This window comes from Solea senegalensis, linkage group LG11 (assembly GCF_019176455.1).
Source record: "Solea senegalensis isolate Sse05_10M linkage group LG11, IFAPA_SoseM_1, whole genome shotgun sequence".
NCBI classification, from domain to species: domain Eukaryota; kingdom Metazoa; phylum Chordata; class Actinopteri; order Pleuronectiformes; family Soleidae; genus Solea; species Solea senegalensis.
Genome location: NC_058031.1, coordinates 11802760 through 12091117, shown reverse-complemented (window position 1 = coordinate 12091117; position 288358 = coordinate 11802760). Strand labels below are relative to the sequence as shown.

The following is a 288358-nucleotide window of genomic DNA, read 5'->3' as shown; positions in this document are numbered from 1 at the left end:
AGCAGTGCTGTGTATTTTTGGGAAAAGTCACATGATGAAGTGCTGCACGGTGGAAGCAAAGAAACCTGCAAGTGCAGCACATTTGTGGGCATGTCTGCTGCAGTGTTGCTTTGAACTGTGTATTGAGATGAAGCCACAAGTGTGTTTGGCTGCTGGAAAAGTCAAAAACACTTGGTTTGTATGTTACTTTCTGTCATCTCTAGACCCGTCCTACTCCACCTCACCTCACCTCAGCCATGGCTGAGAATATTCTGGCAGCTGCCTGTGAGAGTGAATCACGCAACGCTGCAAAAAGAATGCGTCTTGAAGCCTATCATGTAAGTCTGTGCCACTGAAATGAGGAGAAACAATCCTATTCTCTACTTCTACCTCTACTGCCTTATTGAAAGAACCCTTGATTCTGTTTCCCTTTGCCAGGATGAACAGATCTCACTGGACAAGCCATCCAGTGGTGGAGTAAGTCTGAGGGAACCAGCATCCCTCGCTCACTCCGCCTACTCCCTGGCCGCATCAGCCTTCTCCTCCCAGGACGCCCAGCTCTACATCAACGGAGCCGGTCTGAGCTATGGTTACCGTGGATACCCAGGCCTGGGCGCTGCCATGCAACACCCCGTTTCCCTGACGACTGGCGCTGCTGTTCAGAGCAATGGTGAGAACTGGAGAACAGCTGGGGACAAGGTCTTAATGGAGACAGATGGGGGGAGATGAGAAGGACGGGAGTAAAGAATGATAACGCTGAGTAAAAAGAGGAGGATGAAAGTCGGGAGAGGGAGGGACCATGATATAGCTTACAGTTGTAGATTTAAAGTGATTTTTAGAAAAAATGGCACAGGATAGTGTTCTCGAATATTCCTCATTCCGTTTTTTGTCAGAGACTTTAGAACAATAGCAACAATAGCTAAATAAAAGTCAGTCAGAAACTCTCTCTGTGGTAGTAGTGATGCACGGGTCAACCCCAAACACACAGATGTGGAAATACAGCGGGTCTGGGTGGGTTGGGTTGTAATTAACTTATAGATTTGCAGCCTGGTGGGTCCATGACCTACAAAGTATATTTCAGTGCAGTATAAACCTGCAAATGTACAGTCACAAAAAAATAGGATCGTTTCCTCTGTCCTCCTCTTCCATCCTTCCATCACTGCACATGAATCTCCTGTCCTTTGCTTCCTCCATTAATCTTTTGCTCCCTCTCCTCAGGTCCCACAGACCTCAGTATGAAGTCTCTGTCCTCTGCCAACATCGGCAACTCCTCGTCTACTTCCACCAACAGCCTGGGTGGACGAGGCAGTGGAGGTGGCGGAGGGGGCGGGGCCTCAACCCAGCTCAGCCAACCGGAGATCACCGCCGTGCGTCAGCTGATCGCAGGCTACCGGGAATCAGCTGCCTTCCTGCTTCGCTCAGCAGATGAGCTGGAGAACCTCATCCTGCAGCAGAACTAAATCGAGGGAAACGTGGGGGAGAACACACACAAACACACATCAGTGCACACACACGCATGCACACACTGTCCCTTATATTTAGTATGTGTGTGTGTGTGTGTGTCTGCGTCCGCCTGTGTCTCCTCTTGTGTGTTGCTCTTGCCTCCTTCAATTGGCTTTTGTTGTTTTTTGGAAACGTTTTTTAAAGGAGAAGCGCACTGGAGGGCTTTCCGCCCATCCTCTCTGCGAGCACCTCACAATCATTGCTGCACTCTGAACAAACGAGTGTGGAAGGGAGGAGTAGCCCGGATGAAGAGAGAAGAAGACTGCTGCTGTGGTTTTTTTTTTGTCCTCGTGGAAGGAAAAGTGAAGTTTTTGAGCTTTCCTGTAAAGCTCCAACCTCGGGGGCGGGGTGGGGGATGGGAGGGGAGGGGGAAGGGGGAAGGGGGGGTTGATTGACGGATGCCCCGGCCAACACTGTCTTATGATCATAAGGATTCAAAAATAATATATGATTATAGTACTATTGAAGGATTTTGGTACATGATGAGCGCTTTTGATTTAACTGAAGATTCATTTAGTTGGGTTTTTATTTTATTTTTTTTGGATTCCAGTGAGTTTTTTTGTTGTTGTTGTTTTTTACTCTTCCCAAGTGACTAAAAGGAGAAAAAAAAAAGCTGTTTTAAGACTTATCTTAAAAGATAGCACTGGATAGGGAAAAGACTGAATCAAGAGACTGAACCTGGAAAAGATATGAGAAAATTTTTTTTTTTGTTTGGAAAAAACAAAAAACAAAAAAAAAGGAGGAGAGAAACACCTTTCTGTGCTCGCTTGTATATACGCTCTCTCCTGTGTCCTATAGCACTTTTCCCTCACCTGAAAACTTTCCCTGAATCATCACCCCTTTTACCAAGGAGCAACTCGCTACTTATGCATCTAAGACGCCATGTTGACCACCAGAAAATACCTCAGATAAGACCTGCCAATTTTCACTCACTCACACACACACACACACACACACACACACACACACAGTTTGCTTCTACTTAACCACCTGATGTCTTCAGGGTTTATTTTTGGCAGGAGAATCAAACCACGTCGTGCAAAGGGTTCGACATGTCATGTCAAAACAAGACGTGATGTTCTTAACTTTAAAACACTGAAAATCTATTGACTTTTCTTTCGACTGTGTGGGTTTGTTTGTTTGTTTGTTTGTGTGCTGCTGTAAATAATCATTTCATCTAGAAAACAGAGCTGAAGTTGATGTGTGTGTGTGTGTGTGTGTGTGTGAGAAGGGGTATTTCTTAAAAGAAAGAGGAGGCTTAAATGTTGATTATTGGTGGCAACGTTACCTCCTGCCTCTACTTTTTACAAATGTAGATGTAATACCAACGAAACCTCAGCATCATTCTATTTAATCCCACCACCTCCCCATCCTTCTTCTTCTTTTCTCCATTGGACCTATTCTACACTTCTTCAGCGTGGACCTAAACATCCTCCTTTTCCTTCCTGGTGCAGTCAGTCATCAGCAGAAGAGACTGATCTGATCTTACTGTGTTTGTATGTTCACCTCTGAGATGGCCATTACTGTTGTTATTATTATTGTTATTATTATTTCTATGATTATAATGATGAACATTCATGTTGCTGCTGCTATACAAAACAACCGGACCTTCTGCCATAGACCTGAAACCTCAACGAAAGGCGGGCCTTAGCTCGCTGCAGTGCCCCCATGGAAAACCAGACCAACCAACCTCCTGCAGCCTCGGCCGCACCTTCAAACCACTCAAAGACTCACTGTGTGTCAGGAGAACTTTCAACTGACACTTCTTCAACTACTCACATCTCAACTCTCTCTCTCGCTCTCGCTCTTTCTCTCTGACTGGTTGGTTGGTGTCTTTGTTTTTGCTTCACAGGGCTTGATTAATGTTGTCTTTTGTGACTTTCTAACTATGAATTCTCTTTCTTTCTTATCATTTCTTCCCATGTTTTTATCCTTCTGGAGGGCATGGAGTGCTCTGTGTTGTCTCGTTCACTACAACGCTCCGTACTAGGCCAACAAGTGCACACTCGGCCCACTCAGAGGGGCTGATAATTCTGTGTGGAAAGTGGAATAATTATGATGAGACTTGTTTTGGTTCATTTAGTCCTGAAGTAAAGAAAAGAGGCTGTTCTGAATTATTTGTTGTTTTTACATCAGACGAAGGCAGTTTTCAAGCTTGTCAGCGCTTAAAAATGATATTTACTTGTCCTGTGTAGAGGCAAAGCCAGAGTTTGATTTTTGGCCATTAGTTTTGCACAAAGACTGTAAACAGGGATAGCAACTTTCCTGGCTGTGGTATTGTTAGACTTTTGTTGTAACGAACAATCATTGAGCTGAAGCAGTAATTGTAGACGCCTCAAGAAAAAGCCATTTCCAGTCTTTATTCTAAGTGAAACTAACCGGCTGCAGCTTCATATTTACCACACAGGTATGAGAATGGTATCAGTCTTGTACATTTCTTTAAGGAACTGTGGCACTGGTATCAATTTTGTTACAGTACCTAATATGAGAGCAAATTTCCTGCTTTCAGTCACTAATTGTTGGAATTAGTCACTCAAATTTTCTCTCAGTGGGATTTTGAACCTGGAAAATGAACCAAATGTCAAATGTGGATTATTTCCTCTGGAGGCGTTGCTGTGTGAACCGTGCTTCTTCTGTTTCCATTCACTTCAACTGTCGTGTCACTGTAATTTGCTCTCTTTTTGCACACTGAGCGAAGCAACAGTCATCTGTGATTTGAAGGTGAGGGTCTCTCTCTGTGTCTGTATGCATGTGTCCCAGGAGAGATCCCACCTTCCCCCAACTTGCACTGCTGAGAGTGAAGAGGTGTGGTGTTTTTTGTTTTGTTTTGTTTGCAATGCAGCTGATAATCATGGCATCCACTGGTCCTCAGATGGTTTGTGTGAGTGACAGGCTGTGTGCGTACAGTATGAAAGCCATTTACCCATCCACACTTTGACTTCTGCGTCAACGTCTTGTGTGAGCATTGCATCGATCACGAGTTAGTTTGAAATGCTGACGGCGTAGATGATTCAATTTAGACCGTGGACGATGTAGAATGGTAAAAGTGTAGGTCTCATCACTGAATTACACAAACAAGACAAATATGCAAAGAATTCATTAAAGAAGAGAAACGGGAGAGAGAGAACGCGATGGTGGCGTCAGAGAGCGCAGATTTGAGTTTATGGCTACAACTAATTTGGTTTATTTTCCCTAAAATTTAAGAAGATTTCTAAGTTGAGTTCTTAGCCCTTTTGAAAGAGTGGAAATATCAAATATGTCCTAACTTTGTCTCACGTTGTGAGGCGCGCAGAGGTTTAATCACTTTCTATGCCTCTACGCTAAATGGCGTTGTCCATTTGTCTCCATCGCTCTCGTAACGTGAGACCTCAGGAACATTGTGAAGGGTTTCCCTCAAAGATTCACTTGAACTCGTCAATGAGTAATATTGGAGATCAAAGGTCACTGCGACCTCACGAAAGAACAAGAATTCCTGTGGTTATTATGGCGAAATACACCTCCATGATTGTGAGGCTCCGCAGCGCTCTGTCCTTCTCGTCTCCTGTGTGATTCTCGCTGTGCTCTCAGAGTAACTGCCAACGGTTTTGCTGAGTCATCCTACTTTCAGCATCTTTGGGACACTTGGAATGGGCCGGACATTCTCTCAGTGGCGGTCAGATTGAGTGACCCACTGTGTGATGGATCTGAGTCACATTAACACTTCATTCCTCAGACGGGTGGGCCGTTTATTATTTACCTCCTTCAGATGTGACTGAAGAACATTCCTGTAACTGTGAATTGAAAACCTCAAGGTCCCCTTAAAGTATATGTTAAGTAGTGAAGGATGTTACAGTCAGTAAATGACAGTGATGGGTTTGCGGTTTGTTTTTCTAACATGGTTCTAATATTCTTTATCACTTTCCTACAAAATGATGCTCTGTGAGTGGTGAATGGTGCACCCTTCTTCTTTCCAACTCCTCTGAGTTGTATTTTTGTTTCTGTCAGCTAAAAAAAACAACAACTTTCTAAGACTAACAGCTTTTTGGGAATGGGTTGTGGCATTTTTTCCTTTCTGCCTTGGAGTGATTGAATCAAACGGACTGAACCTCTGAGATCTTCCTATAAATTCTAACAGTTGGCCAGCGAACATCTTGGCTATCAAAACCCATAAAATGTGTTATCATCGGGAGCCCAGAAATCATTTTAGTGGCTGTAAAGTATGCTTGTTGTTGGTCAGAAGAGAGGATTTTTGGGATTTTGTCATCAGTTCTTTTGCGGTGACGTTCTCTCATCAGAAAACATGTTTCTATGGGTCAACTCAGTTTATCCCAAAGTCAGACAAGTACAGATTATCAACACAAGAAAGTGAAAACGCCAACAACTGTGTCAAAGGAGAAAAAAAAAAAAGGCAAATGACAATCTTGTGTAATTTGCTCACTTTTTTGATTTCCAATTCCTCCGTCTGTTGTGTACAGTACACAATCAGAACACTCATAATCCAAAACTACCACTCCTCCTGTTGTTAACGTTTCCCACTTGCTGAGCTGATACATTTCATTTGTTTTAATATTCCAATGTTATTATTAATAATAGTGCGAGTCAAGTGGTCTTTTTGGAGGGGAAGGTACTTTGTACAATATTCCAAAAGCCAAATCAAACTGTTCACTGACTTTTACTCCACAGTATAATCTCACAAGACAGTGATGATCTGCTGAATTAAAAAACAACAACAGGGATTTAACTGTGAGGCAGGGGGACGAGTGTTGAGATCAGCGTCTCCCTGAACTCTCTGACAGCTCACAAAGACTCTGGCATGTGGAGAACATCTTTCTGTGGCAACTGAATGAAATGGGTTGTTAATTAAAAAGGTCTGAACTCTGCATCACCTGACAATTTCACATTTAAATGTGCAAAGATGGGGGGAAAATACCTTTTTTTACTTCTTTGCTGCTGGTTATGTTTTAGCCTTGCTTACAAATGAAAGTGTTGAGCTATTTCTTTGTTTAATTAAGTCAAATCAAAGAGTATTAAAGATGAAACTGTTTTCATTTTAATAGCAGGCCAAGAAAATGGGCTTTTTTTTTTTAATCTTTGTCTCGTTTTGTCCGTTTCATCTGACTCTCGGCAAGAATGCGAATAATCACGTTTTGAAAAATGACAGATTTTAATTTCTTTGAAAGTCCTCACCTTTTACAGACCTCTTAATCTCTATGTTCAGTTCTAGCTGTGGCCTTAACTCCATTTGTACAGGAATTACTCTCTATGTTCACATTTGTACTTCTAAATGACAAAAAAAAGAAAAAAAAATCTGCTTTTTAATTCAAGTTATTGTGACGCATCAGTTTAGCGAAACCTCTGAAACACATTTGAACAGTGAAGATCTAAAAAGGTTAAGGGAGCTACTTTCATTATTTTTCTATCAGGGCAAATGTACAGCTTACTCCTCTCAAAGTCAAGAAAAAAACTCCTTGAGCCATTTTGTTGTATGTTTTATTTTTGTTTATTTTCTGGGTGCTTTAGAATCATTCTTTTCAACTAATTGAAATTGTATTCTTTCCTTCACTCCGTCTCGCTTCACCTGACTTTTCTTCTTTCTTACCAGACTCCTGATTGTCTTGATTTCCTCTGCCAGAGCTTTGTACTTAACAGTGATACCAATTAGAAACCGGTATTCTCCTCATGATTTGACTCAGTGGAAGTGTAATGTTTACATGTACAGAATTTTTTGCGATTCCTTCTGGTTTTGTTCTCTAATTCCTCTCATCCCTCTGTCTCTCGCTCTCCTCATGCTCGTGTTTTCACTTAATCTGACTCCTTCACACACTGAAGGGAAATGGGACTGAGTCTGAATACAATTATCCCCATTTCACACCCACAAGGGGACATTTTGAATTTCGTTCGTCACCGTTTTGATTCTTTCAAACTACATTCTAACTGAATGACTTGAGAGCATTCGTTCAGTAGTGAGATACTTTAGATGCACCTGTGTTAAATGTTAAAGGTTAACAACTTTGACCTTCTGCTCTTTGTGAGAAAAGGTTGCGGTTGAAGATGAAAAATGAGGCGCCCCTGCATGATCGGAGTTTTTTTGTTGTTGTTTTCTGTCAGTTGTGTGTTCGTTTGGCTCTGGTGGATGAGGAGACTGACCACCGACTACTTGGTTAACTCCACCACACATAGAATCACAGTGGGGCCGCAACAAAAACAAAATCCTCCACTGGTTTGACCACAATCTGGTGGAGATGATTCCTCAGTGAATGATAAGCCATTACAGACCCTTTGTGTTGGGTCTTTTAGACTATTAGTATATTTAGCAAAACTTAAAAACTGCAGATGACAAAACTCAACCTCAGGTAAAAAAAAAAGAAAAGAAAGAAGAAGTGGACATCGCTTTTGTAAAAAAACACGTGGAACTGAAGGCCCATTTCCCTCTCTCTTTGATACCATTTAAATTATATCAAAAATTCTTTTTATATTTATTGTGTTTATTATTATGTATAACAGTGAATACCTTTTTTTTCCAGTACCTGTGGCTAATTATTTTGATTCTTTAGAAAAGTGTTACTAATATGTGAAGCATCTTTAATGATTGGGGGGAAAAAAAGACATTATAAATAAATCTAGGGTTTATTTTTTTCTTTTCTTTAATTTTTGGGCTTTTTTTGTTCGTTTATGTTGTTGTTGTTGTTGTTGGCTCTGTTGGAGCGGTACGAGTGCAGTTGTTTAGCCTAAAAACAATGAGAACATATCACTCGGGTCCATGACAAAGAAACCAATGATGGAGACAAAAAAAACTGAGCTTTCTTTTGTGTGATGTCACTGCTAAGGCTGAACTGTTTCTGGACTTTAAAAAAAAAATGTGACCATTTATTTTTGTTTGTTTTGGATTACGTTGGTTTTCTCCCGAGCTGTACGTCACAAAGCTAAATATACTAATAAAACAGTGTGCTATCTATCAAACTGAGACGATTCTTTATTCCAGTGAGTGAAAAATCTAAAGGTGCAGATCAATGATGAGAAATCATTTACTCCAGAATATCTTCTTCTTTCACCTTCTCCCTTTAGGTGTCGCCCCGGCAGATCATCTGCCTCCATCTTGTCCTATCCCTTATGTCCTCTTCTATTACAACACACCTGTCCTCATGTCCTCCTTCACAACGTCCATGGAGAAGGTTTATGGATCAACTGTCCTCATGTCCTCCTTCACAACATCCATGGACCTTCTCCGTGGTCTTCTTCTTCTTTTCCTCCTGCCTTGCAGCTCCACCTTCAACATCCTTTCACCATTATAATCACTATTCCTCCTCTGCATGTGACCAAACCATCTCAACCTGAACTGCCCCTCAAATTTCTAACCCTTTCTATCCTGGTCACTCCCATCAAACATCTCAGCGTCTTCACTACCATGTTGTAGATCTTTTTGTGGTCTCACAAGACTTTGAGAGAAGCATCAACAGTATAGCTATAACTTTACTGCAGGAAAAGATGAATTTGGAAGAAGTTTTACTTTTTTGTGAGTTCCCCTGTCCTTCCCCGGTACTTTTCATTTGTGTGCAAATCCCTAATGAAAGAGCCAGAGTCTACTGTTATGCTGAGGTTCCGATGTCAAAGGTTTGACAGTTCCACCTGAAGATTGTAGACTGTGTGTCCCCTCTTAAAGCTGCAGATTACAAACAAATCCAATTTGTGAATGTATCAAACTGAGGGTTGATGCTGAGTTGACAAAAATATCCTCTGGTGTTCACTTCACCCCGTGGCTTCATCAGCCTTCAGTTTTCTGCAGTGATGATGCAAAACTAATGTAGGATAGCAGATATTATTTTAAAAAAACCTAGGACATAACTCCATCTGCACATGTGATTGTGGAGGTTTTTTATTTAATATAATAATGACTATTGATCTATATTTGTATAGCACTCTACAAGACAAGGTTACAAAGTGCTTTATAATGTTTGAATAAGACAAGTATAAAACAATATAATACACGAAGCTGACTGGGTGGGTTAATGTTTAATGGGATTTGTATTGATTGTATGTGTACAAATGTCTTTTTGTTTGGACTCTATATTTTTACACAAAAAAAGAGAACACATTATAACGGAATAAAACATTCGCGTCTCCATTATGTGAAGAGGAAAATAAGATTACATGGTTTACTGACGAAGCACACTTAATTACTCACATTATTCATAATATTCCCTCAAACAAAATGACCTTCAGCGAGAGAAAATTGTCCAGTAGCCAAAAAAGACATACGCTCTCTCTTTCTCTCTCTCTCTCTCTCTCTCCCCCTCCCTCGCTCTCCCCTCCCTGTCTCTCTCTCATTAGTGCCCTTCAGTACGCAGGTGTGTGAATAACAGCAGGAGGTGTGGTTCTCTTAGCGCCAAACCCAAACTTTTTACGCACAGCGCCGCTTCCTCACCTTCACCTCTCCCTCTTTCTTCTCTCCTGAGTTGATTCTGCATCATTCCCACTCTTTAACTCCAGATTACGGCGGATTAACGGGGCACCTTCTCGGGGAGCCGTGCTTTAACATGTCGGGGTTTGTTGTCTCGGGTCGCACCTGCCGACTCTCTGCAGGGAACAGAAGATCCCACTTGTCTTGTCTTTAATCCTCGTTTCCGCATTCCCGCAGCCGCCGTGCGCTAAGATCCACCGTCTCAACAGAAAAAACCGGTTCCTCCGGCTAATCTACCCCAACTATTGCTGGCGGTGCATTATGTATCCGGCGAGAGGACGAGAGGGAAACCGGAGCTGTGCGCGGCTGGTGCCTGTGGGCTGTAAAAGGCCGTTTTCGGCGGACTGATAAAAGAAGCCTGGATCAAACCTGCCGCCGCTCCTTCATGTCCCGGGATGGAAGGCTGCTGCCGCTCATGTATGCCGTGTTGTAGCCGGCTATGGAACTGGATATGGCCCGACTTCCGCTACCCAACCGTCCCAAACCACGACCATGTCATCGCGAACCCCGCGGCGCAGGCGGCGGAGATCCGCACCGTGTCCGGCGACATCCGCGCTCCGTCGCCGAAGAAGCGGCCGGTGCAGTTGTACGCGGCGCTCTTCGACTTCGAGGCCCGCAGCGACGACGAGCTGACGGTGAAGGAGGGAGACAAACTGTCGGTGATCGAGAAGCGGGGGGAGTACGTGCTGGCCAAGAAGCTGACCGGCTCTCTGGAGTCTGGACTGATCCCGGCGAACTACGTGGCTCTGCTGCAGGACGAGTTCGCCAAACACAAGTGAGTTCTGCGTCCAACACCAGTGTTCAGTCCCACTGCTCATTATTATCACCCACGAGTGACCTTTGTGTCAGATCTGCGGTTTCACCTGCTGTTGGGCCAGTCTTTCTGTCTTTATGTATAGGACGCACACACTGTGACACTGTGACTGACTGTTTCCACTGTAAATGTTTGTGTTTGTTTGGATTTGGAGAAGTTTGGTTCAAAAACATCTGACTGAGCTTTGAGTAGGCTAAATCCACAGAGGTGGGCCTGCAGCAGTCCCAGAAATACAACCACTAATAAAACAAACGAACAATAAGGAAATGAAATCATTGTAATAAATCAATCGGGTCACAATGACGGCACCAACCCATGTAGTTCATGACATTCCACGACATATTAAAGAGGTTTTCTTCAGTCCTTGGATTTTTCCAACTATACTGAAGAAAATAAGACCTGGATGACGAGAACCTTCACCAACATTTAAGAGATGTTAGTCCAACTGAATCTATAATCTATTTAGTTTGTGGATATGATAGATAACCGTGTCTTCATTTTAAGGTTTGGGGAGTATAGTGATTTAATATTTTGCACCAATTTTCTGCATTTTATGGAAGGAAAAACAACTATTCAGTCAGTTGAGAAATTGATCGTCATATCAGTCACCAGTAGTAAAAATAATCTAATCCTTTCTCCCCAACCGGTCGAGGCAGATGGCCGCACATCTTTGAGTGTGGTTGCCTAGTGTTTGCTTGTTGTGTGATTGTTGGGTTTCTCTTCTCTCTATGATAATGTGAAGATTTTCACCTTACTGTGTACAGTGTCTTATTGAGATATTGTATGTTGTGATTTGGTGCTTTGCAAGTAAAATTGAATTGTTAGGTGCAGCTCTACGTAGCTACTACAGCTAAAGTGATTCTCCAAAATTTGAGTTATTTGGAGAAGCAGAAAAAACATTGTCTTTATATTATATATCACATGGACAAATGTCTGATCAGTAGAGTAAATAACAGGCCAATGAAAACACCTGAGTTTCAGGCCTATTAAGCCGAGACTGATGATGAATGATAAATCTTAAATGTCTAACAGTTAAAGGTCAATTTCCTCTGAGGAAATTAATTTATTCGTCCACTGACTGGAAAGGCAAGCGTTTCGATTATCTTTTTAAGTTTTACATCAGGATGAAATGTCACATTTACTGACCTTGTCTCTGATATGATGGATGGGTTATTTTTAAATTGGGCTGAAGTGACTGACTGATCAGACTGTTGTGATAATTAACTAAGTAATTATTTGCCAACAATGACAAACGCCTGCCTCCAGTTTCGGAGTCTTAAATCATGTTTGATATGGACTGCTGCTGCCAAACATGACATTTTCACTACCATTAAATATTCTGGGGATCAGGTCACAAACGCCTTGGGACATTTTCCCAAAGCACTTGTGACAAACACATTCAGGTACCTTGTTTTCTTCAACCAACCCTTAGATCTTTCATTCATTGTCACATTTGAGAAGCTGAAACTAGTCACACATACCATTGCGTTGGATTTGAGGGATCTGTGTGCAGAAATGGAATGTAATATTCTTAAGTACTTTGTGGGAGGGGTTTCCTCTGTGTGCCAGCTCAGAGCAGACAAACTAAACTCCTGCTCTGAAGATCCACCACAGCTTTGTCTCCATGTTTGGAAATTGCGGGATGAGATGAGTGTTATTCTTTACGTGGAATATACAACTTCACTGCTGTCGATGTCGCCGACTTCTGCACAGTAAACCTTACTATCAGTTCTAATTAGGTTCAGTGAGTAATTGCCTGAGGATCAAAGTATTGACATGTCCTCCCGCCGTTCAAAGCATTGTTGAATGCAAATCGGTGGAGGTAAAACCATCACTCTCTGCCGACGCTGCTGCTGCTGCTGCTTCTGCTGAAGAAGCAGTGTGGATCTAAAAGTAGCAGAGAGCCTTCATGTGTTCACCGCTCTGCAGCTGCAGGTCCTCCATTATTCATTCAGCCACAGGGAATCATCATGTTTCAGCAGAGCGCGCTCTCACTCACTCACTCTCGCTCACTTCACTGTCTCTTCTAACTTACCTGACGCCACACTGAGTCCTCGTGTCTCGCTGGCTGTCAAACGCGGCACTAACACTCGAGATGAGGACAACTGACTGACAACAATAGCATCACTGACTTCGTCTGAGGAATGTTGATGCATTAAGAGACACTGAGCGAACATCCCCATAACATTTAGATGAGTCTAATCTAATTCATTTATTCAAATCCAAAAATAGTCCCCAGGGGCAGTTTAAAAGCAAGCAGGTCTGCAAACAAACGACTCATCCACACACAAGTCTCAAACTGAGCAACAGAAATGCAAGAATTTGAAAACACGTGTCACATCAAAAGTCAAGTGGTGACAGAGTATTTGCTGAATTATGAAACATTACAGCTGTAATCTCTCATTTAAAGTATTTATCACCGCTTTGGTGGCCACTACAGATTTGAGTCTTCTTAGGTTAAGTCTCCAAATGAGTCTTGAGCAAATGGATATTTTGTCACCTTTCGTTGTCTACACAGATTTTTGATGGCGTTTGTGTGGAGTCTTGTGTTTGAGACAGTTGGAGACCTGCTCAGATGAGAGATGGTTGTCTATCTTGTTCTTCTATCTCTAAAGAGGATTGTAGAACCTGATAATGTAATAAATCCCTGATAATGTAATAACCTCGATAATGTAATAAAAATTTGCACTTGAGTCCATTGAAAATGTAATAAAACCTGACAATGTAATAATTCCCCAATATTGTAATAATTTAACAGCAGACCACCCGTTACTTGGGTTCAAGTGGTGATACTGTGTAAGCAACGCAAGCTCGAGAGCTCTAGCGCCATCAACAGGACAAAGTTGGACATGCATTTATGTACATTAACTTTTGACTTCACTGGAACCCTTGGGCCAAGCTGAGTTCAACGTATATTTAACATATTTTAACCAAACTTGGTACATAGATTTGCCAAGCATTGTCATTGGATGAGAGCCAGATCAGAACAGAAATCTGTCCAGTCATCCTCTAGTGTGGGGCAGGTTTTACTCAGTTGGGACTGAGGACTGACTTTAGAAAGTGGAGCTTGGAAAAAAAAACAAATACTTTTTTGATGAGTTTGATCTGATCAGTGCTTCACAATTATTCCATGACATTTATAAAGAGTTTCCTGGACCTCATGGTTTGGTGTTTGTCTCCCGTCTGCACTGCAGAGTGACTTTTTGGACCTTAGATAAACTTTATGATCTGTGTGTAATCACTGACAGATGTGTATGTCAGTGAACAGTATGAATTAAATGATTTGGTCAGAATTGTGACAGTGTTGAGAGAGCTACTCGTCTATAACAATGAAATACACAGTTAGTTGGAAACTGTATCTGTATTCTTACACCTATCAGGTAACTTTGAAATGCTAACTATTCCTGCTTTGACCTACAGGAAGGAGCCACATGGTCTGCCATTTAAAAAACAGTTTTACCCCCACCTTATTTATTGATATATAAGCTATATTTCCAACGTCTGGTTTTCTGAAGTGTTGCATCCTGGATCTTGTGCTGCTGCTTGTTAGTTTCAGTGAAACCTGAGTGTCATGGAGCGCAGACCCGCCCTGCCTGATAATTCAAAGTAAATACAGGTCAGTTTCTGATATCTGAGCAAACCAGGCAGGAACAATCGCACAAACACTGTCCCTGTGACGGTCGTTATTACCGTCTTATCTTGGATTCCACCACATATATTCTCTTGACCTGAACAACCCCAGGTTTGACTGTAGTTTATGTCGCTACAGAAGTGTTTACTGAATTCTGCTGCTGCTGTAACTCACTGGACCAGTTTGTTACTGTATATTATGTAACAATAATTAGTTTGGTCATGTTTATCTTGTGTGTGTTCTTTCACATACAACTCTTTCTTGTGTGTGTCTGCACAGCCTCCTTATGTTATTTTGTGATCAACTCTATTCAATGACGGTTCATGAGCACCCAGTCACTCTGCTCTTCTTCTCTTTGTCTCCCACCTGTCCGTGTTTCCCTCTCTCTGCTCAGGTGGTACTACGGCAACATCAACAGAGTGAAAGCTGAGAAGCTGCTCCTGGCTTCCCAAAATAAAGATGGCTCGTTCCTGGTTCGCATCAGTGAGAGCCACAGTAATGAGTACACAATCTCTGGTAAGCAATACCAACAAAACTCAACTGTAGCTGTAACGTGGCCCGCTCTCTTAATCCCTTAATTCTCTTCTTCTTTTCCTCTCCTCCTATCTTCTTTATTGTACCTTCCCTTTATAAACTTGTTTAATATTTTTCTTTTATTTGTGTTTCTTGAAGCTTGTTATGGTTCTAATACAGTGACTTCAACAAGGACCTCATTCTCTCAAGGTTGATAGGTGTTGAAAGGTGTCTGACTTCTAGTAGTAAAGCATCAAAAAACCTGCTTCCAGTTCCTTAATCTGCTTCATCAGGACTATGTGGAACATAGTTTCAAATATTCATAAATTCTTCATCTTATATCTATGATTTCTTTACTTCATTTGCATCTTTACTTTCCCAAACCATGTGAGGTGTGGGAAAGTGGTGGTGGAGGAGAAGGGAGTTCAATTTCAGCTATGAAGCAGCAGAGTAGCAGTGAGGATGCAGAGCTCAGCTTGTTGTGTGAAGGCAAAAAAATAAAAACAACAGTGTGTGAAACACGTGACTGTAAAGTGACTCCTGTGGCTGAACTGCTGCAGGTTGAATTGTCTTGCAGTTTCTTTGTTTGCTCAAATTTCTGAGTCGCAGTGCATTGAGCTCTCAACCTTCATAACATGTGACCTCACTTTTCCCATCGTCTACCCATCTCACACACACACACACACACACACACACACACACACACACACACACACACACATACACATCCAGCAAATCCCCAGCCACCACAGCCCTTGTCCTTCAGGGTCTCCAGCCACCGTCGACCTTACTCTCCCTGCCTTCGATTTCTGCTTCTGCAGCAGAGAGCAGGAGGTGACACGACATGCCCTCGAGCAGCCATGTTAGAGGTCGACCTCTGTGATCGAGGTTTAAAATGAAATAGCAGTTCAATAGCTATTGTCTGGAAATCCCTGAATGTAAAGTTGCAGCAAATTAAGTATGAAAATTATATTATATACCTCAGGTCTGGATCACCCTGAATATGTGGTGCATCTGCTGCCTCTCGCATACCTCCCCACTAGGGGTGGGAATCACAGGGTTCCTCACGATATGATGATAATAATAATAATATCACAATATAGTAATTTGGTGATAATCAATACATTGCAAGACTAAACAACATATCTATATGGGGAAGGATGACGATATATCATCAAATCTAAATTTTGACCTACCCGTACTGCCCTCAACACTCACACATTTATAACTATATATTAATATTTTTGTTACTGATTTACCTCTGACGGAAAACTATTTTTGTTTATTCAGATAAACCGAGATACAATTGTTACAGCTGCTAAGATGGTTTTAAATGTATAATATTTATGTTTTTCATGTATTGAATCTTTTTTGTGGAGACTTAAATATCTTTAATGGGTTTTTCTATGTATACAATATATAACATGATCTATGGCAGTATAATCCAATTTTTAATGGAAAATCAAGTAATGTTTTTATCTTAAAGACCAGTACTCCTGACCCAGAATCAAAATGCAAAGAATAAAATACATTTTTAAATTTAAAACATTTTTTTGAATGGAGAAGAAAACTATTTAAAAAAACAAAGTGACGTTTGGTTAATTGGAATATTGATTATTTTGAGAAATGTGTCACAAACCACTGGAATCAAATTTAAATAACGAGCATATCATTTAAGCTGAAACATATTCAATGTTATACTTTCAAATGAATACATGCCATGAAACATTTTGTTGTTCAGGCTTGTATTGTTGACATAACGGATATAGGTTATTTTTCACATTTCTTTTTATTCCATTGTTTTTAAAACTCAATTCTAAAATCCTCTTTGGCATGTTAATGTAGAGCTAACTGAAAACTAGGGCAAATGTCCCTGGCTGTACACGGATGAGGACGATGGTGATGATGTAGGTATTTGTGTCTCGAGCAGCGAGTTAATTGAGAAATGACTCACATCCACGTTCTCCTCTGGAATTAGATGAGACGACTGATACGGTCTCATTTGGTCGATTTTGTTCAGTGTTGAGCTGAAGCCAGGAGATAATTAGAAGAGCTTACAGCACCTCCAGAGCTTATTAATGAACGTGTCATATTGTGTTTGTTTTAATACACACGCAAAGTATAATGTAGAGACAACAGTTAGTGGTTTTGGGGCGAGTCATAATTATGTCACGGAGAACAACACCCTGGAGCCGTTTCACCCTTGGAACGTGTGAAGTTGGTGGGAAAGTTGTGGCACTAAATAGATAAATGAACGCTTGGTCATTGAGAAATGTTTACAGTGACTAATTCAGGAAATTTACCAGCTGAAGAGATGTTGATGGGTCTTTTTTTCGCTTTGAACAGAGTAGGATAAGCATTTCATTCTGGGTTGAATGGCATCATTTATTAAGGATAGTTCAGGGTTTTTAGCGTGAGGTACTGTCTCATGGTCAGTGACGGGCATGCTTGTTATCAGTCAACACATTATCTACTTTACCTCACTGTTGGATACTGTTTTCTGCTTAAACAGTGAAGTTTGGTCTGCTTTGTAAACCACTCGCTCTCCCACACCAAAGCCCATAGAGAATACTGTCAATTTAACATCACAGCATGCAGGAGTTGTTGATCTACTGCTACCTCCATCATTAAGTTTAACTGTCTTATTTTATCAATTTGGGCTTTAAAAAAACCCAAAAAACCTTTGTTTTGATTTGCTGAAGTGACCCAAACTGAGCACACGGGGCAGCAGTAGAATAGCAGCTCCTGTGTCCCCGTGAGCTACAATCACAGATTTTCTCGATGGACTTTGGTGTGGGAGAGTGAGTGCTTTATAAATTCAGTTTACCGGCAGAAAAGACAGTCTTACAGCGCTTTAAATCTATTCTTGAGATATTGTGGGATTAAGAAGATTTTAGTGTATTAGTAGATTTCGTAAGATGTGTTTTGTTAAGCTGCTAAAATCTATTGGTAGCCATGTTTTCACTGAGATCAAGCCTGCCTTTAGTCTCTCTAATCTGATTGCCCTCCTGAGGGATGAAAGCTGTGGTTTCAAGCATGTTTGATTCTCTGAAGATGTTGGTGGAGTTTTCCTTTAACAACTGCAGATAGTGAGCTTTGAGTTATGACCTCCCTGGTTTGTTGAGGGTGTTTATCCTAAAGGCAGTGCCCATGTGTGCTGGACTCACCTCTATTTCCTTTTTAAATATTTGACTTGATGTGTTGCCATATAATTTTTTTCCCGGTGTGAGACAATATCACTCCGTACAAGTTACACTTGGTTGTTTTATTTGTTTTTTTCATCTCTCAGCTTAAAATAAGTCCTCATAACTGACGTTAGCGCTGCATCGTGGTAGACCTGTGCAGCTCTACCCCATATTGTTGGCACACGTCTCTCTTTACAGCCTGTGCTTAGAGAAGCACATTTTATGATATTTAGGGTTTTTGTTCTTCACAGCAGATTTCATGGTTTCCTTTTTCCGATACCTGATCCAGTAATGTTGTATCAGGCTGATGCTGAATATCTTGCCCTCCAAAGGAAAGCAGATATGCATATAAACTGAAATGATGAACCACAGAGCTCTGGGCGTCATTTGACTCGGGCTGTTTCCATACAAGCAAACAAACCGGACAGTTTTCCAACATTGTGACTAATCATCATCCTACTCCAGAGAGCACTTGGAACACTTGGATATCACTAAAGCAGCATGTAAAATAAACAAGATATTAAAGTTAGTTTGGTTGGATTCTGTAAAATTCTCCTCCCATTTGCTTGTCCCCACTGTTTTGGTGTCCTGGGGCACAACAGCTATCCACCATCTTCACTCTGTGAGAATACAATGTTGCCTTGTGTATACTTGTACAGTGTGGCATCGTTCTGATTGCGTGTTTATTTTTTACATAATAATTGTGTGAGCTTATTAGATAAGTGTGTGTTTCGTAGATGCTATGAAGAACTTCATTGGCTCGTCTTCTCACGCATTAGTTTTGAAGCCAGTTGTCGTCCTCAGACAACGCTGCCACGCTGAATGGGCCTACAGCCAATTCTCTAATGGACGTCCACCGTATCAGGAAATTTGTGTGATTTGTGACTTTAAATCCTCTCTTACTGCTTCCCCCCTCACACCCTTCCATCACCTCCAGCCTGTTCTCCCCCTTAGTCCTCATTTACTTTGTCCTTTCTTGTCTTTCACCCTCTGGCTTTACCATCTTTTTTTTTTTTTTTTCTCTCAACATCCTTGCATCGACTTCCTTCTCCCACCTATCTGCCCTCCCTGTCTCTCACCCCTCCCCCTCTTCATCAAGGCAAGGTCCTTTAGGTCCCAGAGGGAAAATCCTCCAATTGAATGTTTAATTTTCATTGTGCTTATCCTCCTGAAATATGCAGCACCAGTGCTCCGTGCGTCTACATGCATGTGTGTGAAGGCAGAACAGACAGCACTATCACTTACTGTTTTGTCACACAACTAAACACATTTCTGTCTGATTTACTGTCATTCCCTCTCTCATAACTATTAAAACATGCAGATGATCACGTCCAAGTCTGTATCAGCTGTTGTGACGGTGCCATGATTAAGTGACGCCACATAATGACATGTGTTTGGATCACTGATTCTGTCTCATTAATTTAGATATTTATCAATATGGATTATGATTAATAACTAACTTTATTGTCCATCCACTTAAATCGTTGGCTTACATTGGGTATGGATTTTTGCTAGGAAGAGATGAGTAATATTCATGTACACATTAATCAAACGGCGTGTATTTTAAAGAAACTTTTATCAAAATATATTAAGTTTTCAAACAATATCTGCAAATGTTACTATATACAGTTCCAATGATGATGGACTACAAACAAATGGCTCAGGTCACTTTATGTAGAATAAAGGCACCCGGTTAGCAGAGAGGTTGGTAACATGCAAATCTCGAAGGGAATGTGTTACATGGAGTATGGACATCAGAATAACCTCAAACTAGTCCTGACCACAACATTTGTTTATATATTGAGTAACACTAGCAGGTTAAAATTCAATGCTTAGCCAAGTTATATAAAAGAATCTGTATAGGGCTGTCACTTTTTGTCACTTAGTAAGATAAGATGGGATAAGAATTTTACTGACAACAGGAGAAGCTCCGACAGCTAAAATGTAAATAAATGTCAGTTCTACGTTAAAACATGGAACTGATTCAATGCAAATGGCCCAATGTCATTTCTGATGTAATTTGAAAAGCCCTCTGCCTTCAATTAATACAATTACCTCGTGTTACTACTTGATATCCCGTGCCTTTAAAGTACTTATGTTTCTATGTATGTGTGAATGTAAATAGACTTAATATATACAGAGTATATAAGAGTTTTTGACTGTATACAAAGGTGTTCTTTTCATTATGGGATTCAGTTCCAGGTTGCGTCAGTTACTCATTTCACGTCTCATCAGTTTACTCCACATTTTATTTTTTGCTCGTCATGTTACGCTCCATGAATTTACCTCTTACCAAAATGGTGAGAGACTTATTTTAATGTATGTAAATTGCATGTTTGCTTGATTTCTGGAGTGTTGGGTTGGGCTGTGGGTGTGACTGTACAATTTGCATATCTGATCACGCCAACTCCTCCTTTCCTCCCGCAGCCCGGAGTGAGGGGAAGGTGTTTCACTTCAGGATTCAGCGCTCCATCATCGGTGCATACTTTGTCTCGGACAAAATCTCTTTCGCCACCTTGGGAGAACTCATCTCCTACTATCAGAAAAACACTCGCAGCCTGGGAGTGCTGCTGGTGGAGCCCTGCGCCCAGCAGGTAAGACACATCTTTACTCCTCATATTCTTCTGTGGACTTTACGGATATTAAAATGTTTGTATGAACCCAACATTCACCATCACTACATAGGATAAACAGAGTGGAGCAGTTGGATTAAAAAAACATATATGTTAAAACACAACAATTCATCAATTAATAATCAATTAATAAAGTAATTGCCAACTGTTTTGTTTATTTTAATAATCAAAACAAGCCCTCTTGAGTTTTAAACCATTTAATTGTGTATATTTTCTGGTTTCTTTGCTCCATAACAAGACGGATTAATTGATTATGAAAATAATATATAAAATAACTAATATTAGTTGCAGCCTTAAACATTTGTCAGGTGGCTAGAAGCACAACTGTAAATGAATGCCAATGAATGGTGTGTAAATAAATGCGGAAGTCACAGTCAAAAATCAATTAATTAAATGTATTTGGCACTGTAACACTGTTTTTGTACAGCACATTTTGACTGTAAGACATTTAAACCACTTTACATAAAATATAAAAGGCATCATGATGTATTGGAAAAGCAGGTTTCATCTATTTACATATAGATATATAGAATTGTGTTAGGGCTTCCATTATAACATATATAATGATATGATGATTTTAGCATTGCACAAACATTCTTTAACGCTTATGAACCAAAATGTGTTCATAAAAAAAATATATACATGTATGTATGTATGTATGTATGTATGTATGTATGTATATGTGTATATATGTGTATATATATATATATATAGTTAAAGAATGTTTATGAATCATATAATGAATTATATCATTATATATGTTATTATGGAAGTATTCACCAGCCTTAATACAATTCTATATATCAACTAGTTTGAAAATGTTTTGACTTTTTTTTTGTTTTAGTCATATTGCTCAGCCTTGAATTGTGTTAAAAATGTTTTATTTATAAATTAAAAATAAGTTGGGAGCCATTACTCAAAGGACATCATGATTTGAATTTTATTGCCAATATCCATCACAAACAAATTTGATGATCTATCAAAGTCTTGAATGTTTATTTGACCACATCACAAACAGGAACTTGCCGACAGCATTTTCATGCTTAAAAATGCAAGTTGACACATTGAATGAATTTGAAGCAGTTGGTCTCCTAATGTAGAACACTGCTGGGGTGTGTGTAACCTAAAATGAATTAATTAACAAATTTAGGTTTATATGGTACAATAATATGTAGTACTCCAATGTTCTGAGTTATTTTTTCAGACTCTGTAACCACGGAACAGTAACTTGACATTTTTATCAGTCCAACAACCTGTATGTGTCCTCCCCTGGTTTTCTCACCAGCTGAAAATGTTAACTAAATAATTTCATGTTAATACTAAGTGTTAAAATGATAATGATATTAATTACATGTGTAAAATATTTGCACCTTCTGATCTAATTTGTATAGTTCTCAGTGAAAACTAACACTAATATAAAGCTTTCATAGCTTCGGGTTAAAGGAATACGATTTGCATTTAGCTTTGTATTATTAGAATAGGGCTCGTATTTTTAAAAAATGTTGCTTCTCAACCTCAGTTTCCCCCGAGTTGAGAAATATCTTCATTCTTTTCTTTGTTACGTGTCTACCAGTGACACTTCTGTCCTGTTAGCATAACTTAGCAAAGATGGCGGACACTGTTTACATTCTGGGAAAAGCCACTATTATACTAATATAAAAACTGATTTCTCGTACTAATAAAGTCCGTCTCTTGCTTTTTGTGCATAAATATATACAGAGCAGCAAATCCAGTATTTGCAGTGTAATCAACCACAGAATAAAAATATTTCAGAAAGTTTAATTACATGCAGTGTATCAGCAACACAGCTTAAAATTAAACCACCAACAAACTTTATTCATGATTCATCAACTCGGCAAATAAGCTCCATGAGGATTGTTAGTGTCTTTTTTTGCTGAAAAATAAGAAAAGCGGCAACGACACACCACACGTCTCTGACACTAGCATCAAAAATATCAAGTGATGTTTAGGGATTAAATGTTATTTGACATTTTTGAAATGGATCAAAGATGAGCATCAAGTTGCAGTGTTTGCCTCATGGATAAAAAAAAAAAGTGTTTGAGTCATCTTTCTATCAGAGGCCACTCAGTGATTCCTCCCTCTTCTTCTCTTCCAGCAGAGGCTTTGAATCTGAGGCTGTGGACACACCGACACACAAATACATACACATACACATAGTCCTCACACCAGCACGTAGAAAAAAAACGATTCATCACATGTGCAGAGCAATTTTACAGAAAAAAACAGTGGTGTCCTTCATTACGACTCATAGTGATATTAAACTTTGATCTACGGCTTTTTCTTCAAAATGTTCCGCTAAATTAATATAGAGTCAGATTTATTTGGTCCATGAAATTTCTGTGCAGGACAAAGTTCAACTGGTTTCCAAGAAAATAAGTAAAAGATGTCACTCAATGTGTTTCCAACGGAGACCATTATACAACAAAGGAAATTTCCATAAAGTAAAGGCCAACAGTAAAATACATGCAGGCTGTGATCGTACGAGCCGCGCGGCCTATGGCAGATTTACACCCACAGTCGACGTCCTGAGTCATAATCCACCGCAGAGAAAAGAGATTAGCAGCAAGATGACATAAACTATCTCCAGTGAAAGTGGAAAAACATGAAAATGATGTTTGCCTTGTGGATATTAGTGTGAGGAAGGACCCATCTAAATAGGACGTCATTCCTTCTTCACTGAACACCACGGGCCTCTGTATGAAGCTGTTACATGTTCAACATGTAAACTGCATCCTTTTATTATATTTTATTTATTTATTTCATATATTTTTCATAACTAAGATCTATTCTCAAGCTTTTTAACATAGAAACGGCAGACGTCAGATTAAATTAATAAAAGTATATTGAGTATAATAATTATAAAACAAATTTAAGTGTACAATTACATTTCATATCAGTGTGACTTTGAGGATCTAAGGATGAGGAACTTCATGTGTGGTAGATACAACGGTGGCACATCTCAAGGTAACAACAGTGATCACTGCAAGCGGCAGCCGCGAGAATAAATCTGCTTTTAGAAAAATTAGACATTTGCAGGCATTTAGTCGTTGTAAAATGTTCCAGTGGTTAAATGTTCTGCCATTAAAAAGGACCACAAACTGTACTTTTAATCACTTTAACGACTTGGCAAAAGGTCTTCTCTCTCTCGCTCTCTGGCATTAGGGAGACATGGTCAATAAAAACTGATAAGGTGCGGTTTGTGGTCTGATGTGTGACTCATTCATTAGCTTTGGGTTTCTAAAAGTGGATTTATTCTGTGTTTTAAATGCCCAGTAAACTGCTCAGTGGACTGTGTTATTAACGCGCTTGTGGCAGTTCTTTAGTCCAAACTAAAAATAAAATAAGGAAAATCATTTTTTTAGTTGGATAAAAATAAATAACTCCATAATGCCATAATTTTGCTTTGAAAAAAAGAAGCTGGGAGATAATGTTTTTCTTTTGTTATTTTTTAAATCCAAAACATCATCTTTCTTTCTTTTTATGTAGAGCAACAGCCTGTAACCAAGTGCCTTTTTACACATTTTTTTTGTCTGTTTTTTAGAACATATTGTGCTTTTTTATATACAAAGAGATCATTGTGTTAAAAACTAATCTTAAATGTGTTTAATCAAATGAACCTTGTTTTGATAAACACCATATACACCACTTGATTTTGTTCTTTTTTTTAAATCTGTATTCAAACTTAACTTGATCTGTAGCGTTTTAGTCTCCAATTGTTCTGATTTAATTTATTTTAACTTACTCATTTCATTGGTCTGTTCATTTCATGTCCATCAAAGCACTTGAAGTTTTTTTTGTAGCATCTGATTTGTTTGTGACAATAAATGTCTCATAAAATCTAAGTAAACGTGCCATGCATTCTTTCGTCTAATTCTTCTTTTCAGTCACTCATTCGCTCATCTTTCACTAACCTTACACACAATGGTGGTAATATGCTCATCCATCATCTGAGGGAAAAGCTGTCATCTTGCAACAATCCTGAAAAACTAGAAAAACGTACAAACTACACACAGACAGTACTGTGCAAAAGTCTTGGGTATAATTATTTCTCTATCACATTATTGGAACACATACAGAAAATGTGTGCAATTTCAAAATAACACATTTTCAGCTTTTACTTTTTAGTGTGATGGTTGCTAAAAACCTGCGTAAACACAATATTTTATATTACTTAACTTACACGTGGTGCTGTTTCTTGCTGCTTTCTGCTATTTTAAGGTAACCTGAACTACACAATCAAAACTAAAGAGATGAATAATAAAAGGCTTTTTTTTTACTGAAACACTTCCCTTAGTCTTGCTTTCAGTCGGCATCAGCGTTGCTCACTGCTCCGTCTGATCTCACACATCAAACAACTGTACTTTCCCACTGACTTGTTTCTGTGTCTCAACACCATGACTTGTTCAGTGTCGGTGTAAAACTCATGATTCAAACAATATTTTGGATGCACAATCCTTCAGTGTTAGAAAAATGTGCCAACTCAAGTTTTTTTTCTCCCCACCATCTCTATTCTTCCATGCTACAAATATTCTGGCTTGTACTCCTCTTCTTAAAAAGACAATATTCATACTAATCCTTACATGGCTGCTTAAAATGAATAGTCCACTAATATCCCAGTTTACACACAGCCTGGAAAACTATCGCAAAGCATCCCCCTGATGAACGTCCTGCTGCAACTTTGTATATGAACAGATAAACAAACTCATAAATCTGTTAAAACCCAACTTTTTTTCTTAATGTGACCTCTTTTTTTTGGGAATGGATTTCCATCACCAGTCATGCCAAATCGACCCGTTGTTGTTGTTGACCATTAACAATCAAGAGGATCTAAATGATTATATACATAAAATGCCCAAATATGATCTGTGTGTCCATGTCTTAATCAGAAAGTGTTAACTTTGCAATTGGGTATTGAGTATTACACTCTAAATATTGTCGCTACAGAATGAGTGTGTTAAACTCTGCAGCAGTGTCTGTTTTGTGGACTCACCCTCTCATCTCTGTGCAGCGGGAGCTGTTCGACATGGAGCCGTGGGAGAGACCTCGAGAGGAGTTCAAGCTCCACAAGAAGCTGGGAGAGGGGCACTTTGGAGAGGTGTGGGAAGCTGTGTGGACCACGGAGAACAAGAAGGTTGCCATAAAGATGCTGAAACAAGGTACGAAAGCAGGGAGAAAAGAATTTAATGACACCCTGTGGATTTTACGGACAAAAAAACACAGCAGTTACCTTTAGTGTTTCTTACTAGAATGAGTTGTGTTGTGTTCGCGACACCTAACACAAGATCTCAACAGGCTGCGTTGATATGGGTGTGATGTTACAGCTGTGACTGAGGAGATCAGTGTATGAAAGGAAGGTCTGTTTCTGACACACTTAGCTGCAGGTCAAATCTGAGTCAGGATTTTATGACTCCATAAAGTAATCGTGTGGTTTTTTTCTTCCCTGTCCTGACAACTGCACAACAATCCATCATATACTGTAAGGAATCCTACCTGGAATGTGGACTTGCAGGTGTTTGATTATTCAGGGCATCGTGACGGAGACAGTGCTGCTGGAGTACAGCAAAAACACAAGTGTTCATTCAGGATCAAGAGGCCAAAGCTAAAAAAAAACGCACATGGAATGAAGCACGGGGAAGAATGAGTTATTGTTAAGCCTGTGTGTGTATATTTGTTTTAAATTGTGCACGCAACACTGATGCTGATGAGGCTGATCATTCTGATGCTGCTGATCGACAACCATAAAAATAAATGCAGCAATGAAGAAGTTATGGTGTATATGGATGCATAGATCCATGTAAACACAACTGTTGAGGTCTTATCAGTGCTTTCAGGGTGTAGTTTTAATACAACTAATGATGTTACAACACCAACACAAAGTAAATGACATAAAATAAATCAAACTTAACTGAGTTGTTTCTAAGAACTCTCCACTATAATTTACAGTGAGGAGACTTTGAGTGCCAAACAGATATGCTAATTATGAACATGTTCTCTATGCAGTTATTGGTCATGAAATGAAGGACAAACTCATCAAGGGTTCTTTCTTTCTCCTCTCTCCTCCTGCAGAGGACACAAAGCAGGATGAGTTTGTGAAGGAGGTTCATGCACTGAAGAGCCTCCACCACCCGAAGCTCATCCAGCTGCTGGCCATGTGTTCCAGAGGAGAACCGGTCTATATCGTGACTGAACTCATGACCAAAGGAAGCCTCAAGTCCTACCTCGCCTGTGAGTCCTCAGTCACACACACACACACACACACACACACACACACACACACACACACACACACACACACACACACACACACACACACACAGCACACACACTAGAGCTGGGGTTAATTCAAGTTAAAGAAAGGAAAGTACGTCATCCTTTTTGAATTGTGACAGTAAATCTCTCTCCCAAGTGACGTTAAATCTCCTCCAACTTCAATCCTCAGCAAGTGGAATTATAATCTGCATTCTGGAAGAGAAATGTTGCAACGTTTTACAAAATGCTTTAATCACGAGGAGTCCTTAGTCAGCAAGTGTGAGTGGTTGGACTCATATTTTCTCACACCAGTGGATGGTAGTCACTATGCGTGTGTATGTGGTCAGTGTGGTTGTCTGTCTTTTGCATATATACAGTTAACTTCAGCCACCACAAATACGAGGAAATTAAAATGATTATGTTTGCCAGTCGTCGTATTTCCTCCTCACACAAACAGGATCTAATATCAGTAACAGCCTCCTATTGTCATTAAAATGCTTCCACCTGCAAATCTCATCCTTACCAGCCAGTGAAATGCTGCAGCTGATTATTGGAACTGGAAGACAATTTATAATGTGTTGTGCAAATAACACCGACTTTACTGCACAGCATGAAATAGTCGCTCATTCTGCAGTTTCTGGGAATGAAGGGGTTCTGAAAGAGAACCAAGCATTAGTTTTGCTTGGTGTTGCAGAGAGAAGCACTTCCAGTGTTTTAATGCATTTAGTTTTGAATCGTTTTCCGATTTGAATTAATTTAAGAACGTTTAAATATTGGAGAATTGTTAAGAAAGTGCTTTTCTGCTCTTGGCATAAGTCTCTCAGTTCTGACCACAGTGACCGAGTATAAACAGTTGCACATATATGGATTGCTGTTGTTCAAGTGCTTTGTTTTATCATATAACAGGAAGCAGAAACAGAAACACATTCAAACCCAGACTCAAAACTCAAAACTCAAATTTGATTTCTTCCTGAAAAACAGATTCACTGTTCATCGCAATCGACTGTGATACAATTTACAAACTGGAAAAAAGTGGATCCATTGTCTTGTTTGACTCAGTCTTGAATACAAATGTGTTTTTTTGAGTTTTTATTTTTCTTATATCTATCAAACACGCGCCTGCTCACTTATAAAACACCACCTGCTCGTCTTTGTTCTCAGCTGCTGAAGGTCAGGTGTTGACATCGGCTCATCTGATCTATATGGGCAGTCAGATTGCAGAAGGCATGGCCTACCTGGAGGACAGGAACATTGTCCACAGAGACCTGGCAGCCAGGAACATCCTAGTGGGAGACGACCTGGTCTGCAAGGTGGCCGACTTTGGACTGGCCCGGATAATTAAGGTAAGGAGGGCAAGACCGTTGCTTCATTTGTAAAATTTGTAAAATTGGTCCTGGTGTCTCTGTGTGTGTCTGACATAATGGAGAGACGTCTTTTTTGCACTGCCGATTGTCCCCCCCAGGACAGTGTGTATACAGCGAGTCGAAACACAAAGATCCCAGTGCGGTGGACGGCTCCTGAGGCGGCGATTTACCAGCGCTTCTCTGTAAAATCGGATGTTTGGTCTTTTGCTGTGCTGCTGTACGAGATGATGTCACGTGGCAAAATGCCTTATGAAGGTACACTACTCATTGCTTTGTACTTATGTTTATTTAGTTTAGAAATTAAAGACGTATACATTATATGGAACTTATGTTCTATTTTTTTTTATTGTCAACAAATCCCATGAACAGATTAAATCTATCAATCAATTTAATCAATGAAGCGAGAAAAAGGTGCTTAACACCATTTCCGCTGCCAGTTGTGGTGCATTTGCATCATCTCAAACTGGTCAAAAACCCATTAAAGCAGGTGTTTTAGCAGTGGTCATGGAGTCCAACAAATGCTGAATTTCATCCAGTTTGAAAAATAATTGATCTTTTTTTCATTACATTGTTCACATTTTTTATTCCCGGCTCAGATGAAGTAGAGAGAAACCCACCATCGTATATGTTTGCATGGGATTTGTTGACAGTAGGAAAACGCTGAGTCACACCATCCTTATCATTTAAGCACTTTTTAAAGCCACTCACCTTGTCAGAGTTGTGTTGACTTTATCCATGCACGTTAACCTCGTGCAGCGACTCTTGACAAAATCACACTTGTGCTTGCCGACTGAACTGTGGAATTTTCTGTCTATTTGCCTGTAAAAGAAAAAACAGTTTTAACAAATGCTCGTGCTTCTCTTTTCTTTTTTTTATCTTATTAGGAAAAAGTAATAAGGAAGTGTTGGATCTGCTGTCGTCTGGATTTCGGCTGCCCTGTCCAAACCGCTGTCCTCAGAATATTTACCGTATCATGATGGACTGCTGGGCTGCTGAGCCCTCTAAGAGACCCTCCTTCCACGCCTTGCACAGTCAACTAGACTCAATCTATGCTAGGATATATTTCAAGACTATAGAGGTGTAGAAAGAGGCCTGAGACATGGACGGAAAATATGACAGCAGTATAAATGGTGCAAGAGCAATTCCTCCACAATCGACCTCCGACAGAGGGACAGGCAACCAAAGTTCAGGAGGAATAAAAATGGAAAATGAGAAACTGCAAGGAATATTCTCATTCCCCATGCAATACACTTCTACAACAGGGTATATTTACTGTAAGACCACAACCAGAGCATCGGAAATGGACTTTCACATGTGTTGAGGAGGAGAAGACCAAGTCAAATAAGAATGGGGAAATTTAGAGCATAAAGGAGATTTTGGGTTTTTTTTAGGCTAAAAGAAAAAGACTGAAAAATACACTCCTTTCTAAAAACAACCAAAAAACTATAACCCTCAAAGTGAAACCCTCGGCACATGCACAGCACCATCTGCGTTGAATTTTATACCCGTCTGTGTTTTTATATGATATTTTACTACTTTGGTATGTGCCATGTCTGTGTGTATGCACACTTGTTGAAATGTTATGAAAATGCAGGTCATTACTTAAATTATTCACCTGTCATTTGACTGCAAAGCCAGTGCTAAAATTAAGGTTATGTGCAATAATTAAATGCTTGCTGAGTTTTAGCCATGCTTGGGGCCTGGTGATCTTGGAAGGGATTAGAGTAGTGAATTGGTACTGACCTTTGAACCTTGGCTGTTGTGATCGCATGACCTTTCACAACCAGCACCATCATCAAGTCAGTTTCCTCCAGAGGATGATCACGACAGTCAGCCTTAGCTGAACTTAGCTGAGGTTAAAGGAAATGATAAGCCAAAGATACAGTAACTGAGACTTGGACGAATGACTAATAACTCTTAATGCACACGTGGCACGCAAGTATTGTTTTAAAACAGTGTTTTTTTAAAAAAGACAAACAAAAGAATTAAAAACTGCATTGTAATGTTTCCAGATATATGCATTTCCAAGCTCTTGCTGATAGTTCATCAAGAATGTCAACACCGCATTGATACCTTTACATTAACTAGGGAGCCAGAATGAGCATTGGAATGGGAAAGCGTGAGTCTGGCTTATTGCCATATAATATTATATAATGTATTTACTTTGCTTAAACCTGTAATCACACAAATAAAAACATCTACAGATGATTCACTTCTAGAATTTTACCAGAGTCTCCTTCAACTGTTTGGAACCTCATGCCATCTACATAGACAAGAGTGGCAACAGTTTTACATGACTCAAAAATCGTGTTTTGTAAGTCTTTTGAGAAATAAACCTACTTCTCACTTGATTTATCATGCAAGTAAACAATTACTCACAGTTCTTCAAAAGAATATGATGTCAATTTTGTAAATAATATTCCTACAAATTTCAGGCTCTCACAGCCGCCGCCCTGCCAGCAGGTGGTGCTATGCTCTTGACTCAGTTTTTATGTGCTGATGTCTGAACGGGTCTGTTGTCTCACTCACGAATGAAGTTTCGAGCAGATCGGTCAATGTACGGCAAAGTTGCAGGGTGAATGGTCAAAATCCGCCCAAATTCCGATGGTTGACATGGCCACGCCCTTTTTAATCTGCAAGATCTTTTGATAACTTTTCATCTCTGATGTGTGTAGTACAAATTGACACATTTTTCATGTTGGTACAGACAAGTTTGTTCATTTATGAAACGTGCACATCGCCAAGATGGACACCGACACAAAATGTTAAATGTGATCCTTTTGGGGAGAAAATAAAAAACATTCCAGGAATTCCAACAGGTCCTCGCACCACTGTGTTAGTGCTCGGGCCCTTAAAACATGGCACATACGAGGGGACACCAGTGTGATTGACGGCTGGTATTGCCCAATAGGCGCATTTGTGAACTTCCATTTACAAAATGTAAACATGACGTTGGCCATATTGTGAAACCTCACAACCAGAATGTGTTTTGAAACTGGAAGACTACGTGCATTTTCATACGCAGGTTCAGTGCATAATCTGTGGTCTATGAGACTAGTTAGTTTAGCAACAACTGCATTTTCTGTTTCAATAGGAAAATGAGTCTGTGTCACTCAAGGACCCTCACTGTACATTGCACTTCTGGGGCCCCTGGCATGGCTGTACACGACTGGTCTTGTCATTAAGGACTAGTATTAAGTGTTTTTGTCCTGCTGCCTTCTGTAACAGGGAATTTAAGAAGGTTTTTGGGACTATGTTGCATAATATGAAGAGCAGTTGTCCACCATATATTATTTTATTTTTTTTTGTTTCTTTTTGTGATGCATTAAATAGTGTCTGACCCAGTGTTTGAGAAGCCTGTGAGCCAAAATGCCATATGTGTACAGGCCTTAAGTTATTAATGCTCCTTTACAGGCCCACACTACTGACCAGTTACAATTGTAGTGTTTGTGTTTACATTGAAGAGACTGTACAAAATATTGACAGGACAAACCTGGTATGTAGGCAAAAGAGACAACCAGTCAAATCCAGAACTATGTTTGAGGGTGTGGCTCGTGTGATTTCTGCACCACAAAATTGTACAACAATCCAGCTTGGCTCTTTTTATGCATGGCATTAACAAAAGACGGTGCCAAGTTCAGGAAACTTGAGCCATAATCACCAAATCACAAGACTGAGACTTTGTGTTTTAGCCTGTGTGCCATCAGGTACCAAACACCAGTTGTGCAAAGAATAAAGTATTTTAAGTATTGTTTAGCAATGTGTGGGTGTTTTTTTTTTGTTACAGCGTCTTCCGTCTTTGACATTCACTACTTTTTTTTCCTGCAAGGTTTTAACACCAGTTCCTCACACTGCCATTAAAATGAGAGGGTGGGAAACTCCTTAAACCTAGTAGCCAATTACGATGAAAATAATTCAATAATAATCGAATTAACTCCAATAAATCAACTCAAATGTTATTTATAGATCACACTTAAAAACAACCGAGGATGACCAAAGTGCTGTACAGGATGACACCAATAAAAATAAATGAAATAGAACATAAAAACTAAAACGATACAGTGCATAATAAAAGCACATAAAAACAACCCGAATAATCCATTTTTAAAATGAGTAGTAGTTTTTTGTATGTGGCATTATCATGATACGTATTCATCTTAATCAGGGTAATAATCCGACTAAAGGTATACAGGGACATCTTATAAACGGAATATTCTATAGAAACTCGTATAAACACTGTGATTGAAATAATGTCTTATGCAGAATAAGGGGATCTAGAGTTAGAAGTTGTCACAGTCTAATGCCTAATTGTGTTTTTACATTGATTTGTTTTCACCACAGAAGCCACAGGTTCTGATTTTTTGTGTGTCGTCATCTTTGAAAAGATAGACCTTCATGTTCAGGCTTTGTGATTAGTCTTCATGCTTCCTTTACTTGAAATGTTCTCATGCCACGAGAACAATTATAACCCACAGAGGAAGAGGAAGTGTCAGTGGCCAGCCCTGCTCTGTCACTTTCACAATCATATGTCATAAACTATCCTCTAAGAGTAGTAAAACTGCAGCAGTGACCACAGACTCTCTGATGATGGACAGAACTTCATATTTTCCCGCTCTATTGTCTCTAGCATTTCATATTTATATTTTGTTGTTTTGAAATGTGGTTACATTCGTAAAAATCATCTTTTGTTAATGTTTGTTAGCCTGATTAAGGGTTTGGAAATTTGTGCTGGTCTTACAGTATTTACAGTATGTATAATATATAATATATGTACAAACAATATACAATACTTACATTTATTAGACTACCAGCTGCCCAGCATTGTTAATTATCAAAATATTTTTTATGTTTCTGTAATGGTTAATACACCAGTATGTGGAAGCTCTTTAACCCAAATTACATGTTTCATGCTAAAATATAATTATTGTTATCCATGAATTTTCAAATGTTCAGATTTACCAAAGAAAACAAAAAAAAAAATAGTAAAACACATTTGTTTTATTTATTTGATTAAGTTGTCAAAATATAGTTATTTACATACTGTTCACTGGTTTTAGTGGTTGAATATTATGCTTGAACAATTTCTGACTTAGGCCCAGGAATATTTGGACAGTGACACAATCTTCATGATTTGGGCTCTGCATGCCACCATTGATTATATAAGTGTATCCTGAATATGTTTTCGTCAACAGATAAAATAACAAAACATGTGTCACTGTCCAAATATTTCTGGACCCAACTGTACATAGTCAGGATGTCAAGGATGCTGATGACTGTTGGTCCAACTCTTTTGGTCTAGAGATACAGCCAAAGATACAGTATCTGAGACTTGGACGAATGATTGATGAATGACTAATTACTCTTGATGCACACGTGGCATGCAGTGTTTGTCAAAAATGTTTCATAATCAGATCCACATTTTAAAAAAGGTTGAACCGAAAAAGCATCCAGAGTGCAGGTTTACGCGCAGTGGCACCGGTCAGAGACACACGTTCACCTGATTAGAGCGGTGGCGCCTTAATTAACTTGTCAGTCAGCATAGGCGGGGTTCAAACGTGCTGTTACTTTGACTGTCATCTGTTTTGTCGTGTAAGGAAGTTGCACTCGGTCCTTTGAATCTGCAGCCGCACAATTCAGCAGCAGTTTCTCTGGAGGACATTCCGAGGATTCCTACGCCCTCGAGTCTACCTGTCCGACACACAGACACTCTGTGCGGGTACCTTTCGTTGTTATCTATGGGTGAGTGTCTGCGCACGACCTGTCCGTGTCTGGAAACACTATGGCAGAGGGTTTTCAGCGACAAAACGTCTCCATCTGGACAAGGAGGAGGGGAGAAAGACAGCTCCACTGACCGCAAGGGAGTTGAGAGCGCACGGAGCCCCGGCACACCGGTGCCGCCGCAGGAGGAAGGTCCCGAGAGCGGCTCCATCTACACAGCGCTGTGGTCGTTTGAGGGTCGCCACAAGGATGAGCTGTCTTTCCAGGATGGGGATCTTTTCAATGTCATCAGCCGCAGCGGGGACTGGTGGACCGCGCGGAAGATTGACATGAACGGACGCGTCCTGGACACCGGGAAAGTGCCATACAACTACCTGTCCAGGGCCGAAACCCTGAGATCACAACCGTGAGTGTGTGGCGTTTACATACATGGTTACATACATGGTTGATAATGTACACAGTGGTGTCCAAGAAAAAAGTTCTGCCTCATTAGCACCAGGTTTTGGTCTCCATGATGATTACTATTACTGTCACAAAAAGGAATCAAATGCAAGAGTACACACATACAGAGACATAGAACACATTAAAACGGCCTATAATCAAAGCCTTCTTCATATACTCCTACACAATAAAACCAGTTAATAACCAACTCCAAAGATCACAATTCACATCACGTCTAACTTTAACCAGTATTGTACTTTTTCTTAATGTACGCTATTGTTTCCTCTTCAGGACCAAAGACCTGATGAGGAAACGAGTAGCGTGTGCACACCACACACAAACAACTACATTCAGCACTTGTACTCTGTCTGAGGAATGCTGTTTCCAAGTGCTTTGCAACAGCTTAAAGATTTGACAGACACTTTGTTCTCCTTAGGTCAAAACCTGCTTCTGTACCTGATGTAGATCCTACGTGTTCTGTGTGGTGACACAGGCATGTTGTGGGATCAGAACCCTGATAATGACTCGACAACAACAACAAATACAGAGCAATTATTACTAGAGTGGATTTTGCTTTTCAAAAATCACATCTAATGATTAAACTCAGAACAAAGCACAACCTCAGCTGAGCAAAAGCTCTCTTTGTATGTTCACGTATGTAATTACAAGCAGTCTGCTGCTTCTGCTTCCATTAATCCACTTCCCATTGTCTCTAGAGCATGTGCCATTCACAAAGCCAAATCTTCATATCAAAAGAGAGATCACAGTAGGCTATGCATCACGCAGACACTCCCCACTTGTAAATAACACGGAGTGCGAAATGTCACCGGCTCTTTTCATAATATCGCTTGTGGTGATGAAACCTGGATGTTAACACAACTGTTTTCGCCACTTCGAGTTTTGTATCTTTCTGTTTATAGCATACAAGGAAGTGTGTTCAGTCAGTGTGGTTATTTCCAAATGTTTGCAGGTGTGCCAATTATTTAAAGTTTACTTTATAATTAACCGTCACAGTTCAAAGTATACAGCCATATCTTTAAATGCTCTTTGTTTGAGCCACAGATTAAAAGTTCACTCCATCACCACCTAATAAAATCCCAAGAGCCTGGAGCTGTGGCTGTTAATTTGAGCTGAAACATTAATCAACATTTTATCATAATTGCAATATGGCCTACTGCAATTTTCAAATCACAGGAGGCGCAATATTTATTAAATCCAAAATATGTGTCAAATTACCATTTAAGAGTAAATAATGTCCTAAACTATATATATATATATATATATATATATATATATAAATATATGTGTATACTATTATATACTATTTATATGTGTATATATATATACATATATGTAGGTCTACCATTTAAAAACAACAACAAGAAGAAAAACACTTCCTTGTGTTTGTGCATGTGCCCTAGTGTATTACAGGAGGTCAAAATCTTGTCACACAATCGTTTCATTGTGATATTATTGGTATCGTGGACCGTGTATCGTATCGCGTCATAACCTAGGACTCCCACAGTCACCACAGCGGATGATCCACATATTTGATTTGGCAGAGATTTTTTACACCAGATGCCAATGTCCCATTAACAAAGCGTATTATAAATATAATATGATGTATAATATAAATATTCAAAGATTCCTTTTTAATAGCTTCCATGTCATGTGAAACCACTGATTCCAAAGTTATGCCAGTTTGATTTACTACCCGACAAACAGGACGCGTCTCCTTGTTTCTCTTGTTGTGTCTGGATTATTTTTTACATGTGCACAAATATTGTGAAAGTGATGTTCAGAGGAAGGTTTTTTCCAAGCAAAGTACAGTTGGTATAAGTCACATCTTTTGTGCACCTTTCCCAAAAGATGATTTAAAAATGCAGTCTATTTCCACAGTATATCAGACCTGAAGACATTTCAGCGATGTCCGTGTGTTTTCATCCAGATGGTTTTTTGGTACAATGAGCCGCTTTGAAGCCCAAATACACCTACTGGGATCAGGAAATGAAGAGGGAGCGTTCCTCATCCGACAAAGTGAGAAAGACAACGTTGGATATGTTCTTTCAGGTAAAAGAAGAAAGAAAATGATGTACATGTAGGTGCATGATAATTAGAGAGAGGTGACTGAATGTATTTAACAGTGAGAGACACACTGGGGAAAAAAAGGAACAAGGATAACCTAAAAATGTCCACATACTGTATGCAGCAGAAGAATAACAGTTTAAAAACATTTAAAAAGAAAGGCAAATGACCAGGGGCCTGTCATCCTGGCTGTATGTTTGATTAATAATGCTGCTGATGTGTCACAACTGAAATTACAACAAGACTAAATCCACTCTCATGTCTCTTAAACTGCAGCTAGTTAACAGAGGACAAAATCCACCTCTAGCACCTATAAATGTCCTTATAAAACAGTTTGGTCTTCATAGCCTAAGAATAAGCCTTTTATGTATATGTACTTTAAATGTTACACACTGGGCCTTTATTGGGGTCACTTTACTATGATACAAACCTTAACTTTGTCTCTTGTATCTTATATACTGTACATAGTTAACCCTTTAACACCGTGTATCATGTTTGCCATTGCCATAGTTACGCGACAGTTTGTGCTATCGGAAGAATTAGAACAGTTTCTGAAAGCCAAGAAGTTGCACGTCAAAGTCAATATTGTGGTCATTAAGCTACTTTCATTTGTACTGTTGTAGGAAGCCGGAGAATCATTGAGGGAGGGAAGAACACCTGTTCATAGCGAAAACAGGCCTGGTTTTGCCCATTGAAAGACAAAGAAACATTGAGAGACTCATAAAATGATGTTTTATACTGTTCAAATTTCAAATTTAGATTTAACCCACAAAACCTGTTGTTTGTGTTCAACTGCGGTGTTTTTCTAAATAAGCCTTTTTGTTAAATTGTTAAAATAGTATTTTAACATGTAGTGAATTGTAAGTAGCTGCCAGATATTGGAGGTTATTCTGGAAAAATGGGCAAAAGCACTTAGTTACAGGACACTCTCTGGTCCAGATGGACACAGAGGTCTAGGTGTTAAAGGGTTAAAACATAAAAAAGTGATGTCTGTGGAAACCTCCAGTGGCACACAGGTTCAGTTATTACACTCTGAATGTTTAATAATCCATGGAGATTAGTTTCTCAGTTAAACTCTCCTGGAGCCTTTATCATTCCTAAACCACTTCTGGTATTCGGTCGTATCGTTCAGTTTAACCAGTTTCTGCTGCACGTGCAGAGATATTAGTTTTTCATAAATAATTATATGAAATTCAAGTGAAGCGGCATTTCAATAAGGTTAAATATTAATGTCTCAGGTGTGCGGATGTTTTTGCCTCTTAACAACTACTGTGGCAGTGAACAAAGTTTATGTAACGAGACATTTTTAGGAGACTGGTTTCTTCTGCTCTTTCCTGACGCTGTGTATGTGTGGGTGTGCATCTCTCTGCAGTGAGGGCAAGTACTCGGGTGAAGCATTTTCAAATCCACCAAGTTGGTGATGGTAATTTCAACGTGGAGCCCAATCGCCACTTCAGCTCTCTGATTGACCTGGTGGAGCATTACACCAACCACAACCTCATCAACACAGGCAGACTGTCGACCCACTGCAAGAGGGTAGGACAAGCTGTGGCTCTTTACTTTTGCTTTATTTGTTGCTTCCTCTTATTTCTGGAACACTTGGCAAAAACTATTTAAAAAAAGCAAAACACTTCCTTGTGTTTGTGCATATGCCAAATAGTTGTCTTGCACCTGAACCTGAAAATAACATTTCTCATGCAACACAGCTGCAGATCTGATGTTAGCTGAATGGCTAAAAACTGTGATGCTTGGAACAATGATGACCTCAGCCCCACATGCCTGTCAAAATAAAATAAATGGTCAGTTTATTAGGAACTCCTCCATCATTTGATCTGGCGTGGATTCAGCAGACAATAAATCTGACCTTCATACATCGAGTGGAACGTGTGCCATGATTTTTGCAGCAGACACACTGCTCTATGACGATTGTGGAGGGTGTAGTGATCCTTTTATTTCCTCTACATCATTCACTTTAATGAGGGTAAACACACGAAAAAAGAAGAAAACAAAGTACTGCTAAACTACAATATTTCTGTCGTATGCTTCCTCATCAGGACAAGCCCAACACCCCAGATCTGAATCATTTAGAAGTGGATGAGTGGGAGCTCCCAAAAAACGAGTTCACCCTGGGGGAGGAGCTGGGCACTGGCTACTTTGCTGATGTCTACCAGGGCCGCTGGAAAAGCCGTATAAATGTCGCCATCAAGATAATAAAAAATGGTATGTTTTGTCATCTTTGTTGTTGTAATGTAGATGACCTCATAGATACTTTAAAGGTAATAAGCATGCCATTGGAAACTCATCCCATATTTTGTGAAAAAATAGTTCTTCATATCAGCCTGCACATAGTGTGATGCATTGCTCAGCTGACAAATGGCCCAAAGATACTCACTGTAGCAGTCACCCCAGCCTGCATACATTCATGTTTTTTTTAGTTTTGTTTGTTTTTTGGGTGACTTTTTGGGTGACATATTAAACTATGACTTTTTGGACGACTTACTAAAGTATGACTTTTTTGTCACATTTTGGACGACATACTAACCTGTGACTTTTTTGTCACATTTTGGACGACATACTAAAGTATGACTTTTTTGTCACATTTTGGACGACATATTAACTTGTGACTTTTTTGTCACATTTTGGAAGTCATACTTTGGAAGACTTTTTGTCACATTGTGGACGACATACTAAAGTATGTTTTTTATTTCACATTTTGGATAACATACTAAACTATGACTTTTTTGACACATTTTGGACGACATACTCATCTGTGACTTTTTTGTCACATTTTGGACAACATACTATACGATGATTTTTGTCACATTTTGGACGGCATACTAAAGTATGACTTTTTTGTCACATTGTGGACGACATACTAAAGTATTACCTTTTGTCACATTTTGGACGACATACTATACTATGACTTTTTTGACTGATTTTGGACGACATACTATACTATGACTTTTTTGACTGATTTTGGACGACATACTATACTATGACTTTTTGACTGATTTTATACTATACTATGACTTTTTTGTCACGTTTTGGACGACATACTATAGTATGACTTTTTTGACTGATTTTGGACGATATACGATACTATGACTTATTTGTCAAAATTTGGAAGTCATACTATACTATGACTTTTTTGTCAAAATTTGGAAGACATACTATACTATGACTTTTTTGTCAAAATTTGGACGACATACTATACTATGACTTTTTGTCAAAATTGGACGACATACTATACTATGACATTTTGGTCAGATTTCGGACGACATACTAAAGTATGACTTTTTTGTCAAATTTTGGACGACCTACTAAAGTATGACTTTTTTGTCAAAATTTTGAACCTACTAAAGTATGACTTTTTTGTCAAAATTTTGGACGACATACTATAATATGACTTTTTTTATAAAATTTTGGACGACATACGGCAACTTTTCAGGCAAAATACCATGGCTCTTCTGTGAGCTCAATCACTCAACTGACACAGACAGGTCTTGAACCATCAATCCTTGTCTTTGGAGCCCAGTCTCTTACCCATTAAACCACTATAGCTTTCAGCAACTTTTTGAATAACATACTAAACTATGACATTTTGGTCAAATTTTGGATGACATACTTAACGATAACATTTTTGTCAAATTTTGGACAACATACTACATTTTGGTCAAATTTTGGACAACATACTACATTTTGGTCAAATTTTGGACAACATACTACATTTTGGACAACATACTAAACTATGACATTTTGGTCAAATTTTGGATGACATACTAATATAATATTTAAAAATTTGACAAAAATGTCATAGTTTAGTATGTTGTCCAAAATTTGACAAAAATGTCATAGTTCAACAGTTTTGAGAAAACCCCCACACATTCTAAACGTGCAGTGTGGTTTTAACCGTATGTCATCCTTATGTTCATTGTTATTTGTGTGTTTGCTGCTCGCTGTATTGAGAGACAGAGGGAGAGACACATGAGTTATTCGGAGCCATCTTTTAACTGCCCTACCCACTGTATTTTCTTTTAAGTCCACCCAAACCCGCCCGACTGACCCACAGATTATTGAATTGACCAGTGCATCACTATATGGGATATTAACTGTTCTCGGAATTGTGTTGACCCACATGTGAAACCATCCTACAGACTGCACAAAAATCCAAAAAAGTCGAGAGAGCCTCACCTCTTTTTCATGATACTATAATGCAATTCGTCTTCTTGTTTTATGTGGGCATGATCACTACTGGCCCGCTCGCTGCCTTCACTGTCGTCACTGCTGAAGATGGAGGCCAGCTCCTTCTTGGGCACCCGGTTGGGGGGAAGGGGAATGGTGCGTTTTTCAGCCAAGCGCCCACGATTCTGCACAACATGGCACAAAAGGAGAAAATACATTTTAGCATCAGGAGTCACTGTTACTTGGCCCTGGAGTACAAAACATGAAAACACACATGTTGGCCATTTAAACGTGTTCTGAGACTGAAATGAGCTCTCACTTGTGTACAGTTGGGAGGAATCAAGACTCCACCATGATGGAATCTTAGTTTTATTTAACATTTTTGAGTTGAAACACAGAATCTGTGTTCTGCTCCCTTGCTTGTTGAATACCTCCTAAAAGAACACATTATGGCTGCTGTCAGTGATCTTACTGCCTGTAGCTAACTTTCTGTTGCTGCATTAGTATTCCCCTTCTTCCTCCCTACATCACCTCATAAACGTGTTTGCTGAGAGAGGCACAAGCATCTCAACTTCAAAAACATAGAGGACAACCTCATTTTGGAGATTTGGACCGTGATTGGAAAAAGTGGGGCTACTTGAAAAGGTTTTTGCTGGAATTACTGCCAGAGCCCTGACACTAAGAGACTTTTGACACTCTAGAGCTGTGATAGCTGTCTGAATATAGAGTTAACACCTATTTTACCTATTCTGACCGAGAGCAGCTTTAAATAATGAGTACCAATACAGGAGGAGGTGCTACTTCAGTTTCAAAAAACACAAATTTATATTTTATATATATTTATGTGTATGTATATGTATACATACATACATATATATATAAATACACATATATATATATATATACATATATATACATACATACATACATATATATATAAATACACATAATATATATATATATATATATATATATATATATATATATATATATATATATATATATATGTACATAAGAAATGTATAGTACCCTATATTTGAAAATGTACTGAGCATACGCTAAAGTAACGATATGACAAGGCTGTGGAAGCACAACAGTCAAAAACTGAAGGGAGCTATTTCAGTAATTATAATTGAATGGAAAACATATGCATTAACATATTCCCATGAAAAGACACAACAATATACAACAAGCAAAAAACTGGTTCAGCAGCCTCAGTTGGCACCAATGAACCAAACTGAAACCAACACGAGTGAAACTTCAATCACATATGATCTAGTTGCACGTACACATGATACTGAAAATAAATCCTCTAACACACAATTAGATATGTCTGCAGTAACAAAGCAACTTCCTGTTGCTGTTTCAAAAACAAAGAAGTTAAAACACTTTAAACCAAACTGTTTTGTGTTTTTTTTGTTTTTTTTAAATAAATATATACAGTATGTATATAGAAATTAACTTGTTTATTTTTCAAAACGGTCAGGAAAGAGCAGAGAAAGGCTGGGATAAAGAGAAGAGTGTGGCTCTAGGGTCATTATGAATTGAAGCTGGGTGACCTTTAATGTGACCTGAAGAGGTCACTGCAGATTAACAAGGACCTCTCACTAAGACAGCAGTGGGAGAGGAGAGTAAAGGAGGTTTGGTCACATTAGGAAAGGGAATAAGGATTAATTAACAGGGAAGAGCAGGTGTGGGTCTGTGCAGGAGGGAGAGAGGACAGAGGAAAGAGCAAAGCTCCACAGAAATAAGGTCTGTCCAGTGTGGGAGAGTGGACATGGATTTGAAACAATACCCCTCCCCCTCCTTCTCTGTTTGTGCCGACATCACAACTCTTACCCCCGGACGCCTTCAAGCCCTCTAGCTATCCCTTCCTCTACACGCAATCCTGCTCTCTACCACTCCTCCCCGCTCCCCCCTTCCTCCGCTCTTTCCATCCCAGGAGGTGCGGCAGCATGAGTGGCAGACGGGGGCAGGAGGAGGGATTTGGGGCTCCTAGCCAAGAGGCAAACAGGTGCAGCCCCTCTGGAGTCTCTCAAATGGCAGACATTAAAAACAGTTGAGGACAGAGACAGAAAGATGAAAACATCCCCCAGGATGAGCAGGCTCGCTTTTTTTCATCCCGAGCCAGAAAAAAGGTTTTTCCTCCTTTTTTCTTTCCTGACAGAGGTTTCCACAAGTTCTGCTCCAGTATTTGAGGACAGTGGATCACTTTCTTACACTCCCTCTACTTCCTCACAAGGCCTTGCTGTAGGAAGGAAGTGCTTGCACTCATGCGCACATCTGTTAAAGTAGGTACTGACACATTGTCAGCCCTGACTTGGCCGAGCACGGCACCAACACACCGCTGTCACCAGCCTCAGTCATAGACTCTCACCCTCACTGAAACCATAGCTGCCAGTGGGAACACATGGAAAAACGGATTTTAGTCATTTAACAAAGGATTATCTCTACTCTATCATAAGAGATGGTCTACAATTAGACAGTTTTTTCCAACAGGAAACTAAAGTTTGTGTCATGTCATGTCTATCCATAGAGAAAATCAATAATTTTACATTTATGAGTTCTCAATCCACTCTTCCCTACATCAGTGAGTTCAAAAGTGTCATTCGTGACTTTGTGTTTAAAATCCTTCATTCAGATTTACATGAATGACACAAACTGGCCAAAAGAAGGGATCTGAAAGTTTTCAGATAAAAAGCAGCAGCATGTTTTGAGGATGTTAATTCAAACTTTAGCAGTTGTAAATTGTATTAGGCAAGTATTTTGTTAAGTGGCCAAAATCAGTTAGAGTCAGTGTCTCATACAACCACACAACACACAAAGGTTGAACTATTCTCCATCTCAAAGTTTGTTTCTTGCTCTATTCATGTTGTCCGAGAAAACACTCTGACACACACCTGTTTCTTTTCCTTAGAATTCCCCTCCAAAGCAGGGGACTTCACTTGGAGCAAGCAAGCATTACAGTGTATACAAGAATAGTTTGTTTAACAGCAGTCGTGACTGTAGCCGTGTGTGTGTGCGCGTGTGCGCATGCGTATGTGTGTCTGTGACCGTGTAGACAACCACCCACATGGCCGTGACATACCCAGGCTGACAGCGACCCCCCCTCCCTTCCCCCCTGTCCTCCCGGAAAGCCCCCGATTCTTTCTTTAGTGGCACTGACGCAGAACTGGGGGTGAGCTCCCACAGCTTCCGGCAACACTTCCGCAGCACGGGGGTGGGATCTCTGAAACAAAACACGATGCAAAACACACCCCTGGCAGCCCACGTAGGGGCGCTGAGAGGAAGGGCGCCTGGACGCTCAGGCTCGTACATGCACACACAAACACACGTGCCTATGCACAGAGCTGAAGCAACCTTACTGTGTGTGGTCAACCTCCTTTCAGCCATGGAAAAAAGTCTCTCATAAAAGTCCCACTAAAAGCACCTCTATGAATATTGCCTCCCACATGTTCTGTCTGACAGTCAGGCAGCCAAAAAATATATCTGGGCTTCACATTTACACACACACACACACACACACACACACAGGCGAATATATTTCACGACATACTGACCACATTGTTACACAACTTATACAATTAGAAAATATGTAAAACATTCGTATAATACAAGAATTCTCCAACAGATGCAATATGTTCTGAAACCAACACATGCGAATATAGTTCAACTTAAAAATAGTGAATTTTACATGATCATTTCTGCTATTAAATAACTATGCTAGTTGGATGAATATGTATTAAAAATGACTATTGTCTTCGTTTTTCCTCAGTTCTCCTGAAGTTATTAACATTGGGGTGAACACATTACAGTAGCCTATGCTTTACTAGAAGTACAATACACAATGATTGTGAAGTGATTCGGAAAGTGGCAGAGATTTGATATCAATGCACATAATTGAGGGGATTTTAATAGATCAATAATGTGTTTTAGCTTTGGTAGATATCCACATAACTGCCAAAGTTCAGGTCTTCTTAAGACGGCAACAGTACTGAATGTCATGAGGGCTGAGAGTTGAACAAAGTTCACACAACATTATCTGACGATCTGCTCGCCGACCAGTTCTGCAGGTCGCAGCCAAGTCGGCATTCATTTCATGTAAAATACTGTCGCCTTCCCAACGTGTCAGACTACAATCTCGTTTTCAGAATGCTGGAAATTTGATCTGAGTTTGTGATGACTCCAGCCACCCCAGCCAATCACAGACATGGACATGCTTCATCAGAGAGGAAAGAAAAAGAATGAGCAATGCATCATTAAAACACAGACAGCACTGCAACAATAACAATTTCTGCAGTCGACTTTTAGATGTGAAACCAAGACCACATGAGACAACACGTGGTCTACAGGAGGATGCCAACACGGAAGTAAAAATATAGTGTATAGCCACCAGGGGGCGACTTTTTGGTTTAAAAAATAAGCTTTGTTTGAATGTCTATGGAAAAATAAATAAGGCCCATATGGACACCAGTGGGGGGTGACAGTTGTTATTGACGTTTGGGGGCTTCAAAAAGTTTAGATTCTTATGGGTGACCTAATAACCAAACTAGCAGCTCCTCCTGGTAGTGTGTTACACCTCTTAAGTTGTGTATTGTGAACTTGGATTTACTAAAGTACACAGTATTCATGTGGGCTAATAATAAATATATAATATAATTCATTCAAAAAAAACCTGCACTTACTAAAGTTATTAAAAACAATCTTAAGGAATGGTACAAAGTCAGAAGTACAACGGCGTGATCTTTACGAGACAATATATGCTCTTCCTACATTAGCATTTAAAAGGTAGATGTGGGTAATAAAGTTAAATAATTGAAAGAACGACATCAGCGATAACACATGGTGACTGAACATGCTAACATTGACAGCCACCTATGCATTTGTAACATCATTTGGGTGGTGTCCTGAAATCATCAATCCATGGCCGGAGTTTGATTTGAAGTGAAAACCATTACAGGTTCATTTCACAGCTATAGTACAAACAAGCCGCTAAATCCAAGCTAATCATTTATAAAGCAATCTAATCTTTTCTCTCTAAATTTAAAAGTCTTTAAAACCAGCTCTTGGAGGAAAACAGCACTAATAAGTGTGTTTTCTTTTTCTCTCTCTTTTTGCGTTATTTTCTCAAAGATTCAGCACCCTGCCACTGGCTCCAGCTAGCATTAGTGAACACACAGACACACACACAGACACACACACACTCAGCGGTAGCCGGCCGTGACATTCCTGCAGCTGCAGAGCTCTCTCTCCCTCGCACGCGCCCCCCCAGCGATCTCCCTGGGGGACGAATGCCTAATGAGTCACGCGCCTGTCTGCCGTTACCTCGCAGCATGTATTGTGTGTGTGTGTGTAGGCGGGATGGAGGGCCGATTTGGCGCGAGCAGTGGGGGAAAGGAGGAGGGGGACTGAGGAGACGACGCGTAAGAGAGGGAAAAAAACTGAGTGAGGGGAGGTTGGTGGGGTGGGGGAGGTGTCATTACCACACTCACGTAAGCGCTGTGAAACAAGGCCAAAATAAACAATCGCTCTGCTGTGTGTGTGTGTGTGTGTGTGTGTGTGTGTACCGTGTGTTGTGTGAGATTCAGTTCATCATAAAGTACAAATTACAAAAAAAATCTTTACTTTCTTTAGTCTCACTTCCTTATCTCCAACTCAGCCGCACAGAATGCTGGGACATTTTCACAGGTGCACCTATATGAAGGACATTTAGCAAAAAAATGTAAGCTTCCGTAGCGTTGAGGTTGCATAGTATGCAAACATGGCTGCTATAACCTGATTACAGTAAATAATCTCATTAAAGTAGTACTTTGATTTAAGTGTGTAAACGGTTTGCACTAAGTAGATTTCCTTAGTAACCCAATAATAAAGTTTATATGATCTGGCTGATAGTCATGCTAGTACCACACATTAAGACGAAAAAAGACCGAGCTGATGTTTGTAGCATTAAAACATTCTCTTGAACGCCTAGCATTAGTTGTGACGCAAAAGGTGTGTTGCTGTCATCCTAAAATAACATTTTTGATTTTATATTTTTCCCTTCACCCCCCCAGCCATGACACAGTTGGTGTGCAAAAACACCCATTTGCATCACTTGTACTCCCTGACCTTTCTGATGCATGTGCAGAATCTAAAACAGTGAAAGAAAATCTATGCCACTGTTATACCAAGCAAAAAAAGGGAGACTTTTTATTTTTTCCTAATCTGGTTATAATCAATTATTAGGGTGCATGTAAACACACTCACTGCCATATCTGCTCCAAAGATTAAGCAAAGATTAAGACTGGCTGTGAATAAACACAGAGGTAATTTGAAACAAAAAAACGAGGACAGACATAAAACACAAACATACACTTAAACTAAGTTAAAGCACGCAATACAAGGCTTACAATGTTTTAATTATTCTGCGAAGGCATGGTCATTTGTATGTGTTGATTTTATGTGAATTCATTGTCCTGTGAGAAAAGACACATTCTGCTCCTGCCCTCCTATAAAAATCTCATCAATAACTCACTGTTGTCACTTGTTTTCTCTTGTGCCGACACATGAGTGATAAATTTAAGTTGCTGCAGCTAGTTTGTCACGTTGTCAGTGTGCAGTATATTCAACAAGCTTTCAGGACATAGACTGAGGGGGAACATACAGTATATCAGCCAAGTAAATAACATGAACACTATGCTTTCTTTACTCAAAATATAATCAGACATATGACAAATCAGATTTTTCTACATTATTCAGCTCTCAAAAGATGTGTGCAGATAATTCTGTGTGTGTGTGTGTGTGCGTGTGTGTAGTCTCTAAGCAACACTTGGTGGTTCAAGGCCATGAGAGAGAGAAAAAGACAAAAGTGAGAAAGCACTGTCGGGCGGACAGACATGCGACTGTGTCTCCCTCCTCCTCATACATACACACGCACACACAAGCGCACACACTCTCCTGCACCTTCAGCCCCCACGCGCTGAGTCGAGCGGGCAGTTGCAGCCCAGTGGAGCGGCACAGGGCAAGGAGGGAGGGAGGGAGGGGGCAGCAGGAAGGAGAGGGGGTGAGGTGCATAGAGGGCGAGAGACGGTGATGTGGAGGGGAAGGGGCGGGGGTGTTTGGCGGTGCTGGGAGGTCAGTGGCAGTGCAGTCAAGCATGCATGTGCGCCTCTTGCTCTCCCCTTTCCCTCTTGTTTTCCTTCCTCCTCCCATACTCTCTCTCTCTTTCTGTCTCTCTCTCGCTGTGTTTTGATTGGCCCGCCACGACTGCCACGAGAGAGCTTTACAGGTAACGACCAGGATTTCACTCAACTGGCAAATAAGGGGAGTAAAAGCAAGCACAAGGTTGGGGATGAAAATTGAACTTGTGATTTTTGTTGATTTGGTCCCAACAAGGCTAACATTTGTTCCGAACTGTCACTCAGCTACAATTTAAAGTTTGACACACTTTCATTTAAACACACAAAAACAACACTCAATAATCACAAATATATGTACGTACGTACATATCTACAGAATAATGATCAGCAAACTGAGACTATTGCTGACTACGTATGATAATCAAAAACACTGATGAGTTTTGCTTCCTAGTTTAACCTTATCTTTGCAAAATATCTACATAATGTTAATAATGATGAGCAAACAATGAGGAATTTTACTTCCTAGTATCACCTTAGAAACATTACGTATATATGTGTGTGTGTGTGTGCGCGTGCAGAACAGCAGAGGATTCAGAGGAAATCAATGGCAAATCTAAGGCGCAAACACACACACACACTCTTCAGTGTGATAAACCACATTCTGCTGACAGATGCTCCACCTTAATTTAGCCTCTTTTGAGCAGAGTTTGTTCATTGCATAAAGAAGCTCAATGAAGCATGTGAATACATTGTTTAAAAGATTAAATAATAAATATTAAACAGTTTATAAAGACCAAAAGCAGCAACTAAAGCATTTTCACATGCATGTTTATGCAATTCATGATGTATGAAACTGAACTGCACAACAAATCATATGAAAAAAACTCACTATCTCTATATGTAAGCTTGATTCTACATGACCATAAGACTCTGTATTGTTTTTCTATATGACTTCAGCGGCTTCAAAAAATGTGCTCCTTCTTTTTTCCCCGACCAGTGACAATGCAGCGTTACAAGAAGTGATGCAGATCCGAAAAAACTGCACTGAGGAACTAAACCCAGTGAGAGTGAGTGAAAGACACAAGAGATTTACTGTACAAGAGAAAAGTTATGAAAGGACACTTAAAAAACATTACATTTCCCTTTGTTGTATTTCCTTCTATATTAGGCAAATGGGGAAAATAAACATGTAAATTAATGTAAAGTGGGAGGATCATGAGAGAACCGTGATCTCTGTTCTAGGCATGAAAATCATGCTTCTTGTTTTTTTTAAAACAAATTGTGCAACAGTGACATCTTCATTTCTACCAGCAAGATTAAGATCTACCCCGAACAAAAAGCTCATTAAAGGCTCACTTAATCTCTAACTTGTCTCATTCACAGTGAGATGTGCACAAATAAGTGCACAAACACCCTTCCCATGATGACAGCTCTGCACACTTCTGGGCCAATGACCGATTCCATTGTTACCATAGCAACATATCTGGAGCAACACAAGTGCAACAAACACATACAACTGAAGCAGCAGCGTACAGAAGGAAGTAGATCTCCAACACTCAGTTATACGTTGTCTATAAAGTGTGTGTAAGAGTGTGTCTGTGTGTGTGTGCGTTTCAAGTTCCGCTTTGCGAGAGAAGTCCTTGATTGGAGGAGGTTTTTAGAAGCCAGAGGAGGCGAGTGTAATTTCCTCCCGGCCTTCGCCAGTTCCGCTGAAATAACAGGGCAGAGAAAGCCCAGCTCTCCTGGGAGGAGGCACGCACACACACACACACACACACACACACACACACTAACGCACACATACAAATGCATACAGCGAACAGGCAAGTCATTCAGACATCACAGTGGCAAATAATCACAGACATGCGTACGAACGTGGAGCTAAGAATCAAATCAACACGCATGAATAATTCAGTGTCATATTGTTAACATGCAAAAGTTAAGCTGCACAGTGTCTCTCACATAGCGAACACACAGCATTGAACAACTTCAAAGGGCGACTGTAATAACAGTTAAAATTACTATGAGAGAGAAATAATTTAAGTACTTGATTATCACATAATAACAGGATTTAACAGAAAGGTAGCACACCCTGGCAGCTCATCATTAACGGCGTATCAGTCATAAACTGCTTACATTTCTGCGACGAAGAACTTTATAATGGTTATTATTTAAATTCCAAACAGTTGCATGTAACAACAGTTCACGTCATGTCTTGTCATTACAAACAGCTTGTGTCTGGGCCGACACAGCAAATTAACTTCCATGAGACCTGAGCAGGCAGGTGAAATGTCTCCCCACCAGCTGCTGCACTCTTTTTTTATGATCGCCTGCCTCATGCCAATAGCAAAACAAGATCACTCCAAGTTCAGCCGTCAAACTTTCAAAATAAATGTCTGCATGAGGTAATTTGTGTCAGTCGGTAGGCATGTAATGTGTGTGTGTGTGTGTGTGTGTGTGTAAGAGTGAGTATGAGAGGAAGAGGGAGAGAGAGAGAGCTCATCAGTGAAGGAGTACTGGCTGCCATGCCCTGAGGGGAGTCAGTGGGGAGAGAGGGAGACGCCAGTACAGGCCATACAAGTCCCACTGCCTTCCCTCCTCCGCGTAACCCTCACTGCCTCGCACTGAGCTGCCAACAGACTTTGCCTGTGTGTGTGTGTGTGTGTGTGTGTATGTGTGTACATGTGTGTCACAGTGGTATTGGTGGGTTCGACTTCAGGCTTCACCACCACACAAGGCAAGAAAGAAGAGTGAAGGCAACACCATCACCCTTAATGCTCTCATATCCCTGTTTACGTCAATAACAAACTTTTACACCGTCACAGCTTTAACTGAAGTGGAGTCGTACAAGCCCTTGCAAGCCAGAAGCTAATGGCTTTGATATCTGTAATGAGCCTAAACATAAGCAAATGTGCACAGATTCTGAAATTCTGCACTTGAACATTGAACATTTTTACTCTGTTAGCGTGCCCCCATTTTCCCTCAGGAGATTCATTTTGGCTGAACTCTGCGTGTAAGAGTACAGGTCTTCATTCTTGTCTATGAAAAACGTTACCTGTTTACCTGTATCACTCAAACACCTCCGGCTTATCTAACCCACCTTTGCCTTGCGTGCCTTGCACACAATAATCAGCAGTAGCCACGCTCAGTAGCTCGCTAAGCCTCTTACACCCTTCCCTCAAGATTAGTGCTTGGGAGCGACGACAGATGCACTCCGTGGTGATAAACACACACACACACACACACACACGCACACACACAACCTGTGTGAACAGATTTGGCGACAGTGAGCCGGCAGCGTGCTTGCTCATAACTGACAAAAACACACAGACGCAGAGTGGTGATGCCATATTTGTGACACACCTGCAAGGCCTCAAGGTTTGGCATCATGCCCTGGGCCGAGCCCCGAGGGAAGCACAAGGCACACAAAAGTTCAACAGCCAGGTGAGGAAACTGATTCAACAAGACAGAAGAGCCCGACAGCCAATGACACCTTACGTCAGGCAGCCATATTGGCCGGCTCAGTACCTCTGAATAAAAGGCTGTTTGATTCGCAGTGTCTGTGAAAGGGTGAAAGTGGATTCGATATTCATGCTGAGAAACATTATCATCAAAGATGACATGTGTGCCTGGAGGTTCTTCACTGTCAAGGTTACAAAGAGAGACAAGGCTCCCATACACTCTCTCTCTCACATATACACGCTCACATCTACTGTTTCATACATGACACACGATAAATATCCCAAAGTGTGCCTAAACCTGCTTTCAAAATAAATCTATTAATTAAAAGACCATAATCTGGTCCATGAGGGGAAAAAATGAACTGGCTTTACTCGATAAAAAAGCCAACCAAATACAGACATTTATCATTCAGTTGACATACAATAATAACTAAAAGGAATGTGTGTCGCAACAATACTGTACCAAATGCCACAAAAATAGTCTTTTTAAAACTCTTTGAGAAGTTAGGACCGTCACCAGTGACATCACAACATCACATTAACCCTACATATCACTGTTAAAAAAAAGACAAACACAAACTAAATTCCATCTGTAGCACCTCCTGGTTATCACATTGTCACAACAAATGGACACGCAAGGATACAGCAGCAACAGCAGTCAGACAGAAGATGAAATATTCTTACCACTGGAGATGAAATTCGACAACCAGGACAGTCACAGATGGGAGGGTGCACCTGTAAGATTCCTTTGGACATGAGAGTCTTAAGACTTTTCCCTGCAATGAGAAAAGCACACAATAGAGACTTTCAGGGAATGTGAACCATCGATTTGTTCTCCAGCCAGTAAAGTCTTCTCCTGGGATAAGAGACAAGATAAGCAGACCTGATTCTTCAGTCCATCCTCTCCAGACCCAAAGTTTTCAAGAAATATTATCAGCAGATAATCACAGAGTGAAATTGGAGGAGTCAGCACTTGCACCTATGGCTCCACACTCTTTAAAATCTACCACAGTCCAGACTGAGTGATGAGACAGATAGACTACAGCCCACTGTCACCTGTCTATTAGAATCAGTGTATTCAACTATCAGACCATGATTTTTGACCTGGGGGCGACACCCTCCCTCCACATCACCTCTCCTCGGCTCTGCCTGAATGAACTTGAGTGTACGTGTATGTGCCTTATCTGTGGGCGCGCGTCACGCGTGATTATAGCGCAAAAATAATCTAAAATATCAGTACCAAACAATAACAATGAGTCTGTGGATACAGAATACATTGTTTTACTCCATAGCTGACTCATTTAACTTGGCTGCAATAACACAACAACACGTATTTTAAATGGTATTGAATGGACAATCAACACAAAACATTTCAACAAAAACTGCCACTTATTGTATCCTACGATGTGCAAAAGTGTGACCACACATGCACAAGTGCAGCCTGACCAAACGGAACGATCCATCCCATAATGATTTAAAAACATAGCTCAACTGTCAAACGTTGAATGACCCATGTCTAACTTTTCACCTCAGTTCCGGTGCAGTCTGATCCAGATGCCCCGGTTTTGGTGAAGAACCGCAGCCCAAAGTCTGTGTCGAAGCCTCGGTGTGTGTGTGTGAGCGAGTGTGTGTATGGAGGATATGCGCCTTTTCTCATCTGTCTCCTTACGCACGGACTGCTGTAACCCTTTCACTCCAAAACACAGCACCCAGCCACGAGAACGAAGTTGGCGCCCGAGATAAGCGGCGTTTAAAAAGTGTATAAATCACCACAAGACGTCCAAACCGTGAGCTCAGTAAAGGTTATTCTTACCTTTGTGTCTAATACTCCGTTTCCAGTCTTTAGCAGTCTCTCGTCCACTGACAAACTGGAACTCATTGGGGGTGAGCCACTCACCCCGGTACTTAATTGAAGGTCCTTTGCTGCCTTGGCACAGTTTATTGATATAAAGCAAAGCCTTGTTTTCCCCGCACTCCACCTCGATGCACGGCTCCCCGTTGTCGAAGAAGGGCTGAAAGTCGGGGATGGAGGAGAACCTCTCCAGCATTAAGTCGTCCGTGTGATGGTGGAGATGCTGGTGATGCAGCGCCGCCGAGTCGTGGAGCCCCAAGTACGCGCGGTGATGGGCGAAAATGTGGTCGTAGGGCGGCGGATGAGGGGTCACCACGGGGATGGCGGCGGCATTTAAAGGGGCCAAGTATTCGGACTGGTTGAAGGCGGTCAATGCCATGTCGTCTCCATCCAGTCTCTCCTTTTTGATGGCAGGCATGTTCGTGGGAGCCGAGCGCCGATAACAAGTGAAAACCTGCTCGCTCGATCCAACTTGAGCGTCCTCTCCGTCCGTGAGTTGGGCTGAGCCAGACTTGGAGACGCGCCGCTTGGTTTTACGCAGAGCCCCCGTGTCGCTGAGAGACAGCGGTGTGCTGAAGTTGCCGGATAGATTCCCATTCAGTAGGTTCCAGCTCGCAGCGGCAGCAGCTCTCTCCGCCAGCCTCACAGATCCAACCTCCCACATTTAATCACACTCGCTCTGTTAATACCTGACAAGCTGGGAAGCTCTGAGTCGCGGACATGTCACCAGTGGGTGACAGTTACCGACGTCTTTCTTATTTCTTTGTCTTTAGTGACATTTTAAGTGACATTTTTTTCAACATTCACCGATCAGTGACTCAATTTTAACCTGGTTGTGCTTGCTTTTTACAGCAACGCACATAAACTCGGTTGTGGGGGAGCCTGCACGTGGCTAAGAAACAATATCACAGCCAATAAAGTTATTTCAAAAATAAAATATAGAAAAAAATATATATTCCCTCTGTTAATTAAACTAATGTGGCATATGGTATAAATCAGAAACACGGGCTATGAGCCAAACACATCGGGCTTAAATCTCCACAGCGTTTGCTCAACGTTAATACAGTTGAAAGTTTGTAAAGAGTTGTTTTTAACCCCTGCGTGTGTCGCTAAAGTCACGCTGAAGTTCACAGACCCAGACCAAACAAGATTTGCACTCTCCGCCGCTTCTCAACTTGGCCCATTTAAACAGCGGAGGCTCGACGAGAACCCCCGCACAGGAGGGGGGACAGCGAGGGACGGCCGTCACTGCGACCATGTCAGTCAGGAAGTGGACAGTGCATTCAACACATGCAGCTCAATGTGAAACTTGTGATGATAATAAAAAGATAAAAAACCACCATACTAGAGGAGGAAGATACTATACAGATCTTAATTCCTGGAATAATTCAGGGGAAATACTTTTTATGAAAGTACTTCAATAAGATTCAGGTCAATTGAATTATATGCAATGCTTCTTCAATGTAGACCCAGTCTATTCAAATGGCTGCCCATAATCAATGTCCTACAGTAGTCTGAAAGTTTTGATAGCAGTGTTAGTGTGTTTGTACTCTGTTAAAGGCACTTTGAGATGTCTGTGGGTCACATGACATAGGTTTATCTCCTTTCAAAGATAAACAAAGGCTTAAAATTGTGCACCATTTTGATTTCATGCACTTTGAGTTGCACATGATATGACAGAACACAGTTCTTTTATGATATTTTTAATGACTTTTTGATGTACTGTCATCACCTGCTGCTTACTGGCTGCAAAAAATGCCTGGCCCAGCTAGATTTTGTGGTTTGAAAACGTGGCCCAACTGAATTTGTAAATAGTCCTGATGTAGACATCCATTTTCAATTCCAAATTCAGAATAAGCTAAATCTACCACTGCTTTCTTTCAAATCCATATTTGATAAAGAACCAGTTTCCTATGTCTTATTTCTCATTTTGTGACAAAAATAAAGCAGGATCACAGTTCCATGAATCATTTCAGTGTGTGCATGGAAACAAACTTGAGGCCTAATGTATCAACACATTTTTGACATTATAAATATAAAGGGAAGTCTGTCTACATCACGTGGGATTATTTTACAAACAAAGGTCTTTTAACCAGTTAACCAAACCATTGTCAAACAAGGTCACAGAATGCTCATTAAGCCAACCAGCTCCACATGACTCTGTGTGTCTCACTATAGTGCTGTGTGATCTTGTGTTGCCCTATGACATTCCCATGTCGCACCCAAGAAGGGAATGATTTTATGTGAAAAGTCCAGTCATTCTGCAGTTTGACAGGATAAATACTTATTGCCTTCTGCCATATTTAAAACCCCTTAGCTTTACATTAGGCTTTCACCATTCATTTAGGCAAACAGATTGTACATGAGGAATTTACGATCAAATGGCTTACAGACCTTCATCCTTGAAACAGGGGCTTAATGTCACATGTCACTCCATGATCTACCCATGACGTCTGATGACAGGTCATGTCTAAATGAAACCATCTTTCTTATCCACCTACAGGGACAACAGCTTGCCCTGACTCAACCCACAGAAACTATAACCACTGTAATTATATTGGTGAGAAAACTGCTCAGACGTGTGAACAGATCAGTCAGTGTTAACCCCCCACTCACTCTATTTTACAGAATAAGTATTTTTTTGTGTGTGTTATTGACCAATAATTCCATTATAATCAAGTGAACTGTGAGAATATGACACTTCACAACTACTGTAAATCTGTCACATAATGGGTTGGCTTTGACCAATCACAGAGCAGTTCAAGAGAAAGTGGGCGCTGGTATTGGTTGTTCCACTACAACTGCATACAGGTCTTTTCCAGTGCAGGACCAACTCTCCATCACTGGTAACAAGAAAGGAAGGTGTAAAAAAGAGAGTTAAAAACTTAATGAAACTCAAAAATCAACAGTTTCCAACAACTTGTCATTGATAATTTAGTGTATTAAGTGGTAATGTGTATATAAATATTATGATATAATTACACAAAATACAAGTTTGGGTGGGTGTGATCTGGCAGGATACCATTTTACAAAACAGGGAGAACTGTGAAGTGTGAGCAGCTGCTTTAGACTCTTGTGACAGGTGAATGAGTCGTAAATACTGATACTTTTTGTATGTCGTATTTTCTAACACGTACATAAACACAACATGCATCAGGTGTATTTTTTTATGTCATGTATACTATATAGTACTATATAGTGCTGCAAGCTTGTTCCATCAATTGCAGTAAAAGTCTCCAAACTGTGAACCACATCTTCTGTGAGCGTTCTCTCTCCACCCTGTCCGTGGAGCTTGTTCCCCTGAGCTCCTGGAGCTGGTGAGCAGGATCACATCTGACCCCCATCAGTGGAGAACCACCCAGGTGGATCCACCACAGACACATGGAATAGCCATTTCAGCAACAGAGGTGGGGTCCAAAGCTCTGTGTGTTAGGGGCCTATAAATCAGGCCAAACTGACTCCGACACACACACAGAAAAGAGGCACGCCACACCGCAGGCGGAAGTGGTGCACGGAAAGGCCAGAGACCGCAGCCTGGCCAGAACTAGTATTATACCTACAGCTAAAAACCGGGCAAACACAGTAGACATTTACAAAAACACATGCCAGCTATGTCACCAGAGGTGATGACAGACAAGAAATCTTTTTTTTTTCTCCTTTTGGAGCTGAGAAGTTGTGATGTCAGAAAAGGAAGTTAATGGAAACAGAAGTGTTTTGTATAAGGAGCGGACAAAAACAAATTTAAAATCACATTTTACAGACATAAAAAGGGGTTGCCTTATATTGGAAAGGAAAAAACTAAAAACTAAATCATGTCATTTCCCACAAGTTGCACACTGAACTGCAGCACTGACAAGTCTTGAGCTGTTGACATTTATGGCATATGTTTACAAAACCGTTTCGAGGAAGTGGAACACAGCGTTTGAGAAGAGAAGCTTTTCGATTATCTCTTTATCAAACCAGATCTCACCACACAGAAACGTCTCGGTGGAAACGTTGTTGATGTGTGCGTGGGCACTGGAGACAGCACCGCTGGGAGAGCCCTGGTGAAACTGAAGTCATAAAGGGGACACCCGTGCCCACTCCTACACCCACACCGGTACCTGATTGTGACTCACTCTTGGTGCTTCATCACGGAGGGGTTCCCCAAACCTTTACAGTGACAACACTTCAACTTTCACATTTCAAAGGTTAGTTTGTGCAAGGCAAGTCACATTTTCCACCAGCCTTTGTGTCATTTTCATAGAAATGTGATGTGACAGTGAAATCCTGTTGTCTGACTTGTTACTACGACAATGTCGGTGTCTCTCAAACCTCATTTTTAACAATCAGAAATGAGGATATTTATCTTTTAAAATTAAAATCACACTCAAGAATAAAATAAAAATAGAGTTTAGAAGACCAAAACACAGTATAAGGGACAAATATAATGTAATGTTGTAATGCTCATGTTGTATTTTATATATATTTTAGATATGACCCTTTTATTTCTATGACTGATAAATAGAACTGGATAATACATAGAATATGTGATGACATGAATATAATGTCTGTTCAGAAAAACATCTAAAGTGAACTGAAACCAGAAAACAGTTTCACATATAATTATGCTGTGAAACACAGAGTTCATGAGCATAACTCTTCACAGTTACATGATACACTGGACATGGATTATTGCACCAAGTGTTTTAAGAAAATCCCAATATCAGCACAGAACTATACAGCAGAGATTGTGCTCGTCAAGTCTTCTTTTCTTCTACTCTCCATTGGATCCTGATCCTGATACCATGTATGTGCAGTAATAAAAATCACAACTATAAAATCACCATTATGATGATTTTCTTATAGTTGTGATGCCAAGATTTAACTTTACTTTTTGATTTCCTGGAAATCTCTAAATAACTTCCAAAGAAGTGAAATCTCTTTAGCTTTTGGTTTCACACACGAGAGGTTAGTGTCAGAGCTGAATGACTTGTTCTTGTAAAGTGACAATAAGGTAAAGCTGTTACTCACCACTGTCGACTGGAGTCTCATCTACTTCGGAGTTTCTTGCTCTAATAGGTCTCAAACTTGCGGGCCACATGCGGCTCTCCGATTGATTTGATTTGGTCCACTGCATAATAACTTATTTACACAACTCAGAGTTATTTCTGTATGGGTTTTTTTTAATGAATACACTTGTTTTGCATCATGAATGTGTTTTTATTATGAGCTACATATTGTCTCAAATCAAAACAAACACTTTTATTTTGAAATTCTATGAAATATCATCACCACCCCCTACTGAACAGTGGGGTTTTTTTTTCACTTAACTAGCCCCAACTGACCAGATTAGATGCTCAGTGGCCCCCAGGTCATAATAAATTTAAAGAACAGTGGTTCAGATATGATAAATCTGGTAAGTCTTCAACAACAGGTACTGGCACCAAAACCATCCAACTTTTTAATGTGCTATTCCCCAATTTCATGACTGCACATCCATAGGAAGAAAAACATATTTATACCACCAAGGAACAAAACTAAATTTAACAGTAGAAAATGAATTTAAATTAAATTCTCATTTGTACAAACTTGTACAGAAGTTTTGGCACTGGCGGACTTCCTCATATAACTTCAAGCAAGTTTCCATCTTTTTTGTTGTCTCTTTGGACCCAAACAAGATGGTGCCACCAACTGGACTGTAAAGTGTTGTGCTATAGGGAGCATGCGCTGTTAATGCATACCGTCCATGTGGAATTTAAATGGAGGTGTGCATGACCCGAGCAGACCTCTGCATACACATGGACATGGAAAGTATGACCCAGTCCTAACAAGTGCACTTCCTCCCCCACAAACTTCACTAGAAATGTGATGGTTGTATTATGAATCAGCATCATCATGGACAAATGCTGGTGACCACAGCTAATGGTTATTTTCTTAACATTGAACCAGAAGTCAGAAATGTCCTTAACAATTTCAAAGGTGATAACAAATGGGCTCTCCTAAAACAAAGATATTTTACTTTACTTATCATTAAGTCATATTTCAAAGTGTTTTGTTTATCTCTGCCCAGATAATTGACTAACTACCTCATTGAAGGTGGATCATGTGTTTAATAAGTCTATAATTTGAACAGGAAGAAGAACCTAAAATACTGTATAAACAGAACAGTAGTTTATCCCTGGGCTTCTGACATCAGTCCTCTGTTTGCGAACCATAAATGATGTTTAATGAAGATGTCGTGGACAGTTTCTTGGCCATGTAATGAGGCTCAAATTCGGTCCTTCCTCAAAATGCATTTCATGTTTGTTCTGCTCCTTCTTGTGTTCATCGTCCGGCGGGAACCCCCCTAACGCGGCCCCCGCCTCTGCGCCGGTTGTTGGCAGCAGCCCCGGAGCCGCAGCGCTGCCGGCGGGGGAGAGAGGTAATAAATAACCCGGGGAGAGGAGCGGAGACCGCCGGGCGGTGCACAGTCTGACCTGACAAATACTCACTGGAAAACCATCAGAGAGCGGGAGCCCACCCCTAGCGCTTGGAGCCAGCCTTTTAGACATGAGCTGCAAAATATATAGGCCTGCCCCTGCTGGAAAAAAAAGAGAGGAAGACAGGCAGAAGCGTCTCCCCTCCCCTTCCTCACCCAGACAGCGCCGGAGACAAGGCGAGAGTAATTAACTATTTAGAGCGGAGTCTGAATTTCTGTAGGAAGCAAGGCCAGCATAAAAATATAAGACACAAAAAGCACCACGTTTTGCTTGAGGTGTAAAGCCACATACCAAAAATATGACTTCTTAGGGGCCCAGAGCATCCAAACATGTTTTTTAAACATGGTCTTCTCTGTGACTGAATGAAAAGCAGAAGATTGTACATTTTCTCATGTAGGTATTTATTCCTATGACGCACTGTCAACAGGTTTCACAGGTTTCTCTTTAGTCAATGCAAACTGTTGACACAGTGGATTATCCAATAATGGCATATTGTTTCTGCAATGACGCATTAGTTGGGTTTCCATCAACCTGTTTTCAATCTGCACATTAAAGAAACATGAATAGAAACATAGAAATTTGAAAAAAAAAAAAAAATCATGAAAAGCCACATTAAGGTTGTCACAATTGAGGGAGGTGGAAAATTTGGCATACTGTTTAACAAAAAGTAAATCCAAATAAGTCAAATGGAGACATATGTTAAGTAGACAAGACAAGTGGCGCTTTTCCTCCACGTAGTCCCAGCATGGCTCGGCACAGCACGGCTCAACTCTACACAGTTTAGTTTGTTTTCCATTACTATAGCACCTCCTCAGCGTGGGTGGAGTCATTATAGCACAGCTCACAGCTGCAGGAAACTGCTGTGACTTCATTTTACATGTGACACACACAAACTAGTGACTTGTAAAGCAGTTATTTTGGATGTACTGAATCATTAGAATCACTTCATTAAAACTATTTGTTCACAGAATTGTTTAGTACTCCGTCTGACACAGTCACTGAACTGGAATACAGGGGTAGGGGTTGTGATGCAGCTCGCCGCTTACGATCGCAGGCTTTCAGCAGTGCTGTCGCTAAATACACCAAAACCTCTGCCTGTGATGGCCTGACAACCTGTCCAAGGGGTAACCTGCCTTTTGCCCTATGTCAGATTGGCTCCAGTTCCCCCGTGACCCTCATGTGGAGGATAAAGCAATAGACAATGAATGGACAATGAAAGAATGTTATTAAGCAAGAGAAATATGCCTGCCCTGTCCTAATTAAGAAATGTTATGTTTAGTTCTAAGTGATCATTACGCTTGCAGCCTCACGACACTGTCCTCCAACTAAACATACCTATGGTTGTATGCAGGAATTACAACCCATAGCTATGTTTTTAAAAACTTCCAGCTTAAATTTAGGGATGGCTATTCCATGCAAAAACACTACTGGAAAGTTGTATCTTATAATCGTCGAAAAATCAGTTCCTGAGCCTGAGCCAGGAGTTTATTTCAACAGGACAGGCCGAGGCAACGCTTCTCTGTGTCGGGTACTATGAGCAGCAGCGCCCCGGGGCTATTCACCTCCGACATCGTCGTTGCCAAACTATGAATATGCAACTTGATACATAAACCACATTTTTAAATTCGAAATGACTAATTTCTCGCCTCAAATGTTATTAAAACTGCGTTCCATGACACACAAAATGTTTTATTTCAAGTTGTGAGCCAGTGTTTGAATTTAACAGGACATTCCACGGTACCGCTGCTCTGTACCGGGCACTGTGAGCGCTGTGCGTCTGCATTAGAGGAACTGTTCACCTCCAATATTGTCACCACCAAACTATAAATATGTCCTATCCTGATACATAAACCACACTTTTGTCACAGAACAGTGTATGACAAGTTTGTTCGTAAGCATGGTTTAGCTCATGCTGACATTGCTTCCTCTATGCAGCTTGTTTGCATAGAGGAGCACCTGAGTGCAGATATTCAAATAATTTGTCAGATGTCGTGATGAAGAGTGCAAGACTTTCTTTACACAGTTAGCTTCCTCATTAAACTGGTCTATCCGTCACTGATAGTTTGCATTGTCCTTGCATACAAGGCTGTGTAACACAACAATGTTATTTTATAAAACATTTTGTGATCACTGGATTGTTGTAATTTGGTTTTTAAGCAATCTGTATGTACACTAATACTATTATACCATCATACACTTAGTCAAATGTGTGCGGCTAACGTCATCATTGTTGTTGATATGATATGTTGATATTGTTGGTACATGGCAGCAGATAGAGGGGGAGGTGACTAAGGGGGCAGGACTATGATCGGACACCAGAGAATCATGTTAATACCAGGTGTAAATGCATGTTGTGATCACTATCCGATCACTATCTGATCACACAAAGTGCATTCTAATGCCAGGTGTAAAGGCGGCCATTAATGTATCCAATATGAGGGCCATGATGAAATGTCACACTGCTAACCTACACATTCAACTGGAAATCACATAGATTCTTAGTGCAATACATCTTATTCTCCAATGCTTTTTGTACAATTTCTTTGCTGTGCTGTTCCAGAACGAAAGGTAAAATAAGCAAGACAACACGTTTGCTTCAGGTCAAACTTCTGTTGTTGCTGTTCACACTCATTAAGTTTATTTGCTCCTTTAAGATGATGCTACCTTTGCTGACTCACTCTCATTTTAGCTCAACTTCTCAGGGGTCCTGGGGGGAGTTTAGCTCCCCTAAGCTGGAATTTGAGGAATTTAATATCAGAAAATGTTTCAGGGGATACAGTCTCTGGGCTTTGAGTGTGCAATACTAGCAGACATGGAGAAACATCACACATTAGAGGGGGGGAAAATGTGGATCAGAGTGCTGAATTTCTGACAAGAGTCTTTGGCATTTCAATAAGCGCCATCTGGTGATAGTGCTAAACAGCACATGGTATTTCAAAACTTTTCATTCGCAGTATGTCTCTAATTGCCCACCAGGCAGTGTTTGGGCCACTGTTTACAGTCTCTAAACACCAACCCCCCCCTTCAATAAGGTTTAAGTTAAATTTCCCCATTGATTTAAGTTTTTTAACAATGTAAGCACATAGAGACCTATGTGCTATTTTTATGGTTTAACCCAGGCCACAAACTGAATCTTTACAACAACACTGACCCAAAAATCCCCTAAAACTGTTTTAACACTGAACAAGTATAGGAGCAAAGCACGGCAGCTTCAGAATTTTAGACTTGGCAAACAGGCAGAGTAACATTAGACCCTGGAGGGGGTGGGGGGGTGTTGGTGGGGATTGTGCTGTCGTGCCGGCGCCCTTGGCCTCCCCTGGCTGATCTGGGGGGTCAGGCGGCTGTCTGTGATCCCAAGCAGCGGCTCTTCCACATGGGATTTATTTTCTTGCTGGATGGGCAGGCAGGCGGCCCAAGAGGATTCTCATTTTAGACCAGCGTCTGTAGCTGTCAACGCCAGCCGACAGAGGCGAGCGGACACCCGACCCCGAGTATCCTCCCTCAACACTCCCCTTTGCACTCCCTTCCCTCCTCCTCCTTCTATTCCCTGTTCACACACAAACTCACAGCACATATACACACATGCACACACCGAAAGAAAAAAAACATTTCACAGCCGCTCAGTTTGTCTACATGAATCTCTCAGTCACTGCGATAAGGCAGGAAATTATAAAATTAAAAATTCAACGTGTGTTTTCCAGTTTTTGAGTTTAAATACATTTTGAATTTACCTTTGATATACATGAAGAAATCTCTGTGGTGAACTCAAAGCTTCAACAAGCAATGAGCCAGGTCTATCTAGCAAAAAATGCACAGCGTCTCCCCTTCCTCCCCAGCGCCGTTAATAATTTGTGCAGTAAAAGATAGCGTGCCTCTCCGAGTTTGTGGGAGTTATTGGCACAGTATTCCCCACCATATTTGTGCGAGGCAGTGATAGGAACATAAATTATTTCTTATCTCTTCCGCAATCCATTTTTCAAAGGGCTCACTCTGTGTTTGAAGGGTAGCAGCGCCAACTGCCAAAGCCCAGATAGTAGGCTACATTAGCCTTCAAGAGATTCAACTTGGTGATTTCAAACAATGCAATAAAAAGAGAAATAGCTGATATAAGCAGTGCCCTATATGACCATAATTTAATACCAAATTAGGCGCCTGGAATCCAACTAAAGATCAAAATAATGGCCAAAATTACGACTACAAAGACAGAAGTTGTGAGGTTGTTATGTTGATGCACAGCAGTCTAATGTGAGAAAGTTGATGATAGGGACTTGGAGGTTAAAGGTCTGACAGATCCAAGTGGACACACAATAGTTAAGCCGTGTTTCCAGTATGGTATAGTTCAGTTTAGTAAAGTACGGTGCACTTTGGAACGGTGAAGCCCATGGTCAGGCTTGCGCTTCGACTAAGAACAGGGAGGGAGGTTTGCGCTGTGCTCGATGGCCGCGTCAGCAAGATATGTAGCGTGACAAAGAACACGACACAACATTTTATAGCTGTTTGTCTCAACAATAGTCGAGTTTGTATGAGAATAGACTGCAGGCGTCGAAGAAACACTGGTCCCAATCAGCTGACTGTCGTGAGTCTAGCTCCATCCGTATCCAACGTATCATTACTCTGGTACCCCTGGGGTAGGGTACAGAAAAATGGAACTATTGGGGCCGATTATTTTGGTACTATTCCTAATGGAAACGCAAAACAAAACGTACCGTACCAAATCTTTCCACTCGGTGGAAATACGCCATTTCATTTAAGTTTTGCTGTATTTCAAATTGTTGGTAGCCACCAATCTGCAATGAAACAGTGAATAGACAAACTTATTCCTGTGGAAATCTTCAGCCCTCTAAATTGTGCAGTTCTGAAAGCACAAGAAAATACTTGTAAATCAAATCGGCCACTTTGGTTTCTTAGCAAAAGTCACAAGTTTGTCTCTCTGTTCAACAAAAACAAAAAACAGGGAAAAGTTTGGGCAAAATTAAAAAGTTAAACTTTTACTTGGTTCAACAAGCCACATGAACACTGCTGTGAGATCAGATCAAAAGAAACACAAGCAGTGTCAGCTATCAGTCAGCAATTTGGATTTATTCTATGTTTCAGGATGATCAGCACAGGCAAAATGACAAATGATAAATACCAAACCCCTCCTGTGCAAAGCATGAATGTCTTCTTGTAAAGAATAAACCCTGGCTCTCCCAGCTACTATTGATTTTTTTTCCCTGTGTGATGTGAAACCAGCAATCAGCACTGCGGTTCGAAATAGCCCTGAAACTGGAGCCGAGACGTCGATGAGTCGCCAACACATTTCAATTAGTGAGCCGCCCTGGCCGATCTCTCCCCCGGGGCACAAAGCACAGAGGGTCGGGCAAACCCAGCCCAAGTCCACATATGGTCCTGTGTTGGCTCAAATTAATCAGATAAGAGTCTGAGGGGTAATTTATATGGACTACAGCCAACTATTTGTCTATTTCTAGATCTTTCAATCAAGTATAAAACACAAACTTATGTATTTTCAAGTAAACCAACCCACAGCCTCTGAGGGCTTCCAAACAGCGCGGTTTGTTTGACATGGTTTGTTTTCTGGTAGAAAGATGCAGATGAAGCAGCTAGATTTTACTGCTGCAATATGAGTCAGTATGGTGCTCACGTTTCATGTTTTTGAAAATGGTCTGTTAACTGATTAACTTGTATTTATTTAAACAGTGCATCTAGAATAGGTTTTCATTTAGAGTGTGCCCATGGTAGTAGTATCTGATGCCTGGAGGACCCGTGATTATTCACAACTTAATGTTCTGTGCTGTGGTCAGCTACTTTCAAAACTGTTCTTTATGTGGAACTGTACATGAAGGTGCTGGGTTTAGCCTTGTTTTTAAGATTACGGGCAAACAAATTTGTGGGACTGATTTAAACTATCCAAGACTGAGTGTTACCATAATATAATTTTTTTGCAATGACCCAATGACTGTGTTGGGCTATTCCTTTATGCAGGGTTCATGTTCAGGTGCCCCTGCTTATTAGAACTAAATCAGCCAAAATGTTGGTCAAAGTTTAATATTTGAACAAGTATTTTAAAAAAATCTAATGATACCAAAAGGTAGCAATGTAACTGATGAAAAACATTTAATCATTCAAGACCGTGTTGTTTCATTCTCTGACAGCTCCCATCAACAACACCGCACTGGTGCCGATAATGTGTGCAAGATTGTGTGTTTGTGTGTGTTGTACTGAGGGGCCAGGGTTAGGGTTATGATGGAGCCACGGGGCCACAGCAACAACTCACTGCCCCCCCTCTCCCTGCCCCTCGTACCCCTCTGGCCTTTTGCTCCTCGCCTGGCTGGCAGCCCTGCATCAGGCAGACACACCACGGGCTCTGTTCCACCGCCCCCCACCCCCCCAACACACACATACACACACACACACTTGCTCCACCACCGCCCGCTCTGAGGCGATCGATGCAGCTCTTCGCCTTTCATCTGACCATAGCTTTGGAGGAGCCACACTTCCTGAAGAAAACCCAATACAGCTCTCACTCTCAGAGCAGTTTTCTGTGTGTGTGTGTGTGTGTGTGTGTGTGTCTCTATGCACTGATGCTTACATGCGAATGCGTAGGTGTGTGAGGCAAAGGACAGACTTCATGTGAATTGGAAAATGATGAGAGGTCAATTAAGAGAAAGACAAAAGCAGGATTTTCTTTGATTGAATGATGTGTATGAAAGACATAAGACCAATCACTAACCAAAGTGTTATCCCTAACCTAAACCAAAACCTGTTTATGTCTAACCCTAACTTTAAAATAGCCACAATTAAAATCCTGGTCCTAAATGTATCCAATTCCTCAGAAATTAGTTTCTGCCTCATTAGGATCACATTTTGGTCTCCATGAGGAATACTGGTCCTGAAAAGGTCAGTGTTAATGCCAGAAAATGTGCTAAAGAGGTAACAAATACATGTTCACACACACACACACGTACACAGACTGCCCAGCATAGCTGAATGATGAATACCTTACAGCTTCAGTGGCTAAGACGAGTTCTACCTAGGCTGACTGAAGTCTGTTAGAAAGAAGTTTTAGTTTTAGTGGAAGGTCCTCATAAATACTTCAAAAGTAGGAGAGGCAACACTCATTTCTCTCCCTCAATTTCACTTTTACTTATCTGACAGCTCCCTGTGTTGTTTGAGCACTGGGTTTCAGCTCTGCCTCCTTCTCTTCTCTGTGATTCCTGTGTTGCATCTACACAGAGAATCCTAACTTCCTGTGTGGAAAAGGGAGACACTGTTGGCTGAGTCTTCTCACTCATCATAATAAGAAACATCACACAGGTCACATAGGGGTCAGGTGAAAACACCACCTTTCAGGACAAAGGCATTCCAGGTACTGTTCATACTGTTTTATAAAAATATCCCTATGAACAGGTAATCTCATGAAATGTACATGTTTATCAAGAACATGTGCTAAACTGAACCTCTGCTCAGGTCAGGTTTTGTGTGTATAAGGAGGAGACAATAAATACACATTGTTTGCTGATGCACTGTGTCCACTATGTTATAGTGCTCTTATTTAACTACAAGAAGAAGTTGGAACCATGTCTGCATGAAAACAAATACACTTGTCTCATAAACAGTATAAATTCACAGTTTAGTTTATTTTAGTACTTCGGGACATTTTTTGCCTTTTAAAATTTGCATTTATATTCTTTTGTGGCAAATGTAAGAGACTTAACAATGTGTATAATTATAGAGAGCAGCTAAGTTTATTGGGAAAGGCAATAGTTGAATACACATTTATGTGTATCTGTGTGTAAGGAAAGTCACTGGCAAAAATTCAAACTTACCAGACAATGTCTAAGTTGTACTTCTTAAGTAAATGTAAAAAGAAAAAGAAAATACAAAACAATAATTATAAACATAAAATCATTGGTTGTTACGAAAATAGTAACAACAAATTTGTTGAAATACACAACACAGTGGTCAATGTTTTGATGCACTAAGAAAATAAAACAAATTCATCAAGTAAAAACACTTTTCAAGTTTCCCTGTTCCCGGTTCCCTGATAATTTTTAAGCTTCCAAAATAAATAAACAAATAATGTAGTTTTACAGACCCTTATATGCCATGCAAATATAAACAAAGTGAAGATGCATGGATGGAAATATGCAGTGTTTGTTATGAAAATAAATCTATACAGATATTTTAATTTTTTTTTTTTTTTTTTACATATTTAAAAAATGTTAGTGTGCCACAGAAACCCCAAAAACACAGACAGAGCCAAATATAACTATCTTCACAGAAAAAGAAGAACAAGGAGTCCTCCAACTGATGGTGTGACTCCGCCCCCAGAGCCCTAATCTGGACATTGAGTCAATCTGAGATGACACAAAGAGACAGAAAACTACTAAACTCCACAGGAGAATTGTGGCAAGAACCCCAAAATGCCTCCTGTCAAGTATCTGAAACAGCAGAGTGTGTCAAGGAGAACTAGTGCCCTTGTAAAGTTTCTGTCTTTAAGCATCTGTGGGCCTTGCTGTTGTGCTGGGTTCTGCTGGGTTCATGATAAAAAGCCTTGTTAAAAAGGTAAATAGATTCAGGGAATCAAATGTCAATCAAATTTACAGTGAGTTAGCCATTAATATATGCTTCTTGGTCTAGATCCTTTTCTACCATGTTTGAGAAAGGTTTCTACGGGGAAAGTGATTTCCTTTTGCTCAGGTACAAAGCGCCACAATGAGTTGCATAATTGGACCACCAGAAACCATGGACACATTTGTGGAGCTGGACTCCACATGCCAAGGCTGGCACAAACTTGTGTGAATGAAAACTGCTGACCTGGAGCATACAAGGCTCAAATGCCTCCTGATGTGCTCCAGCATCCACATCATGCACCCTCAAAGCTCATTAATGTTTACCCCACAACTTGTCTGGTCTCACTCAGCCCAGTCACTTCCACAGGAATGAAGTAATGATAAAAAAAATACTGTCCTTGGCTTTGGATTATACAAATCTAACTGGAATTAACACCAAAACAGAATCCAGTTTAACATTATCACAATTAAGTTAATTTAAGGAATTATACAGTAAACCTCGCCACACAAAAACAGTATGGATACAAACAAGTGGAGGTTAAATTTCCATTTATTCACAGTGTAGTTACTCACGTGTGTAAGTTCTAAAGTCAAGGTAATGGTAAGTTTCCCATTTTGGTGATATGGCATGAATGTAATAAATAAAGTTAAAAAAAAAACTCAGAGCAGAATTTTTCCTTCCATTTCACTATAAAAGTGTCTTTATACAGATGCATGCAGATGCACATGCTTGCAAACCAGCCACCCATCAAAGGAGCTCCGGTTAGGATGCTGTCTGCACAGATGTTTAGTCTTTCCAGAGCAGCACACTGTCTTCTGTATTTAGTGGCTCTCCAAATCTACAGAAGCAGAAGACGGCCCAGGTCAAAACCTGCCCCACACCGTTTGTGAAGAAGAACGTCATAAGGGTGAAAGAACAGGTTGGAGGGACAGAGGTTGGAATCGAGGGAACTGTTGCCAGATCGACAGGGCTGCGGACAGGGCCGCATAAACAAAAGTGAATGTGGCCACCAGGGACTGTTACATTCTCCCAGTGGAAACGTCTGGCCCTCTATGACTCAGCCTCCGACACATTACAGGCGGAGTGGAGAGACACTGTTCTGTCCCAAACAGTTTCCAGACTATCCAAAACTGGCCTGTTAATCGCAGCCTGATGGTAACCAAATGTCAATGGACAGATGAGAGTCTTTGTCGGATGTAACGTAATTTGCCCATCTAGAAGTAAAACAAATTTAAACAGACAGCACATGACCAGACTGTTCATCCTATAGTTATTTACTATGACCGTAAGTCTGAGGATAGCACGCAACGTATCAATGTGTGAGTGTGTCCACCAGCATGTGGCTGTGCTAGTGATCCTGCATTCCTCTGGATCAAATTCAAGAAATCTAATTATACTCAACAGAGCAATTTTAGGACATTTTGAATGAATCCACATCTTTTGATGTCTTTTTTTCTGCATATTACTCACAATAAAGTGCCAATCAAATGTCCCTGCATTGAATGACATGCTCCATGGTCAGTGTGCTTGAACACAAGACAACTGAAGACAAACCCTATGTAAAACAAACATAGAGGCAGCTCCGCAGCAGCAGAGCTAAAAGAGACACAGCTGTCATGCAGTGCACAAGCATCCAGCATGACCCAAGTATAAGAACACTGAGCAGAAGAAACACATGCATCTTGTGCATGTTGAGGAGTACAAACCTACCAATCTGTCTTTGTAAGCACCAACCCCCTCATGCCTCTCACAGTCAAGCAGCTAGCTCCACAGTCATTAGCCCAATTAGCTAACTGGGACATGCACAGACCTGTGTGTGTATATGAATTTAAGAAGGTACAATCGGCCTATGGATGCATGGACAAAAAAACTATTTCTTCATTCTGCATGTTAAATCTAATACCCTTATGCCAGGCAATCATTGCTGGACTATATAATTCACCTTATTTTATTTGTTTGTCACTTGTGGAAATTAGACATTTCTTAAATGCATTACTTCCACGGATCTCAAACTGTGGTACGTGTACCACCAGTTGTACGCAAGCTTCCTCTGGTGATAGTAGAAAGATCAGACATACTGTTCTACTGTGTATACCTGGGTATGTGATTGGAGTGGAGCGGAGTAATTTTGACCAGAGTGTGTAGAAAATGAAACAAATAACTAAATAATAAACTATAATAATAATTAGAGTTGCCTTATCTCTCGCTCCATCTCAATCTAATTTCACTATCACAGTGTATGTAGTATGTGAGGAAGAGGAGGATGATGAGAGAGCAAATTATCTTATTGGGAATAAATCTGCTTCATGTGAAAAGACCGTAGCTGACTTTGCTCAGCCTATTTATCCCACTGCATTTTAACATTAGCGATAATGGTGTTACTTCAAGAGCTCAATATTTTCTCAGGTGGTATTTGGTATAAAAAAGTTTAAGAAACAATGCATTAGCTGATTAAAAGCAAACTATAATGAAGAAGCTCGTTCAAACGTAGAAGCAAAAGTAGCCATGGATGAGAGGAATACAGCACCCAGCAGAATATTTTCTACTCTTCTCTCTCTGGGAATTAGTCTCCATATTGTGATCCAATAATGTTCTCCCATGAGACTGCAGATAGCATTCCATTCCCACTGCAGGAGAACATCATCCTCTTACATACATGCACAGAGGAATACCAAGTTTCATAACAAACTCTCATCAGGACACTCTTAAATAACACCAAAACAACGCAGGCTACTCCTTCACACCACTTACAGTATTGGCTATGCAAACACTCAAACAAGAACATTAGTATTGAAGGTTGCCTTCTATACACGGTAATTTCCCTCAAAACATTTGAAATTGTGTTTATGATTTCCAATGCTTTGTGACAGACAACAAGCATTCACCCGCACATTTTATTGAGCAACGTGGGTGCAACAAACAATAGGAACAAAGCATAGTTTTTCAATTGTCTGTGACAGTGTGGGCTGCTGAACACAGAGGCCTTCGCCCCAACTATTGGGACTGTGTTTGTTAAACGAGCCAGAGCAGCACCACAGAGCCCACAAGGCTCCGTGATCTCTGATACAACCGGGGGCTTTTCTCTGCCTGCACACTCCCTCCACCACCTTGCCTCCTTCCCCCATCCTTCCCCTCCGTCAGGAATCTATATTTCATAAGCGAGCTGTGGAGCTCCAGTGCCCAATTATCAGCAGATAAGGCGCAGGAAGCCCTGGAGCGCCGGCACGGCTATTTAGACGAGGAGGGGGAAGGAGCTGGAGAACGAAAGGCAGGCAAGCAAGCAGGCAGGCAGGGACCCAACCCCCCAGGGGCACTTCGCCCTCACCACTATTTTTTTTTTCTTCCTTTTTTTTCTTTTCTCTCCCGCGCTGACAGCACCCCCCTCCCTCCCCATCATACCTTAGCGGCAGAGTTCAATTAGTGCCAGTGGCGGCTAGCACCCGCAGCCCCGCTCAGCCCAGGAGCTGGAGCCTCTATCAGCACACACCAACAACACGCAAGGCTGAGTCCAACTAGCCAACGTCAAGGCAAGTACTGTGCTGGTCTCACACATACAGGCAACACACACAATCACTGTTAGAATCTCAGCCGTGAGCACAGCGTGGTCATCCACATAAAATTTTAAGTAAAAACGGAGGTAATTTTTTTTTTCCCTGAAAACAATAATATCTCCGTTGTTGCAGTTTATACTCATGTTGGAACTTAGAACACATAATGAAATGACTTGTCTCAACAAAGCTGAAGAAAAATAATCAGCAACAAGTTTTTTTCTGTTATTCCACCGTTTCTCAGACTCGTAGCTGCCTCTTCAGATTCACACTTTTAAGTCATGACTTTTCACACTTCCACAGCCTCAGACCTTTATCAGCGAGGGGGTAAAAGTCAAAGTGAACGCCCCCCCCCAACCAAAAGAAAATCCAACAACCAATGCTGAGCAAGGTCGATCGGGGGTCAGGTACAGCTCACGGATACGAGTCGGATATCGATTTGCTGGGACAGGCCACGAGCAGGCGAGCATGAACACACATTTTCTTTAACCTCCGCTTTTACTCCCATTCTCTGCAGTCACAGGGCAGGCGTCAGCCAATAGATCAGCCAGAGGCAGGAAACGGCCTGGGTCAGAGGGGATAGTGTGTGTGTGTGTGTGTGTGTGTGTTGATGATAAGACCAACAGCCTGCTGAAAGCAACTCTCATTCAGAGCTGTACAAGACCACCAGGATGTGCAAATTCACCCCCAAGCAGCAAAACAAATAGCTTCAACCAACCATCGATGGAGTATTTACAGTATCTTACTACTGATGGACACACATCCACAAACATGAGCCCACTCTCGACACAACTGAGTCAATATTTATGAGCAACCTGCCCCGTTTATAATTGCTGGCCTGTTACAGAGTTGCACTCAAACGTCAGTTTATCAGTGAAAAGTTGATATATTATAGAACAGGAGGATGAGTGTGTAATGTAGCTGTTGTCCAGTGGCCTAATACCAGTGGTATTAGGAAATCCACCAATGGTGGGGAAAATGGGGTACGATCGAGTTGAGGCGTCAGCAGCCACAGGCAGACTGGAGACTCAGCTGGCATCATGCACATGCAGCATCAGCAGTGCATGGGTCGCCATGTGTAAGCACGTGCCATGCACAATTGCCGTGCATGATTGAATAAGTCAAGAGCTTATCTCAGAGGATGTGTATGTGTGCTTAAACGCACATGTGTGCGACTGTGTGTCTAGCTGTACTGTATATGTAAGAGAAAGTCAAGGGGGCAGTGAAGCGGAGGAGGCCAGGCGATGCTTCCAGGCATAGAAAGCAGGCCAACTCCATCACCCACTCTGGAGAGCTTCAAAGAAATGGTGTAGTAAAAGTAGAAGCTGGGTTGTATAAAGTTGCGTGAGATGAGCAGTGAGTTATGCTATAAACAATGACTTTAACATATTTTTTGGGGAATTTTTTTGAATGATACACATCATAGTTTCTATTGTCTGATGCATTTGGTTTTCATATAAGAATGGGAATCCATCCATTTCTGTCTAATCAGAATGTGCATGAGAGAAAAATAAATTCAAGAAAACTGAGAGTCTTTTAGAAGCCTCTACTGACAAAACATGCAGTTTTGTTAGACAGAGAGAAGGCAAAACCAAAAACAACAGAGGATTCATATAAACAGGCAGACAGAGAAGACAGCAAGACAGTCAGGGGGAAGTTAACTTCCCCCGCTGACGCTCTTGTTCCACGGTGAGAATCCCCCGGCCGGTAGCCTCAGACATCTGGTTCCAGTTAGCTCTCAGCGCTTTGACGCGTTTCCTGTGCTGCTGCTCCACGCAGCCATGGCCACAGTGCAGCCCTCCCAACCCCATGACAGCCAAATGCTCTGGAGATAATACACTGCAACTCGCACACACACGCACAGTCAACCACATGTCTACTCAATGTTGAAACAGGCCAGAGGAGACTGAGGCTGCTTTCCAATATTTATTCATCCTACGATAAAGTTTAGTGTTGCTAAAAAACCTCCAAGAGGCTTCATTTAGTGTGTTATAGATATGCCGAGAACAAATGGTTCAGGGAGTGACTGACATCATCGCCAGAGTTAAACCAATGATCTGTGGATTTATGTGACATATTTATGTGACAGAGAAGGGTTTTACTTGGGCAGCAATCAAATACGAGCTTGATGATAAGAAGCCACAATGACTGAACATACAGAGAAAATCCCTCTATCTACTGCAAAAGGAAAAGGAAGGAGAAACAGGTTGATCTCTCAGGAACATCAGTGCACAGCAAAAGTAAAAACCAAACAGATTTATAGGAGAAAATCACTCAAAGAGGAGAAGTAAACCAAGTGGAAAACTTTGTTATCAGTTATTAGACTACACAGACTTGTCATAGCAGGAAAAGCACAGGTGTTACTAATAACATCAACTATGGCGCTGGTCCATTAAATGAGCCAGAAAGACATGACAGCGAGCCAGCATACACATCGCCAGGACCCTGAAAATGCGTCAGCTAAATGGAATGCAGTTGTTATCAATGTTATTAATTACACCTGTGTTTCTCCTGCTATGACATGTTAAAATGTGTGCTGTGAAAAAAAAAAAAAGCTCAACTGAATATTCTATCAACGCAGGACAGTTTGTGAAGTGGATACTTCCTACTTAAGTGTGTTTTCAATCAGCAAAACAAGTTTAGATTGTTCACCTTCCTTGATGTGAACATGTTCTGGTTTATTTGCTCCATAGAACAAAGAAATGGCCAAAAATAATTGACAAATGTATCAGTTACGAAAATAGTAGTTATGTGTAGCCCTAGTTGAACTTTGTTATTTATTTGTTATTTATTAAATATACAGTGGCAAAAAAGCTGTCTACTGCGCTGATGGTCATTAGAGACCTGCGGACACTGTAGCTCATTTTATTAACACAATTTTATTTTTTTAATTCTTAAAGACTCAAATATTTTGTTTCTAAAATACTTATATTCAATGCATTAAAATCCTCTTCACGTGTTGATAGCTGTCCAAAAAAAAAAAAATGAAGTTGTCTATATGCCTCACCACAAAATAATTTCATTCAGACAGACTAGCTTGTTTTTGTTGGCATAGCTGCCACTCACCAACCTGCCTACCTGTGGGGTTTATCATAATAATGTCAAGTGTTTTCACAGGTGATTTAGAGACAGTGACGTAATCGATGTATACAAAGCAGAGTGCAGAACAGAGCTTTGACGAGAAGACAGTCGGAAGGGGGTGGGATGTGTTGGTTGTAGTGAAGCCTGCTATTGCAAGCTTTTCCAAACTTGTAATACTTGACGGGTGTCAGGAAATGAAGAGGATTTCAACAAAAAATGTTGCAGACAAAAATGTGGACTACAGCTTTGAAGACGTCTGTGTATTTGTGGGTATTATCTGATGACTCCATCAATGTAAAAATGGCAAATATCTAGTGTGAATTTAACCTACAGAGCCAAAGTAGCAGCGTTTTGATGTTACAGTTCACGTTGTGACAAAATACTCTGCTTTACCCACACTTATTAATCAATTCATTTAACTGAAATGTAAACTATGTTTGGTTATTCATAGACAGAAATTAACAGGAGTCATGGGAGATATATGCAAATTCCCTGAAATTGGGAAATTGGACCAATGGTCTCAACAACAACATTGGAGATACATGATATACAAGTAGTTACTATGGAGCCCATTCATTCAGGGAACACAGTACTGCATGCTTCCATCTCGTATATACATAGTGTGTCAAGTACATTAATCTTTGCCTTAATATTCTTATATCACTTAAAGAGGAAAAAGACAACTTTCATTTCCCCAAACAATTTCAGGTGAATGCTATTTCCTTCATTGTTGTGGAAATAGAATACTACTTTCTTTAACTTTAGGTTTTGCACTTTTTCTACTAATTCACATATGAAGGCTTCATACAACCCACAGTAAGAAATGAATTCTGACTTATTACAAAACTAATTATTAGATTAAGACAATATTCATCTATGGTACTACACAGCAAATGTCTGCTGCTGTTTATATTTCATGACTGAGCCACACTAAGGCAGAGTCTTGTCATCGTTGTTGATAAGGCAATAAATGAATGAAGCTCGAGTCTAATACACAGTAAAAAGGATGTTGTGAGGCAAACACTATGTTTTGACCTCCCAGTTTCAGGAACTAATAGCAGAGCATGTCATGTCACTCACACTGTGCAAGAGTGCAATGTTTCTGTTCAACCACTCACCAAATCAACCGCAAGGTCTTTCACTGAGGTGCTTCCCTGTGTGGGGGAGTGGAAAAGGGTGACCCAAGAATGGAGACACATACATTTGAGAGGTAAAGAAAGAAAAAAGGAAAACATAGGCCCACACAAAGCCATGGTAGTCTGCAGTAGAACACACTAACCTTGTAAGCCACGTCAGGGATTACAGGCGGTGAAAGTGAGAATGAGGGGGTGAGAGGAGAGAAAGAAACAAAAGTGCAATGAAGAGGAGGTGAAGAGACAGGAAGGACCTTCTTAAAGGCTTTCCTGCGCTGGAGGGACTCCCTACACCACACAGATTCTCTGTAAACAGAGTAAAAAATAGTATTCTCTGAAATCATTCGTGACTGGAAATTTACCAACCACATATTCACCTTTTTCAGTATAAATCCCACGTACACATCTTAACCCATCTGAGGTACGTTGTAGACCTGAGATATTGACATACAATAAATCCATACAATTCAATCACTTCTTCAGGACATAAAAATGGATAAATATATTTCCATCCAAATTCATTTTAGGGCTAAATCTGTTTTATTAAGACACAAAAAACAACAGCTTTAATTGCTCCCAATTGTGGGTGAGCACAAGCAAACGATGACAAATGAAAGTTTAAGGAGGGAGTATTGATGTAGGGAGAGGTCAGCGATAGGTCACCCCTATCAGAGAATCAACAAACAGCCGCCAGCACCTTGCTCAGCTAAGCCAATCACCGTCTGACCTTGTCAACCGTTACCATGGCGAATGACCCAGAACCACACAGACCATACACTCGGCTCCTTGCTGAGTGAAAGCAGCAAGGGAAAAACCTGAAAGAATGAACCACAACGAAGTTGAATTAAAGCTTTTAATTATGTTTTATGAATGTCGTGAGCCTTTTTTTCTTGTTTTTTCATCACAAGGTGGGCGAGTAGTGGTGATTAAAAATCATTGTCTTCAACATCAGCCATGATTTGATCCAAATGTGTTATTGCTTCAAAAAGCTAAACTCTAATTGAAATTAGAGGTAGACCCATTAGTGGGTTGGGCCAGTTAATCGACCGTGACCTCAGTTTTGTTCTCAGAAACTTGATAAATACTGCCAAGTCACAAAAGTTATGTTTTTTGATGGTCTGTTTTAATGTATTCCTTTGGTTTAAAGAAAAAAGAAAATCAGGTTAGGAAAAAAAAAAAACGGCATCATGTGACAGCATCTGATTTCCATAAATCTACATCAGCATCTTCAACAAGAAAGTATATAATAATTTGACCACAAACCGAAAATGAACAATGAGTGAAAGAGGTATTTTAAATTTTTTGAGTGCTGGACATTATGCCCGATACTCTCAGGTTGCTGTTCTATGCATTTTTGGTTTTGAAATTTAGAGTAGCTATATATTTTACTTTGAATTTTAGTTTATTTTAAAATTAAAACTGTGTTTTAAAGTTCTCTTTTTGTCATAAATATTTTGTGATTCAAACACCATCCACCCACTCTTTATTGCCACTGTTAATGTATTGCCTCCAATTAAAATAAACATTTACCTTTACATCTGGTTTTATGTTACTTCCCTTTCCCCTTATGAGCCAAGTCATAATACCATACAAATACTAGGTCAGGCTTCCTTTTGCTCAAACAGTCTCAGTTTTACATACCACATGATCATTGAACCATTTGATATTCTCTGTGTTTATATGATTACATCATGAAGTTTCTCATAAATAAAGTTAAGTTAGTTAAGTCCACAGAAGGTCACTGAAGTGATTGTCATCTTCTTTTTAAGATTGCCATTTTGTCACAGACATCATCAGCATGCTGGAAGTTACAATTAGAGGAGAGTAAATTATGGCCATGAGAGGATGCACATGGTCAGCCGCAATCCTCAGATAGGTGGTGCCACTGAAACCATGATTGATTTGCATTAAGGGGCCAAAGTGTACCAAGAAAACATTCCCCACAAATTACATCACCACCAGCCTGGACCATTGCCACTAGGCAGATTGGGTTCATGCTGTTGATGCTTTATTACAACGCTTCAATCTGCAGCCTCAGCAGAAATCCAGACTCATCAGATGCATTAATGTTTTTTCAGTCTTCAACTGTCACATTTCTTTGCCGGAGTGGAACCTGACATGGTCTTGCTGTTGCAGATCATCCAGCTCAAGGATCAACATGTTGTTTATAAAGAGAAGCTTTTCTACTCACCACAGTTGTTAAAAAGTGGTTTTCTGTGCGGTACCATAGGCATTTCTGTCAGCTCCAACCAGTTGTGCCACTCTCCTCTGACCACTCTCATCACTGAGGAGTTTCCTCTCACACAAGTGTTCACTTGACTGTTTTGGTATTGACACACCATTCTGTTCCTTTAGAGGTTGGTGTGTGTTAAAATCCCAGGGGTTTGACAGTTTCAGAAATATTCAGTCTAGCATGTCTGACACCAACCAAACCACAGTTTTTACTTCATTCTGATGTTTCATGTGAAATCGAACTTATTTTTCTCTGTCCTTGATATTCTGCTTATTCATTTCAATGTTGCATTGTCACATGAGGACGCAGGTGTTCCTAATAAAGTGCTATGCAAGTTTATCCCAATATTGAATGCTACAATATCACCCAACACAATCCCTCTTGTCACGCCTTTTGTATGAGATTGTTTTTACCCATTATAGCAGAAGAAATCTAAAACTCTTGCCTTCGACCACTCTTTCCATCCTTCCACCTTCCCCCCCTGACTCCTCCCTACCCCTCCCTCCTTCTGAGGCAAGCAGGCAGTGGTGGTAACCAGCCCTCTGGCAGTGTGTTCCTATCCTGCAGGAGCCCTCAGGTTCCAACCTGTCAATATCCCAGGCACCGTCTTGGCTCTGCCGTGACTCCGTTAACCTCCTTACTCACTGCAATCACACAAGGGGCTCCTGTTCCATTGCCAGCCCAGAGACGAGCACAATCACCCCACCACCCCACCCATCCTCCTCCAATCCTGAACACTGCACTCGCATCTGTAAAGGGCAGCAACAGCGAGCACTATGGCAGCTGACGGCAGTCTGCCGTTTGCTGACATGTCAGATGTTTTGGACGACGGTTACGTTGGAAGCTCAAAGGCAGCAAATTGGAAGCAGATATCGCAGAAAAGTCTGAAGCCTGGAGGAATAAACGCTCAGTGGCCCAGTGACAAAGGTCCCGTCATCGCGTCATCAGTATCAATTTCACAGAGAGGTAGGGTCACAGGAAAACAGAAACGATGTATTAACACGTTGCAGAAAGTCATTTCAGAGCGGTTTAAGGAATGTACGTGTAAAGTTGTGAGAAAGATCTCAAGTCAAGGGGAGGTCTTAGTGTCAATGTGTGTGTGTGTGTGTGTGTATAATCTACACAATCACATAGGCCAAGAACTCGGTAGCAAGCATGTGGCAGCATGTCATCCCGTCTCAAAACACACACGCACGCACACACACACCAACCCACCCACCCACACACACACAAACACACACACACACACACACACACACACACACACACACAGACACACCTCCGTGCCTGACTGCGAGGCACCACGGCTGTCTGCTGTGAGCTCGGGTTACAGCTGACCGGCGGGACAGACTTTATGGAAGCTTCTCTCCCACACCCACTCTCCCCCTCCGCAGGGCTCCGGAGGAGATATCAGGTTGCCAGTTCAGCGCCGGTCGGGCTTGGTGATGGCGGTGGCTTGTGATCTTGGGTGTGCCTGTGTGTGTGTGCGTTTTATCTCCCACTCTTTGAGGTTACTGGCACACAACGCTGCTGTCTCCTCCAGGTATGTAGGTGTGATTTACAGTGTAGACACTTCACACTTATACGTGCACACACGCAAAATCTGACCTCTTCCTCAGTTCCAGGGCACTTACAAGTCTCTATACTACATTACAAAATCTATAATGAGAGGAGAGGATTAAACCCACATTACAAAGAAAAATCCAGATGTTGCTACTTCTTCTTTGTGTGTGTCGAGTAATAAAGATAGACGACATTTTAACTCATTTTCAGTGATACTGGGTGTCATACAAGAATTAGTTCAATAGATTCATAAAACATTAGTTTAATAGTTGATTAATAATCAAGTTTTTTTGAAGTGTGTTTGTATGAGATACTGACATATGATCAGTATTGACTTCCCCAAGGGTTTTAACTCGGCCGAGACACAAACACTTGCCCTCATGGAAAGAATGACTGCCAGCAGGGACACAAGGAAAGCCACTTACTCAGGAGCCACCAATTCAATTTGTGTCTGCTCAATATCTTCAGAATATGTTTGGTGCTTTATCTTATGGTTCATTTACAGTGACTACTAATGGCGCTTAACCACTTTACAGTTGTAGCACGGCTCGGCGAGATACAGCTTGACTCGTGTTTTTGTCGTTCCATTAGCGGTAGTACCTGGGAACTGGTACTTTTTTAGAACCTGCTCTGAGATTCCAAGCGAGCTGAGCCGATACTGAAATGTGATGTCGACAGACTGCCGGCCACTCAAACGCCACTCATGAGCGTGACATCCAACACAAGAATCAAACTGAACAATGTCGAACTGCAGATGAGATAAAAAAAAAAAAAAAAACGTTTAGCACAGAAATTTCTAAAATCTTAATATTTAACAGAGGAGTCTGGTGTATTTAGCAACAGCACTGATGGAAGCCGGTGATCGTGAGCCGCATCACAACCATTTCCACTGTGTTCAAACTCAGTGACCGTGTCAGACAGAGTCTGCGCTCCGGTCATGCAGGAAATACTGAATTCATCTTTTTAATTAACTAGTTTGTGACATGTATAAAACAACGTGGCAGTACTATAGTCACGGGAAAACAACCTAAACCGTGTAGAGTCAAGCCGTGCCATGCCTAGGCGTGCTACAACTATATAGTGGAAAAGGGCCATAACTCGTGAAGCTCTGCAGTGAGAAATACTTCTGTTCTTTTACGCTTGATTGACATTTTTAGTGAATTACCCTCTACCACAATAAAATCATATATATCAGCCATAAACAAGCACTTCAAGAGAGTTTGGTGCATGAAACTTTGGATAATCTTAGGCAAGGTCAGGTCAGGTAAGGTCCATGTGATCAGTTTGACTGTGTATGCTCCCTGTAGCACAACACTTTCCACTCCAGTTGGTGGAGCATGGTGAGAAACTGGAATAGAATATGAGATTGAGTACACGTGTGGAACAATAGACTGACATGGAGTCTCATTGACCAACAGGAAAATAAGTCCAATATATCAGTCACTGTGGGTAATTTACAGACCTGACTATCACTGAAATTAATTTGTACTGGGAAAACTATGAGAAGTGTTGGTGATCCAAAATATTATTGATGGAATAATACATTGCTAAATCATACGTACAGCTAGTAGATGGAAGTTTCATGTTATTTTTTGATTGAGGGGTACTATGATGATCAATTATATTTTCATAAGGTAAGTGAGTGTGCAAGGAACATATGCATAGGCTGAGATCTCCTCCAAGAAGTGCCCCTTTAAAAAATGATCATGTTTCCATGAATTTTAAAAAATATACATACTAAACAGAAGACCATCACCATAACATCTATGTGGTTTCCAAATCTCTTGGCGCTGTTTGACTTGCAGCTCTCCCTCACGTTACGAAGCTTGCTGTGGCTCATTTGCAGAGAAGGTGCATGCACAGGTCAACATGGAAGAGGCCCTCTATATGCAAGGACTTTGTGACGGTTCTGCCGCTGGCTCGCTTGCTAGCACGGCATGGAACGGAACTCATGAATAATGCACAGAGACATCTGCCACCCTTGAATTATAGATCTGTGGAGGCAGAGCATATGGGAACAGCCCACCAAGTGCTAATGGCAAACTCCATGACAAAATAAGGGTTAGAGACACACGTGAAAGCTACTCGGCCCAGGCTACCTTAGTCATGCTGGTGAGGTGGATTGTGAATGTGATTATTTACGTATGTGTGTTTGTGTATCGGGAATGAGGGAGTGGTTTTGATGATATGACCATGAACATATCTACCCTGCTGAAGTGTGTTTGAGCAAGGTACAGGTGCTACAACCATACTATGAATGAATGATTTTGGAAAAATATCTACTTACAATTTTGATTCATTTGCGATTTCAGGCTTGGTCACTTTTTAAAAGATGTAAAATATATATATAATATCATAAATACAAGATACAATCACAGCTATATATTCTAATGTGAGGATGAGAGATTAAATTCAAGAAGTACCATTACTTAAACCATTACAAGTAAATTATCAACCTCAAATCAGATGTGCTGCATATTCTAAAGCCTTTGTGATTCGTTAATTGCCGTGTCTCACAGAGTGATTTTGATAGGAAAATTATTAACAGCCCTAATCCACACTCGTAGATTTTCAATTAAACTGGTGTTTCAATAAAACAACAAAAGAACACCACAATCAAGACGAGCATTTTAGCTCTGCATCAGAAATAATCTGCAATCATACCAACACACCTGAAACCCACCACATGACCATTCAGATACACTGGGCATGCATGTGTCGCTATAAATAGAAATACTAAGACCAATGACAAGGTAAGAAACTGAAACCAAGTGTTAGAAGAGCTTTTTCGTTCACAACCAAGAGTTGTTACTGATAAGGACCAGTCAGTGAGTGAATGTAAGTAAGTAACTGCAAAAATAATCAAAATAATTTTCATATGTATGTTTTTTTGCCTGACCGGACGAAAAAGCAGCCCTGGAGATTTCAAACAAAGCTTTTTTTTCAGGGCTTGAAAAAGCTGGCGAGCAGTAGCATGAACAGCAGGCATACGCAGAATGTATGTATTTAAATGTGTTTGTGTATTTTTAAATAAAGAGCCAGAATTTCTTCTTTGGGTGAATCTGTCATTGTTTGTCCACAACAGGATGTTATGTTTTTTCTAATCCTAATTCAAGAAAACCAGTGAATATAGCTCTCTCTAAAAAAAAAAAAAAAGCTTGAAATACTCTCAGCCCAACAAGCAGTGGCTAATGTCTTTGAGCCTTTTATGTAGGCTTCCTCCTGCTGAAGTGCAGCCTCCTTGAATATTCTATACTCTCTGGTTTTGAGTCGTACTCTCAGCTCTGAAGAAGCAGAGACTGGGGCAGGAGGGGTGGGGATGCATTTTCTTCCAGCCCAGTCGAGCAGTAGGGCCTGGTCTACTGGGGACCACTTCGATCTTCGCTTTTCTCTCCAGGATTATCCTCTTATCAGCGCCGCAAAGCGCCACGCTAAGAAGCACCAGTAATTATCCTATCTTTAATTAACGAGCACCTTGCACCAAAACCACCCACGGTCCATGTAGGCCTCCACTTGGAAAGCAGTAAAGCACGGTGTACAAACGAGCAGACTTAATCTTGTTTTTGTCTAAGAGAGAGTGAACGTGTGGAAAAGGGCAAAGTTCATCTTCAAGTAGCCGGGGAGTCGCACCATGCAGAACGTCCCTCATGCATGCACGCCTGCAAACAAGACTTTCTCCACAGCAGGTTTCAAAGGGAATCCTACCACCCACCACTGTTCCACTTTATTGTGCGTGTGTGTTCATTTGAGTGTATTCTCTAGTGTGTGGATGGTTTACTGCACTCAAATTATGTCTCCACCTTGCAAACAGACTTAAGGCTGAAGCTTCCTACCAATCTACAATGGAAAATTAAGTCGCACAACATGTGAGAAGTAACATCCACTGAAGTTTAGAAAGTAGAAAGGATCACAGCCTCCACACCAACCTCCTTCATTTAAGAGGAGTTTCCACATGGTTTACAGTAAAATGAACAGCTACATACATTTAAAATAATTGCAGAAAAGTTACACTGTAAATAGGCGATGGATTATGTGTAAAATGTAATTCACCAGATTATTGATGGAACCTTCATTTTATTCGTACACAACAGTAACATAATCATGGTTATGTATGCAATGCCACTGTAACTTTAATAATGCTACAGTTTCTTTATTAAGGTAATGTAAGTAATGCTTCTTGCAACATTAGTTCATCTTATTTCTCTGGATCCGTAAACTTTCATAACATGTGCACAAACAGATGAAATGCTATGAAAGCATTATTTGTGATATAAAAAAGTAGACAATCTTGTAATCTTGTAATGATATGTACTAATGTGATGATACTAACATATTTGTTAGTATCATCACAAAATAACATGGTCTCCTCCAGTGATTTGGGGGCAGAGCTTTGACCAGATGGCCGAAAGAAATTACTGAATGACTGGAAAGATGCAGGCTCCCCCTTGTGGCACTACGCTGCTAAGCTAGACAGCATTTTAAAGCCACTCGTGCAAAATTAAGAATATTCCAGATTTTGAAGACTTACTTCAATTGACTTAAGATGAGTATTTTTTTTATCATGATGCATGATAAAATCTTATATCAACCCGTACCATGGTTTGAAGTATGTACTGTTATAACAATAGATTCATCGACACAGTCACCTAATTATATAACCGATAGATTCAGAGATACTGGGTCATCTTAAGGGGGAGTGAAAGCAAGATGATGATGCTTTCACATGAAGAATAAAAGAGTAGACAGGTAGAGAACTTAAATGGTGCTGCGGTCTGGTCTGGCTTGGCCCTGGCATCGACAAGCAGGAGGGCAGCAGCGGCGGCGGCGGCGTCCCCAGCCCCAGCCCCAGCACGCATACATTAGCAGTGCTTAGGCGCACTAATTGCTTCTCACTTAGACAAATCTTCTGCAAATCACGGCTGTGCCGCCAGCACTGCCCAAGCCCCCTGGGAAGGAGAGACGGCAGGCAGGCGGACGGAGCGAGAGGCGAAGGAGGTGGAGGAGGAGGAGGAGGGGGTGGTGAGTGGAGCGTGTGTACCAGAGGCGCCTCGGAGCAGGATGGAGGAGGAAGGAGAGAAGGAGGGGGACGGTGCACCCAGGAGAATAGAAAGAAACGAAGAGAGAAAGAGAAGAGCTCCAACACTTCAAGAGAGCCTCTCTTTTTTTCACTCTGCTCATCCATAGCCCAGGCGGAGAGCCCCCCCATCCTCTTACACCTCGACCCTCAGAAGCCCCACTACTGCTCTGCTCCTCCTGCTGCTCTGCTCCCCCCCACCACCGGCTCTCAGATCTCTGCCCCCTTGCTCGCCCCTCCTTTCTCTCTTGCACTCCCTCCTCTCCATCACTCTACAGAAAAGTGGAGGAAAGATGAAACTCTACAAAGAGGGGAAAAAAATCAATAACACAGATGGATAGCTGGATAACAGGGTCCGGCATGCTTCGGCGGTGAGGCAATCCAGAGGGTGCCCACACAACTTCCACACAGAGCAGAGAGATGGGCAAAAACAAGATGCTCTGAAGAGGGTGGTGATCAGCCTCAGGAAGTCAACATCACCCACAACACACAAGTACACACTTGTTCACATACTAGCACAAACTACCATGCACACATTGGCACACATGCAAAATTATCAACAATAATAAATATAATTATGCAAAAAACAGAAGATGACCCAGTCCATCGAAAAACAACTGAGAAAACACTACGGAACAATAATAACTGTGACGTAGCCTGTATGAAAGTCTGTAGCAACAACATACACCTAAATACGATATACAAAATACCATTATCATTGCTCGGTCTGCACTGTTTTCCTGAAAGTAATTTATATAGGGCACATACAGATCACTCAATTTTTGTTTATTTCTGTTCAGGATACAACTGCTGTCCACAGTACTCCAGTGTTTTCAAGGCCCCAAACCACAGACGTTTGAAAACGCATACTGGCTCCTTTTTCATTTGAAACTCTAAGGCTGCGTTTTAGTTGGATGGGCGGAAACTGAGATCTTTGGAAATAATGACGTAGGTTCCTGCATTTAATTCCCAATCAGTCATTATTGGCCACAACTTGAGTATCACCTGTGAACGAAAAGCTCCTGACATTTCAGTTTCACATTCACTTCGTCATCAGTCTCATGACAGAAGTTTTCATTACTGATGTCTTTCAATGCTACTTCTGAAAATACAGTAGTATGGATGCAGCTTCTCAAAGGATTATATTACTGGGTAGTATCATCACTCCATCAACAGCAATGTATACAAACTACAAAAACACAGCACCTACATTTTAGAATATGTTTTTGATACTTAAGTACTATATATGTACTATGAATTTCACTGTATAACCTCCTACTTTTGTGTTGTTATTCTCATTTGTTAAGGACCGTGGAAAACGTCAAATCGGCAACATTCTCTGCTCCGAGATGCTGGGGGTCGTGTCCGCTGAAGGAGCCCTATACACGTTTTAGTGGGGACAAAAGTCCACAAACGTTGCTGTTTGTCAGTGTTTGTACAGAATTTAAATGTAAATACACCAGTGCTAAACTCTCTGTTCAACATGCATTGAAGCGACGTTCACCTGCTTTGGTCCCCACTAGAGCGTGTATTTGAGTCAGTGTCCACACACACAACTTAGTGACCTTGTCACTATATTTAGCTAGTATTCAGGCCCCAAGACGACTAGTGATAAATCTAACGACTTTTTCTAATGTTATTGGAGATTTTAACGTGAAAGCACGTATTGTTTTACTTCTCAAGGACCGGCGGGTGTTGCCATGCCCCCTCCCCCGTCCCAACGCACTCACAGGCAGCCTAGTCCTCTCCTCGCACAGCATCCCAGCTGCAGTCAGAACAGGAGATGTTCACTCTTGCGAAGCCGCCGCTGGCTGATCTGTAAATGTAAAATTTTCTTTAGGGCCAGACAAGTTACCATCATTTTCTCACATTGCCATTTACAGTTCTTATCTGTTGTCTCTACTGTCTGATGCAGATTATATACATGTGTTATAATTAAAGATATTCATGTTTTAATGTGACTTGTTGTATGGTTCCTAAAGCCATGTTTCCACCATGGTACCGTTCGATTTGGTACAGTACAGTTTGGAATGGTAAAGCCTTGGGTCAGGCTTGTGTTTCAAAAATGTGTAAAAATCTGAATCTAACATGTGGTCCATAAGGTTAAAAAGTAGACTAAGTAACCCCCAACACAGGGTCTCTCACTTTTGCTGGTCCCAAAGCCTGGATAGAGGAGGACATTAAAAAAAGAATCAACAGAAGAAAGTTCACTTCCATTACAAATACACATGTCTAATTATGCAAATTAGGTGATGACTTCATTTAAAGTTGGCAACAGACATATTAACGGCTTAATGGGAACCAAAGCAGCTCGTCCCTATTCGTCAGTGTTTGCACAGAAAATGTACGGCAACATTCCTGGTAACGAACCACTTGTTTAACAAACATGTAGACAGGAAAACTTTTCTCCATTTTGGTCACAGTTTGACGTCATAAACACATCACAGAGTCCTGTGTCCTGCTCTCTCTTTCTCTATCATTCTTTTTTGTATTCTTCTCTACTTCATTTCGTCATATTTATCAGTTTTAAATAATGTGGCAGAGCTTTACTGTGTTTTTGCACTGAGGTAAAACACATTTACCTGGACAAATACACCACAGCTAGCAAACCACAGGCACGAGTGTAGAAGCAGGTGCAGTTAACCACGAGCGAACGAACGCTGTTGTCTGCTGCTTCTTCTTCTTCTTTGACGTTTTTATGGCAGTTGGCAAACGATGTGGCGCATTACCGCCACCGTCTGGTATGGAGTGTGAGCACTGCGTTCACGCGACATCTGGGGATAAACAACCAAAAACAACCAAATGCTTCACAACATGAAGACCCTGTCATTTTCCTCACTGCCTGTAGGGGCGCCAGCTGTTTCTTTGTTGTTAGACTAGCATCACAGAGCCACAAAGAGAAACTCATTTTTTTGATTGCATTTTTTTTCCAGAGAACATTTCATTGATGGCTGTCATGATGTAAAGAGAATTTCCAAAAAAAAAAAAGATAAATGTTTTGGAAACTAATTTATACCACGGCTCAGACTCCCTGAGTGATAATAATCTGGATTAAGCAGCCAACACGTCTCCATTTAAGGCTGATGTTTTATTCTGTGTGGTAAACATGATCAGTGGTAACCATTTAAATAAACATACAGTATTTCATAGAAATGTACCTCACCACAGCGACATGGATGCTCACATAGTTTGGGTTATGTGGATTCAGGTCTTTGAAACCTGTTATTTGATGTTTATCTCTGCTCACGATGGAACACGTGCTGCAAAATACTTAAATACAATGCTTGTCAATGATGAATCAAACACACACACATATACAGAGACAGAGAGACAAACCCTACTCTCCTCCTACTGTCTAATCTTTGTGGAAATGACTATAATCCTATTTTGGGCGTAGTGGTGATTTTTTCTGATTTGGCAAAAGAAAGAGCTGTGTGAGTGTGAGGTGGCCGTACAGAAGGCCGACGGAAGACTGCTCCACTCACACGTTATTAAACAATAACTCCATCACAAGGACACAGTGGATTGTCTTTGAGTTGAAGTTTGAATTTAAAAATGAATTAATTTAAGCTCATGTGAGAGCGGAAGTGAAACCAGCTGTCGAGAGTTCAGCTCATTAACGTCAAAAAATAAGCCCCTTAAAAACAATCAAACTTATTTTTGAGTGCACTGATGATACATAAAACCAGTGAATTCTCAGAAACAAATTAATTTAGGTTTTCCTCTCATTCAAAGCTGAAATCCCCGCTGATGCCATGTACCAGTGCGTTGCTGAGAGATGATAACCCAATAGCGCCATCTGCTGTCTTCTCTAAAGCTGTACTCTTTGTTTCCTGGTTCTTTTCTGCACGGAGGTGCAGTAACCTGCAGCACAGCAGGAAAAAACTCTATGGTTATGGCTCCATCTTTTGGAGAGACACAAATGTCTCATCTCCCAGTTCATCGACAGTTTACAGTACAACAGGTTTTTTCCATTCTGTTGATAAAAGCTCGGACAAAAGATTACATTTTGGAACGGTGAAGTGGATAACTTGTTAAATGGTGATAAACATTGTGCAATTTTAGATGAAAAAGTGAATAAAAGCAGCATTAATATTGTCTTGACACACAGATATATGCTGTTGTTATAAATGATTAAACTATCTTATAAAGGATGAGACCTTTCCTTTTTTTGTGTGAAGAATGACACAGACAAAGATTAGTGTTTATTTACTCATGAATAAAAAAGACTCACTCGCTCATCTTCTGCCGCTTTATCCTCCATATGAAGGTCACGGGGGGCGCTGGTGCCAATCCCAGCTGTCAATCTAGAGTGTCCAATTTGCCTAATCCCCAAATCTGCACGTTTTTGGACTGTGCAAGGAAACTGGAGAACCCAGAGAAAACACACACACACACACACGGGGGGGGTTGGGGGAGAACAAAGAGTGCTAAAGACTACACCAACCGTGGGACCCATGATAAATATACCTGACAGAAACAAAGATAAAGAGCAGTGTTGCTTCTTTTCTTTGAAGGAGGTCTATAAGTTTTCCCATTCAAATGAAGGAGAAAACATTAAAATAACATTAATATCACTAAATGTTTTGCAGGTAAAAAACGATGATATCAATACTTCATTTGTAAAACAATATTAAATGGATTAACCTGAGATTCGCGAGACATGATTTGAATGTTGTTAAAATAAATCTGCTGAATATGTGAAGCACTTCCAGTTTTACTGCTGTACTGTACACAGTTTACTTTATATTTATTTACCTGCACCTGCCATTTGACTTCTGTGTTTACTTTGTTTGGAAATGGACATGATAACGGGGATTAGATCTGATCAGAGACTGAACTAACTTGATAGGTTCCACAGTAGTGGATCCAGGCTGTCTGTCTGTGTGCCTCCACAATGTTGGCGTCAGGACTGTGAACTGTGAACACACCAACTGTTGCCAGCACTAGAGTCTGTGCACAGAAATATCAGAATGGGCCCTTTACAACAACCATGATTGTTTCAGGGTTCATGCTGGTTCACAGTCCTGACGATTGATTTCAAAATCATTGTGTTTTTTAAATCTCTAAGTGGACTTATTTGCACCCAGGTGTCGCACAAACAAGCTTTTAATGCACACTCTGTCTCCATCACTCAGCTCCTCTCATTTCACAGGTGAAGGCAGCATTTAGTGTTTTATGGTTCACTCCTGTGGAACAGCCTGTCGGAGGGATTTTTTCGTTATTGTAGAGTTACAGAAATGTGTTTTCTGGACCTTTTATTTTTGGTTTTGGTGAGCATTGATTTCCCAAAACTGTGAATTTTGTTCCTAGAGACTGAAAACCAAGTCACCATAAAAAACAAACACTTGCAGTTGAAAATTCAGCTTGAGTTCATCTTTTATACACCAACAGAAATCTGTCTGTGTCTCAGCACATAAACAGGCTGTCAGACTCCACTTACTTTTCTTTTGGGAACAGGAAATACCTCAACTCTGAGCGGGTTGAACAGATGTGCATCATGTCTCGTCAGAACACAAGCAATCTATCTATCTATCTTGAAATCACATTTAGAATAAGTGTATTATTAATGTCAAAGCAATTGTCAGTCATATAATCCACCTGCACAATGTTCAGTGCAATAATCTCAGTGCTGTGAATGCAGTGCACACAGTGGCAGTGAGTGAGTGAATGAGTGAGTGAGTTCACACAGACAAACAAAGGGCGATGAGTCCGTCCTCTCAGCCAAGTCAGGACAGAGGGTCACGCTGATAGCGGCGCTTGAGACAAGGTCAGCCATGATGAGACTGACAAGCGACACTGGTGGAGATTACACTTGATAAGCTTTTGTTCAGCCAGAGGCCTCGCACTCACTCTCCTCCCCCCTCACAGGCTACAGTGTCAGGTCTCTCTTTCACTATGTCAAGTGTTTACTATTTCAGTTCCATGTCTGCCTTTCTGTAGTGAATGTGGTGAAAAGACATTTTTGTATGTGTGTGTGTAACAAGTAGACGGCTTGTTTTTACTACCCTCTTTACTACTCATATACACACACACATCTGCAGGAGCTGACACTGTACGAGCAGACACAGTTAGCAAACCTGCCACACTTCACTCCCACACGGGCTGAGCTGTTTCTGTCTGCACTGAGTGGGAGAACATGGCACTACAGCGTGTTTGCCAACGGTTAGGAAGCCCAGCAAGAGACACTCAAACACACACAAACAACCTTATCACTGTTTACACATGCTGCTGCTGATGCTGCTGCTGCTGCCTTTTGAAGCTCATATGTGCACACAGCAACTGTGCAAACCCCAATAAAACTTACATCAGCCCGCGTGCCTGTGTGTGTGTGTGTGTGTCCACAACAGCTGGTGATTGTAGATGCAGCCAGACTCAGTGAGACAGAAATATCAAAGCAAAACTATGTTTGCAATCTGTGTGTAAATATTGCATTTGAAGCCGATGACGACGTTAGTAATATAAATATATGAGCCTCAGTGTTAGCGTGTATTTGCTTTGAGTTAATTAGTTTTCAGCTAATAATCTGATTATTAAAAAAATGCTTCAGGCAAAACATTCATATTAGTTCATTGTTCATCTGTGTGAAAAATGGAGAAAGAAAATCGTCTTTTTCTCACTTTTTAGATTATTGTCATTAATTTGAAGTCATTCGGGGCAAAACTGGGCCTCTTTGCATGTTGAATTAAATAGTAAACACTCTCTATTTCCACTAGAGGACTCTGCACCACCTTCTATCACTGTGCAGCACAGGAGAAGCAGATGTGCTGGAGGGGCTGCCACACTCCCTGAAGAGGGCAGCCTTGTCAACAACCTTTGAAATCCACCTTTCTCTGCTCTCATTTCATGAATTAACAGCTCACTCACCGACTTTGCAAACCCTATTAACAGGCATTAAATGCAGCCCTGCCAACGTCAACCAAAAACACCTAAAGAAAACAACACTCTTAAAGGCTCATAAATAATGTAAGATGTTCATAATTGTGCATAAATCCAAACACAGTGCAATAACAGAAAAGTAAATCATATAAAGGGAACGAGCACAAGCTGTAAAGCAGTTTAACGGCTGCCTGTAACCCCTGTGGCAGCTCTGTGTCGGGCTCAGGCAGTTGTAGCTGGTGTGGTGTTCTTGCTGCTCTTTGTTCTAACCAGACCATATGCCACAAGCCCTCACTGCTTTTCCTCAACAGCTGCTAAACCCATTAAATGTGCAGCCAGCCACCAGAGTGAAGAGTTTACAGGGAGGGAGGAGGGCTCGACTAAATCATGCACTGTTTCACCATAAGCCCAGGGGCTGCTCCAGAGAAGTATTCAACATGAGTATGGATAATGGTGATGAGCAGCGTGATGTGTCTGCGCTCTGTTTGCTACAGTAAACACTTTTCTGTTTTTATGGCATGACAAGCAAACTCAATTCAAATCTGATTAGAACAATATCATTTGGATCCTGTGTGGAGAGGAGAAGTAGAGTGGTGCAGGAGCCTGAAGAAAACGCAGTCTAGTCTGCGAGGGATCTTTTAAAGGAGACTTTATGAGCAGTGTGGTGATTATCCAGCATCCACTCTGCATCATTTAGTGAACTAACACTCAGTCCTGCACCTCCAGGCTCAACGGCTCCCTGTGCCTCCATTTGTTGTGCTTCACAATCTCACAACTGTTTTTTATTTCCGGGCTTCACATCACCTCATTAAGCTGACCTGCCCCTCTGTGCAGCCGTGAAGCCCAGTTTAATGAAGACTTTGACAAAAACAAAGAACACTGCACTCCCTTCTGTTTTGTCCACATTCAGCCTCACTCACTTCAAGGATTAGTGATTTAGGCTTCAGTTTTTCCATCACCTCACTGCTCTCAGCTGGTGAAAAAAAAAAAAAGCTCCACAGCTGAGGGATTAACCACAACCACTGATTAGTAACTTACCACTGCACCTGCAGGAGGAGTTTCACAGTCAGAGCACAAACATCATCTGTATCGTAACGGAGACATCGAGGGTTTTTTATTGTGAATGATGACAGACGGTGTTATAATACAGTCTGAAGGCAACAGTGCACAGAAGGTGTGGCATGTTCAGTGTCAGATCAAATTCTAAGATCAGTGTAAAACCACATGATCCCTATAAACCCACAACACTGAGGCAAGAACAGACACACAAGCCTGTGTGATAGGAGAGACCTTCTCATGACATGATGAGCATCTGGCAGACAGGAAACTGAATGTTGTCGTCTAAAAATGATCATCATGCTACTACTGCTAAGGTCCAGTGTGTATGTATGTATGTATGTAGGTGATGATGAGGTTTATTGTGATATACTGGGATACAATGAACAGAAGTAGAGAAAGTCAAATGGCTGAAAGTCTGCTGCCAACTAGAGGTTGGAAGCTTAAATACAATTTAAAACCACTGTCATGAGTATTTGCAATATACGGATACAGCACTTTTAACCCTCTGTGCCACAGGTGCACCCATGGTAAATTGCAGTGGGAATACACAACTCCTTATATGGACATCCCGTGGCTGTGTGTTTATAGGTCACACCTTCAGGCTTTACAAAAAGCATTTTCTTATGTGTTGTTGAGTCAACGTTATGATTCATTTTGTATCACTTTTAAAAAAATTGGGAGTAGTGATAATTGTGCTAAAGTCACAAAGAAGACCATTTTCTTTTATTTTTCTTCATGAAAACGAGCCAAGCAAACTCTGAAATGTGACATATTTCCATATTTCCACAAATTCAATCCGATTTTTAAACATGTTGAGTACTTTGCTCAGGTGGGTTTACATAGTATACTGTATACTGTTTCAACATAGTAAGGGAAAAAATTCAGCCTAAATGCTCTGTGTTCTAAGAGTTAATAATTAATACAGTATTTTCCATTAAATATCGATATTTTCTTACAGTGTATAATTGCTTTGAAATAAAATGTACTTGATGTAATTGAATGTACTTTATGGGGTCGGCCAATAGACAAACCAGTCAGGATATGTATTTTGCTTTTCTTTGCTTTTCTGCATCTCTGCATTTCACTACATAAACAAAGAAGAACAATAATCTGTCTGAAACACAAAAACCACCATAGTTCCCTGACAGAGTCCTCTGTGTCATATGATCTGCCATCTTAGACCTTTCAAACTAGCTTCTGTGTTATAGTTGAACATGATCTGATGCATTTAAAAACAGCGCAAATGGCACTCATGTGTGTCTCACAGTCTAACAGGTGAATTAAAGCAGAGTATAGCATATAATGTACAAATTACAAATCTATCTATCTATCTATCTATATCATGTTTGCAGTGTTTGTGCTGATGCATTTAGAACAGGAAAATAGCACTACGATCATTTGCTTTAAGCCATTTTATTTCTCTGCCTTATTATCTTCTAGTAATAGGTGAAGGGAAGGTAGGCCTCAGTGTAAATATCTGATGATGATGGAGAGGAGAGGAGAGGAGAGGAGAGGAGAGGAGAGGAGAGGGTCTGTTACTGCTGAATCTTTCCAGAGATGCTATTTCCATCCAAGATAAATTGTACTGTGGAGCAGAGACAAATATTACACTCGCCTCCTCCGTCTGCTGATAACCAAGGTGAGTGAGGAGGAGACTGGGAGCAACATGCATTTAAACATCTTCTTTTGCCATCTCCTTGGTGGTGCTTGTCCTCAGGGTTTTGAAAGCTGCCTCCGCCCACCCACCCACCCACCGGTGACTGTGTCGTCCTGCTGCCCGCAGCTGTACAGAGCTCTCCTTCCTCCATGGACTCACGCTGAAGATTAATTACACGGTGGAGGTGAGGGGAAAAAAACAAAGGCCAATCCATCTGAGTCAAGGCGAGTGGACAGCAGGTAAATGCTGTGGCAACGTCATCTATCACAGAGACGGTCATTACATAAACACAAGGTCAGTGTGCTCCCTGTGTGTTTCGGCCTCTGAGCCACAGAACAGCAGGTCCAATCGCACATCTTAGCCCCCGGGTGCCCTTTAGTCCACCTTTCACTTTGTTGTCCTAGACCTGAGAACAACAGGATGGAGCGCGAACCTGTGGCCACGCTGGCTTAGGCAACTATCAGTCCTGACCCACAGACGGATGGTAGCCGAGGAAATCGCAGAGGAGTGGAGGCCATTTACTCGCTGTGATTTATTTAATGTTTGTGCTGTTGCTACCCTGAGACAGGCAGAGTCAATAAAGCCCCCACAACAAGACAGGCCAGGCTCGCTCCTGCATTATCTGCACATTTGGAGCCTGTAATACATCATCGTGTACCATCGTTATTGTCATAATTGTATACAATTGTTGTTGTTTTTGGTGCTTTTTTTTTTATCTTTTCTGTACAAACAACATCCACTGCACTTCTGTGCATCCTGGAAGAGGGACAGACGTCCTCTTCTCAAGGTTTCTTTCATTTTCCTTGGTGTTTCTTACCTGAATCGCGGCTCTGAAGACACAAGACGTCACTTCAAACAAAAAAACAACCAAGAACAACGTCAAGTCATCTGTGCCTCAGGGAAATCTACACTGTCAGATCACTCACTCCAGGTTCTTCACCAGGAACAACAGCAACAACACATAATATAAACAATAAAAACAACAACAATAATAATAATAATAATAACTGCTCCACCAGTTCACCACAGGTGACTCGTCACCATGTCTGCTGGGAATTGCAGATCACACGTGGGAAAGAAGCGTCACGTGTGAGACAAACACCAGCTGTGGCCAGAGAACACACCGCGGGCAACGAGACAGAACGACTAAAGCCCAGTGTGATTTTCTACAAACAGCAAACTCACACGCTGTAAATGTACATTTACATCTGTGCTATCATATCAGGTTTTCTTTGAGGACCAGTGTCATGTGACCTCAACTATTCCTTTAACTTGTTGAAGCCCTGCCCACTCCTTCACGCTCCACGTCGGCTCCAGCAGCTGCACAACTTACAAGCTCATCTGTCTTCAGTGCAGCTTCAGGAAAACTAATCACATTATGGAATCAACTTAAGGGGAATTTTTGGAATAGTTGCAACTTAAATGTACAATCAGGGAAAAGTGGAAAAGCGGACCGAGAGCTTCCTCCAATGATAAGGGATGTTCTAATCCTCCCATTTCCTAAAGTGTTATTTAAGTGTCATTTATTATAAATGAAAAACAATGGGTGGATCCACTGCTGCCTGCATCAGTAAGTTTAAATGTGTTATTTTGTGACCTCAGTCTTTCAAATACTTTCAAATACTTCTTTTGGATTTTTTTTTTTTTTTAATGACACAAAGTTGCAAAATGAGGCTAAAAATGTAGATTTTCTCTGTGAACTTCCATGCAGGAGTTTTTAATTAACTGAAACAAAAATAAAAACTGACTAACTAACTGCACTAACTGAGACTGACTAAAATTGTAGTGAAAATGTGGTTAGTTTTCGTCTTTATACATGAATTTCATGTATAATCTTTTTGTTTTCATATGAAGTGTATTTGTTTTTTCTCTGCAGGCAATGTTTCATAATAAAATGGTTTTTGGTCTTTTGTTGTGTCTACTGTATTGTTTTTGTTGTTTTTATTTAAATTTTGCTCATGTTTTTCCTGAGACTTCTGACTCACAATCGTCATGTGTCTCATGAGGGTTATTTATTTATTTATTATAATTATTATTATTATTTATGTTGTTATGTTCATGTGTGTCTTTAGTCGGTTGGCTTAAATAAAAATTTAACGTTTTAATGAACCAAACATTAAAACCTCTGTTTACCAATTCAAAATGGTATTAGTGGGTGCTGAAAATGATTTGCCATATGATGTACAAATTTGGTCATGTCAAGATTTAAAAAGTGTGTCCCAGTAAGTTTGAGAAACACTGATCCAAAAAGATATCTGTAAATAAAATATAAATTCCAACTTATCATTATGATAAGAAAGAATAAAAAAATCAGAAAACGCATGCACGTATAAATCAAATATGTATGACAAGTGAGAGTAAACAGAGTGGTAAATACTCTTTGATGGTGATTATCACAGTGGCTGTAAACACTGTTTAAGATCAAAGCTGACACCGCACTGACGTTATGTTCATTCAAGGACAAACGGCCGATAATAAAAGTGACAAATAAAGACGGAAAGTGCTCACAAATGAAGGATAAAGATAAAATGGGATCACCTACACGGAGAATAGTTCAGCGCTGAGTCCACGCTGGACTGTGTTCCTAATGTCAAACAGACTCAACATCAAAGAAAGCTGTTTTGGGGATTCATTATATAAACTGGTCTGTTTTTTTTAATGAGCATGAGGCTAAAACAAAGGACTTCTGAAACTCACACAACTTTACATTAAAGGCAGAGAATGAGTTTGGCTTTCTTTTCCTTTAACGCAGAGTGGAGATGAATCTGATGACAGGCCGGAGAGTCTTATTTCCATCTGACAAAAAGGTTTGGAGGCCGTGCTCCGTTCACAGAACCAATGTCCACTCACCATCCTGGTATTCCGTGATGACAAGAGAAGACATTTCTGCAGACTCCTGACTTTTTTTTTTTTCTTTTTCTTCTTTTGATTTTCCACTGGATGACTGGATGACTGGATGAATTGAAATGCCCGGTGCCGTGGAGCTGAAAAGTCAGGTCTACGTGACTCTGACAGTGCACAGATGCTGCGGTGAGAAACATGGAACGTGGACAGTGGGAAGGGGCATTATCCAGAGCTCAGTGTGCAGCAGCAGCAGCAGCAGCAGCAGCAGCAGCAGCAGCAGCAGCAGCAGCAGCAGCAGCAGCAGCAGGAGCAGCAGGAGCAGCAACAGAGTCCCAATGAGCATTAAGTCTCTGCCAGCTGCATGTTTTATGACAACACATTAAGAGGAGCCTGGAAGTCTGGTGTGTGAGACTTGCATTGTCTCTCCTCTGCCAGCGAGGAACCAAACCTGGCACGCTTTACTGAACAAAGAGCTCCTACGACTGTGGCTACAGCAGGCCGCTCCCCCTGAAATCTAACCCAAACAATAGAGGCAGAAGGGGAAAAGGAGTGCAGGGGGAATGAGAGGCAGTATGCGTGAGGTTTGTGGTACACAAAGTGGAGGCCACTTGAGGGAGTTTGTGTGTGTTGGGAGTGGGTGAGGAATGCTTGGGCCGGGCCTGTGGCCGCACCGGGTTGATCCGCTGCTGCAGACAAGAATGGGGCGGGGATCCAGATCAGCTATGATAGGAATGTGAGAGCGGGATATCATTAGAAGCATGGGAGCTGCAGCGGCTCAGCACAGCAGGCAGCACAATGCAAACACATACATGGAGATAACGTGATACAAACACACACACACACACACTGGGAAAGTCATGACAGCACCCATGCCTGGACTGAATATTATAAGCTGGTCAAAATGGCAGCCAAGCCTTACTGAAGAAATCTTACTCTCTGGTATGCTGCTCCACAGTGTCCTCCCCTCCTTCATCCATTTTGTTCTTCAAAAACACTTTTAATTGTGTCCAAGTGTAAAGATATAACTACTCTAGCTCTTCTTCTGATGATGATGATGATGATTAGTGAGAACAGACAAGTTTGACCAGAGCACAAGTAAAAAAAAAAAAGTTTAACGAGGTTTTAGCCGCACATGTACTTGACTATTGTAAAGGCTCAGACTGTGCAGATCAGACGACTCCTTCACTTATCTCTCTTTGTTTCTAAGCACGTGTAGGAACTACGGTGGCCTTCAAATACCAGAGAGGATGTCATACTTCTTCCAATCAGACACAAGATGGCGTCCCCTATGAAGCAAGGCCCTTAACTAATGTTAAATGTATATATATATATAAAAAAAGGCTTATTTTTAAGCGATTACACTTACACAAACATACTTGTTCAATTTCTGTTTTAAATTTATGTTGCATACTGGTACATTAAGTAATATGAACGCCATGTAGGACCGCTTTTATCACCATATTACATAATAACAGAGAGTTTTAGCTGAAGTATGCAGTACACGCTCGCTATTAGATCACACTTTGTTTGAAAAGTACAGTAATATAGTATACGTGAAGAGTATTTCAACCAGAAATGTAGCCACACCGCAACACAACACCACCATGTAAACATAAGATAATTTAAAATTCTAAATATGTAATATAAAAATATAGTATTAGTAAAAAAAATGGCCCCTGACTTTAAGCACATATCAAAGGTTTCCTCTCCCACGTGTCGATACTATTCCATTTTTGTTACTTTAACCTTCCCCAGTGATATAAAAATATTCAGATTACTGAAATGCATGGACAAACCTTGGTTGAAATAAACTGCTTTTATGCATATTTAAGGCTGCTTCATTTGCATTTTAAATACACATAATGATGCACATAATTGCATGTATCAAATTCCTACAGCTGTGCCCGAATCACTGGATGGAGCCGACGCTCAGCTACAGGTCGCATGTGTTACAAAAACTGAGCACTGAAGAGAAAGAGGATAAGATTTTTTTTATTACTGCACCACATTAAAACTAACAGACAGGATGATGGCTTTTAAAGGAACACCAGGTGTAAAATATCGTGTCTCTGGTCTGTAATTCAGTAAGTCAGTCAGTGGACGAGGAATAAATCTGAATATGAACAGAGATGTTATTCACATTAAAAGGGTCTTGCTCTGGCTCTCGGCTACTGGGCAGCTGCAGAGCTTTTACACTGAATGAACCTTTCCGACTGGATGCACTAAAGGAGCAGTGTGGGCTCCTCTCTGCCACCGAGCATCACACTCTGCAGGTAAGAAACAGTGGAGCCAGGAGGACGGAGGAGATGAGGAGGCGATGAGGAGGCGATGAGGAGGATCTATGTCCGAGCCCTGCTGCAGCAAAACACAATAACAGTATGAGCGTGGCAAAAGACATATTGCCACTGCACATGTCTTTTCAGACTATGTCTCCCTATGTGCCCGCCTGAGGGCTACACACATTATGAGAAGGATTTGAGTTGACACAAGTCACAGTCGCTCCATCGTCGGTGAGGAGGAGGAGGAGGAGGAGGGGGGGAGAGATGAATTATTCAACCAGCCAGCACTGCTCGCCTCTGACGTCTTGTTGTTTCTTACGGGGAGGTGAGGCGAGCCGGCGAAAAACAAGCAGCACCTCCTCGCGAGGCGGCCGTCACATGACAGCCCCAGGATAGAGCATCCAAGGAGCCTCGATTTTCCCGAGGACAGGACATCATTTCAGAGAGCAGCAGCAGAATAATAGCTCCCCTCTCACAATGACAGCCATCGCTGCAGCACAACCATCACAGATTGTTGGTCTATCATTCCCCCACACACACACACACACACACACACACAGGATGAAATGACAGCCCAACCCCGCTGATAGGCGAGCGTCTCAGCCTGAGTAGGTGTTCCTTCTGGCTTAGTCTGGCTTTGATGTTATTATGCCACAGCAGAGCAATATTCAGCTCGGAGATTCACGACCTGCTGCTGGGATCATCTCTTAAAGCTCGGTGTATGCGAAGGCTGAGAAAATGGAATAGTGAAATGAAACGGGGACGCTCCATCTATTCCCAAACACATTTTTCCTGTCAACTGACAATTCTTTTATTCAGAAATGTGTGGGACACGAGTATGATCACAACAGACTCTCTGCTCGGCGACAGAATTACATTTCACAAATGTAAAAACAAAGATTCCCCTTTTCTCTCTCCGCCATTCAGCTTTTGCAGACAGAGAAATAAAAGCAGCAAAACAGGACGCATGCGTTGCTGCTGCTGCTTTAGAACGAGATCAAAGATCCACTCATGCGTCGAAAGGCATCAAATAAGAGGAAGCTGTGTCTTGTGGTGTAACTTAGTCGTTTATTTTAATTCCACAAATTTTTCAAAAAAATTACAAAATACTCAAATGGAGAGAACACAGGACTCACAATTTTCTTATTATTTCTACTTTTTGTTTACATTGTGTCATCCCATGGCGACTACTCATATATACAATAAGCTTCAAGATACCAGTATATATATAAATCTTAGCAGTCAGAATTTACATTCTGCTATTGCCGCTTTGAAACAAGAAGCTAAACCATTGACAACACTTAACATCAAAGGTTCTGGAGACACAAAAAGAGGGAGTAAAAGGCAAAGGGAGTCCTCCGGAAACGAGGCAAAGGATGATCGTGGTGGTGAAGATGATGATGATGATGATGAGAACAAGAAGAATGTTGTCAGGAGAGAGACAGGAATCAGGAGGAGGTGGCAAGACAGAGTGACGGGTTGTTTTTGGGAGCTTGACAGACTTTGTTTTGGATCATTAAAAAGGAGGGGAATGAGTTGAAAGAAGTTTGCAACCATTCAAACGTAAATGATCGTGCTCCGAGAGACGATGCGACCATGTCTGAATGCAAATACAAGTTTCTTCAGTTGACTAAAAAAAATAAAAAAAATAAAGACATTTTCATGATAGTTAAACAGTCTTAGTGCACAAATGAACAAATGCAGAAATAAAATCATGGATTAAAAAAAAAAAAACGATAAAAAAAAGGGCTCATGTGCACTGATATGACAGACAGGTCAACACTACTGGTAACAGTCAGTGGCACACAGACGCACGGCTCCTGACGACCAGGAGACCGCGTGAATCCCGAAGGAACCAAGGCATATAATATTGTGAGGACACACACACACACACACTCACACACTCATAAACCCTCTACATACTGGTGGTCACGTGTTAGCAGGACCCTTCTAGTGTCACAGTGAACATTACACAGCCTAACGCTGAAGGACGACGTCGTCTGATCTGAGACCTGCAAGAACATGGATGACTGGACCAGGGAACGAAGAGGGGGGGGGGTTACCAACCACAACACAAACAAACTAGCACCAACTCCCAACCATTCACACATTTAAAACAATGTTATTGGGACCAATGCTTAAAACTCAAGTCCCAATTGTTTAAAAGAAGAAAGTGTATTTTTTTTTAATTTCTTCAATTTCAGCCAAATATGTTTCTGGTATCCACATTTTAAAAATCATAATTAAAGTCACTCTTTGTAAAAAAAACAAACAAGTATTTCTCCATTAAGCGGACTTAAATATTGATGTTGAACAAAAAAAAAAAGGATAAAAACCAATCGAGTGGAGCTCAAGGGAACTCTTTCAGTGCAAACTTTTTTTCTTTCTTTTTAAAATCGGCGGTTTCAGCGTGCACTCGGCAGAAACCTGAGCGACCGCGCCGTCGCCTCTTCAAGTGAATCACGTCGTTAACTCAACACGTTTGAGTTCACACATTCTGACAACCTGCTGCGTGTCAAATGGACATGGTTTATGGGTTACATCGTGTATGCGGGACTAAATCTAACACAGTGATGTCAGAGGAACGTCACAACTGAACTGCAACTCTCTCAGAAACTGCTCATATAATGCCATTGTGCTCCCCTCTGAAACAAGGGATAATGCTGCAAAACAATTATATTGGAGGTTGAAACGACTTGGTTCGGAGTCCACACCTAGTAATAATAATAATTATAATAATAATTATATGTTTATATATACTATTTACAGACTCAAAAACGCCATGCTGTAGCTTTTCTTAAAATTATGAAAAACCTCCAACAATGTATTAAAATAAATGTTGAATTTAAGATAGCACTTGTTATTTTTCAATAAACGGCCTGACCGGTCTTGTCTTTTTCTTTTTTTTTGTTGATAAGCACAGTGTCTTGTTCTAGCACCTACAAAAAAATGTCAGGGAAGCTTGTCATGCAGGAGTCTTGAGGACGCTGTCACTACTGGCTATATACCAAAGAAAGTCTCAATGTCTTGAAGAAAAATAATAATTAAAAAGAAAACGTCCTTGACGAGAACAGAAACCAAAAAAAAAGAAAGATCTGAAGAACTCTCAGACGATCCAGTTGGCCTGTGCTGTTCTTCAAGACTGAATGTGTGACGCGGCTCCTGCTGAGCCTCTGCGTAATCGCTCTGTAACAACTTCCTGTGTCCTGCACTTGTCTGTCCACGCCTCCCTCGGCTGGTTACAGCTGCTTGTCGCTCTCCTTTTTCAGCCGGCTGAACACAAACAACATCCAGAGTTAATATCTGGTCAATCAAAGGCACAGCTGGTGACTTTAGTGTAAATGCTGTTTTGTCTCGTTACCTATTGCTTATCTGACCTGTAATAATCCTCCTGGCCTGGCAGCGGTCCCCCGTGCATGTGATGGTGTCCATGGAGCCACTGCTGCTCCATGGCTAACCTCTGGAGCTCTGCTGACTGTGCGTGCATGGCCTGCAGCTGGTGAGCTGCAGACATGGGCGGCGGCAGACCTCCTTGCAGTTCCCGTGGGTATGGAGTACCTGGAGGACGCACACACACACGCACACACACACACACACACACAAGTTCCATGAGGAAATCTGGCAGAGGCGCTTTCATCTCATAGATTGGACTCAACATGATTGTAAATGAGAGTAACTGTTGGCTGAGAGCTCACCAAAGACTGGGTGGCGCAGCATCTCGTGTTCATGTGGCGGCTGGCCGAGGAGTGGATTAGGGATGGCGCCGGGCGGGTAAGGGAAGCGAGCCAGGTGAGGTCCAGCTCCGAGGGGATCCAGCGGGTGGGCCCCCGAACCTGCCGGACACACAAGACATTCACCACCACCTTCTGGGGATTAGAGTCTTAGGAGTCAAGGTTCACTCATCACATGACAGTGCATCACAGTCAGAGCATGCGACAGACATCAACTTCAGATCAGGTCCCTGCTCATATGGACGTGCAGGGTTCACTTCTATTTGTCTAATGCTCCGTTACAAACTTAACATATAACATGCGTTCAATAAACATCTTATAAACTTCAAAATGAACATACTGAACATACTCTTCAATGCAGATAAGTCTTATTTATACTAAACATATTTCTACTCCCTGTGAAAACTACATCAACTTGGTTTATAATAATAGGTTAAGTAAGACCAGTGAATATATGATCGCTTTATTACCAGTGAATCTTTCACTTTCACATCCATATCAAAATGCATCAGTCAGTACATTCAGTAATTCACACAAACAACAATTTCACAATAAAACATGCCCACTAAGTAACATGCATGTATTTTAATGAATATTAGATGTGTATGTTTGTTTACTCTTTATGAAATAAACTACAGTGTGATATAAAAAAACAGTTAAATGATAAATATGATGTTTTCAATGTAATTACTGAAATGATTTGATCTATAGTGTATTTTTTAGTAGTAGCAGAAAAAGACATCGAGTGATACAAGCAGGACTTTCGCTCACCTTGGTGTAGTGGATCTTGCTGGTGGAGGTGGAGATGGGAGTGAATGTGCGAGTGCTGGTGGTGATGTGGCGTAACATTGAACATCTGTAGACGGGCGATGGGGTCATTGGCCACTGTGGCCATCCTCTCAGCGTGGAGTCTCTCTGCAGCCAGCCGCTCTGGGTAGCTCATTTCTGGCCGCAGCTGGGGCCCGGCGAGGGCTAACCGTTCACGCTCTAATGGGTTCAGGCCCGGATGGAAAGACGCAAAGGGGTGTGGGCCGGCCATGGGGGGCAATGTGATGGCCCCGTGACGGGCAAAGTGCTCCATGGGGTTTGTGGAAGGGTGGAGTGTGTCCATCTCTGGAGGTTTAACCTCGAAACCTGGTTTCATCCTTTCCCTTAGTTCCCTCTCGCGTATCTCCCTCTCGCGCATCTCCCGCTCCCGCAGCTCCCGCTCTCGCATGGCCGGGTCAGCGTTATACAAGCTGGGCATGTGATAGGCCAGCAGCGGGTCTGCGGGGTTGAGGGACATAAAGAAGGGGTGGTTTCGATTGGTGGGGGACATGACGTGTGGCCGGGCGTACTCACTGAGCGTGCGCAGGGCGGGAGTATCGGGGCCAATGTACGGAGGAACAGCTGCGATTGTGGTGGGGGGGCCGTCGAAGGGTGGACGCATGTGAGCGGGGCCGACCATCTGAGGTTCACCCATTCTGCCTTCGTGAGAACTTGAGGCTTTCTGTGATGAGGGAAAAAAAAACATAGGTTTAGTCAAACAGGAAAAATAAGCTACTACTGCCAAACAGAAGCGAGACAAACGCGATCACTCACCGCAGCGCGCTCCGCTTCCTTTTCTCGTTCCCGCTCTCTTTCTCGTTCCTTTTCCCTCTCCCTCTCTCTCTCCTTCTCCTCCCGTACTTTCTGTTCTGCTTCTCTCTTGGCTTTCTCCAGCGCTTCCTCGCGTTTTTTGGCCAGTTTCGAAGAAGCGAGAGGAGTGAAATAGAAATCCGTCCTGGCGCACGAGTTGTACCCTCGGTCCAGGTGCTTGTAGAACCTGTGGAGACGGCGTGAAAGAAAAACATTTAACACACTGAGCGTACAGAAAAGCTGAAACATGCTGCAGTTAAACACTGAAAAAAAAGTCAGTGAAAAGTCACTAAAGTCATTACATTTATCTTCAATTGAGGATAATCTGTAATTAGATGAAAAGACAGCTTGTATCTGCTCTCACTGGTCTATTATTCAAAAGGAAACAAACTCCCTTGGCTTTCACCTTTGCTGCTATGCAGAGAACGTATTAAAGTCCTCATTGCTATTCACTGGCAGCCTAAGAACCACTTAAGCGCAGGGCAACTACAGATACTCAGATGTCTTGATTCACTGTAATTAATCTCTCTGCTCTGTGTCCATAATAATTCCTGCCATCAGCCACTCAGAGCTCAAAGCCTATTGTGGACTGTTTGGGTGAGGACATTGGATTTGGTGTGCACATCAAAGCCTCAACACTCTCCCTTTGTTGTTCAATGTGTCCGGGGCTAATTAATATCAGCAGACAGGACAGTAAGCTGGTCAACAGATGAATAAAAGCTTGAGGAGGTGTCTTTTTTTTTCTCTTTTAAGACCGTGTTTGAGGGATAGGGGTTAGCAGACGTACCGTGCTGACTGGCTGGCATGGCTGGGTGTGTTGACAACAGTAGGCTCTGGGGAAGGGCTTCTCTGTGGGGGTGGCGGACTCTCTGGTTCTTCCATCTCATCCAAAGGCTCTTCTTTGATGTGTATTGGAGGGAGTACTGGGCCCGGACCGGCACAAGAGACTGAGGCAGGGAGCGGCATGGAGATGGAGGAGGACGGGGCAGAGGAAGATGGAGGATGTAAGCCAGGCATAGAGTTTGACGAAGATGAGGGAGGGCCAGTTGGAGGTAGAACTGTATTGAAAGGATGAGATGAGAACGGCGGCTGTGGTGGACCGTTGGGGTGTGAGGCTGCTGCGGAGGGTGGCAGAGGAGTTGAAGGAGGCTGGTGGTTGACTGATGGCGGGAGGCTTTGGGACTGCGTGAGAACTGGAGGCTGGGCTGGGGGAGGCTGGAGCTGCTGCCCCTGAGGCATGAGCTGAAGGGGTGGCGGGTGTGCTGAGGGAGGATGGTGGGTGGATAAAGAGCTGAGGGGCTTAAGGGCAGGTGGTGGCGGAAGGTTTGAAGGCATCTGAGGAAACGGAGGTGCAGATACGTGCGGCAGGTGTTTGTGGGACTGTGGGTTGGGCATCTGAGGAATGGGTGTTGTTGGTGGGGGTTTGATGTGAGGCATGGACAAAGGTGCAGGGGGCAGTGGCTGCTCCCTTGGAGGCTGACATCCGCTCTGAGATGATGGCTGGGACTGGGAAGGAGGCGTGTGCGGCCTCTGCTGTGATTGGCCAGAGATGGGTGAAGGTGGGACCTGAGACTGGCCTACGGTGAAGCCCTGAGGGGGCATGGAGTGAGGGTGAGGCATGTGTGAGGGGCCAGGCTGCAGTGGATGAGGCATGGGAGGCATCGGCCCGTGATGCGAGCTGGGTAATGACTGAGGTGGAACCGGGGGCCCAGGAGGCGGAGCCTGGGTCATAGGTGAATGTGGAGAAGGAAGCCTTTGAGGGTGAAGAGATGCCCCTGACTGGATAAGAGACAATGGACTAGTCTGGGGCAAAGGCTGGGGAGGTAGAGAGACAGAGGCCACTGTAGGGGAAACCTGCGGAGGCAGTGAAGGGGCTGAGGTCGTAGGTGGTGGAGGTCCTGAGGAGGCTGCTGAGGTGCCCGGCTGACACTGGATGACAGGAGGGTGCTGGCTCTGCAGGAGCTGCTGCTGCTGGGCAGAGGAGTCTGAGTCACTTTCATTGTCTCGGGGGCTGGGGATGCTGGGAGAAGAGCTGCGGTTGTCTTGATCAATGTCCTTAGGATCGCTACTAAGCTCCTCGTTAATGCTACGCCCATCAGAGCTCTCGCCCTCTCCCTCACCTTCACCTTCACCCTCGCACTCTGAGGGTGAGTCTGGTCGACTAAGCTCCTGAAAGACAGAAGAGACAAAGATGAACATCATGACACCGTGTGTATGCTTTCCACTTGAAGGACAGACAAGCACCACCAGGCTCACTTGTGTCTTGGACTTTTTGGCACTGGTCCTGTCCGACTCCTCTGTGTCAGATGCTCCTTTCTCTCGTTGCCGTTTGACACTTTTCATCGGTGAAGGAGCCTCTTCTTTAATCTTCTGTGGAGCCAAAGCACCAGAAAACTTAGTGTCCGTTTTAAAGAGATACATGCAGAGAAAAACAAGGTGCCAGTGAGTCTTTGTTAAGTTTACCTTGCTTGGCTTCTTCATGGAGTCTGTCTTGCTGTCAGTGCTGTCAGTACTTGCTGCACTGGGTGAGGTACGTCCACTGGAGCGCAAATCCTCGTTAGTAGGCGAGGCTCGGCCATCGGGACTGGCTGTCTGCTTCTTACGACCACTACGTAGAGTTGACATCTATTGACAACAAAATCAACATAAACTATGAGTGATATTAGAAATATATATCATTTTGAGAGGAAAAGTAAAAATGAATCATACAATTCCAGACTTTAAAACTTTAAACTTTTACTAAAGAGACCAAACAGGTATGACATAATGATCACAAATGCAGTCACTTGTCTAAAAAAGGTAAGCTTATTGCATTGGTGTCAAGCTCTGGGACTATGGTTTCTAAAAGTGAAAATAGAGATAGATGGAAAGCAGGAGTGTGTGCGCACCGAGCCTCGGTTCCGTCGGGTCCTCATGCTATGCTTCCCGCTGAGTCCATCCTCTTCCTCTTTGACAGGTTTGAACATAAATGGTGGCGGATCCACAGGCTTCTCGATGGGGGGCAGCTCTCCGTACTTCTTGAAGTGAATGCGGCAGTCTGTGCACAGCAAGATGTTCTCCCTGCCCCCGTGGTGCCAGTCCTTGGAGGCTAAGGAAAAGCCATTTACAGTTGTGAAACAACGAACACTCTCACAAGGGCGGTGATAAGTATACACACCACACAGAAATCATCTCACTAGGGCAGCAATATTAACCAATACAGAGGCAATCCTAATTATTTCCTTATGTCAACTAGTGTGATTTTACCATGCAAGAGCTGAAATAAGAACAATGTATATCTCTATCCTTTGACTACAAACTATATATGTGCTTCCATTCATGTGCTAACAAGGTCTGTGTATGTTAACACAATAAAGCTAAAGTTATTAACCACCCCTGTTGTTATGGCAGTAACCAAAGTGTGATCAGATGGAAGCCTGGCACTGGAAGCCAGCTGTGTGGGAAGAAGGGAAGGATAATAATATGGAGACAGTGAGCGAGCTGTGGGTTCATGTCTAATTTGATCAAATTAGCCCTGACATCTTCTCATGCCCATCTGTCACACAGCGCTGTATTGTGCAGACTCACACTGATCCCAATCAGGACAGGAATAACCAAGCAAGTCCACATGATGACTGTGAGTGTCTGTTTAAAGCACGAGTGTCTTACTGGTAGTGAAACAGTGACGGCAGGCGTAGCCCTTCAGCTCCTGTTCGCTGTCTTCACTGTCAAAGTCATCTTCACTGGCTGAGCTGAGGTCCACTGGAAAAGAGTCAAAGAAAAAGCACTTCATATACATCGTTGGCGAGAGCAAATGACATCAGGTAACTTCTCCCACTGCCACCTCAGCTGCCCTTCATGGGGTCACATATACGTACAAAACTCGCTGGAGGGGGGACGTGAGGGAGTGTTGACAGGAGTCGAAGCAGTTCGAGTCTTGATGCGCCGAAAGACGGGCTGGCGGCGGTGTCTGCGGTGAGCTCGACAACTGGCTGCTTCTGGAGTCTTCTTCCAATAGTAGTAGAAGGTTATTAGCTCTCCCTGAAATGACACAAATAATAAATGCTGTTAATATGGGCAAAATAGATGAACAGAAAACTGACACCTTTCGATGATCTAAGTGATCTGTTAAAGTTGAAGGAAAAACTGGAATAATGTCTACAATAAGGTTGAACCAAAAACGTGGAATACAGCAATGGGGTTAGTCCATGCCAGGATTTGTCATTGACCGGGCATGTTTGTGCTGCGGCCTCATCTGTCCCAGGATTAGGCAAGGAGGCTCGCTGAATGCAGGGATATTAGGATCAGTGCATTGGTGGCTGCCTGGGTGGCAGGAGCTTGAATGGGAACAAAAGAGCATGTCAGGCAGAGCTTTGGTGCTACAAATAGGGAGTGAAATGGCTCCTTGCCCCTTCACTGGAAGAGTCAATTGAACTTTAATCAAACATTCGGAGTGGCACGCTTGCCAGTGAGCGAGGGGGATAAATCGTGCGTACAAAAGGCTGCCAGGAAATCAATACCCAACTGAAATAATAACACATGTAATCATGGATTAGAAAACACTTTGCTAAGGAAGCTGGTGCATATTTACCACTGTTTTCTGTCTTCACTCATAATACAAAAGATCATACATTTTCCTTTGGAGCTTTGCCCTTCCCCTTACCTTGAACTTTATAGCGGTCTTCACTAGCTTTATTACAAATTCATGAAGGTGTTGTGTGACTGTAGGGTGAACAGTCACCTGTTTTAAAGGACAACCATCTACTGTCAGAGGTCTGGTAATGTGCTGTTCAACAAAGCTCACAGGGTTTAATGGCTATTGATTGTTTTCCTACTGCACTTCAGCACAGAAACGTGATATAAATTAGTTAGTGCATCACTTTCTAAAACACATTAAAAGCCTTTAGCAACATCTTACTAACTTTTTATCAAAATGTAGCAAAACAGACAATAGCCGGAAAGGATTTGATTGAACGTTGCTGTGGCCATAAAAAGCTTCTTGCACACTAGGTAAAATAAATGAAAGTTAATGGGTAACAAAACTTGAGGCTAGTTGACAGTGAGGCTAGTTTTTTTGCCTTTTTAATAATCAGCAACAGCCAATTTTATTATTAAATGAATCAGATGTTTACAACGCACTTATGTAAGTGTGCACATTTTTTGTTCTCAAAAACCTAATAAATGTGGTGAAATAAAACAATTATCCAAATGTTAATGTTCAACCAAATGAGTTTCATTTAAAAAATATACGTGCAATACAATGCATAAGCGAACGCTGATTGGAGAGAATGATTACTACTGTTGGATACATTTGTATTTAAATGCAGCAATGTAACTGTACCAAGTGTAACTATTAATGGAAAAAATTAAAAAGGGACAAAAAATCGAACTAAAATAAAATCAGCATTGGCTGCGTGCATAGAAAATAGAATTGAAACAGAAAAATAAAATATTGTGATAAAACAGGTCAAGAACCGTCTAGTGGCTGTTCCTTTAGCTCCAAGAATCTGATATCTGAAGGAACAAACTGGGCTTTATTTGATCACGGGTTTGACCACCAGAAAATGGTCGATTCATTCGGCTCCGGCCAGTTAAATAAGATTTCCCTTATTTAGATTTCTCTACCACCGCCTGAAGAACTTCATCTCATCAAGCGAAGCAGTGCCGGGAACATTCAACAAAGCTTTCCAAGCTCAATGAAACCTTCTTAAATGAATATGCCAGAATGTTCCTCCAGTGTTCAACACATAGCTTGTGCTAAGTTATTAGGGCCTCATGACTTCTGTAGATGAGCACATATGTAGTATGTAGACAGAACAGTAGGACTCTAAATAAAGAATGTTATGCTTCATGTGATGCATAGAAACCAATCAGCTATTGTTATCCTTTAATACTGTCATAATAACATCACTCATATTGACTTATTTTGTACACACACCAGTGTGTAGAGTCAAAACATTACTTACATAACATTTAGAGGCCTTCAAATAGCTGGAAGCATTTTTGTCTGCGCTCACAGTGAGAACAGAGCAGCTAATGATTATTATATCAGCTAAAAGCTCTAATATGTTATGCCATCGTATGTTTGTGTATCTATTTTAGGCAGCAACAGAACTTCCTGTTCATTTCTGAGTATGCCTGCCTCTCCAGCCTGGCCATTTGGGAAGGCAGGGGCGCAGGTGGTAACTGAGGGAAAAGGCAAGCATCCTGATGTGAAATCTAATTGAAATGTGCAGATCAAAAGTGTTGAGTGGTGCCGAGCGCTGGCTTTGCTCTGTGCTTAATGACTGCTCCCAGCAGTGCTTCTCTGCTTCCTCGACTCAGGCTGACAACTACATGGCCTCAACAACAGCTTGGCGCACACAGGGAAAGGTCACCCTGCCTCTCCATCACTTATACTGTGTCAAGTACCATTACATTAGGCAAGGGCCAATGAAAACATGAAGTCGGGCTTCTGAATTGGAATTAACAGGTGCACTGATGAGATGGTGCAGCTGGATGTAAATTTATACAGCAAAACAAAAGAGGCCGCTTAACAAATTGAGAGTAAATTTGGTGAGTTGGAAAGTTATTTCCATGCATAACAACAAACAAGGGGCTTCTTTTCAGAGACAAACACAACAACAAATTACTGTAACGTCTGTAACACAAAAACAACCCTTATGTGGTGAGCTGAAATGCACTGTGTTCTGACTTTTTCAGTACTTTTTGCTCTTTGGATAAAATATTTAATTGCAATTCTTCTGACCGATATTCCCATTGTTATTTATTTTGCAATATTCACCACCAAAATATCAACTATAATACTCTTAAGCAAGGATAAGAAGATATGAATTGTTTCCAAAACATAAAATCTAATTGGCCTAAAATAAATCAAAAACAAAGAAAAATAAATTGTAGCCTGAGAGATCTTTTAATTGTATTGTTGTGATTTCCATTGTAATGTGATTGATTGCTCAACCCAAGTCACTAATTCACTGGTTGTCTGTCACTTCTTTTATTAGTTAATAACCACTGCATAACAGCAATATTCCACCAAACTTGCCACAAAGTTCCTACCAAGTCTTGGAGCCATCATGATTTGAGGCCTGTCAAAGTTTCTCTGATCCTTACGTACTATTTCATTTCTCAAGAACTAACAGTTTAGACGATGACAGGCCCTATTTGTCATCCAATACACCCATCGATTGTTTTATGTGCGTTTTTTCCCATTTGAGTTCATGACCACAAACATTGAGCGCTGATGACAAACAAATGATTGGTGTGAGGCTCCACTGGCAATGACATTAGAAAATGGAAAGGACCAAACCTATCTGAGAGTGAATTGCAGTTGAGGGTAAACATGGTATTCCTGTGGTTGAGAGATGTGCTATAAATTGGCATCAAGATAAGATTGACAGATTACCTCTCTGAGCGTGGCTGCATGACAATTATGGTTCCTCTGAAGTGACACGCTGTCCGTCGGGGGGTGTAATTATGTCCATATGTCACCATATGTCCACAGCAGCACTGGCTTTCACTGCCTTCAGTTCCTCTACCTGATTGCATGCTCAGCCAGAAAATCTGTGTGGACCATTTGATGCCTTCGAGTAATGTTGCCATTTTCTTCATGAAATGAGGACTACAAATCTCTACCTGAAAACAGTTAACCTGCATCCAGTGAAAACCCATGGAAATACTTGAAACAGAAATCTAAATTGGCCCTAGCCTCCGCACCATAATTTCCCCCAGTCCACTAAATCACTGCAGAGCAGTACAGAATGTGCTACCACTCTGCAGAACATGAGATAGTGACAGCATAAGCTCAGTCTTATAAGGCCTCTTAGACTGCTTCCATCTGCAGAAGCTTTCTGGCCAGTGGATTATCCAACAAGGAAAGGGCTTACCACGACACTCAGAGCCTCCATTCCAGTTATTACCACTTAAAATCGTCGTCTGCAAACAAGTGTTTGTGAAATGGATGTGGAGTTCAAAATGAAATGTTCCCTTTACAGTTTTTTCTATCGTGTAAGTATTTTTAGTCCTCAAATTAACAACAATTTGTACTCTTTTAAGTAATAGATAAAACATTACATATATATTACATATTACCTATTCTCTGTAAAGTATATGTAACAACAGAGATAAAGAGGTGATTCAAGAAAATGTATCCACGGTCTCAGGTTTTGCAATTACTAAAAACTATTTTCTAACATGATTATTTTCAGTTTTATCTTGAGTTTCTGTGTTACAAGTTATTGTATCTAGCTGTAGGACTTAACAGGGAAAACCACAAGACCCCAATAGACTACAGTGTAATTGGTGGGGGCAGTGCAAGATCCTCTACTGGGCTTGGTGGTCCTGTGTGCATGGGCAGGGCTGAAGGCGAAGGCTAAACTTGTGTATTTACACCCTCATCCCCTCTCAGGCTCAGGCCTGAACAGATGGTTTCTGTTTTTCCTGGCAGATTTGTGACAGAGCCACAAAAGGCCCCTGCTTTGACATGAAGCCAAACGGTTAAGGCCGTTACTGGCAAGAGCAGGGAAGGAGGAGAGAACATGAGAGAGCTGAGGAGGGAGGGCCGAGAGGGAGGAGTAAAGAGCTAGCAGAGGATAACAATGGACAATCAACCCTGAGTCCAACCACAAACCCTCCTTAAAAGTCTCTTGACAAATAAAAATTTCAGCTAAAAACATTAGGCACAGCCAGGGGTGCAGGGAGTGGAGGAAACATGTGATTTCTGGGCTCTGGTGACGGATAGTGAGTTGTGTAAACATCCATTAGTGCAGCATGAACCTGTGCTTCTCCTGCTTCCTCCACAGTCTGCAGCTGGAGGAGGGAGGATCGCTTCCTGATTCATGTCAGTGAGGTAAAAGGGAATGCATTTCTTGGAGCTAAATCAAAACTCAGTTTAATTATGTCTGTGCTCGACCCCTGAACTTGGTATTCTTCATTGCCCGTGACAGGTTGTATAGTGTATCGCTTCAGTGAGTGGTGCTTGACTTTCCTGTCACCCTTGTTCTGACTGTAACTGTAACATTGCAAATGTTTATTTGGTGAAGTGGGTCAGAAGTGTACTACTGATGAGTAAAAGGGGCCATTTAACAAGTTGTGAAGAGAAAAAAGTGCATGTTTATTTACCATAACTCTTACTACAACATTTTAACTATAGTAGCAACAATATTTAAATAATAAAAATGACAAAATAAAACTCAAACTTTGGGGATGCACAACATATCGATCCATCATTTTCTTACAATGTGGTGGCCTGACACACTTAAATCCCCCCTTCATATTGCAACATGCTCATACCCCAACTACTCTGTGGGCAGAAGACTGCTGGGTTTCTATTATTGTGTTTTTATTTATTTAAAATGTAACTTGTGATTTGTATGTATTTATTTTAGCAATGCACCTTTTATTCCACTGTCTTCACACTCACATATACTTAAGTGCTGTTTAATTATAGTAATTCATATCAGCATTGCAGTAATCTACAATTCCAGTGCATATCACCTTTTTCAAAATATCGTGTTGCACTATTCCTATTCAACTAAACTTGGATTCTTGGAAGTTCATAACATTTCTTAATTTAGTTTAATATATTAACATGTTAATGCAATATAATCTAAGATATAAGATACATTTAAAAGTAGACCTACAGCACACTGATGCCTTTAAGCCCAACGGCAGACGATGGAAACTGAATAGTCACAATACCTTGGCTGGTGGAGCAGAGTGAATGTGAAGGCGGTTAAATAGACAGCCATTCCCTGCTGCGCAGAGCTTTTCTGTTGGAGAATCACTGAATAAGCTCTGCTTTCACAGGTCAGGGACGCACATGCTGAAGAATCAGCACTTGTGTTTTCCTGCTGTAAGCGCTTTTGCCAGTGAAAGCAGATTGGATGGCAACAGTGGCTCTTTGCTGGAGGGTCGATGCTGCGTGTTCTGCTGATAAGCTACTCCCCAAAAACCACAACATGAAGCCCACCAAAGAACTCAATTACACAGGGAGCTGGAGCTCTCTGAGATTCATCTCTTAGAAAGAAAAGCTTAAGAAAAGATTTATCCCACATTCAGCCTGCACTAAATTGCCTGTCACTAAAAGAACATCAATACATACTGGTTGAGCTTCCATCAGCCGATTTTTTACCGCCTAAACGACTTATATCATTTACCACACACACCGCAGATTTCTGTCACTCCACTGACAGCTGTTGCCAACTGGACCCGGCCCCTGTAGCTGGTTTAATTAGTGTTTGAACCAAAGTATTTATAATTGCACTCAACCCCATGGTTCTGGCTGCTGAGCTCAGGACATGGCAATGAATTCAACTTGACGTTTGTACAGATTGTAGCAGGGCAAACATCTGCTGTGAGGTTGTGTTGAGAACATTGTTCTCCTGTTGGCCAGCCTGTAAATGACAGGGCCTGAGGGGCAGAGTGCTCTCTTTTCTCTGGGAGCACAAGATGCAATAAACCATCCCCTTCTGGTTGATCTGACTGCCGACACAAACAAGGCATGTTGAAAAAAAATACCACTAAACAGACATCTAGCTCAGGTCAACCATTTGCTTTGAAAATGAAACAGACGTGCTTTCACCTCCCATGGTCAAAAGCTTTAAATAACAAAACAAAACAATGCATATTGCATATGTTAAATTAAGAGAACTAATATTAGGAATAGATTATACTTTCAGATTGTTGCTGCTACTCTCCCACCTGTTAAAAACAAGCTATTTGCGTCCAAGGACACTTTGTTTGACTTGCTCGGTCAACACAAACCAAATACACAGCGTGGCTTCACCTGCGTTGAGTTTTCAACACACTGCCACAGCAACTTTCTGTTGTTTCCACCTCTGTGGCAAAACCAGTCTCTATGCATCAGTGTCATCTTTTTTCATTCCCCCTCCTGCCTTTCAATGTTACGGAGCTTGTTGCTGGTAACAGCTGACTAAATGGTAGATCAAGAGCTTATTCTTTTAAATGTCATCATTAAAAAAATTTCTGTAAAATGTAATAGATGTGTTTTAATATTCTGAGAATGCAGCAAAGCAGTGGGCTCACAAGAGAATAACAGGATGCAGAAACCCGAACCTCAAGGGAAAAACCAAACAGGTGAAAATACACATACTCTTTAAAGATAGTTTTACCATGAAACTCAATTGAGTTTATTACAATAGGTTCCATTATGAGGCTATATAATTATTTATAGTTACACAATACACTCATTTGGAACTATAAAGCAAATGAATTAATAATTTTTATGCCGCTTAATTTTCAGATTAAATGTAATGTGCTCTGTCCTGTGTGGAAAAATGAGCCACAACTTAAGCTTTAATGTCATCCAATTCTCAGCAGTTGATAACCATGTACATCTTCACAGCAAACGGAGCTGCAGCCAACACAAATCACCTCAGGAAATTCTGTTCTAAAACCACATCTTTGTGAAAACCTCTCCAGTACAAATATCAGGTGTTATCTGTTGTCTGAGATCTGCCATTTCAGCATATTTACTTGTTAAAACACTGGGAGTAGCCTGCTCATGTTCCATGACGTCCTTTCTGGAGTGAAGGAAATGGTGGCAGCAAAGTCAGTTGCAGACGGTCAGACGTCATACCCACTTCCCCCCTCTGGGCCTTTATGTGACTTTATATAAAGCATTCCTGAGTGTTAGTCAGGCCTTGTGTGTTTACACAGCGCTTGGTGCTTACCCTTGGCACTGGTTGTCCGAGCTTTGCTGGCACTTCTGGGGCAGCGCGGCTAAAGGGGGCTAATGGGAAGAACAGAGATGGGCAGACGCGCTGTACTGGCGCTCTGAATATCAGGGCTTTAAGGCTTTAAGCTCTGCACTGTGACTCAACATTAGTGATCCAGTCAGAAATCAGGACAAGAACTCCTGCATTTCTGCAAAGCAAATCTTTTCCAGTGGCAAGGCATGTGAGTGGAGGAACAGACATATGCATCTGTTACTGGAATTTAATGGAAAATCTGTCATTTCCATGACCTAAAACATTTTCAGGCACTGTTATCATATTTCAGAGGTAGGATGTAGGAATGAGCAGGCAGCAAATAAACAGTCTTCTCAGGATTTTGACAAAAACTTTGTCCTACATTTTAAAAAAGCAAGTTCAATCACAAGCAGAGTTTTGTTTTTGCACTTTGTGACAAGCCAGGCTTTTTAGTGTCTATTAGTGAGCCAACACATCACCCTCCCCTTGCTCTTCCAGTCATTTTCTTCTCTTTTCACATGTTTAAAGGGCAGTTTATTTTCCATTTGCAGGGGGAAAATTAATCTTTCTGTGCTCTGTGGTGGTGGCAGGCCGAGATCCTGGAGGAGGTATATTACCTCTCCTGCCAGGACGGCTCCCCCTCCAGGTTGAATTGCATTAATACCTCCTTTATAGCCAATCAACTGGACTAGTCATAGATTTCAAAACCAGTAAAAATAATTGAAGGAACCTTTGTGAGGAAACGATATTTGCACACTTTAATCTCTTATTTAAGAGACTGAGATTGGTTTTTAAAGGAATAAAAATGTAGCACAGAAGAGGTGGCACTTAAGAGCCGTGGAGTAAAAATATTACACAATATGTTTGGGTTTTGAAAGCAGGGCTGATGTATCCTCAGCTCACAGCACATAAGGAAATGAAGTGGGTGAGAAGTACACCAAACACCTTTTTATGTCTGTGTAAGCACTGTCTCGACACTCCTCCAGCAGGAGCAGCTTTACAAGAACAGCAAGACCGACACGGCTTGATGAATCAAAATGCCTATCTAAGATTAAACAGCTGAGTCAAAGGTGCTGAGGACCCATAAACAACAAGTTTTCATCTTGTTTTAGCAATGCTATCATAACCACACAGTATAATTATTTCTCAACCACTGTATTGAGACACATCCAGAAAATACGGGAAACATGTATGCAGTTTTAAGATCATTTTCTTTCAGAGACAGAAAAAAAACCCAGCTTCTACAGGTTTAAGTGTCAAGTATATAGTGTGGCCCTCCTAAACCTGAAGTGAACCCCAATTAATAATATTGGTGAGGTTTTACCAATGTGTTCTACTATTTCATGGCAAAACAAATCTGCTGTGAAATATTATGCCAGGTTTATTCCATATATACACACAACTTTCAGTAATATCATTCCAATCTAAATGCCACTGATCACAGCATTTGCTAGACATGGAAACAACTAGTTGTGCCCTGACACTTTTACTCAGTACTGTAAAATATGTTCCCTTTTTTTTGCCAACTATAGCCAGGGTATAAAAAGTACTTCTCTTAAGAGTCTTTCCTGTGCAGATATACGGAAAGATTACAGTAAAATGCCACATGTCGGCGGAAACTAGATATACAAACAAAGTATGTGATTATCAAATTTAATAAGGTCAACTATTGTTAATCATTGTTTGGCCTGGATTTGTCATATTTGTACCATGAAACAGGTCACACAGTTGATGATTAACACATTAACACGCATGTGCACAGTCTCATACACACACACACACACACACACAGGAGGGAAAAACACTGACAAAGGAACTTATAACACTATTATATAAGTTCCATAAGGTGAGACGAGATAATAAATGACTTTTTTCCCCTACAATCAGAAGCTTTGACAAAGCTTAAAATGATTAAAACTAATATAAACAAAAGAAATAATCCACGACTGAAATGCAAAGCTCATGTTTGTAACCCAGTGTGTTTAGGTCTATTAATACAAACACACACTAGAAGTTATTAGTGATTTCTGATGGTGTTCAAGGACGACATCAGCAATGATTAACTTTTAACCTTTTATATATGAAGTAGATGAATTTATATGATTAAAATGAAATGGCTGAGCCTTTGAAAGAGGTACACTGTGTTGTGACTTCACTTCTGCCATCTGTCTGACACTGTCACACACTCATAATTTAGATTTCTGCTAAAGCCTTTATTGTTGAAATGCTCACAGGTAACCTGCATTTTACTCTTAAAAGAAACCATTATGTTGCACACCACATTGAAAATGTAAAAAACAAAACAAAAAAACAACTTAAGAGCAACGACAAGACTTTACCATAAATAGGAGATGAAACAGGTTGCTCTTCAGACTTTGCAGTGGCTCACATCACATCTGCACTTCTTGTTTACAACTCGCTAACAGAGGGTGTTAATTAATGTTCGGTGCATTTAGCATTTGCTTTTCTCAGGTATGACATGTTTTTTCCAAACAGCCTGAAGGAGAGATAATATTCCTGCAGCAAAGTTGTTGGCAGGCTGCTCTCACTTCTTATCAATCAGCCTAAAGTAAAAAATTAGCTATGCTAAAAATATCAACATCAAAATGTTATGTTAAATTACTCAAATCTTCAATTATTTACAAACAAATTATATATATATTTTTTTATAACACACATACACACAGGCGCAGCACGAAAGAGAAATAAATCATCTTACCGTTTCTTTGTTGGGCAGCAGCTCTTTCCGGATCCTGAAGAAGTTTTTGCCGAACTGTCTCAATCCTTTAATGAAGCGCTTCTGCAATTTTTCACAGAGGAAGAGAGCGAGAGAGGGGAGAAAAAAAGAGACCAGTTAGTGGGCTTAACTGCTACTGCTTAAAGTTACTGGCTTTAAACAACACAGAGAAACACTGTTTTCATTTTACTGTCTGTGGTTGGAGAGGTTTTTACATCTATCTCACAGGCTGTTTAAACTCCGGAGCAAACACAGCCATGTCAGAGCAAACCAAGAGAGGAAATGACAAGTAAGGTAGGGAGAGACGCTGCGATTCAGCTCCTCTTTTCATGTAACATAAAATATGAAATTAGGACAATTAAAATTTGACCACTGGACCCAAGTAATGAACAAGTTAAAGTTTCAAGTCAAAACCTAAACTTGACAGCTTTCAAACTTACTATACATGGTAGAAAGTTCCCATTTGTGTGTGTATATATTCTGGCAAGAAAACATGTCAAAATGGAAAATTGGCAAATGTAACCTAACATGAGGGAAAGCACGATAGCAGAAAACTGCTAGCAGAAACTGCAACTTCTTTGCACCAAATTAAATTTGACACGCAAACAGAATGTGAACAAACCAACTCATCTCGACAATCACAAAACATCAGAAATTATTAAACATCAAAAAAGCTGAATCACCTAAATATATTTCTTCTCCTTTAAAAGCCACAAGATTGCGAGCCATAAAAAGCGGAGGCTGAAAACATTCATAACCAGCGGAGCAGACAACCAACAGATTTACTTTCTTGTTCCAGAGACGAGCCCCGTCCCTCAGTGATCTCAGTGAACCGTTTCCACCAAGTAACTCCAGCAAAAAGCAGAGAAAAGTCCTCAGGGAGAAGAGCACGGATCTCTTCACCCAGCCACAGAAAAATTAGGGACAAATCCACAATGTCTCTGACGGCGCATTGCTTTTTTTAATCCATATTTTTTACAAGGAAGAAATAGCTTGTCACTCTCTGCTCCTCCACTACAAAGGGGAAGGCTTTACATGTGATCTTTCTGCAAGAGAGCCTCTGGTTCGCAGTAGGCTGGAAAACCCGGAGTGGAGTCCTACGCTACATGTTAGTGTTGGGCGCAGTGCTCATTTCAGCCTGTTTTTGAACATGTAGCACTGCATGAGCAGGATTCATGTCTCTGAACCACACAGAAAAAATCCCAGGCCATAGTCTGTTATTAAAGCTCCACCAAAGCTGTATATATTTCCCTGAGAGGAAACAGTGGTTCTTTAAATGCATCATGCACAGCTTTGAGTGAACATATAACAACACATGAGAAGCATAACCCCTGCGAGCTGCCAGCCTGAGAGCGGAGGCAGGCTGAGACGGCTTGTGTGGAAAAAGCTCTCAGACATGGTGGAGGGAGACAAGTTAGAAGGAAAACCAGACACGGAGTCTGCTCAGTGTTCCGGTAGTTAATTTTCCATGCTATCTATAGTACATTATGTAACCACAGATTGTTTACAGGACAAGCTTTATTGGGGAATAAAGGCCAAATTTGCAGAACAACGCCAGATGCAAGACACAACTGTTATAAAATAACAGGCCAGAAAAAAGTGCCTTATCTCAGCAACAGGAATGACAGTTTTTTCTTAACTATTAACAGTGTCAATTTAACCATAAAGAAAAAAATAGATAAGTATATGTCTAATTTAAACCAGGGTAATCAAACATGAGAGGCCAAATAGTTATTAATAAGCTGCTGATTAAGGAAGCCTTATTCTAATCAGTGAGAGAAACTTTAGTTAATTTGCATTTATTAAACCTAAGGTGTAGCAGTTGATTAACCAGCAGATGGAGCTGTCACCAACACAAGAGCTACCACACTTAAAACAGGGGTTGAGAGCAGATTATGGTTTTCTACTGTCAAAACATCCACAGCAGGTAGAATGTCACCTCAAGAGATTCATAAGATCAACATTACATGTGTGGTTTGACAGTCAAGGACAAACATAGTCCAGCAGTCAAAAGAAATATTGGCTTCAAAAATGTTGTTGTGAATGCAAATGTATTGGATTGACCTAAAGAAGGGTTTAAGTGGGCGGGAATACATTTCTGTTAAAAGGTACTATTTTCCTCAGGTTTAAACGTGCTGTGACAAAAATCAATTAGACGCATCCACGTCCTAATTATGTCACCTTAATTATGTTGCCCAACTGTATTTGTTCAGCCCGTTCGTCTCCACAGAGGAGCTGTGTGCATGCTCCCCCTCTCCTCTCCCCACTTTCCTCCTCCCCTCTGTTTTCTTTCTCTCGCTGGCTCCCTCCTCCCTTCTCTACATGTCGGCTCCAGTTTAAGGCTCCATTTCAGCTGCCTGGGCTCACTGCTCTCCAGCCCAGCTAATAAATCATCCGCCAATCTGCTCCCTGAATCGCTCTGCCCCTGCTCCGATTGCTCCAGCCCTCCGTTGCTAGGCAACACAGCGATGGAGGAGGGGCTGAGAGAGCAAGAAGTTCTACCAAATGGCCATCCGCTGTGCAGAAACAACAGGCTTCTCTCTCAGAGTTGAGAGCTGGCACTTTTCACCCTCCCCAAGTTTCCCCTCATAGTCAAACAGTGGACTATTGTGAGGCTGGAGAGGAGACATAAAAGGAGACGGAGAATGAGAAAAAAATACTCAATAGGGCTTTGTTGTGTGAGCGCACCTCCTGCTTCAGAGTTGTTTGTCGGGAGTTGTAAAACTGGTTAAGATAATGCAGTAATATGCACAAAGATGGTGTCATGATGACAAACCGAGTACAGCCTCACACATGGAACATAATTCCTGCTAAATGTCATTCCATGACGACACCAACATAGGGCTGCCCCAACAGCAAACAATGCCACTTTCACTCAATATGGAGTCATTACATTTGACTTGTCTTTAAAAGCTGACCTTTCCGAGCCTGCTGTGTGTAACCCCAGAGGCCCAAGGACAATCGCTCCGATGGCCAAAACTGAAGTGAAAACTGCTGTGTCTCATGTGAATGAGCAACTCGTGCTCAAGTTTGGCCACAGTGAGCACAGAGGAAATCACAACACGCCTGAAGAGGGACAGACAGATGCTAACACTCGCCACATCCTCTTTGCACTAACACCGTTAGATAAAGATAAATCTAAGTTTTGATTTGCTGAAAAAAATCTTTCTACATTGCGTTTTAAAAAAACACACTAAACAAAACCGTAAAATATTCTCTTTAGTTAAACTTAACTTTAAAAGCCAAAAAAGAAAAAGGTGTCTTGCTCCCTAATAAACCTATAGATATTCTAGCAAGCTTTGACAAGTGGAGTAACATCATCTGCTTCCTTTGGCTTATAAGGACACAAAAGGTGACAGGAAATTCCAGCACACACCCATCCTGCCTGCTATTAAGTGACTAAACCAGTCTAAAAAGAATTGCAGGCAAAGCACCATAAGGGTGATAAACTGCACTGCTGAGCACAAAAACATCAGAGGAGCAGACACATCTCCCTCTCCCTCTTCAATAAAACATCTCAATTTACTTTAAAATTATCGACAGCCTGCAGCAGTTGATGTGGGGCGACACGTCTCATTTTATACATCCGTGGTGCTTTTGCATGGTTGGTAGGTTGGCGTTCTACCACTGGGGGGGCTGCTACTCTCTCCTTTACGCCCTCTTCCTTCTTCCCCTCCCTCTCATCACAGTTCTGTCGTCGTCTTGCTCTAGTCATCCATCAGCTGAAGACACAGTCGGAGATAAGCCGCAGCATAGTGCAGCTGGCTGAGGAATAGACCTCCCGCTCCACAGCAGTCATAGATCAGCCTCTGTGTCTGACATGGCGACACACAGCTCAACTGCTGCTACTGCTACTGATTGTTTATATGGCACCTCCTGTTGGCCAATACATTATTAGCAGCTCTTATTTACACTCAGGAATGACAGCAGCTCCATGCACAGAGACAATTTCATTATATCACGTTTGGCAGTGTAAAAATCCTTCACAGGGGCTTCAGCAAGGCTGAAAAAAAATCTCTCTTTATATAACGTGATCCTTACTGTGAAGTACTGGTTTATGATCAATCTAAACTGGATAGTCACAAAGGAGGAACAAAATGGCCTTTGTGATACCTAGATTTAACATTTCATAACTTAAAATTTAACCAAAAATGTCCAATTAAAGGCAGTGTAAAGAATTAACAACACAAAAAGGACAGCCTTCTAGTTAATAAATGATAATGCTATTAACAAAACAAGAAGGATTCTACAGTTTCGGAGTCACAACTGAAAGATTCAGCCACCAAATCTGCTCATCTAGAGACAAGCTATAACAAGATTGATCTGATTTGAAAAGCAGAAGTCGTTCCCACTGTTGATAATCACATCCTGTCAGCTTACTGTGGTTTTGTGCTTCAAGCAGTTATTCAAACAGTAGAATTATTGGTCCTTCACAAGACTGCATCAGAGGAAATCTATTTGAAGGCAGCAACTGTGTGTTTGACACTTTAAATGTCATCTATTCCAGGGTTAAAAGAGTTAATTTTTTTCAGTCAACGATTGCAAATACAAAGGGAGTTCCGTGTGTAGTAGTAAGGATCGATTTTGGCTTCCGATAAAACGCATGCAGAGTGAGACATATCGTCTCAGATTAGACTTGAGAGAAAATGGAAAACTGTATATCTTGGATGGTTTTCCAATCCCAAGACAATACTTTCTCTTTTCTTAGAGTTTTAATCCTTTCTCAACTGCCAACAGTCTGCTGACACATCTGTGAAATCTTTATTCTAAAATGATTTGCTTTGGTACTCCCTGTAGTCATCACCTCAATGATGGATGAAACAGTCTGAGTGGTGCTTGCATCAAGGTGATGGATTTTTTTTGTTAAAGCTGAACCAATAATCTCAGTGAAAGATTGATCGGGGATTGAGTATCACAAATTTTCTGAGGCAAAATAAATTTGTGAGTCTGCCAGAGGACAATAAAAATGTAACAAACAAACTGCTTTACAATAGCATCAGTTCCTCCACAGCTGTAATGAAACAGCTCACAAATGATGACTTGCAATGGTCTCATCTTTCTTTGAGGGCGTGTGGGTGAGCGTGGGGATGCAAGAACAGTCAAAGGGGGCAGATGAGATGAGGGTGGCATGTAACCCTACCGACAGTCTGATTTCAGTGTCATCTCGGTGGCCTCCACTGTCACTTTTATTCACATCTCTAAAAGAAAGTAGGGTTGGGTTGATAAAAAGAGCAGGCAGGAATAATGAAGCAAGTCCTGGGGGGTAGGGGCAGTGGGATGGGAGAAGGAAAGAAGAGGCAAGGCCAAGTATGGGGTGATAAATAAATGAAGAGCAGCAGGGCTGTTTCCATGAGTGTGTCAAGGTTGATGCCACACTCACACCCATCCCTCAAGGCTGCAGGACTGAAAAGGCACAAGTGGTGATCAAATCACTGGGAGCTGTGTCCTTGGCTGGCCAGAGTCAAGATGTTGCTTCTCCAGGCTGTGGACACTGAGGGGCAGGTGGAGCACAGATGCGCCCGCTGACCGCCTCCACCCACAGACACACAGACACACAGACACAGCACATGACCAACAGTGTGCATTGAAGTGGCTCCTGTGTGAATGAAGTCAACTTGACCCAGAGTAAAGGAAATGGGCTAACTCCAAGCACACTTTCCAATATTATAAATCATCTTTCAGTTGAAATGAATTGGTTAGCAATGTTGTTTTACTGTTGTAATATAATGATAAAGACTATATGGTTTAATTGTTAGTGATGATTTAATATATCATTTTGCAAGTGTAGTGTAGTAATTAAGTAATACGAAAGCCAGACAAGATCAAAATGGCTGGCAAAAGGTCAAGTGATGAGGATTTTTTTTCTATGGTTGATGTATAGGCACGGGTATAGTTACTTTAATAAAAACTACTTATCGATATATATATAGTACATAAATGTGTATGTTGATTTGAAATAACTTAAAAGTACTAAAGTATTTCAGGTGACCTTCCCTTACACTTGAACAATAGCACAACCCTGGATCTCTTAAACCTGGAGAGGAAACCTTATTAATGTTATTGGTAAAACCTGTGTTTGTTCTACTGTTTATGTTGAAAAATATCTGCTGTAAATAAGGTCAATTACACAAGGTTTATTCACGACATGCTTGAGCTTTACATACACATGCTGTATGAGTTAAACTCATACACAGCTTGTTAATTTATGAGACAGTATATGTCAGCCCTACTACTAAGAATATATCAGGATCCATCATTACAGATAATTTACACTAGGAGGCAAAATGTAGATTAAAAAAAAATGGAAAACTGAATCACTTAAGTGATCACATAATTGTTTAAAAAACAAGTTATTTTCAGATTCTGCAATGCATTGTTTCTTTGACAAGTGGTCTGTGGTTGACCTGCTGTGGTAAACTGTGGTAATAAAGCTTTCCATCAACATGCCTGAGCCCAACATCCGATACAAGCAAAAGCATAACTAGCCCTAACAAAGGGAAGGCTGACTTAATTTGTTGTGATTCACTGTGGTCCTTGCTGTGGGCTCTGGCTTTATTCAAAAGTACCTATCATGTTCAATTACAAGATAAATACACCCATTCACTTGCACTGGATCTTAGCTGCTGCATTCAAAGCTCAAGAAAAGACTGCCAAGCTCCAGCATTACAAAACAATATCAAAGTGGAAAAAGGGATGATTCATCTGGGAGGAGGGAAAACTAACCAAAGCAATTTCAGTGGTGGGACGCCTTGTGTTTTTCTTAGATCTACCCTCAGATCAGTTAGTGGTGTTATCTTTAAAAGGGAGTGGATTCACAAATATGTAGTCCACTGTGTCATAAAGCATCAAGGCCAAAGCCGCAGCACTCAGCCATTTTGACACGGTTTTATCCACCACTTTCATTCCCCTGTTACCCTCCCTGTTTGATCAAGGAGAGGGGCTGCCATTTTCTGATTCCAGCTCTTCAGCAGCTGCGGTGAAAATCACATCTAAATTCAAATGGAGGCTAACATTACCAACCCTCAATCTTTCCCCTTTCCAGACTTCCATGCTTAAGATTTATTCTGTGGGTCATAAACAGGATGCAGCTGCTCTTCAGCTTTGGAGGAGCTGGAAACTGACGAGTTTTCACTAATGTCTCGTGAGACTGGGCCAAGTGCTCTGTTTTAACTTCCTCTCAACAGCTCCCCCTAAAGACACAAAACCAGCTCTGACAGACATATCAACAAGAAATTGCAACATTTACAATAATAAGCTTTCAATCATTTATCAAGCACCATATCTATAATGTACTGTAAAATCCAAAAATGGAAGGTTCTCCTACCACTTCATCCTCTGACCAGCATTTCTCTATCAGCTTGGGTACCGGCTTCTTCACCAGGCGCTGGAGAGCCTTTCCTGCGTCATAGCTGCTCTCGTGAAGCTGTGGACAATTAAATAAATGAATGAATAATACAAATGTAATCATATTTTCTTAGAGTAGGATGTGTATTTTCTCATTGTATTGATAAGTAATACAAAACAAATTTTGTTTTTACTGGAAATCTCAACCTAATTCAGAGCATCAGAGGAAATGCTGCACAAAGCTTTAAGGACCAGCCAGGAAATATAGAACACAGTGACAAAGGCATTTGCTGTGCAGCTCTGTGTCGCATTCAATTGGGTGACACAGGCACCGCTGAAGCTCTTCCTCTGAGAATAAACAAGCACTGCTCATTGGAATTGCAAATGGAGAGGAAGGTCAAGAGACAATGACCTGCCCGCTATGTTAATTCTCCAGTTTATAGAGTCGGCATATAAATGCCCTGTTTGTGATGATTCTAATCTCTTCCTTGTGCTTGATTCCCCTGCATTCATTGTCAGTGTGGTGAACAAATCTCTCATTACATCTAATGTGTTGTCAGCCTCTGAGCCTGGGTTGACTGCAGGGGGCGGGGGTGTACTTCTGGCTCAGGGACCCGAACATTGACCAACACTGCACATGTGCCTTTTAGCTGAGTGGAGGACAAAACACCTGTAACATGGTAATAACTAGAAATGTCTTTGTGTTCCCCTGCATGGCTACTCACAGTGTTAAGTGCGTTTAATGTAGTGTCATCTCGAGAGGCTGCTAGACACCCGTCTTCTGTCGAGCCTCCATCACACATCCCTGCAAAGGCAGCCATGCTCCTGTGAACACAATGTAGAGGAAATCAACATTAAAAAAGACCACTGACAACTGGTTACAGTACAGTTGTGTAACGTGGCAATATCAGATGGTCATGATTTAGCACGTTTCTGTCAATTCAGTGAATTGAATATATTAAAAAATAAATAAATGTTGTAAATGCAAATGTACATTTAGTTTTTGTGGAAAGATTTAACTCCTTGCCTACTAATTCTTCTATTTGGATGTAAAGGGTAGGCATACTAAGCTTTTTTCTTTCTTGGTTGTTGTATATCATTTCCATTTATCTTATTTTTCTGTCTAATAATCTGTCTATATATATTTATATAGAATGTGAAATTCATCTGGGCATATGCCTGATTATAAATGTGAATATCAATTATTGTTCTCACTGTCAAGAGTTCAATACTTTTATATTTTTTAGGAAGAGAATTGCCACAGCAGAAGTCTGACACCAGGCTAAAGAGAAGGGGTCGTTTAAGGGTTGTATATTTAGTTATCTATCTATATTTAACCTAAGTTGTGATACCTTCCAACCAGGTTAGACCTTGCCCTGTTTGAAAAGTCTGAATTCCTAGGTTTCTCCGACCTTACCTTGCGGCTCTGAGGTACATGAGAAGGTCGCAGTCGTTGACACCAGGCATCCACACCAGCTCCTCATTCTCGGTCACAGCTTGGCCACCGGGAGAGGGGAAAGGCTGCAGCTCTGGGAGCTTGGCCTGATTAGGGTCGGGGAAAAAGACATGTGGTGTCACACTCTAAATAGCACGCAAGCGTGAAGAAAACATCAGCTTTCAACCACATGTCATCAACGTTTCACTGTGGTTGAGTGTTGGCAGCAGGGAATGGGGACAAGTTACAGTCACAGTGATTCAATACCTTAACACAACACAAGACTACACTCATATGACTTTCTGTCCTTCACACTAATCTGACTGACTGACAAGGACCATTAATGAGTAATGCGATATTACCAAGTACATTATCATGAAAAAAACACAAGTGAAATTCGAGGCCATATGTTGAGTTTATTGTGTTGAAGTGTGTTGATTAAACAGTTGTTACTAAAAAAAAAAAAAGTGTCATAAATAAAGAAAATACTGTTCCTTTTTTAATTGTTTGTTTGGAATGGATTGAGATTAAATATGTCTTCATTCTGCAAAAACATTGCAGTGAAAATCAGGCAATTATTGGCAGCCATTTTGTGTGAGAAAGCTGAAATAAAGACATGAAATACCAGTATACATCTTGTTTGTATTTATATTAAATGACGAGAAACGGCATGATTACAATCGCATCCAAGATGGTAATAAAACAGTTATAATATTTAAGTTCAATTGTGTGACACTGAAATCCTCAAATTTTGTATCACGTCAGCTGCAGGATGATTCGTGTGTCATTCAGTGACTTACTTGGTGACTGGGTCCCACTCGGATTTCCCCTTGTGTGCTGTTTAGTCGCCTGTGAAGAGACAATAGACAGCAGATTGAAACAGAATACTTTCTTGGCCACATTTCAAAGCTAACTAAAAGAGATCTGCCTGCACTGGGCCTGTTGAATCACCTAAACAACTGCATAAAAACTAAGTCACAACTGGGTATCATAACTGTGAGGAGAACAAAAGGAAAGAAAATTCATGAATGGGACAAAAACACTGCACATTCAGAAGGGACAAGAATTATAATTTAAGATGCCAAAATAGTATTTTATTTTAAAATAAAATAAATATTTCAGAATAAATATTCCTGGGTGTCTGTTCCTGCATAGCGAGCTGAGAGGAGCACATTAATATTGCGAATACAGCAATAAAACAGAATCCCCCAAAAGGGGGAGGAGGAACGGGGGGGAGCTGGCTCTGGATATGCAAGGCGAGAGCCTCTGAAACGGCTGCCGGTACAAATTTTGGTAGCCATAGCAACTGCAATTTAATAATAGTGTTCTGAATCTCCAGCTGCAGTGGATTAAAGAAAATGACAAGATGTTCCTTTTGAAAAGCCTTTCCCTCTGTTGCCTAGGTAACAGCGCCGATTTTCATACAGCCAAGTGTGGGGCGGCCCAGAATCTGTCAACGTGATTTGCACCCAGAGAAGCTCACACTCCATCATGCAGACCTGGTGGAAACCTAAGAGGCCGCAGCCCTCTGGTCTCTTTATAGTCCAACAAGCACAAAGCTCGATGACGGGCATACATTTGAGTTAAATCACCTTTCGCCATTCTTAACAAACATCCACCTCCTCTCTGACAGGGTAAAGTGATTAGAAAGGGTAATTCATACCATTATGAACTATGGCTGAAAGAAGCACTGGAACAGACGATACCAGTACAGACCAATGACTGGATTTCATCTGCAGTGAATGACCCTAGGTCTGCCAGGAGACGCTGCTGCTCCAGAACATGTTGAAATACTTTGATTTTATTGCAAACATTCTCAACAGATAAGAGAAACTAAATTCAAAGCGATCAGAACTTGGCTGACTGCGAGACCTCCAGGCAATAAATAATGATAATAAAGATATATGTGGATGCTTCCTGCGTCATCAGTGCTTCAGATTTAAATTTTACGGTATTGTAATGACTTCAGCCCCTTTTGTATTATTTGAGGGAATGTGGTGAAATAATTTTTTTTTTTACAAGTGAATAATAACTAATAAACTATTTCCTTAGAAATAAATTAGACTTGAATGAAGCATACAACTAAGTAACTAAGTCACAACCTATTATTGACATATTAATTTTTTCTCCCCCGCAGGACTGCACATCATAATAAAGAAAGTTCTACAAATGTGTTCCTGACAATATGAAGGTGGCCAGGTCTGCTGTGTGTCTGGCAGGACACTGTAAGGATGACAAATGAGAACCCATGCACCAGAATACGAACAGCGTGTCTGAAGACAGGTGTGTTTTATTCAGGCAAATCCTGAGAGCAGACAGTTGAGGGGAGTCAGAATACAAATGCACGGTGGTATTGAGAGACTTAGTAGTTTCTAGAAAGGCTGCAGGCAAACATGAACAGAGGCAATCTAATATATATCCATATTATATTATTATTATTGTTATTATTTTTTACAAGCGTGATACTCTGCTGCTGAAATAAACATTTCCCAGTTGAATTTATATAACATAACATTTATATTATTTAGATGTATACTTACAACCTACAAAAGACTCAGCAGCTTGTATTTTAGAGTATTAATACGGATATGAAAGGCATTATCAGAGTTATTACACTCAAAGTATGCATTATAACACTGTGCCAAGTCATACTGTTTCTCATCATGTGTAATAAGCTCGTCAAAGCCTGCTGCCTTACACAACAAACAACGCAAAACAAAACAAATTCAGACCAAACTCTACATTAGCACACAATCTTGTACAAGCAATTACAGGCTTACTTATTAAACCGAAACAACGACGTGATAATCTGTCTAGTCAACTCTGTGTGAGCGTGTGTGGGAGAGAGAACGTGTATGTGTGTGTAATCAAGGATAACCCCACCCCCTCCATCAATTTCAGCCAATCACAGAGCGAGCCCGTGGCACACTGACATAATTGCAGCACAGCAAAAACAGACCCAACTTCATGTTATTAAAGTAGCACAACAAACAGCGTGTGCACGCGACATCTGGCTGCAGAGCCGACTGAGCTTTGTGTGCAGCGACAGCAGAGCAACATGCGCCATGTCATCCTGACTGTACTGTAAACACGGGCTGCAAAATGGAGCTCCTATCATCGTCCTGTGTCCACGGTGTGACCACGGTGTGTAAGCATTTATCAGCTTTACACGCGCGGGTGTACGGCAAACACTTTGCATGTGTCGGGACTGTGATTGCGGCACAATGATGCGATGGGATTTGCCTGTGTGATGGCGCAAACAGCGAGCTGCAGTGACAAGTCTGTCCGTCTGCAGACACAAAGTGCACACCAGCGCATACACGCAGCCGCTCCAAACAAACACACTCGCTCGTCACCGTGACAGCGATGCAGACGGCTCGCGAACATCACGCACATTTGTCGGGCAGCAGGAATGAGAACATGAGACGAGCAGACACTCGCGCAGCAACTGGTAACGGCAGAAGAAAGCAGCAGAATATGATGGCGGACCTACCTCCGGGGACTGAACAAATCGTCCATGTCTGACATCGAGACCTAAGGTTGTCTGGTGACACTGTGAGTGTGCACTTCTCGTTGGAATCAACTCCCCTCTCCCACCTATTTCTAGGTGCTCAAAATGGAGAACCAGGCATTCGCTCCGGAGGTGTTCACTGAGCTTGTGCTGTGACCTCAGCCTGCACGTACGGCGTCGCGAGCTCGGCTCGCTTCTCTGCGGACACTACTGAGCATGTGCTACGACCTCGCACGAGAGCGCGCGCACTCACTCAGACACGCGCGCGCAGAGGCAGACAGACAGACACGCGTGCAGGACACGGAATTCATCTCTCCTCATATGTCTGCGCCATAATAAACATGAGTGAAATTGCAAGGCTGCAGACAGCACGCGCTGAATACCAAGCGATCAGAGGATGAAGGAAGGGTGGGAGGGGACGACTGACTGAGACTCCGCGGGGCCCTGAAGAGGGGGGTTTCCAACTGGCAACCCTCACTGCCAATAACATGGGCAGCTGTCACTGCAACACGTGAGACTCCAACAGTGGATAATAAAAAAGAATTTTCCCTGAGCATCTACATCACTCAGTCCTGACACCGGGATCAGGTGGCTTTCAAAATGATGAAAAACAACCTGATACACAAGATTTATAATATTAAAAATGTTACATATTTTGTTAAGTTGTGTATTTATATTAGCCAAAATGTTTCCAACACTCTTTAAATCCACAACAATCCAGATTTCCAACAGTCCAACATCACAGGTAAAGTACCATTTCATTTTGGTCACATTTTACTGATCCACTTTGCTAACATCCAGGGGTAGTGCTGCAGATTAGTGAAACAAGTATCAAACTTTACACTAATTCCTTCTTGCCCCCTCTTTTCAGAAAAACATTTCACACACAAACAAATCAATATATGTGTGTCCACGTGTGTCCAAAGATAGAAGACTATTAATTGCAAATGGCTCTTAAACTTCTTTCTTTGTGCCATGAAAGGAAAGGGTTGCACTTGTAGATGACGGGTTATGGGTCAATTGGTCAATATCATCTGCAGCTGTGTAGTAATAAAACCACTGTAGTACATAATTTACTACAGCATGTGTTTTCCTGAGGAGATGTTCGGACTTTGTCATAGCAGGATAAAAAATGACTGCTAGTTGTGTTACTCAACAGTGAACTATCATCCACAACACCATGGTCCTGAAACTGAAGCAGCTAAATAAGTGCGATTCATTTTATTATCCACAACTATACTTTTCCTACTGTGACAAGTCAAAATAACTTATCGAACTAATTACACTAATGACTTCAAAGTGACGAGCTCCATGAAGCTTTTCCTCCATTCTGATCTTAATTTAACTCAAGAGATCGGTGATTAAAAGCTGACATATAATTTGACGAATATCAACAAATGCTCAAACAATTACAAAACCACGGGAGGGTTCCTGGGCTCATTCCCCGTAATTATACAACATTAGGACCTTTCTTGGTGCACTGAGAAGACCGATTCAGCAATAATGAGCTGAGAGCATCATTAGACAAACTGCTGTGCCAAAAAGTCAACAAAAGCAGAGGAGAAAAATACTTTCCCATGCTGAAAAACTGTTCCATTAACTTGAATAGCATTCTGCTACTGTTGGGTGATACTGTGAAGAGCAAATATCACAACAAAAATATGATTTAAGACAATACATGGACAATATTCAGGGTTATTAAGAATGTATTTTGTGGTTTTTATATTCAAAACTTTGGCTCTTATTTTGATTAAAGATTATTCAACTAATTCAACTAGTAATGTGGGTCAGTGTTTCCTAAACCAAATTAAAATGCTGCCGTTTTCAAATGTCTTGTTTTGTCCACAAAAAAAACCCAAAATTATTTAAATAAAAACAAAAAACAAAATAATATAAATTTATAAAAAACAAAACATGATTAATTAATTAGCGAAGATTGATTAATCACCAATACATCTATTAACTGCTGCAGCTATAATCAATACAGCATCTGGTCTCTTCATTATGTAAATGAGATCAGGATACTGTAAAGCCTCAGCTAATAGGTATAATAAATAAATAATTTCTATGATGCTCAGAAAATCATAATACTCCCTGTGGACACCATCAGAAATTTACAATTTTCTCAATTGTACAAGTTTCTCAATATTCAGGCCAAAAAATGGAGAGAACGTTAGTTGAGAAAATAATTGTCACATCACCAGAAACTGCTCCACCTCCGACCTCAAGGTAACCCCACTTCATGTCTCTGATCATTTCTTCATTTCCTACTCTCTCCCACTCTCCCAATCGGATGATCTCATCTCATCAGATATTGCACTTGTCCGTCGCAACATTCGCTCTCTCTCTCCCTCCTCTCTCTCCTCAACTGTTCTATCAGCACTTCCTTCAGCTGACTCCTTCTCCCTCATGCATCCCAACTCTGCCACAGACACCTTCCTCTCTACTCTGTCCTCCTCTCTTGACTCTCTCTGTCCTCTTACTTCCCGGCGGGTTCGTAAGTCCTCCCCAGCCCCGTGGTTGTCGGACTCAGTGCGTGCTGAGAGAGCCACGATACGGGCAGCAGAAAGAAAATGGAGGAAATCAAAACACCCTGATGACCTGCTTTCCTATCACTCTCTCCTCTCCACCTTCACTGCCTCTATCTCTGCAGCCAAACAATCTTTCTATCAGACTAAAATTCAATCCTCTTTCTCTAACCCCAAAAAACTTTTCTCTATCTTCTCTAACCTCCTTGATCCCCCCACCCCCCCTCCTCCTTCCTCCCTTCTACCAATTCACTTTGTCAACTACTTCACAAAAAAGGTAGATGACATTCGCTCTTCTTTCTCAACCCCACCTCCTGTTCTCACCACTCCACCAACCACACATTCAGCTCCTTCTCTATCCTCTTTCTCCCCTCTATCTCAGGATCAAGTTCTTTCCCTAATAACCTCTGCCCGCCCCACCTCCTGCCCCCTTGACCCTATCCCCTCTCACCTTCTTCAGTCAATTGCTTCTGATCTTCTTCCTTTCCTCACCCACCTCATTAACACATCTCTGTCATCTGGTTGCTTTCCGGACTCTCTTAAAGAGGCCAGAGTGACCCCCCTCCTTAAAAAACCCACCCTTGACCCGTCTGAAGTAAATAACTACAGACCTGTCTCTCTTCTTCCTTTTCTCTCCAAAACTCTGGAGCGCGCTATCTTTAATCAACTCTCCTCCTACCTTCACCGGAACAACCTTCTTGATCCTCTTCAGTCTGGTTTTAAAGCAGGTCACTCGACCGAAACTGCACTTCTTGCTGTCACTGAGCAACTCCACACTGCCAGGGCTGCCTCTCTCTCCTCTGTGCTCATCCTCCTGGACCTTTCTGCAGCGTTTGACACAGTTAACCACCAGATCCTTACTTCCTCCCTTCAAGAACTAGGTGTCTCAGGCTCTGCACTTACCCTTCTCTCGTCCTATCTTCAAAACCGAACATACAGAGTAACCTGGAGAGGATCCGTGTCGGAACCCTGTCCTCTAGCTACTGGGGTCCCTCAGGGTTCTGTCTTGGGCCCTCTCCTCTTCTCTCTATACACCAACTCTCTTGGTTCGGTTATTCGCTCTCATGGTTTTTCCTATCACAGCTACGCCGATGACACCCAACTCATTCTCTCTTTTCCCAGCTCCGACACACAGGTAGCAGAACGGATCACCGCTTGTCTGACTGACATCTCTCAGTGGATGTCTGACCATCACCTGAAACTCAATCTCGACAAGACTGAATTTCTTTTTCTCCCAGGAAAGGGCTCTCCCACCACAGATCTAACCATCACCCTCGACAACTCTGTGGTAACTCCTTCTCACACCGCAAGGAACCTGGGTGTGACACTTGACGACCATCTCTCCCTCACTGCCAACATTGCTGCAACAGCTAGATCTTGCAGATACATGTTGCACAACATCCGAAGGATTCGGCCTCTCCTAACCCAGAAGGCGGCACAGGTTCTGGTCCAGGCTCTTGTCATCTCACGCTTGGATTACTGCAACTCCCTCCTGGCTGGTCTTCCTGCATGCGCTATACGACCTCTGCAACTCATCCAGAATGCGGCAGCTCGACTGGTCTTCAATTTACCAAAATTCTCCCACACTACACCGCTCCTCCGCTCCCTTCACTGGCTTCCTGTAGCTGCTCGCATCCGCTTCAAGACTCTAGTGCTTGCGTTCCATGCTACAAACGGATCCGGTCCAGCCTACATCCAGGACATGATCAAAACCTACACCCCAGCCCGCCCACTCCGCTCTGCATCGACAAACCGGCTTGCTGCTCCCTCACTGAGAGGATCACAGAGGCACTCGCAGAACTCGAGACTGTTCACTGTCCTAGCTCCCAAATGGTGGAACGATCTCCCCATCGACATCCGGACAGCTGAAAGCCTCCACATCTTCCGACGCCGACTAAAAACACATTTGTTCCGACTCTACCTCGACTAAGACGACAAAAAAAAAATAAAAAAAAAATATATATATATATTGCACTTATGACTAGCACTTCATAGTTTGTTCTACTTGAAGCTCTTACTTACTTCTAGCTCTTATTTGTACCCAAATGTTTAAATGCACTTTTGTAAGTCGCTTTGGATAAAAGCGTCTGCTAAATGACATGTAATGTAATAACTGATAATGAAAATAATTTTGTAAGAGTTGACCCAGGGTTTCTAACATGTGGGAGGATTAGTAAAGGCACTATAACAGTGGAATAGACAGCATAAAAAGCTCCTCACCTGGTCTCTGGGTTATATCCGAGGATATAGAAAAAGGAGTCAATCCGGGCTTTGAACTCCCTGGCAGCAAAAATGTCGGAGAAATGGGAAATGTTGCATTTCCCCCTGTAACAGAAAAGACAGACTTAATTAGACAACAAAAGCAGCTATGTGATACCAAACCAGGAGATGTGGATCATTTAATTAGAAGCTCTGGAGATGTTCATTAACTGAAGGTGACAAATACAGCGGCAGGTATCTGGTTCCTGTCAGTGCCTGCTGACTTTTGCTGTGAGACATCAGATTCGAGCTAGTCAACCCGTGAACACCAGCTGAACATGTCAGATCTGTCTCTACTACTGTAGCTTAGGAGTGTGTGTGGGAGACAGACATCAGAGAGATCTGGACAGGTATTAACCCCCCCCTGAGTGAGGCTGAAAGGGCAGAGGCTTGCCCGATTCTTAGTGCTATTTCCTGTTTCCAGCAAACTGGAGTCTGGCTCATTTTAAAATATCATACATCTTAGGCATATGGAGCTGAGAGAAACAGTATCTTCCTCCCCCTGAAAAGATTAATGTGTGGTACGTAGGGCCGTCTTCACAAAGCTTACAGCATTACAGCATCCTGCTGGAATTCCCTCCCGTTTATCTCAAGCCTGGAGAATAAGTCAAATCAAAGGCTGGTCTGTGTATGAGAAGTCCCAGTTAATTTGCCCTGAAATCAGCGGTTTCTGTAAGACACGGCTTTGACTGCACGCCGCTGTGCTGCTCACAGATGGTTTTGGTAAAAGACAGAGAGGAGAGTGGGAGAGAGGAGGGGAGGACGTTCAGCCAGGCATGCATGAAGAGCCACAGGCAGGGACACAGAATATATGAATTCAGTGCAACTAAATAATCACCGCCCGGTGCTGTCCTTCTGACAAATGTATGGAGCAAATGAGCAGGTGCTAACAGTTTTCCTCTATAAGGACTCATGTGCTGACAGGTGTGTGTATGGGCTGTTGATACAGGGACATTTCTTAAGTGTAAGGTTGTGTGAGGCATGCGATTCAAGATTGCTTTGCATCTTTACACATGTGCTTTATTCTCACAGCACTGCCTGAAAGCACTTAATATATTATACTGTATACACATATACAACAAAGACACATTGAAAACTATTGTTTAAGAGCCTGTACAGTTATTACAACACACAACATTGACATTTTGTGTGTGCTGACATGTATACTGCATGACGTTTTTATGACTGCATTTGTACAATTTTTATACCTGTAATTTACTAGAACTACAAAGTAAATTACTATAAAAACAACACAAGACAGTTTATGTAGAGCCTTGAGTAACACAGGGGTTATAAAGTATTTTACTACTTCATCTCTGTATTCAGGAAAAAAAACCCAGTTCATCAGGATAAATATAATGCACTATATTAAAGAGTTATAACACTGTGTTTCATTGTGGTGCGTTCATCAAAACACAGATGGAGTTTGCTCGTATGCTTAAGACTATTACAACAGAATTTGTGTGACAGGTGGACTGTTGGGTATAACATTGCTAAATTTATGACAGTAAAATATTGTTGTCATAAAAAAGAATTACAACCTAATCATACCAAGTGCATATTGTATTCCAATAATGCATACAGATGAGTATAATTCATGTCCAACATGTCTGCATGTATCCTACATTATAGTACATGGCGCCACATGAGTTACATAAACTATTTTATAACGGAACAGAACAGTGTTTTGCTGTTTCGGTTTACGAATTGAACTCAAAATACAACAGCAATAGAAACAAATAAAAGCCAATAAATAAAAGCTGACTGATGTTACGAGGGCACTAAATTCTTTATCACACTGAATGCTGTGTTTGTTGAATGTGCAGCTTCTATGCCTACCACAGAAACTATGATGAAATATGAACTGGTATTGCTGCTAGTTTGAGTGTGTGAATGTGTGCACGCAGGTATACAGTAAGTGTGTATATGATCGCTTACCTGAGAGCAGCAGCATGATAAGTGTCCACATAGTCAGAGATGAAGAGTTCTCGACTCCTGACCACTGGGTCTGTGATAACCAGCTCCCGGCCAGAGTCTGTAAGGAAGGAAAACATAGGTACACTGAAAACACACACACACACACATTTATATACATATATATTATGCTAAACAACAGCAAAGTCACAAAGTCAAAGGGGGAACAGAGATTAAGTAGCTTGGCTATTTGAAGTCACTAATAAAATTATGAGTACAGTCCTGCGTACACCCAAAGTAACAATATTATGCCACATAATTCAATAAAGCCAATACAGGCCAGTTCCCTAAGGAGAGAACATAATGTTCAGCTCTCTGGTGAAATGACCCTTGTGGGGTTAAGACACATCAGCTGCGCCAAGAATGAGCCTGGACTTGTCGTTGACAAACGACCCAAATTGTTGCATGCCGTGGCCACTGTGCTGTGGCCTTGTGACATCAATTCTAATAATCCCAAGTTCCTGCTGAGAGGAAGGACTGCAAATAGCGTCAAGTTGCCCTGAAACAGCATCTAAAGGGAGCAGCATCCGTGGTGTTTTGGTTGATATCTTCAATGACACCTGAATTTAAGTCTTCCCTCTGACACAAGAGATACTGGAATTATTGTGAGAAGGAAATAGAGAGAAATATCCTCTTAAGTTGTCACTGTGACTGCATAAGCATTTGCTCTCTGGTTTCAAGGCTGTTTGTATTCAGAATATATTTAGAGATTACTGTATTCACTGTGGCAAACTGAGAAAAGCTCAACCTTTAGGGGCACGTTAGTTAATGAGAACAGCCAGCTGCTAACAGGCTTGTGTGTGTGTTGTGAGGATGTGTAAACACTGCCGCTTTTTCCTCAAAACTGTGCTGAAATAAAAGCATTCTTAACAGAAATAGACTCAAGAGCCTGTGCCTTTAGAAAATAAAAAAAAACATTATAAAACAAGCTTCAAGTATCTGAATATTAAAAAAAAAAACCTTGACAGTGAGAACAATACATGCTTACAGTCACAAAAGCCACGTAAAAGAGCTAGAGCTACATTTCTGTTGTACAATTTAAAGGAGTGAGAACATATTAACAACACTGCTTATTCTTATCAATGTTTAGCTTCCTTTTTGCCATCAGGATTTGATACTCCTTTGCTGAAATAGTGACTGCGTATGTGTGATGAGTCCACTGGCAGTGATTCTGATGAGTGTGTGTGTGTGCTCAAGGGCCTCATGACACTGTAGGGTATTAACACTTGACAGCACTGCTGTCTGGCCTGAAGGAGCGTTACCCAGGGAACAGCACGGAGCCTCAGGATTGGCTCAGCTGTCTGGGACACTGTCCTCTGGTTTCTGTTTGAAATGCAATTGATTCTTTTATCTTTTTACAACCTGGAGTGCAGAGGCAGGTGTGCGCGTGTGTGTAGAAGGGAAACTGGCGTGTTGTATTACAGAGAAAGCAAGTGCAAGAGTATTTACTTTGTATGCAAGTGTATACTGCATAAATACATATATGTATATATATATATATATGGATATAATAAATGTGTACATAGTGGGCACGTGTACACAAGGCAGTCTCACCGTTCTCATTGTTCCGATCCTGCACCAAGTGCTGGTAGACGGAGTCTGGAACCTCTGACTGGCGGTAGTACCATTTCACATTCATCAGCAGATGGTCCCGTTTACTCTGCAACACAGAGGTACAGAGAGCAGATAAGTAGGTGACAAAGACAACAAACTGACACACGGATACAGCGAAATGATTTTATGTGATTACAATGTCACAAATTTGTCTCACAGCAAGCTGTGACGCTGTGCAGACACACTGTTTATGACTCACACTCGCTGACGCCAAAAGCATTTGGAGCCTTAATGAAGTAAACAGTGGGATGAAAATTGCTGGAGGAAGTATGGAGGGCGAATAACCAAGGGTAAGAATAACTGTTAGAATGTTAGACATTATCTATTCCCAATCTGGGTTTATTTTCACTTAATGGCACTACTCAAATAAGCAATTAATTTCACACACACACACACACACACACGTATATATATATATATATATATATATATATATATATATATATATATATATATATATATATATATATATATATATACACACATATGTGTGTGTGTGTGTGTGTATATATATACATGTGTGTTAGTTTGCTGATGGAAAGGTACAGAGATTGTATGCCATACTTGGCACATAATGATCCCTAAGTGCTGCCACCTACTGGCTATTCAATAATGTGCAAGTCAGCAAAGGCCTGTAACTCTCGAAACGGCCAGCAAGTGGCACCACTGAGGTGAGAAGAGAGCTTCACTGAGACCAGTCAATGAAAGACTACAGGAGAGAGAATTGAGAAAAGAAAAGTGTGCGGTGGGGGTGGGTGTGAAGAAAATGGTAGAAACTGGGGCCAACACTGAGGTGAGAGATGAAAAGGGCAAAATACTGTTTTCATTTCATGTTGTAAAATATTTATTGTGCCTTCACATAAGCCCAACTGACCGTCACAGCGGTTTGAAAAGAACATTAGAAGGAGTGCTGTGCTGCGACACAGTCCTATTGGCCCCCAATCATCTTTATTAAGGACTCGGCTGCACTGCAATGCATTGAACTAACCGAGTGAGACACCTGCACCATCACAGTGAGTACAGAAGAAATAGGCATATGGAAAAAATTAAAGAAGGGGAAAAAAAAATCTATGGTAATCTAAGATGGTTTAACATCTGCACTTTCAAGACTCATAACTGTATCTGTTTAAGTGTGTGTGTGTGTGCAGGAACATGAGGTCATGGTAAAGATATTGAAAGTCTTTACAGTACATTGTTCTGTTATGTCACTGGGGAGGAGAGTGAGCACACGCAGCCAAGCAAATCATCATCTGCCTAAACCCTCAAGTCCACCTCTGTTTTTCCCATTCTCTCCATTCCTTCCTTCTTTTTCACCCCCTCTCTTCCCCCTCCCCCTTTCTCTACCTCTACTCCACCTTTCCCAGCCCAGCCCTCCACTCCACCACCATTTTCTTTCCTCCCGATCACAAACCGTGAGCAGGAAGAAGGAACGAGTGCGTGAGTAAGTGAGGCTGGACATGTTACACAGCAGCTGGCTGGCAGTCAGTCAGCTGCATATACTGCTCTAAATGGTTGTGTGAGTGTGCACACAACACAATCACACAATCACACACACATACTGCTTGTGATTCAGCGAAGAGCCATACTGATGGACTGAGACACAGACCCCTGAGCACGTAGACATAGTGTGTGTGTGTGAAGAAATGTGTGCAATGACGTCATGTCCCGCCCCCTCCCTGCAGTTAACCCACCCATCCCAACCTCTTGTCTATCCACTGTATAGAAATTGCTGCCTTCTACACTAACAGGCAATATAAGTTGTTATGCGGTGCTTCTACATAATTAATATTTTAGGGCAGCCGTAAGCGCTGCTGGTGTGCTTCTTAAACATTTCATTTTCTGCCTGTGCAAAAATAATCTGGAACAACCTGATACTAACAGAAAAAACAGAGGCAGGAAGAAAGACGCACATACAGGTTTTGCACCTTATTCACAAGCGAGGATTATTTTAAAACCTAGCAAATGAACCAAAGCGGAGAGAGAGTGTTACTTCAGCTATAATCAGTAACCTTGTCACTACAGAGTAGCTGCTGCTCTCCAGAGCAGATTGCTGTTTAGAAGCTCACAGCGGCGTTAAGCCCTCTCAGGCAAAAAAAAAAGGAGGGAGGGAGGGAGATGGAGAGAAAGACAGAGTGCAACATATGGAGCACGTAGTGGGAGTGAAGCATAGGTTTCAATTATCACAATTCTATAAACACGCGGGGTGGAAAAATGAGTAGATAACACAAGGAGAAAATGAAGGGGGATGACAGACAGCTCAGACTTGCCACAAAAACGACGAGTTGTATTGTCTGGGGTTTTGCTAAGCCTGCCATAGAAAATGACAGAGAGAGACTATATAACAGGGAACCACAGAGCTGAATTGATTAGAGACATTCCATGCTGCCTGTACAGCCCCGCACAATGTCAGCCATCTTTGTCTGTCCTGCCAGAGGCTAAACATGGCCCTGCACTCCCTCCTCCTGGGCCCTAAACCCTGGGAATGCTACTCACTGTGGAAAGGCCAAAAGACTTACTAACCCACTACTGAGAGAAAGAAATGAAACAGGAGAAGACGGAAAAAAAAAACAGAGCAAGGGAGCAGAGCAAAGGACATATGAGAGGAGAAATGAGGAAAGAGAGAAAGCTGTTGGATTAAGGGAGGAGGAGGAAGACCTTCTCATTTCCTCTGACTTAAAATTACAACTATCCTCCTCCTGCTTTGCTGAAACCCCCAGGGTCAAGGCTCCCCCCTTTATTCACAGAGGAGATATAAATCTGAGAGTCATGGTTTGGGGCCGAACATAATGGTACCGCCCCTCCCTCCAGTGGCTCAGCCTGGCCTGTGGCATTCTTAGGCACACTCATCACACAGGGCTATGATTATAGGGGGATCTTTAAAAGGGGATATGGCGGAAAATATTTCAAGGGTTATAAGAGGAATATTTCCTTTAGAATGACTTTCAGAACAAATCAATGCTTTTCTAAAAGCATTCAGGCACAAATGAGGCATTGTGTGAGAGAGTTATTTCACCCTCTGACTAGCTAAAGGTGGCTGGCCCCTTGAATCCATAATGGCTGTGCAATTTTCTTTGTGAGACTTCATGTGTGCAGTCAACTCTAGAGCTGGGGCCTCGTGTATGACCATACCACTACAAAGCTTAGAGGGTAAGGGGGAAACACAGAGGGCAGACTTTCCTTTTTTTTTTTTTTTTTACAAGGAAAAGCTTTACATTTGAAAAGAAACCAGTTCTTATTCAAAGCTGCTGTTTTTGTAAAGAAATTGGTAAAAGGCTATCAGGTGAATCCAGTGATTTGTATTTGTGATTTTGATGTGTGCCAAAAGTAACAACTATTCCTGTCAATTTGTTGATATTTTGACTGCACAGCAGCAACAGCAAGCCGTTAAGTTCTCCCACATCTGTTCACAGTGGCCTTTACAATATGCTCATTACTTTGCAGCAAAGCCGACATGTGACAAAACTAAGAGTACGTTGTTACAACCTGTAACCCTCAAACCTGATGCCCTGTTCCTCTTTCTCCCCCTGCACTGTAGCACCAGAGCTGTGCTTTAAACAAAACCAGACGCTCTCACTCAAACACGACAACCCCAGTGCACCTCGTTAACAGGAAACCTCTGTTTATTTTCTCTACTTTTCAAACACTCTCTTCTTCCTCTGCTAACTCTGTTAGTGACCCCACACACACACACACACAACTGGTGACATCAGCAGCCAGGATCTATGACTTCCTTCAGATTGATGCAGCCAGAAGTAAGGAAGGAAAGACAGATCCCAAACACACAGACAAAGGAGATGGTGAGAGGGAGGGAAGAGGGGGAGGTCAAACAGAGCAGCAACAGCAACAGCAGCTCAGTGTTAGCCAGGAATGTCAGGCAGATCAGCTAGGCTAGCAGGATGTAGAGCTAACAGCTTAGTTAGCCAACACCTCAGGGCCAGGGGAGGCTCAGGTATGGCATATCAGGGGCTGGTCACTGTGTGACATTGACAGAGAGAGGCTCAAAATGGCATGGAGGGGGGATTGTGGGAGTATTCACCTTGCCCGCCACCAGAGGAGAGCAAGCAAGCAAAGAACAAAAGGCTGATTGTGGCATTTGGAGGCAGAGATGGGATCTGGGAGGACTAATCTGCTGCTCCGACATGATAAGATTAGAGAAGGGAGGCAGGCAGGAAGAGCTGGCTGGGACGATCACACATACACTTACATAAACACACACAGACACACACACACTAAGGAAGATGGATCTGATTGGAAGGCTTTTCCACTTTGCTTTTTCCTTTCCTCATTTTCCCTCTTTCTTATTTTCTTGCACTCTCTCTGAGACAGAGGGATCCGCCAGCCCTCAATAAGCACTTCCATCTGGACAACAGAACACACACACATGCACACGTGCACACACATTTAGTGTGTGTGAACATACACTGGTGAGGTACAAGAATCTGCTGTGCTCACGCAATCTTTGACATCTCAGTGACTGACAAAGGAGGTTGTTACAAAGAAATGCCAGCATGCTGAGCAAACACACACACAAGCGAATGAGCACGCTCTGTCACGCACGCACGCACGCACGCACACACACACTCACACACACACACACACACACACAAATAACAGGCTTTCAGGATAAGCACCACTATTCTTCTCGCAGCCTGCAGTAGAGCAGAGCAGGCTGGGACTCTGTGTCAGAGGTAAGAGGAGACACCTCTAAATCACGTTGTCAGAGGCAGCAGCAGGTTTCCACTCTGCAATCCTCCTTTCCTTAATGGCTTCTCGGTGAGAACTTGAGCTATTTGGTGCAAGCAAGGATAACTTGCCCCTCAAGCTACATTCTGTTATGCACATATAATAACCCCAAACAATGCAGATTAAAATATTTGAGAGGAGGAACTGTGCAGTCTGCTTTCTCGCCTGGCAACAAGAACAAATGTAGAGTGTGGAATGCAGGGAGAGGAATGGGGGAAGGGAGGGAGGTGGTGAGGTGAGCCCCAGCTGTGGTGGCGGTGCTAGCAGGACCTTTGCACCATGCCTACACAGTGGTGTCTCTCTCTTTGGCTTGACCTGTTTGGATATTAAATTGATGACCTCTACTTTGAACGCACAAGACCCATCTGTCAATCGGCTGCGTGTTTGATTGGATGAGCATTTGCCATTTCAAAGTAGGCTTTTTTTTGTTGTGTGTTTGTGTATGTGTATGTGTATGTGTGTATGAGCGAGAGAGACTTTGAACTTGACAGCTCATATCTACCTTAAATTTAAACCTCCTTTTCAACAAATCAAGCAGGTGTGCATAAATCACTTTATGACAGATGCGAGTCACTGTACAATTTGTCGACATACACCGACACATCAGAGCATGTTAACAGGCTCTGCTTGTCATCTAGGAAATAGAAGGAGTGATGGTGGTAGAGATGGAGAGGGGAAAGAAAATGAAGAAGGGCTGTGTCGCATGAGCTCAGATGATACAGGCTAAAAACCGAGGGCTGAGGGCCATTACTGCTGGATCATACAGTCAACCACTGGCACACTATAAAACACTCAAGAGTCACGAGCACCACACATGACTCTAACCCTGCCTCACTCCATGCTAATAACAAACAATTATAAATGCAACAGTCTTTGCTTCATATCTCCTCTGTTACAAATGGGTCTCAGTGGCAAACATTAAATGAATGGCAGAAATAATAAGACACAGGCATGATGTTGACCACATTGCCCTCGTTGCAGACAGAGAGGGGAGGGGAGGACAGAGAACACCAGCCTGAGCTGCTCACTTCATAAAACAGCCAGGCTCTGTCCACTTATTCTGCAAGGGATTGCTTTTCCTCATGTAATTTAACAGGAGTTAAGAGATCGTTCAGACAGTGGGACTATGAAAGTCATACGGACAGAGGATAAAAGAATAGAGAATGTGTTTTAGGACTACCTATAAAGATCTGTAGTATAATGATGATCATTAGCGGCGCAACACAGCCAAGGGACACCAGGGATCTGACAACGTGTGTTCAAGGATTTAGGCTACACACAAACACACACACACTCATTTCTTTCTTTATTTAGTGAGAGCACAATCAGAACTCTTTACAGCCAGAGTGTGAATTCAACACACTATTCTATCTATTTTCAGATAGATGAGTAAATCTCTAGTGTAGAGTGTGTCCAGTGCACTGGCAGGCAAATGTTTGTGCTAAAGCAGTCATGTAATGTAAAACTGTGGGTGACAAGCGCACACACAAACACATACACAGCGATCTAACAATCATCTGACCAAATCAACAAAAAAACGTTAACTACCGCTTGCTGCCAGTACACTGCTAGCTATCGTCAGGTTAATAGGTTAACTTTAAATTAACAGTGATGTGGCAACATTTACAGGGAGCAAGGCAATGTTTAAAAATTATAAATACCCACAAGAGGAAGAGTAAAATGAAGCCACTGCGGAAAGAAACTCCCGTCTCCTGTGAGAAATGGGAGGCTTGGAAATAAAGGAATTGCAGGACACGGGCTAAACTATAATGTAGAAGTTGTGGTGATGAGTTGTGTGTCGTCTGGATGCCATTGACAAAAACAACAAGTTTGTCATAGACAATAAAACAATGAAACGGGAGAACATTTGTGACAATGAACAAAACGTGTTACACTGCCTGCATGTCTGTGTCCTGGGATCAATCAGAGCCTCTACACTGGTCCCTGGGGTTTGTTTTACAGCAAATGGTAGAACTGAAAAAAAAACCCGATTCAGACCAAAACTTCTTCTGTTTGCATTCTGTATTTGAATTTAATTAATGTATTAGCCTCTGATCAATATATTAAATGATTTTGCTTTGGCCTCTCTTAAGTTTGATTTCAACATGAGACATCATTTCAAATAAATATTAAACAAGTGTGACACACAAAAAGGGAAGTTATGATTTTGGCTGTTAAAAACATGCTTGGCTGGTGATTTACCATCCACCTTGAGTCAACAAGTCAATGTCAGTCACTGCTTGCAGCACAAGCAGGTACGGACCAACATGCAGATCCAAGTAAGACTTCAAACACGGGCTGCTTGAGGACAGATGGAGGCAGTTAGTGGAGCTCATATCTGGGTGCTCAGATGATAATAGTGACTATATTTTCCAAGCTTTCGCTCTCAGACAGACATACAATTAAAAACCTGCCAGAAAAGACTGTAATTTCTGACTATAGTCATTCATTTAGCACCTTCAAAGCCACCTTGCTTTGATATCTGGCTACGGTTTGTGTGTGTTTGCTAGAGTGTGATGATCGTCAAACCTAGTCATTTAAAAGGCAGAGAAGACGCAGCAGAGTGGGAACAACAAGCAGAAATGCAGCAGTGTGGATGCCAACTGCCATAAAAACACCAAGAACAACAACACCATATGTGTGTGTCTGTGTGAAGCCCAAGATGTTTTCTTAGAGCAGCGTTTGGTCTACAGTCAACCTAATAACAATGAGTCAGAATTCAGAGTTAGACACAAAAACACAAAGACAGAGGAATGCTCTTTTGGATGCCAAGGGCTTCCTTTGGGTTGTGCACTTTGTGTCTGTGTTTAAACGGTCTGGTGTTTTGTTTGGGAGCATGTTTGTCTTTGATCCATTATGTTAGCTTTGCCTTGTTAGCACAGCCTGGTGAGCTAATAAGACATCTTACTAAAACTGACTGAACTACTGCTGTGGAAGAATAGAGGGGGAACTGCTTGAAAAGAGACGGGTGTGCACAAAGGACATGAATATCAAGCTCTTTATCTCTCACTATCTCTCTCTCTCTCTCTCTATGTGTGTGAGTGTACTTGTCATATTGGATGTCTGCCCAGCCAGCTAATCCAGACCCTGTGTGTGTGTGTGTGCATGCGCGTGTGGCAGCCCACAGAGCAGGGTAAGGCAGAGAAGGGCTGATTGAGCACTGTAATGGAAGACAGGAAATGAGAAGGTTTGCCAATGCTAATTTCTCTACCGTCTTCACACATATACAGTATATGTACATTCAATTTCAGGCTACAGTGAAGGTTAATGCAGTTGCAATAAATGTGAAAAGCAAAAAAGATTTGACCCGGAGCAGGGTGGTGTGTGCGCCTGTGAATTATATCAACTCACAGGGGAGTCAGAGAGGTGGCTGTGCAGGGATGTGTGCCACTTCAAAAAGAGTGATGGGTTATGTGCTTTGAAAGCGGTGATTTAGAATAACGTGTAAGTGTGTGTTCATGAATGCTTAGGTCTTTTCTATTCAAGAGCAGCTGTCAGGCCATCAGAGGAGTGTCTATAGGCAGTGTGACTTTGTGCGGGTGTGTGTGTGTGTGTGGTCAGCTCACAGGCGAGAGGAATATTTATGAAGCTTCCAACACACACACAGACCAACAGCACTTCCGAAGAACACACACACCAAGGAGAGAGGAGTGGGATGCACAGCGAGAGATTGAGGCAAATATGAGCAGAGAACGAGAGCTCAAGCATGCAGAAAAATATCTTTATGCTGCATGTGAAACCAGCAAACAGCCTTGAAGAGCTAAACCAGTTTTGATAGTACTGTTTTATCTGGTCACTGCTTCTGAAGATATCCATCTCCATGCGTCTCTTCCCCCTCTTATCTTGTGTCTGAAGGTGACCTTGCCTGCTTTTCAGTCTCTGGTGATGACACTGGCCCTATCAGCAATACATCATGTAAGCTGTGTATAAGCCAGATGCCACACTCGCTGAGCAGTGGGTGGTCTGTCAGGCAAGCTTGCTTTGTACAATATGCAAATAATCGCATGCAAATTACCAACCCGTGTGTGTCATGATATATCAGAGTGGATGCAAATGTAGCAGGATAACAGGCGAGTATGTGTTAGCAAATGACTTTAAGATGTTACAGACCTCTCACCAAATACAGTTAAAGCTCACAAAATGGAAACGATACTCACAGTCACTGTAGTCTCAGTGCTGCGGAAGAATGTAATTGTAAAACATGTGCGAGTGTGCACACACATACACACGCAGGCGCACACACATATACACACACACACACTGGCAAGAAGCTCTAAGCAGCCTCCTGCTGTGCTGCAACAAGAGATGTATTGTAGACAACACAGCTGCAATAACAAGGCTGGCCCAACCCAATACTCGAAGAAGCTGTACTGCATGACTCTCAGTCTGCACTGGCAATAACAGCCACCATATTGTAACTCAATTACAGATGGGCTTTTGGTGAGTGTCAGTGAGGCCCATTTCAGTCTATTTGAAATGAGAAAACCTGGAAATGAGGTTTAATTCATGGTGGAACAGCACCGTCTGCTCCGCTTCCTTAACTCAGTAATTACATGGGATGAAACATATCTGGAATCGAATTTCAAAGGCCTTTTTAAATTGGCAGAAAAGGATGACTTGATCAAATTATTGGATGACATTTTTATTTATTCCCAAAAGCAATTAAAACACCAATTAAGAGATTTCACATATTGCAGTTCAGCAAAAACATCAATGGTTTGCCTATGGACTTATCGCACACTGTCAACTGGGTATTTGTTATTGCATCCTAGTTAGGCTAATATGAATTTTAAAACCCAACAAAACAATATAATAAAATGTATATGATGATTAATATTTAGAAAGTGAAAAAAAATACCAGGTGGAGTAAGGTATGAAATGCTGGATTAAGAAAGGGAGAAACACATTATTATGTGTTATCTGAACAAATGTGCTGTGAATACAACTGCATTTGTCAAAAGGAAAAATACATTTCAAACAGATTTGCATAGGTACATCTAACAAATTCTGAAGGCTTTTTAGGCACCTGCTAAAATATAACCTCGTTTTTAAATTTCTGCACAGTCAAAAAGAAGTTGGAAAGATAAAACTGTGCACAATTCTGTTCCTAGTTATTTGGATCCCTGGGTTTTACAGTATATCTTCAGATATAAATGCAAATGAACTAATTATATGTTCAGACTATTTTCTAATATGTCCAAAGTCAATGAACAGCAGCAAATAAATGCTTTCATACAGAGAAAAATATATACACATTAAATGTACAATAGATTGTTGACAGCACTTTTATTTAAATGTATGATTTTATTTATGATTTGTTAAAACCTCCTATACTTATCAGGTGTAACAGCAGGAGAAGCAGACTGATGCTGATATTCTAAACCTAACACTTGGGGTCAACATCAGCCCATGTTCAGTGTTAGAGAGACTGATAACACACTATTGCACAGAGCGTAATAAGATGTTGACCTGTGTTTGTGCCATATGTGAGGGGAGGGGCGATGGCTTAGAGAAACAGAGAGCACAGGAAACAGATATGCAACGGGAAATTAGTGACAGTAGAGGCCAGGGTCACACAATATGACAAGTGGCCATAAATTTAGTAGGTAACATAAATATAATATTTTGGTTTTAAGCCTAACCACAGTAAAAAAATGAGGGAAGTTCTATCGTGCTGTGGGGCTGCTTTGCTGCCTCTGGTACTGGATGCTCTGAATGTATCAAAGGGATGATGAAATCAGAAGGTTACCACGGCATTTCAGAGCGAAATGAGATACCCAGTGTCAGAAAAATACGTTTGAGGCTAAAGTCTTTCAGTGAGGCAGCTTAAAGCACACACACCCCAGCACAATTCAATGGTTAAAAAGAAGAATATGTTAAGTTTTAAAATGGCTATTAATGAGTTCTGATTGCACTGATAGAGAGCTAAATATGCAAAAACATCTGCTAACTCAGACAACTTGAACACACAGACAAGTGAAAGAGAGCCATTTCTGCCAGAGATCCAGCAACCAATCAGTGGCTCCCAATGACCTTTTGTATCATTTCAAGTTTTCTTTCTTTTGTTCAGTAATCATGGAGATTTTGTTAAAATATCATGGCTGTTAAAAAAACGCAATCCGTTGTATTTTTCTGTAAAGACTTATAATACTTATAGCAAATAGCAAAGTAAACAACTGCTGACAGAGAACATGGGAAACACATTAAAGTCATGATGATCAGCATGTCAAACACACTGGTTATGGTTCACACACACACAGACAGAGCACCCACCGAGAGAGAACACCAGACAAAGAGGCTGAACAACACACCAACGTCTCTACTCTCTGCAACCCAGGCACATCAAAGCCTTCTCCTCCCATTTATCTGTGTGTGTGCCTGTAAATCAAAAGCTATACTTTGAAAAGACACTCACACCCACACAGGCTCAGACTGCATTTGCTTTGTGTTGCAGTGTCCAGGGTTGGGTAGGGAAGGCAAAGGATTTTGATGTAGACGGGGGAATCATTCGCTTTGACTCACTCTGTCAGGGAGAACAGGGAAATGACTGTTTACCCACAGTGAGTGAGAGGGGGGGAAAAAAAGAGAGAGGAGCAACAGGACACAGAGGTCAGTGGTGTGTCTGAGAATGTTCTTTCTTCTCCACAACTCACCTACTGCCTCACATTCACCCTTAACTTGCCCCTGCCAACTTCACTGAAAGGTGACACGCACACACGCAGGTTCACGCATCTATCCTTGTAAGGACTCTGCATCGACTTCCATTCAGTTAGACAGCCTAAACAAAGAGGTATCCCTGACCAGTTAATACCTAACCACAATTCAACCATAACCAGCTCCTCAGAAATTAGGCTCTGTCTTATTTGGACCACGTCTTGGTCTCCATGATGACTAATGATCCTGACAGGGCCGATGTTTAAGCCAGAAAAGATCCTAAAGAGGTAACAAATACCAGAACACACACACAGACTCATCAACCTACACCTTTAAGGCCATCTGTAAAGCATAATAAATAACAGGCCTTTCAGTGTAATTAGTTGAAGCAACATGTTCAGAGGCCAAGACACTTTAACAGGAATCGAAGAGGAATAAATGTACAAACACGTTTAGAAACCAACACAGAGGGAAAAAAACAAGAATGCACACACACAGGATCTGTGCATCCCAGTGTGACCATATGGTTTGGCGGGGACTTCCTACCCACCGCAGAGGAAGTGTCCGTTTACAGTGTTCAGTTTAGTTGTCCGCCATCACATCCTGTCTCCCAGCTCTAAACGGCCATGTGAAGCCTGCTTGGCTCAGCCCAGTCATGGCTTTGGAGTTAAATCAAGCAGAAAGGAGACACAGTTCACCATACCATGCAATCAGCATCAGCGTGAGATCGAGTATGGTGCACGCAACCTCAATAGACAAAGCACTGGCAGAATAAAGAGAGTCTTATATACTACAGCTTGTGTGCAAAGCTACTCCGTGTTCAGTCTGTCTTATTGGCAGCGTCTTGCTGCTTTTTTTTCTCCATTGTGGTTTAATGACTGACATCAACCTGTCCTTGGGTGGAGGGTGATGTTCTCACAGCTGGCTCTTTGTAACAGCGTCATCCACGCTTGTAATAGATTGTGTGTGTAGAATGATATGATAGGCTGATGATGGGATGATCCAGTAGACATTGACTAACAGTCTGTGGAATACAACAGGGTGGGGTTATTGATGACTCTCTTAAACACTGGATATCATTGCCATGACAGCCCATACATTATCACAGTGTAGCCACGCCCCATCACCAGCCCTGAGCCAATGGGCAAGCAGCTGCCAAGCAAAATATCCCCAGCAGTGTTGGGATGGCTGAAGGAGAGAGGAGAATGCTAAATGTGCCAATTCATCTGGTGAGTGACACAGAGCTTCTTGTTTACCGTGTGGCACTGAGATTTGCATCTTTTTTTTTCTTTTTTTTTTTTAACCGTAGTCCGCTCCCTCTACTCTACCCCTTACTTCTGTTCTTCTCCTCTGTTAACCCCCTGCTTCACTCCCACAATCCACCTTGTTTGTGGAGGTGCTACATGAAGTGGGTATTACCCCACCCTGCTGCTCTGATATTGATCAGCTTCCTCCCTCCCTCTATTCCTTTCCCTCTCCTCTCTTCATAGCCCCACTGCATTGATTCCACCTCTCCCTCTAAGCCCGCCAGCTAGGAGTGATTACACAAGCTGCTCACACACAGTGATGCAAGTGCACAATACTCATGCTAGAACCCATAGTAGGGATGTAGGGAGGAGTAGCCTTGCTTAAAAGCTTTAAAACTCAGTGGCTGCTGCACCAGCCCATAGAAAACACTACTTCTTTTTAAGTAAATTAATGACAGCACGCTTGATATGACATATGATAACAATAAACATCCTTTTTATAGCATGTTAGCAATAGCACATCAGCAGGCTGGCATTAAGCTGGCTTTGCTCTGATGGTTTTTGCCAGGGTGGTGTGGATTGGCAGGTGGGCTCGAGACACCTAGTGATTCTGAGCAGAGCCTTCACAGAGCTCTCTCGCATACACACATGCACGCACACACGCACGCACGCACTCCTTATATGGGCCTACAGTGCTTCACTAACCATCCTAAGACTAACAGCCAGCCTACTAAAGTCGGAGCAGTTACATGGAACAGCAGAGAGTGGGTGTCGGAGCCACAAAGACAAAAGACCAAATCCAAAATCAGCTGCGTGAGGAGAATTAAAGGTTGGATTAAAGCCACACTGCCTTGGATAATGTGTGCAAGCAACAGGAGTCATCTGTGCACACTTGCACATAATTGAGTTAAATACCAACCCTCTCCTGGTTATGAGACAGCATCTCTGCTAACAATAGCCAATAGAGTGTGAAAGGTTGTGGACGGGGAGTCCTGGCTGATGAGCTAACAAGGGCAATGTAGGCCAATGCCACAAGAACGAACACTTATCTCTGTGTAACATCTTTCTGGCAGCAGCAATAATCTAGCAGAGAGTCTACAGCAAGGCCAGAGATCCCACATATTATACACAGGCTCTACCATTTGGCATTTAAATGGCATTTTGGCAGGAAGCAAACAGTTTGCACCTAATTATGGACAGTTGCTGCTGTATTCCGAGTTAAAGCAAAAGCTCTGAGCCATCCGAAGTGAACGACTGTTAAACCTTATCTCTAAAGAATATCTAACAGACCTTATCACTTAATACTCAAATGGACTGGATGCAAGTGTGGAGAATTGAGCTCTACAGTGTGTAAATGTTACCAGGTAGCCAGGAACCCAAACAAGATAGCAAGGACGGTGCAAGTGTGATCAATGGTAGTAATCGATATTCTCCCTCTGTCGCTCTCACTGTTTGAATTTGCACTTGTATTGCACTGCAATTTAACCTCAGAGACAGGCTCAAAGTGACTTTGTATTAGCTATGTGATCTGATAGACTAAGGAACTTCAATTAATCTAATTGAATTAATCTAAATTAGCAGTTTCAAAACGGTTAAAGCAGTGATTTGACAAATAAATAACATTATGTCTCATTATCACCGATTCAAAACAACGACACATCTTTAGAGATTATGTTTTGGGCTAAGAGAAAAAAAAAGAAAAAAAAAAAGAAGTATTCCAAGAGACAGTCAGCCATCTGTTAACAGCAAGATCCATCAGTCTCCTACAGGTACTGTCAAAGATCTACAGCTAAAGGAGTGAAAGGAATGAGGTGTGTGTTTTGTGTAAATGTGTACCCTGGCTCTGCAGGGGAGAGATGACGAGAGGTCACTGTCTATACATGGAGCACACCAAGACAGCCTCCATCACCCCCTCTACTTGCTGATGGAGAGAGCCCTTCGCACTCATCTGCCAACTCCATTACCCACTTAGACAGGGCTGCACATTAAATCATTCCATTTCACCTGGAGAGGAGGGTGAAGGTAGGAGACAGAGAGGTAGGGGGAAGACAAGAAGAGTCCCTCAAGAAGAGAGGGACTGTGTTCTTTTGCTCGAGTGTGAACTGATTCGGCCATACCTACGTGCTGTGACATCATCGCTAATGAGCCCAAACTGGGCCCCCATCCCACAGTGCCTTAAAGGCACAGAAATGTCACAAGGACCAGACAGTAGAGGAGACTAAGAAGGGAGAAGCGGAGGAAAAATAGCGCTGTGTAAGGTGTGAGATGCGACTGAATATGAAAAGTGCAAATGGCAAGTGCCTATAAAGAGTTATTCACCCTCAAATGGGGAGGGTATTACAGCAATCTATAAATGGGCTGTTAAGCTCAATAGCCCGAGGTTAGCTTTTTTGAGATGCTGCCATGAAAGTCTATATAGCTGAATGTATTAGTCATCCCATAAACACACATCCAGTCCCATCTGGATTAAAAAAAAAGAGGTATTCAAAGTGCTATGATTATTTCAATTAGCTCAAATGCAAGTAATAGAAGGAATTAAACAGCATATCAGATAAAGTTCCTAACACACAAGGCCATGAACAGCAGCTTGGTTTTACAATAGTGCAGGGGCAGAGGAGAAAGCAGTGGATAAAAGACACAAGGGTTTGACAACTGTATTAAAAAAAAAAGGGACTCACGGGAGGTCAATACTTTCTTTTTCATTTCATTAAGACACTGCTTAGGCTAATTTAACAGTAGGCTGAAATACACAGACTTTCCTCCCTCTGCTCTGTACACAAGTGTTAACTGTCTGCTGGAACAAAGGCAGCTCTGTTCACAAACACAACACTGCCAAACTGTTAAGTACATTCCTATAAAGAGAAGAACAAAGAGCGTTTGAGCGTGACGGGTGCAGAAATGAATACAGCTACTGAGGGGATAGCACAGCCTGGCCCTTTGATGCCAGGAAATGTCTCTACCATTGTGGATAGTGTTTATACTTCTTCATAGTGCACTGTTTAAGATCGAGGCCAGAATAATATCAACTAGTGGTAGTGTGAAATCTCAGTGGAGACAGTGTTGTGGAGAAAATGAGGCTGAGGTATGTGCTGCACTAAGGGTGAATGAGAAGGGAAGGCAGAGAATAGAGAGGTGTGCACTGGATGGTTTTTGGTAAGCACAACAAAGGATTGAGGGTTTCACATTACAGAATAATTAAGTGTGCAATGTTTTGAGTGTCAGTAGAAGTAAAAAAAAAAGCACAAATACCTTTGTGCTAAAAAAAATGAAGCGTGTGTGTGTGTGTCCATGTTTCTAAGAAGTGCGTGAGGAAGGTTTAAGACTTGGTTTTATGGTTACGGTTAGAATTGGGTTTAGGTTAGGATTAGAGTTAGGTATTTAGTTGTGATGGTTAGGGTAAGTGGCTAGGGAATGCTTTATGTATAGGAGTGTCCTTGCTAAGACTGCCACACAATCATGTGTATGCATGTGCTCGTGTGTGTGTGTGTGTGTGTGTGTGTGTGTGTGTGTGTGAAAGAGTGGCGAAGCGTCGCCAAGCGCTCGCAGCTGTGGTTCCCTCGGTCCTTGTGATCCCTTGGCGGTGACAGACAGGCAAACACAATTTAGACTCACCCTTCAAAGCACATACAACAGCAGTCACAGCCACTGTGGGCGGAAATGTGACGCACTACATGGAAAACACACAACCCTTCCATGTCCAAGGAAAAACCTGTTTAAATTTGTCATGAACTAAAATCCAGGAATACCTGTTTGTCCCCACCCATCTGCTCATTTTCCACGTATGATATGTTTATAGTTGTTACTGTTTGTGTTAGAAAATGTGACTCGGGTTGAGAGGATAATGGCGAATTTCATGGTTGAAAAGATTTTTACAAAACCTACTAAAAATCCTCATGTGAGCACAAGAGTTGGAGTTGTGAGCCATTTGAGGCTTTTATTCATCGGTTATGGAGGAACTCCAATGTCTAAATCTTGATGACATGAAGGCTTTTGGTTTTATGGTTTCTAGGTTTAAAAGAGGGTTTTCTTGTCCACATATTTTAACTGAGTCCAGTCCACTGTTAGGGGGAAATGGCAAACTCACAATCTTAAATGGAGCAATATTACCCTTTCACGATCAAAGCGCAGGCACATGTGAGCCAGTTGTGTTGCATTAGATCAACAACTACTCAGAGATGGGGAGTAGATAAAGTTAGCAATGAGTCAAGTTGTAACACATGTACAGAATGTCAGAGGGTATGTATGAATGTTGATCACTGCTGCAGGGGAGCTGCTTAAGATGGCAGCCTGTGGTGATGTTGCTGTTGTTTTAAGGTTTGTGTGAGGCAGCAGCCTCGAAGGCACGACATGTAGACATTCCAAATACCTCACAACAAACCCTGAAATTTACTCCTCTTGTGTGTGCTCCTCTCTCTGACCAATGTCCTTGCCCTTCCTCCCTTTGGTCCCATAACCAGCAAGAGTTAATTTGCACCATGTGTTCTTTAATGGACAAAAAGAGAAAGAGTGGAAAAAAAAATAGGGCCCTAGTGGAAGCGTGTGAACCCGATACCACAGTAAATCTGCACTTCCACAGCTTTACCCTCTCAAACCCCACCTCCTCCATCCTAACCCCCCTCTCTTGTTCTCTCGATCTTTTTTTTTATTGGTATGTCACACATTGGGACAAGCTGGAAATTAAACTGAGCAGAGCTGAGAACCAGTGGTGAAGCAAGCCAGATACCCATTTAGGCTAGGTGAGAGGGGGGATACACAGAGTGGTAATGTAATGTCAGGGGAGGGCGAGAAGGAGGCGGGTTAAAATTAGCCGACCATTTTCAGAACCGAGGCCAATCCAATTAAAGCTTGACCACTCCACGCAAAAGGTGTTTAGTGTCTGGTTACTACGATCAACACTGTGCGGCCAAACAATGACAAGAGATTGTCTTATGATAACAAATCTCCATATAACTACTAAAATATATATTACACACAAGTCTGTGACATCTGCTGTGATCTCGTCCCAGTGATCCCGAGGCACTATTAACATTGCCCTACTTCAAAGGAGCCTTCAACCTCTAATTTAGCATGCAGCCCCCCCATGCAGGAGTCTACTCTTTTCAACAGAAAGACCTGGTCAGGTAATTAAACAGGCCCTATAATTATTTTCACATATGACAGCTAGGTTGGGGAGGTCTGTACATTTTTGACAGCATCAAATCTTCCTGTCTATTTGTTTTTCCATCTTTTCAAAGTCGGTGCCAAAGAAGATAACACCGTCTGTTTGCTCTTCTGCTTTTAAGATAAAAATGTAGTGCTCCACGCCGGAGTGCAATGAATGTGCTTCCGATGTTGGTGAAGACATCAGAGGAAACATTTTTTACTTGTGATGTGTCAGGAAAAATACTGAAAAGTGCCCAAGACGCCACTGAATATTTCAACTCAGCAACAAGAGGTGGAATTAGGACTTGGATTATATGTATATGCAAGGTCCAAATGTCATTGTTACACAGACACGCACACAAAAAATGATATGACAAATATGCATTGCAACTGTGTGAGAGATGCAGCCAAGCTTGTTGAAAGTAAACTCAATTAACGAAACTCCAAGAGGAAAGAGTGGGCCTCTCTGCTGAATAATTTAACAGTGGTGCGTCAAAGAGGAGGCTATTGATTGAGTTTTTAAAGAGCCTTGTGAAAATGCTATGGGCGCTTGCCTGGCGCTTTAGTCTGACCAACCCCCACTGTCCAGAGGCCGCACCCTCTCCATCTAAAAACACACACAAACCCCATTTTGATTTCAGTCCGTCTTTACTTCCCTCCCCTCCTGTATTCTATCCCAGAGAAAGAGATGATCCTATTGGCTGAACAACTAGTTTCCATAGCAGCATTTAGCTAATGCACAGGGAGGGCAGTGAGGGTGAGAGAAAAAAGTGTTATCTGTCCAAAAAGATGAAAAGAGGGGAATGTGAGAGAGGGAGAGTAGAAGCGATGCGCCAAGAAGAGGCTTGGAATAATACCCACAAGGATAGCCGAATACAGCCTCCTCCACTCAGTGTGTCAGTGAAGTGCGTTGTTATCTCAACCTTGTCATTTATATTGCTGTATTTATTCATCGCTGCGTTCATGTGGACAATCAGTCTAACCTACCTCCCTAAAGAGAGGCTGAATTCTGTAGCAGTCTGAGAGATGCCATGCCTGTCTCGAATCTGATTTGAGAAATGCACTGGGTTTGCAAACACACTCAAGTAAGAGAAGCACTTGTCAGTCATGCAGACAGAAACAAGCAGCTGCTGCACCAAATGACCCAACACCTTAGCTTAATGACCTAATGTTATTACAAAGAAAGGCACTGATAGCTTCACCTCAGTGAAATGTCAAGTGTGCAGGGACAGAGGTGGGTGGGTGGGACGCAACATGAGGGGAGGCAGGATTGCTGGGGTTCCTCACAGAGGAGCATTAATCAAAATGGTCATAATGGGGAAAGTCACCTGATACTGCCAAAGCAGCAGTAAAAAATCCTTTGCTCACGGGGTTTAGTCACAGCCAACTGTGAGGAAAAGAAAGGGAGGGGGCTATTTGTCAAATAAACACTGGTAATCAGAGCAGAATTAATTTGTTCAAATAAAAAAAAAAAAAAATGTGTTCCTGCTCCAGCTCACCTCAGTTATAATATTTAATGTCAGTAACCATTTCTGGTCTGTTTTCCTTTAGGAGGAAAGTGGCATTGAATGGCCATTCACTGTTTAGTGGCTGTTGTGCCATGGTTCTATTGCTTTAAGGCTGCAACTCAATGGGGAACATTAGAGGCAGAACGCTTCAATCAAACAGCTTGCAGCAGGCTCAGTCGCCCAGCCGTGTCTATAGACGCCTAGATGCCCTTGTCAAAGCTGCTTCCTCACAGAGAGCACTGAGACAAGCAGACACTTAAGACAGCCACACACACACAATTGTAAAAGGCTGCACCTCCACATGTTCATGCCTGTGAAATGTACCAGCTCCCTTACAGCAGCTGAATGGACCCTGGAATGAAAGAAAGAGCTGAGCAGCACATGGTGTGCACGCACACACACACACACACACACACACACACACAATTGCCCATAATGACTATAGCGCCCCTCTCTCAAGAGATGGCAGCGGCTGCTGCTCCACTCGATAAATATTAACAAGAAGTGCGACTGATGGCAGTGCTCACTGATCCATAATTGCATTTCAAAATGTTCAGGGGGGGTGGGGTGGAGAGTGGTCACAGAGGAAGAAATGGGCAGATAAAAAGAGGGAACCCAGCCTTTTAGGTACTGACAAGAAACAAGTGATGTCTGTCTAGTCAGCCTCTTTCTGCCATCTGAATATCAGCACACCACCAATCCAGTTAAAAGAAATGCACAAGTTGTTCAATACAATCTGGTTTTCATGGACTCCCCGATTCATACTGGGCACTTTGGCGCTACAGCTTGAAATAAAGGGAGAGATCTGGGCAAGAACCAGAGGGATAGAAAGTCACCCCACTCCCAGATGCGAAATTGTATAATGAGAGATATATTTTTGCATAAATCTGAATATGTGCAGACAAGGTAGCTGCAGAACTGATTCACCAACGAATGACATTGTTTCTCAACAATTTGGATTCCATTAGGGCTACACTCAGGCTCCATACAAAGCCCAATAACTGCTTGTGTTAGGCATTCATATTTATGCACATATATTTGCATCTTTATCAAACATTTTTAATTATGGGCTATGAAAAGGTGGTATTTTCCAGCGCTGTATGATAAGCACCAGCTAAGACCATCAGGAAACGGTTGTGTGAGATACATTTAACACTGTGTTTGTGTGTGTGTGTGTGGGAGATGTACACATGTTGTTTACATGACAATTGGAAAGGCTATGTTGTCATAGCTGTCCAATGCAAACAAGCATTAGAATATACAGTACTTGTAGCCCCACATGGACAGAGCTGGGGAAATTCATAAATAATACATTTCCCATGTACATGTATTTTAAACATAAATAGTCAGATAAAGCTGTGCAGAAATACTTAATCTAGCAAAAAATTCAAAGCCGGTTTTAGATCTCAAAGCTATTATGTCACACTGTAATGTTTTATGTGAAAAATGGAAGAAAACTCATGCGGGGGATCATGCACACCCACACATACAACTCCTGCAATCGACATGGACTGAGAAATATTAACCATTTTCCAATCTATACACCTTATGTTTCATCTTTAATTAGATGACACACATCTATTACCATAAACACACCCAAGCACATGTATTTTTAGAGGTAATTGATGCACACACACACATGCATTACGTATGTGTTATCTGGCGGTGTTAGGAGCTTGAACAAACACACCTCTGCAGAATATATCCACTGGACGTGTGTGAATGCACAGCGTATCACAGATCCGCTTACACACATCGCACAGTGCAAACAGAGCGAGTTCAACCTTGAGATGGCCATTACATTATACTGCATTATTTAACTGATGCCAAAATGAGGGGAACAAAATGAGAAGGCAGTGAACACAGTTCACACAATATACTGAATATATGACACAGAAAATCCCTCGTTCTTCTAAGCTCATTAGGTCCCCCAACATATGAGCTGGACTCCTGGCTAGATAATTGCATTGCACATGGCATCTAATTAAATGTCCATAAGCACCAAGATCCAGGTCTGACGATGCATGTTTGTTTGCGTGTGTGTGTGTGTGTGTGTGTGTGTGTGTGTGTGTGTGTGTGTGTGTGTGTGTGTGAGAGTGAGAGAAAGACTAACAACAAGAGATAGACTGTGTGTGTGTGTGTTGGTGTTCTGGGCACCTCCTCAATCTCTCGTTCCCAGAGGGAGAAAGACTGCAATCACTCCATTAGCAAAAAAGGGAGGGAGAACATGGGGAATGCTAGGCGAAAGTAAAGGGAGCAAGAGAGGAATGAGGGGAAGGAAGGGAGGAGGAAACACAGCTGACTTGGCCAATAACAGCAAATGAGGTTAGATACAAGCAAAGAGGGAGGTAGATTCTTTTTTTCCCCCCTTTGTGGGGTCAATGAGCATCGAGGACATGTACACAATGATCAGAACATGGAGAGAGAGAGGTGGGTGAGTGACAGTAGATAAAGAGGAGTGGGGATGAGGGAGGACTGACGTGTAGAAACAGACAGTGAGAGTGAGAGAAATGGAGACAGACGAGACAATCAGGTTGAGAAAAGCAGGATGGATCGGTGAAGTCATGGATCAGTAGGAAGATATGGCTGCAGGTTGCTCTGTGCTCCGTTTTTGTGTGGCTTATTGTCTAAGCGTGTCCTCACATAGGTTTCATTTGTATGTGTGTGCGTGCAGCGTTCTGAAACAGTATGAAATTGTAAAACAGATAAATGTAAAAATGGATGATTGTTATATAAACACAGTTGATTACACAGTCGTGCCACTGGGAACAATAGACACATTTTGTCTTTTCAAAATAAACCTTTATAGACATTATATTGACATACAAGTCCTTGAGTAAATGTGATTAAATGCTGAATTCCAAAGTTATTTTTTCAGATTATGTATCATCTCTTTTTATCCCTATTATGTTATAATTATCTAAACAAAGACGTGGGAGAATCACAGTGATGAAGTGTCTGGATTTTGACATTTTCATTACACTTGTGTGTATTTTTTTCCAGCAGTTAAGATGGACTCCTACTGCTCACCTCTGTGTTCTGGCAGACATTTTAGGAGGAAGGCAGGAGGCTGTGCTGGATCAATATGTGACAGGGGTTAGTGTGGGCACTGTAGCTGCTACTGTCGAGTAAACAAACTATAGAAAATGATTGTCCTTCAAGTTCAGAATGACCCCAATAATTCTGCAGAATGGACTTTTTGTTTCGCATGCATTATTGCTTGATGGCTTTCTCTTTAGAGTACAGACGCAATGAGGAAGTACACATGCATAAAGCTTCAGTAAACTCGGAGTCATCCCAATACAGATGACACACAGTGGGAGAAAGATATGAACTGACAGAGAGGTGGGCCTCAATCCTTGTTCTTCCCACCACAGGAGAGATTGATGGCGGCATTCAGGATTTCTACACAGCACTAATTGGATTCACAGGTCATTAGATAAAGTACAGAGTGTGACTGTTACAGTCTACACAGTGAAGGTGGAAAAAAAAGACACGGAAAATGAGGGCAACCTCATCAATATGTTGATTAGGCTGTTTGCTTTAAGACCAGTGAAAATCCCCTCCCCTCTGTTGCCTCCAAAGCCTTGGCCCCCACACAGAGGGGGGCTGATCGATAATTTGCACGGCAAGAAGAAGTGGGGGTTGGACACAGACACAGGAAGAGATGAGCAGACAGGAAATAAAGAGAATGAGTTGCCGTCTAATGTGTGGTTCACTTACACAGACCTCAAATGTGCCTGCTCCCTGTCCTTTTCAGTAAAATCTGGCCAGAGAAGCAAATGTGATTACGCCAACCATGATGTTCAACAAAATAGCAGAATGTGCGGATGAATGCTTTTTTTTCCCTCCCAGTGGCACAAGTACGTGTTCCAGTTTTGAGAGCAGGGTGACGGGAGCAGATTTGAGGTTGGCCAAGTAGATGGCAGTTTATATTGTGCAATTACAAGCTAATGCAGCTATCACTCTAAAAGAAGATTTTGTGCTGGTCTAGTAAATAGAGATTACAGTGCCAATCTTCTGTGATTTGCAGCACGGCCACAAAGTGGGCTCATTGAAAAACACTGTAGTTGTTTAGAGAGCCAGCGGGACTTGTTGTTTTAACATAGGAACGACAAGGGTACAGCCTGCTCAAACACATACAGGCATGCAGATGGCTGTTCATTAATTACAGATGGATGGGGGAGGGCGCAACAGCGAGCGAGAGACACAGTGAGAAAGAAAGAAAAGAGAGATAGAGGTCAGCTAATGGATCCAGTATCCTCCCGCTCTCTCTCTCCCTGGACAATTATCTACGTCTGCCCCAGACCTCTTCTGGTGCTCTTAATCAAGGTGCAGGTGCATGGCGTTTTGTGTGAGTGGGTGTAGGCGCATGTGTGAGCTCAGGGAGGGTTTTCCTGCAATCCTCAGCACTCTCTGGGAGCAATCCGATTAAAGCCCTGCTTCTGCCGCAGGGCCAGGCTGTCCTCGGTTCTGCAGGGCTCACCTTACAACCCTTTTCTTCACACAACAACTGCCCTCCACACACACACTCAAGTATTCACAAATAAACAGCATCCTCCACATGTAAGTATAGATACACATACTGTATATACACACACTCATACTACTACACCTTTTGCAAAAGTGGTGTGTGTGGCCTCTGAACTGACCTCCCATCATCACCCTGGCTGCTGGCAGCCATTACTTTGGCCCCCTGGGGCCTGAAAGATCCTCAGCAGCCCCTCTGCACCATACTCAACTGATCTGTTCAAAGAACAGCAACCGCTCACAGACACCCATTCATCTGGCACCAAACACTCATTGACGACATACATATTCCAATTAGGACTGGGCGCTATGGGGAAAAAATCTTATCATGATATACCCTTTTTTTCTTACATCATTTGATATTAACATATATATCACCATATAAATCAAATATTTCTGTAAGGCTGGGTATTATTGCTTATAATAAATAATATATTCCTTTGGCTTTTTAATGTTAAATGAAGGATATTTGTATACAATGACATTGCCTATAATCACAAAAAAAAGAATTGCAATGAAGTGATTTTTAAAACCAGGAAAAACATAATCATAGATACCTTATCACAATATGACGATATTTTGTCTAACGTCATGATATAGCTATATTACCGATATATCGCCTAGCTCTAATTCTAATACACTTCAGTCCATTAAATTGTGGTCATGACCTGCACGTAAAAGTGTGTTCCACTCTTTATTCATGATAGGTGGAAACCATACAAGGACCAATTAAAAATAATCACTTTCACTTCCATTATCAATTTTAGACATCACATTTGATGAACTCTAGACTTGGTTGAGTGCACTGACCTCTGAAAACAAACCCTACACATAGACAATATTTACATCAAAAAATACACTTTGATACTATAGCACTTCCAGATTATAAACATCTTAATACATATTAGGCACGATTTAAAAATATTTTATTTAACCATGTGGCCTGTTTTTACAGTTAATATTTATTAATACTACTGTGCAGCAACTTACACATTTACATCTCTGAAACCACAATATTAACTACATTAACAAAACAGCATTAGCAAAGAATGCTTTATAGAAAAGACAGAAAATCCATTGTGGGAAATCCCCGGTGTGTGTGTGAGTGTGTGTTCGTAGCTTTGATATAATTTAGCTGCACTAAACAAATTAATGCTTTTTATGCGCATATATTTTTTCATTTTATTTATTAAATAAATTATCATGTGTAGTAGCAGTGATCAGAGGAGCATTGATAGATGCTTAAACATAGAATAAAATATGGTGAATTCAAATACCACAACAACTCAAAATAAACCACCATGGTTGGATTTTTGGTTGTAACAGTTATCAGTGGTTACAGTTCAACAAAAGTTAATTAAGAAGAACTGATGGTCGTTAATGGCGAGACTGATATTCTAAAACACTCATAACTGCTGCTCATGACTTGTGTGTATCGGTGTGTGTTCATCATGGGGCTGGAAGCTGCTTCCTCCTGGATGTAAAAATGACTTTTGTCATTGTGACGGAGCGACTTCGTCACTGATTGTGGACAAAACACACACAAAGACACATACACACGCCGATAGACTGGCGCAGACAGACAGGTTACAACATCCTGTGTGACTGTCAAAGTAGCTTCAGCTTACTCTAATTGTGTCTGGCTATATATGTGTCTATGCGAGCCACAATCAACTTTGCATCTCATGTAAATCATATCAACAAACTACAGAGAGCAAGCGAGCATGTGAGAGTGAGATCACCTAACACGAAGCACCTCCTCACTAAACCGATGAATCAGCCATCCTCAGCAGCAAATTAAAAACTCATTTCTTTCGTCAAAGGACAATGTGGCTACATACTTTTAAAAAAAAGATCAAGTATCCTTCATTAAATCAATCAAGTGCATTAACAAACATCTCGATTTCTATTACAAGCATTATTACACTGCCAGTATATCACAAAGGTGGTTAATATTTCAGTCGAATTCCTTCAAAAGAAATTATCTTTACAATATCAGCTCATATGAATGATGCAATATGCACACGCTCTCCCCTCACTAGTAAAGCGGTGGTGTGTTTTTCATCAGGGGACGTGTAGTTGGTGGGTGAATGAGTGCGTGGGCTGGTGCTAAACCTCAGGCTGGTGTGAGGACACAGGGACATAAAAGAGCTCAAACGCTGAATGTAAAATGTACTCACCAGCTTGAAATCCTGAATGCTACAAATGAAGTAGGGAGTGTTGGGCCTCCGACTCTCGATGTACACACAATCTGCAAATGAGAAGAGAGGGGAAAGATGTTTAACTATGAACAATGATGTTCACATTTTCCAAAGCTTTCATATTTTTTCTGCTTACAGATTCTGTAATACATTATTCTGTGTGCTGTTACCTCTGCTAAAAAGACATTTTTTCTCCTCGAGTCAAATTCAATTGGAATGCGAGTAATAGGATTAAGGACTTTTCAGAACGCTACAAGGTTGCCTTTCCAAAGCAAACATTACGCCCAAGGGGAATTATGTTATTGTTCCACTCCTTTTATACACCAGTGAGCAATACTCGCTTTAACCCCAGCCCACCCCGCAGCCATCACCGTAACCCATTTCCATCAAATGACAACTTCTATCATCACATCTGTACATAGTATATCCAGTTCACTTTGGCTTAGCTTATCGCAAAAACAAAACATTCTCATTCATGTCTCAGAATGTCACCACATTACATAACTCTCAAGTGTCAGAAACAGCCCCCCACCCCCCGTAGTGTGTGTGTGTGTGTGTGTGTGTGTGAGGATGTGTCCCTGGCTGACGGTGCTGTTTAATTGAATGTGACTGGTGGTATGGCCAGGTCGTGAAACCCTCATTTCCATAACAACATTCACGCTGCACAGGACAAAAATACACATCAGCCACTTCTGTTGAGAAACAGAAGAAGGGCTGGAGAAGGTGGAGGTGATCAATGGTCACTGCCAAGTCTAGAACTACAAGACTTCATCTGAATACATTTTTGCAATTGGGATCGTTTCCAGCATGTATGCATTAAATTTTTTTAAATTTGCATAAAAGACAGAACAATCAAGAATAGAAGAATTTAATTGCAAATTAAAAAATTAAAATCTCTCAAATGTCTGATGTTTGTTAAATGGTTGTTCGGTCCTTTTTAGGATTATTATCAAAGATTGTCTGTAAGTAGGACAACAGACTATCATTTACTTCAGTGAAACACAAGTGTACTGTTATCAAACTGAGATAAAATGCATTTTACTTGAGTCAATGGAGCACAGCGCTGTTGCTCACATTCATATATACAGTACATAAGCCCTCTAAGATGGAAAGCTCCACGTTCTCAGCGCTGCAAGGTTGGATTACAAAAAACAAAAGGCCACCATAGGTATGATTTACACTGACAACACAAAACTGCAGGTGCTCATTTCACCAAAACACAAGCTGAGCTATTCTTTAGTGAAAGACTAAAGCCGCACTTTCCGTAACTCACAGATGTGCAGCTAGCTTCTTTCAGTGTCTGGCAGTGCCATCATCTGTTATTTATTTGTTTGTGTCAACTGAGTTATCGATCTGGCTGTGGTTTATCTTACCGCATGCAGAGGAAAAGAGGGGTGGCAAAGATATTAAATGGCTCCAACACCCAAGATACCATTTGTAGAGGGGCTGGTGTCTATGAGTGCATCTGTGACATCACAGGCTTTGTTCTTGAGAGGCTCTATGTGAGTGTGTGTGTGTGTGTGTATGTAACCCCAGGGTGGGCCAGTTATCTGCTGTGGGCTGAATGAGCTGTTCTAAGGGAAATGGGAGGGAGGGAGGGTTTATCACCCTCAGTAGCTTTGAGTGACGCATTATATCGCTCTCATGACTGCCCTCTTCTCGCTTTTTCCCTCTCTCTCCGCTACACCATCCCTGGAAGTCATTTACAAGATAACATGAATGAAAATATCCATCAGCGCTATTGTGTGATCTGTGAGCGACATGTGTGTGAGTGTGTGTGTGTGTGTGTTGAGAGAGGGAAGTGGGTAGAGGCGGAGGAGGGAGAAGGAGGGAGAGAGTGGGGGAAGGCAGAGAACAAAAGAGACTAATCTGAATGAGATGACATTTTTCAGAGGAGTCAAATTGGGGGAATTAGAGTTTTGTGTCCTTTCACCTTGTCGCCACATTCATTTAGAGAGGCCAGATCTCTGTGTCTACACCCCAGAGTACATCAACAGGCATAAAGAACTGACAGGGCAATAGACAAAAAGATAGGTGGTGGGAAGGAATAAGAGAGAGACAGGGATCTAGTTTAATCATTCACAGCCAGCAAGCAAGTCTGTTCTTCGAACGACGAAAGCCCATTTTAAATTCATCCTGGGCACTAAAATCTACTACCTCAAGGGCATTTCTCTGAATGAGACTATAAGAGGAATCTTGGTGAATGTGAAAGTTAAAACCAAGTTAGTGTTTCAAACACAGCTATTTGAACGAGACGGAGGCTGCAGAGCTCAGGGAGGTGGGGGTGGGGGGGCGGCTATCGAAGCACAGCCACACAGTTCCTCCAGGGTCTGCCTGGCTTGTTAAACATTCCTGCCGTTTTGTGCATTTGGAAGTGGGTCTCCTCGCTCAAGTGGAGAAGTGGAAAGGGGAGGGACTATGGATTTAGCTCTGGTGGGGGTCCGTGTGGGGGATGGGAGTTCTTTAGGGTTGAAGTATGTGTTAGCAGGATGGATGTAGCACTCACTGAGGGAGGGCATTTATAGATGAATGTTCATACTCCCTCAGCAGCCATACATTTAACTTCTACATTGCTCAGCCACACTGCTGACCGCCATAACACCTGGACAGATTAAGGGCGAAGAAAGTTCAATACTTCGACACAGCGAGATAATCATGAAGCTACCGAGTTCAGCTTCTCAGACGCAGACACTTCACTGAAAGCTGATCCTCACGGTCGTTGAATCTCCAATTACATTGTCACTGCGGAGCTCAAGCAACAGAATATTCATTGTTATGACCACGTGACCCCACACACACACACACGTACACAGCAATTTTCTCAGCTGTAACTCATTGTTCAGCCAGCTATTCTCGCATGACTGCCAAGTATGTCTAATCTAAAACACACCTAGTCTCAGCTAAAGAGAGAAGCCTCCTCTGTGTGTCAAGCAAATAAGATGCTGTTTAATTTGCTGCAGCATTCTAGCAGAAGGGAGGGGGGAGTGCTTAGGTGATATCAGCTTGGCTTTCTTCTGCGACGCAGCAACAATGGAAGAGTCACGTTGTGAACACAGTTATATATGCCAGTGTTTTGTTTACAGTGAGACTGGGTGGTTGGATCTATGAAATGAGATTGGCTATACACAACAATAATATGAGCACATTTTAGGCTTATTAAATCAAGGGGGTGTTTGTTTAAGTTGCGCTCAGGTTTTGGGGAGTCTTAGCCATGAAGTGGGATGCACCTGCATTGTTATAAGTGGTGCTTGGCTCAAACTGCACTTGCTGCAGAGCAGTGCAAAGCTTCAGTAGAGCTGCACCCCCTTGAGTGCACTGATCCTAAAATTAAATAGCACAAGGAATGCAATAATGGAACCACGGGGGTGTGAGCAGACTGGAGGGCCAAAAAAAGACAGAAATCTTAAGGAGAGGTTGGTATTATTTATTGACCCTCCATCACCCACAGTGGCTCTGTGAAGGAGACCTGCTGATGACCAAAACTGCCGTGTGCCATTTCCTGCTGGGCCAATCCCAGCAGGGTGGGGTAGCGAGCAGCAAGCCCTGGAGGCACATAGACACTTGATTCTTCCCCAACTTTCCTTCCTCTCCCCTCAACCACCAGCCCAACAAATCTCCCTTCTTCTCACTGGAAAAGCAGAGGGAAATACCTGGCAAGTGATACCATCAGCTCTCTACAATAGGGCAGGCCCACAGCTGACTGTGCTCCTAAGGGAGAACAGAGGCTCTTTGACAACACCACCCCCACCTCCTCCTCTCCATTCCCTCTCGCCTAGCCCACACTTTCTCATTTAGCAGACGGCAGGTGGTTGGATTTCACTAAAAAGCCCTTTTCCCAGAGTCTCTTGCGTGGGGAGAGATGGGAGAGCAGAGAGGGCTTTTTAAAAATAGATCTGTTCAGTTAGCGACAGGCTAGAGATTCACACTGCTGTTTCGATGTGAGAGGACTCAGAGGGCTTGTCCCTCTTGTTAGCTTGACTGGAAACAGCAAAATGATCGACAGCTAGCCTTTGTAGCAGAGGGGATATGCTATGCTAATCAGGTTCTAGCCTCCGGTGTCTTGGCTGTGGAATAACCAATTCAACGCTCACTGAAACACTTGCAGCGACTCCTCAAGAGAATACATAGGAAAAACAAAACTCAGATGTGATGTGTTCCTATGAAGTATAATTTACTTTGATCTGATTTCAATGGCCATCTGTGGAAAAATGTGTTTAGTTGTATAATAATGAAATGCTTGGGTGCAGTCATTTGCAAAACATAAGTCAGACTGTCTATAAATCTATTGTATTGTTCAACTAAAACCAGACTCATAAAATCCATGATTCATACATCCAGATAATGTGATTGGGAGACATATTTCTATTGCACGTATACCTTTAGTCAGACCAGATTCAGACTCATGGTGGCCTGGGGGCTCTGTGAAAGCACCACAGCTCCCACCCCCAGCTTAAACCCACAAATAAGAGAAACAACAGGCAGTGACAAAAACATGACAAAATCCATGGTACATTTGTTGGACTGACGAGGAGACCAATTTTTTGGCTCTGTCAGCTTAAAGAGTTGAACATTTTAAAAATTCATGGATGGCAGCAAGACTGAAAGAATGGTGATGGACATGCTAACAACTATACACCAGCTAAGCCAGAAACCACCTAACAATAACAAGCTTAGCATATCACCAGATGGTGTAGCAGAGGTGGACACACTTCATTCAAAAAACTGATTCCTTGCTCGTGCTTGTATAATAGGACAGTTGTCCAATTGAATGGCGTTATTTGTAAAAATAAATGAAACTTTTTAAGTTTTTTTAAATTGCTCAGTTGTTGACTGTGCTAAAACTAAATGAATGCCTGCATCTACAGTGCAAACAACCAGAGTGTTATTCTCAGACAAGTCTACTCTCGCTGTATTAGACAATGCATTATTATAAGTAGGATTGGGTAAATTTTATTTATTCTCAATGTGTTTATTGACTCTGAAAAAAAGTGCTCCCAAAGTGCAGTGAAGAAATCACAGTGGAGTGAGGATGGTCTACAGCGAATGGTGCGTCCAGCTCCGCACTGTTGTCAACGACGCCGGCAAAGTCCTTGCTGCACTTTCCCTAACGGGCACTGTCGGTCGCAGTGCAGCCAGGCTTTTGACCATTTTCCTAAGTCTATTCTCACTCTGCTGCCCGTGGCTATCTGGAGCCTGCAAAGTACAAGCTCTATAGCTAGCTTGTATTCAAACAGAGGCGTTGTTATGTTGATAAGACAGGTCCTGGAAGATAAATAAAAACCTCCTTGCAGGTAGTCGTGTACTGTGCTTGCATATGTATAAAACCTATTTGCAATAAATAAATAAATAATCTTTGAGACACAGATAAGTGGAAGAGAATTAAAATGTTCATGTAGGTACCTGGTATCTGGCACATGGAATCTAAATTAGTTCTTGGAACCTATTTTTTGTTCCAAAGCTAATAACAGAAATGAGTACATTAGTGCAATTCTTTCTGTATTGCCCTGAAACTCAGCGGGTTGACTGTGTGATCCATGTTGTGTGAAATACACCCAGTTACAGGGGCAAAGGAGATGGTAGGGGGTGGGGCGGGGCAGGTGGTTTTCATTAGCTGTCTACATTTTTAACAAACCAGCCAGTCACTTACTTAGTGAGGAAGGAGACATGCTATGGCACTGAGCCATCTGCAATGCCAGCCAGAGTCCTGCAGCAGTGTGTGTGTGTGGGGGGGAGCAATATGCTTAGAGCTGTGTGTATAAGTGTGAGCTTTAATGTGTGTTGCAGGAGGGTGCTTGTCATAAACAGACAGTTAAAAGCATGTATTGTGAGTTTGCAAAAACGCTGGTTATCAACGTGTTATGTGTGTGAATAAGTGAGTGGGCTCGTTTGTGCATCTACTTTGTGGGTGCCTAGTATTCACCCCCTGTAGAAACTATAATCTGAGGTCGGGGAGGAAGGCGAGTGTGGAAAGAAAAGCTCTGCAGTAGCAGTGAGAGATCAACCACAGATCCATTTGGTCTGTTCATCCTAGCAGCCAATCAAGCAAATGTCCTGGGATGCAGTTGCCTGGCCACCACCACAGACACATCCTCCATCCTTTTTAAAGAGCAACAGCACTAGAGATAGCTGCAGGCCCACCTGCTGGCCAACTGAACCTCTCCGTACACCCATCCCCATCCAATCAATGTGCATTAAGCTGCCCGAGCCATCTTCAAGGGATTCTAACGGCTAAGCAGAGATTGGTGGATGGCTGGAGAGTGGGAGCACACAGGAGATTTTAACAATAGATAACCTATTTCTCATGTGTTGGTGTGGGCCTGTATGTGTTTAAACCTTAATATGACAAAAGCGATTAAAACATTCTTTATAGTTCCTGCATTGCTCACTATTACAACTCCTTCCCTCTCCCCATGTCTGGAGCAGTGTAAATCCCTCTCTGAGGGTGGTCAGTTTTACATATTGTGTGTCACTAGACGGCTATAAAGGGATTTAACATTTAGTAAAGCATAATCCATCGCAGGCTTTGTGCCTGCCTAAGCTGCACACATCAAATCTGATTGCAAGAAGGTTGCTACCAATGAACAAAGCATGAGGAGGAAAACACATGCTGCATAGACACACACACACACACACACACACACACACACACACACACACACACACACACACACACATAGACAAACAGAGCTTTTCACTTGAACAATTAACAGAAGTGACAGTGGGAGGTCAGTTGCTGAGGTAGAGGATCTTCCATTTTGACAATAGGAGGTAAATTACAAACTCGTATTGCAGTGCTGGGGGCTGCCAATCCTGGTTCCTCCCTAATCTAAACCAATCTAACAGCTCGAGTAAACATGGTGGGAGCAGGCTTTGACACTCCGGCCACTCTACACCTGCCAAACTAAGTGAATGAGAAGACAGGAAACCATTTCCTCAAACGTGGAAATATAAATATGCAGCAGAGCAAATCCACTGAGACAGTCGACTTTGTTTATATGCCTTTTGAATGTTTCATTGATGTGACTGACTGCTTCCAATGTTTCTTCACACCTCTCTCCCTCTCTGCCCCCACCCTCCCTCTCTGCATGATTGACGATGAGACAAAGCACTGGTGCTCTCTCTATTAAACATGAAATATGGAGCAAAGAATGTCTTCAATATAGTCCATTGCAGAGCGTTAGAGGGACAGAAATAGAGAGTGAGCAACAACCAGGTGTTAGTTCAGTATGACTGCTTGCTTGAGGACCTCCACTGATACCAGTGCAGAGATAATTCAGCCAACCAGATAACACAGCAAGACAGAGTGTGTAATGTAGGGATGTCTAGCTGTTTCATTGCACCTACTTTAAGCCGTCTGGTAAGTGGCTGAGGGCATAAAAGTAGGGCTGAGTGTTTGTGTGCACGCGTGTATGAGAAGGTAGAAGAAACCTAACACAGAGACTGTAATTTCTATTCCTCCCGTTAAATATCAAAATGATGTATCCCCCCTCCCCCATTTCCCACCTGACCTTTTGCTAGCTGCTACATAAACGAAAAGACATAGCGACAATGATTTAGTTGCATGGCAGCACTGTTCAGCAGGCGAGAAAATAAGAGAGCGCAGACTACACACACACACACACACACACACACCGCCAGCATGCCCTGCTTCTAACCGACAGTGAGCGTTGACATTCCCCACTCTAATACAGCTAATTTATAAACAGTAGGGGAAGGAAGGGCCATGTTTACAGCTGAAAAGGTTAGCTCTCTTTTTAGCCTCATTCATCTGATGTAATAAAGACACTGTACTGCAGCTCAAACAGCTCTCCATGAAAACAAAAGTACCTTTAGGCTCCGGGGAAGAAAGCACTCTCTGTGTGAGTCAAAATTATTATTATCATGGCTGTCGTCACTTCACGTCATCTAGTGAACCACTATTCTTTTTTTATTGACTCAGCCCGAAACAAAGCAGAAGGGCCAACATGGGATTGATTGTGTGATTGGCCTCTAGCTGTTACTGTACTGCTGTTTGAGGTGCTGCTTATGAAAATGTGCAGTCCCTCAGCGGCTTATTGCGATGGCAGAGAAATCAATTACTGATCAATCAAGCAATTGAATCTTTAAAACAGGCTAGTGGAAAGTGGAAAAAGTAAATGACTATGTGTGATTTAACGTTTATAAATATCAGTTAATGGAAAAAAAGCTACATGTAAAATGACTGGCCAATCAGTGGGAGTCATTTGCCATGACTGAGACTTACCTCCAGGTCTGTAAACAACATCATCTTCTGTGATGAAGGAAGTTATTTCTCCGTTCTCTGTGCGCTCGTAGCGTGACTTCTTCTTAGGCGTCTTCTTCTTGCCCTTCTTGCCAGTCTCCTCGGCTGTGCCACTGCCTCCACCTGTGCTGCCATTGTCATTGTCCTCATCTTCGCTGTGTTCACTCTCTGCATAGTTCTTGGCTCCGCCCTCCAGCGTACAGCTACGTCGGGGCCTGGAGCTTTCGCTCTCGCGGTCGCACCTGTCCCCGTCCTGCCGGCGGGATTTTCCAGCTTCTCTCTTGTCTCTGTCCCTGTCCCGCTCTTTCTCCCTCTCCTTCTCTTTGTCGGCCGTCATGATCCGCCACGTGCCTTCCTCAGTCCTCTCACGGCTGGGCCTCCGTGAAAGGTAGACTGTGAGCCTGGGCTTCAGTCTTCTGAATTTACCAATCAAATCCAGGGAAAACTTGGCCACACCAACAACCCCAGTGTTTCAGGAAAGCTGTTAAAGAAAGAAAAGGAAAGATAATTACCATCAGCATGTAATGAGAACATTTTCCATACAGTGCAGGAACTACATTCAGTAAAAAAAGGACCATTTTGTGCGAGAGGAGAGTGTACATTGTAAGCACTAGAGATCAGGCACTCTTCTCAACATCACAGCCATTCTTGGCTCCCTTCCACATCCAAGTATACTCAGGAGAGCACAGAGTAGCTTTATCAAAGAACAAAACATCCCAGTTTCCTGCTCAAACATTTCCATTCGCTCAGGAAGGCAGTAACGCAGAGTTAATAGAGTGAAAAAAAAAATGAGAGCAGGAAAAGTAGAAAGACAAACGCTATTTCTACAGTGCACAATGACACAATAAGTTAAAAGGAAGTTGTAATTGCAAACACAAAAAGACAGTGCTGTGTTAAGCCGGCAGAATTCCTCTAACTTTATATATCATGGGGGATTTTCAGCACGAGACACTGCTTGTCATTTGCAATGCCACAAGAGAGCTGCAGCATAAAGCTCAATGACAGAGTTAACTGGCTAGCTTCTCTGAAGACCATCTGTGATGACACCAGGCTCAGTTTTACTCATCTGTGCGTGCTTGTGTGTGCCTGTGCTTGTGTGTGTGTGTGTGTGTGTGCTCAGGCTCACTGGACTGCACCCAACCCCAGCCCTCTGCCCTGGCTGACAGTCACCACTGTGTTAATGTGACATGACAGCTCTGGAGGGAAGAACAGCAATCCACTGGGTAAGGAAAGGAAGAGGAGCAAAGCTGGGCCAGTCATTTTGCCGTGCCCGGTCCACTGCCATTTTCAGCTATGTCGTTCACTCAAAATAGCTCAGCAACCACTTTCTCGCAGAGTAATGAAATCCTTCATAAACAGTAAAGTGGGTAAAGCTAAAGCCGCCCGCTGTCTGCACTACACTGCCCCTACACACTGTGCCTACAAAAGAGGCTTCTCTTTTACTGCCACTGTTTACCCCCCACGCCACCACCACAATGAATTAAGTCGAAATAATAATTTCAGCCCCCACAGGGATCAGACCAGGCAATCAGCTTCCACATTAGTATAATCATGATAGCAGGATGGAAGAGGAAGTGTCAAAGGGGGGAAGGAATGGAGAGTGAGCCAGGTAAACAATGTGAGGTGAAGAATAGAAGAGGAAGGTGGAAGAAAAGCTTCTGGCAAGCGCGCACACACACACACACAAACACACAATGAGGCACGTTTGACGACGGCGCTCCTCAGCAGCGGGTGCTGTCATCTCTTGAGCAGACACCAACTGACAGGGCAGCTGCTCTTGTCGTCGACTTCAACACAAACACCGGGACTGATTACACCACAGCCTCGTCACAGCCCCATTAATCACCTAATGATGAGTTACCACGGCGACCACTGGGCTGCCAGCATATACACAGAAGAACACATTAGTTCATACAGAAGCTGCAAGGCCCCACGCACACATGTTTGCTTTTGTACACGACACACACCCACCCTGAATATTACTGTATTCTTCAATTGTTGTGCCATTACACTGCACCCCGATTTAGTATCTGATCTGGCTGCGTGTCTTGGAAGTCTGAGGTACATAAAAACATTTGTGAAGGTACCATTTGATAGCTCAGCTCTAATCCTGGAGGATGCCAGAATCTGTGTATGAGCTAAGCACCTCTACTCTCCTCTAATCAGTAACATAAGCCTCTTCCACTGAAACCAAAGAGGACTCTGAACTGTTGCAAATGGAGGTCTGGGCCATTCTCCTTTGAAGTCGTGGGCAGCTACGAGCCTCAATAAGTATCTTTACAATCTAGGTGCTATTAGTTTGCATCTGGATACACTTTACATAACTGCCTCAATCCAACGTTTGAATTTCAAAGTACCTTGCCAACACTAAAATGAACATATTTACTAAGCCTGAAAGCAAAAATAATTCTTCATAAGCACATTCTCTTGTTTTATTAGACAATTAACAATATGCCCATGTGTCTTATGGGTAATTTGTTACACCTCAGTCGCCATAGCTTGATAGAGCTAAAAGCACAATGTGAAGCTGAACAAATTGAGTGAGTAAAGAAGGAGCGAGACAGTGAGAAGTGAAGTAGTAACAGCGTGGCAATGAAAAGTCATAATGTATTGATGGCTGTGAGAAGACCGGGAGACGGGGACAATGGACACAGAGAGAGGGCTCTCCACCCACAAATGGAGAAACAAAGTGCTTAGTAGAAAGCGGCGCGGGCTGCCTGGCCGATGAATAACGCTGTAAAGGGGCAGGTGAGGCTTGGAACTATTACACATCAATCACTGGGCCAGGACCTTTTGAAAGATACCAGCTGTCTTAGTGGAAAAAAAAAGGCGGGGGCAGTGGCTGCAGAGGAGGTCCCAGCCAACAGAACCTAATCCACCATTTACATTAGTGCAATGGAGTCAAGGGCTAGAAGCCAGCAGGGCCCTGCTCAAATACATTTCTCTTTTTGCTGCCTGTTTAAATGAGACCTCTGCCCTGAAAAACCACACAGTTTGTGGCTCCATTAACACATCATCCCCCACAATGGCCACACAGCAGGTTTCAGTTAGTGAACATTTTTTTTTCTCACTCTCTCAACTGAACAGCCTTTTAAAATGCAATGTTTAATTCATTCCAGTTACTCCCACATACAAATCCACTCTCATCTCATCTTTGTAGATTTAATGAAAACTGGGACTGTAACAACAAATCGATGTATTACTAAATAATCAACTAATATTATAATCGATTAATTGGTTTGAATGGGTTTTTTTTATAATTAAAGGTTCTCTCTATTTTTTCGGCTTCTTAAAACAATATATTTGATGGTTTTTATTATGTATTTATTATTATTATTTTGGTTTGAAGACAAAAAAAGACAACATCATCAGTTTGAGCATTCACTTTGAACATTTTTCAACCTTCGCTGAAATTTTATGGAACAAACTATTACATGATTAATAGAGAATATAATCGATAGAATATTGTTAGCTGCAGCCCTAATAAAAATCCATCTAAGGACATACAAATGATCACACTTTTCTTGAGCACCTTTAGAGTATGATAAAGCTGCAGGATTTGCATTTTCATCTCACCAAAATTCTAGTAATTGTTTGTTTTGGATTAAATTTGCAAAAGCAGGGCATTGGTTCATATGATGTTTTTGTATAGAACAAACAAGACAGACATTTGGAAAATCTGCATTTAAGACAGAATTGAATAAAAATGTCGCTGGCACAGTGATCCACACAGTTTTGGGGAAAGAAACTGAAAAGTAATTCATGGCATATTCAGTTTTCAGAATTATGAAGTGGCAAAATGTGATTGGCAAGGATTTAAGGCCGGCTTTGCAAAGGGATTGAATGAAATGCTTGCATGAATACAGATTAGAGGAGAACAATGTTAGCATGAATACATACAGGGTTAATAACAATGGGGGCAACTCAAATTGATCTGAATAAACCCACAAGATCCTCAGCAGTGCATTGATCCTAGGTGTGGTGATGTTGAGCTGCAGCAGGTTTTAGTCAGCTCCAATCCATTACTCAGTGCGATCTAATCTAAGCTGCCATCCAAAGCCCCTAAAAAACAACAGCACAATGAAAGGCTCAGCTGGAGGTAGAAGGGTAGGCCATTTCATGAGGGATTCTCAGTAGTCCTGTGTGCATTATCTTACCTGCTGCAATCTCTCTTTATTTTCAGGACCCTTTCTGTTTTAGTTCACATTGGCAGGGCAAAGACACTTGTCTGCTCCACTTGTTTTTCAATTCACTGATGAGTACCCACATCTTTTTCTCCTCTGCTAAAGCCGAGCTCACAAAGGTTCTATTTTTAGCCAGCATCCGGGGTTAGTTTAGTAGGTACCCATTCTCAAGAAAAGATAGCTTGGGGCTTTCCAGCATCAACCTGCATTTAAACCTGCCAGGAGACTCCCATGGTAAAAAAGCAAAGTCCCTGCTTTATAACAACAGATTCTTATATACAATGACAGTGTTGGCGACCATAAATTGCCAAAGTCAACGATGATAAACCAAAAATATACATCTCCCTGGGTCAAGAACAGTAATTTTCACTGTGATTAAGTAGTTTAATACTTAAGATATTACGCAATCTATTGATGTGTGTTGGAGAGCAGCCGGTAGTAGAAATGGGGCAGCGCCAGTCTAAAAGAAAGTGAAAAATATCTTTGCGCAGAATTTAAGCTCATCACACACTGGTGCTCTTAAAGTTACACAGCACCTGTCTTCTTAAGCCATGTTTCCACCGAGTGGAACGGTTCAGTACGGTATGTATTTTTTTCCATTAGGAATAGTTTCCATTAGGAATAGTACCAAATTAACCAGTCCCAACCATTCCATTTTTAGTACCCTTCCCTTGGGGTACCAGAGTAAAAAATGGTATGGTCCAGTCCAGGTGGAGCTAGACTGGCTTCACCCACTACAGGATCCAAGGGATCCAACTCCATAACCAAATAATTTCATTACCTTCAAAGTCTGTGAGGAGAACTTCATTTCACATGTACTTAAAGACACTTCTCAGTCTGCCACATTTGTTTGGTTGGAGCGCAGCTGAATGTCATGTTGTGTTTTGACTCCTGGGGGAAAAGGCCAGGGCACTGTCACCAGGTCCACTGTCACCATTCCAGTTTATTCTAAATGAGGCACTCTTGAGAAATGTAATCGTAAGCCTGCTTACAGTTACAGAAAAGGACCTCTCCCAATGTGTCATTGATAAGAGAGGCAAAAAAATGATAAGTATGTGGCAGCAGACAGCACTATCATGAATGTGGCTTTTAATTGGGTTTCCTTGCAAATGTGTGGGCTGCTTTTCTGCAGTGTGAATAACATTTCTGAATCAAAAAGGCTTTCTAGTGTCTTTCACCTCTGGGGAGGTGGTGACAATTCCATTTTTTGGTGAATTATATGCTGTCGTAATTGGAATTTGCTCAGAGGTGAAGCTGGGGTCAGAGGCTGGTGTAAGAGGTAAAACACACTAGGGACACATTCAAGAAAATATTTGTATCATATCTGCAAACAGTTATCTCTGTACAATGGGAGTAGGGGTGGGTGATATGTCATTATCACACTATTTGTTTGCCTACTCCACGCCCGCCCTAAAGAACCGGTGATCAACCAATCATAGCGATCTACGGGCAGTGCCGTGGATTTCTCAATCTTCACCCTGTTTGATTCAGAGTGTAGTGGGAAGCCATGGCTGAAAATTAAATAAAAACAGAACCACCTGAAGGGCCAGCGTCCTAAACAATATGCTGAGAGTGACATATATAAGAGATTAGCCACACTGCGGCCAGCCCCGGCAACAGGTAACTTTAGACCAAAACAAACCACTTTAACACAGTCAGTCATTTGATAAAGGCAGGCATGTAAGAAGACGAGCAAGTAGTGGAAAGAAATGCTCTGTGGCCTAAATGCTCTGTTTTCTTTGAGGGGTATGTTTTTACATAGGGAACTAGTTTGGTTGCACTGTTCTGTAATTAAAGAAAAAAATCATGATATTAAATTTTGGCTATAACGCCCTCCTGGAAACGGGATGGAGGCTCAAGCAAGGGGAGGAGGAAAGGAGTTAAATGACATTTTCTCAATCAGATGTATATAGTAAAGCGATTTTCTGGGGGAGGGAAATACAGATTTTTTCATCTGATAAAATGAAAGGACTCTTGAGAATTTAATATTTGAGCACTCAATCATGTACCACTTCAGCTGATATTGTGCAATCAAATATCCCGTCTCTTCCTCCCAGATTTGCCTATCAACTTAATGATTCTATTCGTCACTTCAACAGCAACTGCTAGTCTAAATGAGTGAAGGAGAAGATGAAATGTATTCACGCGGCTGCCCCTACATCTTCCACCAACTCTAATCACCGTGGCACACAGAGTGACGAGCCAACACAGAGGAAAAACCAACACAAGCACAGTCGATCACAGTGATAGATGACATTGTTCTGGGGTTATCAGACTGACACAGCACGCAATCTTGATTGAAGTCTTCAAGAACAATAACAAAAGTCACTCGGTCAGTGCACAAAATCATCTTTCTGTCTGTATTATTTAGCTGCGAGGCAGCAAACTGCACTCAGTCCTAAAGCAGCTGGTACTCATCAGCAAGAGCTATTATATCCTATCCCAATGTCTCGTCTCTAACCACCAACTTCCACCCAACCAACCATCCCCAATGAATAGCATTTGGTAAATAAAAAGAATTTAACATGTCATTTTGTTTGTTATACTTAGCATTATTCCACAGTGCAGAGCGAGAGCTATAACTTACAAGTCAATATGTGAGCATTGCAAACTGACACTGAACGTTCTCCAGTTGGTTATGTGTTTGTTTAAGGAGAAGACCGCTTCAGAAAGCAGCCAGTGGGGGTGAAGGTTGGGTGGGTGACGAGTCGAGTGCAATATTCAGTGTAGCATTCAGCTTTGTCATCCACCATCTCAGCGGTGAAGGCCAGTGATCCTAGGCAGAGGGGAAAGCAGCGCACTGAGGGGGAGGGGGGGTTCTCCATGCAGCTGGCCACTCTTCTTTTAACTATAGCCACAGGCAGAGCTGTGTTGTAGCTATCACCTGATTCTGTATGCACTTCCTCTCTCACATTCAAAAAAAGGTAAGGGAAAGTGGTCAGAAGTGATGAAAACACTGCTACAACAAGCAGGATCTGAGCTCGCAGCTCCCATATCCTCTGAGGACAGCTCATAAAACATGCAGTGGCTGGGACTGGGCCTCTTACAGCAGTGGCATTTTAGTGCACACTGCCACAAACACACAGGCCACACACAGGGAGACTGAAAATACACATAATTAATTTTAAACAGTCTGAAGGTCTCATACCTGTTGGTTTACTACCTACGCTTGGGTCTTCAAGATAAAAAATATACATCAGCGACAGAAGATGACTGTTTTTCCAAATCTGTAACAGCAGGAGCCTAGAACAGTGGGGTTTTGTGACAATAGAGAGACTGGTTGAATATTGCACAGTGTACAGTAGTGAGGCACATATTAACTCTGCTTGTTCATGTGTGAAATGGAGACTTGATCCCTAACTGATAGTGTGTTATGCCTCCAGCAAACACAAGCTGCATACTTTTCATCTTTTCCAAACACTAAACAACTGCAAATATATTAGATTACACATTGCATCCTTCATTGTGCAAAAACAATGGTACATTGATATTGCCCAAACAACACCGCTCAGGCTGACTATAAGGCTGCTGTTCACCAAAGGTGAAGTGAACTGGCTGCGCAGCCGAGTTGCTATGAATAAGCCTCAGATATTCTTGGAATGTTAATGTTAAGTTTTGACCATGGCAGCCCTCACCAGCTTCTCTTGTCACTGGGCCATTAATGACAATGGAAACAGTACTTGGCCCTGCCTATAGCAATAACCCATGCTTTTTAAACATAGACATCACATGGCTGATTTGTCTTCATAATATTTAACAAAGCAAAAGCAGACGAAAAGCAGACAAGATATACAGTATATATGGTGTTGGAGTAAGCATTCAAAGTGAACCCAATTATCACAATGTTATGACACACAATTCTTAACTAATCCCATGCTTGCACTGTGTTTAAGCACACCAGATGCTGTGCTCATGAATAGGAAATCAGCCTCCAAAGCTTATGCCGTTGGAGTCACTCGGTGGAAATCTAAGGGGCAGGTTTGTGGAGCTAGTCTTGTTAAAATTGCTTCCAACAGCAACTGTAAGCTTATAAAAAGGCACTGAGAGCACATTCTCTACAGTATGCCATTCATCTATATGTATACACATGTGTCAATCTAAAATGTGTAGCACACACAGATATATAAATACATACTCACACACACAGCCTCTGAGCAACTGTATTTGCAGTCCAGGTGAGAGAATGTGCTCGGCCAATAAATGGCTTGAGTGTAATGTGCCTTGACCTTCTATCTTTCTTTCAGCAGCTCCTTACATATATTGCTGTCTCTCCTCATATATCACTCAGGCAAATTGTGCCCTTCACCCCGTCCCCTCCTTAAAAGGCTGAGGGGACATTGTTGTCTGCTGTACTCAATTGACAACACAGGCGGCTTCCTCTCTATGCACAAGGGGAGGGGCGCAATTCTGGGGAAATTCTGCAATGAATAATTAGGTTTCATAACAGGCCCCATCCCCCTCCTTTATTAGCATCAAACAATAATTAATGGGGAACAAGGGCCACCGAAAAGTCTGTTTTTCGCTTTCCAGAACATGTGGGTCAACATGCCCTTCAACCCTTCCTCTCTGCTCGACGTCAAAGCAGGAGACACCTCGTCCCTCTAAGAACAAGCGCTCTTCGCTTATTTATGATGCCAGTTGCTCTGCTGGAGAAAACGCAGCGTTCTCGCTATCCTCAGCAGAACTGGCCAGATCACTTTACACAGCAGTTCACCACTTCCATCTCTACACCTACTCCTCAGCAGTCCAAACTAAAAATTCAATAATGAATATGAAATGCCTCCTAATATGGGATTTGGGGTGGCTAAAAATAGGATATCGGACACAAGCTTGACTTGACAAAGTTTTTGTTTCACATTAAAAAAAAAAATCTTTGATCAGCTGCAGCAAAGTCAGAGTTAGATTTGCACTAAGAGCTCCATTGATCTTGGCACTCATCTGTGCAGATGAGGCCTGGAAAGGCAGCTGGTAATCCAATAGCAGGGATGAGAAGTGCTTCAAGGACTCAGCTGTGTTTGCCCACCTATCTGCTACATTGAAGCAAGATGTTAACGCATGCCACTCACTAGGTTGGTTGGAAGCCAAGGGGCTTTGGGAGCGGCAATGAAGTGAGTAAGAGCAACACTGTGACCAAAAGCAAGGTACTTGAATGCTTAGAGTAATTGCCCTTACCACAGCTATCATGTAATGAGTAAACAGGATGAATCAAGCAAAGCCTGCCAGCATCAGTTTTTAAATTAGCTGTGCAATAACATCAAGGTCTTAATACAGGCTTCACTTTATAACCAAGCCAGGAGTCTAAAGCAAGGCTAATATTTAGACACTATTTACTCACTGTGAAAGTGTAAAGTTAGGAGGATCAGTGTAAGGAAATCGGTCTTTACATTGTGATGGCTTCATTGAAGCTGGCATCGACGCAAGCCACCGCAATCAATTTTGCATGAAATGAATGACATCGAGCAACAACCCAGAGGGCAGGGAGCAAGTGAAATGAGACTGAGCAAAAAATAAGGTAGTAAAAGGTGAAACATACAGCGGTTTCTGTCACAGAAGTGGTTCACATCGCCGTTCTGCATCGCATGCACGACGCTGCTCTTTCTCACACTTACACACCCACAATCCATCAAGGATTCATGAGTGAATGCTCAATAACAGACTGAGTGCATTTCTCCCCTTTAATATCACTGCAGCAAAGAAAAGAGTGAGAACTTTTCAGTAACCCACAGGCACACCACAAACACACACTACTCTCAAACCACACTAATAACCTTGGGCTGCGTACCAATGCCATGACTTTATGAAACGGTATGGGCTCTAAATAGAAACTACACTTCTCACCAGTAGCCACCCTGTAATTAAATATTTATGTTAGCAGAGTGGCACATCATACCAAGGTGATAACCATTTAAACATCCCTATCTATGGCTTTTTATGCCCCTAGCAACAAAGAACTATTTTTTAAAGGATTGCCTACAAGTGTACCTCTCATCAGTACATGGACGAACTGTTGAATGTCTGCACAACAGTCCCAGAGGAATACATTTCTCTGAAGCCATATCAGGCAGATTATCTCCTTCACCAACAGCAGACCGAGTGAGTGGGTTTGAGTGTTTGAGGATGAAAAGATGTGCTACTACCTTGCTATGATGTTCTCTCCAACAATTTTAGAAGAAAGACCTAGTGATTCTGAAGTGGAGTTATGCTGGCACGGGGCTTTTAAGGTCCTTGGTTGCTGTGTGTCATACTGCTTTCTGTCCTCTTTGTTTATTATGTTACAGAGATAAGTCACTGTTGAGGTTGACTGGGTGTACTACAGCAACCAGTGTACTGCTCGACTGCCAAAGCCAACAGTCTGCAGGAGAGATTGTGAGCATTATAAATTACAAGGAGACAAATGACCAGTCTTGCCCTGACGCTGACTCAAAACACTACAATGACCTTGAAAACGGTGTGTTTGCAAACTGGCCTGATTCCTGGCGGGTCTTAAGTTGATCTTGAAGAGAGCATCATCTCACTCTGTCACAGCAACATCCTTCATTTACTGGAACAGGACTGAGCAGCGTTTGTTATTTGTGAAACATAAGAGGGAAGTTTACTCAAAATATTGCTGTCAGAAATAGGTTCACAGGAGTTATTAGTATAGACACAAACAAAACAGACAGACAGACCCATATAGACAGATGTGAGGGCAGGTGAGGTCTATTGATAATCTCACATTAGTGAATATCTTGCAGTACACTATTCCCTGTTAGTTGCGTCAGTGCACTTAACACTCGTCGCTGTGAGAACTGCAATCACCATTATCCACGTAAAAATGCTTACTAAGTGTTTAAGGCTTAGATTATAACGAGACAGACCACATATTTTGAAATCATCTCAGCGTCTGCTGCTTCAGCTATTATATTCAGGGTGGTACCTGTAAACAGAACAATAACTTAGTTGCTTAGTTAGAAAAAATATCAATTTAAATGAGTCCTTATGTTACCTTAGGATGGGCAGAACACACAGAGTTGGACAAAGCAAATTAAGAGTTTTTCTCTAAATGTTTGAATGGTCTACTGAGAGGTAGTACAAAGTGCTCTGCATTTGTTCCACCTAGGTAATGGTTAAAAATAAATGCATTTATAAATAAAATCTTCAAAAAAATCCCTTTGCTCCGAGAGGTTTCCATAAAAGACCTCTGTTGGCCTGGAACACATCTGCTATTGTCCCAGTGATGACGAGATACTGTTGGTGTTGAGCCATGCTACTGAGTAACAGCATGCAGCACGTTTTGTGCAGACAAACTAGTAACACAATTTTAAGCGTTTAAACATGACACAGGGCATGAGCAAGCAGAGAGATGTACGGTTCAGATTAACAGAAAAACATTCAATTATAAGACTGAGAACCTCTTGTCACACTAAACAAATGCCATGCTCTAATAAGCAAAATCAAGCCCTTTGAGCATCTGCTGTCTGTAAAAGTCCCGTCCCTTTGTTTTACGGTACGCCATCACAGTTAATGATTTTCTCAAGATCTCCATTTTGCATGATTTGCCCATTTGAAAAGCTTACTTGAGCAGACACTGGTTTGTAAAAACAACCATTACTGCCAAGAACCACCTTAAGAGTGTTTGGGCAAAGCTTAGAAATGTCATTTCAAAAGATAGGTTGATCAAGAGGAAACAGACAAGGTATCAGCATATTGACTTTCAGTTTCTTCTTGTTTACATATCTGGATTGTGCAGTCATCCCTTCCAGAGAGAATCACTGCCAGCAAAAACAATTACACAGCCCCCACCCGGGCACAAGCCTTTCACCGACTGCCTCAACTCAGCTTGACAATCAAGCCCATTAGATCCTTCTGCGAATTAACGCTAGTTAACTTAAAGTACTGACACACATCCAGAATAGTCATTAGCCTGTCTTTTTAGCAGAAAAAAAAACAGGAATGATTTGCCACCTCAGAGAGATCATCTCTCTACATGCAGCCTGGGGCAGCCCTCACTATTCACCTCATTATTTTTAGAAGACCAAGGCCATAGATGAATCCTGTTGGATTAAATGTAAGGCAGTCTCATTATGAACTGGCTTATGCACCGCAGTAGACTGCTTTAAGCTGATCTTCTTACAGACACAAGAAAATGAAATAACTCATCAACACTGAAATATATGGATAAAATCTCACTCAACTGAGCTGTAAAATCAAAGTGCAATAGTTGGAGTGCATCACTCCCACACAGCTGCAAGCACTACAGTGGAGGGGAAAAAAAGCTGTCAAATGTTTTTTTTTTTACTAGATACTAGCTGAGCTGACAACTGCCAATAATACGCCATGAGTGATAAAGACATTCATTCCTGCTTAGAGAGAGGTTTTTCCAGATGTGATAGACTGCAATGCTCCACTGCTTCATTACTGAATAGAAAGAGGCTGTTGCTGTGTTTTCCCATTTAGGTTGCCAGGGTGACAAATGAAAAGCAAATCATCCGCACAACTAATCAAATGACTGAGTGACAACAAGTCAATATTTTCTCATTGTGTGGACAAGCAATATAGCTGCACAGTAACAGGCTGTGCTTCAAGGCTTAGGCAATGCTAGACTCGGAGCATTATACGGATAATGTGTCAATAATCTGGCTCGGTGCGGCTGTTAAGAGCAGTGCCAATAAAGCCGCAGTATCAAAAGACAACCTTCACTGAGTAGGGGCTAAAATTACCAACTCAACAGACATTGGCGAGATGCTGTACTTCAAACAAACATGCTCTGTGTAATGGCTACAAGCCAACAAAGACAAAACTGTAATTGGACATTGATCTTTCCAAGTCTGAGGATAAACCACTCAAAGGGAACAATATGTAAACACCAACCTCACTGAGATATTAGACAAAATGGCAGCATTGAGATCTACAACTACGTAGCAGTGTATTGTGCTCAGACTATTCAGGCTTTATCCTTTTCTTTTATAATTCCTTTGGGATCATTTGTCATTTTAAAAGATATGTCATTAAAAGAACACACACAATTAGGTTGCTTTTGATTACATATTTCACAAAAAATAAAGATAAAATGGGGGGAAAAATTCCCTAAACACAAAACTCAGCAGTAGCACACACCAGCTCTACAAGCCTGGTTAAACACAAGCAAGATCAATGGGTAAATTTATCAGCAAATATCACCATTCCCTGCCTGGCAAGTAATCATTAAGGAATGGCACTAATGCATTATTCATTGGCTAATGTATAATTCAGACTTAACAGCAGATTCTATGCATAAATAAAGCTGTGATACATTTAAACAGATTAAATGTTTACTTGCTAAAATAGGATATGAGTGTGCTGCATGAATGCTTCCTCGCAACTGTCACTCGATTATTCCCAACCAGTCCTGAGGACGTAAGGTGGATAATTATGCAATATATGGAATATGACAGCCAACTCATCATATCACATACATTTAATGGACACGGGCTACCAATATCAGATGTATAGTGTGTGTTCTTTTTCTGTACAGAATGAATAAAATTAAGATTGTTCAATAAAAGCACACATAACACATTTACAGTGGCACGCTTTTATATTATGGTGTATGAAGATTGATGTTCTGTCACTCTGTTTAATCGGTTTAATCTCCCCTGGACATCTACCGCTTCAGTGTTTTAATGTTGTGCTGAGATTGTGAGGATGTTCCTGTTGAAGTGTCAGTGCTGGTGTCAGAGGGACAGTCAGCAGGGAGGACAGGGGGAACAGTGAGGACACACGGCCTTCATCTGATGGTGCTCAGAGCAGGCGGCCCTGTGGGGATCGCCATTCCACTTTATGACCATGCATTGAATTAACGAGGACCGATGCCCCCCCCCCCCACATACACTTAACATGTGTGAAAGTGCCCTCCGATGGGCCCAGCTGCTTTAAGGATGTGCAGACGGGTGGGGGGGGGAGAGATAGGACTTATTTTCAATTATACCAATTTCTCACTCATCGTTGGCTCCAGAGGTTTATGTTAATTAAACATAGCAGTCCTTCCTCTGCACACACAACAAATTTGATGGATTTTTCTATGAACAAACAAAGCACCTCCTCAGTCCTTCATCTTTATTTCAGTAGACACCCACCAGAGGGTACTGGCTCCTTAGCAGAGCTACCACTGTTTCATGTGTACTATGTCAATCTGTGGATAATGTATGCTAAGTGAGTCACTGGCACACCACTATCTGCAAGGACAATAGGTCAGGAAATGCAGTGCTAGCTCATTCCATTTAGAAATGAAAGCCATCTCAAGAATCAACAAGACCTGAAGACATTTGTCATCACTCCTCGAAAAACTATGAGTCTGCTTCTGTGTCGGGGGATGGTTCCAACAATGGCATGGAAGCCATGACTTCCCATTGATTTTCCGCCTGGCTTTATGATGAGGCGGGTCTGGCTTTTCTGTATGGTTGGGGTCAAAAGTGGGAGGGCAAGAGATAGCTTTTATGCGGTTGAGGTATATGCAGTTAAGCTGCATACAAAGCATTTACTTGTAATATACCTACTTTTGCCTGACCAACAACATTTTAAGGGTTTGAACATCACTCTTTTTCATTCATTCATGTAGCTCATTACAATAACAACAGGTCGAGTCATTCAGACTATTAACCAAATGGAATTCAGACTATTAACCAAATGGAATCAAAATACCAGCAGAGTTAAAGAAAAATAGAGACCTGCCAACACTGCATATGTTACAATACAACTTTCTCAGATTCTTAACGCATTACATCATAGTATTGAAAAAACCTTCAGACAGAAAACCTGTGTTTTTTCCTACCAGGCAGCAACTGCCATCATCCTGACACAGGGAGGAAAAGCGGTGCAGAGACGCAGCATGGTGCAATCCCAGTAAGGGCCATCATGCGAGCAGATTAAATACCATTTTTTTCCAATGCCCTGTCAAACACTGAGCTGTGTGTGAGCAGCTACACAGCCGTTACAGCCTCACTCTATGAAGCATCTCTCTTTCTCTGTATGGTCAAAAACAGCCTCTTTGATCCGGATATCGCTCCTCAGATTCCTCAGAGGTGACACTCGCACACACGCCAGTATGTGAGGGGAATGTTTACTAGATCTCTGTACCTTGTCAGCAGTGAGACTTGTGTTAGTGAAGGGGGGGTGACTCACACCACCACTATGCTCCCCTTGGTTTACATGATTCAACAACAGACTGCAGACTCAGACCCAGATCAAATTGCACATCCGATTTAATATCCCACAAACATTGGTATGAGCACTTCAAATAGAGATGATGTGAAATGATACAGACAGCAGTATGGCAGTGTGTACATAATGAAGATTTAGGCTGCTATATTTTCATCTGTGAGGAGTCTTAATGTGAAATGCCCACTCCTCGCTTCTCATACAGATCCCACACTGCGGCTCTTGTGTACAGCTCCATTAAGAAAGCTGACCACCACTTCCCTTTTCTTCCAATCCACAAGTAGTGAAACTAAATGGTTATCCTGACCATGGGGGAAGTGACAAAGATGCAGTTTCAAAACGTGTTCAGAAATACAAGCCATGCAATTTTCCCCACTTGACACTGTTGGCTGGCACTGTGATTGCATGTTACCCATACTAAGTTGCTTAACCATAATTATTTCTGTCTCACAACCAGTTACCTTTGAAAACAGGCTAATGAAGAAACAACAGTGGTCAGGATCATTGAGCATCAAACAGAAAAGCATAAAACAATTTGTCTCAACAAAAGACACCTCTACCAAATGACAGGGTCTTAAGTGTCACCTACATATGCCTGGAAGACAAAGGCTACATTCATTTTTTTTTTTTACTCCATTTATGCCTGGAGTCCACACTACTTCAGAGTTTAAGGCCTGGAATAGTGAGATTTTTTTAAACCCTGCTGGCCCTTGGACAGAGATTATTTCTGATAAAGAGATTACACTCTCATCTGGATTGAGACAGTTTGAGATTTTAGATGAAAACATATTAGTGTGGATGTTGCCACAGACCCGGCATTTGTTTACACTGCCGTATTTTTGTTTGTACTTTTGTTTACCAAAACTATGGCACAAACATGACATCACCTGAAAATAAAAAGGAATGCGTGTTATCTGTAAAATCTTAACTCTCTATCCACTAATTACCGAGAAATAAAAGATCACTCCTATTTCACATTAGAGAAGTCATTCATTAGAGAGACTGACTGACAGTCCAGCTTTGTTCAGTTCCTGGAGGCACCAAGAAAGACACCCACTGTCAAATGTATGACCATAATTACACCTCATGACTTACACCATGTCACATATTCACATTGGCTTCTTAAGCCAACTAAGCCTCAAGTGTTCAAACAATTTTGGGTGGAGTAAGTCTCCTTTATGTTTCGACAATCATCCATTATCTGCAGTGCCTTGTGTCATACATTAGTCCATGCAGTGTTGTCCCGCTCAAGTGGATTAATCACATCTGAATCATTAAGCCAGAGGTCACTTCTCAGCTCGCAGGAGAACAAAAAAACATGTCACAGGAAGCTGGGCTTGGTGGAGATTAGCTCCTCACAATTAGCAATGCAACATCTGAGTCCACGTAATAGCTCAGTAAAAAAAAGAAGAAGCACACAGCAGCAGCAGTGGGAGTGGGGGAGAAATTTCAGGAAGGGATTGTTTTTATACGGCAGAGATTGAAGGCAATCACCCCCCCATTCTTGAATTGAATCTTGTTTGAGAGCTGAGTCTCTCTTTGTGCTGGAGTCACATGAAGACTTACTATAACTAATGCTGCAGTGAATTCACAGAATAAGCTCCTCTACTACAAACCTGAAAAAAAAAATACAAAACAGTAGATAAGCTGCCCTTTAGACAAATAACTGTAGTCTTCTTTTAAATCCTAAACTACCCTCTCCTAAAAAGACACCCCCCCACTGCTCTTTACAACAACAGGCACACATCACCCCAACTCCACAGTGGGGGCTGCATGTGCTGGGGCCAGAGTTCATAGCCTCTGGGGTGCTGCAGGGGGGAGTCAAGTTAATTTGGTGGTCCTTCAACAGTTTGCAACTGGTTCACACATGATTTCCTCAATGTGTTTTTCAAAAACACTGAGCTGCTCTGCTGCATCATTACAGGCTAGTAACCAATTTATGACATGAGCTGCTTAAACAGCCATTTGTTTACATGAAACATGGGGAAATCCCATCTGTTTACATGCCTGACAGAACTACTCCTTTTTTTCTCTCCCTCCTCTCTTACAATAGGTAAAACAAGAGATTTTCACAATCAGTTGATTTTTTTAATCAATTGTTAAACAACTGCAGTTGTTAAAATGCAGAAAATGTTGGTCACTGTGCTCGTTTTCTTTTACTGCTTTACAGAAACTATTCATATTTAACAAACTAGAAATCAAGGAATCTATTATTTAAAAAATATTTCATAGATCAATTGTGTCCATTAGCAGTGGATGAACTGTTGCAGCCTCTTTTAATTTCACATACACACGCACAGTTGTTTTACAGCTGAGCAGCAGCAGTGTTGCTATGTAAACTCTCCTTTCCATGTTTTTGTTTGCTCGCATTATTCTCCCTTTATAACCATGGGCTGGTGAAACACAGTCACAGGCCGAGGGCCAGGTCATGGAGGTTTGCTACAAAGTCCAGACGCAGCCAAGTTTGTAGGACAACACAGCCAACTTTCACGTGCACACACAGCTCTCCACAAAAATGCCTCTGACCCGAGGTCACACGCGCTTCCTGCTGCGGATATAAACAAAAATAGGACACTTGGTTTTTTTTTAAAAATCCTAAACTCTTGAGTTTCACCCGGCTTTAGTCATCACTATTGTCCCCCAACTCTTGTCTGTGTCTACAGCCACACACTGCTCCCCCTGTCTGCGCCCTTCTCCACCAACCACAACCATTCTGTAATCTTCTCTTCTTTCTTTTTCTTTTTTTTACTCACCCGCCAGTCTGGTGATTCTTGGGAGTCCCGGAGACTGCTGCAAACAAGTTGAAAAAGACGAGCTTTGCCCGAGATGACCCAAACGGGGGGGAAAACAAGCGAGCTGGGCCAAATCCAAGACCCGGGACAGAGCAACACACACCTTTTTTTTCTCTATCTTTTCTTTTTCTTAAATATCCCCACGGGTTTTCTATAAAGCACGCTGCCCGCACGAATGGGCTCGGGTGAGCACTTGCTTCAACAAAGACGGTTTCACTTTACTCAGACTCTCTTCATGTCCGAAAAACCCAGCGAGGGGAAGAAAAAAAAGAAAGCGCAGGAGCGTCGGATAATAGTCCCCCTTCAAAGTGCTCCTACTTCCCGCGGCCGTGTTGTTGTTGCTGTCGGCGACAGTGTCCACATGAAAAGTCACACAAACAGCCGCTGTGAGTTGTTTCGAGGGGCAAAGGAAGCAGCGAGTTCACCGTTTACAGGCTCCGCTTCCTTTTCCCACACACACACATTCACGTATACACACACACGCACACACTCACAGACACGCTCCCTCTCTTCCCCCTCTTCTCGCTCTCGCTCTCTTTCCTACACACACACACACACACTCCACGCTCTTTCTCTATCTCTCCCTCCGTCTCTGTAAACCTCCTCCCCCTCCTCCTCCTCCTCTTCAGCTGTTCAACAGACGCATCCACATGGCTGACCCAGTGTTTCTTTATCCAGACACTAGAGAAGGAGAATTACCCCGACCACTCTTTAAAAAAAAAAAACTCGAGAAAAAAATCCGAGCGTAACAAAAACATGGACTGGATTCAAATTATCGTCAGCAGGGACAAAGGGGAGGAGGATGAGGTGGGGGTGGAAGAGGAGGAGAAGAGGGTGGGGGGCGCCAATGGGGCTGATGATTGATGGCAGCCCCGTAGGGACTCTGTGTGTGAGTGAGTGAGTGTGTGTGTGTGTGTGTGAGATGCACGCAGTCTAAGTGGCTCGACCCTCATCACACGATCAATGCTAACGCTTATGGGAATGAAACACTAAATAGAGACAACGAAAGAAAGCAGTGAGCGCTACTAATAGTAGTAGTAGTAGTATCTGTTAATAATGACTTTATAGTCTGGATTATTTACTGCACACATCTAAATAGCACATGAGCAATTCACAAAATAGAAATCACGATTAAAAACATTGTACAAGGTGCAATTGAATCCTTCAGTTTTTTGCTTCTTCACCTTCTATGTCATCTATATAAAACATAATACAATGTAATGTGTTGACAGTAGTTCTTGTTTCATTTATCAGCCAATTAATAAACCCAATTTTTATCACATCATCAAGTATTGAGTACCAAGTATTGAGTACCAATTCACCAATTGGTGAAATACTAAGTATTTCACCAATTCCTACTAACACATATTTGTTCCCCTTTTTTTTTTTAATAAACGCTAAGTGCATTCCAACTTTATGTGTTCATCCACTTGCTTACTTGGCAAAGTTTTGTTTCTAACCCGTTTCATGTATTTATACTAGAGTGGAAACAGTTACTCGATTATTAATCCATTACGACATTAATGGTCAACTATTTTGATATTCAATTAATGGTTCGAGAGATTTTTCTGATTTCTCAGCTGCTTAAATGTGAATATTTCCTGGTTTTCTTTGCTCCATGTAACAAAGAAATCATTCAAACTGAATCATTTTTGGTTTGTGGACAAAACAAGACATTTGAGAACATAATTTCCAGGTTTGAACCAAACGATGACTCGATTAATGGAGAAAATAACAAAAACAGATTAATTGATTATGAAAATAATCATTAGTTGCAGCCCTATTTTATACATTAGGTCAGGGAAGACATAAAATGAAGGTTGGAGAGGGACAAGTGTGTGTATTTAACATCCAGATAAATGTTTATTTAAGCAAGGCAATTTGTTATTAATAAATAGTATTCCTTTAAGGTGGAAGGGGGAGACAAATCTGCATCACCCTGTATATCAGTTATTAGCTGCTGCCATGAATGATTCCTAAAGGTCTGCATCAACCATAGAAAAAAAAAAAAATCAACAGACTAGACTAAAAAATAAATAACAACGATATCTTAATTGCAATATCTCTCAGTTATGTCACAATTAGACAACCCAGATAATGTCACAGAGGTACCACAGGTCAGTTTACACTTATTTTATGCATATATGTTATTTTAGTTTCTTTGTAATATTTATATTTTTCTTATGTATATTTATACTTTTCTACTTTATGCTGGTGTTTTTGAGTGGACAGCAGAGTAAGAATTTCATTGTACAGGGAAACGTGTTTCTTTACTGTGCATATGACAATAAACACCTTGAATTGAATTAAGGGTTAAACAGAAGAATGACTAAAGTCACGTTGGCCTGCGCAGGTCACTGTTTTATAAATTAAAGCATATTATGTGCATCTGCAGGAGGGAAAAAAATGCATGACAATGGGATAAGTGAATGCTGCTTATGCTTGTGGAGCTCATTTGCATTTTTGGATAATGAATTAATTAGTCACACACACACACACACACACACACACACACACACCTCCAAACCCATTCAAAGGGCAGATATAAGCAGTGAAGATAATGTGAGCAGTCCATTAGCAGTATTTGGGAGGCCAATTTTACTGGTTGTGCACATGATATCAAATGTGAGCTGGGTTCTTTTCCAAGGTCTCGTTGATTGTCATTTTGTGATATAATAGGTGTTTGTTTTCTCTTTATTTAAACTGAAAAACACAGGTGGGTGGTGTTAAGTTATACATTAATAGGATGATTTTTCATTTCGGTGAGCAAATGGATTCACTGTCTTGAACTTGATATTGGATCACTGTCTAAATCCAATTAACTACACCAAATAGGGAGTTCTCTCTCTGTGCTTCATTTTAACATTGGCAACAGAAAAAGGCAGGCAATAAGGACATGGAGTTGATGAGTTCCCTCATTGTGCTACAAACCATGCTGGTGTTCATTTCAGAAGAGTGGGGGTGGGTGTTCTGCTGAGAAACAAAGTGCTGGTAAAAACCGTTCGCAGGTCCTCGGGCTACTGCCCTGAGAAGTCCTATTCTCCCTCCAGATTGTAACCAAACACCACAGCAGCCACGGCTCCTCCCTTATCGCTGTATGTATACATTTCACAAGGTCAATATTGATGATAGTTTAACACACACACATTGTGTAACACACACACAGTGTGCCTCCCTCCCCCCCGAGTTACAAAAACATTTAAGAATCCTAGACTAACAAGGAGGTGGAAATAAACACGCATGTTTAAAATGAATACGAATTATACGAGTGCATTTCTAAGAAGGACCCGGTCAAATGCCAGTGTCTCTCTGTGGGACTGTGGGGCTTAAGTTGGCCAAGACAGCAGTGAGGGGTGAGTGCAGTGAATCCTGTTTGAAAACAGTGCATTGCAAAGCTGGATTGGCTGGCGGGGCAGGCTCCACTCTCTGGCAGATGAGATCCCATTATCAGGCAGACGAGAACTCCACCTCCAGGATTTCACAGTTCCTCTGTTTATCACATGGCTCTGTCAAGTTGGGCACCATTAACCGATAATGAAAGGAGACAACCGGTGCAGTTACAAGCAAAGCACTCCACATTCTACAGGCCTAAGCATGTATCTGGGAAGCTGACTGTGTCTATTCAATTCTGTTCAGCTTTCAAACAGCCCATCACAATACCTTACTTAGTTGGTTACTTGGTGCCTCTTTTTGAATAAAGAGGAAATGACATCTAACAGAGCTGTGCACTGCTTAAGAGAGGAAAATTGCACTTTTCTGCAACACTGCAACAATTCCTTGTAAGAGCTAACAGAAGCAGAGGGAGGTGTATGAGAGGAAAACACACAGAGAAAAGAAACACAAACTATCATTTTGAAAAATGTTTCTTTCCACCTACATGAAGCGTAATTGCGTCAAGTGTTACTAAACAAAACGACAGTGAATCAAAGGCCAGCGTGGCTCTCATCTTCCTCAGTCTGACTTCACCATTTCTGGTTTATAGGATTCTGTAGCCTCTTAGGCTCATTAAAAATGAATACTTAACAAAAGCTGTGGCTGACACACACTGTTTGCTTTAGCCTAATTTCACCACACTGGAGAAAAACAAGCCACTCAAAAAGGCAGCAAACGCAGAACACACACCAGCAAAGGAGAGATAGAGAGAGAAAGTGCTAGGCAATTCAAAAAAAAAAAAAAAGTCAGCCAGTAGCTGAAACAACAGAAAAGGGGACATGGATGACTGAGCCAAGCCTGAGATAGACTTGGCAAAACCTCAAAGGCCCTGGCCTCTTAAGCACTCATATCTAGTAACTTCATTTAATACTTTCACCAGGGATGAACAGACAACTTGAAGAGGGGAAAGAAGAAAACAGACTTTTAAACAAAGGGGAGGGTTAGGTGGTGGCCGTGGTGAGGGTGTTCTTTTGCGGGTTTGATTTTAACACATGACAACATCCCTGCAGTGTTACAATCCAACCTTCTTGCTGCTAAAACATATAATGAGAGATTGAATCCCTGAGACCGTTTAACCATTCGCAGGCAGGTATTATCTACACAAGCTGTTCTTCTCATACTAGAAACTTGAACAAAGCTATTCCAGATGGGGCTTTTAAAGCTGCGACTCTCTCTACACCACACGTACTATATCCATAAAGAACAAAGACTGTGACTGCTGCTGCTTGAAGTTACAGTTCCTCATGTTGACGGCAGGAGCTGATAGACCCTAGCCCATCCTACTCCTTTCTCTGATGGCAGGCAAGGAAGAAAAGAGAAGCCGACTTCCAATCATTCATCACCCCTTTTAGCCTTCATGGATTCTTAAGAGAGCACTTTATAAGTTAGGGAATCCAAAGGGAAAATAAGGTCTTACATGACTAATTAAAACGCAGTCTTTGCCTGGAGGGGATTGAGAGATGGGGAAGCAATAAAACAACCCTCTCCAATCTCCCAACAAAGTAACCCAAGGAAATTACTACTACGGTTTAAACTATACGCTGTGGATTTCAAGATTCAAGGTTTCCACTGATTTTTCAGCTTTAGCTAAAGAGAACACAGTGAAAACTTTCATGAATCAAAAAAAAGGATTTTTAAAAAAAAAAAAAACAGAGGCTACACCTTTCTCCAACCCTTACTGAGGTGACAAAAGCCTAACTGAAAACAAAGACGTCCTTTGGAGACAACCCAAATAGACAGCTAGTAATTAAGCTGCTACCTAGCAAGCCTTTATTTGAGATCATTAACACAGTTGTGAAAATGTGAGAGAAGCCAAGGAATGGTATTTCACTTTAGGCAATCAGTGCAAGGTCTAGCCTCACATAGCTATCTTGTTTACATAGCTATTCACAGTCACATTTGGCAGCCGTGCAACACTCTGAAAACCAAGACACTTGTAGGCTACATATGCCTGCTCTCTTTGCCAAAGCTACTCAAGAGAGTGAAACTTGCTTGCAGCGGCCAATTGGTAAAACTCTTTCACATAAAACAATGATATGTACGTAAACTCGCCTCTCAGTATAACCCAGCGCAATCAAGCGGCAACATAAATGACACCCTCACAAAAGGCCATTCAAATAAAACAAATAAAACATCCTTTTAAATAAAAACTGAACATCACAAGCTCGACGGGAGGATTTGTAGAAGGGTTACTGTCAAGTAAGAGAGTCTGTTACTTAAGTCACTCTTTGGTAACCTGTGTTTTGTAAACGAGCAAAATAAATATATACGGGGGGGTGGGGGGTGGGGGGGGAGTCATGAGAGTTATGATCTTAAGCACAGAAAGATTTGATTCTAATTTTATCCAGATTTGTGCAGCTCTTTTACACATTTAAATAGCTCAGACGCTATTTACAGCACACTGCTGATTTTTCAAGCTCTCTCACATGGACCGTCTATGTCTGTCTGATTCTCTAAGTAAAACAGGCCCTCATTCATCTGAATAAAAGAGCAGTTCAGTTCACCAAGAACAGGCTCTGAGGAATGAGACAGGATTTCTAGGGAGGGCCACAGCAAGAGAGACAGACAGACAGAGACCGAGTGCAGGCTGTGAGGTAAACGAGTTAGTTTACATTTCAGGCAAACCCTTTGTGAACAAAGACAGAAAAAGATAAAAAATGTTTTTTTATCTTGTGCCTCGTGCTTGGATCTGGATTCAGTTAGGAAACACCTAAGTGAAAATGTGTGTTGTAAGGTGATCAGCAGTCTGCAGCACAGCCAAAGCTGTCCATGATCATGAGAGCAGAAAAGAGTGGCGGTTGGGGTGTGTGATTCCTGTGTGGTTACCGTCTCCAGGCTGATGTGATCAGATAGTCTGTGACGGCTCCATTTCTCTCTCTCTCTCTCTCTCTCTCACTCTCACTCTCACACACACACACACACACACACACACACACACACACACACACACACACACACACACACACACACACACACACACACACACACACACACACACACACACACACACACACACACACACACACACACACACACACACACACACACACACACACACACACACACACACACACACACACACACACACACACACACACACACACACACACACACACACACACACACACACACACACACACACACACACACACACACACACACACACACACACGGCTGTGGTCTCACCTCCACACACTGCCACCCTATGGACAGTGAGCAGAGGTGCACCTTCATGCAGTGGCTGTGCCAAAAGAGGGGGGTGGGGAAACTGAGGCTCATGTCATGTAGTACAACAAAAAAAGAAAATATTCCACTCACAGTAATTCATGACATGCGTATTAAGACGCTCAATATGGTGCAATGGCCTACAAAGCTGAGTCTATTTTTTTCCCCTTCCAGTACCAACGCCTTTTCAGAAATCAATTATTCTCCTATGGTCTCACATGGCTGCTCTCAGTGTGTAAGCTAATGATTCAGCCATCTAGTTTACACATAGATAGCGATAACTAGAATAAGCACATCCATAGCAGGTCAAATGAACAAGATTCTCAATCCATTCATGCTAATCTTTTCCACATCTTGGATTTTTTTTTTCTTTCATGAATAATAGCAGATGGAAAGACAAATGTATGGTCAGCATGTCAGTATTGGGTGTGGTTACAAAATGTCTTATTCAAAGAGACAACACACAGACAGGGTGTTGTTTTTTTGTTGTTTTTTTGGTGGGAGCGAATGGGCTAAAATCAGTGTGTGTGCAGTCGGAGCAGACAGTTTGGAGATCAGTGCTGAGGTCAAGAGGAGCCACTTAGCTGTGCTTTGGCCTTCCAACCCCTACAGCATTCAGAATCAGCCGCTCCACTGTGGGCGTAGATAAAAAGCCTGGCAACAGTCTTGAAACTGGAGACAGCCACATGTATTAATGCATGCAGGTTTTATTTATGGCTTTTTAAAGGTACAAAATGGAAATTAATGGGGGGATAGGCAAGGCAGTGGGAAGCTTCCTCATTAGCCAGAATATATATTCGGTTATCCTCACTAGTGCAGATTCCCAAAGGCACCAAATCATTTTCTTTTAGAAACAAATGAAGCTATAAATGATCCAGACTAAAAAGAAAACATACCTTTTCTCAATTACAACAAAACCACGGAGGTCTTTGTGATTTTTTTAGCCCAAACTATTATCACTGTAATTCAATAAATGAGTTACAGAGATCTCCAGCAGATGTAAAACACGGCATTTCTTCCCCCCACTGCACATTATTACAACAGCCATGACACATGGAGAAAAGCTGTCAGCTTTGAAGTCCCCGAAGAGCAGATCATGTGCTGAAATCTGAGAATATTATGTTCGGTGTAATTTATGATTACACGGCAACCCCGCTGCTCTTTGTCATTATTGTTTGGACTTATGAATCAAGTGAGCATGGAAGTCTGCAGCTCATTATGCTGCTGTGGACACAGAGAATTACAACACAGAAGTGGTGAACTGGAAATTCTGCAAATTGCTTGTTTGGATGCACATATCATGCATAATGCATGAGGCATCTAACATATAAAAGATATGCGTGTCAGTGTGTGGTAGAAAGTGAGTGCGAGTGTAAGAGATCGCAACCAAGTGGGAGACAGTGGGGGAACAAGAGATAGAGTAACACTGGTGATATTCAATATTGAGTAGAGTGGAAAGCTAACATGCGGCATGGCAACTGTCTTTATAATAAGGACGGGGGAAATAGACAGAAGAGGCTTGATGCTGCATTAGCTCCATAAATCAGCACGTAGAAGAGATGGGTGGAGGGAAAGATGGATGGGCTGAGGGGAGGGAGGACTGAGCAGCAGAGGGAGGGGAGTCTGAGCTGTAGTTTTCTCTGTTCCTGCGCACATCAGCAGCAGAAGGGCAGGGATGCACGGAGGCCAAAGCAAGCCAATTACCAAACTCATTAAGTGACCTACTCATCAGCTTTGAACTGCAGCACCTCTTATATCACAACTGGATTCTACTCCACTGTGGTAGACTTTTTTTTTCCAGACACATTTTACACATGTTCAGAATTAGGAACAGGAACATTGCAGTGTAAAAATCACAAGTGAAACTGTAATGAAAAAAAGAAAAGAAAAAAGATTGGCAGTTGTGTGACACTGTCAAAAGACAGCACTGCACTGGATATAATGAAAGGAGAAAGACCTGCATACACAGTAAGACGTCAATGGAGACAAACGTTATGGAGTCAGACAAAAACACAAGAGAGGGTTAGTATGAGGACAAATGTGCGCTGACAGGCTGAAGTATTAAGTAGCAGGTGAATGGCTGAGATGATGCAGTTCAATGTAGAGTGAGGATGATGATGACAGAGGAAAGTAAGACTGAGAACAAAATCACCTAATGGCCAAGAGCAATATCCAAATTGAATAAATTTGCCACAAAACATATTTTATTGCAAGAAAGGAACCTCAGCTAACAAATCATAGATTTATTTAAAAGTCCAGTGTGTATAATTCTAATTAAATTATTTTAATGTGGCAGAAATTGAGGTGTAAAACCACCTGAGGTGTAAAACCATGACTTTCATCACATTTAGAGGTCGACTGATATGACTTTGTCTTTGGCCGATACCAATTTTCTTGGCCAATTTTCTTTTTTTTTTGCCTCCATCTGATTAAATAAAAATAATAACATAACATTGGTTAACTTAAATTGGCATTAATTGAATAACACTTATGGTCTGTCTCTGCAATTATGGGTGTGAAGTGCAGTGAACACAGGCCATCAGAAAATTACATTATGTTAATTAACTTTTTGAATGAATAAAACTACTTTTTCACGACTTAGCAGCATTTATCAAGTTTCCACGACTAAGCTGCGTAAAACATAGACGAATAAGTAAATATTTGCCATGATTATTTTTTAAAAATGGCAAAAACTAGCTCAAATCAGGCTACATCTACTCACATTAGCGTTGTGTAATCGCAATAGATTTTTTTGCATATCATTCAGCTCTCGTCCACTGGGTGGTGCAGGAATAGAGACATCGTGGGAGATGGAGAAGGATGTTAAAGCAGAGGGGGAAATGCTGCGTTAGACGGCGCTCCAGTGTCGCGAAACAGTGTTGACTAACCTTGACTGCATTCACCTCCTAGTTCACTGCCACACTGCCTCTCACAAAGTATTGACACAACGACAGTCTGCAAGAGAAAACTGAAGGGGAGGAGAGAAAGAGACAGACACACACACACAGAGGAGAAGGGGGGGAGGAAAAAAAAAACATGAATGATGTGTAAATGGAACAAACAAGGTGGTAACAGCTTGACAGTAGTGGTGTATACATGGGTGAAGACAGCTGCCATATTTGGCATCATGTAGAACACATGGTGAATGTAGCCACTGAAAAACATGGAGGTGCACAGAGAAAAATATAATACCACTCACAATGCAGTTAACATTTTCAATGAGGAGACTGTGAGCTTTTATTTCAAGCCAGTATTCATTTCCCTCTTCTCAATAAACCTTTGTGGATACACACACACCCGCGCGTACGCGCACACACACTGAGGCACTCATACCTGCTACACACACACTGTAAAACACACACACACAGTCCCCCACCTCCGAACCTCCCCCATCATCCCATGAGCCCTCTCTTCTCTGCCTCGCTCGACAAGAGCTTGGAAATAAAAACATCACAGCTCTGCCTCGCAGCACCTGTTCAATAACATTGACATTTCACATTCAGCATCCACACACTGAGAGATTCCCTGCTTTTAGAAATGCAACACACACACATCGCAATCTGGTGTGTGTGTGTGTGTGTGTGTGTGTGTGTGTGTGTGTGTGTGTGTATACGTGCATTTCTGAATGTGTGTGTTTTATGACGTAAAACAATAAACAATTCATTGTTAGCTACGTGTCTTGCTTTGAACAAGTTATAACACACTCACAAATACGATGACAGCTGTCTCATTCTTGTAATAAAAACCTGTTATATGATATCGTTGTGAATCAAAAGGAATCACTGAGGACAATCTTAGAAAATGTGTCCGGACGACGTGGATTAATAAGCCAAATGCATGCATGATAACATTAGGGTAGTGCGATTATTTTACCAATTTGAAAGTAAGAGAGCATGTTTTGTTTTGAATTTGAAAAGAACACCAGGTGTGCAGTTAATACAAATCAAGTATTTTTATCCAAGCAGCCTCGGCACTCACTGTTCAACAGCTAGACACGTGCACTGTTGTCTGATATAGCTGCTCATGTGTTTACAACCTACAAAAAATGAGGATTTAGATATTATGGATTGATCTTGACTTTCTTTTAGAATGGACCACCACACTGTAATGCATGTTTTCATACAGTCATTGCCCGCCACCTGAGGAGAGGCTGAACAGAGCAGTGGACCAACAAGAGCCACGGCTCAATGGCGCCGCCAGGTGCAGCCTAACCTGGGCGGCTGAGCAGGGACATCTGTTTGACAGCAGTGGAGCCATCAGTCTCTCGCCATAACCACAGAGTAAATGGCAGTAAAGCTGAGGATTAAGTCCTCGTATGAATAGCTCACATTGATTCTGCAATCCCTTCTGGGATTTCTGTGGTGACAGACAATGTGGCCATCAAGCACACACACACAAACACACACACATACAGAAGCTCATCCGTCTCCTGGGTTTATATATATATTTATAAAAACCCTCTAAAACCAGTGTGAGACCTTTCTCCATTTCAATCTGCTCATATCTCAACCTAGAGACTGTATCCAACTAACACGGAGCATCATTCCTTTCAAAAGACTGCCCGTCCATTCAGTCTCTCCCAGTCTCAGAGGACAAACTAAAACAAGCTCGACAGAAAAAGAAAAGTCCATTCCTATATTCCAGTATGTTTGTTCATGTGAGAGCCAGGTCACGTCCACACTCCCTCAGAGATGAGGGTTATTACCTGTGAGCACTGTGGGGTGATGTGGATGATGACAAAGACAAACTGGCCTTTCCTCCTTTAGCTGCCTGCTCTCAGTCTTTAATACATGAACATTCATGCACTCACTCACTCCAGACAAGCATTTTGTTTTAATGACCAACACTATGTCATCGTTACTCGCTCATGCTAATCACTTAAGGAGACGTGTTGCTGTGTGTCTTCATATCCAGCATTTTGCAGGATTTAGTTTGGATTGCTTTGGATTAAAAAGTAAGTTGTGATGTTTTCAAGCGTTTGCTCTTTTTTTATTGACTTATGAAAGCAAGTGAGGAATTTGCATTTGAGGTTTAAACCAATACTTAAGGATTGCAATGTAAGACCTTTTATTCCCACACGTTTTGTTGCTGTGTTTTATACTACACTCAAGTTATAAATAGCACTGAGAATGCATATTTATTTATTTATTATTTACTATCACCATGCTCCTTTTGTTACTCACAATAGTTTTGGAAACAACATCCTCTGTCATGGTGATTTGTCAATTGTCCATGTGTTTCATCTGCTACATTTGTTTTTTACATTGTTCGGTAATGGTCTGTATTTATATAGCGTTTTTCTAGTCTTGACGACCACTCAAAGCTACTTTACACTACTGTTTGGGAGGGGGTTAAGTGTCTTACCCAAGGACACATTAGACTAGCGGAACCTGGAATCAAACCCACAACCTTCAAGTTGAAAGACAACTCGCTCCATCACTGAGCTCCTGTCGCACCATGCCACGTGTCTGAACTGTACTGGACTGCTCCAGGGGGGTAAGTGCACTCTAGTAGCCTGGACAGGAGCTGTCCTGGGTGGATACAATTGTGACATGGGCCCCTTGTAAACCTTAGCGTGGAGTTGCTCATGTTCGCAAACAGCAGTGGGAATCACAGGGTACCTTACCATACAATACGTGATACATGGTCCACAATACCAATAATATCACAATTTAACTTATATGTGATAATCAAGACAATCACATAGCGATACATCACAATATCTGTCTAACTGAAGAAAACAAAGCGTCCGTGAAAAGTTAAAAGTGCAGGATTTCTCAACATAACGAATAAAGTGCACCGATTATCATATTGCACAAGGAAGATGTGACGATATATCACTGAATCTGTATTCTCTGACCCAAGCCTAATTGCAAAGACGGACTGTCACACAGAATTCTTTAAGACTGGTTAAAGACTGGGATATTTTTTTAATAACATCTAGAGAAAAAAAAAAATCATACAGCAACATAGTGCATGTTGTCATCAAACTGACTTGCTCATCCAAAACGGCTACATTGGTCATCACGGCTGACATACGCCACCTCCGATGCCATTACCTGGTAATTAGTGTGCACTGTGAGGACGCTCCTTTAACCTTTGAGAAACAGAATGTGGCGGCTGCAGTAAGTAGCCAAATGGAACATTCTCCCTACTACCACTGAAAGAGGCGTGAGTGAACCGGGTGAGCGAAAGAGAGATGGAGAAACAGACTGTGACAGGAGAGCAGCTTCTATTAGGTAAGCACATTGAGCCATCAGGCCTGCAGATTCATCACCACACAGAATGCCAGTCAGCAGCAGCAGCAGCAGCAAGAGGCTCATCTGCCTCTCAACCATTCTACTGTTACAGTGAGGAAGGAAGGGGAGAGTGACAGGGAGACATTTGCCAAGCAGATTTGGATCACAGCAAATATTCCAGATAATGCACGAGTGGGTGATATTAACAATCATTTCCCCTGCCCTAATAGGCCATGGATTGCTAATGATAACATTATCATACTACATGAACTGTAACAGTCTGGTCCCAGGGTGTGCCGAGACCAATGGACAGCAACATTTGGATCAATTCACTCGTGTGCTGCTGTTAAGCTGCTGAAACATATTTTGCATGCAATGTGTCGTCGGTTGAGCTGTGAATGAGTTGGTTCTTTGCCTGTTTGCAGAGCGAGGCATCGGGACACGGGGTTAGGCAAGTGGATCGGTGCCATGTGAGAAGTGAGCTGAAACTGGCAGCGCTGATGAGCTTCCCCCACTTATCTTAATGTCAAACACTCTGCAACTGTTGCAGACAAAGCTACAAATTTTAATTTAACACTCGTGAAAAATATTTCTATTGTCCCTTTGCACTTGTCAACAGTCACTCCATAACTAAGCCAAAATGGTTTTGGTTTGGAGAACATCCTGCAGTGAGCCTGCATGTATTATCTGGAGAGGATGTTTCCAATATATTTACATTCTGAGCAAAAGGCTGATATGAAAGAGTATCATCAAAGTAAGTCAGACTCTTCCAGCACCAGTGCATTAATGTTGCATTAGATTAAGACAATATAAGTTTGAAATGACTTCTGATATTACAAAGTATTTCTGACGATTCTTTATTTTCTTCAGCAGACCAGGGTCACATTTAATTCACATGGTACAATTTTATATCATTAATATGTTTTATGTCTTTATGTCTGAAGAGTAGGATTATTAGATTAAGTCATGCCCTGCAGAAAACAATTTAAAGATAGATTTAGATAATTAACAGATGCATCAATCGTCAGAATTTGATCATTAATCATTTAAGACATTTTTAAATCAACTGTAGATAAAAAAAAAGAAAAAGTTTCTTTTATATTTTTACCTTTAGTTTATACCATTTTACTATGATGATACACTACCAAATGGAATATCTGTTTTGGGATAACAACAATACATTTGTAAACATCCCATGTCCACTGATGGCCATTTCCATAAATTGTTTTTTTTTAGATATGTAATTTATAAAAAAAAAAAGATGAATCAAGGGACTTTAGAGGAATTAAAATGACTAATTAAAACTCATTTTTGTTGCAGTCCAAATTCAATCTCGTGCCGATGCAGTTCATTAAGGTTCACTGCTGTTACTTACTAAAACAGCTGCGAATAAAACAAATGAATGCAAGAGAAGAGAATTCAGAACTGCAAGTCTAATCGACACACCACTAATAAAGCAAATCTTCCATGCATCACAAAAGGGGCCATTTCTACTGGCCTATTGCTTAACATTACATTACATTTTACACATAGTAATTTGTTGTGTCAATCTCCCCTGCCAGGTTTATTCTTGAATCATAAGCACTAGCATCCTCTCCTGCCACCAACTTGGTCTCAATCATGGCTATAATTTGAGAGCGGCCTGATTGTGTTAGGAGGCAGCTGATTGCTCTGATGAGCAGAGAGCTGCTGAGCAGCAGAGCAAAGTGGGCCATCTATGCTGCGGAACAAATAATGACACCAATAACAGCCAGGGTGATATTGGGTTGTCAAAGAAACAGTGTCACTTTTAAATGACAGCCCTGTCACCCACTCTTGCAAAAGTGGCACAGAAACAATCCCTGTAGGAATTTGTCGCCGGTACGACGCTGCAGCACAGTGTCACATTTTTAGTGAGGCCAATATCCACAGGGTTAACCTCATCTGCGGCTTTGCCCCATCATCATCCGTTTGGGGCAGCATCGTGACGCAACTTATTCCGGGACACACAAAGGCTAATGCACGTAAATCACAACTAGGAGACTTGAATGCTTGACACACGGCTTACCAGCAAAATAGCTAGCCTGAGTGGGCGAGAAATGAACCTTGTTATGTGTCCCGACACTGGGCCCTGCTCTCCAGCAAATAAAAACATGCCTCTCACTTACAGGCTGCCTGCACCCACAGCCCCATACATCAGCATTATAAAGGAGCTCGGCAGCCTCAAGGTCAGCTCAATTTCCTCCCGCTGTTATGAAGTATCAGAATCACAGTGAGAGGGGGCACCCACACACACACATGTACAGAAATGATTTAGGAAGCAGGGGAGGGGGAGGAAGAAACAGGGAAGGAGAGGCCGTGTGTAATACAATGGAGCTTGTACGAGACAAACCACAAGAAGAGGACCCGTCTTTTACCGTTAGGATGTACGAGGGCAGGCATTTGTGAGAAAACAGAGAGAATATTAAGTACACTCCTCCTTCCGCACACAAAGAGAATAAATATATATAGTGGTACAGTCTGCAGTATATAGTAAGTAATGGGCTTGAACATCCTTTGTTTAACAAGCCGATTCCACTCGCGTAATCACTCAAGTGTAAAGTCTATGAAACTACAGAGCAATTAGACCTCCTGAATTAGTGTTTCAGAAAATATGAAAACGATGTTTACCATTTACTGTAATTAAATTCTAAGCTGTTACATGGGCATAACAGCGACCTAATGCAGACATAATGCTTTTGTTCTTTCTTTTTTTTTTGTAGATCTGAGCCCATTCATCACATGCCCAAGCAATTTGATAAATGACACAGGAAGCATGAAAGCTGATCATGTGCGTAGCAGAGAGTGTTTGCCTCTGACTGAGTCTGCAGTCGTCCTTGGCTGCCTCACTGGCTGAGGTTTGACATCTTCAGCTAAGAGCCTGGGGAAATAACAGCAAATTCACTTAATGGCACCACCTCATCTATTCCTCATACGGGGAGAGGAGGGAGAGAAAGAGAGAGTTCCTTCAGGTGTTACAAAAAAAAAAGGCTGTGTGCTCTTGGTAGTGCTGCCGTCTCTCCCATACATGGGGGTGCAGGTGTGCGGGTAAAAAAACCCAAAAACGAGTGCATTGAAATCCATCGCTAGCATTTGTTGACCGCTAGCTGTAATTTGCAGTCAACTCTGACCCTTCGCAAAAAAGCCAGTCTGCTTTTGTTACCACTGTGGGGCTTTTTAAGGTGCTAGCATAGGATAGTCTGATGTGTGTGCGCCTGTGTGGGTTTAGGGTGTAAGAAAATATGAGTACACTAAGATATTGCAATATTTTTCACGGCATGATGTTGTATTGATTCTTTGAAGCGCTGCATTGCTATATAGATAATATTCTTGACAACTGCTATTTGGCAGCAGGATTTAGTCCATTTCCCCCCTCCCCCACCACCCCTCGCTAGACAAAGAAAACAGTAAATTGGTTATGTATATGACATCAGCTCATAGTATCCTAATGTATTGCAATATATCATATGTACCGTATTGCCAGATTCCTGCCAATACACAGCCCTGTGTGTGTGTGTGGTCGCATGAGGGAATGTGTGGTGATGTGTGCCCACAAAGACAAACACATAGAGAGATACATGCAGCGACAGCGTGCTCAGCTTCAGGTGCGTGCATGCATGTTTGTGTAGGTGTAACTAAGCATGAGTGTGTATGTTTGTGTGCCTGCAGTGAGTCACAGAGCCAGAGGTGTAATGGCCCTACTTCATCTTTGTGTGAGGTTTTTGTAGAACAATGCAAAGCAGAGCAAAGCAGCTGGCGGGGAACCTGGGCTGGCTTACAGGTGGATAACCTCTCAGGGTAACTGCAGGTATTGCTATCAGTGCAGCCCCAATACCCTTTGGGGCTATTTTCAGGGCAACTGCACCTAGTGTGACTGGCTGGATGACATCTCTCTGTGCAGCACAAGAAAAGAAAAAAAAATCCAAAAAAAACAACACGCTGTTGCTCTGGGCTCTACAACATTTAATTTCAGCAACCCTGAACAGCTCTGCTATTGTTCAGATGTGTTCTTAAAAGACTCAGTAAACAGCTCAGTGGCTGTTTTCAAAGGTGCGACTTCTAAGGCATTTTCCCCCATCGAGGCTAATAAAGTATAACAAAGTGGCATGTAAAAATGGAATTTACATTACCCTAACCTGAATGTAGAATATAACTGCCTGCATTCAAGAGCATTTGACTGATAGTTGCATCTTAAAGAAAGGATGAATCACAGGCAACAACACAATTTAGCTCGTGAAAAGATTTTCTTCTCTTGTTTTTACTATGATGCTATGGTAACAAACTGATAAAAAAAAGAAGCATGCGAGTTATATTCACATCCTGATGTGAGGGTGAATCACAGGCTGAGAGCTTTGATAGTATTTCGCAGCCATCTAACTGCTTGATTAAAAAAAGGCTCTGACATCTCACTCAGTGCTCCAGTAGCTGCAGGTTATACAGTACAACAGTGTGTTATTGCAGAATTTGTACAAAGGTTAGAAGACAGCAGCAGCAACATGACGGGCAGAGAGAGAGATGACACAAGGCTGAACAAACACTGGAAGAAAAACGGATTCCGCAACACAATGTGCAGTGGGCGGCGGAAGATCTTAATTGGGCAAAGCTGCATCGCATACAAATGAGAAGTAGTAACGCACATAAACAGCTAATAAAACTATATATGTAGAGTCAGGCCAGTTTGTGTGACACTGCTGCAGTCCATCTAAATTGAGTTGATAACAATCACACCTGCAGGCTGCAAGTACCAATTACTTTTATTATTGATTAATGTGCTGATTATTTCCCCAATTAATCAATTATTCATGAACAAATGTGGAACATGCTTATATGTATTACCTGGAGCCCTGAGGCAAAAGCAGAAACGCCGAAAGATATTCAGCTCATAGTCGAGATAAAAAGAACAACGGAGTCTCACATTTAAGGCGCTACAGTGTTAATTATTTCTGCTTAAATGTATAAATTAATTGTATAATTGATTGTTACTGCTACACGCGGCTTTAATCAAATCCACCAAGCAGAACCACATTAACAAAAATAAACTAAGAGCGAGTGGGGCACAGACTGTGTGTGTGTGTGTGTGTGTGTGAATATTCGGGGAAGTGTTGGGTCATGAATTTTCAAAGAAGCTACTATAAGTCACAGTGCAGAAATCTATTGCTATTGTACATCACGGTGCACTTTTCAGCGAGCAGTAGTGTCTGTTAATGGACTAGCTGATAACAGCTGCATAATATCTATCATTGAGTGCAGTGGTGCTGGAGGAGAGGGGAGATGGACGCCTTCCTGGAGTGCTTTCCTCTAACATAAAGATCTCTCCTCTCCCATCTGAGTGAATGGCATCCCACTACTTGGCTCCCTGTGGTTAGCTTGTCAGCCCCTCTCTCCATCTCTTTTCTACACACCTGCACCTGACATTGTGAGTGTTCCATCACCCACCTCTTTTCATCCCCCTGGAGGATATAGTTGAGCCCCGCCCCATTGCTCCCAGCAGCCCCTGGGGTATGGGACAATTAAAAAACGAGGCAGGAGCTCAGTCAAGCTGTCAGGGCCGAGTCTCAGATCAGACTGAGCTGGTATCACAGCAAAGGTGGGGGGGGGGGTTGCCATTGGGGCACAAAGAAAATAATATACTATGTCTGTTGTACTTGAGATCAACATTCACTATAGTGCAAGGTGATGGCAGCATATCAACACCCTGAAAGCAATGCAGTCTGGCTGGAGCGATATATTTGACAGTATTCAGACATTGCTTGACTGAGTGTGCACACACACACACATACAGCACCACTGCTATATCCTGGTGTCAGCCAATTACAAGCCTGCCCTGCCTGCCCTTGACTACACTCCCTAACCTCCCTCCACAAGCCGTGTCAAAACCCTGTGCACTGATTTTTGTGCACCTCTTGCTTCCCCATTTTGCTGCTTCTTCTTATTCTTTTACGGAGTCTCTGTCTTTAGGGTATGAAATATTTAGCAGCCCCATCTAAATACACCTTCAGGCACCAAGTCAGAGCTGTCTCCTTTCGCAGGTATGAAGTAACGAGAGAGGGAGACAGTGGAGGAAGGGCTGGTGTAATATTTCATCAACATTATTAAATCATTTCTCCCCTTGGCAGTCCCTGGGTGGTCTCGGGTTGTGTTATTCCTCAGTCAGGGTTCAGTGGCCTCAGATCGTGGGGTTGAGTTTGGCTGCTCCGCCAACAGAGTACTGTGCTAAGCGGGTGTCAGGGGAGTTTCCCTCAATTAAGCATAGGTAAAGTAATGCCTCTCACCGCGGTTGCGCCATGAATACATTAGTCATGCTGTCACCACAGGCTAGAGTGCCGAGATGCAAGAAGAAGACAGACAGCTGGTCACTTCATACACAAATGAAGCAGGTTAAACAAACTAGCAAGCAAGATCGTATTACATTAAACACAAGCTTGTTCCACATTTGGTACCAATCACATAAAATAACCTGCATGACATATGGATGAATATATGAATTTAATCAATTCTAATATACATCAAAAGAGTAAACAGTGCAGTGTAATTCTGTTGTAGCGTTACTGGGACTTGGGCTAATGAGTTTGTATTAGCTGTTTGAGTGGACGACACTGGAGGACACCGGATCCTTGTTGTGTTAATTAAAGCTAAAAACGATGCAGATGAAAAATTAGCATGACCCACAGCTTTAGTGAGGGATATTGCCAGGGAAATGTGTTTCTCTGTTAAACTGTTTTTCAAGGCAGGGCTTTTTAGAAAATTGGAATCAAAATAAATGATTTCAACCAATTATCAGATTAAATAAAAGTGGCAAACATCTGAGGAATCAATTACACTCATGATGAGAACAAATTACCTTCGACTTTCTGTTACTGTATATGTTCAAAAATGAAAACTGCACATGTGCTGACATGCCCCATTATTTTTAATTCACCTAACAAAGCATTCAAAAAGGTGGGGGTTACAGTGATGTGTCAACAATAGCAAGAAAGCCTTCCTTTGTCACTTCTCATATGCGAGTACTGGACAGGCGTATTAAAAAGCACTGACTGATGGCTTCACTGCAGACTGGCTGTCCAGCTCTCTCCCTGATGAACCACATCAATGTGTAGACACATGAATGCAGCAGCCTGTCCTCCATTTTCTCCACCTCTCCTCCTCCTCCCTTGTCAGAGGCAGGGAGAATGACGCAGTAAATACAGATGCTGTGTGCACCGTAATTCTGGGCCCCGCTGCCTTTTATTTGCCTTGACAGCTTCTGCCGCTGTTGAAATCAAACGCACAGGCATTGGCGGGGGGAGCTAGTATTCTCTTTAATAAACTGCCAGGCAAAGCAGAGTGAGAGTAGAAAAGGAGGCTCTGCTCAACACAGTCCAGGTTTTGCTAAGCAGCCGCTGAGGGGAGAGGGGAGAGAGAAATGGGGATAGCGGTCCTTCAGGCATCAGTGAGCATTATGCTGCTCACGCAGGCTCGGGCATTCAGCATCATTGCACTTACCAAGAGCCGTCTGAGCCAATCGGTCAGCAGGGAGTGCTGGGCATTAGGCAGAGATATGCACATGGACATGACGACGAGAGTAAGAGACACTATTGAGCTTCCCAGTCAGCAGCACCTGCTCCCATACTCATTCTCAGTCCCTTTGAGCTGCCAGGCTCAATTAATTATATCCCTCACTTTATGATCTCTATCAGGATAAACACAAATAAACGAAGGGTGGTTTGACAACAAAGAGCTCGCTGAAAAGCCCTCCAGCATTGTGACAGACCAACCTCTCCTTCTACTGACAAACCGATTAGATGATTCTACAATTTGTATTTGTTGTTTAACACAGATGCTAGAACAAGACAGAGCTCTCCAAATTCTCCCACTGATGTGTGCGTGTGTGCGGACAGGAGGAAACAGGAAGCTTACCGCTATGAAAATAGACAGCTTTTTGTACTGACCCCACAGTTGTCACTTAGATATGAGAGCCAGTGTCAGTACACACACACAAACACACTTTTTTCATGTACTAACATCCATTCATTCAAACAGGCTAAACACTAAAAGTGTTCTCCCTAACCATAACCAGTTAACGGCTAACCCTAAGCTGAACCTAACCACAGTTTAAATATTAGCAGCCTTAAACTTAACCAGTTCCTCAGAAATTAGGTTCTGCCTCATTAGGCAAATTAGTTTTGGTCTCCGTGAAAATGACTGGTCCTTGATAGGGCTGAGCGATTTTAAATGAATATTCAATTGCAATAACATTTTTTTTACCTAAAATGCGATGTGATTTACGATATGAGAGGGAATGCTCATTTTTACAGTATTCTCATTTTCATTTCAATAAAATATTCAAAATGATTACCGTCAGATATTTGTGCAGACGTGAGAAATAAAGATGTTTTCTTCAGTCTGGAGAGTATGCGTACAGATGATGTGTATATAGATCAGGACCATATTTAATCTAAAATGGTAATTTGACAATTGCAGTAGGCCGTATAGCGTCTTTTGATTACATTTCGATGAATTGTTCAGCCCTAGTCCTTAAGAGGTAACAAATCCACCCACGCCCTTTGACAGTGCAGCAGGGGAAGGACAAGAGGGTTGTGCTTTAGGTGCCGAGACTGTTGAGATGCACAGCTGCATTAAACATTTAGGCAGAAGGGGTAAATCACTAAATACCTGGCCAGTATTTAGAGTCCTGCTGCACTGGCGTGCCCCTAACACCATTAACATTGTTCCTTTAAATCCAATTATGAGCCGTGTGTGTCCACATCAATCAGCCATTTTCATTTGAGCTCATGGTCTTCTTTATCACCGTTACTGCTGCAGTAATTGAGGCGGTGCTATGGAGAGGCTATGCAGTTTACCTCCATCTGGGAGGTCAAGAGGAATGGAGTTGGTTGACAATGATTATGCTCTGGCTGATTAGGCTCTGGGCTACCGCTGAATATTTAGCACTGATTAGACTAAGCTCTGTAAAGAGCCATGTGGCTCACTAACAAAAGGGACAAGCTATACATAGGAACGGGGAGAAAAGGGTATCCATTTGTGCAGGCTGGTTGAAACAAGCAGTCTCATACTTTGAGTGGCTGGGATTGTTGTGATCAGCACATTTCTCTGTTTTCGTGAAGACAAACAAGAGCTGTGAATAAGCATATAGTATAGCTTTGTAACTCATAGAGTAATCCTCAGAAAAAATCATTACAGGGAAAATCTTATTCACAGTCATCTCTACAGGGACATTTTACTGTGTTATCTGAAAATCTTCTAACAATTATCAAGGTATATTTTTGCCAGTATGGCAGGCATATTACAACCAATCCATACAACTCCTTGGGAGAAAAGAGATAACAACATTAATAAATGATACACCAAACAGCTCCTTTTATCCTCCTGTGAAAATGCCAGTACTTTTTCCTCATCATTGATTGTGATATTTAAACAGAACGTAGAGTGCACTGATGATTGAAACTGAAAAGAGGGTGGATGAGGGAACACAGAAAAGATGTTGAGCGAGAGAAGACAAGTGTAGTGAAAGTGAGAGGATAGGAGAGAGATGAAAACGAGCAGAGGAAATGACACCAGAGGGAGCTGAGGCGGAGGGTGGAAGAGAAGGACAAACAGATGGAGGAAGGCACGGAGATGTAGACTTTTTTGGAGAAGCTTTAACTGTCTTGATCCTCAATAAAGAGGTGAAACTGATTAGGTTTATATGAAACGACTGCTCGTAACACAGTGCCTGTAACTGGGAGCACAAATCACAGTCAAGTCAGGCTTCGCTTTTTTTTCCATTTGAAAGAGCTCTATCCTCACTTGTCTTTCACTTGCTCCTTTATTCAGCGCTGCACAGCCTCCTAGAGCAGTGAGCCAGCTTGTCAGAGTGACAGATGCAGATACGAACACTGACCTAAATCACTCTTTTCCAGCACATTAACCCCCGTGCCCCTACACCTTTAATGCAAAATACAAAACACCAACATAAGGAAGCACTCCAACGCCATTCCTCTCAGCACACACTGCACAATTAGAAAGAGCCACAAACCCCACCCTATACTGCATTATCACACACCCCTAAACGAAGCCTCTTCTCGAAACAGTTAAACCAGCATGTCAAGCTAAATAAATCCCCATCCGATGTTCTGTAAAGGATATTTCTATCCAGTATATAGGCACAAAAAAAGAGGGCAGAAATGCCTTCTTGTTCACCGACACGGAGAGGATCAATAATACTTTAATTACTGTAGCCCATGTTTATGAAATGCAATAATCATTCATTAAAGATGCAGACAGCGACAAGCAGGCGGCCGGCCAGGCATCAGGGCTGCATGCTATGGTGGGAGCAGGGAGGGGAGGGGAGGGGAGGACTGGCGTAAATGATTCATGGTTTGATATCTCTCCTGTATAATGGGCTCCTCCGGGGAGTTGCTGGGGCTCCACTGCAGCGACTGACTGCCTGGATGGCTGGATGGCTGCCTGGCTCACTCCGACTCTGCCCAGGCTGCTTGAGCCACTGCCTATGCCTGCTGCCCAAGATTAAAAAAAAAGTCTTGCCTACCATGGGAAAGCAGTTCAATGAAAGCAGAGAGTGGGGATGTGCTCAAACACACATACAAAAAAGGAGGCAACTTGATTCAATATCATCTGACAAAGTCTTCGGGGGCATGCACAAGGACGGAAGGGGGAAAACACTTTCGCATAAGATACTGGGATACATTTAATGGGTATATTGTAGCATTTTTAAAACCTCTCTCCCCTCACCATGTCCATCTCTGCAGGCCTTTTACCCCACACCCTATACTTTTTGGGAAAGAGTGAGGGGTAAAAAAAAATGAAGACATTAAGGTTGTAACGTGTTAGGCTAATCATAACATAGACAGTTTAGTGCCATCTCGCATAATTAAATGCTTTGCACTAACCACCTAATGCATACTAATTTGGTACAATCCACTCCTAGAGTTGGCAGACCATGAAGCTCCCTGCAAAGGACATGCTCGTTACTCTCTTTGCATGTGTGTGAGCGTGTAAGCGTGTGTGTGTGTGTGTGACTGAGAAATACAAATACACTCACACACATTGATTTGCATGGCAGTAAGGTGGTAAAGGTCAGGTCATGGACTTGAAAAAAAAGGTCAAGCATTATTACAACGTGACTAAATAAACAGGCTGTGCACAGCCCGCAGCCAAGCCACTAGTGTGTATACTGGAAGTCTCCACCTACAAGCTGTGCTACATGTCTGTCTGTCTGGCCCGGCTTCAGCTTCATCCCTTGTCTTTATCCACATATCCCTCCAGCGTTAGACAGCTGACATGAGGACTGTCATATCCTGCGTAGATTCCTATTCCCCTGGCTTTATTGCTCTCTACCCCTCAGTCACAAGCACATTCACAAACACGCACGCACACAAAGCAAAAAAGAGAGAAAGCAGGAGCGCTGGAGCGTGTTTAAAGCACATTAATATTAATTGCACTAGCTGGAGTGATAACACAGACAAGATGCCCCTGTGAGGGAGCTGGGTGCAGGCAGCCGCTGCTTTTTGTTAGCAGCACTTCTCGTCTGTCGGATGGCCATGGCAAGTCGGCAGAATGGCGGGCACATCATCTTTGAAGTAGCTAGTTTTCTATTAGAAAGTCTGCCCTCATCAGTGTGGGGAATTTGTGAGTAGTTACTTTATGTGTGTGTGTGTGCGCCTGCGTTCACTGAGGAATAAAAACTAAGCACGATGAACTATTAGACTACTGTCTACATCAACAACAGTACAAATGTGTTCCAAATAACAGAGTACTTAAAGCCATCCAGCTTTTATCTCTCCTACTCTGCCTGGATTGGCTAGCTTTTATGTCCCCCAGAGTGAACTCAATATTCTCTGAGCAATGAGCTTTCCTATAGATGTAAATAATCTGCTGTCCTGGGAAGAGAACTTGCTTTTTTCAGTGGAATGAAAAATACAAGCCTGGGTGCTGAGGCCAGCATGTCCACCTCTTAGCTTCTTTCTCCCCCTATAGGAAAAGCAGGTGACTGTAGGCAACAACAAATTACAGCCATATCTCTACATTCTTCCATTTTTACCTCTTTTCTCTATTTGCCTCTTTTGTCAGTTGCTACCGAGAAGCCTGGTGCTGTCATCACTGCTGCCTCACAGAAGTGGGTTTTTGCTGAACAGTTTTGTGCTCCTTCTTCCAATTTCCCCCAAGACTCATCAACGCCCCATTACCAAGTCTAATCAGGTGGTGCTGCAGAGATTTGCTGAGAACCAGGGCTGCAAGCAGAGAGAGACACACACACACACACACTCAGACAGGCACGCACATATGGGCACACACATATTAAAGGATTCTTTCAAAAAGCCTGGGAGGTTTTCCACCAGCAGCTCCACAGGATCACGAACAGGGCGAGGAGGTGAACGGAGGAGAAATCACTACAGGCTAAATGCTGGTGAGTGGTTTATGGCTCAGAGGGGCAGAGAGGGAGACCGAGATGTGGTAATGCATCTCTCTGACACTCCTTTAAGCGGCCAACCACATTGTAATCTCCTGGGCCCACTAGTCACACATTATTGTTTCTCATTTCACGTGTCACAAACAATTAAAACACGCCTGCCGATTTCTGTAGCCCATGGTTTTTTATTTTTATTTTTATATATCCAGTTGCTTATAAACATTTATACACAAATCTTAAAAAAACACTCACGTGACCTCCACAGCACACCCAACATTCCTAAGCTGAATTCCCAAATGACGTCTCATGCATTTCTCATTTTGATCGCTCCGAGACAGTTCATGAAAAGGAGGACAAATAGCAAAGTTACGCACGCAGTTTGGGTGATAGAGAAAGAGGAGGAAATTGAGGGAGGGAGGTGTCTTTTTAGTTTTCTCTCCATGTTGTCATGCTCTTCACAGCAGCAGCTGCACAGGCGAGACAAAAAAACTGAAATAAAGCAACATTGTGTATTGTTTTATGTAGAGATTCACACAAGCCTGTTCTTGATTAGAGATAATCAAGATAAATACAGAGGAAAACCAGGAGAAGAGAGGGAGGACTGTTGGTTCTCCAGGGAAGGGTTTCTGAGGGCTGCCAGAGTTGCTGGTGAATCTTTTCCCTGTGACTGATCTGTAGCACTGAAAAAATAAATGTGAACTCCTGCTGTCTGGGCAATTTTTTTTTTTGGCTTTCATTACACCAAGCTCGCCATGTCTGTGCAATTGTGCAAGGGTGTAATATGAAGCCAGGTATCACTGTCCTCCTCTTACTACCTTTGGCGGTTGTGGCGTGTGCTGGCTTCGTGCCGAGCAGATTGTTTGCTTTGTTCCCGGGAATCAAAGAAACGACAGCAGAGTCTGACAACGTTCTCCACTCGCTCAATCACAATCAGGAAACCTGTGCTCAAAAACAAAACATCCACAACCTTGATGAGATTCGCGCAATAGTGCCGAATAATGTCCCATATGCAAATGATGTTGTTAAAAATTAAACAAGAGTAAATCAACATAGACACCGCTCACTGGACAATCTGGTTGGAATCATTTGTAGAATGACAAGCACTCAATCAGGACGTCATCAGCTCCAATATGCAATCATTTCTTAAAGGGGTTAGACTGGAATAAGCTAATCTATACAGAGAAGCAGGCCTCAGTAATGCTGTTCCAAATAGCTGTGTCTTTATGTGGGAAGATGGTGAAACAGGAAGAGGAGGAGGATTTGGCCTCCTGGTGCGCTGCTGTGCCCAAGCTCAGCTAAGTGACAGTGAATCCTACGGTGAGTCGATTTGCTGCTTTTGAGTGCCTGGAAACTTGTCAGGCAGAGTGCTGGCAAGGGAGAAAGATATATGGGAGAATGTGGGGACATAGCTTCACCTCTCTCCATGTCTTCTATTTGTCTGTTTATCCTTGGAGGCTTTTTGGCTGCTTGGTACAACAAGGGGGAGGTTGGGAGGTTCAGGGGTGGGTGGGAACAGAAAAAGACCTCTGCGGTCATCCACAGACAAAGCAAAAGCAGACAGGACAAGTTTATAGGTAAATATTGAGGAGCAGCAGCTGGCTAGGAGCTCAGGCAAGCTCAGGTTTCACAAAAAGAAAAAAAAAAAATCAATCATCAGGGACCTTTCCACAGCAGCAAAGACGTAGCCTTCACTGCATTCACTCCACAGAGCAAACCCACTAAAATCTGACTTGACACGGCACCCAGGACGGACACTATGTTTCACCCAATTTCTGGTATGATTCTATGACACACATTGACAAAGACAGCTAATTGCATTCCAGTAACTAGTGAGACTGTATCATCAATCTCAAACAGCGCTCCACACCACACAGCAGGCATTGAGCTAAAGAGAGACTCAAGAACAAAAGATAAATTGTAATATAGTCAGTAAACTCCATAATGCCCTGCACTCACCAGTTTGCCCTTCACGTATTAGCAGTTGCAATTAAATAAAGTATAATACAGTAGGTGCTATTTTTTTATTTTTAAAGAAAGGATTACCTCTTTGTGATGTAGCTACCAAATAAGTGATGTTCAATGTCTTGTGGTTTTGCAGCACAGACAAATATCAAACAAATAAACAAATATCAAAAGAGCAAAGGCAATTTTAACCCGACTTTCAACTCCACACAATGCCGTTTGAATATGGGCAGCTGATGACAGGAGTAATTTGCCACATTGCTGGTTTGAAAAGGAGCACTTAAAGATGACACAGATAGACAACTTTATTGTCATCTTAAAGAGAATCTATGAAGCCAATGGGGGGAGATCAATGGCGTTTTTCCCCCTCTCACACAGCACTTTACATAAGCAGCAATAACCATCACAGATTTCCTGTGCAAGACTCCCAGACTCCTACGGGCACACAACAAAAAGCTTCTCTGACTCCATCAGTGCAAAAGTCACATTCACAACTTCACATACAACAAAAGAGGAGGAGAATCTGAGACAGTGAGAGTGAGAAAGAGGTTGCAGAGCATCTTCATTAAAGTATAGCAGCTAGTTGTGGAGCTGGCTATCCAAGCACAGTAGTAAGAGGAGCTCATCCTCTCAGTTAATTAGGATTTCTGCTGCTTCATTCTGGGGCGAGGGACAGGATGTTGGAGGCTTGATTGCCTTTTATTTCACAGTCTTTCAGCTCCACTGCCTCTGTCGCTTTATTAACAGGAGATCTTGCAGATTTACAGCTCCGCAGCAAACATCAGTTTCAATAATTACAAGAAAACTGTTAGCGGGGGCACAATGAAATGCGCGCACACACATACACACACACAGTCATTTCCTTTCCATTGCTGCTACTCCAGCACCACTCCCCTCCTTCACAGAATCTAATTTCCATAGATGTGCCCTTTTCATGATTGCATATTATAAACATGTTAAAACTCACATTGATTAGCCTCAGTCACATTTGGCGCTTCAAACACTTATTGACTAATCCCTGACCTAAAGGCCAATGCAAATGTTGTGAATGTCACATTTACATTCAACAAAATTTTTAACAAAAACTCTGAATTTGTTTTGTTAAAAAACAAAAGGAATAAAGGGTAATATTATACAACTGGCTAAATGGGGAACTGGTTAGTAGCAAAATAAGGTTGTGTGTGTGTATATGTATATGTATATATATGTATATGTATATATATATATAAATACATATATATATATATATATACATATACATATATATATATATATATATAAATATATATATATATATATATATGAACAAAGGCAAAGGCAACCAGCATCAGATTGAGAACAGAGAACAACGGATTTCATTTGAATAAAATCAATAATTGTGTTGACATGCAATGTATTGCCTGTCTTCTCATCTCGCTTACTAATGTTTCTTTCATGAGCCAGCCCACTGCTGGTGACATTATAGCTACAGCACTTCCACAAGTCCCCAAAGGATGGGTGAAAATGGTTGCCGTAAAACACAATTAGTACGGTCCATATGGCTGCTGGTGGAGGAGGAGCCGGAGAGGTCCCATGCGGTCCTTATAGAGGTCCGCTCTTTTGTTACCTTAAAGATCAAACTGTTGTCATAATAATGGGGCCATTTTAATTCACGCTGCTTGTTTTTCAGTCAAAGCAGTGCTCCTTCAACAGATCCTCACACTGTGAAATGACTCTTGGCAAATAAATTGACCAACCACCTCTGATAGCCTAATCAATAGCTCCTTCATCATGATTAATGGCTCATATTGGATAATGGGAAAATTTAATGTGAGGGGAGCGTTACTTCCTCATTTTAATGCTCAGCCCTATCGATTGGTTATAACCTACCTTTTTGACCAGTGGAATGTGCTGATAAGAGACCAATGTGTTCGACCTATGTAGAGTGAGTACAGAGAAAATGATTTACTGTGCTTTAGGCACGTCTCATCCACTGATAGCTCTGTATACCCAGCCTGACAAGCATTTTCTTGCCTGAGAAACCCAGACACCTTTTACTGAGTAGAAGCGAACAACAACAGCTTGAGGCAACAGATTTATTACAAATTGATCTATTAGATAGCACTGCTGTGCTTAGCTGTTTTTTTCTGTCCACCCTCCCGCTCTCTCTCCGCTCTCTGACAGCCTCCCCCCTGATGGTAGCTACAGTGTATCAGAGTGGAAGTGCTACAGTGGCAAATCTAAACCCAATCCTCAGAACTCATTTTCTCTGTGCTGGCTGCTGGAAGACGGGTACAGAGACAAGATGTCCATCCTTAAACCTAGTCGATCCAGCTCTAAGTCCCAGAACCTAAACTAAAGGCTCAGCGGGCTCAATAGGTGTGCCTAACCTGCAAGGGCGAGCAACAACACAGTTTACCGGAGGCACCTCGTGAAGAGCAGAGTGGAAAGCGGCACAATGTCATGGGGGTCATTTCCTTATGGCTGCATGAACCCTGAGCTCACCACTGGCTTGCGTGACGTCTCCATTAAAACATTGCTCACTGGTGTGGCCTCTGCAAACAATCTGAGCCTCATGTGCAGAGTCACCACAACATTGCAATACCTGTATTAGTCACAGAGGCTACAAAGCACAACCAGTGCATTGTAAAACAATGTACAAATGATTAGTCTCATCCACAGTCTCCTGCATGGGGGGGGGGGCATCACGCCAACTTCTGTTAATGACGACGACAGGTTTGTCTGAATAACAGACCACTGATATCGACATAACTATCTGGAGCAATCAATTAAATCAACTGCATCATTTAGACCTGCTAATCAAGGTGGCTCTCTGATATTTATAACGTAGTCACTATTTACCTTAATCACTGCACCAGGAAACACAGCAGATATAGTCACCACCCTAACATTATTTCTTATATCCAATACTGTAGGAATTATGTTAGCCTGGGTAGTGAGTGAAAACTAAGGCACCATTGCTCTGTACAATGTGTCTAATGATAGAAGACTTAAGCGTCACAAGCTGAACAGATGATGGCATGTTCCCTTGTGCTTAAGATTCAGTAAAAAGAGCAGATGCCATGATAGATATGTAGCCTTTTTAACAATGTATGTTTGTATTGAAAAGGCCTGCTCTCAGTAGTAATGAGTGCAGAAAGACAACTGCACTGACTACATTGTGTTCCTCCCCTTTATTCACCTCCATCTTTCATCTCTGCTACAGCCGGAAAAGAGCACAAAGAAACTATTGGCTTCCAAATGGCATTAATTTGAGCTTTGTTTAAAAACGGGGACACCGTTTTAAGATGCTGAAATATTGTAGGGTGAGTGTGTTTATGTCTATATAAACATCTTCAGGCAGGCAGCTGCAGGGGGTGAGCGCAGTAAAACACTGGCATGCATTGTTTGTGTTTCTGCACCACTAGCGCCATGCCGTGTCATTACATGAGGCAATCTCTTACCTAATCAGCACTGACACACACACACAGCAGTAGCAGCAAAGCACTCACTCCTCTTCATCTCTCTCCCCCTTTCTCTCCCTCTCCTCGGGGGACAGCCAGCTGATCCTACACCATTTCATTTTCCTCTTCTACCAAGATGGCAAATGGCTGACTGTTAATTTTTAACACTTTCAATTCATGTTTTTTGCCACTGTAAATGCCTAAGAGCTATTGTCAACCTATTGTGCCCAAAAAGTGGGAAAAAAAATGCTGAAGTTTATTTCAACTAATAACTGAAGAGACACGTGTGCAATCGAACAGGTACTGTGATAAAGAAAGAAAATCAGTCATGTAGTCACTATCATCACAACTGTTCGTGTGTTCACCTTCTTTTGTTTTCCATTGCCTCAACTTTCACAAACGTTATCTAAGCCTCCCTTTCCAGTTTGCATACTCCATTGTACAATCTGTCATGCACATAAATCACAGAGGACACTAAAATGTGGCGAGTTGCAACACTCTGCAATCTGATCATCTCAAGACCACATACAAAATAGAACAAGGTAAAATATGCAAAACGTGTAGAGATGTTCTGTACCTGCCGAGAAGCTGCCGAGAGGCTGGAAACAACACAAAACACAATACGTCTGATTAGTAAAGATGTGAATCCCCGGCAAGCCAGCCAAGTAGACACTACGGCATATGCAGGATGAAGTGAGACTGAGCTCACAGGGGGAACAGATTTGATCACATCTAGTGCATCAAATACCACCAGCAAAGGCAGCTCAAAATTTTTAACAAGGATAGCGTTTGCCGATTGCCATCTCCTTGCCACAATTGTAGAGCTGCAGAGCTAGGCCCGAATCAAACAAAGATTAGATATGATGCTGCAGCACACTTGGATCCCTTCTTATGAGAGGTGAATGGAAGCTGTCAAAAAAACAAAACAAAAAAATGACACAGAAAGCACATCCACCGGAATCTTGCCTCCTCTCTTGGTGTTGTGGGTGCCTGTGTGGAGAGGCGGTTTGCCTCTTTTCTGCCAGTGTGACCTGTGCGTGTCAGTCCAATATCTTAAAACAACACATGCATGGCTTTGCTACAGCCAATTACCCGGCTCTTGGCACAAGAACTGAAAAACATCTTCAGAGAACAATAAAGAGAGCTTGGCTCACTGTGCGTGTTGTCAGTAAGTGCTGACAGATTGTTATTTTTAATGAATATACAGCACTTGAATGGCCCATCAAGAGGTATTTGAGTGAACATTTCTCCTTTGTTCAGAGCATTAATTTTCTATGTAAAACAGCCTGACATCTTCCAATAGAATTGATATCCAGCACTGTAAAGAAAAAAGGCCAAATCAGTTTATCAACTTGCTTTCTTACTATACACCAACACTTTGCTGCAGTTGTCGGGAGGCATTAGAAGGTAAATAAAATCCATGTGATTACTAACCTGGTGTCTAGAGGTGCTTGATGTCCCCCATTTATTTTCGTTTGTGCTAGAAAGCACATTTTTCACTGCTTACCTACTTCTCCTGCTAACATTTGGTAAATAAAATCCCTGGGCTTAACAGTCTCATATAAAATAACAGGCAGCACACCTTTCACAGAAACACAAAGCCTGAGCCTCACTGAAGTTAAAATGTCTTTTCTTTTAAATACAGACTAGCTGCAGCTTTGACGGCTCGTACAATGTGTCAACATAATGCCACAGTGCTTTAGTAGGCATCACATAGTAGCTCTGAAACTAGACGCAGGCATTTTAAAGGGCAATCATCTTTCATGACAATTAGTGGTGAAAGAAAAAAATGTAGTGACAGCATCTAGGTGAAAACAACAAGATGACATTCAAGCGCAGCATGTAAACATTGAATTCCAGAGCATGTGTATTGACAAATCATCCAACAAAGAGGTGTCAAGGGGCAGTAAAAAAAAAAAGAAAAGAAGAGAGCTTTCCTTCAGCACTCTCTAGCCTTCAATTTGCCACGTATTACTCGCAGAGAGCTGCTATAACTCAAACATGCATTAGACATTAAAAGGAAAAGAGCAGGGTTATTACACCTCTCATCATTGCTCTGCTGCTGCTGCTTCAGTCACTGAGATAGTCTGATGTTCAATGAAAGGGGGTCTGTCACTAGATGAAGTCATTTTTGAATCAGCACCTCTTGAAATTCAAAATTAAAACAACCCAACCTCCTCTGGCCACTGGAATAACCAGTTAATGTGGGTTAAAAAAGATTCCACACATCCATGTAAAAGCCACATATAGGACCTTGGAATGACATGAAAGACACAAACAGAAAATAACCACCACAACTGTTATTTTAAGTTTAAAGCTATTTTAAAAGATCCACAACTGAACCAAAAAATGCTCCACAAAAACTATAAATGAAACATTAAGGTGCTTCACTGTCACGGTTGTGCTAAAGCAGTAATCAACATATAGCCTGTTATGGCAGAAGACTGTAAGCTAAACTGACAAGTTCACAGTCTAAGTGGCAGTTAGGGGAAAAACTAAATCCACTAACCACTACGCTACTGGCATAGGTTATAAAAACCCACTTAAACATCAGACGTGCCGTTTGCAAGACTTATGGTGCTAAAAAGTTTCATCAAAGGAGCTGAAGTGCAGTGAATCGATACAGAATGTATTCCTGAATAAATCTGGCTGATCAGGAGTTTCTTTTGTTTTGTTTTTCTCACAGAGAAAAATACAAAAACAATACTGCAGCATCTCTCGCAAAACATTCATGACTATGTGAGTTTACATATGTGTGCGTGACCCACTGTTACTCTCTGACCGACATTGCAGACGTGCATAGTGTTTATGTAACCTTTGATATTCAGTTGAATGACCCGCATCGCTCCACACTGTTACGTCATTATCAGAGGACTTGAACAGGTGGCATGGATCAGACAAAGTAACAAAATAAGCCCATGTTGGACTGTTTTGTTAAATAAACGGCTGAGTGGAAGGGAATTGGGTTCAAATACTGGGACAGATCAAGGGCTGGGGTGCCCCTGAGCAACGTTCCATTGCTCCCAGGGTGCAGATAAGTGCTGCCCACTGTATGTGTTCACTTCTGGTGTGTAAAAAGATGGGTTAAATGCAGACGTCAAATTCACTATTACTAATTAATGTGTTCTATTCTACAACCAATTCTACTTCTAAATGTAATGTGGCTCGGAGTATATTGTAAACAATAAAGGATTATATTATTTATAAGTGCACTGCCAAGATCTTGGAAAAGTTATGTCCTTACACCTGACCTAATATTCTGACATTTACAGGCTTAGTTAGCAGAATGCAATTATTACCTTCACCAAGGAGAGAAGATTTTCAGTCAAGTGACCAGCTCTCTTCTCACTATTATGCCATTATCACAAGGATTGAACAGGTGGCATTGGAAATGTTTGTCTGCTCATGTTTGAGCAGCAAGACTCAAAAAGTAAAGAATGTACTGTGTTTAAATTGTCTGGGGATGTAGGTTTTGGCCCAATGGAATACAATCATTTGACATTGGAAAACTAAGCTGCCTTGGCAGAGGTTTGCAACTTTGTGCCAGCCAGGCTACATTGTCTGTGAGGTACAAGAAAGTGAACAAGTCAGAGATGAGTCACAAGGACTCAATGAAAGATGAATAACTCTCTTGTAACAGATTAGTCTTTTAAACAAATATACTTATTTTAATGGAGAAGTTACGCGACGACTCTGCTTACCGTTTTCAGACTTACAATAAATGATAACCTCAAATCACAGTTCACAGCTACCACTATATAAGTATCTCTTACAGTCATATTTTCAGTCTTTGACCTGCTTCCCTCCTCACTATTATGTCATCATTCAAGGGCTTGAACAGGTGGCATTGATGAGACAAATACAGTATCAAAACCTGTCCATGTTGGATTGTTTTCCCTTTCATAAATAAACATAAAGTGGTGCTGAGCATATCCATGATTTACGACACAGCGCTGGCAAGATTTCAGAAAAATTTATGAGGCATGTCTTTACGCCTGGCCTGATGTTGTGACACATACAGGCTTAGCTAACAGCATTAAATCACATTCTTTCAGTCAAGTGGACATAGATGAGCATTTATGTAGTACAACAAATGTTGTTTTCCACTTGTTTGATTACTAAGTAGTGTATATTCATTACCTCCACCAAAGAGGTTACGTTTTTGACCGTGTTAGTCAGTTAGAGAGCAGTATAACTCAAAAAGTAAAGATTTTTATAAAATCTTCTGGGGTTGTAGATTCTGGCCCAGTGCAGAAATTATTACATTTCTGTGGTAATCCAGGTCCAGATCACCACTTGAGTGCGTTGACACTGAGAAACTGAGCAGCCTTGATGGAGGTATGCACTCTTTTACTACTTTCTACAGACATATTAATGTAGACACAACACTGTTGTTTAAAGCTTATTTTTAATGGACAAACTGTGTGTGTTTGGGATACAATGACTACTATGTTTACTATTTCCACACTTACTATTCAAATGTACTCCAAATCACACTTCATTGCTTCAGACAAAAACACTAAAATACCTCTATAATAACAGCTCTGCCTGCCATGTGAAAAGTACTCTGCTGGTAGATTTAGTTCACAAATATTCCTGTGGAGGTTTGGTTTTTACAAGACTTGCATATTAGAGCTTACAAATCAGCAAGAGTTGGCAGTTAGCCGCCGTTAGCTTTGTTTAAAAACCAGTCTAGAAGAGAGTCATTAACACTCCCGACCTGAAAGCTACACATTACAATAACTGAACACACAAAGACACCAAGTTAGCTTCGCCGGCTAACGTTTCTATGAGCTAATGACAATAGCTGAATGGGCTCAGACTACTTCCCGCAACAGAGACACTACACCAGGTAATTCGGGATGAGAAAACGCCTGATATGAGACGCTGCAGAGGACACGGTCACACAGACACCACAAAGCGCTTCATAAAATGAAGGCATGTTGTGTTTGCTGCATGTGCTCCGTGCTAACCGGTGTCAACGAACTGTTTGTATCCAGGCATTACACTGCTTCTTAGCTGGTATCCCCCAATCAGTGCTAGTCACTGGCGCTAGCCGCTAACGTTAGGTCACGGTAACCAGCAACAGCAAGGGCCAAACAAGTCTATCAGCTAACGAGCTAGCTTATGCTAATAGGCAAATTAGCCAAATGGCTAGCGAGAAAGAGTGTATGTTTTAACAGTCGTGCGTTAACAAAGTATCCTCCCCTCAGATATTTGTCATTCACTCCTCGTTTTGCTGCTGAACGTCAAAGGTAAAGAAGGCGTCTGGTTAAAGCTCACAACACTTACCTTTAAGAGCTTGATCTACAACATCTGTGAGGTGTTTGATGAGAGACTGCAACAACAAACAATAGCAGCAGCAGCAGCGGCAGAGGGGCAATTAGCCAACGTCAGTTAGCCAAGTGTCGCCACTACACAGTGCAGCACAGCAGCTGCGATGCCACCTGTATGTCTTGTGTAGCTATAACGGAACAACGGAGCACGTTTGATATACTGCTGTCATAAATGATGGAGTTGAGGATAAAGAGGGAGTAATCGCTGCCGGGATGCTCTGTGAGCTAGTGTGTATGACTGTGTATGTGTGTGAGGCACTCAGCATGACAGCATCCTTCTTCGTCTTGAGGCGAGAACAGTTGGGGGGTTTCTCAAAGTTCAACCGGTAAAATATCGTCACCCACTGGTCAAAGCTGGGAACTTGCTGTCTGATCTGTAGAGACACTCGGTCTATCTTCATCATAAAAAAAAAACATGAGCTACTGTCAGACTTTGTTAAGCTTGTCAGTGAGCGCCGAAGTCTGAGTGAACTGATGTAAGACAACAACGGTACTAAATAAGCAGCAGAGAAACAGAGTATAAAACAGAGAGGAGAGATGTACTCTTACCTTTGCTACGTGCCGTATAAGCACAGTACAATGGTGGTAATAGACTGTAATAAAGTGGAGATTTACAGTGCGAATCAGGTGTGTGCGTGTGTAAACTCTGCACATACACTGAAAACATGTGACACAAGTACAGGTATGTATTACATTCAATAAAAAAAAAAACCGAAATGTAATATATTGTATATATTGTAAGATTTAAAGATATATTGTGACATTTAGGTTCACAAATGAGATGGAGCTGCATGACATGAAAAATCATCATATAATAGAATAGAATAAAACTGTATTTGTGGTGTTTAGATCAGTGGATGAGCCTCACCTTTCTTTTACCTCTGTGATTACATTTTATTTGACAAATTGTGTGTCTGAAAGACTTACCTTCTAGTGTAAGTTATAAGGAAACTCTGACCTCTTGCCCCTGACCTAACAATTCAATGACCAGCACAGGTGGATCGAACATTGTTTGGTTAATGGATCTGTAAGATCTTCTACTAAAGTAAGCTTTAATTTAAGACAGTAGTACTTAAATAGTACTTACTATAATTAAGCTTAAATGATTGTCAATATTTTACTCTTTTGTCCATCAGGTATGTTTAGACCTTATCTCCACAAGAACTGTCTTTGTAAGCACTGCTTATTGAATGCTGCTTATTGCTGTCTTTATCTGTATCTCTCAAGTTACTGCATATGTTTGACCAGTAGATGGTGCAAGACACAAAGAAAAGAAAGTAACTCAGCGTTGCAATCTCAGAGAAACTAAGTATCATGTCTTGGCATAAAACATAATTTCTTAAAGGCTACATTTTGTGTAAAAACATTCTTTTAATAACGTTTTTTCACATCTATCCTTAGGCAAAAAAAAAGATTTAAATTCATCATTTGTTGCTAAATAAATACTGATAGAAGACTAATAAAGATTCTGTAATGTGTAATAGGTAGGGTCTTTGTGTCAGTGATTTGTAATACATCTCCTTGGTGACAGCAAAACAATGGAGGCAGGTTCAGACAGGGCTCACACACAAAGTGAACTGGTGTGGCACAAACCCAGCTGGCAATCCCCTGTGGCACCATACCACTGGTGAATAGAAATACATTTATCTCAGCAGAGCCGAGTACAAAAAGAGCTTGCATAGAACTTCTGGAGTGTTTTACCCAGGGGGACAGAAATGGCGCCTCAAAGCACAGAGCTCATGTTACTGCCTCACTGTGATGCTCAGATTACATCACACACACACATCAGACAGCAGTTACTGAGGAGGAGACCATTTACTGTAGATATTCACTTTATCTGAAAACTGAAAATGATTTATGAATACACCATTTTTTTCTTTTTTATCCCTTCAGACTTGTTACTGAATAGCTTCAAACACCTTTTGAAATAGGAACTCCAACATATATAAGATTCAATGTGTGAAGATGCAAATAAAAAAATGGGCAAACATTTCAAACTATATAGTTTATTATATATTTCTGCCAACACTTACAGTTGCACAAGACCTTGTCAGATGCGACACATTGCACATACAGTACTCGCTGCTCAAGGCAGAGTTACAGTAGCTCAAATACTCAGTAGAATCACAACAACTCACAAGAAGCTGAACATAAATCTCTCACACAGTTACATAGACACAAACAGAGGGACCATCACTAATCGGGAGCTAAAGCATAAGTTTGGAGATGAGCCTAAATGTGGTCGTACAAGGATGTCCTGTAGCTTCTCTATGCCACAGACTTGGACCTTGGGTTTCAGCGGTGTTCTCCATCTTCTCTCCAGACAGGGCAGGCGACCTAGTGTGGCGTATATGTGTGGCTGTTATTCAAGAGTAATGAACACACAGAGGCCCAAGATGGAGGACCGGCTTAGATGGGGTGCCTGAAGTTCTGGCCAGCGAAGCGGGCCTTGTCCCCAAGCTCCTCCTCAATCCTGAGTAAAATGATGAAAGTTTGAAAGTTGAATCATTAGCCTGTTAAATCTACAATACTGCTACTTCCGAGGAACTGTTCATACAACTTGTATTGTCAATACAGCTCTGTGTGATTGTAACCAAGTTTTTAGCCATAACACATATATACATCAGTTTTTGGACTGGACTTACCTGAGCAGCTGGTTGTACTTGGCTAAACGCTCAGATCGGCAAGGTGCACCTGTCTTGATCTAGCAAAGACAATAGATGAAGTCAGTGGCGTGAAAAACATGATCCGCTACCGACACCAAACACCAGTCAAGGTTTTACCTGTCCAGTGCAGAGACCGACCACCAAGTCAGCGATGAAGGTATCCTCCGTCTCTCCAGAGCGATGGCTGACCATCACACCCCAGCCGCTGTTCTGGGCCATCTTGCAGCTAAAAGAAAAGACACATGTTAAACCTGTGTGTCAGGTAACACCTTAATTGATGGTATTGGATTTTCACAAGAAAAACCACACTGCTCTGTTGTGGACACTCACGCCTGCAGAGACTCTGTGACAGAGCCAATCTGGTTGACCTTCAGCAACAGGCAGTTGCATGCTTTATCGGCAATACCCTTGGCAATACGTTTGGGATTGGTGACGGTAAGGTCATCACCCACCACCTGGATACCGGTGCTGGCTGTGAATTTGGACCATGCCTCCCAGTCATCCTGGTCAAAGGGGTCCTCAATAGACACAACTGTGAGGAAAAAATAAGAAAATATAAATGTTAAGAGAATGCATAAATCAAACACACAACTGTTCCAGAGGACTTGCACCATAGTCTTTATTTACACTACAAATGTGTAATAACAGCTTCCTCTGGCCACTTGGGGGCAGCAGACACAAGCCAATATGTGCTCCACTATTATGTGTTCCCCAGCCAGCTGCCAACTGTGGCAGAGCGCTGTGCAACATGGTTTTAGAGCTTTCTGCAAAAAAAATAAAAAAGAGGCTGTAAGTCAGAGTTTCTGTGGCAAACCCACCGGGATAATCACTGACAAAGCTGCTGTAGAGGTCAGCCAGCTTGTCAGAGGAAATGTAGCGGCTAGGGTCATCAGGAGACTTGAAGTCCAGGTCATACTTTCCATCCTTGTAGAATTCAGAGGCAGCCACATCCATGCCAATGACAATCTTGTCAGTGTAGCCGGCCTTGCCGATGGCATTCTTCAGCAGCTCCAGAGCTGGAAAAAACAACACACTAAAATGGGACCAAAACATTCATTTTTGATTGACACACTGCTCCACTGGGGCATTTGCCATATCAGCATCTTGACCTGTCACTGGAGTCACAGTCAACGCACTCAGTCTCTAAATGAGGCCTTCATTTAGAAACCATATGTTGGCCCGAGTGTGAGATGATAAGTAAAGCACTTCCCAGGAAGGGGTCAAGAATGCACTGCTTTTACTCACTTAAACTAATTAAGATGACACACTGCAACATTTCATAATCAACCTTGTAGTTGATTGATATCATAAGTTATTTGTTCAGCTGAATCTTCACTCTGGTATATTGTAATTTATCTGTCTAAAAAGCTCTTAAGTCTTTCTTTCCTCTCACCTTCCTTGTTCTCCAGGATGTTGGGGGCAAAGCCTCCTTCATCTCCTACATTGGTGGCATCCTTGCCATATTTCTCCTTGATGACATTCTTCAGGTTGTGGTAGACCTCAGCACCAATGCGCATAGCGTCCTTGAAGCTGCTAGCTCCCACAGGCAGGATCATGAACTCCTGCATTGCCAGCTTATTGCCTGCATGGGAGCCTCCATTGATGACATTGAAAGCCTTAAGGGAAGCAGAATTACACCTGAATAAAGTGGTTTTCTTGGATCAAATGTTAATAGTATACTAGGTCTATCAGCATTATCCGTCTTTAAAAAGCCTGTGGTACATACTCTACATAATAACAATTGCTCTGTCATACTCACAGGAACAGGGAGGATGACTTCAGGGTTACCAGCCAGGTCAGCAATGTGGCGGTAAAGGGGAACGCCTTTCTCTGCTGCGCCGGCCTTGCACACAGCCAAGGACACACCCAGGATGGCATTAGCACCAAACTTTGCTGAAGGAGGACAGACACACATATTTTAATATTTTGTTTTTTCAAGACAATATCTATTCTATACATACTGCTATATGCACATTCAGTAGTTGACTCCAGATTGTGCAGTTATTTCCGACATATTGTGGTCACTTGCCATAGGGTCATAAAAATGAGCAATGCACACTGGGATCGATATCAGAATGTGTACTGATGCTCTGGACACACATTTTTTAAGTTATTATAGGTGAGAGACTAATAAAATACTGTCTAATTAAATGTAAGCCCCCAAATTCAAAGATGATTAACACTGTGCCTTATACAGTGATCAGGTTTAGTTTTCAATCCAAGCATCATCTTAAACATATCCTTAGTAGAAGGGGACAATATGTATGAGAATCACCTCACACTCTATGTAATATCATATTGAAATATTAATATCAAAATATGGAGAATTAAGAGATTCTCTTCATAGTTTTCACCATTGCAAGAATTTTCCATGGGCAAATGGATATTGTTAGTGGAGCTGTAACTAACGATTATTTTCATAATTGATTAATTTGTCAACTCTTTTCTTAATTAGTAGTTTTGTCCAGTGTTCCCCAAACCGAGAAGATCTTCACTGAAATGGCCAGAAAATATTCACATTAATTCATGCGATTTATAATCAGTTTATCTATTGGTCATTGCAGCAGTGATAATTACATGTTATACTTTATCATCTTACACTTGTTCTCTGTGCCATCCATGTCCAACATCAGCTTGTCAATCTTCTCCTGCTCCAGAACATTCACATCCTGAATCAGACACAATATGACATGTTATACATTGAATGCAGATTTTAAAAAGCAAAATGATGTTTAGTTTTACATTAGTTCAGAGTTTAACTGCAACGCAGTTAGATTAAACACAACATGTCAGATGCACAGTAAAACTGAGGTTCTTCTAAAAGTAAAAGGTTTTTTTATTTAACATTTTAGAACAATGTGAGTTGTAAAATACTTGGAGAAAAACAAAGAGCTGCTCAACATGTCAGTTTTAAGCAAAGTCTTAAGAGTACAGTTAGTCATTTGGGAACTGTCACTACTGCTGCTAGCGTTTTTAATATTAAATAAAACATTTAGCAATAACATTAGTCAAACAATAAATGGGCCTACCTTGCTAACCAGTGCAGGTGCAATTTTTTTATTGATATGATCAACAGCTATTGAGACACCTGCAAGGGACAAGCACAAGCAGACCATGACTGACCCAGACAGAAGAAGACCATGCAGCGCAGACGAGACAGATGACCACAGAGCAACCCAATCATTCAAGGATTTCGTTTTAAAAATATCAGTTCCAAATAACAATGAACTCTGTGAGAATTTAGGCACTCTGGTGCCTTCTATGAACTTTTTTTATTTTTAGATCTGTGAACATCTGTTAAGGCCTACGAGAGTTAGTTTCAAAAGGCAAACCCATTCTTCATGCTGCTGTGCAGAGCTGTACGTAAGTAGAGTCAACCTGTTACTCCACACTTTATTTACCTGGTTACACAAGGCAGGGGCCAAGAATTCATTTATATATTTAACTGCTCTTTTGACTCCTAACAGGAGGAAGAGAGATGGAAGAATTGTAAATGAAGAAGTAAGAGATAAGGGCAGAGAGCAAAATGTGTAATAGCACTGGAGAGACATTGAAAGATAACAGCAGATTACAACAACTAGTTAGTTTTATAGGGGAAAATAAGAGAAGGATGCCTTACCCTTGCCCATGTAACGTGTTTTGTCATTGTCACGGAGCTCCAGAGCCTCATAGATGCCTGTGGAAGCACCGCTGGGCACTGCAGCTCTGAAAAGACCTGCAGAACACACAAGACATTTTGCGAAAGTCATTCTCTAGAGTTGAGTCATGTCCAAGAAAGACGGCAAATAACTGACTACTGCAGTTCAATGTATTTTATAGTACAAGCCATTGGTATCATCTATGTGTAACCTTCTGACAATGACATGCGTCATAGCTAAATTGCATTTTCGCTGCTGCAAAAACATTAAGACGTTTGCAGGGAGGGGCTTTTTGATATTCAACAAGCACCAGCAAGTAAGAGACTCCAGCGAATGGCATCCTCTAGCACCATAACACACACCCCCCCCAGCTTTACTGGCAGTGATGTAACAGGAGACATGCTGCCAAATGAGCCTGTGCAGTGCTATGTAGAGGGATGCCAAGCCAGGCCCATGCATAAATGCACTTCCATTTTGGATTCACCCATGTGAAGAGAAATTAGGGATGACCCAACAAAAAAACAGATCCATTCAGCACAGACGGTGTGTGTCTGAAGGGATTTTGAAAAGGAGGACAGAGCTGCAGTTTAGTCCTTGAGCTCAGGATTAACAAATCATCTGCATCAAGAAATGCAGCTGGGGACGATAATGAAAGATAATGAAAAAACACTCAATATTATAACCTAACTGACCTCAAAGAGATAACCCTTACATCTAAGTAATGTACAATAAAATATACAAATAAATACACTTAAATAATTCCAATGTTATATAATATGTCTCCTACATGGTAGAATAATGATTCCAGGGGACAGTACAGCAGAATGATAAAAGCTCTCAAGATTACCAAAGCCCCTGACATTACATAACTCCCATCATTCATCTCATCAACAATCATAGGAGGCTTTCTACTGTATCCCTGACTGTGAGAAGAGCTGGTTACATAATAACGGAACACATGACAGTGACAGACTTGCTCTGGATGCAGGACACTCGCTTTAAACTGTAATGTTAATGATGCCAAAACATGCCTGGTTGACTTAAAATGGAACCTCACAGGGAGTCAAGGTGCCTTTCATGACCAGACAACCATCCAGAACCAGGGCTGCAGAACAGAGCCCTCAGTTTCCAGTCAGCCGTATTAAAAGGGAGTGCTAGCCTGTCCCACTTACTTCCATGTCAATAGTCATTCAGCTTTCTTCATTTACATTCTCAGGACATTTCACAGAGCTGAACCTTTGTTTTAGCTCTCAGAGCAGAGCAGATTGCCTAAATAATCAATCACAATCTGACTATGATAATTAAATAAACAAACTGCAGTCCACGGTTTAAATATTGGGTGTTTTTTTGTCCTAGCTTTATTAATTATTATAGCATAGTGATCTCATCCACTCTAGGCATTGGGATTGGATATAGAATACTCACCATCCTAAACTACTACTAGCTTTGTAATCTGAGAAGACACATACTAGTCGACTACAACTGCTTTTACGCAAATACATTTATTGAAACCTGTTAGGCGCATTTTATCCATAGATGGGGAAAAAATATTCACTAGTGTTTCCCAAAATCTCAAAATGACCATATCATTTATATTGTATATATTAATTTGCAACAAAGGTCTGTTGTTGGCTCACAAGCTGTCCCATCCTTAACCCTTAACTTAATTTCTAACACTACATAAAATGATGTATATCAGCCATACATTACCTTTCTTAGTGTAAAGATCAACCTCCACAGTGGGGTTTCCACGGGAGTCAAAAATTTCACGAGCGTGGATCTTGAGGATAGACATGGTTCTGGATCTGCAGAGGAAAGAAACAAGTAACAAACATCAGCATAGTGCTGACTCACCGGCAGAGGCCACAGACACTGGTTACTTTGCACTGTTACTTACTGAATTAAAGCTCGGAGTCAAAACAGTGAGTAGGCAAAAATTTAAATGCTCAGTGAAATATGAGAAGAAAACTTGCTTTTCTGTTTAGTTTATTTTAGAATGGGTATTTGGAGAAAGTAAACCATTCCATGAGTTCTGTAACCGAAAAATAAATTGATCGCCTATGCCACCTGAGCCAACTGATGTGGGATGGCGAGGAGTGCAGAGATATGTCACAGAAAGGCGTGGCTTATGCACCAAAAAAAACTGGGAAAAAAATCTGCAAATCCCTTTAGTTTACTCAGTTTTGCAAAACGCTTGCATAACAGTCTACAGCACTAGTGTCAAACAGTTGAGTAAGAACTCTTGGTAACAATGCTGAAACATTAACATGAGAAAGGCACAGTTGAGTAAATGTTTGGCCTCTTTTTGTCCAACTACTACCGTGTTATTATGGGTAACATTCATCAATGCAGACTCTTATCTCATAAAGCCATTGTTATCTCTGCGGATTCCAGTGGTGGAGGTCAGAGAAGGTTTTAAGCCAGAATGTCTGGCCATAAAGCATACTCTATTGATTTCCACTGGTTTTATCAAACTCGTCCTGGATCCCCAAATGGACTTACTCATCAATCCACTCTGAACATGCATGAATGAACTTCTGGAACAACTTCAGGCAAACCAATGGAAAAAGCTCTGTCCTGAAGTGAGTGTGGAAATTTGCCAGTGGCAGCAGCCAAGAGGCAAAATCACTAAATCTCAAAACAACACATTATAAATGGAAAGATTTCACAGTTTACTGGGTCTTGGGTCAATTACTGAAACTCATTAGTTAATTGCAACTGTGGCAAGATGGAACATTTCATTACCTCTGCCAAGGATGTTATGTTTGTGGCAGCATTTGTCCATTTGTGAGCAGTGTAACTGCTTTGATAAAATGATGTAGTGATTGTTTTCCTATCCTTAACATGCAATCCATGTTGTGAAAGACACTGCAGTACATTTCTGTTCCATTTTTTTTCTCTCATCAAGTCCGAAAATATTGACAAATTTATTGCCTGTGGAAAGCAAGGAGCAAAACTGGTAGGACAAAATGGCACCCTCAGATAATTAAATAATTCAGGGTTGATGCCCAGGATGTTATTTGAGCACTGAGCTTATCAGGAGTAACTACCATTAATATATTTCTTTAATAGTCAGCCAAACGACAGAGACAGAGAGAGAAAGAATGACCACTGGATCTTGTATAACCTCGCTGCATGCAGTACTTTTCCTTCCTCCGTAGGACACGCCCCCATTTCTGCTGTAAGCAACTAGTAGTTGAGTCATTACCTGGGGCAGCACCAGGTTCCTGTAGTATAGGCTACTACTAAGACTTCCCATCACACCCTGCAATCTAACGGTTCTTTGAGGAGATGGAAATGGCTGTCTGTTGGAAGATGGTGCTGCAACTTGACGCCCCACACACACACACACACATTCACTCACTCACTGCAGCTCTAAATGGAGTGACAGGTCGCCAGCTGACGAGCTCGTTTAAAAATAGACAACTACGGACGACAAACCAGTCCATTCTGCGAACTCTGACTGCAAAGCCACGAGCCGAAGACTGAACTGACACGTTTAAAAAAATAAATAAATACACGAAATACACAAGAGAAACACAAGGACAAGACTTTGAGGTTATAGTTGTGCAATGAGACCACCACACACATATTACTACAAGAACACAAACTGTTTACTTTAACTCAAACTAACTAACCTGTCAATTAAACCTTAACAGTCCATAATACGGGGACAAAAATGCAGAAATAACGGGAATTGGAGTTACCTTTTCCGGCCTAACTGTGTGCAAGGACGGCGCTGTGTCACTCTCGTGCGGACAGACAGAGACGGCGCTCGGTGACTTCCAGCGTCTGTGATAAGTGGACGTAACCAGGAAGCGTAGAGGCAACGGAGCATCGCCATTGGACGAGGCCGTGTCACATGTGCTAGACGAGAAGGCCGGCACGTTCACTGTCGCCGTGAATAGGGGTGTTCACAGGATGCGAGGTTTCTACTAATAGTAGCATCGCTTGTTATAAAGACTGTATTTACAGTAAATGTGCCTAGAAACACACTGTTGTATTAATAAATGAAGCGGATACGGGTTATTCTGGTGAATTAGTTTTTACTGGTGTGAGGATGTTCCAAGCAGAATGGTGAGAGATGACGTAGAAATGAGTACGTGCAGAGAATCAGGCAGAAAACTCCATTGCGGTGTTTGGCGATGGATCACACGTCATTTCGTTGGTCACGTTTTTCATCATTGACCTCACATTTCCATCTTCTGTCTCACTACAGGAATGACAAATCGGGTTTTTGTGCTTTTCAGATGCACACTGAGATTCAATAATTATATGGTTAACGGATTTTTTTGGTTTGTTTGGAAACACTCACAAACACCGTTTAACAGCTTGTCGAAAAAAGTGCATACAGTAAGTCAATGGGAGGAACTTTTGCACAAACAATGTACTATTAGCTGTATTCATTTTGCCATCACCATATATGGCATAACCATTGAGTCAGCCATATTTTTACAGTTTAAACATCATAGATATCAAATGTTAATACAGTGGGTATGGGAAAATGATGGACTACTACAGTAATTCATATGAATATTGCAGTGATGAGTTACAATGAGAAAATGGGGGGTTTCCTGGACACCTGACTTCTTCTCATCACTTGAGTAAAATGTGTTCCATACAGCTGCGCAGTGCAGTGCAGCATCCATTGCACATGAGGCTGCTGAGAGGACAACCTGCTGCAGTGACCTTGAGACACAGTCTGTCAGTGTAACATCCTACTGCGCCATCTGCTGTCCACATGCTCTCATAAGCATTCCATAACAACAAGTGTCTCCTAGATAGAGTTCAAACATGACAAGGCGAGATTCATTTAGTGACCTTTAAGTGACACAGAATCAGATTTCTAACTTCAAATAATGTCTCCAATATAATTTTAAACAAGGTGAATGTCACCTCTGTCTAAGCCTGAGCAGTTCTGCATCGCCTGCATTGGCCCGATGGAATTTCTGGTTTTGCCACATGCACTTTACAGGAAGGATCAGAGCAGACTTTATCTGTTGAGGAGACTAAGGTATTTCTAAGATATTCTATGAATTTTTTGGAGTGTTCTGCAGGGGCAGTAGTATCTCAGGAAGAGGTTGGACAGACTCAGGATGTCCCCTTCACCCAGTGGAGGTGGTGGGAGATAGGAGAATGATTGCTATAACTCTATCATCTGTGATGGACAATCTCTCCCACCCCCTGCAGGACACCATCACAGCACTGGGCAGCTCCTTCAGTGACAGACTAAAAAAAAAATCCTAAATATCTGAAGGAACTGTATCGCAGATCATTTCTCTCTGCTGCTCTTAAACTATAACACAAGCACTGCTCTCAGTAGACCACATGTAACAGATTACCCATCCAAAGTACAATTTACATATATTCTATTTTTTACCTTTTTATATTCTTATTGTCAATCATTTTCTTTATAGTACATTCACAGTTGTGAAAATGCATGTTTATTATTTGTTATATTTATCTATAATGTCTTTACTGCTTCGACACTGTAAATGTATTCAGTCACAACCCAAAAACACATGTACAGTGACTATCAAGGATTGAACCTATAACCTGCAATGACCAATGTATCCACTTTGTTGACTACAGTAGGATTAAAGCATTTATATTTAACCTGCAATATTTTATTCTAAAATACAGTTAAGATGAGGTATATAGTATTGTGATATGGAAAATAGCATGGGAAGAACACCAGTAATTCACAGACAAAGATGTATTTTTAATAAATGATGTCTGAGTTTAGTCGTTTTGTCAAGACCATTTATGAGAATAGCTTCACACAAGGGAAACAGTCGTCCACCTGTGTGACAACCTTTAATCCTGACATCCACCTGTGAAATGGTTGGAGGTTGCTGCACTGGCACTCATCAGGTGATTAGTAACATGTTGCTGTCAACTAATTCCAAATATTTTCCCATACCCAAGTTCCCCAGCTCTGTCACTGGTGCTGACACGTCAATGTGAGGCAGCAGTGGTCAAGCCAGAATGAAAGTCTGTTCCCTGATTTTACAGGACTTATGAATTGCTCCTTCTCTGTCCGCTGGCACTGAAAATAATCCAGATCATTTTGACAACCAAGGCCAAGGATGGACAGTTTTCAGCCTAAAGTCAGCAACATTTCTTTTTCCCCATAAAATAATTTTCCTTTTCATAGAGGGCGTTTTGAAAAATCCCTGTCTCATTACTATTGCTGAGCTTCCCTAAATGGAAGACCAATTTACTCCAGTGGAGTGACTCAGACTGTGGTGTGGGCAGCTGCCAGATATGAGTGTTAATGTGGAAACAGGGCGTTCCTGGACAGATCCTGAATGCTCAGTTGATTCTGCAGGCACACAGAGGATCCTGATTATCTGGATCCTGATGAACCAATCATTGTTTTCACTTGGATAAATGTGAGATATGTGACACGATTTTGTCAATTTTGCCAGGAAGAAAACTTTGCATTATCATCTCAGACAGAGCTTTTACTTATTTGCACAAAAGTCTGAACCAATCAGCTACAGTCAGCTACACCATAAAGTAAATGTTCATGTCAAACAGGGAAAAAAGTTTTTGTTGTGCAGGTGCAAATGAAGACACTACACTGCTTATGCAAAAGTGATTGGAAATGCTGGCAATGAGTACTGGCTGCCCATTTATATTAAATCACTGAATAATACAGATAAATGTTTAAATGACATTTGTGAGCTTCAACATGCAACAGTTACTTATTCTAATGGCATACAACCCACTGTATGAAAAGTACTGCCAGCATGTGATTGGATTGGTACAACATTTATATAAAAGTATGTTTGGGATTTCATCCTAATTCACTTTGACAAACTGCAAGAAGTGACTTTCAGTACAACAAATACTCATCTGACGTTAGAATCTAGGATCTCTGTGACGATGGTGTCCCGTTATTGCGCATTTGAGCATTTGTGCCAAAGATAAATCTAATTTCCCTAAAAGTAGAATCCAGATTTCTTTTGTTTAGTTATTCCACTGTGTCCTCTTTAAAGATACCATCACACAACACTGTACACACAGTCAGCAGTCATAAACACTCACTCTGCCACTTTATTAGGTACACAGGACGTCTACTAAAGAGGCAGGAATGCCATGTGGTGTGGCCTCCAGCTGCTGTAGCCCATCTGCTATGTGCCGTGTGTTCAGAGATGAGTTTCCTGGATGCCTCGGTTATTTGAGATATTCTGCCCTGACCTCGAGCATCAACAAGGCATTCTTACCCAGAGAGCTGGTGCACACTGGTGATTTTCTCTTTTTTTTAAACCCTGGGGATGAAAAATCCCTGAAGATCAGCAGAAATACTCAGACCAGCCCTTCTGGCATTAACAACCATGCCACTTTCAAAGTCACTTATCACATTTCTTTGTAATTCTGTTGCTCAGTTTGAAATTCAGCCGGTCGTCATGTCCATGACTTCATGTCTACATGCATTGAGTCGCTGCCATGTGATTGGCTGATTACATATTTAAACCTGTGTAGCTTAAGAGTGAGTCAGTGAGTGTCTGTCATGCTCACCATATGTGCCCTTTAAATTACTGGGCTTGCTCATGACTCGTACAATTACATTATTAAAGTTGCCTAAACTATGATTGTCCTTCAGGTGAAGGTAAACCGTGTGATTTACTTAAGAAGAGCAGTGTAGGATCATGTATAAGTGCTGGTGTGAGATAGTTAGGCGCAGAGAAGAATCAAAACTGGGGGCCTCTAATGATCCCTTATTGTGTGTGTGCTTGTAATATACTATTACAGTACAGATCGGCTCTGTTTTTGTATTTTTCCACATGCATTTGTTCAACCCAGTGTTTTTTCATCAGCCTGTAGGCCTCGAAAACCAAACAGACAAATTGATACCAAAACTGGTATCAACGAGGAGCAGGTCGTCAGAGGGTTGTAAACACAGTTCAGAAAGAGAAGGAACAATGAGAGTCTTAAATTAAGTCCTTTGATCACCTTGTAATTTAATCTGGTCTCTCTCTCTCTCTCTCTCTCTCTCTCCCTCACACACACACACACACACACACACACACACACACACACACACACACACAGATTTGTGCTGCTACTCTTCTTTGGACACTGCATTGTCGTCCATTCACTTTACCAGCCTTAACCATAACCAGCTAATGCCCAACACTAACCATAACCTCAACTCAATTTAAATTAAATCTTCTACCTCATTAGGACCAGGTTTTGGCCTCCACTACTTCTGACAAGGTCTAAACTCAAAAACCCTAACTCCCACCCTAAAACCAGGACTTAACCTCCCAAAATGCCCTCACTCTATATGGTTTATATGGTTTTTGGTCCTCACAAAGCCGCAAATACAAGAGCCCTGCTGGTTTTCCATTCTTTGTGTGGACACTCATAGACAATGCATTCCCTAGCCACTTACCCTAAACTAAACCGAATTCCAATCCTTGCCATACAATCACGTCTTAGTCCTCAAAAAGCCAACCAAAATGTACTCCAAAAACCAGATAAAAACTCAGAAAAACAGGAAAATAATTACTTTTTTCTTTTTTTCAAATGAATGCAATGCGCCCCACAACATAAAGACCAATTCAGCTCAAATCTAAGTTAGAATGCAAAGGTCCAGGCTACAAGAAAGAGTGACATCTAATGGTGAGCCTGCAGATTGTGACAAACAGAGGACACACCCCCGTGAACTGGTGGCCTTTGTTTACTGGAAGGATTGTTGTTCTTCACCATTTGTGTAGTAAGCTTTTACTTAAGAAATCAAAACATACACTGACTTGTTTATCCATTTGGGCTCTTCCAGTTTGCAAGAAACCCTCCCAAACATTACACACTTAAACTCTATTAGAGATAGTTCCCCTTTTTTTGGGACTCATCCACTATCTTGTCTCTCCAGTCAATCTTCAGTGCACAGTCAGAAGACTGATTACCTCAGTATCCAGACTGGAAACATGGGAGCATTGCCAGCGCAGTTTTGTCCAAAGGTGACACAAATCTCAATCTGCATAGAACTCAGAAACACATTATTTAATAACATGTTACAACCTGTTTGTACAAGAGGGAAACTTAACCACTAAATGTATGTAAGTGGAAGAGCGATGTAACCGCTCTTGGCTACGGCACAAATCAAGAAAACCTGTTCTCCGAGGGCTTTAAATAATCAAAACCAAATAACGACGCCAACTGAATGTCAGCTTTATGACACATTGAAGTCCTGAAGGCATTTCTATAGTAAAAGCTGCAGTGTGAAACTTCTGGTTATTCATTCTGCCTTTGTTTGATCTTCAGACCTGACTGAGGGAGCGTTGATGTATACACCGGTGTACTATTGTGATGTGCAGTGTGTTATGTTGTATTGTCCTCCAATTTCCCCCTTTTCCCCTTATAGTTTTAGCTGGGACTGTGCAGGGATGTTGAAGAGGTGTCCTTACCACTCCTTTTTGTAGCAGCTCTGTCATTCAGAGTATACATATGACTGGCTTAAATAAATATTTTCTCTTTCACTTTTATTTTCAATGTCTATGAAGACCTGTGCTGCTCCTGGGCAAACTGTGTACGCCCTCCAAACGCACACACCTCAACAGATTGAGAGCTGTGGCATGTACAGGTGATGTTTGTAACAAGTCGAAACTCGCGCACAACAGCAGGTGATACATGTCTGGTAAAATACTGTATCACTGGTTGGTTGGATGTCTTTTCATCAGCAGCCGTTCCGTCTCACTGCTTTACCAAGAAAGCAACAGTGTGTCATGATTTCCTGCAAAGTCCGATTAAATCAGTTAAACCTAAAAGTCACACAGCAAGTGTAGAATACTAGCAGATATACTTATCCTATATATGCAAATACTTTGTTACTGTACTTAAGTACAAAATTCACATATCTGTACTTTACTTTTGTTATTTATTTCTAGCAACTTTTACTTTTACTCCACTACATTTCCTCTGAATATCTCTGTTACTCGTTACTACCAAATAAAATCAGTAGAAGAAGACTTAGCAATGGTCTGTATTTATATAGAGCTTTTCTAGTCTTGATGAGCTGCTTTATACTATAGTTTTAACATTCAGTCATTCACACGTTGCAATGTGGGTTTAAGTGTCTTGTTCAAGGACACATATAGACTAGCAGAGAAAGAAATTGAACCCACAACCTTCCAGTTGAAAGACAACTCGCCCTACCACTGACCCACCATGTTTCAATCCTAAGTCAGTTTTTCTTTTTTTTATCTAAAACTTATGGAAGCACATTGCATTCAGTTGAAAAAAATGTTTTGGTTTGTTTCTCTGAGTAATTATTTCAGTTTTTCTGAATATTTTTGTTTTTTGGTCGAGAGTTCTCGATAATTCAGGAAAAAATACTCTGAAAAACAGGAGGGGAAATAATTAGCACGGAAAACAGAAAACAAATATTGAAAAAAAAACTAACCAAAAAATTAACTACTCCAGAGGTTTTTTTTCCCAAATAAATGCAATGCGCTTCCGTAAAAACTTAAGTACATTTTATATCAGAAAATTACTTTTGATACTTAAGTGCAGTAAATGTCACATACTTTAAGACTTTTACTTATAATAGTAATATAAAAGTAATATTGTTGTGACTTCAAGTCCTACCAAAGTCATTTTCTGGTAAGATACTTGTACTTTTACTCAAGTATTCCTTTTAGGTACTTCAAACAAGACTAAATGTGATGCTTCAAAGACAATAACATCTTTATGTCTAAATCAAGTAAGAGACTGCAACATTTGTCCTCAAGTATATAATAAATGACACATTTTGCAGCCATGGTTACCTGTAAGACTTAATAAAAGTATTGTTTTAAAAGGAATCCCCAATGTAATTGCTATAATAATACACTTCAGGTCAGACTGGCAGATATGGTCAGGAAGAGCTGTCACTTTGGAGGAGCTGAGAAGAGCTGGGCGTTTTCAGGTTGCAACACCTCCCTTCTCCTCTGTTCTCTTGTGTTCCCTTTAAATCCAGAGAGAAAGCCTCAGAGGTGTTATAGTGCCCCAGAGAGGGAACAGAGACGCAGCGATGGAGATTTTCTCTGCGTTTGTCTGCGTTGTTTTGGTCTGTGTTGTCAGTGCTGGGATTCCTCACGATGGAATACACTGGACATACACAGGTAGGGACATGTCAAGGTTATACTCTCTTAAATTGACAGTTTAACCTTAGGACATACTTAGAAAGTGACTAAATCAGATTTAACGTATTCACTGCGCATTTGTTTTTTGGCATGCAAAACAAGCAGCAACGTTTTTGTTCCACATTGTTTATAGATTATTTTTAGACTGTTAGGATTATTTATAGTATCCAGTGTCCAGTGTGTCCTGTGAGCGACGCGCAACGCTTTGGCCAAATACCTGCTCCTGTCAGTGACTCTGGTTACAGGATGAGCTTGTGAAGACAGTGTATGGACAAAGTATAGAAAGTAAATTCAAACACACATTAGCCCAAGCAGGGTCACCACTAAATGTATAACAGGTCATTTTTTTATGAGTTGAGGGATTTTTAATAATGTGAAAAAGTTGTAAAGTTGTTTTTTCCTTCTTTCTTTCTATTTTTTTTTTGGCACAGAGGGAGCTTTGGATCAGATGCACTGGCCAACCAAGTATCCTGCGTGTGGCGGAAAGAAACAGTCTCCGATTGATATCCAGCGGCGCAACGTGAGACACAACCCAGACATGTTACAGCTGGAGCTGAGCGGATATGATGCTCAGAGTGGGACTTTCCTCATGAGCAACAACGGCCACTCGGGTAAGATCAACCAGCAGGGATGAAAGTGCGCAACTTCTGAAGCTGAAAGTTCATCCCACTGCACTCTTTTCACGATAGTTGCTTGTGTGACTTCAGAGGGCTACCATGCGTTACTCAGACCCATGGTTCTCAAACTGTGGTACGTGTACCACCAGTGGTACATGAGTTTCCTCTGGTGGTACTTGGAGGAAAATCAGAAATACTGTTCTTGTGCATATATGAGGCTATGTGATCGGAGTGGAGCTGAGTAATTTTGACCAGATTATTGTCACCTCATTGCTCTCTCTCCATCTTAATGTAGTTACGATATACCAGTGTGTGAAGTATATTTAGATACATATTATGTGAGGAAGAGGAGGAGGATGAGAGAGGCCTGTGAAAAGTCTGTAGCGTAAAAAAGTTTGCAATAAAAAGTCCATAACAAGTTTGAGAACCTCTGACTCAGACTAAAATGAATGCATTGGCTTATTATGTCCATTAGTGTGTGCAGATATTTCAGTGGCACGAGCTCATGTGTATAAAAGGGCACCACCCCCTTCCCCACATTAATAATTGAGTAAATAAATAAATAATATCTCAGTGACACATCATGCACGATAACCATACACGTATGCAAGGCGAAGCAGTTTTATTTGAACGGTGAATTTCACACTCGTTGGCAACTCACTGTTTTGTTTTGTTTTTACATTTTTACAATTTGAACAGTTAAAAATGGGAAATATTAAAACATACTAAACCAGATCACAAAATATGACAGAGCTACATGAAACAAGTGCAAGTGATGGAGAGTACAATTTAAAGTGCTCCAAAAAGCTCACTCATGAGAATAATTCATTTTAACCTGTGTTTTAAAAGATTCACATTGTGGTACGTAACAGTACAACATGGTAATAGTGTGGCAATTATCTGTAATGTCTTATTTACTTAAACAATGTGCATCTTGATAATAATATAATAGTTATAACATGCTATTGTACGTAATATTCAGGTATTAGCTTGATAATGACAATGGCTGTAGGTAACCATCAGAGCGTGGATACCTTCACTGTCACACAGATTTTCTCCTGATATTAGCGAGCTATTATTTGGTGGTTCCATAGAAATGATGGTTTCTCCATAATATTACTTCCCTATTATCACCATGTTGTTACTGTACTGTAATGTAAAGTGCACATTCATGCTTTTGTCATTTGCTGTAAAGAGGAAATGATCAGTTATACTGTAGCTATTTACCCTCTTGTCCTATTTGTCCTATTATGCCCATTTGTATTTCCTCTGATAAATCACTGAAAACATCTCTATATCTTTATGTTTCCTTTAGTCCAAATCGACCTGTCTCCCACCATGAAGATCACCAAAGGCCTCCCGGGAAAATACACAGCAGTCCAGATGCACCTGCACTGGGGCGGCTGGGACCTGGAGGCCAGCGGAGCAGAGCACACCATCGATGGCATCCGTTACATGGCAGAGGTTGGCTTTAGGAAGCATGAAATCAAAGTTACAACAGTCGTGCACGCTGCAGAACAAGACGTCGATCATGAGGCAACATGAGTTTGCAGCATTTAAATGTTCACGCTTTCATGCAGCTCAATGAATCGTGATTAATTGCCTGTGAACAATTGACCTGTTACGTGTGTTTGAATTTAATCACACGGCTGCTTGTAGATGCAGTGGTGTTTGTTTCCCCCACTCTTTGGTTTTCCCTTGATTCAGATTTGTTAACATTTGTACTATTGTTAGAAGTGTGTTAAGACTTTTGTATTTGAATGGCAAATGGAGCCACTTTTGGCATCTAACCTGTTCCACTTTGCCTTTCAGCTCCATGTTGTCCATTACAATTCTGACAAGTACAAGAGCTTCACTGAAGCCAGAGACAAGCCAGACGGGCTGGCAGTGCTTGCCTTTTTCTATGATGTACGTAAGCCACTCCCACTTTTGTTCCCCTGTCCTCCTTGTGATTTCTTTGTCTGAGCGCCAATTTGTTTAGCACCCACACAGAGACCCAACACAGCTCCAGATATATGACCTTCACTTCCTCTATGGGAACTTTAGAAAATGAAAAAAAGCCTGTCGTCCACTTGCTCAACGACCCAATGGCCTTTGAAGTGTGTGATACTTTACTTTGGTCATCCTGCTGTGTTTAAGGCTCTATTGAAAATTCTGAAGCATGCCGACATATTGAATGAGTGCCTGCATCCACAGGAATGTTCTAGATCAGAGGAAGTCAGCGGCCCCCAGCTGTGAGAGGTCACCAGTGCAGCAACACCATTACTCACATCCACTGTGACTGCCCAATTACACTTTTGTGACCACTCTGTCCCTCCCTCTGTGAATGATAAGACTGTTATCACTTGAATTGCTGATGGCTGAGGTTGTGGTTCAAATAAAGCGTAGTTCACATTGAATTCTGTCTCATAGGGTTAGAGTAATATATATTATATTCATTCCAGTTTGACTCAACAAGACCTTATTATTACCAATATCTGCTTTTCGCCTTTGATATTTTGTTTCTATATTTATTATTCAAAAAATATAGAAACAATTGACAAAAACTCCAGCAGCTGGCATCCACACTGTTGCCTTTGTGTCCTTTATAATCTGTTTAAGCTGAAAGCTGAGTTCAGGGATAGAGTTAAATTCTTCTTTTTCAGATGATTTTACATTTGAAGTTTGACACAGCTGTGCTTTATTTCCAGGACGGGCACTTTGAGAACACTTACTACAGTGATTTTATCTCCAACCTGGATAAAATCAAGTATGCAGGTGGGTTAATAATATCCAGGTGTATTCATCAAACGTCTATGTCCTCAAGGTTTAACAAAACTGAGACATTTGCAAAAAATTATAACATAATTTTCCATCATGATATCGCAATAAAGATATTCATGATGATATTGCACTGAATTTCAAAGTAAAAGTGCTTGTTTGGAACAACGTATACTTCATGAATAATAGCACATTTATGATGCAAAATAAATCTATCCAAATAAAAAAACAAAGAAATACATCTATAATTAAGTAAACTGTAATTAAAAGAATGTTGAATGTAATACATTTAATAATGTGATAATTACAACCAAATGTCTTTGGTTATAATTAAATGTCTTTATTATATTATATTGTATTATATTGTATTATATTATATTATATTATTCTGTCTATATTCACCATGATATTAAGTGATGGGCTGCCAGTTTGACACCACTGGTTTACAATGATGTTTTTTCTTGTGCAGTTATTTCAACACTGTATTTGTCACAATGCACTGGTGGTGGTACATTTTAATATCTTTGAAACTGTGGAATAATGCGGCCACATACACGCTTGTGGTCAAAACCTCCACCAGGAGCCTTTAACTGACCGAGTGCTGTGACCCTGACAGGTCAGTCCATGAACATATCCAGCATCGATGTGCGCTCCATGCTCCCCGAGAACATGAACCACTTCTTCAGATACCAGGGCTCCCTCACCACTCCACCCTGCTACGAGAGCATCCTGTGGACAGTGTTTGATACACCCATCACTCTGTCACACAACCAGGTACAGTGTGTGTGTGTGTGTGTGTGTGTGTGTTATGTTTCATCCATACACACACTGATGTTTCTAATGTTGTTTTAAAGATATGACAAAGCACAAACGTGACCTGAGATCACCTCAAACCACAACTGTGTCCATGTGTTTCTCAATAGTCATTTTCCATTGATTTCAATTTCATCAAACAATGGCTATAATCTGGCATATTTTGATGTTTAATACTGTGCAATGTCCCTTCTCTAATAAATAAATACATAAATAAGATGTGATAAAATTGCAGATGATACACTCACAGTTCATCTTAGTAAATCCTTCCATTCTTTAGAGCCACACTGTGTCCATTAGGCTTATTTGGAGCATTATGTCTGTTTGTCTGCTCTGTTGTGTCCAGATCAGGAAACTGGAGAGTACACTGATGGACATGGACAACAAGACCCTGTGGAATGACTACCGCATGGCTCAGCCTCTCAATGACCGCGTGGTGGAGTCGTCTTTCCTTCCCCGCCTTGGGAAAGGAAGTATGTGGCAACAGTGTGATTACCCTCAAAGGAAAAGATCATTTATACATCTCTTTATGAATGTTGGACGCGACCGTGACTAATACGTGTCATGTCCATTCACCTTGTGTCTCTCAGCGTTTTGTCGACAAGACGAAATTGAATCCAGGCTCCTAAAGATCGAGGGTCTGATAACGTCCCTCGGAAAGCTCATGCATTCAGGTAAGAGAGCTGATTGTTCCGTGAAAACTGCTAGAGACGGCTAAATGTGATACGAGAGGTTTCATATTTACATTCCAGTGTTTTTCATGTATTCCCTTTAGGTGGGCAACGCAATGTAAAGCCTTACAAATATGGTAAGAACTTTGTCTTATTATTCGCGACTAAATGCTTTTCATTAATATGAATTATGAGCATGGATGTTTCTCACTCTCCAGGCTAATTTTGTTTTTTCCGTCTACCTCAGAACCTAGTGTTCTGTTTCCTCTGGTGCTGAACTTCCAGGAGAAACATTTAGGCAGTTATGCTTTGGCTCGCCTCAGCCATCCTATGGACCTGGACTCCTTCACGGTCTGCATGCATGTTCTGGCTCAGGTGGATGGCACCCACACCGTCATGTCCTACGCCAGTAACGGCAACGATAACGAGCTTATGATCTCCATCGTCGAAGACAGAAATGTCAGAGAAGTGGGGGTCTGGATTGGCAACGAGTTTGTCAACCTGCCGCACAACTTCAGGTCCCACGACTGGGCCAACTACTGTATCACCTGGTCATCCCACACCGGTGGCGCAGAGCTGTGGATCAATGGCATGGTGGGTGAGCAGCGTTACCTGAAAAGTGGTTACACCATCAGCCCCGGTGGTGTCTTCATCCTGGGCAAAGACCGGGACGGCTTACTGGGCATCTCCAACTCAGACGCCTTTGTGGGTAAGATGACCGATGTCAACGTGTGGGACTACGTACTGACCACAGCAGACATCCGGGACCAGATGTCATGTGAGAGGAACAGCACTATGGTGGGAAATGTGTTCAGCTGGGGAACCACTGAGCTTAGTCTGTATGGGGGGGTGAAGCTGGACACTCAGTACAGATGTAACTGAACACGCTCAGCGGTTTCTGTTAATATGAGCTTTAAAATGCTGCAAAAACCCCAAATATCAGCTGCTGATGGTGGAGATGTTTCATGGCTTTGGCATATGGGATAGAGCAAATGTCCTGTCAGGCACCTGTAAGTCAACATTTAATCCAGATTATATTCAAACTTTAAACCTTGTATTGTATTTACATGATTGCAGCGTCAATAAAGTCTTACAATTGACACTTTGCATTGTTTTGATGACTCAAGCACCCAATCAATCTGCTATAAAACCGAAAGTGGTGCAAGAACAGCACACACACACACACACACACACACACATACACACACACGGCCCACACAATTGGGGACTGTGTAAAGATTTCTTGTTAAATAAAAAAAACAGAGGCTAAATTAAAACATTTTCAGTGTGTTCCAGTCACCCCACTGTGAAGACTTCCTCTCTCCTGAATGCACTCGTTTTTCTTCAGAAGGCCGTGACCTTGTCTCCATCCCCACGGCTTTCTTTTCTCTCTTTCAGAGGCAGATCCCCGTCACCAGTTTTTATCTCTACTTTGTTCCTCTTGGCAAACATCTGGCAGATCTCCAAGAAGGTCTTGTTCTTGGTCTCGGGGACCACCAGCCAGATGTAGATTAGTGTGAGCAGACAGATGACAGAAAAAATGATAAAGCTGTACGGGCCCAGGCCTCTCTGCAGGGAGAATGAGAGGAAGTGTGGTCAGCTGGAGGTTTATGAAGCACAGCGAGTGTAGTTTGTTATACAGCCAGGTCTTTCATGTTGCTTTTATCAGTGAGAGCAGCCTAAACAACAGAAACATCTCTCGGTGTCAAGCCAGACATTTCAACAGTGCCACATCCTGCAGACTGCACATGACCTTCATGAGGGATGGATTTGTTGTATTAGACTTCATTACTAACAGCAGAAGCAGGGAAATGAGGTGACATGATGTGAGTTGCAGGCTACTTGTGTTGAAAATCCTCTATTTTCATTTCCCACACTCGGACACGGAGAGTCAGGCACACCCCACAATTGTTTGTTATTCACTTTGAAGTCCAAGAACCGATGGAAGTAAATATGCACGCACAATGTTTATGTCATCAATCAGAAACTATGATAAACACAGACACATTTCCCAGTGAAGTGGAACCAGAAAACTGAAGTAAAGGTCAATGTTTGTATAAAGAAATGACATCTGTGAAAATGAGGAAATATTGCAGTAAGTTAAAAGTGGTGTACGAGTAGGTGAGTAGACTGACCATAGGTGTGGTAGTGAGAGTGAATGGTTGTTTGGACTGGCGACCTGTCCTTTTGCCCTTTGTCAGCTGAGATTGACACCAGTGACCCTGCGATCGATGTGAAGGACGAAGTGGTAGAAGTCCTTACAGTGTCTGAGTACTACTGTGTTTCTGTTACAGTCAAAATGGCTGTGCATTTAAATGTAGAATATCATATCATCTTCCTCTTCTATATTCAAACGACTTGACTTGCTTGCTTGAGACTTGAAGGTTAAGACCTGAGACTTGCTTGCTCCTCATTTTGTGTCACTTACTCTGCAACTTTTGCTGTGTCAACGTAAGCGTTCTCAGAAAACGTGTGACTGACCTCGAGGAAGGGGAAGATGAGGCCGACAGTGAAGTTGGAGAGCCAGTGCACGGATCCTGCCACCATGAAGGCGGCAGGTCTGGCCGACTGCCTGAACATCTCGGTGGTCACCACGTAAGGGATGGGACCTGCAGAGCACAACATGTGGTCAGCTACCTCCAAAACCCTCCAGACACACGGTGTGTGTGGAGACTCATGTCTCAAACAAATTCGATGTTTGGTCTCATCCAAACAACACTTCAGCTAATGGAGGACACAGTTGTAATCAGTGCGCGTGTGAGTCAGACTCACTGGGTCCTATGGCATGTCCGATGACGTAAATGATGACACACGTGATGCTGATGTACGGCATCCACGTCACAGTCTCCTGCAAACACAGAGCAGCAGATGCTGTTATTAGTTATCCAGGCGTACTGATGATTGAAAAAAGGAACAAACATACGACAAATTCTCCTTACAAGCTGCCATGTGTGGGAGGTGAAGGAAAGGTAGTTTACTGTTGTCTCTTCTTTTCTTCAAACCGTGTCCTTTGTTGTGGTGTCTGTCTCAAAATGTTGCCTCCAGGTGAGATAACAGGGTTTCAGGAGGGCAGCACTGGTAATAATCAGTGTCTCTGATACTATATTGGTTGGTGATGGGTTTAATGCCTCACATCAGATACAGATGTTAAAGGATACTTATGTAAGAGATGTTTTATATTAAGTTAATTTGTTTAATTAAGAGACTGATGAACCTGTTGGAATTAAAATCCTGACTTCACTGATAACAATGGCACAACTCATTTATATGACACCATTTTTCCCGTTATGGCACCTGTACCTTTGTTTTGGATTAAGTAAGTGAAGTTTGATTTCATTTGACCTGTTCTTCCTGAGAAATGTTTTTCTCAGGAAGTCCACACCCCGTGTTTCCAAAGAAGTGTTACACACCGAATATGAGGAAATAAAACCAACTACAAAAAAACCCCAATATTAAGGGTTTCCATTACTCCCCCCTCGCAGCCTTAATATTAGGACAAGATTAAACAAACATAGAAACAAAACAAAAATACCTGATCATGTTTACGTCTGCTTTGAAGCCAGGACCAATAAAAACAAGAGACAAATGCAATGACTGTATTTGTCAGCCACAAATGGATCTTAAAGATCTACGCAATGCAGCCTTTCAACTGTATATCAAATAATCATTTCTAAATGTTATTTACATTTAGTGCCCTTACATGACCACCATATTGTCAAATGAAAATAATGTAACATACGTGTAACAGTGAACTCAAAGCTGAATAATTATTCTTTTATTTATATAATCCTAACTTATTCACTGTAGTGATTCATGTTCTCGTTTCAAATATAAACAAACACATGGGAAATCTCCTATGGCACAACAAATATCCAAACCTCAGGGTTGAGAAACTGACACACACTATAATGAGTTGTCCTGTGAGCCACTAGAGGACAGCAGAGTAACAGTAACGTCTCAGTGATGATGGTACCTGGATGCTGAGAGCCACAGTGAGCAGCACACACGCTCCACAGCAGATGCCGAAACCGCAGAGGAGGAGGATCCGTCTGCCTGTAGCCTCCACGATGAAAACCTGGCCAAAGAAAAATGTGCTTTTTTTCCACAACCATCACAAGCAATGTTTCTCTGCTACGACTTTCGAAAAGTTGAAATGAGCAGGGCACCTACAGCAGCTATGGTCATGAAGACATTTACGGCTCCTGTTCCCACTGTGACGTACTGAATGTCATTCTGCTTGACCCCCGCCGTGGCGTAAATGCTGTCTGCATAATAGTAGATCTGAGGAGGGAGACAAAGGAAGACATCATGAACAGGAGGGGGTAACTGAAAATGATCAAATTCACAGTTTGTGAAAAACAGAACAAGCAGAGGTTCCCAGCCTGCAGCTCAGTCTCCACTGGGGGGCGTCAAAGCTCCATTTGTAAGGGTGTAATAATTAAGATAAAGTATGCTGTTTTTTTTCTTTGTAAGGAAAAAAAACACAGGTTAGAGTTACATTAAAGTCAGAGAGTGTTTATAGATATAGATATATAGATATCAGTACATACAGAGATATGTGAGTTCCAGAAATGTAAAGGAAAAATTCAGATACTTTAGAGTATTAAAATCAAAATGAAATGCCAATTTGGCTTTTTTTTTTTTTGCTTTTGCTTTTGCACTCATCTGTGATAAGGACTGGCAGGACTCACCGCATTGACCCCGGACAGCTGCTGGCCCATGTTCATGACGATGATGGAGACCAGTTGCCAGCGAAGAGAGCGCTGGGACAGCAGAGAGAGCACGGACAGATGTCCTTCAGCTCTCTCCGACTGGTCTTCCAGATGCATCTCGGACAGCTCTGCGTCCACATCGTCCCAGCCACGCAGACGCTGCAGTGCTGCAGACAGACAGAACATTCAAAACAGGCCTCCATATACAGCAATATACAGATTATTTATTGTCTAAGGTACGACTTTAGGTATTCATTCTTAAAATGACCATGACGTGTCTTCAAAGACTGAGAAAATGTGTTCAATTGAAATACTGACTCTGCTGAAGACAATTTTAGATGGAAGAACCAAAAGAATAAAAGCATGATACAACACAAATGTGGTGCCACAAGACTTATAACACAGCTCGTACCACTTCAAAGCATGGGTTGCCAAAAGGCAGCAAGTTTCAGGTATGGGTTGAAAATGCCCGACATTACCAAATCAAAAAGACTTCACTACCCCTAAAAAAATAAGGGGAATAAAAATAAGCATCTGCATTAGAGATGCATCAAAAATGTAGACGGTTGACAGAGGAGAAGAATTTGAAGACAGAGTTAATACATTTCTCCTGGACAGGTAAGAAACTGAGGTTCAGCCAAGGTTAGGGAACCTTGTCTCTCTCTCTGTTACATATCGTTGGTGGCTTTATAAAGCATATCATTTATTTTTTTTACAGTCCATTGTTGTTGTTTTGACACTCCTGAAACCATTCTGCACTGCAGTGACTCTACTGCTGCGGCTGCTACTTGGGGCCATTACACATTCACTTTAAATTTGCACCTCGCTGAAATACAAACATATGAACCAAATAGTTACGTGTGAGGTATGAGCATGTTTTTGTCATTTCCGTGCATCCATCTCTCTCAAATCTTTTGTATTGGGATAGCAGCAACCTCTTTAAATACTAATAATAATACAGGCTTGCTTGGATTTGGCATGTTCTCACCTTTCCGTGCAGTCTCCTCATCTCTCCTCTGGATGAGCATGTACCTGGGGCTCTCTGGGAAGAAGGGCAGCAGCACAAGTTCAATGACTGCAGGAATACCAGTCAAGCCCAGCATGAGGGTCCAACCTGGACACAGATGAAACAGATGAGACGCTTGTTTTAAGCAGTGCACCAAACCACAAAGCGACTGTACCTTGACGTACTTCTGCAAAATATAACCTGGAAAAATGTGCAATCACTCAAGCACATTGTCTCTCTTCTGTTGACTTGTTTGTGTGTGTGTTTTATCGTTCTACAGTTGCTCTGTCTTTGTTTGTTATCTCTGTGTTAATTGTCTTTTTTTTAATGTTCCACCAAGTTGCCATGGGACTGCAGATTAGCTTTGGGCTATGATGTGACTTGTTAAATATAGTGCTGTATATGTCCACTTGTATGTACTGTCATTATTTCTAATCCAATTTAATATGTACAAACAAATTAAAAATTACAACCATAAATAAATTAAATAAATTAATTTATTATTTATTTGGTGCATTTCAGGTTTTTCATTTAACCAAAATAAAGTGCTGAACTAAATATAAACCCAACTAAAAAGGTTTTTTTTCCCCTTCCACAGTTATTTGTCTGTATTAGATTGTTATTTAATTAACATCTATTTATTTTTTGTGGCACTGGCTGTGGAAGAGCATCACATGTCATAAAGAATTCTTATTTTGAGAAGAGCGAGAAGATCCAGCAATGGTGAGAGGTGGATTTATTTTCCTAGTAGTAGTAGTAGTATATTAAGGTAAAGATAATGAAAATATGACATATATCAGTACCTGTGCTGTTGCCCAGTATGTTTCTGATGCCCAGCACTTGTGCGCTGAGAATCCCAATGGTGATGAAGAGCTGTGGTATGATTCCAAGTGCTCCCCTCAGGTTCTTGGGCGAGAGCTCACCCAGGTACATGGGCACCACGTTAGAGGACAGACCTGCAGAAAGGAAGCGATGGATGAATGGATGTGTTCCTGATCCATGTAAGAGATACATATTGCACCGTATGCACATACAGTATCTGACCTGCACAGATGCCCACGATAAACCTCGACACAATGATGATCTCATAGGACTTGGCGATCTCACTGACTCCCATCATCACAGCGGGCACGATAGAGAAGATGTTGTTGAAGAGGAGGGTGCCCTTCCTGTCACAGGGTCAGCACATTTGAAGTTATGGTAACATTCTTGTCTGAATGAACTATAAGCACACATTTACAATAGGTGTCTCACATGCCACCAAAACACCCATTCACATGCTGCAGCCTCTGGAAGCAATGTTGGGTTGAGTGTCTTATGGATTATATTACATACAGACTAGAGGAGCCTGGGATCAAACCATTTACCACATGGGAAGTGATATTAGATTCCTGATGAAATGTGACAATACTGTAGCATTCAGTATTTACCTCCCAAAATTATTGACCAGGGGAGCGACCATCAGAGAGCCAAAGAAGCCTCCCAGTGGGTACATGGACACAGACAGTGACCACAGCAGCGTCAGGAAGTTCTCCTCCATTGGCTGACCGTAACGCTCCAGGTAGGTGGTGTTATAAAACTGCTGCATGAACTGAAGATGGGAGGGAAACACAACATCACATTACTGATGACAGTGTGTGTCACAGCAGAGCTTTTTGCTTCTTTTTGATTACCGGTGCAGGAGAGTTGATGACAGCGACATTATACCCGTACTGGAAGGACGAACCAAAAGCAGATATAAGTGTTGCCAGTATCAGGACTGTAGTTAATCTCTGTTAAAGGACATGAGAGCATGACATGAACATTTGATTTGTACACCGCCACAGAACAGACATACACAATTCTTTGTGTCACTATGTGATGTGTCTTATTAAATATCTGGAAGAGGCCATTAAAATACATCAGTGACTAAATTCACAACATATGTTTTGAAATATCAGCACAGTTCACAACACAGTTCAAATCATACAATTCATGAAATTCTATACAAATAACTTCTTTAATACTTGTTTCACTGTATTGTGTTATATCATTTGTTCCAATAGCGACGCCGTGAACAGTAACTGAAAAGCAGTAATGTGAGTATTTATGAAATCATACTGAAACAATAAGTAGTATTTATACATAAACAGACTTGATCACACCTGGACAGTAACTCACCCCTTTCCTCTCCACGGGCTTCCCCCACTCCTCATTCACGGCCATGGCTGTGTTTGGACTTGTTGTCACTTTCAGTAATGACAACATCTCACTTTGTTATGGCAGCACTGCTGGATTCTGCCTGTCCCTTTGGACTTGAGATCAGAGAGCGCAGCACTGGTTTACAGCTTGGCTTCAGTTATTGCTTTAATGTTGCTGACTGTATACTCCCAAGTTCAGGAAGTCTTCAATGTAATACAGTCCAAATATTAAACACACCCCTGAGCTGACTGTTGATATGTCATGCTTTTATTGTGTTTAAAACTCAATTATAACTGTCATTAAAGGCTGGGATTATATCTTATCAGCAAAAAGAGCATCTTTACAGCTACATCTGCTGGATAAAGCAAAACAATCACACAATATAAAATAACAGCTGGCAAAGGCTTCAGGTTTGACCCTCGTATACAAGTATTTACTCACACTATTGACTCATCAAATTTCACACTGATTAAAAGACAGTGTTTCTCCTGGAAGAACACAACTGCCAATCTCTCATCATATATCACTTATTATTAGAAAACCCAACAGAAAAATCTGTATATGAATCTATATTCTTCTATACATGTTTAAAACACAAGCATATTTCTATCCGACTTATAGATTAATGGTACAGTAGTGCAGTGGTAGAATGAGTGCATGCAAACAGTTGGAGGAGCTTTTTGTATTTGGCACCATCTCACATGAACAGGTGAATGAAAAGTGCAGTTTCATACTGATGTTAGAGTTAGAATTGGTTATATTTGCACACAAACCAATTAGTGATAATGAATTTCAGCACTTATCAGTGACCGGGTAGCAATAGGGCAGGGCTATTTGACTACAAACTCACATTTTCAAAAAGTGCATTAGACATATCATATCACCTTTGTACACCTCAACGTGTGTAAAAAAAAAAAAGGTGCACAGTATTAGCTTTTGTTTATCGTTGAAATAAGGTAAACAAACATACGTCAAAGTGTCTTTGACAGAATACAAAAGAAACCTCCCGTTACAAGCCCAATTGCTTTTCCTCTTAACCACGGGCTGGCCGATTTAAACATATTACACCTTATTCACCTGCTTCAAGTGTTCATGACGTTTGTCTGTTTTGCATGTGTGAAATGTCAGTGTCACTTATTATCCAAATGTCCCGGTGCAGCTTTGAATGAATGCCCATGTACCTTTTGTCGGTGAAGTATTTGAGAAGTAGCTGATGGAGCCAAATGAATAGCCACTGTTGAACAAAGAGAAGTCCATTGAATTGATCAGTGAATGGTCAGCTCATGCACAATAGCACAACCCTGGGGTACTCTTTAACGTAATGAATTAAGTGGGAAGAGAGCCAGCAGGGGAGAGAGCAGAAAACCTTTCCTTAAGTGATTCCAGCGGCTCCAGTTACTTCAATATCAGCCCAGACTCTTGACCAACACAATGGATTCATTCCTGCAGGAATTACAGCGAGTGTTGGTTCTAAGTGAATCCTCAAGGACAAAAAAAAAGAAAAAAACAAGCTGCTCAGAGGCCTTTTCAGATGTCATCATCAGCATCTTTCACTTCCACTTTTCCAGATGTGGTGCCCGGTGTTCTGTCACCGTTACCGATGAATGATGAATGACCTCTGCCCTGTGTCCCATTACTTCGGACGTCTGGGGGTAAAATTAGCCTGAAGGAAAACATTTTTAATAAAAACTGGCAACTTGTGCTTTTGATGTTTACAGAATAAACTGGCCAAAATGTTCAGGAAATGATTTAAGGGAACTAACTGCTCTCATAAGAACACAGGGCTGTCTGCTGATGTGCTGCGAGACAGCGAGATCTCTGACCCAGTGTCAGAGGAGCATCCTTGACCCAAACAAGACAAAAGCTGCTTTCAACCCCTGCACTATGGTACTTCCAATTTAGACCGTTCATAGAAACCTTAACCCTAACCCAACAAGAGAAATAGAGACAATATCCTGTTTATCATGTGTGAACGACAAACTCAAAGGGAGCTGACCTGTTCATTAGTTTAATGACGATGGTACTACAATACTGAGTCACATTAGTTCTGCTTTTCGTGCTAGCACTGAATCATGATAAAAATGAATACTCAACTACTTAGAGGGGACGCATGGCACTGACTAGTCCCTTCAAACTGAATCTCATGTCTTTGGGCCAAGGCCAATCTTCGTTCTTTGGTTTGTTACGTGCTCACCAGTGTCACCTGTGGGTCTAAAATCTGTGAAGTATTCCTTTAACCTATAAGCACAATTCAAATGTTAGCCCTAAACCGTTCATCAAATTGAGGTTCTGCCTCATTAGGACCAGGTTCTGGTCTCCATGAAGACTATTAGCCCTGACAAGGTCAGTGTTTATGCCAGATAAAGGTCCCAAAGAGATGACAAATACAAGTACACACAGAGAGAGGTTTCTGAATAGGTGTTTGTCCTCTGCGAACAAACAACAATAGTCATTTGAAGAGAAAAGAAACAGTCACCATGGGAGAAGTTGACCTTCCTCACCGACAACCACCACAATCATTAATCTTGTTTGAATGCAGCTTATCTTCCCAGAACATTGACGTATTAAACTATTATTCTAACTAATATTCATGACAGTTGGGATTTACTATGGTTGTAACGCAGACCACAAGGTTCATTAGGTTCATGTGCTCATGCTTGTTGCCTCAAGTCTAGAAAACCAGACATATGAGAGCAGAGGAGGTCAGAGGAGAAGTGAGGCTCATGAGAAAGCTTCATGTTTCAAGGAGGAAGGACGACATGTGACGATAGATCACACGTCTGACCGTGATGACGGTGCTGAAGTTGACTTCATGCTGGTGACACATGAAATGCTGATGGACTTTGGCAACTTCACTGCCTCACAACCGCCGCAACTCCTACGTTAGGTTGGGATGAGTATTTTAATATCAGACATAAGTTTCACATGAGATTATTTAAAGAGACTGTCTCATACTTGTATGTAACTCTGGTGTATTATTCAAATAAATGTTCATTAACTAGATTTTAAAGAGATTTTTACATAAAAAAAAAGTGATATATTAGTATATACATATTCTATGTATAATATTTAAGGTACATTGGAAAAATTAGTAGGCACCAAAACATAAACAATGTTGTGCTTAAATGACAGTAAAGGCTTTGCAGTTTTCTCACAAAGTGAAATGCAGCTGTAGTTTTCTTGATATTTAAGAATTTCAGTTCGGATGACAAATAAAAAACTAAATATTTACAGAAACTGGTCAAATCCCACCAGCAACATTATGACCACTCTCCATCAGTGCACGTTAGCAATATTTACATGTCTAAAGACACTACAGTACTTTTACCACAGAAAGTGAAAATGCCATAGTTTCTTTCATACTAAAACATAGGTGATTTCCCTGCCTGTGACATTAACTGAAAACTCTGGAATAATAGGTGCAAACCCTTCTTTTAGAGATCACGTAAAGCAAATGAACGGTCGCTCCCCTTCACACGCGGTTTATGTTGGAAAATAGAGGCTGAGAACATATATGGAGTAAAGAGTGGAAAAAAACGCTCTAGTTTTCTGTTCAGGACCTTTTTCTACAATCCAGATTCAGAGAGAAATCTAAAAAGGACAATGCAGATATCTTCAACTGAGGATCGTTAAAGATGTCTAGAATTCTGCATTCTGACTAACCATATTGATGTTGTAGAGATCTGAAACTGAATGATATGTGTATGTGTCATGGTCATATGCTGAAAGTCGCTTCGCTACATTGAACAGGAAGTTTGATACCACTGTCTGTGTGTGTCTGTGTGTGTGTGTGTGTATGTTAGAGCTGAACAATCTATCATTTTAGATTTTAGAATTACTGTCTTGATCTAAACACCTCTTATTCTACACACTGAAGAGGGCGTCTTTGTTTCTTTGAATGAAAATCCGAATAATGATGTCAAAATTCCCTCTGATATATCACACTCGCAATTCCTGTCAAAATAATCGCTATTAGATATTCGAAATCGCGAAGCCCTAGTGAACCTCATTTTTAAATCATTCAATTATGGCAAGGTGGTTAGTCAGCCATATTCCTGAGGTGACAAAGTCACAAGAGATTATTTTAATTTCTTCCTTACGTGGTCTTTAAAAAATGCAACTACAGTACAAAAAGTATCTGGATGAGTCATTTATGTCATATTCAAATGTTTCATCAAAAGCGGGCGTAGAGTCTTCACATCAGTCAAAGTGCAGGCGTGTGACTTTTCCTGTGCCACACATATGCACGCACCAGCAGAAGCTCCATCCCTCTCTGTAGGCACTTGCTCTAATGAGGCTCGGTGAGAAGAGGAGGCCGTGGAGCCACCACGCACTTCACGTACAAGCCTCTGCCGCCCGTCTTCTCCCCCTCATCCACAGAACCAGGCGTCATCTTTGATTCCCAGCTCGGCTGCTGCTGCCGCCGTCGTCTTCTTCTCCTCCTCCTCCTCCTCCTCCTCCTCCTCCTCTCTGTGTGGACGCGTCCTGGTTCGGCAGCAGCCTGTGAGAGGCGTCGTGCGAGTACTGGCCCTCTGCTCGACACCTGGAGCAGCAGTAGCAGAGTGCCGTGCACAGGCGTGTGCGCATGGGCTTGGTGAACAACACAAACAGGATGCAGTTGGCTGCTCCCTGTGAGGTGTTGCCAATACCCTGTGGGAGCAAACGAAAGAATAGAGTGGCAGCAAAAAATTCTTATTATAAATGATTACATTTAAAATTTCTTATTTTACCGACTAATACCTATGAATAATATTAATGCAAAAATTATAAGATTTTACACCCAAATTGGCAATATGATGAAATAAAATATTATTCCATTATAAAATATTAAATTTTTGAACCATTTAGCAATGCAGGTTTTTGCCATTGAAAAACTGTTGATATAATTATTGAGCAACTTTTCAGGAAATTGTCGTGACGACTGTGTGGTGATTCACAGGCAATCATATCCTCAAACCTTCAACACTAAGTAATTATCACTTTTTTTTGCCATTATATACACCAGTTTCCCACATTCATAAGCAGTTATAATTTCAGAGGATTATTAACATCAACGAATATGACTAATATCTTGCCAAAGTGAGCACCAAAAGCCGCAACTTACACTATAAAAGTCGACAATGATTAATTACAATGATTAATTTGGACATTTGATGTGAGAAACTATTTTGCTGGGCTGCAACAATTATTTTAGTATCGAGTGATTACTAAATTAAATTTACTAAATTATTTTGTACTAATTAAAACAACGCCAACGATTTTTCTTTAAATGTGAATATTGGAGTTTCTTCACTCCATAAAACTAAAAGAAATTATTTTGGTTTGTGGACAAAACAAGACATTTGAAAACATAATTTCTAAGTTTGAGAAACACTGATCAACAACTAAATGACTAAATATTTGTTAGTTGCAAGTTTCAATTCAATTCAAGTCAAAGGGGCCTTTGACTTGAATTGTCATGGCAAAAAAAAGGGGGTTACACTGTACACACTAACAAAATCTAAATAAAGCAGCATTAACAGGGCAAGTGACTCGCAGAATAAACATTAAAGTGAGAGGAGATCAGCAGATACTTGACTCACATGTAAGGTGACGAGCACTGGGCTCTGTCTGGCTGCAGAGCCCGCCAGCAGCAGGATGAAGCGCACCGTGCTCCAGATGCGCAGGACAATGAAGATGATAGGAATGAATGTCAGCTTCCTGTCAGCCATGGAGGAGAAGGAGTGGGACGGTGGCCTGTTGGCCAAAATGGGCCGGTACTCGGACAGGGCGGCATGCTGCGGACGCAGCGTGACACAAGATTTTATTAAAAAATGTTTGTTTTTATTTTTTCTGTGAGTTTACTGTGCCGGAGGACAAACCAATCAACAGGCTGAGACCTGGTTTGGACCTCACCGCGATGTGGATGTGCCTCTTGATCAGGATGTAGAGGACAGGGAGGGTGAGGTAAGCCAGAAACTCCCAGATCTTTCCAGTCAGCAGCATCCACAGGACACGGTCAGGAGCATTGATGCTGACCCAGCACCAGCCCACGGACACCTCAGACGCATCATAGCCAATCTTGTTCAGGCACACGGCTGCAACAGTGATGATGAGAGGAACGCCCCAGCTGGACAAAACAACACGCTTTACACATGTAAATGTTTGCAGAGTTCAACAAGACATGTGACTCCATGTGGTAGATTATCTTGAGCTTAAGGCTTTTGTGTGACACAGTGCACAACACTGCAGTGTCAGCTAAACAATAACATTATTTATTTTAGTGTCTGAGGAAGCCGTGTTGGTCATGTTCCTCCCTGAGGGAGCAGTTTTCTCCTTCTTCATTGAACACTCTAAATCAGAGGTCCTAAAGTTGCGGCCCGTGGGCCACATGTAGCCCTCTAATTGATTTAATGTGGCCTGCCATTTTAATAATAAGTCATTATGGAGTTATTTCTGTATGTTTTTTTAAAATTAATAAAATTAATTTGCATCTTTAATTCATTTTATTGTAAACTATACATCCCTCCATATCAATGCAAATGCCTTTATTTTGAAATTCTGTGAAATATAAAAAAAATTGACGTTGCCACATCATGACGGAAAAAAATCATGATATAATTTTATGCTCATATTGACCATCCCTACTGAACGAATGCCATTCCCCCCCAAATTTGTTTTTATTTTTTTTCACTTGACCAGCCCCTTACTGACCAGACTAGATGGGGTTAGGGTTAACCCTAAACTTAATCAGAAAAGAGGTTTGGCCTCATTAGGACCAGTGTTTATGCCAGAAAAGGTTCTAAAGAGGTAACAAATACAAGTACACACTTGTATTTGTGTGTGTGTTGTGTGTAGAAGCCTCGATGAATGGCTCTGCTGTGTGATCTTCAGCTCAATAGAACAACTGAGAATTCACAGAAACAAAATTAGAATGACCTCAACAGACATGTTCCTGTGGTCAAAAATAGATCAATTATACAGTGAAACTGCTGCCTCCTCACAGCTTCTCAATCAACACAGATGGCTCATTAATGTCACGCTAAAGAGAATGTTGAGGCGCATGTAACAAACTCCATACTCTGCATTTGAGTTACATACATTGTGCTCATGTCCAGCACAAGTGAACTGCAGTACAGCCACAAAATGCAGCTTGAAGATACAAGATCATAAGTGCCATTCAACAAAATGTTACTGTGAAATACAAACAAGTCAGAGCATTGTCAAATGAATTCACACGCTGCAGCCCATCAGCTCCACGTTCTCACTATAGCAGTGTTAAGACCTTGTGTCGCAAGGTGGGAACATTACTGTGCTACACACTGTGCTAACAAACAAGAAAGGTGCAAACAGGTTGGCGTACGACTAGAAACACAAAGAAGTGCCCGTAAAAAATGTAATTTAAAGTCAGGAGTTTGAGAGGATGAACACTTCTTACTAAGACAGTCATATGGTTTTCTTAACGTCATGTAATCACATTAGTGCTTCGAGTCCACAGCTCAATTAAGGTGTGCATGTTTCTGTTCAATAAAATCAACAACAACAAAAAAGTTACAGACTGCAGCTTTAACTCTCTTAAACTGCTCATGATATATAGGCCATGCTCTTTCTAGTTTCTAAAGATTGGCATTGGTCATGTATACAGTATATCATACATACTGTACATACATATATATATATATATATATATATATATATATATATATATACACATACATACACATATATACATATATATATACCCATGTACACTGTATACACATGAACACACACACACACACACACACACATCTTTTACTATGAATAGTATCTAGTGCTTTTTATAGATAAAAGTACAGTCCATACTCAGCAGTAGTAGCAGCAGTAGCAGCAGCAGACACTCACCTGACCAGGTGAAAAACCAGCACCAGACTGTCAGCGACTCTTTGGCTGGACCTGACGATGAAGACGTACAGGTAAATGGCGATGGCCACAGTCCAAAAGAAGGAGCTGGTGTTTGCGAAAGTGGACACGGCTCCTTGGACGACGCAGTCCACCGAGTTCGTGCGGAAAACGCTCCACACTCCGTATGCGTACGAGACGGCGGACAACCAGTCCGACACGGAGAGGAAGACCAGCAGTCTCCGCGGAGTGGTGCGTAAATCTGACCACGCGATGAAGGTGACGATGATGAGAGAGGAGCCCACGAACGACAGCGCGCAGGAACACAGCACGACCACCTGCTCAGAAAAGTAAACAACCGTCTCATTTCCGTTTGCCATCGTCGCGAGTGATTGGACAAACAGCTGCTGTCACCGCATGGACGCGCATACAACTCGTGCTACACTCTTCTTTAAACACACTGGGACACTTGTGAAACGCCGAGTCCACTCGAGCCATGTGACTCCACGGACTTACTTCATGTTTTCTTTTTAAAGGCAGCCACACAAATCTTTTCCTCCAGGCTTTAAGCTCTTCCCTCCTCCTCCTCCTCCTCCTCCACGCGCCAACCCGGAACCCAGAGCAGCAGAAGTTGGAGTCAGCTGGCGGAGAAGTGACCGGTAAAGTTCTATTTTAGGCTCTAGTGATCTTTGCTGGTGTGAGGGAGCCTGGTAAAACTGTTGCATCACACAGGCTCTGAATCATAAGAGCTGAAGACACTTTGTTAACATGGCTTTTCCATTATACACTCACCAGCCACTTTATTAGGTACACTGTCAACAGCCAATCACATGGCAGTAATTTAAGGCCTGTAGACATTGTCAAGACAACTGAAGCTTTATGTATTAAGTAGGGCTGCAACTAACGATTATTTTCATAATTGAATAATCTGACGACTATTTTATTGTTTTATCCATAAAATGTTGGACAAAATGTGGACATGATGATGTTCTCAAATGTCTTGTTTTGTCCAGAACCAAAATGATTCAATTTGAATGATTTCTTTGTTACATGGAGCACAGAAAGCAGAACATATTCACATTTAAGAAGCTGGAAATCAGAAAACTTGTTTTAATAATGGAAAAAAAACACTCAAACAGATGAATTGATAATCAGAATAGTTTATTTTACTAAAAATTGTTGTAGTCCGTAATATTTTCCTTATGAATTCACCAGCTGGTTCAAAAACATGTACTTATGCACTTTAGGCAAGGGCCTTGCTTTACAGAGGCCGCCATCTTGTGATACATATTTCTACAGCAAGCCAGAATGGACAAATTAGAGTGTGCACTTTCCACCTTGCAAATGAAGATGAACAACATCCTTTCTCCTCTGGCTACATTCCCTTTCTTGGCTAGTGTAAGTTTGTTTATCTTTACACTTTCAACTGCACTTCCTGCAGTCTTCCTCTGAAGCCAAGGAAAAGAATGAAGTCAGAGTCTTATATTGTGAGCTAGAATGAACCTTTTTGGACTGTGACATTATTTCTGGTTTGTGAAGCCCAAGGTCATTCCCTGACGATGATGATGGCGGGAAGGTGTTTGCATCTGTTGCAATCCGCAGTAGATAAATCTGCTAAATAAGCATAGTCTCAATATTGATGAAAATATCATTGGGACTGTCATTTTGGCTATAACTGAGAATCCCTGTGTTGAGTTTACAAATAATCACAACACATCATAAATATGTATTTAGAAAAGTCAAAAGTCATATTTTATTAGATTCCATAAATTTGGTACATGGGTTATCTGCAAGTTTTGGGCGGTACATGGATTAGTTAGTGGATTAGTGGCAACAGGTGCTGAGTTCCATTCTGTGTGGAGTTGGTATGTTCTTCCCGTTTCTGCATTGGTTTCGTCCGATCTCTCCATTTTCCTCCCACCATCATGAAAACGTAATTGCAGCAGCTCTGATCGACTCTCCATCACACCACAAATTTTGTTGGGCAGTTTCAGATGTATCATGACTATAAAGATCCTTTTCCTCATGTAAACACAGAGCAGATAAAATAAAAAGTCATATATCTTTTATATGAATTTTGTAAAATAAAAAAAACGTGTCCTCACTTCTTGATAAAAAACTGTCTGAAACCACTTCCCCAAATTCGTAATGTCTTTAAAGATAAATACTGATTCTTTATGTTACGGTTTTTTGCACACGTTGACTCCAAATTCAAGGATACAAATGGTAAAATAATCGTTTTAAAACAGAATCGCAAATGAGAGATTCAAGTTGTCTGTAAAATGATATACTTGAATAATATTAAATCAAATTCCATTGACTATTGAATATCTTTTTCTTAACTAATGCTGTGAACTAAGAAATATTTTCAATATTTAATTACATTTTCCAGTGAAACTAAGGTAGGAACTTATTTTAGAGAAGTTCACAGTCATGAAAAAAAAATCACTCTTAAATAAAAAAAAAAGAGGAAACAAAACAAAATAATTTGAGGAAGAGGAAGAAGCAGCACCGTTAACTTAGGCACTAATTGAAATTATTCTCAATATTAAGCTTGTGGATTGAATGCATATGCACCAGAATCACAAAAAAAGTATATTCATGATGGGTTTAAGCATGAGAAAAAAACGTCTGACCACGTTTTGACGAGCAGCGGTTAAGTCTTTGCTTTTTTACCAAAGACCTGAGGGGCAGCAAAGCAGCGACGCCATCATGTGAGAGAAGGACCTCAGTGTTTCTGCAAAGGAACACTGAGGTCCTGCTGCAGGCACCACACAATCCACACAATACTGTAGACAAAATATGCTGTATGTGTGATAGATGGATAGATAGATAGATAGATAGATAGATAGATAGATAGATAGATAGATAGATAGATAGATAGATGTGAAAACAAACAGAAGACAATTATAAATCGCTTTTATGAAACCTTTATTTTTTTAAAAGCCACATTATTAGTCTACAACTGACCATATCCACTTGTTATGTGATAACGTCCAGAGAAATACACACAACGTGCATTTGCAACTGTAAAATATGAAATCCCAAAAGTTTTCTCAGTGAAAGGAATTTATGGATTGTCTCAAATGACTAGTTCATACAAATGTTCTATGAAAAAGAACATTATGTGTGGTGGGAAGCTGTTTTCTGTCACAAGATGGCAGCAGAGGACCAAGTGTTAAATAAAGTTTGACACCTCGATCCCAAACATTTCACAGGCCGTAAATGAAAACAGGCCATCTATCATCGGTTAATTCTGTTTATAGCTCTGGTTAATTTCTACTGTGTCAGCACACGTGTGAAAACTTACAGTAGCAGCAGGAGGACCGCGTGCTTTGCTGCACTCACTTTGCTGATCCGCGTTTTCCCCTCACTCTCATTTGTCTCGCAGACGTGAGCGGCTAAGATCCCGGGGCTTTTTTATTGTGAAGAATTTCTGCGGCAGTATACTTGCTGATTGCTTCGTTCTCACTCCTCACAACAACCAGCTAAGACACTGCCAGAGAAACACCCACAGCACCCCGCATCCCGCCGCCTGCCTCCACCTGTGAGTCTGGCTCTGTGGACGCTCACACTTTTCCATGCCCAGCTTTGTGGTGGGGGACGGTGTGGTCACACGCCGACATCTAGAGGCTCTGTAGAAGAAGCAGAAAATAGTGTTTGAGTAGAAACTGCTTCATGGAATCAACTTGACCACATTTCCATGTGCACTTAATCTTCCTAATCTAAAATAAAGATACTGTCAGACGCCCCTCCTCCCTCAGCTTTTACATCACTGTGATGCATAAACACAGTTGCTATGATTGTGAATGAATACCGATCGCTGATAATAGTCTTTCAAACAACATTTAAAAACTGCTCTTATTGTGGGGCAGACATTTGCAGCTCGCACTCTCATCCTTGGCGGGGTTTTCTCTCTTTAGTGAAGCATTTACTCCATTTCCCGATATTACTGATACTGAGTAATGTGTCGTCTCATCCTTAGCACTGATGAGTATACGCTCCTCCTCCTGTAGTGACCCAAGTCTCCTTCCCTAAACAGATCCTTGATACCTTTTCTAGCAATTTCTGCAGCATCACTTTAAGTGCACACAACTTGGACAAACACAAGCACCACGGCTGATCTAAGAATAGACTTACCATGACTCATTATTTTAGCAACAAAAAGGACAGTTTGACTTTTCTCTCATGTTTTTCGTGTGTCTATTTTCATATCAGAAGGCCATATTTCGAGAAAGTTCCGCTAAGAGTCAAGGTATGACAACGAAAATGTCGTTCCTGTCGCTTGTGTTTGCTCGCTGCAGTGCTATTTTGAGCCGACCTACCACTCCATACTGTCCTCTCCCCCTGTGGACTCTGCTCTGCTGTCAGGACAACATGGATACTCGACAGTGTTATCCACCCAATCGGGGAAGAGGGGGAATTATGAAGGAGACGGAGAGGTGTCGGGGGGGAAGTTTGGAAAACATACGCCCTTAGTTTTACTGCTGACTTCCACAGTGGGGGCTCTCTGTGGCCCTCTGTGTCTTTTATGATAAAGTCTTTGCTTGTATAACTAAAAAATTCCTTAATTGACCATTTGGACATCATATGATGTCAGTGAAAACTGATATTCCAAAGAAATCCATATGAAATACCTTGTCTGCCCCTGTGGTGTCTGCAGACAAACAAAAGGACGCCTCTCAACCTGTCTTCAGCGTCCAAACAACTGTGTCTCTTTGTGGTGAGCCAGACACTGCCTTCACTGAGCACATGACGACAGGAATTCCATCCTGCTCGGAGCTTGACGTAATCTCTAATAGAGGATTGAGGAATACCAGTGAAAACAACACCCAGTTCTAAATGAATGAGTGGCTGCTTCACTGCTTCACTGCTTCACACGGTAAACACAAGCAGCAGGAGCAGAGACGCTGAGCCTCGGTTCTCTAATCTGCCCACAGACGTCTCAGGCCTCGTGCTGGGTTCAGCCTTTTTGTCTCCATATTTCCGTCCTGTTGTCTAAACAAGAACGTATTTATTTTAAATGGGGACCTGGAGGTTTAACTGTCAGCTTTAACACACCTTTGTTGAGACTGCATTGTTATCGGATGAAATTATAGGCATGAATGTAAACATAGCTGTCACTGCATTGTTGCCAGAGAAATGGATGAAACCGAATGATTAGAATGATATCATTTTCATTATTGATTGATTTTTCGTGGTCTAAAATTGGTCATGTGTCAATGTTATTCAGTTCACCCTCACATAGGCAAAGGAAAAATACAGTATGAAGCTGCATAAACAGAAAACGAATATATATATAATATTGTTATTATTTGATTTGCCTCCACTCGAGTACAAAATGTGAGTATGTATAATGTTTAAAGTTATACTTGCTGCTCATTTTTCATGTCTGATGATACTGGCATTAGACATCAAAGTCTGGTGTAGATGTCAATATAATTATCACCCTGATACAGATTTTTTACAAAGTTTCACTCATCTGATGTGATTGTCTTTCTTTCTGTTATCTATATGTATCTATGTCAGGAGTGTCAAACATATGGCCTGCGGGCCAGAATCGGCCCACCAGAGGGTCCAATCTGGCCCCTAATCATCATGTGAAATACTATATTTTCTGTGTTTTGTGCCTTTGTAGATTCACATGTGTTAATGGTAAAGTTAGGCATTATGTTGTTGAAATTGACCTTATTTTTCTCAAGAAATGTTACTTACATTTGTGAAAAGATACTTCATTAAATGCAAAACAAACTGCACTGTTTGTGGCCCCTGAACTAAAATGAGAAAAGACACCCGTGATCCCTGAGTATGTAGGGGTTTTGGTTCACACCAGATTTGATGTTTTCCTGATATCTGATCCTGATTTTTGACCAGGATCACAGCGACACTGATACTGAATAGTGGCTCATTCCTACAAATCCTGAAACAATAATGACCTGCTTTGTCAGCCATGGCTTCAAATGAAGTCCTGTTTGGACTGTAACTCGTGTTTATTATAAGCATTGATTATTGTCCATCTAATTGTTCAGTCAGTATGAAATGTCAGATCCTAATGTGCCACCTCCATGTTTTGTTTTGCTAATTAATACGCTTAAATACCTCCCACAATATTTACTGTATAGTGAAAGGCCTAAATGAAAGAGAGCAGTGGGAAAGAAATCATTTAGATTATTTATACATATCGTATATATAACATCTGCATGCTATAGTTCACATAGCGCACACAGTGTTTGTGTCGTAGTTGCATTTAAGTCTCCATGGGTCTCCCTCTTGAGTTTACAGTTCCTGACACGTTCAAGCAGCAATTCTCCTCAGCACCAGTGAAGATCACATCACGATTACACACACACACACACCTAGCCAACCCTATAGACTATGTCACCTATGTTTTATGAATATACTGGCTCCTTCTGTTGTCAGGCCTCAGATGGAAAAAAACAAACTCACCCAGCTGTCTACTTCACTTCACACTTCACATCCTCCACTGTGCACACGTTGTGGTTGCTCCTACAGCCACGCTCTCCTGCTCCACTTCCACTCCTCAGACCTAATCAGCCTTAAACTAACTGTTATGATGTTAGTAATAATTGTAGAGCCATGTTTCTGATATCAAGCCTGGCACTGGAGCTTAGCAGGTTTTACATACTGTATGTGTATTGATTTTGTTTTTCATCTCAAATGATCAATTCAAGATCAACACTGCAGGCCTTTTTATCTTGATAGAAAACATTCAGAAGCAGTAAAACCAGGGGTCATGAGTTGTTGTTTTTTTTTTCCTTTCAATCTTTTAAATACATATTTTGGATCATGTGTTTGTTTATCAGTGTTGTGTCAAACTGTTGTGTTAATAATTCAATGGCACACACTGTCCTTGGTTACCAGAACACAGAGTTGCCTCAGTAACTGTCGGCTTGCTTGGCGACACACAGGTTAAATACACCGATCCTTGTGCACGGGACATTATAATTTGACTGATGTGTGAGATTGATGTGTGCATGGGTTTTCAGTGCGGAGCTAATCAGTAACACGCTGTGATTTATGTGTCGCACTGTGGACACTGTGGTTCACATACAATTGGCATTATCTGCTGGTCGATGTGCAGCGGGTGTAATCTAATAATACTCCATGTCTCAAAGACCAGACTTCCTCTTTATCACCTAATATCGAGTCATTGATGTTGATATCAATATTTATTCCTTGTCCCCCCGCTTTATCCTCTACATGAGGGTCATGGAGCCGCTGAAGCCAGTCCTAGCTGGGGGTGTCATAGCCTGGACAGGGTTGCCAGTCCATCGCAAGGACATTTGATACCAATATTCTGAATCAAATTTCTGTACCTAAGGAGTAATGTCATCAGCGTCAGTGAAAAATGCAAAGATGTGACATAAAACGCAGACAACTTAAATCAAACAACTCTGTGGATAAGATCAATATATTTGTTTATGCTCATTAAACTGCTTTAAGTCTGTAAAAATGTCCTGTAGCTTAAAAATAAAACGTAGGTTAGCATTTATTACTAATGATGACAGTGTGGTAAAAAAAAGGACATACTATTACAGTTATACCATGTTTGGTAATTAGAAACACTATAGATTAACAAAAGTTTATTTATGTCGCATGAAAATGTTTATGAAGCAAAATTGATATTGCATAAAGTATAAGTTAAGGCACATATTTCTTTGTTATTACCAAGCTATTACCTGGTGATTATATGACCAAAATATGACCTGCCTATTACAAACTTATTATTACAATATGAACTTATTGGTTCTGTCATGTGTAAAGTAATTTATTAGAAGTATCTAATAATAATACTAATAGAAAAGTTAAATCGACGTCCAGATATATCTATTTATACAATCAACTTTTTAAATAAAAATTCATTCCCAGCCCTAGTTATGATTGAGCATAACTAGGACACAAGCATAAACTAAAATCAGCACTCTCTCTCTCTCTCTCTCTCTCTCTCTCTCTCTATCTATCTATCTGTCTCTTCCTCTTGTTGGTATTTAAGCAGATACAAATCAGAAGACATGAGGAACTCTGACCACTTTAACTCTTTGTTGTCTGCGTTTCGTCTGTGTCTCCTGCAGGCAGGAAGAAAATCAGCTAATCTTCTGTGAGGATCAAACTCTAATCAGACTGAGCTCAGTGAATCCCTGCAGACTTGTGAAAGGGTCAGTGGTGGTGCCCTGCTCCGTCTATCTGTCTGTCTGTCTGTGTCTGTGTTTGTATGTGTGGAGGTTACTGTGCCACTGTGTGACTGGTTACTGTGTGTGTGTGTGTGTGTGTGTGTGTAACCTTTGTTTTTCGTTACCATGGCATTGTGCTCTAGCGCCAAGATGCAGACACTTCAGATGAACATTTCCTCACTCATTCGCCAGTCAGCCTCAGATGTTATTAGGCAGATTTGAAGGCCTCTTTGGTGCTTCTTCTGATTTCCAGACACTAATCAAAGTTTCTGAAGTGCAGTAGAGCTGTTCTGTTTCACAGACATGTTCAGTTATATTCACGCACAGATTTGACACTCACCGGGCAGCGAGGCAGCGGTGGCTCCTCCATCCACGCTCGTCTTCAGCCAGTGTTGACATCAGCAGGAGTGGGTCAGTGGGTGCTGCCGCCAGGCCTCTCTCCCGTGTTTGCGTGTGTCTGTCACTTCACTTGGCAAACTGTTGACCCACAGTCTCTCTCTCTCTCTCTCTGTCTGTGTCTGTGTGCAGCTCTCTCTCTCTCCCTCTGCTACTCTCAGGCAGCACAACAAGTCAAGACATGTTCCAACACAGCACCACAAGCCGGACCTGCTGCATGAGCCTGCTCCTAGGCCAGAGGGGGAGGAGCAGAGGATCAGAGAGGGGGGAAACCCAGAAAAGACCCAGCATGACTCAGCCTGCTTCAGTCAGTTAAGATGCACACATTCAACACAGGAAGGACACGTTTAACAATAGATTAAAGTAGATTAAGGAGATGAATGAAAAAGCATTGAGAAAAATTGAGAAAAGTGTTTTTTGGAAAGCATTGACTCGGCAGATCTTTGTTGATGTGTCATATATCTTTTAGAAATCCACTTGTGCCGCACACACTGGCCTCTTTCACTTTGAAAGCCGTTCATGGTGTCGTTTGTCTTTCTTGGCTAATGCTGACCCCGGGTTGATGCCGAGTAGATTAAAGTCAATTTAATATCTTAAAATTCATCCGCAGCATTGGATTTCATTCATACTCATATCAGCAAGTTGATCTGCGTTATCTTTAACGCCAGCAGAATGAATAGTTTATAGACGCTGTAACCCTGCACCGGCACTCCATATTAATGAAAGCTGCTGATTCATTAAGTCCTGTTGTACAGTACTCGCAGTAGGTCACGTCAGTTACAAATGTGAATCAATTATATGACCATAACCGTCGCAGGAAATACAAAAGCAGAGATACGTGCAAAATGTGAATATTTTCCCGAAGCCGTTGAATGTCAAATCTGAATTTAAAAGCAGCGGAGAAAGAATCCTCTCTGATGCGAAGGCTGTTTACTGTTGTCAGTGAGATGCATCCACTGTGAAAAACCTTCACCAATCACAAGTGCTCATTATGCGGAGCTGCTCTGATGCTAGTCTTGTTTTTTTTTTTTTTTACTAGAGGAGGAGTAATGCTAGTTCATCACTGCTGTAGCAGAAGTTGATCACTAGGCAGAATCTGGGTGCAGCAGCAAGAAACCAGCTCAGCAAAACTCACCTGCTATACAATAAGGTCTGAGTGTGGCTGCCTGAGCATCTCTAAAGCAGCACACTGTATTTCACTGGCACTGCTCCTCACTGCAGCTCTTTCATTGACGACCTTATCAATGAAAGAGCAAAGTCACTATGATGTACCGCCAAGAAATAACTCTTTTGGAGCTTTACTCTGAGCTTTGTCTTTTACCCTCTGACGGCCAACATGGAAGCAGCACAGCTACTTTGTAGGAGAGCAGATGATGCGCACTTGCCTGCAGATAGTGTCATTTATCAGGAGTGGTAATGTGGAACTGCACAGCTGTAGTTCTGCAGACTGAGTTGGATCTTAATCTGTGGGAGCACAAGCTATATGTTTGCACAAGATGAGGGAAATCTGGACAATGATTAAGCTAGCTCGCTTGGAGGAAATCATTTTTTTGCCCTTCAATAGCCAGAAAGGAAATCAAAAATCAAATCAAATAAAGATTTAATTAAGTTGTCTTTCTACCTGGGACCCAGATTGCAGGTGAGACCTGTCTCCTTTGCATCTGTGTCACTCTGGGGGGGAATCAGGGGAGAGGGAACCCTGAGCCCAGCAAGTTCAATGCTTGCTGCATTGATTACATCATCGGGACTGGAATGGGACAATGCACCATCAGGAGTGTGTGTGTGTGTGTGTGGGGGGTGGGGGGGTGGGTGTGGGGGGGGGCAAAAGGCTAATCTTGCCATTGCCTCCTTTTGGGCAGAACGTATCAGTTCAGTCCAGTCCAAAGTGACCGTCTCATCTGTCTCACGTTCCCCGCCACATTGTCATGTGACTGAGAGACTGTCTGTGTCTGAAACAGGATGATAGTCCTGTGTGTGTGTGTGTGTGTGTGTGTGTGTGTGTGCGTGTGTGTGCGCACGCACGCACTTGTGCATGTGTGCTGCTAGAGGCCAGCACTGCAGGAACTCAACTGCTGCAGGACACTGCAGGATTGCTGTTCTGCTGCTCTCTCTCTCTCTCTCTCTCCCTCCCTCCCTCCCCCTCTCTCTTTCTCTCTCGCTCTATCTTCACTCAGGCAAATCGCTCAAGGAGGATAGTGAGAGCATGTGCTGCATACTTTTTCAGCAGGAGAGAGGAGGGTGGGGGTAGCAGAATCACAGAGGTGCAAAGCATGCTGGTGAGATGCTGTGCTGGGCAACTGTACCTTAGAGAGAGACTACAGTGGAGAAATTGGAGATGAGGAAGGAGGAGGAGGGAAGAGGAGGAGGGTAGAAGGTGGGGGAGGGCAGAAAGTGAGGTGCAAGGAACATCAGGTGAGTGCGGCAGTTTTGTCTGCTGGCAGTGCAGCACCCACCCCCTGTGAGGGTGTAAGCAGGAGAACTGCAGATGTTCAAAGATGATGTCAGGCTCCGGATGTGGCGCGGCGGACCCTTAGTGCAGTTTGCTATCACACCTCATATTTGTCTGTCTGCAGTGAGGAGAGATGCTCTGGACTCACACCTCACTAAGAGCCAGCTGGCGACGAGGGCCGGTGTTTTCAAGGTCTTAGCACAGTTACCTAAGGTGAACCCGGAGCCGACTGAGCCTGCATACATGCAAAATCGCCCGTGCTGGATCCATGTTCCAAAGCTCCCTGACTAGTTTCAGAGCACAATTTGAACACAGAATTGCTGTTGTATGGTGCTTTTAGAAACAATTTTACGTAGTTTTCGGAAAAAGATTTGAAGTTGTGCAATGGCAACGCAGTAACACACAAAAGACAAAAGTAGCACAGTTTACTTTCCAAACAGTGAGTTCCTGAGTTACTGCTGCACTGCTGCATAACCCAGTGTAAGAGTCGCTCTGCTTTAAGAGACATTTTCCGTTTGGGTTTTTAATCCAAGTTAAAAATAAATGAATACATCAGCAATCAAATATTCTTCCTCTCACACTGCTTTTGACAAACCCTTCAAAAAGAACCAGAACCCCTTTATATGACTGTGAAAGTCCTAGTAGCTGGAGCACAACTTCATGACTGCACCACAGCTCCCCTGTCCCATGCAGGCCACTCTAGCCTCATTCTCATTTCCTCATTTCAGACACTGACGATGCACAACCACTGAAAAAATGGATCTTTCTTACCGGTATTCGGTTTTATATATGCGACTAACACAAGCTGCTAAATATAAAGCCACAATTACATAAGAAAAGTAAAGATTTATTCTCTTCTAAGGGCAAAGTCAGCAGTTGGTGGTGAGCCCTTTCAATCAGCAGCTATCTGACACACCAGCTGCTATTTCCAGCCTGTACCATGTGTTAAACATGGATGAGGGAACGGTGGAGTCTGACTGCTAACCAGCTGGCTGATGCTGCCTGGTTTTTACTGGTGCAGAGGAAGCTGGAACTGATGAGACAGAAGCAGCCAAGGGGGCTTCAACACTGCAGGCATGCACACCGACGTTATTGAATAATTAAATAAGTACAGTATCCTGTGAGAAGAAGTAGACATGCAAAGAGACAACGTACAAGGTAAATGAGAGCAAAGAGGAAATAGATGTGTACCTACAGAGGAGTCTCAGGCGGCATCACACGGCGGCAGGAGATGAGGAAAAACTTCTTTGCACTCACTCTGAGCCCTCTTGGTTGCTGGTGATGTGCTTTCATGGCGCGGCAAAGTTGACTGCAGCATTGCCTCCTGAACAGAATGACATTGTTTGCAATCTCTCTCTCCCTCTTGCTCCCTCTCTCTCTCTCCATCACTCCTCCTCCTGCGTGCACTTGCTCCCCCTCCTCTTCTGTGCACGCTTGCTGGCAGCATAAACTGCACAGCTCAGCAGTGTTCCCCCACTGCCGCAGCAGATCCTGCATGAGCTCTGCGTATCTGAGTGGGATGGGACTTTTAAAGGGGAATGCAACCTCCAGGGTCAGTATGTGTGTGTGTGTCCCTGTGTGTGTGTGCGCACATCCTCAGTCCACCCTCCTCTCCTCCCTGTCCTCCTCAGCAAAACCTCCACTCCCCTGCCCTCCTGACACCCCAAGAATCATCAGTGTAAAGGACTCCTCACAGGAGACAACACCCCGTCACCATGCACACACACAATTCTCCATCCCCCTTTTATTCACTTTCACACTACAGCAAAAGACGCTTTGAGAGGTCTGTGTACTCAAACCTCAGTAAAAAATAGTATACGCGTTAAAAAAGGCCGTGCCCTCTGGTGGGCTTTAAAACTCGTCAACAAATCTCTGAAACCCAATGTCCTCTAAGAAAGCCTGGAATGGAATAAATACGCAATCAGCATCATTTCATGTTAAAAAAAACAACCTTACATTTAACATTGCTCTTAAGACAAAAATGATTCTTATTACCGGGTGCTAAAAAAAAAAAGAACTATTAAGCCATTGTTCATTGTTAGGAACCGTTTTAATCGAGGACGCTAAAAAAGCACAATAGACAAAGTAAAGTACACTTAGTGACAAACCAACAATAATGAACTCCAAATAATGTCATTTTAAAACTCACTTATAAAGTAAAATGTCCTTAATCTACCTTCAATTCAATACCCAAGGTTCACTGCATTACTGGTGCTATTCTGCAGTGCGCAGACATAGAAATATCTTGACCAACCAAATTTGTCTTTTGCGCGTTGCACAACTCTGTGAGAGTGAGATCATCCATCATTTAGTCAGCCAATAAGCTTGAACTTCTCTTTCTGCAATGCTTCGCTTTACAGAAACACACTTGGTGGTATACACGTTTCCCAGCATTCTCTGAAGATTTTTGGACGCATGGACGATGGTGTTCTCATTTTAAATTGTATGCATTGGAGGTCTCAGCATCTTGGCTGTTCTCTGCAGCAGTGCAGCATGCTCTGCTTCTCACTGCAGGAGAGAGGCTTCTTCTACCCCCACCTCTTTTTTTTTAGTGACTTTGTTCTGCCTGGGCCCTCAGTTAAACTCTGGGCTCCTTTGGTGCAGAATTAGCTGCTGCATGCATCTCACATTAACCTTGAATCCTTACAAATGAGATGAATACTTACCTGTTATACGCACGGGTTTGTGTATTTTAAGAAAGCGTTTCTTCCTAATAAGCTTGTGTCTCTGCTCTTATGAAATACACTACTGCTGATGCAGATTACTGAGTCAGCAAACACACAATGGAGCATCTCTGACTTTTGGGCATCAGCTATAACACTCAGTGTCAGTATTAATCATAGGTATCTATCAGTAAAAAAAATGTGTAATCAGCTGAGTGTGGGGCATCATTCCCTGCATGAAAGACCTGCATGCAGCACCACTGCTGCTGCATCAGTCTGCCGAGCCATGCAGCAGCATCTGTCCTCTCCTCTGCACTCTGTGACACCAGGGGAAAAAAGCCCCCGCCAGCATATCCCTCTCATAGCCCTCGCGATTTACAGTAATGGCATCCCCTGAAATGAATAAGCCATGAGGAGGGGCCCTTTTACATGTCCTATTAGGTTACCTCGGTATGCTTTACCTGGCTTCTGTCACCACATCACCTCTGACTCGCCACTCCTTTTTAATATTCTCTCTTGTTAGCTCGCACTGTGTGAATTGGTTAAACGTCACCATTTATGAGAGCGTAGAGATCTGAAGTTATGTCAGCTGTGTAGTTCACTATAAGGTATGAGCTGATATTGTAATCAGGGTTGTAATCATCATACACAGGCCCAGTGCCAGTCCAAATCACAGAATCGGATATTGGCAAAAGAAATGTGTAATATCTGATAGGATACAAAAAAGTAATAAATATCACATAAATGCTCCACTAAGCACAGGTTGTAAAAATGTAGAAAAAAAAAAGTATTTTAAATGAATCATGTTGTGGGGCTGTTTATTTTGTATTTATTTGCGCAGAATATGTGTTTTGTTTTCGCTGGTTATGTTCTATGTGGGAAATGCACGAGCACAAATGTGTCGTTAACAGCTGAGTTGTTTAAAAATATATAACATGGCTGCCTCATTCTGCAGTTGATATCTCGATGTGAGTGTTTTTTCATCACACAGCATCGTCATTGACGACTTGAGCTGTAACATAACTGAGCTAATGCTCATGTGAGGGGGAGAAATGTTATAACCATCAGACACATTGCAGGTTTTTGTTTTTTTTAATTATTTTGCTGCCCAGTCCTGTGCTCCATTGATTTGTTCAGAAATTTTAATAGACTCATTGATTCACAAGCTCAGCAGCTTGCTTGGTTTACTCATCAGTTCAGACTAATTCTCAGACGTCCTCAATCGGGGAGGAGAATAGTCTTGAGTGACGGCGGACTTATTTAGAAGCCATGCTGTATATTCTCTCTTTTTAATGTAGCCCGTGCGATGCAGAATTTATTCTCACAACTCCGACAAGCTGTTAAATGAGCATAAGTGATGACGTGGTTGTAAGGCACAGCCTCTCGGGAGACCTGGCACTGCCGATGAAAAATACAGTCACAAAGGAGTTAATTGATGCTGGCTAGTTGTAAATCAACTTCAATTTTTTTTTTTCCTCTGCTCAGTTCAGCGAATCTGGCATTGACACAGACTGAATTGTGGGATCCTGCCTTTGTGGAAGGTGTGCGGCGTATTTTACTGCGCCAAAGGCTTCTTTGCTGACCTCATTTTGCAAAGCTGGTCAGATTCCTCCCAAGGCCAAGTGGAGTGAAAAAGACACACTGTCAACTGCAAAAGGGGTCAGATGAGGTTTTGCCGGATTGACTGCGAGCACACAAGACGTGCGAGGAGTTTAGCCTTTTGATTATTTTATTTCACTGACGGGGGAAATTCTCTTTTCATTTCTCTTTTTAAAGAATCACTTACCACATTACTCACTGTGACATTAAAGATCCTGTTGTGACAGGCAGAGTCGGATACGTGAAACATGAGTAAGTGCTTGGAGTCATCAGGTTTTTTTTTTTTCAGCATGAGAAAAAAAATATGAGCACCGGGTCCATGATGGACTTGACATCACGGTGAGTGACTGAACTTATGACAGCTGGCTGCACTGTTGTGGAGAATGGGCTTTGCCTCTGTCAGCTGTCAGTGTCAGCGACAGCTGGCCTGCGCTCTCGTGTTGTTGCAAAGCACGACAACCTGATAAGCCTTAACTGGGTGAGACTGAAGCAGGGTTGCTTTTAACACTTTTACAGACTCATAACATTCATTTCAAGCATCTCTTATAAAGTTAAACCAATAATAAAATGCCCAAACATCATCTGTAAGTAATATTATTTCCTTTCAATAGTGTGTACTTTGAAGGGCAGGTAAAAGTGAATTATTATTTGTATGGAGAATAAAAAAGGACTTTTGTCACAGTTGTCACTTTACTCTGAAAAACCCACTCAGTTTTATGATAAATGGATCTAAAGCCATCATAGTAAAATTGTGCTTTTGATAAACATTAATATTTGTGTGCAACCATGTTTTCAACAGAGATAGTCAAATATTTTAGGTTGGAATTCCACCCCAGTGTTATTTTCATCTGCAGAGACGCTGAACCTCTTCTTATTTTACAATGCTTCCCGGCTGCATTCTGTGTTCTGCGTTCTATGTTCTTGGAGGAGTGTTGCATATCTTCGACACCAACTTGTGTCATCTGGAGATGTGTCTTGACATTGTCTGGGATAGATAACGTTCCTCCAGTGAGGCCTGCTGTTGTCTTTAAAGCAGATACAGACACCGGCAGATTTTCCTGTGCAGCAGTTCACCAGCTCCAAGTTGATTTCTGATATATGCACCTGCTTCCATCAAGTCTGCTGTTTGATCCGTAATTCAGAGGAGAGGAATCATAGTTACAAGCAGTGTGTCGAATGAATGAAAGCAGCTGATGTATTATTTTAATTAGGAGACAGAATGTATCAATAATGTTTTATTGTTACAGACAAAGCTTTACTCCCTGAGCATGTGTTGTCCACGTTTATATTTGTATACATATTAAATCAAATGGGATGGCAAAAATAAACAATATATTGGTCTTTTTCGCGTGCAGCAGTCTGACCTATAGTACGGGCACAGTGGTTGTCATTTTTATAGAAGAATCACAACTGTATACTTTCATTTAAAATTAATTGTGTTAATAGAATCTAATACAGTTTTAAGTCTGGTGTGTAAGAATTAGGGACAGTTCTGTTTGATTCTTGTGTTGGACGTCACGCTCATGTCTCTTCCAACACTCTGGCCAATCAGTGGCCGGCAGTCTGTCAACATCACATTTAAGTAACGGCTCAGCTCGCATAGAACCTCACCAAAGTATTATCGAAACAAAAAAAATGAGTCGAGCCGTGCCGAGTCGTGCTGGAAGTGTATATTGAAAAAGCTCCATAATTGTCAAACACTGGACCTTTTGCTTAGTGATGTGCTCAGTGAAACCGTTTCATTGCTGCATCCCTCATCATAATGATGAAGATAATTAAGTGGGTTATGCGTCTCCAATCACACTGATTTACAGGGAGATGGAAGGTGTTCCTGCCGTCAATTTTGTATTGTGAATGATTGCCATACTGAACGTATGGGCTCACATTTGCCTTATGAGGGCAACCAGGAGAGCCTCCACCATGTGGGAGTTTATATCTGCAGTCTGCAGTCTGCAAAAGAGCATCATGGATGCCCTTTGATGATTCAGGACATGGTTTTGATGTTTTCCAGCTTGTCCGATTGTCTGTGTGAGCTGGGAACGGGAGATTCTCATCTCATTGCATTGACGAGCCAATCGCCTGCAGTCTGAGGGTAATATTGTGATTTTTCTGACAGAAATTGTGATTGATATATTTGCTATTATTCCTAACCCTTCTTTCCCTCAACCTATTATTCTCAGCATGTATGTATCATATTTGTAATTAGTAAAGTATACTCAAAATTAGAGTAGATAAATTGCAGCCTTCAAATTGTGACTTTGATTTGAAAAACAATTGTTCCGCCCTCCTGACTCGGTCACAGGATAAAATTTGTGGGTCTGCCCTTAAACTGCCAGGATATCCCAGTCATCTCAGTGCAAGTGCATCTCATAGTCAAGGTCAAGGAGTAAGCCAAACTGACAATAAAGTCAAATTCTATCATTTCTATTTCCCTAAAACAATAAACACTTCACAAAACATTTCACAAAAATATTCAAAGTCACTGCATGTCTCAAAGTGCATCTGTATAATTTATAAACATACATACGAGAGTGTGTGTTATTTTTCGTATTTCTACTGAAGGAATTCTTATAGTGATATACACTGTTGTTGAGTTCTAGCAGCCCTTCTATAAATAAGGTATGCAGATGATTCTCAGTACGGAATGATTCCGAACAAGAGAACAATATCCGTCCTAAGTGTGCGATGTGCTGGTGTGTGCTGAGCATCTGTTTTTGAGGAAAACACCCCATAATGTGCAGATCACCCATGAAGGACCCCGTCCACCTGGGACCCTTCCCTGGAGGTGTGCTGTTCCGCCGCTGATCGCCCCACAGCCTCTCTGTATTTCAGCAGCAATGCACCATTCAATTCTGCAGGCGACTTGACAAATGAACAGCAATCTGAGCAGAGGGGATGCTGCTCGTACTGCACCACACATCCTGTCCCATCCACATCCTGCTGTCCCGCAGTGGTGCACCTCCTCTCCTGAAGTGTGAACCAGCAGCAGACTTTCTTCTCAAAGTCACACGAGTACAGGACACGCTAAATTCACGCTTGCTGACATACGGCCACACAAAGAGAGGGTTCAGTGAGTGAGTGAGTGACTGAGGGATTTCCTGTCCCGCTTCATCATTGCACTTTTGATCTTTATTGTCCTTTAAATAAAATGCTTTAAATTATCATATATAATATCAATGCATTAGTAGTTATACTGTAACTAATACTGCCTGCCCGTCTGTCTGTCTGCCTGTCTGTCTGTCTATCTAAACCTTTCTGAAATTATTATTTTAATTGCTGATGAAGGGTTTCTTCTGTATGAAGCTGAATTGTGCAGGTCTTATATTGCAAGCCCTCTGAAACATGAGATGTTGTCTCACCTGCAGCACGACTCTGTTTGAGTACTCAACCTCCAGTGCAGTCAAAGAGGTGTAGGACAATTTAACAAAAAATACAAGGCATCAAGAGGGTTTTATGCTACTTCAGTTGCACTTTTTTTTCCCATTTGTAGTCAGATTTGAGTTTAAAAAAGGAAGAAGTAACTTATGGATGAACTACTTCATGAGGTTTATTATTATGTTGCCTGAAACACCATCCTTAACTTGGAGACAGCATCCACCCACTGGTCCACCTCAGAAACTGCATCTCAGAGCAAGTGAAGAGCTGAGTGTCTGACGCAGCATGCAATCATTCACCTTGGCAGCATTTGCTGCTCAAACTTGCCCTGGTGCGGCTGTCCATGCATCACCCCCGCTCCCCACCACCCACTACACCCCTGTAAAGGCGCTGTGCTCTGCCAGCCGTGGAGTGGGACGTACTATTGATCCTGCTGAAATGAGGGCTTCTAAAAGGGAGGCAGTAAGCATGTCTGCACTCCCCTGCACTCCCCTCCTCCACTGTAGAGAGGCCCTGAGATATCACAAAGCTCAGCATATTGCACCATCACGGCATTGGTGAAAATGGGATTTTCACAGGGAGATGAGCTGAGGAGAAGGTAATTCAAGTTGCCAAGCTATATGTTCCCCCACAAAGGATGTAAAATGAGCCACGTTACCTTCAGACGCCTCACACGTTGGACAAATAAGGTAATTTTAAGAGCCCCATAAATCCTGGTCCTTGTCTCACAGTAAGATGAGATGAAAATATGCATCAGTGCTGAAGTTAAGAAGGAAGTAGAGAGGAGAGGATGTTCACTGAGCTTTGAACCAGTCATTTTTATTTTAGCATTTGCACAGGATGAGTCACAATGTGCAGCTTATAGGCAATGAAATGTAATCATTGTAATGTCATAATTATTATAATAATATTGTTATGAATATTGTTAAGATGTCTGCACAAAATGTGTACATTTTGTGCAGACTGAGGCGCCTCACCTCAAGAAATAGGTGTTTTTTCCAATGGAACCACTAGATGGCGACACTGCCTTAGTGTTTTCCAACACCCAAGTGAAATGTGTTGTGTATGGCCTGATTTACACAAGGTTTGACACAGATTCAGCCTGAGCAAGCTGTAACAGTAGTCTGTGTCTGTTGCACTGAGTGAGAGGATCAGGGACAAATGATGACTTTTGCATGGGTTTTCACTTCTCCATGCTAGACATTCCCCTTGGGTGAGTGTGTCAGTGAGTGGAGTATGATTGTGTGACCTACTGAGCAGCACTGACTGATCTGTCACCTGAGGTCACATATATCTCACACACCATGTCAGCAGAGGACTAAAGGGACTGAAGGTCAAGGTGAATAGAAAAGTGCACCAGTTTCACACACCTGTTTCTATGTGTCTCTCTGTGTGTGTGTGTGTGTGTGATGTCATGCAGAAGCAACCCCCTGCCTATGAGACAGATGTCTGTACTGTGAGTGTGAATGATCACACCATCACACATGTTATGTCACATCAATATTGACCAAAACATTAAAGGAATGCCTAATTATTGATTTTGAATCCAGCCTTCATTGGGTTGATGATGAGGATTTTGGTTTGGTTGTTGGAAGTTACATTATATACTAGTCAAATAATTATGGAATTTAATATTGTTTATTTCTTTTGAACGTAAAAAACGAAGCAAGCTTCACAAGCAGGCATACAAAATGGATGGATGGATTCAGATGAAACCCTCAGTTCCTTATTTTATTTTTTTATAGTTTTGTGGTAATAGCAGTAGTAATGAAACAGTAGGAAATTGCACTAACATATTGCACACTCTTGTGGATTAACATGAGATAACGGTGCATGTAGAGCAGCAGTGGTTGTGCAGTCTAACAGGAGCAGGGAGGAACAAGCTGCCTAGTGCTGTGACAGTCCTGCAGGGGATGGGATGCATTCTCCATCAGATATGATACGCTCTATTCTCCTTTCTTCCACCACTACCACTAAATCAAGGAATCCCAGAATTAAGATGGCATTTCTTATCAGCATGTACTGTATCTGCTTCTCTGCTGCAAAGCAGTATCCTGTCTAAAATGCATTTCAGGGGGATATGTATAATGAACAGCATAGCAGAAATATTCTACGCTGACTGCTGTGTTGTGGTTGGTATACAGATACCGATGTAAACCCATCACAAAGTACCAGATATACTGGTAAGGCATAAGATCAAAGCAGTTTACTATTATTTCACTAAGGGAAAGACCATGGTTCTGTGATGTCCTACCTGAGTCCCGTGCTGCATAGAGTGGTGTCTGTAGAATCTTGTGAAGGACTGAAGATAGTTTTATATTGGTTGCTGTAAATTGCCTTTTATCCCTTTTACACAGCAGCTCAGTTCTCAAAGCTTAAATAATTATAACCATTTGTTGGTCTATATCTGGCCTATGTGTGACATATTTCCCCCTCTAGTTTGTGTGTGCGTGTCTGTGATGACACTTATGTATGATCATTTAGAAATTGTCAACATAATTGTACAGCCTTTTGGAGTAATATTACTTTGTTGCTTTATTATTAATTATAGCTCCATAATGTATTATATTGATCAAATTCAAGTAGGGCTGAAACAATTACTCAATCAATTGATTAGTAAAGTAATCAGCATCTATTTTGATAATGGATTGCTTTCAGATTTTTCAGCTTCTTAAATATAAATATTATGTTCTGGTTTGTTTGCTTCATGTAAAAAATAAATCATGAAAAGTGAATAATTCCGGTTTGTGGACAAAACCAAGACATTTGAGAACATTATCATTTCCAGATTTGACACTGATCTATTTTTCAACAATTTCTTACATTTTCTTGAACAAACAAGGAAGTAATTGACAGATTTATTGATTATGGTCATAATGGATAGTTGCAGCTCTAAATTCAAGATATCTTCTTCAATTACCGTGAAATATATACAGTCAGAAACCAATCGAATCAAATAAAATAGATATTTTAAGGTGGAATAATGGATTATCTTAATTTAATTGCACATTGAAAGGTAATTAATGAGGAAAAGTAATGAATCCTGGAAGGATTTCATTCATCATTCATCTAAAATTATAATTTTTGATATGGAAAAACATCACATATATATTC

The 288358-nt window shown here is 41.6% G+C and overlaps 9 protein-coding genes and 3 long non-coding RNA genes across 27 annotated transcripts in view; 5 read left to right on the top strand and 7 right to left on the bottom strand.

The window, feature by feature from the left end:
• Positions 1–1830, top strand: part of LOC122777095 (nucleolar protein 4-like) — a 69218-nt gene extending 67388 nt beyond the window's left edge. For both annotated transcript variants that reach the window (XM_044038089.1, XM_044038090.1), the window contains exons 6-8: positions 204–317; positions 418–649; positions 1198–1830. In XM_044038089.1, the coding sequence (XP_043894024.1) occupies positions 204–317; positions 418–649; positions 1198–1439 (588 nt within the window). In that variant the 3' untranslated portion in view covers positions 1440–1830. The remainder of the gene's footprint in view (positions 1–203; positions 318–417; positions 650–1197) is intronic.
• The window catches only part of samd11 (sterile alpha motif domain containing 11), a 1171052-nt gene extending 1116733 nt beyond the window's left edge, over positions 1–54319 (bottom strand). For 2 of the 4 annotated variants that reach the window (XM_044038044.1, XM_044038045.1), the window contains exons 1-3: positions 53148–54319; positions 52019–52110; positions 40765–40940 (exon numbers count right to left, since the gene is read on the bottom strand). In XM_044038044.1, coding sequence (XP_043893979.1) covers positions 40765–40940; positions 52019–52110; positions 53148–53850 — 971 coding nt within the window. In that variant the 5' untranslated portion in view covers positions 53851–54319. Of the gene's footprint in view, positions 1–40764; positions 40941–52018; positions 52111–52217; positions 52369–52862; positions 52954–53147 lie in introns of those variants that run through there. The other 2 variants (XM_044038046.1, XM_044038047.1) reach the window with 2 other exon arrangements.
• Positions 9800–32085, top strand: LOC122777101 (tyrosine-protein kinase SRK3-like). The gene is made up of 8 exons (XM_044038098.1): positions 9800–10694; positions 14759–14880; positions 20490–20656; positions 25725–25872; positions 26783–26941; positions 28127–28308; positions 28428–28584; positions 29214–32085. The coding sequence occupies exons 1-8, from the start codon at positions 10315–10317 to the stop codon at positions 29411–29413; spliced, it is 1515 nt and encodes a 504-aa protein (XP_043894033.1). The 5' UTR covers positions 9800–10314; the 3' UTR covers positions 29414–32085.
• LOC122777136 lies at positions 22459–30135 on the bottom strand. 4 transcript variants are annotated; one of them, XR_006361285.1, is made up of 6 exons: positions 30073–30135; positions 29038–29148; positions 26207–26315; positions 25707–25862; positions 24628–24735; positions 22459–22831 (listed from the first exon to the last, which is right to left on the bottom strand). It is a non-coding gene; the product is annotated as an uncharacterized LOC122777136 (long non-coding RNA). The 4 variants fall into 4 exon arrangements; XR_006361287.1 differs by having other exon boundaries at positions 24628–24719; XR_006361286.1 differs by having other exon boundaries at positions 24628–24702.
• Positions 33781–35674, top strand: LOC122777126 (tyrosine-protein kinase HCK-like). The gene is made up of 2 exons (XM_044038137.1): positions 33781–34453; positions 34780–35674. Exons 1-2 carry the CDS (start codon positions 34065–34067, stop codon positions 34901–34903), a joined length of 513 nt encoding a protein of 170 aa, XP_043894072.1. The 5' UTR covers positions 33781–34064; the 3' UTR covers positions 34904–35674.
• Positions 54320–100619: 46300 nt separating the features above from the next.
• rerea (arginine-glutamic acid dipeptide (RE) repeats a) lies at positions 100620–228755 on the bottom strand. Of its 8 annotated transcripts, XM_044037195.1 has the most exons (24): positions 228468–228755; positions 217402–217591; positions 201993–202072; positions 174279–174777; positions 166016–166086; positions 139952–140057; positions 138362–138458; positions 136385–136489; positions 128926–128974; positions 128108–128232; positions 127416–127515; positions 126671–126769; positions 119329–119409; positions 108777–108939; positions 108568–108660; positions 107808–108007; positions 107383–107544; positions 107176–107289; positions 105707–107088; positions 104884–105106; positions 104074–104791; positions 103267–103434; positions 102949–103129; positions 100620–102844 (listed from the first exon to the last, which is right to left on the bottom strand). In XM_044037195.1, exons 4-24 carry the CDS (start codon positions 174631–174633, stop codon positions 102811–102813), a joined length of 4626 nt encoding a protein of 1541 aa, XP_043893130.1. In that variant the 5' UTR covers positions 174634–174777; positions 201993–202072; positions 217402–217591; positions 228468–228755; the 3' UTR covers positions 100620–102810. The 8 variants fall into 8 exon arrangements, with proteins under 8 accessions (XP_043893130.1, XP_043893131.1, XP_043893132.1 ...); XM_044037196.1 differs by lacking the exon at positions 217402–217591; XM_044037197.1 differs by lacking the exons at positions 201993–202072; positions 217402–217591.
• A 1746-nt stretch (positions 228756–230501) lies between these two features.
• eno1a (enolase 1a, (alpha)) lies at positions 230502–238605 on the bottom strand. Of its 2 annotated transcripts, none has more exons than XM_044038683.1 (12): positions 238523–238605; positions 236526–236620; positions 234797–234892; positions 234579–234637; positions 233777–233846; positions 232937–233070; positions 232571–232793; positions 231996–232193; positions 231508–231709; positions 231295–231403; positions 231157–231215; positions 230502–230984 (listed from the first exon to the last, which is right to left on the bottom strand). In XM_044038683.1, exons 2-12 carry the CDS (start codon positions 236608–236610, stop codon positions 230921–230923), a joined length of 1299 nt encoding a protein of 432 aa, XP_043894618.1. In that variant the 5' UTR covers positions 236611–236620; positions 238523–238605; the 3' UTR covers positions 230502–230920. The 2 variants fall into 2 exon arrangements, with proteins under 2 accessions (XP_043894618.1, XP_043894617.1); XM_044038682.1 differs by lacking the exon at positions 234579–234637 and adding an exon at positions 234207–234265.
• Positions 238606–245784: 7179 nt separating this feature from the next.
• On the top strand, positions 245785–251911 carry ca6 (carbonic anhydrase VI). Its single transcript, XM_044037529.1, has 10 exons — positions 245785–245929; positions 246382–246561; positions 247883–248031; positions 248380–248475; positions 249258–249324; positions 249944–250101; positions 250487–250613; positions 250731–250814; positions 250916–250948; positions 251059–251911. The coding sequence occupies exons 1-10, from the start codon at positions 245839–245841 to the stop codon at positions 251691–251693; spliced, it is 1620 nt and encodes a 539-aa protein (XP_043893464.1). The 5' UTR covers positions 245785–245838; the 3' UTR covers positions 251694–251911.
• LOC122776809 (solute carrier family 2, facilitated glucose transporter member 5-like) lies at positions 251821–261044 on the bottom strand. The gene is made up of 12 exons (XM_044037530.1): positions 258690–261044; positions 258203–258301; positions 257960–258120; positions 257574–257698; positions 257333–257485; positions 256512–256637; positions 255503–255690; positions 254982–255092; positions 254785–254886; positions 253584–253659; positions 253293–253420; positions 251821–252380 (listed from the first exon to the last, which is right to left on the bottom strand). Exons 1-12 carry the CDS (start codon positions 258774–258776, stop codon positions 252156–252158), a joined length of 1581 nt encoding a protein of 526 aa, XP_043893465.1. The 5' UTR covers positions 258777–261044; the 3' UTR covers positions 251821–252155.
• A 1801-nt stretch (positions 261045–262845) lies between these two features.
• On the bottom strand, positions 262846–267143 carry gpr157 (G protein-coupled receptor 157). The gene is made up of 4 exons (XM_044037528.1): positions 266574–267143; positions 264606–264819; positions 264293–264487; positions 262846–263360 (listed from the first exon to the last, which is right to left on the bottom strand). The coding sequence occupies exons 1-4, from the start codon at positions 266948–266950 to the stop codon at positions 263100–263102; spliced, it is 1047 nt and encodes a 348-aa protein (XP_043893463.1). The 5' UTR covers positions 266951–267143; the 3' UTR covers positions 262846–263099.
• Positions 267144–267167: 24 nt separating this feature from the next.
• On the top strand, positions 267168–276937 carry LOC122776806. The gene is made up of 3 exons (XR_006361268.1): positions 267168–267229; positions 274664–274747; positions 275291–276937. It is a non-coding gene; the product is annotated as an uncharacterized LOC122776806 (long non-coding RNA).
• LOC122776807 lies at positions 269485–275282 on the bottom strand. The gene is made up of 2 exons (XR_006361269.1): positions 275103–275282; positions 269485–270205 (listed from the first exon to the last, which is right to left on the bottom strand). It is a non-coding gene; the product is annotated as an uncharacterized LOC122776807 (long non-coding RNA).
• Positions 276938–288358: the final 11421 nt, after the last annotated feature.

Coding starts and splice junctions, on each gene's coding strand:
- rerea (XM_044037195.1), bottom strand. CDS start 174,633: ATGACGGCCGACAAAGAGAAGGAGAGGGAGAAAGAGCGGGACAGGGAC. Junction 138,459..139,951: donor GGATCGGAACAATGAGAACG/GTGAGACTGCCT, acceptor CCTTCCTTACAG/ACTCTGGCCGGGAGCTGGTT. Junction 107,545..107,807: donor CCCGACGGAACCGAGGCTCG/GTGCGCACACAC, acceptor TGTTGTCAATAG/ATGTCAACTCTACGTAGTGG.
- eno1a (XM_044038683.1), bottom strand. CDS start 236,610: ATGTCTATCCTCAAGATCCACGCTCGTGAAATTTTTGACTCCCGTGGA. Junction 234,638..234,796: donor AACACGTTACATGGGCAAGG/GTAAGGCATCCT, acceptor TCCTCCTGTTAG/GAGTCAAAAGAGCAGTTAAA. Junction 231,216..231,294: donor TCGGTCTCTGCACTGGACAG/GTAAAACCTTGA, acceptor TGTCTTTGCTAG/ATCAAGACAGGTGCACCTTG.
- ca6 (XM_044037529.1), top strand. CDS start 245,839: ATGGAGATTTTCTCTGCGTTTGTCTGCGTTGTTTTGGTCTGTGTTGTC. Junction 250,102..250,486: donor TCACTCTGTCACACAACCAG/GTACAGTGTGTG, acceptor TGTTGTGTCCAG/ATCAGGAAACTGGAGAGTAC. Junction 250,815..250,915: donor CGGAAAGCTCATGCATTCAG/GTAAGAGAGCTG, acceptor TATTCCCTTTAG/GTGGGCAACGCAATGTAAAG.
- LOC122776809 (XM_044037530.1), bottom strand. CDS start 258,776: ATGTTGTCATTACTGAAAGTGACAACAAGTCCAAACACAGCCATGGCC. Junction 255,093..255,502: donor AGCTGTCCGGGGTCAATGCG/GTGAGTCCTGCC, acceptor CTCCCTCCTCAG/ATCTACTATTATGCAGACAG. Junction 252,381..253,292: donor TCATCTTCCCCTTCCTCGAG/GTCAGTCACACG, acceptor TTCTCCCTGCAG/AGAGGCCTGGGCCCGTACAG.
- LOC122777101 (XM_044038098.1), top strand. CDS start 10,315: ATGGAAGGCTGCTGCCGCTCATGTATGCCGTGTTGTAGCCGGCTATGG. Junction 10,695..14,758: donor GACGAGTTCGCCAAACACAA/GTGAGTTCTGCG, acceptor CTCTCTGCTCAG/GTGGTACTACGGCAACATCA. Junction 20,657..25,724: donor TGGAGCCCTGCGCCCAGCAG/GTAAGACACATC, acceptor ATCTCTGTGCAG/CGGGAGCTGTTCGACATGGA.
- LOC122777126 (XM_044038137.1), top strand. CDS start 34,065: ATGGGTGAGTGTCTGCGCACGACCTGTCCGTGTCTGGAAACACTATGG. Junction 34,454..34,779: donor GAAACCCTGAGATCACAACC/GTGAGTGTGTGG, acceptor TTTCCTCTTCAG/GACCAAAGACCTGATGAGGA.
- gpr157 (XM_044037528.1), bottom strand. CDS start 266,950: ATGGCAAACGGAAATGAGACGGTTGTTTACTTTTCTGAGCAGGTGGTC. Junction 264,488..264,605: donor AGAGGCACATCCACATCGCG/GTGAGGTCCAAA, acceptor CTGCGTCCGCAG/CATGCCGCCCTGTCCGAGTA. Junction 263,361..264,292: donor CAGTGCTCGTCACCTTACAT/GTGAGTCAAGTA, acceptor TTGCTCCCACAG/GGTATTGGCAACACCTCACA.